Below are 288,358 nucleotides of genomic sequence, written 5' to 3'. Positions count from 1 at the left end.
CGTAGTGCACTGGTCCCCCTCACATGCCAGGACACCAACTGGGCACCCTAGAGGGCACTTTTACAAAAAAAAAAAAACAAGGTAAAACAGCTCCCAGGTGCATAGCACCCTTCCCTTGGGTGTTGAGCCCCCCAAATCCCCCTCAAAACCCACTGCCCACAAGTCTACACCATTACTATAGCCCTAAGGGGTGAAGGGGGGCACTTACATGTGGGTACAGTGGGTTTGGGGGGTGGTTTGGAGGGCTCCCATTTACCAGCACAAGTGTAACAGGTGGGGGGGGATGGGCCTGGGTCCACCTGCCTGAAGTCCACTGCACCCCCTAATAACTGCTCCAGTGACCTGCATACTGCTGCCAGGGAGGTGGGTATGACATTTGAGGGTGAAAATCAAAAGTTGTGAAACGGCATATTTTGTGGTGGGAGGGGGTTTGTGACCACTGGGGGAGTCAGGGGAGGTCATCCCCGATTCCCTCCAGTGGTCATCTGGTCATTTAGGGCACTTTTTGGGGCCTTATTCGTGGAAAAACAGGGTCCAGGAAAAGTGCCCTAAATTCTCGCTAAAAATGCATATTTTTTTTCCATTATCGGCGAAAGGCGCCCATCTTTGATCGCCCGATAACCACGCCCCAGTTCCGCCTTCACCACGCCTTCGACACACCCCCATCAACTTTGTCCGCATCCGCGACGGAGTGCAGTTGAAAACGTCCAAATTCGGCTTTCGATTATACCGCTTTATTCGTTTTTGTGAGATAAACGCCTATCTCCCGATTTGGGTCACAATATAGGCGTTTTTCTATTTCGATTATAAGCAGGATAGACAAACATGGTTTAATGGGACAGAGTCAGCATGGATTCAGTCAAGGGAAGTCTTGACTCACCAATTTGCTTAATTTTTTGAAGGCATGAATAAACATGGATAAAGGTGAGCGGGTTGATGTAGTATATCTAGATTTTCAGAAAGCTTTTGTCAAAGTTCTTTATGAGATACTCCTGTGAAAATTGGACAGAAAACAGAGGGTATGGTTAAATGGCCATTTTTCTCAATGAAGGAGGGTGACTATTGGAGTGCCACAGGGATCTGTACTGGAACTGGAACCGGTGCTATTTAACATATTTATAAATGATCTGGAAATTGGAATGACAAATGAGTGATTAAATGTGCAGATGACACAAAACTATTCAAAGTTGTTAAACCACATGACTCCAGGACTGTGAAAAATTGTAGGAAAACCTTAGGAAATTGGAAGACTGGGCATCTAAATGGAAAATGAAATTTAATGTGGACAAATGCAATGCACATTGGGAAGAATAATCCAAATCATAGTTACCTGATCCTATGGTACACCTTGGGAATTAGCACCCAAGAAAAAGATCTAGGTGTCATTGTAGACAATAAGCTGACACCTTCTGCCCAGTGTGCTGCTGCAGCCAAAAAAGCAAACAGGATGCTAGGAATTATTAGGAAAGGGATAGTAAATAAGACTAAGAATAATATAATGCCATTGTATCACTCCATGGCGTGACCTCACCTTGAGTATTGTGTTCAGTTCTGGTCGCCGTATCTCAAAAAAGATAAAGCGGAATTAGAAAAGGAATTAGAAACAGGATACTGGGCTAGACAGACCATTAGTCTGACCCAGTATGACTATTCTTATGTTCTTATGATTGTGGGTAGCGGGAAAGTTAGGATTTGGGGGGGAGAGTCAGGGCTTTTTGTTGGGAGAGTAAGATTTTAGATGGGGAATTAGAAGGGGACTGTCACTGTTTGGGAGATCAGAAGAGGGCTGTCACTACTGGAGGATACTGGAAGAGGGCCATCACTGTTAGGGGAATTGGAAGATAAGAAGGAACACTGCTGCATCTTCGAATTTTAGCTAGCAAGCGTTATTTGGTTGCTGATAGTACAGCAGTATGTACCACCTCCTTTTGGGGTGAAGATGAGTTCAGCTGCGCAATTGGTAGTCATGATAGCTAGTGTGCGGTACGGACGCCACTAACCAACCACTTCTCCACCTGTCCATGTCAGGCCCAGCTCCCACCCACTTCCACACTGAGTAAATAATCAGGCTCATTTTTGAAAAAATTGGACGTCCATCTTTCGACATAAATCAGAACATGGACGTTCATCTCCCAGTAACGTCCAAATCAGTATAATTGAAACCCGATTTTGGACATCTCCAACAGCAGTCCATCGCAAGGACATCCAAATCTCAAGGGGGTGTATCGGAGGCGTGGTGAAGGCGGGACTTGGACATGCCTAAGACTTGGACATGCCTAAGATTTGGATGTCTTTGAGCCATAATCGAAAAAAGCAGGTTCGTAACATGTACGTTTTCACTTGGACGTGTTTTTATAACGAATGAGGCACAAAAAGTTGCCCGAAATCACCAGATGACCACCGGAGGGAATCGGGGATGACCTCCCGTTACTCCCCCAGTGGTCACTAACTCCATCCCACCCTCAAAAAACATCTTTAAAAGTATTTCGTGCCAGCCTCAGATGTCATACTCAGCAGTGTGCAGGTCCATGGAGTATTTTAGTGCAATTCAGACAGGTGGACCCAGGCCCATCCCTTCACTACCTGTTATACTTGTGCAGGAAACTGTGAGCCCTCCAAAACCCACCAGAAACCCTCTGTACGCACATATAGGTGCCCCCTACGGTAGTGGTGTACAGTTGGGGGTAGTGGGTTTTGGGGGGGGGGGGGGCTCAGCACACAAGGTAAGGGAGCTGTGTACCTGGGAGCATTTTATGAAGTCCACTGCAGTGCCCCCTAGGGTGCCCGGTTGGTGTCCTGGCATATCAGGGGGACCAGTGCACTACAAATGCTGGCTCCTCCCACGTCCAAATGGCTTGCATGTCGACGTTTTTGACATGGATGTCTTTGGTTTCAAAAATCGCTGAAAGTCTAAGACATCCGTGTCTTGGGACGTCCAAATCCAAGGACATGCATAGTATTTTCGAAACGAAAGATGGACGTCCATCTTTTATCGAAAATACGGTTTTCCCCGCCCCCGGATTTGGACATTTTGCAAAGACGTTCAAATCCCAACTTGGACATTTCTTTCGAAAATGCTCCTCATTGTGGGTTTTTAACCATGCTAGCAGCTTTTTAATGCAAAAGACATTAGTACAGGTTTGCACTAATGTCTATTATATTAGTTGCTTAGCATAGCTTAAAAAAAGAGCCCCTTAGTGGAGGCTAAATGTAAACAGAAACATAAGGACTGGGGTACTATCAGCTTCACATAGGTAGCCCTGATTCAATTGTCCTTACAATCAACCTAAATGGAGAGCTTAGAGGTGCCCATAAGGAATAAACAAAAATTTCAGATTAGTGGGTTCTGTTTGTGCTGGGAGAAATGGCTGAAGTTAGGAATAAGAACATTTGAAATCTGGTCCAGGATGTCTGCCTTTTGTCCTTCTGTGAATTAAAAAAAATAATAAAAGTGCAATCTTCCTCAGTCCCAGAAATTTTTGTTCATGCAAGCTTAGGGGCCCTTTTACAAAAGGGCGGAAGGGGTAGTGTCGGCTTGGTGCACAGCAAATTGGGCTTGCCCAGGAGCCTGGCGGTATTCCTGCCTTTGCCATGTGCCACTTCCAGCACTGGAAAATACATTTTTGTTTTCTAGCACCGGGGGGGGGGGGGGGGGGGGGGTGCCCTGTGATAATCGGGCAGTGCCATGTACTGCCCGGTTACCACTGGGTTAGCATCGGAGCCCTTATAGGAGGCAGTAAGGGCTCCAGCTGTAAATGGCCACACGGCAATATTTTGCTTACCGCATGGCCATTTATTGGTTCTCCTGAAAAAAAGCCCTTTTACCCATGGAGTAAATGGTGGCCTCAGCGCATGGCAAACCCGTGTACAGATGCCACCATGGGCCACCTTTGACCACCGTATGGTAAAAGCGCCCCTTAGTAATTTTATCAGGGAAATAATAATGATCTATGCCCAGCACCAGGATTGATACAGTTCCTGGTGGATTAAAATAATGTTGAAACCACTCAAATTTTAAGAGGACAGTGGTATAAAAATTACACCACAAACAAAAAAAAAACATTCACTGTGGGCAAAATTTAAAAAAAAATCATACAAACCTTAAATCTATTTTTTTTTCACTATAAAAAGAGGGTTTTGTTTACCAGCTGTTCAGCTTTAAAAAAACAAAAACTCCCATTCTCCTTTTATTTTGCTCAGAGTGGAGGGGTGGTGTAACATGATCCAATCTGCAGGCATTGTAAAGCAATTTAACAGCAGTTGATTGGACAAGCTGCAGGCCCTTAAGAGAGTTAAGAGGAAGACCAGCATAGACAGAGCTGCAGTAGTCAATATGTGAGATAGCAAGTGCTAGGATAAAGGGGCGGTGAACCACCATCTACTCTCCCTATCACTCCCTTAGAGATCCTTTGTACTTGTCCCAAACTCTCTTGAATTCAGATACTGTTTTTGTCTGCACCAGTTCCACCAGGAAGCCGTTCCATGATTTCACCACCTTTTCTATGAAAAAGTATTTTCTGAAGTTACTTCTGAGTCTATCCCCTCTCACCTTCATCCTATGCCCCCTCGTTACAGGGCTTCCTTTCAATTGAAAGTGAAGGTATTTAAATGTCTCTATCATATCTCCTCTCACCCGCCTTTCTGAAAAAAAAAATACATAGTGAGATCTTTAAGCCTGTCCCAATATGCTCTATGACAAAGATCACTGACCATTTTAGTAACCAACCTCTGGACCGACTCCATCCTGTTTATATCTTTTTGAAGGTGTGGCCTCCAGAATTGTACACATATTCTAAATGAGGTCTCACTAGAGTCTTATACAGGGGTATCATCACCTCCTTTTTTTCTAGTGACCATTCCTCTCCCTTTGCACCCAAGCATCCTTCTAGCTTTTACTGTCACCTTTTCTGTTTGGCCACTACCCAAGTCCTGCTCCTCTTTCATATATGAAAGTTCTTCACCCGCCCCCCCCCCCCCCAAACTCTACTGTTCCCTCAGGTTGTTACAGCTCAAATGCATGAACCTGCATTTTTTAGCATTAAATCTAAGCTGCCAAATTCCAGACCATTCCTTTAGCTTCACTAAGTCCTTCCTCATGTTATCCACACCATCAGGGGTGTATACCTTATTGCAGATTTTGATATCAAGACAGATCTTCAGCAACATCACTTACAAAAATGTTACATAGAACATTTAATTAAATTAATATTTAATTGAATTGCATGCACAAATTGGGTGCACGTTCATTTGAAATGATATGGGACCCATGTCATTTCATGCTGTTCTTACACCGAAATGATAGGAGGAGGGGAAACTAAATTTCAGGTTTTCTCATGTCATAAATAGTGCATATTCATTGGAAAAAGTATGCACTCTTCATAAACAGTTCATTCTACTTAAAAATAGAGTGTATAGTCTTTCCAAAGAATGTATACTATTTACAATATTGCACCATAATCTAAAAAAATTAAAGCAAAATAAAAATTTCCATAAATGATAAGGGGCTGCACACCCCTTAAAAGAAACTTCACTTTATGATCACTACTACTACTCACTTCTATAGTGCTACTAGGTGTACATAGTGCTGTACATGTTATATGCAGGTACTTTCTCTGTCCCTAGAGGGCTCATAATCTAAGGGTTTTCTACCTGGGGCAATGGAGGGTTAATTGACTTGCCCAAGGCTACAAGGAGCTGCAGTGGGAATAAAACCCAGGTTGTCAGGGTCAAAGCCTGCTGAACTAGCCATTAGGCTACTCTTCTACTCAAGTTTCTGTCAGCTAAATAACTAGCTCTTATCACTTGTAAATACATTGGACCTTGTCCATATCTAACACCAATGCCAAGATCTTATCCTAATTTTACAAGGAAACCAGTGAAATTGCTTCAATACCAAGGAAACATGGTCCCTCACTCTCAGCTCTCCTACAATCCTCACCACGGTATTTTGTATCAACTTTAAACACAGGCTGCTGGCATGGATATCCAGTAAACACCTAATTACAGTGGTCCAACTGCAACAAGATCAATGCCAGAGTCACTACCACCAAGTCCAAGGTGAATAAGTATGATCACAAAGGCTACAGGAGGTTCACATTAAGAAGGACTTTGAGACTGAAAGAACTCAGATTACATTTCCATAACAAGAACAACAATAAAACTTAAGACCAATAGCAATTCAACTAAATACTAAATGCTGTTCGAATGCAGATCAAGCAATCAACCTCAAATACAAAAACCAGGATCTGCTGCTAGTAAATGACAGAAACTTCCTCCAAAGGAGGCTGTCTACACAGTTATCAGGAAAAAAGGCCTCAAAAAGCTTCCCGATCATCGATGGATCTGCTGAAGCTACAACGGGTCTCACAACCCTACTTTCATCCTTGGCCAAAAAAACCTGCTTAACGTTATTTAATTAACTACTACAGACTTCTATAAGCAAAAACATATTTTAAACCTACTGAAAGAACGGTCAACACTGCTTCTCCACGCTCTTCTATCAACTCACTTCCGGTTCACGGCAGCTGATATATAGTTTTTATGACATCAGACGCTCTGAAATCAACTGACAAATCAGAAAATTCAGAAAAAATGACACCACTCTACTCTGTGGTTTAAACCAATTGGATCCAAAGAATGAAGTTTAAACATCCATTTCTGTTCTTGTTGAAGTAATCTTCTTTGATAATCACCCCCTCTTTTATTCCGGTGAATGGATTGTAATACTACACACCGTAACTGTTCAAAAGAATGTTGAAATGCATTACAGTGTTTAGCTACCGGCAATCCTATTCTATTTGTTTGGATTGTACTTTTATGTTCTCTTAAACTTATTGCTAACATCCTTGATGTTTGACCCACGTTTATTTTATTGCATAGACACCTCAGACAATAAATTACAAAACTAGATTTACAATCTGTCTGTTGTTTCAATTTGTATTCTTTACCATCAAACGGATTCACAAAAATAGAAGTTTCTTCCATTATTGAACACTGATCACATTCTCCACACTTATGATGGCTCATCGTGCTGTTTAAAGTGTTGGCTAAAAATGTTAAATTTCTGAATTTTCTGATTTGTCAGTTATTCAATAGCAATTCAAACCTTGAGGTACCCTCAATTATTGGAAATCCTGAAAAAGCAATGTACAGATACCCGCCTTGTGAGAAGGGAATAATATTTTTGACCTTACATATCTAAAGTTACAATGTAGAACAGAAAGAAGTTTCTAACAGTGAAAGAAGCTAAGAAATCTGAAAGCAAGGCTGGGATTATTCTCTACAAAGAGAATGAAATCCAGTGTGAATAGCAAAGCCAAAATATTTGAGAGTTCTGGAGGACTGCAAGATTAGATTAAACCTCTTTCTGAAACAAGCAAAGACTTTGTGAGTCATATGTGAAGATAGAGACAAACAGAGAATACTAGGGTGAGACAGTGAGTTTAATATATTGTTTTCCTAGATAACAGACTTCATGCTGACTTTTGAATTGCACTGTTATTATAATCACAGTGAGTACCTGAGTAACTTAGGAAGAGTTACCCCAATCGGGGTATAAGAGTTTAAGGTGGCAGAAAGATTTGCTACTCTAAAGTTTGATTATTCTTCAAATTTACCATAAAAATAGAATGAAATCCTGCAATACAATTAAGTACTGAGAAGAATCTTCTTTCACATGTAACGGACATATAGAGAATGCATAACAGTGATTAAACACACAGTCTCAGTTTCCTGCGGCAGCTCAAGAAGAGATTCTGTGGCAAAATTTATTGAATTCTGTTGAACATGTGCATCACTTTGCATTTGTCGACACTAAATTTCATCTGCCATTTGGATGCCCAGTCTTCCAATTTGCTAAGGTCTTCCTGCAGTTCTTCACAGTCCATGTGTGTTTTAACAATTTTGATATTTATATATTTCTGCATTTATACCCCACATTTTCCAATTATGTAGTCAGTTCAATGTGGCTTAGAAGTTATTTCAGTTATACATATTACAAAGTCATTATAAGTTGGTACTTGTCTTGTTCCATTTCTGTTAGTGATCAGGTATTGTCGAGTGTCGGTTGTAAGTCAGTTTGATTATGTGGGTTCATCAAAGAAGGATTTTCTAAAGAAGCGGGCTTTCATATGTTTTTGGAATGTTAGGTATGCATTTGAGTGCTTTTGGTAATGTATTCCATATCTTGGGGCAATATGTGAAGCTGGTTGAGTATGAAGATTTGTATACCATTCCTTGACATTTGGGGAAGTGAAGGGTGATATAGGTTCTTGCACCCCTGATTGTGTTCTGTATATGTAGTTCTATTAGGTTTGTCATGTATTCCAGTGCAAGTCCAAAGATTATTCTGTAGATGAGAAAGCATATCTTGAAAGATATCCATGCTTTGACTGGTAGCCAATGTAGGTTTTGAAGTAATAGTCGTGCGCTTTTGAATCAATTTTTTTCCAAAGAATAGTCTTGCTGCTGTGCTTTGTGCTTTTTGCAGTCTTTTAGCGATTGTTTCCTGCATCAGGCATAAATTCCATTGTAGTAGTCAGCATGGGCGAGAACCATGGATTGTACTAGGGTGAGGAATACAGCTCTCGGGAAGGAATTTTTTAATGCACATTTTCTTCATAGTGTTTGAGATTTGTGAATTGAGGGTCAAATTGCAGTCTATGGTGACGCCTAGGATTTTTAGATTGTCAGATATTGGAAGGATTGTGCCCATGGCAAAGATATTTGGAAAGTAGGTATTGTTGTGTAGCAATGTGATTATCAGGCGTTGTGTTTTATCCTTGTTCAGTTTAAGCTTGAACATTGATGCCCAGAATTCCATTGTGTTTATGCCATCTGTAATCCTGGTTGTGATTTTGTGCAGATTCTTTTTTTTTTTTTAATTATTTATTTATAATTTTAATTACAATACTCAAGGATAACCTTGTTCAGAAATACAGGGTCAAAATAATAATAAAGGTATTCCAAACACTTTCCATATCTTATTTATCATCATTTATCCTTCAAAAATCAAATTAAAGTGTTTATACAGTCAATCATAGTAATTTGAAACCTTTCTTAGACCACAAGTCATGTACGGGGGGGGGGGGGGGGGGGGAAGAGTTAGAGAAGTAATACAGGAAAAATTATCAAATTTATAGGAAAAAGCTGCATTATTCTAGTATATATTTCATTTCACTTGTTTCAGTTCAAAAAACGATTTAAGTTGATCCTGTGAATAGAAAGTGTATTTTGTTTGACCAAGTTTAACTATACACTTGCATGGATATGCGAGAAAAAAGGAGGCTCCTATATCTATTGTCCTCTGCTTCATAGCCAGAAACTGTTTCCTTTTTTGTTGAGTCATCTTAGTGACGTCTGGATAAATCCAGACCTTGGAGCCATAAAATTGAGCTTTAAGATTTTTAAAATAAAGCCTCAGAATAGTGTTATAATCCTGCTCAAAAACCATTGATACTATCATTGTAGCTCTGTTCATTATAGTATCTGAGGATTGTTCCAGGATATCAGAAATATCTTGTAAGTCCGGAATATCTTTATCAGAGCCATATTCTCCACTTCTAGACCTAGGAATTGAATATATTTTATTTAGCGGGGGTATTGCCTCTGGAGGAATTTTCAAAATTTCTATCATATTTTTCCAGAAGGTATCTATCAGAGTTTCCCCCGCTATTATGGGAAAATTCAGGAAGCGGAGATTTAGGCGCCTGTTAAAATTTTCAATTTGTTCAATTTTACGTCTAATATCCAAAGAGTCTTTGGCGACCACACTTTTAAAGTCTTTTAAAGTATCCACCTCTTTTTGTAATAATTGAACTTGCATTGTTAGATCATTTTTAACAGAGTCTACAGTTTTATGCAATTCTTCAAATTTAGTATTGAGATTAAGTACATCACCAGACGTCTTTTGTGGTGTTATAGTAATCTGGTCCAACATCACCTTAAGCGTTTTTAGGGTCACCTCCGAGGTCTGCGCTGTGGAAGAGGCACTTCCCTCAGCGGCCCGAGTCGTCGCTTGCATGCCTGGGTCCTCACTAGATACCCCTATCGATGTATCTCCAAGGTTGACGGGGTTTCCCACCAGGGCTGCCCTCGACGCCGGGCTGGGAGGGATCAGTGAGACGGATGGTGGAGACAGGGAGACTTCCTCTCCCGGCGGGGAGTCCACTTCTCCAGACACGCCTGCAATGGGATCTGCTCCCCGTAAAAGCCTGGAAGCCCTGGGGAAGAAACGCTCCAGAGATGTTTGGGCCGGTGAGGAGGTTGAGGTAGGTGCAGGCGCTGATCTCAACACTCCTTTACGCTTAGAATGAGGCATTTCGAAAACAGGAAAAAAGTTCAGCTCAAATTCTCACAGAGTGTCTCAGCAACTAACCGGTGTGGCAGCCATCTTCTGTGCAGATTCTTTTTTAAAGGGATATAGATTGAAACGTCATCAGCTTATATGAGAGGTTTGAATCCTTGTTTGGATAGTGTTCAGGCAAGGTGAGTCATCATTAAGTTGAATAGTATTGGTGAGAGTAGCGAACCCTGTGGCACTCCACATACAGCTTTCCATGGAGGGGAGAGGAATTCATCTTCGCTTGGTAAGATCTAGTAGATATGAATCCTAGGAGCCATTTGAGCACTTTCCCTCCTATGCCAGTTTTGTTGAGAATTCTTTTGAGGATTTGATGGTCAACCGTGTCAAATGCGTTTGACATGTCAAATTGTGGTAGAAGAATGTTTATTTCGTATGAGATTTCTTTTTTTGAAGTTGGCTAATAGTGTGAGCAGCACTGTTTCAGTGCTGTGGTGAGGTCTAAAGTCTGATTGAGATTCATGTAGTATGGAGAATTTGTTGATGTAGTCAGTTAGCTGGTTGATTGCTATGCCTTCCATTGTTTTTGTTGTTAGAGGTATAGATGCCACCGGCCTGTAGTTCGAGGTGTCGTTGATGTTTTTCTTGGTGTCTTTTGAGATTGGTGTTAGCAGTATGTTACCTTTTTCAGTGGCAAATGGCCTTCCTGGAACATGTATGTCAGATGAGAGGTGAGGTGGTCTATGAATTGATTAGGGGCGACTTTCATTATGTGGTTGGGACATGTATCTAGCATGCAGTAGGTGGAAGAGAATTTTCTTAATGCTTATGCTACTATCTCATTTGTGGGTTGTGTGAAGGAAAAACAAACAAACAAAAAAGTGGGAACAGGATCAGGCTCTTCAAAGCAGACCAAGGACTCTTGAAGTATAGTTAAAAAAACTTTAACTTGGTGATGACTCAAAAACATTTATTTGGTGATGACTCAACATGGTACCATGTTTACCACTGATCTGGCATTGATGTAACCCACTGGTATTGGTAGGTAATCATCTTCTGGTAGTGTGACTGTGGTTATTTCATTAGTTGATGTTTATGTGGGTTTCTGTGTTTCTTGGTTTCCTTTTTTGTTCTCTGTTCTGCTTGAGTGTCAATTGAATATTTTTCATTTTTCTGAGTGCCCTGTCCAGTTGTTTGGATTCTACCTGGGAAAAGGACAGCTCTTCCCACTGTGTGATGCAGGTTGCACAGTATTGGTATGTTGTTGGTTACGTCTGGAGTCAGGGTGATCGTAGATGTTATTAGCCTTAGGGTTGATAATCCTATTAGAATTTTTGAAATGCACTTGTTTCCGTGAGGTTGGTGTGTTGCCTGGTTTCTGTTTTATTATTAGTGTGTAAAGCAAAGGAAATTGCAAGCTACTTCAGACTCATACATACATGCTATGAAAAAAATACATGACCTAATCAACTTTCGGAAATCCTTGAAGACCCACCTCTTTAATAGAGCATACCATAATGATCCATCATTTGAACTTTAGTACTGTACCGCCTCATCTGTTATTCCATTAATGTTCTCTCTATACATGTTACTTTTATACACTATCCTGCTTATAATCGAACGAGAAAAACGCCCAAGTTCCGACCTAAATCGGGAGATGGACGTTTATCTCACAAAAACGAATAAAGCGGTATAATCGAAAGCCAATTTTTGGACGTTTTTAACTGCACTCCGTCGCGGATGCGGACAAAGTTGATGGGGGCGTGTCAGAGGTGTGGCGAAGGCGGAACTGGGGCGTGGTTATCTGCCGAACAAAGATGGGCGCATTTCACCGATAATGGGAAAAAAGTATGCGTTTTTAGCTAGAATTTAGGACACTTTTCCTGGACCCTGTTTTTTCACGAATAAGGCCCCAAAAAGTGCCCTAAATGACCAGATGACCACTGGAGGGAATCGGGGATGACCTTCCCTGACTCCCCCAGTGGTCACTAACCCCCTCCCACCACAAAAAAATGATGTTTCACAAATTTTTATTTTCACCCTCAAATGTCATACCCAGCTCCCTGGCAGCAGTATGCAGGTCACTGGAGGAGTTGTTAGGGGGTGCAGTGGACTTCAGGCAGGTGGACCCAGGCCCATCCCCCCTACCTGTTACAATTGTGCTTCTTAATGCTTATTAGTCGTCCAACCCCCCCAAACCCACTGTACCCACATGTAGGTGCCCCCCTTCACCCCTTAGGGCTATAGTAATGGTGTAGACTTGTGGGCAGTGGGTTTTGAGGGGGATTTGGGGGGCTCAACACACAAGGGAAGGGTGCTATGCACCTGGGAGCTCTTTTACCTGTTTTTTTGGTTTTGTAAAAGTGCCCCCTAGGATGCCCGGTTGATGTCCTGGCATGTGAGGGGGACCAGTGCACTACGAATCCTGGCCCCTCCCACGAATAAATGTCTTGGATTTATTCGTTTTTGAGCTGGATGTCTTGGATTTATTCGTTTTTGAGCTGGGCGCTTTCATTTTCCATTATCGCTGAAAAACAAAAACGCCCAGCTCACACATTGTTGAATAAAACATGGGCGTCTATTTTTTCCCAAAATACGGTTCGGTCCGCCCCTTCACGGACCCGTTCTCGGAGATAAACGCCCATGGAGATAGGCGTTTTCGTTCAATTATGCCCCTCTATAGGTCCCATGTTTCTTATGTAATTACTAATTGTATATGTTATTCAGTCATGGTGTTACCATGATGGAGCAATATAAGCCACATTGAGCCTGCAAATGTGTGGGAAAATGTGGGATACAAATGCAATAAATAAATAAATACATACATACACATGCATGCAAAATATATATTTTTTTTTTATTTTTGCACTTGTGTATGTATGTGTTTATGTGTCTGAGGTAGCTCGCAATTTCTTTTGCTTTACTTGAGTTTGTGACTCCTTACGCAAGGAATTGTCCTGTGTGTATGTTTTATTCCCATCAGGAAGCAATGGTGGTAGGTAAGGGGGGAGGGGGGTTGGCTCTCAATCACCTGTAAGGATTGTTTGTTAAGGATCATCTGTCACACATCCACTGGTGGCACCGGCTTGCTCCTCCACATGGTGCCAGTAGCAAACGGGAAGTTAGTGCTTGAAGTGGTGTTGGTGGACTGAGATTGGCACCTCAGTTGCCTTTGCATGGGCGTTTCTTTAGACTGATTCTGAAGCTCCTTTTTGGTCCTGGTTATAGAAGTTCACGAGACTGCCTATGGATCTGAAGTTTGATCGCCCACTTTTCCCATGTTCCTTCTGCTCCAGTGTGTTCCCACTGATGGTACCTGGTGCAAAACTGTTTGAGATTCCGATTCTTGACATCCCATTGTTCTTATTCTCCCGCTGCTTCGATGCTCCCACTGATGGCACCAGGCTTGATCTGCCACATAATAACAGTCATATTGGTGGATATTCATGCAGGAATTATTGTTTGTGGGGTGTGCAAATCAGCGTTCCAGTTGGTGCACTTCGCTGTGCAGGGTTTCAAGCACTCAGCAATTCACTGCGGTTCTGTCTCATTTGGTTCTCTGGGTCAGCAGGGCAGCAATTGGCGATGCTCCAAGACTGGGCCATTTCTTCCTCCCAGTATGTTTGTGGACATTCATAGGTATAGACAAGATTTTTTTGTTTCTAAATGTGGAGTTGTTGATAGTTTCACAATTGGGTTGGCATTGGCAGTTATCATCTATGCCCAGGTTTGGTTTGAAACAATCTGGTTTCCCGAAGCTAGTTTCCCAGAGCTGGTTTCCTGGAGCTAGCTGTTCTCGTGCCCTCTTAGTTGATGGCCATCTTACATCTTGTTAGCTAAAACAATTTCCTCTGATGGAGTGTGATAAAGTAGCTATAAGTATGGCATAGGAAATGAAGCAAAATGAACATTTGAGGGCTACTTATCCTTACTAAAAGCTGCCTAGTTAGTCCTATGAGGTACCTATGTGGACACTGCATGTTTAGGTGCTAGGTAGCATCAGCATGCACAAATCTTTGAAGCTATGTCTTGGGATTATACCATATGTATCTTTTAGTAGTACTTTATTCAGGGCCCTTCACATTCAACATCTTCACCAGTTGACATTAGCTGACTGTCTCCCACAGTGCCCCATGACTACAATGTATATCTATCACCTTCACCATCCAGTGCAGTACCAGAAAAGCTGCCCTCGTCACTAACATTCTGCAAGTACAGAAAGATTGGGAGCCCAAAACTACATATTCCAAAGGTTGTGGCCATTCTGTGAGCCATACACACAAACAAGGGGGTTGGAGGTAGGGTCAGCAGGTGGAAGTGGCAGAGATGGCATGAAATGTGATGTTTATACCTTGATGACAGTACTCCTTAACATAAAAAGAATGTGATAGTTCTAGGAGATTTTAATTTATATATAAATATGGTACTGTTGGGAGAAGGATGTGAAATGTTTTTGGAAGCAATGTCAGTTATGGGGTTATCTCAGACAATAAAAGGACTAATGTGTATGTTAGGTCATGGTGTTTTGGTTCGTAAATTGCTGAAGATAAAGTCTTACACTGTTCTTTGGAGTGACCATTATGTGCTACAATAAACGTAATCTTATCAGAGATGAGAACTCTGCTGAAAATTAAAAAAAAAACATGGATAGACACCGTCAACTACTCGAAATGACCAGATGACCTCCCGTTACTCCCCCAGTGGTCACTAACCCCCTCCCACCCTCAAAAAACATCTTTAAAAATGTCTTGCCAGGCTCTATGCCAACCTCAGATGTCATACTCAGGTCCATGACAGCGCATTCAGGTCCCTAGAGCAGTTTTAGTGGGTACTGCAGTGCACTTCAGATAGGTGGACCCAGGCCCATAACCCCCCCTACCTGTTACATTTGTGGAGAGAACAGTGAGCTCTCCAAAACCCACCACAAACCCACTGTACCCATGTATAGGTGCCCCCCTTCACCCGGAAGGGCTATGGTAGTGGTGTACAATTGTGGGTAGTGGGGTTTGGGGGCTCAGCACACAAGGTAAGGGAGCTAAGTTCCTGGGAGCAATTTACGAAGTCCACTGCAGTGCCCCCTAGGGTGCCCGGTTGGTGTCCTAGCGTGTCAGGGGGACCAGTGCACTACAAATGCTGACTCCTCCCATGACCAAAGGGCTTACATTTGGTCGTTTCAGAGATGGGTGTCCTTTGTTTCCATTATCACCGAAAATCAGAAATGACCAAGTCTAGGGACGACCATCTCTAAGGATGACCTAAATTTCAGGATTTGGGCGCCCCTGACTGTATTATCGAAATGAAAGATGGACGTCCAAATCGCAACTTGGACGTCCCTTTAGAAAAAGCCCCTCCACGTAACTTTTTAAGTCTAAGTGCTTTGAAAATACGCCTCCACATAATTTGTATTTTGAGATATTAAAATATGTGACAAATAGCTACCAATTCTAACTTGAATGTGGATCAGTTATGGTATTCACCACTGGAATTATGATAAAGCCCCTTGGAGATAGCTTGTCGGACCCAGCATGTAGTATAGTATGGGTACGAATTAATAAATGAAAAGAGAATTTAGGGGATCTTTTACTAAGCCATCGTAGCATTTTTGCTTGTGGTAGAAATCAACTGGTGGTAAACACCAAGATGCCCATAGGAATATAATGGGCATCTTGGAATTTATTGCCAGCTTATTTCTACCATGAGCTAAAAACACTACCATGGCTTAGTACAAGACACCCTAAGGAAGCTAGAAAAAAAGTGGCTTAAAAGTCATTGTATAAATTACTTGGACAGTTATTGTGAAAAGTTGGAGAGATATCAAAAAGCAATGCTAAAAGTAAAAAAGGCTTTTAAAATAAAGAAATAACACTTGCAGATATAGATATCGGGCTTCTTTTTTCAGTAGTGAGGAAATTAATGGGTACCCAAAAGGAAAACGTATCATTGAAAGAATTAACCACACAAAGATCTGAGGACCTTTTAGAGATAAAATAGAAAAATTGTTAGATAAATTTCTTCTGCTGGAGTGTGATGAAGTAGCTATAAATATAACTGAGAAAGAAAGGTGGACTAGATTTTATGAGGTTACTTCAGAACAAATTGTTAGAGTGATAATATCTATAAACAACTCTTCATTGCCATTGAATCTTTGTGAAACAAGATTGCTGAAACCATTGAAGCAGAGTATTGTAGTGCCCGTACAGCTGATTGTTGATAAATCTTTGAGGGGGACTTTTACTAAAGATTAGCTGGAGTTATATGCAGTAGGGCCCACAGGAATAAAATGGATCCTGCTGCAGATAACTCGAGCTAACCTTTAGTAAAAGACCCCCTGAGTTTGGGAGTGTGAGCTGATCAGTTAAAAATGGTATGTATTTGCCTAATCTTGAAAGAACCAAAATTGGATTTGTAAAATCTACTTCATTATAGGCCTACATTATCTTTGCCATTTTTAACTACAGTAATTGAAAAGTTAGTATTGTGTTAAAGATCATTTGGAGGAATGTGACATTCAAGGAATATCAATTTGGATTTTGGGATATATGTAGAACTGAACCTTTGATGCTATCTATGTTTGATTTTATTTGGAGAGGATTTGATCCAAGTAGATCATTCCGTCCCAGTAATGCTGGATATATCAGTGGCATTTGACACAGATAACCATCTTATGCTGCTGAGGTGTGGCAAAAAATGTTATTGAGGGGATGGTGTGGTCATGATTTCAATCATTTTTGGCTAATACATATCAGCAAGTAAGATTGGGTTCCAGTAAATTTGCTTTGATGTCTGTTGATACTGAAATTTCACAAGGTTATCAGCTGTTCTAATTAATATAAATAAATAAATAGATAAATAAATATAAATTGATAAAGATACATCTCTCTCTCTCTCTCTCTCTCTCTCTCTCTCTCTCTCTCTCTCTCTCTCTCATCCAGCTTATTAAATATATTACAAAGTGTGTGTGTGTGTATAAATATACACCCACAACTGATTTGTGGTTACCAATTGTATGGACACTCAAGATTAAGATATTGGTAATGAATTGTAAGGCAATGAATGGAGAATGTTCTAAATATATGATATTGTTACAGGTTTATCTATCTGCAAGAACATTAGGGTCTGAGGGAAAATTTTGTTTGTATGTACCATTTGTAAAATCAGTGCATATGTTCTCCATTGCTGGACTAATATTATCAAGAAGCAAGACAATTTCCCTCTATTTTCTAATTACAGAGGAAAAGGCTTCAGACACTCAGTGAGCCGATTCTTTAAATTCATAGGCTCACTGACTCGTATTGGCGGCTGCAATATCTCCGCGTACTTAGCCTGCCACGAGCATCCTCATTAGCCAAAAACCTCTACATTCATTTTTATATAACTTTTTTTTTTTTTTAAACTTTTTTTAGTCCTTAATAGTGTCACTTTATTACAATCAACTTAAAAGGTACACTTATCTTCTGCTGCTTTCCATACAGGACTCCCGGTACGCCCTACAGTGAGCTCCCGTTTCGCCAATAGCTTCTTAAGGAGCGGTACCGTTTTAACTCTAAGGATATAATAAGCAGATTATTACAATCTCAGAGAGGGTAGAGGAAATCATTTACCACCAGGCTAGGAGACTTACTTAAGAACTTCCTATGCTCACGAAAATGCAGCGTCCTATCTTTCTAAAATGGTGGACGCTATTTATCGTGACGCCGTCCGTGTCTAGCCAATCATGTTCTTTTTACTATTTAAAGGGCTAGACATGCTAGAAAAAGACTTTCCAATCTATTCTTGTATTAAGCCCTTTAGGGTCTAAAGTTTGTAATCTGTGTATCCACCTTTGTTCTTTGCGGATAAGTAACTTGTCTCTGTCTCCACCTCGACTGGACACCGGGACCTGCTCTATCGCGATACATTTAAAATCCTCAAATTTATGCATCTTGTCCATACTGTGTTTGACTAAAGGGGCTTCCTTCCGAAACACCTTTAAATTATGTTTATGATCAGTTAATCGCTGTTTAAGTTGACGAGTAGTTTTTCCTACATATAATTTAGGACAAGGGCACATCATAATATATACAACATGTGTGGATTCACACGTTGTATTGCTCTTTAATTCATATATTTTGTTGTCAATAGGATTCGTGAATTGATGAGTAACTAACATTCTTGGACAAAAACTACACTTCCCACAATAGGTATGTCCTTTGCTGTTCTCTACTGATGTAGCATGTTCTTGTAGAAGTTCTTTCAAGTTTCTGTCGCGGCTGTATGCTATCCGTAATTTGTGCTTTAAAAATACTGGATGAGCTTGAATCAATCTCCAATGATGTCGGATTATTTTAGTGACCGCCTGAGTCCCTTGTGAATATCTCAACACACAAGTATGTAAATCTGCTTCCTTTACTTGAAGGTTGTTATGTTTTGGGGTTAACAATTGTTCCCTATGTTTGTTTTTTGCTCTGACATATGCCCGATCGAGAACGTTTGTAGGATATCCTCGTTCTTCAAACTTCTGAACCACTTCTTTAGCTCTACATTTAAATTCTCTCTTATCACTACAAATTCTTTTATATCTAAGTAACTGGGAAAACGGGAGGCTCTCTTTTGTATTTCTAGGGTGATTGCTAGAAAAATGCAATAAAGTGTTTCGATCGGTCGGCTTAACGTGAACCGTAGTATGGAACTGATGTTGTTGTTGTATTATTTTTACATCTAAAAACGTTATTTGTTCAAAAGAGTGTTGCATAGTGAACTTGATGTTTACATCCCTTGAATTTAACCAATGAAAGAAGTCGAATAAATCTTTTACTTCCCCTTGCCACAACATAAAAATGTCGTCTATATATCTATACCATTTAAGGATTCGTTGTCTCCACTGGTTAGTGTGGATCCAATGCTCTTCAAAATCTGACATGTATAGACAAGCTACCGACGGTGCACACGTAGCCCCCATTGCTACTCCCTTTATTTGGTGGTAAATTTGATCATTAAATAAGAAAAAAATTTTTGTTAGAGCAATATTGACAGAGTTCATCGAGGGAATGTTCAACATCGACCCCAAATGAGATCGCAAGATTAAAGGAAACTATTGTCTTTAATTTGTCATCAGTAACATTCACAGAAAGGGAACTTCAAGTTTTACAAAAAGGATTGTCTTTTGTACCCAGTAAAAGTTTTGACATGTTTCAGTTCAGGGTTTGCCAGGCACACACGCAAGAGCTGCAAAACTCTCGTGTGTATGCACCAGGCACATTCCTCCCCCTTACTTTTACTCTCACATTGCTCATATAATTTGAATGCATTGGAGGGCTATTTTTCTGCGCTGTTCAGGTCCCTTTACTAAGCTGAGGTGAAAGGGGGCCTGTGCTAGTGTCAGTGTGTGTTTTTGACACACGCTGAGGCCCTCTTTTACCACAGAAGGTAAAAGGCTGGCTATTTTAATGGGGAGCCCTTGCTGCCACCCATTGAGATGGCAGTAAGGGCTCCAACGTTAACCAGCAGTAACCGGGCAGCAAGCAGTGCTGCCTGATTACCACTGGTTAAGTTCTGGCACTACAAAAACCTAAAAACTTACTGTAGCACTGGAAATGGCATGCGCTGGGGGTGGAAACTACCACCAGGCTCCTGCGGTAGTTTCTGATTGGCGCATGACAAGCCTGTTGCTGTACGCTAACCCTTTAACCTGCGGTATGAAGTGGGTGCTGTTTGCTATAGCACTGGAGCTTTGAGCATCGATGCCTACAGAGTAAGAAATTGTAGAGTTTAAGTGGTTAGTTTGGATGGGCACACTGGATAGGCTGTATGATTTTATCTGCCATCATTTTCTATTTTTTTTTGTTTTCTACAGTAAGTGGGGCAAAACCAGTGCTACTTGTTTCCAGAAATATGAACATTCTTACATTATGAAAAACAATAACTGGAAATGCAAAAATCTGCATTAAATGTAACTAAGTTGGTTTCATCTTTTGCTTTAAGGATCGTCTTCCCTATTACCTCAAGACTCAACCCATAAGAATGTAAATCTTGCTATTTCATTCTGAAATTTAGATCAACATTTTACACAGAACACAGAGACTGGAACTGAAACTTCCAGGTCGGGACATGCTCACTTCAGTGGCATTTAGAAAAGGATCTGCCAACGCAGCGCCTTTTCTAAAATATCTGAAAGAGTTGCACGTGTTTTTTGCCAGCATGTGCAGAGGGAGAAGTCATTTTTTTTTAATATACACAATGAAAAAATAACAAGCAGCACAAACCCAGCAGCTTTCATGTGGAGATGTCGGCGTTTACATGTGGAACTGGTGATTTCACAATACCCACATGTACACATGTAACAGCCACCAATTAAATGGTGAGGCTGCAATTTTTATTTGGTTTCATGTTGGAGGTGGAAACAAGCTAAATGGGATTAAGCTCTTTGAGCAGGGACTGTCTTTCTTCTATGTTTGTGCAGCGCTGTGTACGCCTTGCAGCGCTATAGAAATGCTAAATAGTAGTAGTAGTAGTAGTAGTAGTAGAATGACTCCCTTAGTTACTCACACAAAACCATGGCAGAAACAAGCACTTTTTAAAAAATCTATGCATACCTTTGAGCTGGTTTAAAGTCTATTGTGAATATTTTGCCCCATCATGCACTTGTATTCCTTTTATAAAATGGGGAATATGCATGTAGCTATTAATCCTACTCATACCATACCCAAACTATGCCCTCTTGAAATCACTGCATGGTGAGTATTTCCAAAGTAAAAAATGACTTTCTGAAATCAGTATATACACATGTATGCAATATTCACATGTGTTAAAATTGTGCATAGAACAGACATTAATTACCACTACATTAAGGGGGTCTTTTAATAAGCGGCAGTAAGCCCAATGTGGGCTTACCACTCACTATTCCAGAACTACTGCCCGGCTACTGCCATTTTCTGTAATACAAAATATGTATTATTTTTGTTGTGCCAGTGTTTACCTAGTGGTAATCAGGCAGTGTTGTGCACTGCCCAGTTACTGCTGGGTGGTGGAAAGTGCTCCCCCATGAAATGGCCATGTGGTAAGTGGTTCACTTACTGCACGGCCATTTCTTTAAAAAAGAAAGCCAGCCTTTTATTCAGTGCAGTAAAAGGGGGCCTCAGCACGTGTCAAAAACACATACTGACGGTAGCACAGGCCCCCTTTTACCACAGCTTAGTAAAAGGGGCCCTTAATGAGCAACCACTAGTAAATGTCAGGCCTGTGATAAAAGCTTTCAGGTGACAGTTTCCAACATGGTAGTTTGTGGCAGATCTAAAATATGATGGGGCCCTTTTACTAAGCCGCTTAAGTGCCTACTCACGCCCAACGTGTGCCAATTCTGAGTTACCACCCAGCTACCGTGTGGCCTGGGAGGTAATTTCATGTTTGATGCGCGTCCGATACGCGCTTCAGAAAATATTTTTATTTTCTGGCATGAAGGCGGTAATCGGCAATCGGATGCCCGTTGGCCATTACTGCCTGGTTAACGCGTGAGACCTTATCACTAAGTCTCAGACCCATTTTTCATTTTGCCACGCATCCATTTTCAGCCCAGCCCCCCCCAAAAAAAGGCATTTTTTATAGGTGCACTGAAAATGATTATGCGTGCAGCCAAAGCATGTGTCTACACTACCATAGGCCATTTTTTAGTGCACCTTAGTAAATTAGATTGTAAGGTCTGTTGAGCAGGGACTGTCTCTTTATGTTCAAGTGTACAGCGCTGCGTACGTCTAGTAGCGCTTTGGAAATGATAAGTAGTAGTAGTAAGTAGTAGAGAGGTATGGCAGCAATTCTCCAAGATCACAAAATTTAAAAATGAAGTGTCACAACATTTCTTCAATCCTAGAACCATCCTATCCTGGCAGCAAAGCCTTTAGTAAACCAGTGTTTTGTATGCTGTACCATGAGCACATTCAATCCAGAGGCTTGAAAATTGTAGTGAAAGGTTCTGATAGATATGGTCCAAAGTGGAAGGCAATTCTATAAAATAAAATAAGTAAAAGTTATCATCCTCATTATCCTCATTTATTTATGTTTTTTCCAATTAGACAGCTCTAAGGGGTCCTTTTACTAAGCTGTGGTGAGTGCTTACCCTGAAACGTACTCAAGTGGCCTAAATTCCAAATCTGCATGCGCTAACAAATATTTTAAACTTTTGTTGGAAGGGGTCTGACTGGAGAGAGAGAGAGAAGGTTAATCAATTAGTGCATCTGCATTACCACATTGTAATTGGTAAGTGCAGGGTTACCACATGAACCCTAGTGCTCCAGAGGCAATTTTTGTAACGGCCATTAATGGAAAAAAAATAGGAAATTGGCCATTTTCTGGCTGTGGTAAAAAATGGAGTTAACTGTCAGGAAAAACCCGCATAAGGAAGTGCTTAGGCCACTTTTTATCGCGACCTAGTACAAGGACCCCTAAGTGTATTCTTAATATCTCAAAAATTGTGATTACACTTGGAGAAAACACTTTTCAATTGCTAGGTATTCAAGTTCATAGAAAATTGCAAATGGGAAACCATATGAAACCTGTTCTAAACCAATAGCGTGACTAGTATTTTCACATTTCCAGAATGTGTCCTTAACAGTGTGTTACGTTGTCTTAGAAACTCAATAACACTGTTGAAAGTATTTTTATTAGCCTTTATCTGCAAAACACTGTGCTAGCTGTTGAAAGTTAATTATGGTTATAACCCAGTTTGACTTGTACTTCCTTTGACCTATTCTATATAGAAAGCGTTGCATGGGTCTAGTAAAATCTTAACTGTAGAATATCCTGAAACGAGTGCTTGCAATGGACAGGGTGGGAAGATTCCTTTTCATTCAGCTTTTCAAGAGTTTAATGCACTTGTACTTTTCTTTTTAGACTTCCTCACACAAATATATGCTTCAGTAATCTTTTCAAACACCAAAATGTTTGACTAGCAGTTCTGTACAGACATCTTTGTTCTCTGAGCTTCTTTGTAAGGGTTACACCATAATAGTTTAATTTACTAGAACATTTGAAAAAAGGAACTATATGCACATAATAGCTTGGCTTGTTAAAGGAAAAGGTTGTCCAACCTGTGGTGGTATGCAGGTCATTTTAAATCTTGATCCCCAACGGAGACAACACTGCCATGTATGGAGACTAACCATTGCACAAGTGCTAAAGTTTTCTGTGTCACAGCACGGACGTACACACACAAAAATGATTTGCTTCTGAGAAATGATCCTGGGGTTATTTAGCAGTGGCAGAATAACAAGTGCTCATGCCATCGTCCTTATACTTTGCAAGAACATAGGGTGGGCATTAAAATATGTTTTAAAAAGAAGCATTAAAAGTATATGCATAACATTAAGAAAATGCCACAGTGGGAGACTGTGTAAATTTAGTGCTATTTAAAATCCAGGGCAAACTTCAATCTGCAATCTTTCAAAATTGTATGTGGGATGGAGAGATCCTCAAGAGTGAGAAGGAAGTCTAAGAGTGTTGGGTGAGAGGAATACAAATGGGAGGGAGTGTTAAATAAGGGGAAGATGAGAGGGGAGGGAAGAACAAAGGTGAGGGTGAGAAGGAAGGGGAAAGAAGAGAGGGGGCAAGGATGGCAGGAGATTGGGGGAGGAAGAGGAAGGAAAGCATGATGATAATGTAGGAGGAATGGAATGAGGAATGGAGGAAAGAGTGCAAAAGAAAGAGAGCAGAAAGTGAATGATAAAAGGAGACCAGGTATGAAGAACAGAGAGACAAAGAAAGCAGAAAAAAAAAAAGAAAGAACTGAAATTTAAGAGAAGAAAAATGGCACTAGGGAGAAACAAAAAGCAAAAAAAAAAAAAAAAAGGAAAGTATGGAAAAAAAGACAGTGAGACAGAAAATCAAGCCAGAGACACCAAATGCTATCAGGAAAGGAGTGCACACAAATTTAGAAAGAGTGTGTCCTTTTTCCAAATAGTGCAGAAGCAACAACTTTGCTCCCGAAAAAAAAATTAGCCAACAAATATTCCCGGAGGCGACATGGGAAATGTCACAAAACCTAAAATTTTCTGGCTGCTCATCCTTGATGACTGGTGTGGTTAGTACGATAAAGCTGTGGCTGAGTGTAGCTAGTGAAGGATAGCTTGCTTTTAAGTAAACAGAAGGGGGAGGCATAGCATAGGCCACAAACTTGCAGAGGTGAGTAGAGTGGTGAAAATGCAGTGAAATGGTTCCAGTGAAAGAAGAAGAAAGGTTTTAAAGCATTTAAAGTGCAATTTTATTATTTGACGCCTATACCTACATTTTCATGGGTTTATTTTCTCCAGACATGTGAAAGGAACAGGTCACCCATTTTTATGTTCTTAAATAAGTTTATTTCACTTTTAAACCTCTCTGTAGTTGTGTTTTTCAAGGCTCCAGGCAGGCTCTCGCTCATGCTACTATATATGATTGCTTAGAGTTAGACAGCTGCGTGATTGTAATATAGTAACATAGTAACATAGTAGATGACGGCAGAAAAAGACCTGCACGGTCCATCCAGTCTGCCCAAGAAATGTGCCACTTTTTTGTGTATACCTTACCTTGATTTGTACCTGTCTTTTTCAGGGCACAGACCATACAAGTCTGCCCAGCACTATCCCCGCCTCCCACCATCAGCTCTGGCACAGACCGTATAAGTCTGCCCAACACTATCCCCGCCTCCCAACCACCAGCCCCGCCTCCCACTACCGGCTCTGTTATCCAATCTTGGCTAAGCTCCTGAGGATCCATTTCTTCTGAACAGGATTCCTTTATGTTTATCCCACACATGTTTGAATTCCGTTACCGAAGTCAAACTCAGTTCAGACTCAAAAAACAGATCCAGCTCAAATTCAGTTAAATGACTTGACTCACCTCCAACTGGGTGATGGCTTCAGCTCTGCTCCATGCTGAACACAGAACAATTACAGACCTAACTCAAACTGCTAACACTCAAGCAAGAGAGATAGGGAATGCTACACAGCAGTGCAATTAAGAAGGCGTTTAAATTCTTCTGCTAATAGTGAAAACAAATGCAATCACGAGGACACTAGCATTTATTTATGATTTCAATCCTGTCAAAGGATGTTCTCAAAGTTTTCTTAATAAACTTTCATTTTATAGTTAATGCAATCATATGTACAAAGACTGGGTCATTCAGGTGGAGCAGTATAGAACAAAACCAGTGGGCAAAATATGGATTCTGGCCTCCTACATAATGCACAATCCATGAGGACAAAAGGGGGGAGGGTTCCTGGTTATCCTGTTCCTAAATACACCCTTATCCATCAGCCCCTGCCCCCCCCCCCCAATCACAAACATACACGCATGATTTAATTGGTGATACTAAGTCCCAGTATGACCAGTTTGACCTTACTCATCCTCTCTTACCATTCTGGACTTGATGGTGTCCAACTGACTCCACCGCAGACGTGTGCTGTTACAACTACTGTACCCCTTGAGCATGAGAACAGACAAGTGTCTGCGGCCTGCACCTCCTTCCATTCCAAACACCTGTACAACCACACCAAAAATCTAAAATCCATGAGGGCGGGACCAGAGCTGAGAGAGGGAAGGGAATGCTCCTGAAGCGCCGAGCAGCTCGCACGCTTTTCATTGCTGCTGCCTGCCGCTGCCTGTAGCCCGACGAGGTAACTTTTAAAATTCAGAGGAAGGGGACTGGAACTCGGGCAGTTGGGTGAAGGTGCGCCGCGCGGGGCCCCCTTGAGCGCAAGGCCCTATGCGGTCGCCTCAGTCACCTCGCCCTAAGACCGGCCCTGCCTGCGGAAGTCCCACTGGAGCTGTAGGATTCCTGCTAACCCTATTCCCGTACAGCTCTCTATTCTGAGGTCCTTTTTTTCCCTATGTTTCAGCTAAGTGAGCATATTTGTGGTTATTTGTCAGTGTTGGCATTTTAAGAAGGTTTTTTTTTCCTCCTTTTTTGGGTATTTTGTACCATTTTTTAGAGGATGACCTAGTTGATACAACACATAACCCCAGCAGGTGAAATTTCTGACACAAATCGGGAGATGGGCGTCCTTCTCTGAAGGTCGCACAAATTGGCATAATCGAAAGTCGATTTTAGGCGTCCTCAACTGCTTTCCGTCATGGGGATGGGGGCGTCGGCACTGTACTGAAGGCGGGACTGGGGCGTGATTTAGAGATGGGTGTCCTCAGCTGATAATGGAAAAAAGAAGGGCGTCTCTGACGAGCATTTGGCCGACTTTACTTGGTCCATTTTTTTTCACGACCAAGCCTTGAAAAGGTGCCCCAACTGACCAGATGACCACCGGAGGGAATCGGGGATGACCTCCCCTTACTCCCCCAGTGGTCACAACCCCCTCCCAACCAAAAAAAAAAACTTTAAAAACATTTTTTTCCCAGCCTCTATGCCAGCCTCAAATGTCATACCCAGCTCCATGACAGCAGTATGCAAGTCCCTGGAGCAGTTTTTAGTGGGTGCAGTGCACTTCAGGCAGGCGGACCCAGGCCCATCCCCTCCTACCTGTTACACATGTGGTGGTAAATGTATATTCTGGCATTTCCATAAAACTGTTGAACTTCAACCAGGACCTGCTGGAGGGACTATAGCATCCTGAGCCTTTGCTTTGATGCCCCTCCCCCTCACACACATAAACAATCTGTTATCGCTCCCTCCACTCTCCGCCCCCCCCCCCACACACACCCACTTGTGATCCAGAATCTCCCCCCCCCCCCTCTCTCTCAAGTCTCCTCCTCCTGCTGAACAAAGTGAGGTACTAGTTCAGGGCACTGGTGATAAAGGGCACCAACAGTCTGGTCTACCTTTAAACTCCTAGATGGATAGATGCCAGACAAGGATTTTGGCACCCTTTATCACCAGCACCTGAGCCAGTGCATCACCTGGCCCAGTAGGAAGGGGATACTTGAGAGAGAAGGGGGGAAATTCTAGTGTGTGTGTGGGGGGGGGGGGAGGAGATGGAGGAAGAGATACTAGATTGTGGGGGAAGGGGGTGCCAAAGCAAAAGTTAGCTCAGGAAGCTACAGTCCCTTCAGCCTGTCCTACTTGAAGTTTCTTAAACACTTTTATGGAAATGCCAGAGTAAGGTATATTACTGTGATCCATATGTAGTAGCATGGCTGGAGCATTGAGAAACACAGCCATCATAGAGTTTTAAGTGAAATGAAGCAATTTATTTTAGAACAGAAAAATGTGTGACCTGTTCCTTTCACAGGTCAGGAGAAAACACACCAAAAGCAGTTCTTTTGTTCAAAAGTTCTCTCCCATGGCCAGATCCTGCAGGCCCATAGCGTGCACTAATCTGTCTCTCAAAAGGTAGCACAAACAGCTTGCTTCTGGCCTGGAATCCCCGAGTTACAGTTCTGTCAGCACAATTGGCCATGCTTAGCCCTCAGTTCAAAAGTTACAATTTAAGCAGGGTTCCAAGATATCCTTGGCCTACCAGAGTAGAGCTTATTTAGCTTATACTTCTGTGGCGGAGGCAAAGGGTGCAGGGCTTCTCTTCTCTCTTCTGGGCCTCCCTGACTATGTTGAGGGTTTTTATCCTGTCTTGACCACACCCTCCCTACTCTGCTCTATGGCCTGCCTTTTAAGGTGGCTTTGTATCTGTGAGGGAATGTTAAGGGAGGGCGGTAATTTCCCATGGACTCCCTCACACTGCACTAGTAAAGCAAATGAACCTTCTTGAAAATGACAACAAATGGACCTCAGTTGTTTTAACTTTAAAAAAAAAAAAGTTACTGCGAGAACTTAGGTGCACCCATTTATGCTTCCCATTAATCTGGTGGAAATAGTCACACCTTAAATTTAGGTACACCAGTTTAAATTTATGCAAACATTTTAATGTCATCTTGGCAAACACATACTGTCCTAGAATTGGTGCTCAGCATTCAGCATTAGTGTTCTTAAATGGAAGTATCAAGTTATAGAATTACCCATTTATCCCCTAATTCTATAAACATCACCAAAAATTGTGCGTGCAAATTTGGATGTGCACCCAATTTGTGCATGCAGTTTAATTGAATATTAAGCTAATTAGCACCAATAATTGGCTTTTTAACAAGCAATTATTGTCACTAATTAGATTTAATTGGCATTCATTCATGTAAATTTAGGCACGGGATCTGCACCTAAAATTTACATGCAATCTGGGAAATGGGAGGGTCATGAGCGTAATAGGAACATTCCTAAAATTAACATGCATTGTTAACTGGAATGTGTGCCTAATTTAGGTGCGTACATTTGCACTGCGTTTTAGTTGGTGCAAATTGCCATGCCTAAATTTAGGTGTGAGTCCCGGGTGTAAGTGCTATTCTATAAACCGCACCTAACTTTAAGAGCAGCTTATATAATATTGCTTTTTCTGGCACCGATCGTTTGGGCACCAAATGGTAGATACAGTGATGCCTCGGTTTTCGTCGATAATTCGTCCGAAAACAATCGGCAAAATCCAAAACCAATGAAAACCGAGGCAATTATTTCCATATGAATTAAAAAAGCACAAAAACACTGAAAAGCAATGGAATTGTTTGACTAGACGCGAGAAACAATGCCACACTGAGCAGGAGAACGCATTTTTGCAAAATTAGTGAGGTCACGTGGGCATGCTGATGAAATCCGAGGCAACTGACGAAATCCGAGACAAATTTCTGGCAGAAAAAATCAATAAAAACTGAAACCGATGACAACCGAAGTCAACAAAAAAAATGAGGTATTACTGTAATTAATTTTGGAGTGAACAACTAATATGTTTTAAGGGGAAAGTCTCATATTGTCACAGGGATCTCTTGTGTTATTTCACTCACCAAATAAGTGAAACCCTTCACGTGACTATTTTAATCATAGACAAAACCCCCTTCTTTCCTATGTGCGCTACCAACTCGTGTTACAATTTGTTTTTATATTTTTTATCATTTTTTTTTTTTTTGCTGTATTTCTTTGTGCTTATTGTTTAATCACTCTCACACACATAATACACAATCTTAACATCACTGTGCTAACCATGGCAGGCTTAAAGTGGTCACTTATCTGGATATTCCGGTGTGCTTTCAATTCACTGGACCCCGACAGGTGCCTGTTTCGCTTTCGAGCTTTTTCAAGGGATATACAGTTGCACCGGATCTGTTGAAGAAAGACAACGCCTGTCAGCTGTTACGTTAGCAATGTCACCCCAACACAAACGTTCATGACGAAGGAAGGCTCACATCAACTGGACCACTATTCATAGTCCTAGCATCTTCATGAACCCAAACTGTCACAAGTTGTGAAACTTTTCAGTAAATGTGTATTTTGTCATAATCTAGTAACGTGTATCTGATTATAATCGGGCCAACACTGAATCATGGAAACCATTCACGGTGCCCTTGGATGTTTTCTTCCGCATTATTCAAAGTAGGGGTGTTTTAATTAATACCCAGAGACTGTATGCCTGGAGTTGAAAGGAAGGAATTCAAACGGAATGGGTACCGGGGACTTCGGATCTATTCTAGCAAAAAATGTGACACAGGAAAATACCTGGCTTGCATTTACTTTGCAGCAAATCTTGCCAAGATTTCCGTGTCTGTTTCTCGATTTTCTTTAAATATTATCAGCTGCAATATGAATTAAAATTGTATTGGATTTAAAGTCTGGCGTACAGAATTATGTAGATAAACATTATTGGGTCTGATTAATAAAAGCTATTTCAAGTTTGCTTTGGGTATGAAATGCATTCTTAGGACATAATCCTCTTGCGATCTCTCCCTGCAACCCAGAAATACATTCATTTACTTTTGAAATTAAATATGGGCAGAGAAAAAGAAGAACAATGGAGAAACTGAAAGAGGTTAGGTAAGGAGAAAGTCTAGGAAACTCTGAGAACGCGAGACCTGTCACGCACAATTTGAATCGTGGTATGGGGAAGCAAATCTGAGAGGGGTAACATACATTCCAGCTGACTTACACCAGCAAAGGAGAAAATTGCATGTAGGCAAATCAACTCAACAGATGATAGCAGAGATGCTGCCAGAAAACAACTCCAGCTTTTAAAACTACCAAATGGGACATAAAGCTGCATTGTAAAAATCATCTGGAAAACAGGTTTTTTCCCCCATTGAAGTGTCTATGTGTTAATTACTGTGATGTGGAAGAACTCTGGATGTAAGTGCCTGAAAGCCGACTGTCACCCCGCATATGTAAATGCACCAAGTGCTGAATGCAAGCCAGAGGGTTCATGTTCCGATTCATTTCAATGCATGCCGAGACATTAATATGTGTTCGTGGAGGGTTCGTACAGTACGAGGTGTTATTTCCTTATAAAGAAACACCAGGTCTCGCTTTCCATTCTCCTTACAAAATTATTCGCATTATTTATGCTACATTGAGCGATCTAATTTCTTCGTGATAGTCAGCTAATTGCTCTGTCAGGTAATTAGAACCGGTTTACAACGCAAAGGGCTTTCGCAGTGCCCCCTAGATTATTAAAGTTGCTCTGTAAATTATCCCATATTTGTGGCACACATACACAAATCTTTTTTGAGTAAGTTCTCAGCCATCAAAGCTGTAATACAGCTTTTTTTTTTGTCTGTATATGTATTATTATTCCTGGACCCAGAGTCGAATTTTTCTAAAGCAGGCGATATTAAAACCCGGTTTTTTTGTTCGTGTTCATTGGTCCAGAATAACTTGGCCATTATGATCGGGAAAGGGCCAGGTTTGAAACGAAATTCCAGGATGGCAGTATACAGCAGGCATGTGGGAAAAGAATGGCTTAAACTGGGACATCTGTTCGGCGTTGCTCATCTGACTCTATACAGCCAGGTCGGGCTAGCAGAATAACCTGTTCGCCACTTTTTCTTCCAAGTTAATGGGACCATTAGGAAGGGGGGGGGGGGGAGAAGCTAATTGAGCAGGCAATAAGTAAATAGCTAGAAAAAGGGTACCTGCTGTGTTGCAAAAGGAACAGTAAATATATAAATATTTAGCTTTTAAAAAGCTTACAGGCATGGGTTTCAATAAAAAATGATCTTAAAGCCTCCAGGATACAGAAGTACCGCAAGGGAGCCATAATGAGATCGATGTGCTACTGTTTGAGATGAATACACAGGCATGATTTGCATTTCTTTCTTTCTTTCTTTCTTTCTTTCTTTCTTTCTTTTTCTTATATGTTTTGTGCATATAAGGCACTATATTTTTTCCTTACAATAACTTGTTTTCCACTAAGTCATTTCTATTAAATTCAAGAGTGGGTGGCAGTCCAATGTGTCAATGTTTCCATACACACCTATCTTTGTTTTCCCTTATTTCCTGTTTTTTTTTTTTTAATGGAATGAGTTTTGGTTTAAGTCGTTCGCCGAAGGGGAACATCATATTTTGCCAGCAAATTTATCGAACGTTTACTGTATCACTCTCCTACAATTGTCGGGCATCCCTGAAGCTCGTACAATGACTTGAACACATGTGTGGTTAAACCAGAGAGGACCCAGAGCAGCTTCTAGATTATTTGTAATTAAACGCAATTCCCAAAGTAACATTTATCTTCCCGAAAGTGCGATTGCCGCTGTCAGCCGTCTGGAGGAGACGCCGGGTAATCTGGGAGCATTACCTCTTCTGGTAGCAGAACAGAAGGAAAAGAAATCAATAGTGCTGAGGATAGGAATTTAGTAGTTTTAACTGTAAGTGCTAGCTGTGAGAAAGTGAGATATAATGGTAAATCAGCGAAAACAAATCTGTTAAGAAAAACAAGAACACCTCTCCATTCAACTCTCTAGTTCTTGTTCATGTGTAGTTACATGTAGGAGCGTTTGCAGTCTCTCTCTCTCTCTCTCTCTCTCTCTCTCTCTCTCTCTCTCTCTCACACACACACACACACACACACACACACACACACACACACACACACACACACACACACACACACACACACACACACACACACACACACACACAGTTTCACTTTTATCATATACAGAATATATTAATTTTGCTTACCTGATCACTCTTTCTCTCTCTCTCTCTCTCTCTCTCTCTCACACACACACACACAGTTTCACTTTTATCATATATACAGAATATATTAACTTTGCTTACCTGATCAGCCTTGAGACTCGAATCTGTTCCTCACTGTCTCATCTGTAGAATTCAATGCATTATATGGAGTGGTTTAATTTGGATACATATTGAAACACATGATAAACGCATAACTGTATGATGTTGCAGACAGACAGATGTATGTGTGTGTGCCTATGCACATGCTTCTGGGTTATACGCTCACACGCATGTTGGTGAAGCCTCGCCGATCTTTCCTTTGTACCTACTCTGCCTGGAAGGGAAAGATTTCCCATATGTGACCACTGGTATAACATTTCAAATGATCCAGTAAATGAAGGCCACTCAGGTCTATAAAGAGCGATGACACTTTTAATAATTACTTTTGGTTGTATGGACACAATGAACAACATCTTTTGGATAGAAAAAAAAAAATTCCACCTCCTTGATTTTGCAATAAGATATTTTCAAATGATGATACTATGCCTAATAGGGATAGAAAAAAAATCTTAATATGTTATGTTAGAACCGCGTAGCACGCTGTAATAAGAGATATAGGTGCTGGAAAATAAAACACAAGAAAGAGCACATGCTTTGACAAGATGCACACTGTGACTAGCCGGAATCAACGAATTTCTGTAATTTTGCAAGGCACCCTTTTCATCGAGCGGCACTGCTAATGTTTAGATACTGTAATCTTTTCTGTATACATTTTCCCTGCCATCCTGTGACGACCTGGAGTTCCCTTTCATTCACCAGACAGTAAAACCTGATGCATGTTCCCGGCTGCTTGAGCATAATTCATACGTGCAAGCATGTTAAGAATCTCCCCTCCCCCCCCCCCCCCCCCCCCCCCCCCGCCGCCTGCAAGTCTTTCCACTGGCACCTTACATTCCATGCAGAGATTTTTTTCAGCACGTTTTGAAACTAAAGCAACATTTGGGGGGGGGGGGGGGGAGGATAGACAGCTCCCTCCCCCCCGGCTGAGGTCAGTCAAAACAAACCCTATGTCACATATATTTAACAAATCATTTTAGTACAGAAGAGTTTTCAGTAGAAGTGACAATGAAGTGAGAAGGTCGAAAGCCAACATGGTTGAAAAATGAAAAACCGATGTGTTAATTTGTACTGATTCCTCCCGTTCATAAGTCAGCATATTTTCGATTAAGCGCCAAATTCGGTGTGTCTATGTCTGTATGTGGTTCCCCAACCCCCTCCCTTGCAAGAGCAGATTTTTTTCCATGTCAGCTCAATCGTTCCTGAAAAAGTGGTATTTTAATTTTCTGAAAGGATAGACTGAATTGTCTACCTAAACCCATTGTGCATGAGATAACCCTTGCCAGTGTTGAGATTTCTTAGTTTCACAAATCCAGTGCCAACGCTTGTGTCAGTACATCTTGACAGAAGACAAGGGTTACCATAAGCTATATCTGCTCAAAGTTCTGTGATTGCTAATGGATATTGTAGCTGCAAGGTGTTAGGTATACTTGGACAGGTTGCTCCCAGGATGTAAATTAGGTCCCAAAAGCTGTTGTCCAAATCGAAGAAACAGAGAAATTAATCTGGGAGACTATCCATCATAGCCTGTAATAAAGGGAGCGACATGGATGAGACAGATGATATGATTAAGGAGCTGTGGTCGTTTTAATTAACTTTTTGCTGTCCTGTAATGATCAAACTGGTCAACAGACCCGGTCAATAAGCATGTTAATATCAAACAAATAAAACCAGGGATGATTAAAAACCTCCTGGTTTATTAAATTTGAAATTCAAATGAAATTTATGCTGCAGATGCAGACTGAATGCTAATAGATTTAAGCTTTATTGAGAGTGGATCTCACAGGTTTTCGAGAAACAACACAGACATTCATCTAGTATAGTGCATTAAACTTCACAGGGGAAAGAAAGTTTTAATTAATTTCAGTGGTGGGAGAAGAGAACAACTTGTGTGCCGTTGTTTCCCAAATACCTGCAAGAATATTACTTCAATATGCATGTTTTCAAAGTGTTCTGTGACATTTTTTTTATTTATATATTTATTAATATTATCCAATATTTTACAAGACAATCGTTCTGTGACATTTTTGTCGCAAAGGCAAAGTTGAATAACTTTCCTTATGTGATCTACGATTTACCAAACTCCTCTTTCTTAGATTTACAGTATCTAGTGAGATGGGATGTGGTGGGGTTGATTGGAGACGCGTGTTAGTTAAAGCAATGATCCAGAAATGGTACAATATACTTCGCTTTATGTATATTTTCTGCACAAAATTACAATTATTCAGCCTTCACATTCACTAACCTATGTTAAAAAGTTCATATTCACCTCAAATCACAGCACAGTAACTTGAATATTTTACATACCTGATCTAACATTAAATACTTTTCTTTTCAAAAGACGCTTCCGATTGGCTACAAAATATTAAAATGGTGAAACCCGTTTAATTTTTACCAAAGAAACGAATAATAATAATGTTTGGTCTTGAAAACGAAAAGAAAACGTGCTTCTACAGTAACATGAACAAAGAAAAAATATTTTGGATATGTTTTTAGTTGGATGGATATGTAGAACTTCCACTTAGTTAACACTGAGTAATAAACTGCATAATCCTCTTTGTGATTTTCCTGTTTAGTGTAAAAATGCAAATACATTACACAACGTTTGCAAAATAACTAAAGTGGCTAAAGAAAGCATGATATAAATGCAATGTAAAAACGAAATAAACATATAAAATATTTAGCATAGTATTTAGAATTCATCCTAGGTGCAGATTTTTTTTTTTATGGCTCAAACATTAGGAAGAAAAAAAACAAATATATGCATAGTGTCTCTCATACACATACATAAGGCAATGTGTGTGTGTTTTTTTTAATATATACGCAACTGTATTGATCAGAAGAAACTTGAAATTTAAACAAGTGTGCATTAACTCTGGGAAATGAATATCATTACAGAAGGAGACCAAAGCAATGGAGTTAATTCTTTTTTATTTGTTAAACGGAGTTCCCTCCTTCCCCCACCCCTTCCTCCTTCTGGGCTGTCCTGTCACGCCTTCTCAACAGGCTAAAATCATTCAGAACAGCTCGGAGAGATAAACACGACATTTATGTTAACCGTCAACCTTCAGAGAAAGAAAGCAGTTCATTAATTTACTTCACACTTTCTTTAAAGTATGATAATATGGGTTATATACCTCGCCCTCTTAATAGATATGATGTAGCGTTAGGACAATCAGACTAATAAAACCTCGACAATTTCGACTTTCTTAATATAATGTAGCCAAATGATAACACCCAACTTTCCAGTTCATGTGATAGAACCAACATTATGTTGCTAGATTATAGGATACTGCAGCGCCCTTAATAATTGAAAACGTGCTTGGGCAGTCAAGACTCCTGGTACAGGGTCTTTACTTACGGAAATATAACGCTCGCGATCGGGAGGTAAAAATCCCTATTACGATTTTACATAATTATAAATGTATAGGAAAGAACGTTGATCTGAAATCCAAGCCTCCTAAGAACTCTACTTGAAGTGAACTTTAACTAAAAAGAAAGATGATCACCTGTAAAATGGCAATAATCTGGAATAAAATTTTAAAAGTATGTCTCAAAAATTATGTTTATAGATATTTTAGATATATAAATCTAGATACATATAACATAAACAAGAAAATAATCAAGACTGTGAAGGTTTTTCGAGTCAGAAAATCAAGAGAGAAATGGAACCCCCTCCCCCCAAAAAAACCCAAATAACTACTTGAAAAACAGCGGAGGAAAACTTGTGTGTGGTATCGTGATATTTACTAAAGAATACGTGTATATGTTTTCAGTAGCAATGTATGTCCTTTTCTCCAAGGAGGAAATGTACGCCAAAAAATGTAAATCTTTCTTTCCTTCTCCCCCCCCCCCCCCCCCCCCCACGCGGATAGATTGAAAATCTCCTTCATCACAAATTTACTCTGTCGATTATGAGAGACAGACATGCCAAAAACAATCATATGGAGACAAAATTGCCCTCTCACGACCTATGTAATTTCTGTTCCGCTGGTTCAGCTTCTGGGATGGGAAGAGAAAAAGGAAAACTGCTGGAGACAGAAACCTGATGCACGAAAGAAGTGACATTCATTCGGCAGTATTATGTAGACCGAGGCTGTGAGTTAGGGATTGGAAGAAAAAAAAAACTAAGACGGGGGGGAAAAACACGTTTGACTGAGTATTTAACTACTGTCCCTTAAAACTCTCTCTCTCTCTCTCTCTCTCTCTCTTTCTTTCTGTCTGTCTCTCTCCCCTCCCCGCCTTTTGGAGGCGGTCGGAGAGGGGTGCAGGGTGCTGGAGCTGAAAGTGTTTAGTGTGTTGATGACCTCACGCAGCAGCGTGTCTGAGCGGTCTTGCGAGGACGCCGATTGGCTGGCTGGGACTCAGCGGTACTTCAAAGCCTGAGAGGAGCTACAATTGTGGTGGAATGGGCGGAACTGATCATTGTATTGCACACCTCTAAAAAAAAAACACTGCTCTGATTTATAAATATAAAAAAGATCCTCTGAGGAGGGCACTTTTGTGATGGCAACTTCACTTCTAGGGGTGAGTCTAAGGATTTTCTTGCTGGTTTAATTAGTTCCTTTATAGCCGATTGGAGGGGTTAAAATAGCCCCGGTCAAGACAGGGCTATCAGTCTCCTATTGAGTTTTTAGCACAAGCAACTTGAAAAAAGAAAGCGAAAAGGGGGCAGAGTCACTTCAGTCAGAATAAGGTTTTAAGGGCATTTGTACAAACAACCTACAGCGCGTTCCTACGGAGAAGCGGCCTGTTACGTGACTGCTGAAAGCTGCCCTGTGAATTTTGTTTTTGCAGTTTTTTTTTTTGTAAAGGCTATCAGTCTATCTGTATATTATATATCTCACCGTCTCGTTTCACAGGTATGTTCACCTCGTCGTTTGTACGTATTTTTCTATATCTAAAGTTTGTTTAAAATATGTATATATTTTACTTTGGCCTTACAAAGAAACGATTTTAAACTGGGCATATGATTATTATTATTGTTATTATTACTATTATTGTAGGAGAAGGAGGTGGTAGTAGTGGTAAGACTCCAGTAGACTGAGGCTGACATTTGGGAGAACTGTTCGGGATAAAAATGATGTAACGCTTTGAGCTTCGACTTCACGCACAATTTCTTTCTTTTTGTTTGTTTCTTGTTAGTTGAAGAAAGAGATGCTGGCCCTCAAAAATGAAAATGCTTTAGTGGAACTTTTATTAATGAACTGTGTTTTAGAAAATAACTATGTTTCATGAAAAGTCTTTTGGCTTCCAATGCCTTGAGCTGGGTTTGGCTTCTTGAGGGTGGGTCGGTTGCAGTAAGTTATACTTGTGCACAGAGCTAGAAACGGGAGCGCTTTATTTTATTTCTTTCCTTGTAGGTGTTCTTAAAATAGATTATTAAAATAATAAACGCCTTTCTCACCCCCCTCCCCACTACCACATACTTATAATTACTGTTGCTTAAACATGTTTCCTTGTTTTTGTTTCTTTTCCCAGGAAGAACCGAGGTTAGGCTCGACTCCTCTGGCCATGTTGGCAGCCACCTGCAACAAGATCGGCAGCCCCAGCCCGTCGCCCTCTTCGCTGTCGGACAGCTCGTCCTCCTTCGGCAAGGGCTTCCACCCCTGGAAACGCTCCTCATCGTCCTCCTCTTCCACGGGCGGCGGCAGTTGCAACCTGGGCTCCAGCCTAGCGGCGGGCTTCGGCGTGTCCTCGGGTTGCGGCGGCGGCGGCGGAGGAGGGGGTGGAGGATCGCGGGGCGGCTCGGCGGCGGCAGCGGCTGCAGCAGCGGCGGCCGCGGCCGCCGCACTGGTCTCGGACTCGTTCAGCTGCGGCGCCTCCCCGGCCGGCTCCAGCGCCTTCTCGCTGACGTCCAGCAGCAGCCCCGCTGCCTCCTCGCCCTTCGCTAATGATTACTCGGTGTTCCAGGCGCCGGCGGGCAGCTCCTCGGCGCCGCAGGAAGCGCACCAGCCCGTCTTCATCTCCAAGGTGCACGCGTCCGTGGACAGCCTGCAGGGCATCTACCCGCGCGTGGGCATGGCGCACCCCTACGAGTCTTGGTTCAAGCCCTCGCACCCTGGCGAAGTGGTGGGTTCGGCGGCGGCAGCGGGCAGCGCCTCCAGCTGGTGGGACGTGGGCACAGCCGCCGGCTGGATCGACGTGCAGAACACTGGCGGAGCGGCGCTCCAGAGCTCACTGCACTCGGCGGCCGCCGCCGCCGCTGCCGCCGCCGGCCTGCAGGCGTCGCTGCACTCGCCCCTGGGCGGCTACGGCACGGACTACACGGGCCTGAGCCACGCGGCCTTCGGCGGGACGGGGGGAGGGGGAGGAGGGGGTGGTGGAGGCGGCGGTGGCGGCGTGGGGGCTGGAGGAGGGGGAGGCGGCGGCGGTACCCCCTCGCACCTGTTGGGCCCCGGCCATCACCACCATCACCACCACCACCACCTCATGGACGGCTTCAAGCCCGTGCTGCCCGGCTCGTACCCGGCCGAGCCCCCCCTGACGGGCGGCACCATGCTGGGCGCCGTGCCCTCCGCGCCCCTCGGCGGCTCCCCGCGTTCCTCGTCGTCGTCCGCGCGCCGCTACTCTGGTCGTGCCACGTGCGACTGCCCCAACTGCCAGGAAGCGGAGCGGCTGGGGCCGGCGGGCGCGAGCCTGAGGCGCAAGGGCTTGCACAGCTGTCACATCCCGGGCTGCGGCAAGGTGTACGGCAAGACGTCGCACCTGAAGGCGCACCTGCGCTGGCACACGGGCGAGCGGCCCTTCGTCTGCAACTGGCTCTTCTGCGGCAAGCGCTTCACCCGCTCTGACGAGCTGCAGCGGCACCTGCGCACGCACACGGGCGAGAAGCGCTTCGCCTGCCCCGTGTGCAACAAGCGCTTCATGCGCAGCGACCACCTCAGCAAGCACGTGAAAACCCACAGCGCCGGCGGAGGAGGAGGAGGGGGCGGAGGAGGCAGCGGCGGCCCGCTGGGCAAGAAAGGCAGCGACACTGACAGCGAGCACAGCGCCTCCGGCAGCCCGCCCTGCCATTCCCCAGAGCTGCTACAGCCGCCCGAGCCCGGGCACCATAATGGACTGGAGTGAGAAGAACTGCCCTGGCACCGCAACCTTTGACTAGCTTTTACGCTCTCTGTTCCCCACTCTCCTCCTCTTTTGCCCGGGACATTCTGACTCTCGACTCTTTGTAAGTAAGACAAAAGTACGGTGGTTTCGTGGATAACTTTGGAGTTTGGGCTTCTGCTTTCTAATCAATGGCAGGCACGAATGAATAAGAAACTTGAGAGCAACGACAAAAGTTAAAGTGGCACCCCAAAACAAAAAGCATTTCGTGGAAGTTGTCAAAAACAAGCGCCTTCTTACATGCCTGGTTGAAGTAGCCGAGGAGGTACCTAAGGACAAACTTTAATCTGTTGGTATATCTTGGGAGAGAGTGAATTCAATTGCCAAGTCCTAGTTGAAAAAGTTCTGGTTAATTTTAATTCGAGAAACTATGCCTTTGCTCTTTTTATTTTTTTGTCCCAATTATTTCGTTCAAATGAACATCAACGCCACTTCTCTTTCTTTTAATTTTAACTATTATTAAAATGAGAGGATCTACACACAAATAGTTGTAAAGTATGAATGTTTTCTATTCTGAAAGTCAACTCTAGCTGCTAATCCATAAAACGTCAAATGAAAATTTCAATCAATCAAAATGTGAAAGAAATCTTCCTACACATTGTTTTAAACTGTGTAATTATTCATATGAAATTTTGTGGATTAAGAGATTCTAGAATGACTTTTTGATGATCTAGAATAAAAATAAACAAAGGCTGTGAGACTGAGAAGAAGTTTTGGAGCATATTGGTCATCTGTGAAGCTTTGTGAGTGGAAATGTTTAAAACTATATTTCTAGGGTACTTACATTACAATGAATCACAAAGAAATCTTTGTTTCAAAAGTCTGATGAACTCCTGAGTTTAAATTATACTTATTGGTTCAAGGCTGAGGTGAGGAGAAAGACCCGATTTTTTTTTTCTGGTGGAACTGGACCCAGTGAGTGTGTTCCGTGCAATTGTTTGCATTGTCTGTCCACACCAGTGTCTTTTTTTTTTTTTTTTTTTACCACCAACGGAAGTTCAATCTCTGCATCTGAGGCCAATAGAACTATCCATATAGACCTTTCCGTACAGTCATGCAAAAGGTATTTGAAAATGTTAAAGATGAAACTTTTTGTGTGTGATTTGAGCTAATTAAACAAAACTAAAGAAGCTTTCATTACTTTCAAACGAAGCTATCGTTCCAATGCCAAAAAGGAGACACCCCCACTTTTTTTTTTTTTCGAAAAACAGCCTTTGATTTCTACAACGGGGAAACCTAGTTTAGTTTTAATTAAATATATAACTCCACCAATGTATGAGTATGAGATGCAGTCGTCCAGGAGACGATTTTGGACAATTTTGTATAGTATTTTTCTTGTAAATTACTTCCAGTAAATATTTGAAAATATATTAAAGTACTTTTGAGGGGTTTTGTCACAAGAAATTATTAAGAGTTATTGTTGCAGCCCTAGTTAACTGCTGTTTTGGGGCTTGTTTCTTGAGGTGTATATCAAAATAACGCACTTTCAGGATATAGTTTTTGCTTCAATATGAATTTAGATAGGTATAAAACTGTAACTACGCAAACGATATTTGATAAATGTTGAATGACATTTAATTTAATGGAGCATGTACTTATTTGCATTTGCAGGCCGTTCAGTTATAGTGAAAGTGAGAGTTCTATTTCTTAAGTGGGTTGGCCAAAACCCATGTATTAAATAAACTGTCCAAGTGAAACTGAACTGACTGGCCTATGTGTATTTCCTGGAATTTAAAAATAAGAGAGAAAAATATTGGTAATTGTTTGTAAACACTCTTGACACAACCTTTATGGTTTGCAAAATGATGCAAACTGTATTTCTCATTGTAATGTTGAAATAATTTGGATATTTCACATTGAAATGGAAAACCTTTCACTGGAACATTTTAGATTGCATTTTAAATGCATGAAATGTAATTGGATTATTTGTAATATTTTAAATAATGGTATTAATAAACTCCAGATTAAAAAAAAATCTCAAGTGTAGGTCAGTTAATTGCTGAGTTTTTTCACAGTAGATCACTGAATGTTGCCTAGGAGAGTTCAACGATTGCACACTGAATAAAAGCCATAAGAAATTCTGTAGGTTTAAATGATAGGGTTCTAGTAGAATGAAACCCCCAATTACAAATCGTTTTGCTTTTTAAACATATTTATTGATTTATGTATTTATTTATTTATTTGTTGCATTTGTATCCTACATTTTCCCACCTATTTGCAGGCTCAATGTGGCTTATCAAACCAAATGAAAACCAAGGAAGTTTTGTTCAATCTGCCTTGAATATATTTCATAGTGGTTGTATATACATTCTACTGTAACAACATGCCCAGATATATAAAATTCGAAAATTACTAAATTTAGCATTTGAGATTTTTTTGTCATGATTAAGCTACAAATTATTCATTTTAAGGTCCGTTTTTATTGGAAGGATGGCCCCCTTTTATTAAAGACTTTCAGGCAGAACCCCAGTAAGAGGACCCCTTGTGCTTCTGGGCTCTACAGATGATAAGAAATCATCAAAGTGTTATGATTCAAGATGATATGCAATACTGGGGCAAATTGTGCATGGGAAATCGTTGATTAGTTTTCAGCAATAGGAGTTTGGTCCCTAGGCTTAGAGTCTGGAAAAATGTTTTTAAAAAGCTGCAGCAAGTTGTGACAATAGGGCTAGGGGCGATAAACAACGCACGCATTACTAGATGCCCATTTTTTTTTCAAATTAGATGCATTTCTCACAACCTGTTGTTTATTTGATTTTAATCATCTTTAACAATTTTAAACCGGCAAATGAATTAAAATTACTTAGCTGATCATTATTATTTTTATGTAGTTGGAATTGACCTTGTTCAAGTTAATCAGCAATACTGTAAAGCTGGTAAAGAAAAAAAAAACCCTGCAATCTCTATAGGTTGTAATATATTTTATTGGTTCTATGCTTTTAAGTAGAGAAACCATGTCCCATCATTTATTGCTATGATAATTCTGGTCGGGCCATAGGAAAATTTTACAATTTCAAAATGAAACATACATGGTCACAATAAAAAAAAATGTGTTCGGGAAAACTGGTATAGCAGACAATTGTAATTAACTATGGAACCAGATTTTGTTTGTTTCTGTAATACTGACCCAACAATAGCATTAGTACACATGTTTATGGCTCATAATCTTTAGTTTAATGTCCTGTTTAAACTTCCTTTAAGTTTCACAAAGCAAAATCCATTTTTGCCTAACTTAATTGTAACATTTCAGCCGAAAAGAAATGTGGTAAATGGTTAGGGAATAGCTCTTTAGAGGTGGTGAAGAGTTCTTCTGCAGTATATGGAGACTAATAGATGCTGAATTGTCGCTAAAGGAAGTATAGCATTTGAAAAGCATTTTTACCGAGGATTTAGTTTTCGTTGTTTTATTCCTCCTTTTTTTTTTTTTTTTTTTTTTTACTGTAGTAGCTAGCCGGTTTATATAATCTGGAGAAGAATGAGTAGTACATTATTTTCCTCTGATGTTAAAACTGTAGTTTTTACTTTCTTTTTTATTAAATGCATCCACTGAGAGGCTCTGAGTTTGTCTATAATTCAACAAGATTTCATTTAACTTTAACCTAAGGGTTATGCATCACGTTCTGAAAATCAAAATAGAGTTAAACTAGTTGTTGACCTCGAGGTCATACTGGTGTCTATCAACCGTCCTTACCAGGACCTTAACATTACTGTTGCTATACTGTTTGTGTTTTTTTGTTGTTGTTGTTGTTATGCGTTTCAAACTTGTATCTATTTACACTTTTCTTTTTCCACATTTTTGTAGTCGTATTTCTTTGAATCTCCCCTCTCTGATCTTTGACAATGATTGTGATGAGCCTGATATACTAGGAATGGCACAATACTGTCCGTTACAGAGAGTGCATTCAGTTCTACTGTTAGTAGAATGATGTTAAAAACCAAATCAAAGGTGAATTTCTGCCCTGCCCTCTTTTATGGCTACAGTGGTAATTTGACTTTCAATTGTTTGAACGGTACCAAAACCTAAGCATGTTTTATACAGGCAGGATATATTTACAAAGCCGGTGGCTAATGCTCCCATTAATGTCTATCTAATTTTCAGGACAGCATATTGCAGAGGGAAGAATTAAAAATATGTATACACACATTCATCCTTAACGTCTTTTCACCATAATACATGAAACTTAAAATATTCAGTATAGTTTGCCAATGGCACCACTTAATATAACAATCTACTTTATATTAGACTTTAGAAATAAGTTTAAAAAATAATCTTTTATGGCACTAGATAGTCCGGGAAGAAACAGTGTGGTTGATATCCGTCCCTAAAGAAAAAATTGTATGATACGGAAAGTTTTTCCCCCCAAAAAGGATACTTTACTGAAATATCAAGTCAGAAATATAAAGTATGAATTTTAAATACTCTTTAATCCATTCCACCATTCCAGCGCACTTCATTTTATTCAAGCCTCCCCCTCCCCCCCCCCCCCCGAATAATTTCTATTAAGAAGTTTTAAGACTTTTTCAAATTCTTGTAACTAAATCGCATTAAGGAAATAGGTCGTCGGGGTGTTCTTTGGTTCAAGCGATTAATTGTTTCTCCTTAAGTTTAAGGAAGGATGTCTTTGACATTTGACATCAGGGTACAAATCTTAATGCTTTGGGAGACGGGAACTGCCGGTCTTTCGCCCTTTACTTTTACTAATCTGAGCCCTCGGGGGAAAAGAATCCATATTGAAATAGATTTGTAGAGAGCAATGGAATAAGACTTACTGGCTATAGGTAGTACTTAATACTGTTGGTAACCCATCTTATCGCATCCAACAGTTCTACAACTAAAATGCAGAGCAAGCTATTAGATTTTATAAACCTTCTCATGAAATACCAAGTGCAACCCCTGCCATTTTTAGATGCGTTTTCCCCTACTAGAATTGAAGGAGCATAATGCAACCTCTATTACTGTAATAATGTATGTTTCTAATGTGTAAGTGCTCATAGAGATCTGAATATAGTCACACCGCATTCACAAATATCTGCATCCCTCGCTGGTTTAATTCGAGATGTCTTGCTTCTGACAGTATTTCTTTACACTTTTCTAATCAAAAGGAAAATATTCTCTTACAGCTAATATGTGTTTGAGTGAATGATATAAAAACGGAAACCACCTGAGAATCTTTTTTTTTTATAAATCATTTATCTGTATATATTGATAAGGAAAAGGAAAATCTTAACCCTGTTTTTAACGTTTTTTTCACCTGCTATACCCGTCAATGGTACGACAGCGCCCCCCAGCGCCCCATAGAACCTGTATTTCTGTGCCCCTTAATTATTGAGATATTTAATTGTACATAACAGTGACTCTACTTCTGTGCTTTTTTAAAATGTCTTCACAGATTCTTTTTTTATTTATAAGAAGTGCACGCACAGAATATGGTATACATGTAAAAGCAGATAAATATCACACGCTTCTATGATTCTTTACACAGACTTGTTGAAGTGAAAGAGCCATAGTAGAATTGCTCACGATCCTCTCGAGCCGTTTGTAAAATATCTTGTAAGTATTCCTTACTCCCTTGTATATACAGAATAGACAGGGAACGTTTTTTGACTTTTTTGTGTGTGCTATAAATATAGATTGCCTTGTCTGTATTGCCCTACCATACAGGTAAATTATCTTCTACCTGCCTTGTTCTGTAGGAGAAGTACAGCATTTTCTAAATATAGAATCCTTACTCTTGTTTTGCGTTTATCTTTCTTTATATATAATTTATACTATCTATCTATCTATCTATCTATCTATCTATCTATCTATCTATCTATCTATCTATCTATCTATCTATCTATCGTTTTGCATCGATCTTAATTGGACATGTATTGTCTGCCTAAAAAGTTCAATGTTCTTTGCAACCGGCAAGGACTGAAGGGCTGTTTGTATGAAGGTGCAATTTCTGAGCTGTGTACCTTAGCTTTCATATTATAATTAAGGTTGACCCGATTAATACAATTTAGAAGCAGGATTTGTGCCTGCCGAGCTTTCTGCTCATTCAAAGTTATGGCTGTCAAACGCGGAACATTGGTTCTCAGAAATTTAAAACATGTCCTCCACTATGTGTAAATTCTCCATTTGTAATATAGTCTCTCTCTCTCTCTCTCTCTCTCTCTCTCTCTCTCTCTCTCTCTCTTTCTTTAAAAACCGATTAGGTAAAAAAAAAAAATACATCTAAATTTTCCCACCGGTTCTTAATCTGCTTGGTAGCAAAGGCCAATGTAGGACTACACATAGGCCAGCGCTAGACCCTGCTGGAACGAAATAGTGCTGTATATGATTAATTTAAACCTGTTTGTAATTTTAAGGCTGGGGCAGTGTAGACCTATTTTATACTTCTCTCAGTAGTGGTCTTTTTTTTTTTTTAATCTTTTTATTGAAAACATTTCTTAAATGTTTACAACTTGCAATTTAACAATATAACAGAACAGAAAAGCATCCATTGTATCTGGTATGAAAATTCACAGACTGCTTATTTAAAGTCCAGGAGATCTGAAAGATAATAATAAAGGTATCAATAAAAGTGATCAGTGCAGTTAAGTTATAGTGGCCTGAGCCCAGGTGTTGATAGTAGCACGATATGAGTTTAATGATGCCCAAGTTTTTAATGAAGATTGAAGAGTATGTTTTTGAGAGCCAAAGCAGCTTCATACTTTCTTATTACACATAGATGGCTCCACCATTCCATAAAATTTAGTTGAATTGTCTTTCCAGTTGCTATGATAATGTGAAGAGCAACTGCTATCGTAGTCTTAAACAGTTTCTGATGATCATCTCAGTTGTATTCTACTTTCTCATCTCCTGTGCTCGTTATCTCCCAGCTTTATACTCTGTTACACTACTTAATCCTATCACGTTTTAGAGACTTTGGTTTGTAATACTTAAACTTATAGGAGGAAAATGATTTCTGTTTCCCATATACCAGTAAGAAATGCAGTGCACAAGATCTTCGATTCTGATCCAAGATTATACCAGATTTTTGCACATTGTAAGCTTGTGGAATGCAATTCATAACCTTAATGTTAAAACCAACAGGAAAATTAATCATCGATTTTATTTAAAAAAAAAAAAAACAACTTCACCTGATCAGTGTCTGTAAGGAACGTAAGATTTTAATGCACATACTTTTCTGGTTTTGTGGACTGTTAGAAACTAGTTCCTCTTCATATTGGGTTAAATGGCGATTTCTATGCATGTGTGAGATTCAGTTACTTTTCAAATCGTTTGGTTGGTTATCTTTCTTCTTTTCGTACTGACCTTACTTTACGTTTCCAGTGTTTTATGTTTAATGGCTTCGAGAACAATACATATAGTACATTTCGCCCTTTTAATGCTTCTTGTGTTTTAAATGTGTTCTACTGGGCTGTTGAAGCTATTTTGTTGTCCTGTTCTGCTGCTGTAGTGATCTGGTTCCCTATCACACCGAACATTTGTACTACCTTTCTACACACTTCAAGGCTCTTTGGAGCCAAAAATTGTCTAAATCACTAGTTCTCACTGAGGCACCCAAGCCAGTCCGGTTTTCAGGATATCCACAATGAATATTCACGAGAGAGATTTACATGTAGTGGAGGCAGTGAATGCAAATCTGTCTCGTGAATATTTATTGTGGATATCCTTGAAAACCTGACTGGCTGGGGTGCCTCCAGGACCAGGTTTTGGAGCCACTGGTCTAAATACTGTTGAAGCAAAAGCACTATCTTTCTATCAGTTGATCTTAATTTTCTGTCGTGGCGAGATATGTACTGCCGTTATAATCTGCCCTGTAGAGACACTGAATAGCAATGCCTGATGCGCTTGGGGAAGTGGACAAGTAACTTCGAAGTATTCGAAGTACAAAAAAAACAAAAAGCAAAACAAAACAATCAAACAAAACAACAACACACCAAAGCCCCAAACCAAAATACTAGAGCCCCGTTTTTATATGGTGGTGGTGGTGGGGTGTGTGTGTATGTATGTGTGTGTGTGTGTGTATGTATGTATGTATGTATGTATGTATATATATATATATATATATATATATATATATGTGTGTGTGTGTGTGTGTGTGTGTATAACAAACGGTTTATACAGTAAATTAAAACGCGATTATCAGAGTAGTTATAATAGTTGCAAAAACTATTCAGGCCATAACCGGATATATGAAATAAAAGCGACAATTGCTCCTGTGAGAGCCGCTGGTCCTGTCCATCTGTTTACCAGTTCCTATACCGTTCAGCCTTCTTTTAACATAAAAATCAAGGGAGGTCAAGAAGCAGGTTTTAGTAGACCACGGAGGAGAATCTATTCACACATTATCTAAACTGACCTGTTGCCTCTGCGCAGGGCAAACAATGCTTAAAATAACACTACTTAATGTTAAAAACGTTATCTGTTTTCCGATTTCTTGAGTTGAAACTTTGCAATGACTGCTGTGACAGAACCTTCAACGACTTGAATACCGATATGAATCATCGTAATAAATCTAGTACCTAATCTGGGACGTAGAGCCTTTCTCCCACCCTTTGCAAGTACTGTCCTTCAGAAACCCTTTGAGTTATGCTAGTAGCTTGCTAATTAAATTTATTTCTTTGCGGATCGCTTCTAATGGGGCCTAGGTAAGAGAATAATTATACAGTAACATTTCATGGCTTGCTGGAGTGGGAATTCCCAGTGAGCTGCTGTCAGGTTTCACAGTCCCAGGCAGAATTCCCCTGCCTGACCTGCCACTAAATGAGACGTCACTAGCAGCCACAGGGACAGGGCACAATTACAAGAGAAGACCAAAGGGGCTGGTACCCAAAGGGAGGCGATATCATGGACGGGAAAGAAGGGTGGTGGCACTGAGGAGGAGGGAATATTCCCCGTTGAATGAGTGCTGGGGTCAACTCTTCTCTCCTACTCAAGGGCTCTTAGCGACTTTTTATTGAAAGAGACGTCTGCTGGGAGGACTGTTAAGTGACTTACAAAGACACTTTCCAGACTCTTACTTAACACGTTTTATAGAAACGTTCAGATCCCCAGGGGCATTCTCCCTTCCCTCCCCCCAAAATATATTTTTCCTACATGTACACCACGGAGGAAAATCTTTAGAAACAAGTGACCTATGTGCAATGCCGATCTTTCAGAGAGATAAGAGAATCCATCCCAGGTTTTTTAAACTTTCAATTTGTAGATTACATACCATGAAGACGCTCAAGACTTGCTCAAACATTTATTTTGTGAACACATTTTTTGCTTTATGCCTTTCTTAACCACTGACACAAGCAGAAACTTCACTGTGCTCTTTTAATTCTCAATATATTATTGCAGAACCCGGAATACAGCTTTTCAGATAGTACATATTTAGGAAACCCTCTTTTCTGTCATTTCAGGTGTTAGAAGAACTAGCTACGTTTGTAGGTGTTGCAGCAAACCCGAGTTTCCATTCCATTCCCTTTGACCTCAGGCACGACTCACCCATTGGGAACATTTATAGGGATGGATAGTTATATAGATCTCTCTCTCTCTCTCTCTCTCTCACTCACTCACTGCAAACTTGTACCAGGTTGCCACTTTCTGGTCCCTCCCCCCCCCCCCCCCCCCACACACACAACGATTTTAAGAGTACATACAAAAACAGAACTTCACCAATAAGGTGAGACAGCAGCCATTTCTCTGTGTAATATTTCTGCTTACATTAGACAGCTTACTTGGACAAAACTGTCCAAAGATTTAATTATTTATTTATTTATTGCACTTGTATCCCACATTTTCCCACCTATTTGCAGGCTCAATGTGGCTTGCAGAGTTTGTTATGGCATAGTCATTACATGACATCAGATACACTTAGTATTGTATAGAGATTAAATAAGAGCAGAGAAAAGGAAGGTGTTAGGCAGCATAGTATGGAAGGTGGACTTTAATAATTAGAAGGATTGATGAGGTACTTTAGTACTTTATGAACCGTACCTGACCGAAGCAACATGGAATTGTGCCCAAGTCTTTCAGTAGATCTATGTCAAACGTCTTTACCAGAAGTCAAGAGCAAAAGGCCGGCGGGATTAAATGTGGAACATTAAAACTCATGATGAAAAGTAGCACTAATAATGTTCCTATAAGACATTTAAGCTTGTGATGCTTCACACATTTTGGTACACAGGGGTGTGTGTGTGTGTGTGTGTGTGTGTGTGTGTGTGTGTGTGTGTGTGTGTGTGTGTGTGTGTGTGTGTGTGTGTGTGTGTGTGTGTGTGTGTGTGTGTGTGTGTGTGTGTGTGTGTGTGTGTGTGTGTGTGTGTGTGTGTGTGTGTGTGTGTGTGTGTGTGTGTGTGTGTGTGTGTGTGTGTGTGTGTGTGTGTGTGTGTGTGTGTGTGTGTGTGTGTGTGTGTGTGTGTGTGTGTGTGTGTGTGTGTGTGTGTGTGTGTGTGTGTGTGTGTGTGTGTGTGTGTGTGTGTGTGTGTGTGTGTGTGTGTAAACAAAATTGATATTTGCGTGAGAGACTCGGATGCATCAAACGTGCTTAAAGCCCAATTCTGTTTGTGATATGCAATAACTTTGCCGATCCCAAACCAATTAGATTAGTGCCATGTTTTTTCTCCTGCTGTATGCACCTGAACTCAATTCCCAGTTGCATAGCACAGCAAAACATTAATATACAGTAACCAGGCTGAAGACTGTCGGTTATTTAACCAGAAAAACAGTACAGCAGGTAACCTTCCCTTGCTATAGAAGTGTAAAAGCATAGTGTTATGAGGCTACGGTACAATACTGCCTTCTAAAGGTAGTCAGAATGTTTCTATACTTTTGTCAACAAATATAAAACAATACGAAATGATTTTGTGTGGTGTTTTTCATAGGTATCTATATTGGAAAGGCGAAAAAAAATGGAAACTGGGCTTTCCCTCTACTGCCCGACAGAAATGTTTCTTAATACAAGTGCCACTCTAGTCAGGCGATAATGTGAAAACTTTTCAAAGTTAGTTACTGAACTAAAGTTAAATAACCAAGAAGCTGACAGTTCAGACCCTTCCGTTGCTTACTTGTATTTCTCAGTTAGATTTTATTTTTCTGAAAAGTAATCTGGAATCATTTGCAAAACTTTAACTGCTACGTTTTCACAATGAGTTTTGACAACATTAGAGTACACTAACAAAGAATACTTGAATTCTTCTACTGTTCAGACCTGTTATTAAAACATTTGAGCACTTTTCTCGGTACAGCAATTTTCTCTATTGGAATTAAAAATGATGTCACTTCTTATGCAAAGACTATTATTTTTCCTGTGGCAAGAATTTGTGCTCATATAAATGTTTTTTTATTATTATTTTCCAATTACAAACGTACATATCTAAATCCTGCAGGACAGATTTACTCGGATGAATCATCCTTTGGTTGCATAACACTTATTTTTATTTTTAATTGTGCACATTTAAAAGTTGTTAGACTATGTTCTCCACAAAATATTGTTTGCTCTGATCATTTCCTTTGAGAAGTGTGTGATGAGTTTTCCACTTTCCTTGTTTCGTGTGTATCCATTCATTACATTAAAGTATAGACCCCTGTTCTGTTATAAGTTGTTGAGGCGTCCTCTGTTCTTTCATTGTTCGCAACACTCACATATATTGTACACCAGAGGAATCTCTAGGCTTGTCCTTTATTACTTAGCATAGTCAAGGCCCTGCTGTATTGTCTGAAAGCATACTTTATGCACGAAAAGTTATAGTTTCAGTGGACACCGTTGTTTTTTGTAAGTTCACATTGAATGATTCTCAGTTTTCATTTTGGTGGTATCCCGACAGTTTTGGTTTTCAAAATGATCATAATGAGTGTATATGATAAATACACTTTTGAAGGAGAACTAGATTAATTGGTTTATTTTGATTATCCTGGAAAGCACGGAGCAAGGCTGGGAACAATCGTGACCAGAACTCGTCACCTCTATTACACAGAAATAGGGGTTAATGCAATAAAAGTTACATTAGAAAAGGTGTAGCATGCATATCCTAAATAAATTGAACGTGCACTGGAAAATATCACTTGCAGTTTAATTACAAATGCAAAAACATTTAGCATGAGTGCAGAAAAAAAAAACCAACAACAACCCCATCTAATAGTGTGCTTATGCTACTATAATGAATAGAAACCTAAAAAACCGTTCTCGGGTATACATATAAAGTATCACATACCATGTAAAATGAGTTTATCTTGTTGGGCAGACTGGATGGACCGTTTAGGTCTTTATCTGTCGTCATTTACTATGTTAATATACTTAGTCCTGTTAATATTTTTTTTTCGCATGAATTGGTAAATTATCATTGGACTTACAGCATGCTATTTTTTTAAAGCACATTATAATTATTCATAAACGACCCTTTCTAATAAACTTTAAACTTCATGCATTTAGTTCTTTCACCTGTAGCTAGCCGAGTTTTGAAAAGTTCTCCATGAACGGACTGGTGCGATCAAAGTAGTAAATATGGACCACGATTATTACAGTTGGTAACCATCAAACTGAGAGACTCACAAAGATGTCATGGTCACCCAATAACTCATCTGAACCAGATCAGTGTTTAAGAAAAATAGAAATCTACGTTTTTAGTGTATTACTAACCTGGATGGACTGCAGTACTTTTGCGCTTTTCACATTTTGATCAAATCTCTCGTTTCCACCTTATCTGTCATTTGCCCTGCATTTGCGCTTTTTTTTTTTTTTTTTTTTTAAATATGGTTGCTGTAGGGCACAATAACCCTTTTAAATGATCTGTAGCCATCATTCTGCATTTTGGAAAATGCAGTAGTCCTTGAACAATTACTGTAAAGTTCGACAGAACAAGATAGACGTTACAATATGAAATATGATTAAATTATATTGAAGTAAAATATGCGGTATGACTTTTATTCAGAATAACGACTTTTCCCAGATGGCATTATTTTATTTACACGATGGTGTTTATTATGTTCTAGGTAAGTTATTACTCAGGCCAGTAATGGTGTGGTCTAAAAGTTCTGGTTTCTTGAACAGTGTTTTGGTTTTTTTTTAAAAGATATTTTGATGTTTATATATATATATATATATATATATATATATATATATATATTAGATTTTTGCTCATACCTTTTTCACTAGTAGCTCAAGGTGAGTTACATTCAGGTGCTCTGAATATTTCTCTGTCTCAGGAGGGCTCACAATCTAAGGCCCTCATGATCAAAAGCAAACTCCGGCGCTAGAGGCTTTTAACGCCATACTAGTGCCAGAGTTTGCTGCCGTCCCATGATCAGAGCCCTCGAGCGCGTGAAACAACGTGCTCGAGGGCTCGTAGAGCAAGTAGCCTGCAAATGCATGCTAATCAGTGCTTAACGAATTCATCCCCAATGTTCAGCGTCCAGCGTGCCAAAGATTGGGTCACTGGCCATGGCAAACTCAACGCCAGCTCCGAGCTGGTGTTAGGGTTTGTCGATCATTGGGGAGGAATGGTGAGCCCTGTCCAGCATGCAGTTGCATGCTGGCAGGCCCCCGTTCCCCCCCAAAGCAAACGCAAATAGGGGGCTTGAGGTCCGGTGGACCTCCAGTCCCCCCCGACGATCCCACCCCCCTCATGTTCAGGGAGGGCTGGAGATCCGGTGGGTCTCCAGCCCCCCCAAACCCCCAGAAAGTCAAGTGGCCGCCGCAGGCCAAACCCTCTCCCACCATCCCACCCAGTGATGAGGGGGGGGGGGGGCTGGAGGTCCAGTGGACCTCCAGCCCACCCCAACTCCCCCCCCCCCAGCATTGTCCTTCCAATCCCTGGTGGTCCATGAGGATAAGTAGAAGTAGTACTAATAGTAGTAGTGACAACCCCCTTCCCGGCCCCCTACCTTTAGTTGGAGGAGGGACGCAGCCTGCCTCCCTCCTCTTCCAGTCGACACCGCCACAAAATGGCGGTGCCCAGCCCTGCCCATTGCATCCTGGGACGCGCTGGGTGGGGCTACAGACCATGTAAGGGAGTGATTCCCTTACATGGTCTGTAGCCCTGCCCAGTGCATCCCAGGATGCAATGGGCAAGGCAGGGCTGGGCGCCGCCATTTTGCGGCAGCGTAGACTGGAAGAGGAGGGAGGCAGGCTGCGTCCCTCCTCCAACTAAAGGTAGGGGGCCGGGAAGGGGGTTGTCACTACTACTATTAGTACTACTTCTACTTATCCTCATGGACCACCAGGGATTGAAAGGACAATGCTGGGGGGGGGGGAGTTGGGGTGGGCTGGAGGTCCACCGGACCTCCAGCCCCCCCCCCTGTCACTGGGTGGGAGGGTGGGAGAGGGTTTGGCCGGCGGCAGCCACTTGACATTTTCTGGGGGTTTGGGGGGGGGCTGAAGACCCACCAGACCTCCAGCCCCCGTTGTTTGGGCCTTGGGGCAGGGTGTTTGACAAGTTTGGGCTTTTGACAGCCCAAACCTGTCAAACAAGTGCAGGAGGATTGTGCTGAGTGCATGCTCTGCACAATTCACCCTCACTTTTACATGATAATCAAAGATAATTGCACTGCTAAATTTGCATGCATTTTCTTTGATCATCCATGCGGTAAAGCCCCGCGCTGTTCCAGCGCTATTTTTAGAGCAGCGCGGGGCTTTTGATCATGGGGGCCAGGGCCTAAGTTTGTACCTGAGACAATGGAGGGTTAAGTGACTTACCCAAGATCACAAGAAGCAGCAGTGGGATTTGAACCAGACACCTCTGGATTGCAAGACCAGTGCTTTAACCACTAGGCCACTCCTCCACTCCATCTTTATTCCCAGTGTTGTATTTCTATTACTAAAACAGTCTTGAGCTTAGATTAAATTATTTTAAAATGTTTAAAGGATCCTGTACATAATGCCAGTCTAAATGTAAGCAGAATTAGATACAGTACACATTTCAGTTATATTTCCAAAAGTGTAAGTCTTTCAAGTGTTTCTTATGCATACTTCAAAACAGAAAGGCATAGCTTACTGCCATAATACAAATTCAACAATAATCTAAATGTATTGGAAGGTTTTAATTGAGCTTGAATATAGTCTAAAACTTTTCTAAGATAATTACATTTTAAAATTTCAAAAATAATTTTAATGCTACTTGTTTTATGCAGTGTTGTTAAAAAAAATCTCACTTTTAATAAAGCTGTGTCTAGCCAGTAGTGTGGCAAAAGGGTACTATAATATCTTAATTTCCGTCTTGTCAAGCTTAAAGCCAGTTTCAGATGAATTTCAAGTAGCTTCTTTTACAAAGACAATGTAAAATGTACTGAGTTTTCCCCAAAACATTTCTTGAATATTCATGAATGGGGAATGGGTTGTCAGGATTAGCACAAGTTATCCACCAGATATAAGTATACCAGATGTAAGTAGCAAGCACAGGTTAGCAGCAATTTACAAAATATGTTTGTTTACCTGTAAGTTAACACAGGAAATACTGAGAAACCAATTACCTTCACAGGGAAACTGCACTTCATAATAAAGACCACAGTTCACATGCACTTTTCATTATGTGCAGCTATTTCCAAGTCCACGCTACTAGCAGCATACTATTGTGCAGAAAGGTTCTGAACCGGATGGGAACCGGGTCTCTCACATGCAGTTCACTATAATGGGCTCCTAACTAACAACCAGACTCACTAAGGTACACTAGTGCAATGGAACCTGATTACTTATGCAGTAATGTGGTTTCATAGCTTAAAGACTATAGTGTACGTTTGTTAGTTTACTCTTCCTTTCCCCTCCATATTATAATCACTTAATACAGCATTGGCCTTTAAAATACATGTCTGCTTAAGCGACATGCAACCATTTTTATTAAAAAAAAACCTGGAGTGGAGGAGTAGCCTAATAATTAGAGCTGCAGGCCGAGAACCAGGGGAGCCTGGTTCAAATCCCACTGTGGCTCCTTGTGACCTTGGACGTGTCACTTAACCCTTCGTGGCCTCAGATACAAACTTAGGCCTCCTTTTACAAAGCTGCAGTAATGGGCTGTGTAGGTATTGCTGCGCGGCAGCTGCTAGCGCAGCTTTGTAAAAGGGGATCTTAGATTGTAGGCCCTCTGGGTACAGGTAAATACCTACTGTACCTGAATTTAACTCCCTTTGAGCTATAGTTGAAAAAAAAGACATGAGCCAAAGTCTAATAAATAAACAGTTTAATAAAGCCCCAGTCGGTAAATTTGTGCAGTGAAAGAGTAAGGTACTGGTCCTAGGATTGGAAGCACCCTAGTCAGTGGCGTAGGTAGGTGGGGCACCAGGGGAGCAGCTGCTCCCCCAAACAGAGTTCTGCAGCGCATATTTTTTTTGTCGTGTTGCACTGAAAATGTGCGCCGGTGGAAGTCTGCTTTCGCTCCCCCTGCGCTGTCAACCTGGCTCCGCTTCTGACCCTAGTCCAGAGGTGGGGTGTGGCTGGAGGGTTGGAAAGGTATAGGGTTATTATCTTTTGAACTGAAGGCAGGTAAGGGGATTGGTGGCTGGCTGATCATGTCAGGAGGGTGGGAAAGGGACGATTGGGTGGCTGTGAGATTCAGCTGGAACTAGCTCACTCACCTCTGTGCTTGGCTTTATGCTGCTGGTCTCACTGTTCATGCTAATTTGTGCTTCCTATGTTAGTGCTGTACCTGATCATGTGAGGTCAGAAGAAGGTTCACTCACAGTCTTGCCAGCATTCTTCAGCACAGGTACCTGTGAGGGTCTTTGGGCCATGTGTCACCACCAATGAGAGGGATGAAGGAAGGGCTTTCTAGGTACTGTGATGCTCATAAAGCTGGGGCCAAGTCAAAGCCAAGTGTGCAGCCCCATGTTGCCATCAGTGTGCTGGGCTAAGCTGAAATTTCATCTCTGGTGGCAGGGAGTTAATTTATTGTGTCAATGCCTCTGGCAACTAGACAGCCTGTGGATGACAATATGGTGGCTGTGTTTCCTTTAGTTCCAGAAAGGTGGGGGTTTGGAGTGAGCTTCCGCTATGGTGATCAGATTGGGGGCCCCAGCCTCACTTTGGCACTCATGTGTGGGGGGCTGTGTACTGCACATGCATGCTCTAGTCTGTGGTAGGGTGTTCACTCTTCTGGAATGGCATATGATACTGCTTAGGGCAGGTTGGGGCGTGGCACAGTTTCCAAACCTGATATTCACCGCAGCCTTCTAGCTTCTAGGGCTGATCTGGCAGGGAGGGAGGTGGAGCCAAGTATGTGTGTTGAGGGTGGGGGAGGGGGGAGAGAGTTGACTCCCATTTAGGGCAATAGGCTTTCAGAGTGAGTACAGGAGTTTTTGCACAGTTTTTTTGTGGGTCTGAGCAAGGGTAGCTAGGTGCTGGGGCCCCAGGGTATTCACTCAGGTGGGATCAGAGCAGCCTCCTTGCAGGTGCCTCATACCACCAACTTTTGGGGAGGGGCAGAAGTATATGGGGGCTTAGCTGGTCCTTTTCCCCCTTCTGGGCCATTTTTTCTAGCAACTAGATGGAGTTCTTCAAGGATTTTAGGGACTGAGGCCAAAATGGATGCTGTGATGGCATCCATGTCAGGGGCTGCTTCAGTTCCTATAGTTGGGGGTGCGTGGGTTCTTCAAGGCTGCTTCTGGTTTTTTTTTTCTTCTTTTCCACAGGCAGTCCCAGTGTCGAAGCAAGACTGCCCATACCTGTTGTTGATGGAGGAGTGGTGGGGTCCGAGATGGAGATGCACAACACAACCAGTGCTGTCCAATAGCATAGCCAGATGGTAGATTTTGGGTGAGCCTAGAGCAAAAATAGGTGGGCATAAAGTGTCCTCTCTGCCCTTTCCCTGCTCCCACCAACGCTCTCCCTTCTACTCACACTCAGTAGTAGTGCATCCTTACAGTACATGGCGGAGATCTCCAAGCTTTGCCAACATATGGTTCCCCAAATGGCACCCAGAGCTCTGCTGCCCAGCTCAGCAGTTGGCAGCAGCTCCACGATCTGCTGATGCCAACACTATGCATGCTCAGTTTTAGGTGCATGTATGAAAACTGAGCATGCATAGGTGCCTGTGTCAGAAGCTCAAAGGAATGCCACCAACTACTAAACTGGGCAGCAGAGCTCTGGATGCCTTCAGGCAGGTCTTCAGCAAGCATGGGCGTAGTTTGACTGTTTCATTTGGGGGGGGGGGGCAAAGGATGGGGTGGAGCATATTAGCATACCATTTGCATATATATATATATATGCAAATGAATATGCTAATATGGAGGAAAGAAGGAAGGGAAAAGTTTTTTGTTTTTTTTTAATCTTTGAGAAAAGTTATTGGCAGAGGAGAACAGCTTTTTCTTCAGAAATGTCTTTTCTGGAAGCAGTCTGAGATATTTTTATTGCTGTCTCTCAGCTAAACACCAAAGAGAGCACTTCAGAAAGGGTGTCCTGGCAGATTGCTTCAATAATTTGAATTTAAAGAACATGTCCTGCTTACACAGCCTGCCCCCCCCCCAAAAAAAAAAAAACCAAACAAACAAAAAACAGGGCTCCATGTATGTACAAATAGGAGGAGCTATACTTCTGGAAACTTTCAAAAATAAGAAAATGGAATCACTAACAGGCTTTCAATGATTATTCCTACTTTAGAAAATGAGATGACTGCACCTCAAAATATGACATGTGGAGAGGGGAATTAAGATGCTCAGATCAGTATTTAGCAAATTCCCACTCTTTCTGCAACAACTCTTTTAAATGCAGAATATATGCAAGGAAGAACAGGAGTCACATTCATGCCTTTCCATGTCCCGCTGGAGTGTGGTGTAAAAACAATAAGCCACATGTAGGGAGAAAAAAACGTCCCGCTGGAGCAGTGGTTAAATAAAAAAAACCACGTGTGAGAAAAAACGTGTAGCACTAACCCACTTAGATGTAGGAGCAGTTTAAAAAAAAAAAAATCACTGCTCTTGACACCAGCCATGCCCTCACTGCTCACTCCCCAACACTTACCCTGACAGCACCACCACATTTTCCGATCCCCTCCACACACATCAAACCCACATCTGATCCCCCACATATAAAAATCACATCCTATTCCTCCCCCAAATCTCCTCCCAACACACCTCAAACTCTCATCTGAATCTCTCCCAACAGCCATACTCACCCGATTCCCCCTCCTCTCCATTGCCTCATCTGATTCTCTCCTCTTGAAAAGGACCCCTCCCCCCCGCCACACACACACCTTTGACTCCACCCCTTGTTGTTACTAGGGGTCCCTGGTAGGCATGGAGTTTGAAGAAGAATATCACAACCATCTGTCAATCACATAACTAGCAAATTTGGTAGAATGCTTTATATTGCAATTTTAGATTATAGCCTGAATAGCACATTCCAGAGTGCTGTTGAGTGAACGGCGATGGCTGGCTGCGCGGGGGAGTGGAAAGGAAACAGAGATTTTAATTTACCAAATGGCTTCACAGCGCCTTCCCTTCTTCCTTCCTTGTGTGGACTGGCTGCCTCACTAACTTCTGTCTAGTACCGGCGCAAAGAGCAGAGCGGCGAACTCCGAACTGGCGGTACTTAGTAAAAGCACCAAACAGGAAGCATCAACTCCGTCCTTCGCTTCCCTGCCCTCAGCATTCCGCCCGCCCGAAAGGAAATGACATCAGAGGAAGGCGGGACGCTGAGAGGGCAGGGAAACGAAGGACAGAGTCGAGCTGCCTGTTTGGTGCTTTTACTACTGGCGCAACTTCCAGTAAGAACTAGTTTGGGGGGGCAATGCCCCCCCCTCGCCCCCCCCCAGTCTATGCTTATGTCAGCAAGTGAGGCTTGGAGATCCGCAGCAGCTACTGAACCACTGCACCTCTCTCTAGCAAGTAGCGAATGTTTGTTTCACTGTATGCTGAGTCCAGTTAAAGTATTTGAGATGCAGCAATGGCTTGACTTAGATTTGTAGTGTCAGACATTGGTGATCTTAGAGTGCGGGTTTTTTGGGGTTTCAAATACCTTTTACAGGTCAGATTATTAATAATGTAATGAAGAATTCTCCGTATTTGTTAACTGCAGGAGATAGTGGCAGAGAAGCTGGGCAAGGAGTTGTCATTAAGTAGAGCTGTGGGGAGCGCCCCCTTGCCACAGTTATTTGTTTCATCTTTAGGGGTAGTCCCAAAGAAGGAGCGTGCAAAGTTTAGGTTAATCTACAATTTATGATTCCCTTCGGGTGCCTCCATGAATGACTTCTGTCCCCAGAGAGTTGTATATGGTAAAATAAGCCTCTTTTGATTCTGCACTGCAATTGGCTTGGTGATGTGGTGAGGGGGCATTGTTAGTGAAGGTGGACATTGAGTCAGTGGTTTGCTTACTGCCAGTTCACCTAGCTTCTTTTCCTTTTCTAGGATTCACTATACAGGATATGAAATATGTTGACAGATGTTTACCCATGTGTGTTCTATATCCTGATCTTATTTCAAGATCTTTTCTTCCTTTCTACATTGGGTCATGGAGCAGAAAACAGGGCTTATTTTGATCGTGCAGTACCTGGATGACTTTCTTTTCATGGAACCAACAGAAATGGATACTTGAGAATGGCTCTTGAATGGGTTCATGAATGTGACTCAGGGTTTTAGTATACCGCTGGCAGAGGGAAGACAGAAGGTCTGGTAATAGGGTTGTACCGAATATTTATATTCGATTTGATTTGGCCCCAAATAGTGCACCGAATACATTATTCGTATTTGGACAAATAGTGATTTAAATTCTAATACAAATAATCTGGGGCTTTACTATTGAAATAAACAATTGATCTCTGATTTCATGTTGCTTCTTTTATTATTTGTTATGTTAAAGCTCAATGCCATTATTTGTATTCGTTTTTCGTATTTAGCCGAATAATATTTTTCATTCATATTCGGCTGAATAGGAAAATATGCTATTCGGTATGGCTGTACAAATAGTGTTGATATTCTTAAGTATAGAGATAGACACAGTTGCTATAGTTTGCCATCTCCCAGGGTGAAAGTTTGTAAGCTTAGGGAGCAGGTGTCTTTCATGGCAGCTGTGGGTTTATTAACTTTTGCTTGGCAAGTCACAAGAAGCATAACAAACTATCTCCAATTCAGAAAAGAACTGAAAGCATACCTTTTTAAAAAAAATTCTATGATAAATAATATAGCTATGCCTTCATTATAAGTCCCTAACCAAAAAACATAAATTGTAATTTGTAAACCAGCACCATAAGCCTCAGCTTAACTGTAAAATGTAATCCAATACTGTAACTGTTAACCAGAATGTAATTTGCAAGCCACGTTTTGGATAACAGTGGGATACAAGAATGCATAAATAAATAAATAAATAAATAAATACAATGGGTAGCCATTTTGTCACAGGTTGGCAGCAGTAATGATGGGGTGTTGAGGCATCATAATTTTGTCTGAGTGTCTAAGGGTATAAGGAATGACCTGCAGGTCTGGAAGCAATTTCTACAGGTTTTTAATGGTGTACCTGTGGTCCCCTGGGAGGAGGTATCCTCAGAGTACCTTGAACTACTTTTAGATGCCTCTGAGGGAGCGGAATTCAGTTTATGTTGTGCCGGGGCTTGGAATGCTGCTCTTTGGCCACAATGGTGGGTTTTAGAGGGAGTGACCTGCAGCATCACATTATTAGAGTTGTTCCAATTGGTGGTAGCACTAGAATATGAGAAGCTAACTAGAGAGTTGTTTTCTGGTGCAATAACTTAGGGGTAGTGGAAGTTATTAATGCCCAGTTTGCTAAATGTTTGCAAGTGTCAGCTGTATTACGCTGTTTGCTCATAAATGTCACAGTGTAGGGAAAGCGTTCCTGGGGGGTCATCAACAAGATTGCTGATTCTGTCTCATTTTAAGTGGATGATGTTTTGGGAGTTGGTGCTGGGAGTGGACCCCCAGTGAGCAGTGATACCTCCATACTTCTGGAATTATGGAAGCCTGAAATCTTGGAATTGTTGCATTGATCCCTTGCACAAGTAACTTGGAAGCATACAGGCAAGTAATTGCTTTTCTGGAGGGGAAAAGTTGGAAAGCTGGAACAGTGTTTCAGGGTGACATTGTGGACAGCAAAATTCATGGGGTTGTCAAGGAGAGTGGTATTGTGACAGATTTTGGGGTGTTCCTTCTTTGAAAAGGCATTTGATTGGGGTAACCCTGCTGCAGGGATTTTGGTGAAGAAGATAATTCAGGGGTAGGCGCATTCCATTCCACTACTTGGAGGAGTGGCCTAGTGGTTAGAGCACCGGTGGTCTTGCAATCCAGAGGCGGCCAGTTCAAATCCCACTGCTGTTCCTTGTGATCTTGGGCAAGTCACTTAACCCTCCATTGCCACAGGTACAAACTTAGATTGTGAGCCCTCCTGGGACAGAGAAATATCCAGCGTACCTGAAAGAAACTCACATTGAGCTGCTACTGAAAAAGGTGTGAGCAAAATCTAAATAAAATAGTTGTGGACAGCAAGAAGCCAAATACTCATGATCTTTTGCTGTTTTTCTGGGCTTTGTTAACTGATGTTATAAATTCCTCCTTTAAGATATATTTATTTAGGTTTGCATTTTCTTGAGCCTTTTTTTGGTGTGTTTTGGACTTTGTGAGTTAGTTGTGGTCTCTAGATGGGGGGGGGGGGGGGGGGGGGACTCTGGTTTGTTATTGGCCCAAGTGTAATTCTATGGGCCTGGGATTCAGTTCTGTATTGCCAGGTTGAAAGTGGATCAGGAAGGTAGGGGGCAAGAAGTGAAGTTAAACAGGCTCCTTGGTATTTCTACCTGCCCATGTAGGAATTTAGAGGACTATTTGGCTGTCTGGCTAGACAAAGGGGAGCATTTGTTTTTCCATGTCAACGGCTCACCTTCAACCCAGTTTCATTTTTTTACAGTTCAGTGTCTTGCCTTCGCTGCAGTGATCTGTGACCTGACTGTATATAGGACACATTCCTTTTGGACTGGTGCTGCCACTAGCACAGCATCAGCCAGCCTGGAGATGAGGTGATTCAAAGGATTGGAAGGTGGAAATACTCTGCCTGTCTGGGTTATATTAGGCTGGATGATGGACTATACACTGCTATCTTATTACTCTTTCTTTTTCAGGTTTTGGGGACACCAGGACTGTCATCTAGCTGGCTGGCCACTCTTTCATTTAGTGAGCAGAATGTAATACAGCTTTGCATTCTTATAGCTCTCAGCTGGGACTGTTGTTTTCAGTTGCTTTTATTGGTTGGGAACAGGGTTGCTAGCTGGGAAAAATTTTCCCAGCCCGAAACAGCCGTAAACCCGCCCAAAAACCGCCCGTAGCCAATCCCCGTCTTCCGCGTCACCGAACCCCGCCCCCACATTACTAACCCCGCCTCACGTCACTAACCCCGCCTCCCACATCGCTAGCCCCGCCCCACATCATCCCTGACATCAGCCCCGCCCTTGAAAGGCTTTTATAGGTCCAATTTGGACCAAAAGAAGCCCCGGAAAAGCTTCTATTGGACCGAATTGGACCAATAGAAGCCCCAGAAAAAACCACCAAACTCGCACAGCGGTGACGGGAAAACCGCCCAAAAAACTGCATCCCGCGGCCGGCGAAATTTTCCCCCCGCCACTGGCGAAAACCCGCCCAATTGGGCGGTAAAACTGCCCACTTGGCAACCTTGGTTAGGAAAGTGGGGGATGTGCTGGATGCAGTTTCTCTCTTTCCTGGTCAACCACCTCAGAAGACAGCAATGACCTTCTCTTGTTTTGGTGCATCTTGGTGGGAATGACCTGGGTGCCTGGACTTGCAAGCAATTAATCAGAGCAAGAGGGTTTTCCAGGCATCCATCACACTTTCTATAAAAATAGTATTTCCTGATGTTACAGTCTACCACCCTGCAGTCTCAATTCATGTTCTCTAATTCTACTGCTTCTCTGTCTCTGAAAAATATTTGATTGTACATTTAAATGTCTCTATCGTATCTCCCCAATCTCTTCTTTCCTCTAGGGCAAGGTTTCTCAATCCAGTCTTCAAGACACACCCAGCTAGTCAGACTTTCAGAATATCCACAATGAATATGTATGAGATAGATTTGCATACAATGGAGTTAGTGCATGGAAATGTATCTCATGCATATTCATTGTGAGCATCCTGAAAACCTGATTGACTGTGTGTGTCCATAGGACTGGGTTGAGAACCCCTGCTCCATATGGGGGAGGGGGGGGGACTAAGACATTTAGCAACTCATAAGCAGGATAGGAAAGGTTTTGGATCAATCTGTGCTTACCCTGCTCCTTTTAGGTACCACTGCCAATAAAGATAAGACCATACGGGCAAAGGTCTCTTGGGGAATACACCCTACAATATGTTTCAATTCCAGCTTCTTAGCTGGATTATGATACTCAAAATGTAAGGCAGAACATACATACAATACAGGGACTGGGCTCAAAAACCCTATGATGGAATTTTTAAGGCCATATCTGAAGCCCTTTAAAGATGTAGTTACTGTAAGTATAAATAGGATATTTACTCTTTCAAAAAGTACAAAGATTATGGAGCATGCACATGAAATTACTAAGCAGTGCATCAAAACAAATGGGAGAAAATACTTTTTACTCAATACGTAATAAAGCACTGTGGATGTGTTAAATGATGTTAATATAGCTGGATTTAAAAAAAAGCTTGCACAGGTTCCTGGGGGAAAAGTTCATAAACTATTAAGGTGGACTTGAAGAAATCCAATGCTTATATCTGGTGGTAGGTAGCATGGAACCTATTCTAGTGTTTTGGGATCCAACCGGATACTACTACTACTACTATTTAGCATTTCTATAGCGCTACAAGGCGTACACAGCACTGCACAAACATAGAAGAAAGACAGTCCCTGCTCAAAGAGCTTACAATCTAATAGACAAAAAATAAAGTAAGCAAATCAAATCAATTAATGTGTACAGGAAGGAGGAGAGGAGGGTAGGTGGAGGCGAGAGGTTACAAATGGTTACGAGTCAAAAGCAATGTTAAAGAGGTGGGCTTTCAGTCTAGATTTAAAAGTGGCCAAGGATGGGGCAAGACGTAGGGGCTCAGGAAGTTTATTCCAGGCATAGGGTGCAGCGAGACAGAAGGGGCCAATCCAGATACTTGTGATCTGGATTGGCCCCTGTTGTAAACAGGATACTAGGCTAGATGGACCTTTGATCTGACCTAGTTTGGCAATTCTTATTTTCTTATGATAGTGTTGTGGTTGTGTTTAGGCAATGTGGTTCAAACACAACAATGGCCAAAGTGTATATAGGGGCTTTCCATGTAACTTGATAGCTTCCCATTGCTAGGCCTTCAATTGGGTGGTGGACAATAGTTTGGTATATGCATTGTCGATGGATTATTCATTCTCAAGTGCTTATTTTGAGGTGTTTATTTATGCTTTGTTTTTCATTTTAAGTTGGTAAGATGTGACACGTCTCATAATCATGTCATTTTCTTCTACCGTGAAATGACATGAACGTGTTCTTTTGCCATTCTCAACAGACCGGTTGTTCGTCTCCATATCTACACAGACACAAGACAGAGATGGGATTATGAAAGTGACGCAAACCTCCAGCAGAGCTCCAGTACTAGCTAGGTATAAGTACTAGCTAGATATAAGCAAACATACAAACAATCCAAACACACACACACACTCACACACAGGCAGACACACACCGCAGAACCAAAAATGACAAATATAAACTAGTAGCTGGAACAGTGGCGGATGGAGGAAGACGAAATGGTGTTATAGTTAAATCTAATGCTTTATTTTCTGTTATTTATTTTATTATTATGTCCTGCCCTTTGCTCGTTCCTTTTTTTTTATCCCAACCCCTCCCCCCGATCGTTATTACGTGAACTCAACAGGGACCAATGTGTACCATAAAAGGTAAAAAGCTGAGGCTTACCTGCACAAGTGGAAAAACACGAGTTACATGAGGAAAAAAGTACCTGTGCTACCCTGCATGTGTGTTTTGTGGTTGCTTGGGCACCCGCAATTGAAAACATGTGTCCAGGGAGGGCTACCTGTATATGTAAGCCGCATTGAGCCTGCCATGAGTGGGAAAGCGCGGGGTACAAATGTAACTAAAAATAAATAAATAAATCCTCACCTCTTTATTCCCTTACCCTTAATTGTTCTGTCTGTTTACCTGTCTTATCTAGATTGTAAGCTGTTTGAGCAGGGACTGTCTTTTTGTGTATGGTGTACAGCGCTGCATATGCCTTGTAGCGCTATAGAAATGATAACTAGTAGTAGTAGTAGTAGTAATATCATTTATTGTTTGTGGTTTTCTATGGCTGCATGATGTAACAAACACTCTCAATAACATTTCCAGGTTCTGCCTTACATTTTTGGTGTACCTATGGCAGATGTGGCAAATTAGAGTGCCTTATTATTGTCTTTACATTCCTGGGTACATTTTGTGGGAATGTATAGGTCATGTAGTTTAATTGGTGACTGTATCAGTTGGGGGGGGGGGGGGGTGTGCAGACAAGCACCTGAGCAATTTGCAAGAGGATGCCCTGATCTTCATAGGTACAGGTCGTGTTTTGTCTGTCACAAGGCCTTCACTTGGTCCTATTGCAACAATAGCGTGAATGATCTCTCTACCTTTTGACCTGCCCCTCTAGGCTGGCAACCTTGCTTGGAGAAGGAAGGGCTGCACAGTTATGTCCTGACATAAATAGAAATGCTAAGAGGACCAAAATCTTGTTTGTTCATGGTAGTCGAGTGGCTCCAGAGTTACTACTCAATTGGGCTGTGGTTGTGTGTGTGTTAAGACCACAGAGCCATGCACTGTGCATAGCCACTGCATATAACATGGCATTTATACACTCAGCTGGTCTACAGCAGTTACTAAGCTATATAGAAGACATGGAGGATTTCTATAAGACCTGATCTGCAACTATGAACATATTGGAGATCACTTGGTTATTCTTCCTTTACCTCGTCAATATTGTGGCTCCTCATTGACCTGCAAACAAGCTTGTTTGGCCAATGTGCATGGTAATCAGTGGCATAGCCACAGGTGGGCTTAGGTGGGCCAGGGCCCACCCATTTATGGCTCAGGCCCACCCAACAGTAGCACATGTTTAGTGGTAACTGGTGGAAATCTCAAGCTCCGCCAGTGGAAGATTTTCCCCTGATGGTAACAAAAATGCTACTCTCCACGACACCTGCGCATGCTCAGTTTTCAGTGCATTCCTGCTGCCAAGATGGAAATAAATGTTTTCCCACCAGCTGAGATTTTTTTTTTGAAGGGGGGAAGAACACTTGGTGCCCACCCAATTCATGCCTAGGCCCACCCAAAATCTGTTGTCTGGCTACGCCCCTGATGGTAATAGGGCTGTACATCTATTGGTTGACTTGTGGAGGATGCACATGGTGATGGGGGTAAGAATGCAAAGTTGGGGGTGGGGGGACAGCTGGTTGCTGCTTCAGGAGTACTTCTTTTGTTTCTAAGGGTACTGCAGGATTTCCCACCCTCCTACACTCCTGACTCATTAGAATTGTCATGGCCGTTGGACAGACAGTTACCAAGGGTCTGAAATGTTGACAGTATTCTTTTATATTGTATGGTTGTTCAGGCTGTTTGTTGTGTTCCTTCCTATTCATTTTAAAGATTTGTTCTACTGTCATAATAGATGGGCTACTCAAGTTCAAAGGGGTGCTAGGTGGAGAAGCGTTCTCAAGAAAGAGACACAATTGCTGTCAAAACCACTGACTGAGGACTTTAATGGCACATCTGGAGGTTTGGATATTGCTGGGACTTGCTTTATTCTAGTGTGGTGGCAGCCTGACTTACCTTGCTACAGTAGCTTGTGACTATGGGTGGCAAACTTGCTTGGAAAAGGCTAGCTGCCGCGTGATGCCCTAACATGAACAGAAATCCTAAGAGGGCAAAGGCCTTGCATGCCTATGGTGGCCAGGAGTCCTGAAAGAACACATACCTGGCACTGTCCTACTGGCTACTGTTGTTCTCATATTTGAAAGGGAGACTTGAAGAAAGGATATTCAGGGAAGCCTCAGGTTTCCAGTATTGATTTCCATGTAAGGTCACTGAATAAAGCTGCAGCCTTTTATTATTCTGCTTTATAAGTGTGTTGTGTGTTTATGTCTTGTTAAAGACTGGGGGTAGATGTCAGGCTGAGTTGCCTATCTTATACCTTACATAACACAGCTTTTCTCTTCTTATCTCTAATTTCTGCATCATTTTAAAATACTATAGTTGATTTTTTTTTTGTCATTCATTTTTCAGGAACCTTTGGTATTAGGTGCTCTGTAATCTTTGCTTCTCTTTCTCTTCTCTCCCTAATACTGGTCTTCCTAGAAACAAAAATGCAAACTTGGCTTCCTGAAAAACAGATCTTATGAAAAGCTTCCTCTCCTTTTTCCAGTCACTGCCACAGCATGTAGCTATAGAGATATCAGCTGGCCATTTAAAGGACCACTACCCTGCACAAGTCGAAAAATGATAAACCTCTATGACAACACCTATTATACAGTATTCAAGTTTATACACTTTCTTCAGTTGTGATGCTTCTTGACTTCGTCTGTTGCTTAAGAACAGTAATAATTACAGTAATTCTACACAATTTACATGACGATGCCTGGCGCAGAGCGCCTTTGCAAGTGTAAATAATTTTGCAGCAGCACGAATGAACATTAATTACTCTGTAAAAAGTTCTGAGAGATATGGGATGTGCAATGGATTAGTTTACCTGCCACTGGAAACATTACAGTGGTTACAAGCAGATGAGATCTGTCACAAAACATGCAGCCTCAATTAAAAAAAAACAAAACAAAAGAAATCCCAAAACTTAAAAAAAAAAATCATCATTCCTTCTTTTGCTTATTGACACAGTGTTTGAAAGGACAGCAAATTGGACATTTTTCTTGTATGTAGTTATTACAATTATTACAAATATAATTCTTTTAAGATGTTAAATTGGACCTGTCTTTGAAAGCAGTTATTAATTTTTTAAAAGAAAAATTATTAATGCAGCTGTCACTGAATGTCATCAACATGGAAACTGTTGTTAAATTCTGTTTTTCTGTACCTGTTGACATTTGAGAATAACTGTAGGTAAGACTTTGTTTGAGAAATGTTTTAAGAAAAGTTCTTTGAAAAACAGAAAACCAATTGACAAATAGCATCAACAGAGGTAACAGCAAGTAAGACATAATGATATTATTATTTGTCTGCATTTCTTTAGGAGTCATATCTGCACTTTTTATGCTAAATATTTTAGAAGCTTCCAGATGGAGCAATGTAAGTTATACATAGATCAGGGCAATTAACACCCCTGATTACAATGATCTTTTCAGAGCCATTGGGTTGAGCCCATTCCAAAGGGCTTACATGACCAGAGTAAAACATTCACCAGGGCAGTAGCTTCAGGTCCTGGAACCCATTTCAGCAGGGTTCCAGTACTGGGAAGCTGCAAGAGTGGGTACAAGCAGGCAGGGGCACAGCCATGTAAGCCTGATCATGGGGCAGAGGCTGGGAGGAGAAGGAGTATGTGGGAGGAGCATATTTCTGCCTTGACAGGCCCAGGACTGATGCACTACAGGTCAGAGAGGATCTGGAAAAACCATCACAGGTGGGCTAAAATCATGATGGGGACCCTGGAAAAGCAGTCACGGGCTCTGGGAGAGCTAGGCCCGGTATTAAAAGGCCACCAATTGTAGATGGAGGCAGTATATGTGAGGGGGCTTGCAAGAGCCTTGTATAGCAGCAGGGGTAGTAGTATGGGCCAGGCTGGCTGGGAAAAGCATGTGGAGTCAGGGCAGGCACAATTTGTGAATGTGGGGCATCAGTTGGCAGCATCATTCTGGGAGCAGCAGTCTTCTGGGGATGTTCAGGTGGGCATGGAACTCTGCACAGCCTGCACATGGTCAGCAGCCACGTAGGGGGAGAAGCGGGCAGCAGTTTAAAAAAGAAGTGTGTGAGGAGGTGATCAACAAAAGTGCTTGTGAGACAAGAAATATATATTTTAAAGGTGAAGACTTCAGTCTTTAGAGCTTAGGAAGCTGTAATTTAGGTGTTTACATTTGAAACTATCACGAGGGTATCTGGAGGAGCCCCGTGGTTGCCTGCACATGGAAGTCCTTGACATAGGTATTTACAGTGAAACTGAGTTCTGTTGAAGTCAGTTAGAAGCCAGTTATAGGCAGGGAAGGACACTGCTGAGTGAGAGAGCACTGAAGGGAGGGACCTTTAAATCTTGAATTCACTAGAAATAGTTGGATTCTGATAGTGATTCTGTGGACTTAGTTTCGGGAGACTGTTGGAGTGAATGAGAAGTGTTTTGGCCATTTTTTAGGGTTCTTTTAGGAATGGACTGAACATAGGAAAACCTGAAGAGAGGTCTGCTGCTTTAGGTTTAATTAGAAAAGGAATTTAGGATCTTTAATTTGACAGTTAGAGGCAATTTAGGGTGGGTTTCAGGAATTTTAAGTTAAAGTTTTAAGGCTTTGTGATAAAGCCAGATCCTTTCAGGTGTTAGTCCCAGCAGTGGGAGTTCAGCTTCATTAAGTTGCCTGAGGTTGACCTACTGTTGCTTGGAGAAGGTTAGTTTTTATTTTCTTTGGTTTAAGTGAATTTTGGTGAATTTCTCTGGTCAGGGAAGCATTAGAATTTTGAGGTAGCTTTGCAGAGCTGTACTGCATAAAAAAAGCCTGCTTGTAGAATCTTGCTGTAAAAGCTAGGAACTAACAGCCAGAGGGCTGATCTTTGGGAGACTCATTTATGAGACTGACTTGGCCAGAGCTGCTGGCTGAGCTAGAGCCTGGGACTGAAATAAAGCCTGACCCTGGTTAAAGGACCTGCACTTGTGAGCTTTGGGTATCAGGAGAAGGGTCATGGACAAGAATTCATGTTTCCAAGGACAGTATCCCTGCTTTCAGACTTCAAAAGCTGAAGAGTTGGGTTGGGATCCAGTTGGGGAAACCAGCTTACTGGGTTTATTGACTAATTAGCTTTCATAAAGATTCCTACTGAATAGCCAGGCTACACTAGTCTTGCAGCACCCAGGGAGGTAGAGTCTCTTTTTGGTTTTGTAAAGAACAGGAAGTAGGTACCTATCTTTCTTCGGAGTTCCTGGCTCCAGTGCAGAGTCCTGGTTCCTGCGGAGGCTAACCAACATGAGCAATGAGCTGGCGAAGAAAGAAGGTTTTGTTTTAAACATTTTTATTTCAGTGTGCACACATTTTTCATCCCCCCCCCTCCCCCCACACACACACATTTTGGGGGCAATTCTTGTTGGTAAAGCTGAGTACTCAAGCTGGTACACTTGCATTTGCATAACACTAACCCCCCCCCCCTTTACAAAGCTGTGTGGCTGCCCGTGCGGTAATGCCGACACAGCCCATTCAAAGAATGGGCTGTGTTGGCAATGCCGCGGGGCAGTCGCTAGCATGACTTGTAAAAGGGGGAGGGGTAATACACTTATACTTACCTGTTCTTGGGGTGGCAGAGCTGGAGCTTCCTGGCTGTAACTAGCCTAGAAAGAAGTAGACACAAGAAAGGAGAGTTTACCACAAAGCAACTGGGTCTTAAAGGAAAAGAGTAAACTTCTAAATTGGGGAAAAATGTAAAACACTTACCTGACCTTGCTGGCTGGGTAGCTGCTGGGTAGAAGCATCTGGAGTAGGACTTGATTTGGGTTCCTGTAGTACAAGAAGTTATTGAAAGTTGCATATTCTTTTTACTCATAGCTGGGAGTACCTGAAACCAGAGTTGAAGATATTTTAAAGAAGAGTTGTATTTTTAACAAGTGTGTTCAGATTCTTAATGTACTTTTACATTCTGTTTTAACGAGTGCTTTTAAAATTCTTGATGCACTTTACATTCTGACATTGGTCCAGAGTTTTTAAATCACTGTCTGATTTTAAAATTCATTGTGCAATCAATAGAAATCAAACAAAATAAAACATGGAAAAGAAAATAAGATGATACCTTTTTTATTGGACATAACTTAATACATTTCTTGATTAGCTTTCGAAGGTTGCCCTTCTTCGTCAGATCGGAAATAAGCAAATGTGCTAGCTGAAAGTGTATATAAGTAAAAACATTCAAGCATTACTATGACAGTCTGGCAGGGTGGAGGATGGGGGTGGGTAGGAGGTATGCATGGGGACATCAAAGCATATCATTGATATTCTAACAGGATGGGTGTGGATAGGTGAGGGGTGGAGAGAAATACAGCTTTATGGTTTATAATGGGCTAGGAACCCCAGATCCTTGTTAAGTCCTTTCTGTTAGGTGTTAAAATATTCAATCATTCTGACTTCAAAGGTCTTACGTTCTTGTATGGTTTTAAAGTTACCTTTCAGGATTCTCACTGTGAAATCACTGGTACAGTGTCCTGGTCCTGTAAAATGCTGACCAACAGGGGTGGGAGCCCTACTGGCACCAGTATTGTTCATGTGATGTCTATGTAAATTGAATCTTGTCTTAAGCATCTGGCCTGTTTCTCCAATATAGCATCCTTCGTTACATTTTTTACACTGAATGATATATACCACATTGGAAGATGAGCAAATTACAGGGAAGTGTGCCCTTCTGTTCCTTTTCAGCCTGTGATGGAAGTTTACTTCTGATTAGCTTGTGTTTTAAGTTGGGTGGCTGTCGGAAGGCCTGTACTGGTGGGGATGGGAATATCTCTTTCAGTAATTCATCCTCCTGGAGTATAGGTTGTAAATCTCCTATGATTTTCCTCAGTTTTTCCAGCTCTGGATTGTATGTCACTACAAGGGGGATTCTGTCTGTGGATTTTTTCTCCTTGTACTGTAGCAGATTCTCTCTGGGTGTTTTAAGGGAGGAGGCAATATTCTTGGAGATTATTTTGGGGTTGTAGCCTTTCTGTTTGAAGGATGCAGTCAGGCTTTTAAGGTGTCTGTCTCTGTCCCCTGGGTCAGAGCAGATACGGTGGTATCTTGTGGCTTGGCTGTAAATGATGGATCTTTTTGTATGTGAAGGATGGAAGCTGGAGTTGTGGAGGTAGCTGCATCTGTTTGTGGGTTTCTTGTATATAGATGTTTGTATACAGCCATCACTGATTGAGACCGTGGTGTCCAAAAAATTGACTTTTTCTGGGGAGTAGTCAATTTTGAATCTGATTGTAGGATGGTATGTATTGAAGGCAGAATAAAATTGTTTCAGAGTTTCTTCACCCTCCGTCCAAATCATAAAAATGTCATCGATGTACCAGTAGTATTTTAGAGGTTTGGTCTGGTGTGTATTCAGAAATGTCTCTTCCAGCTCAGCCATAAAAAGGTTGGCATATTGGGGTGCTGTCCTGGTGCCCATTATTTGTAGATAGATATCATTGTTAAAGCGGAAGTAGTTGTGAGTTAAAATGAATTTGATTAATTTTGTAATAGTTTCTGGTGAGTATTGATGGTCCAGTGTGGATGTTTTTAGGAGTCTTCCACATGCAGCTATGCCATCCGCATGTGGAATGTTGCTGTATAGTGATTCTACATCCATCGTGACCAGAAGGGTGTTAGGTGGTAGTTGCTTGATATTTTTCAATTTATTCAGAAAGTCTGTGGTGTCTTGTATGAAGCTGTTAGTTTTGTGTACGAGAGGTTTCAGAATTCCCTCTATGAATCCATGCTATATTGGAGAAACAGGCCAGATGCTTAAGACAAGATTCAATTTACATAGACATCACATGAACAATAGTGGTGCCAGTTGGACTCCCACCCCTGTTGGTCAGCATTTTACAGGACCAGGACACTGTACCAGTGATTTCACAGTGAGAATCCTGAAAGGTAACTTTAAAGCCATACAAGAACGTAAGACCTTTGAAGTCAGAATGATTGAATATTTTAACACCCAACAGAAAGGACTTAACAAGGATCTGGGGTTCCTAGCCCATTATAAACCATAAAGCTGTATTTCTCTCCACCCCTCACCTATCCACACCCATCCTGTTAGAATATCAATGATATGCTTTGATGTCCCCATGCATACCTCCTACCCACCCCCATCCTCCCACCCTGCCAGACTGTCATAGTAATGCTTGAATGTTTTCACTTATATACACTTTCAGCTAGCACATTTGCTTATTTCCGATCTGACGAAGAAGGGCAACCTTCGAAAGCTAATCAAGAAATGTATTAAGTTATGTCCAATAAAAAAGGTATCATCTTATTTTCTTTTCCATGTTTTATTTTGTTTGATTTCTATTGATAACCTTAAGAGTGGACTAACATGGCTACCACACTCCTCTACTTATTGTGCAATCAAAATGTTATTTAGTGAAATCTGCTACGTACTTAAGAGAACGTACATACTCTTAATTTCAACGCTGATATTTTTAAAGCCACTAGTGTTTGGAAGGAAGTGTTATTTAGCTTAGGGGAAACCAGCTTACTGTTTGCCACTGCGATCGATAGCTATTTACCTATTTTACTGAGCCAGGTCAGCGCTGAATCTTAGGGGGGCCTACAGTTATATTTCCTTATTGTACCAGATACTTACAATCTTTTCCTGTTTTCTAAATATATAAGTCAATATTTTATGCATACTTTTCTGAATTGATGTTCCAGATATATTCAAAGAGGCATATCAATCTTATACATTTGGGAAAGTTAATTCTTACAGTGCATATCTAATAGCTGGTCAAATAGAATAACCCAAAGCTAATTGCTATGGCACACCTGTGAACTAAAATTACTATACTCAACTAAAAGATCTTCATTTCAAAGCATGTAGTTTTGTTGCCCACACTCTTCACTATTTCCCTCGGCAGTGACATGTCTGAATTCTGTACTATAGTGGACAATGTCTGCTACACTTTGTAGTTCAAAAAAAGGGGTAAAAACCCTCACGATATCGTGAGATATAAAACCATAAAAAAGTGAGGAAAAACCAAGTTAGGATACCAAAGGACGCTTTATTGTATAAAAACGACCCGACACGGCCGTGTTTCAGCCCTAAGGCCTACCTCAGGGGTCTTGAACAATCTCAGATGATCTAGTGTATGAACATACACTGGTGAAAATTTACTTAAACGCAAACTTGTTTGATCTCCTCTCTTCTAGAATAACATATGTTCAGTTACTAACCGATTTGAAATGGCGTTGCCACAAAAAAGCCTCCTCTCTTCTAAAATAAGGAGTCTGTTTTAAATATCTAAAACATATACAGTTAAATTAATTTCATTATTCAAGCCAGCAGGATGTACAGTGTTCATTTCAAAGATTAAATGTTGCTCATACTGTAGGAAAATTTGATCAACGTTCCTGCAACGCTCTGGTAATTTACCTCTTTTAGGGGTTTTTTACTAAAGATTAGCTTGAGTTATCTGTAGCAGGGTTCATTTTATTCCTATGGGCCCTGCAGCAGCTAACTTGAGCTAATCTTTAGTAAAATACCCCCTTAATACTAAAATCTGAGATCAGAGAAAGTGTGTGATAAAGAGACACAGTGTTGGACTAGACGTGCTGTGGTATTACCTCTCCTGATGTTATTTCTGTGTTCAATCATCTTCCTCCTCGCTGCCGTCCAGACTGCAATGGGAGCCTGTAATGGAAGATGTAAAGGATTGCTTTTCAACCCTGCTTTGATCGATAATGAACTCTGAAATCTTTTGTCTTTGACCGAAAGTAAATTTCCTTGTAAATACAAAAACAAGTTGGAATGCAGAAGATAAGACACAGCTCTAATTAATTTGTTATGTGAATGGAAAGATGGCTTTTGTTTTCGCAAGTTCAGCCCGGTCACCTGGACTTGGAAAGCATGTGATCACGTTCCCACAGTATGGCTTGTTTACCTAAACAGAGAAGCATTCTGTAATTTTCCTTAGCTCTGTACATGAGTTCTGAGCCTAATAAAAAGGGAAGTTTCTTTCAGTGAAATCGAGGACTCATCTGTGAGTGGATGCACTGTGCAGAGGATCTGTTCCTGGTCAAAGAAGCTCCTGGCTTTCGCTGTAATGGGCCCCCCCAGCTGATGTTAAGAGCCTGGATGATGTAAGGACCAGTGATGTTGTTTGTATATAATGCATTATTGCTTCCTTTCCTGGTCTAAGAACTCTTAGCATTGCTCAGATGTAGAGACCAGTGATGTAATGATTGTTTATATAGCTAACCATTGTATATACCTTAATCATTGTAGAATTTAGCACTTCCAATAAAGGTTTCATTTATCTAATACGAATCCAAAAGAATCCACGGTAATTATTGAGTAGTCTGTGAGACAGGTTGTAAATCAATAGCAGTACAGAGCCACAATAAACAGCTGTGTCCAGTGGCCACAGTCACTGCCTTTTGGGAACACAACCTGACCGGTGGCTCCTGACCTCCATGTCTTCCTCCGGCTATAGCCCATGGCACAGTTAGGTTTAGGAGGCTCAGAAGGAAGCAGAAATACCCAACTGCAACTGCTATGGTCAGGTAAGCCAAGTTCAGTTTGGAACCTTGCGACTTTGGATTTTTGACCTAAGTAACTGCTAGAGACTACAATGGTAACCAGGCCAGAGACAAGTAAAGTGTGCTGCCATGCTGAGATACAGTAACGTATGCCATGGCCCTGCAGAAGAAGACTACTAGAGAACCTTGTTATATCTATGGAACATTTTTGTGTTTATTTTTCTCTTACCTACCTGGGAATAGAACAGGACCCCTAGCCAATGCTTACAATAAATACTATTTTCCTTTACCTGCACCTGTTGTTTGGCTCCAGTCTCACCCTTGCTCATGTTATCACATGTTGGTTTTAGAAAGAAGCCTATCCATGGTGTACTGAATCACTCATGGAGGGTACTTTTGATAAGACGTCTGAGTCCAACTTTGGATGTTTTGCTCAAAACATCCAGAATCTAAATAGTAAATATAGCCATTTTTGAATCAGTAGAATGTATATCTTTTTTTTTTTAAATGGTCACTTGCTAGATGTTTTTGTGCTCTGTGTGTTTAACTTTTAGTCCATTGTTGACAAAAAGTGCAAGTGAAAAACTCACAAAATCAAGCCATTAGGATGTAGGAGGAGCCAGCATTCTTAATAGACATCCCAGCAGAACAGTAGGGCACCCTAGGGGGCACTGCAGTGGGCTTCACCTAAAAGCTCCCAGGTACACATCTCACCACTGCTCCCTTAAATTGTATAGTAAGCTCTCCGAAACCCCCCAAACACCTACTGTACCCAACTATACACCACTTCTGCTCCCTCAAATTGTATAGTAAGCCCTTCAAAACCCACCAAAAACCTACTGTACCCAACTGTACACCACTACAATAGCCCTTATAGCTGCAGGTGTCACCTGTATTACATTACTTTACATTGAGCTATTCCGCAATAACCTATTCTGTTCCATGTGAATTGCATAATTTGAAAAGTACTAGAACAACTATCTGGCAATTTGCAAAAACTAAAAGCAGTACCCCAAATATAATCATTTCACATATTTTTTGAATAATAGAATAATCCTTATGGCTGCAGGTGTCACCTATATATGGGTATGGTAGGTTTTTGTTGGGTTTTGGAGGGCTCACACTTTCCACCACAAGTGTAATAGTTAGAGTGCTGATTATGGACCTTGATCTCCTTCTTCATAGTGCACTGCACCAACCACTAGGCTACTCTGGAGGCCTATTTGCTGCTCTAATAGGACTGGCTATAACATCTGAAGCTGTCATACAGGTTAGTATGTACTGTTTCTTTCACATCTTTGGGGAGTGGAAGGGGGTCAGTGACGACTGAGGGCGTAAGGGGGGTCATTCATTCCTCCAGTGGTTATCTGTTAATTTAAGGCACTTTTTGTGGCTTATTCATTATTAAAACAGGTCTAGATCAAAACATCTTCGTTTTAGTCTTGGACATTTTCATTTTGTTCCATTATGGTTGAAAATATCCAGGGCTTTGGAACGCTTAAATCCCTCCCTTAACACGCCCCTTTGAGATCTGGATGCACTGCAGATGAATTGAATAGAAGAACACCTGGAAAATGGGTTTTGAAAATACTGATTTGGACATTGTGGTGAGAAAAATGGCCAAATACTGCTTTCTGCCACTTTTTAGAAGTTTTTCTATTTTGATAATGAGCCTCATAGTTTCTTAAAGGAAACCAGTTTCAGAACACTGTAAAAAGAGTTACAGTGGTTCAAACAGTTTACAACATAAGCTTGGATGAGACATTGAAGTTTTTGATCACAGGCTGGACAGTTCTATAAACTAGGCACTAACATTTACTTGCATATTACACATGTAAAGGTTTAGAAGACTAGCATTTATGGGCATAGGTGCACTTTTAATGCATGCAAATGCCAGCATGCTCTCTTATATGTAACTTGCATAGCACTTATTTGCAAAATGGGCATACATAGGGACAGAGTACAGGCAAGACCCAAACGTAAGTGTTTACTCCTAAATGTTAAGTATGTTAATATCCACCTAAATGATAGTCCCAATGCTCAGTTAGGTTAGGCACCTACATTCCTTTATAGGATAGGCTCCTACAAAGTACTTTCTGGGTGCTTAATTGTAGGCACCCTGCTATAGAATTGCACCCTCTCCCCCAGAGGGCAACCGAAACTGCTACCAAAACTGTCTAACACTTTCAGCCGAAACCAATATTGCATCTCAGGTTTTACACATGTATGTTGAATAGTCATTGAAATCTGATTTTATTTTATTTTATTGTTTTTATTTCAAACAGACAGACAAACAGTTCAAACAGGTCATTTTGCATCTTAGTACATAAAGAAGGGAGACACTCGGGAGAGTAGCAATTCTCCTCTAAACAGACTTAAGCGAAACAGAGGATGGTATTCCCAAATAAAACATCATCGACTTCTGAGAGTTATTTGTCCCCTGGTTTGCAATGTCAAAAGAACTGATTATATGCAATAACCCAGTTTTAGCCAGGATTTACATGTGTAAATCTGCAATAGGTGCAGATGGCAAGGGGATGGGGTTTGGGCTGGAGCAGGATAACACCAAAAGTGCACATGTATTCCCCATTTCAAAAGGATAGTTCATATCTATGATTACTAAGATCAATGTAAGGATTTATAGTTGCTCCCGCATATGAATAGGTTTTCTAAAAAAAAAAAAAAAAATGCTTGTTTTGGGCAGTGCTTCACAGAAGACATTAGTGGGGGTGACTCCCTTAATCCCCTAGTGGTTGTCCCCACCCAAATTACTAGTGCTGAATAATTGCTAGTGCAGAATTACCAAAATGGCTGATATACATGCCAAATGTATTGGCGTTTACACATCTAGTTTCTGAAATACTAGTGTAAGGGGTCCTTTTATTAAGTTGCGCCAAAAAGTAGTTACCACCTGGCTACTGCTTGGCTCTTACGGTAATGTCATTTCTGGCGTGCGTCCGATATGCATGTCCGAAAAATAATTTTTATTTTCGGACACAATTATCAGACACGCCCCAAGTGGCATTTGGTGCATGTAGGTCATTACCGCCTGGTTACCACGTGAGTTTTTACCACTAGGTCAATGGCTGGCGGTAAGGTCTTAGACCCAAAATGGACGCGTGGCAATTTTCATTTTGCCGCACGTCCATTTTCGGCAAAAATTTAAAAAGTCCTTTTTTACAGGCGCACTGAAAAATGTTCCTGCACGCCCAAAACATGCGCCTACACTACCGCAGCCCGTTTTTCAGCGCACCTTAGTAAAAAGACCCCTATATGTGTAAGTGCTGTATGTTGTTAAGTTGCTTCCATTGATGTTTTAGATGTTGACAGTTGTAAAAATGGTTGCTTCTGCTGCACATAGCTAGCATACACATGTGCATTCTTGCATGTATTTAAAAAAAGACTCTATGTCAGCAGATCCTGTTCAAAAATAGTACCATAATTTGACATCTGTTCCTGAAAGGTGCAATTCCAGTTTCTACATTATGTCTAAAATGGGCCTTCACATCAACTAGTTTACCATTATCTGCATGTTTATTAACACCTCAAAAAAGATTCTAACAAATTGGTAAGGGACCACTTTGATTTCATGAACCCGTGTTGGTTCTACTCCACTAAAGACATAAATACCACATGAGCACAAAAACTCTCAGTATTGTAAATCAAAAAATATGCTATATTCATGCAAATTATACTACATTCATATCACTCAGTCTGATATGGCACTAATTACCACATTCAAAAGAAGTGGAGAAGAAAGATCTCAGAGTTCAAGCCTTAGCTCATATCAAATGTAAAAAAGCTTAAGCATTACACCACCATCATAGGTCTTAAAAAAAACCTCGACTGTTCACTGCTCAAATCAAAGAGTGAAAACTGCACTAGCAGCAACAGGGAAATCAACAAAAAAGACAAGCATTATAGTAAAATTCTCATTCACTGTATCAATAGTACTTCCAATTTCGCCAAAAGTTGAAAACCACTCAGGCACAGCTGATTGGTTGGACAAGCTGTGCCTGAGTAACATGTTCATACCAGTTAGCTTTGTACAGTAATCTGTCATGTTCTGAAGAAGTTAGATCTACTATTGAGGAAGACCAGTAATGACAGAGTTGCTGTAATATATCCAATTCATGACTAACACATGAATAAGAGTTTAAGAGCAGCTTTTTATTATGCCAAGAAACATGGTTAATAATGCAGAACTATTGTAACTCAATGCAATGTCTCACAATATTTCTAATTTCCTTTTTTTTTTAAAACCCAAACCACCTCCTTCCATGCAGCACCCTGTTTCCACCCTTGCTGTAATGGATTCTATGCTTTTGGAAAAGTTTTCCCTTTCCCCCAAAGTATTGCTCAGTTCAACTTCCTTGCACCATTGTCTATGCATTAAAATGCTGTGGTCCTGTCTACCTCTGGGCTCATGCGTGCGAAACAGAGAACATTATTAAGAATGCTACTCTGGAGGTTCTGGATTTCATTTTCCTTCCTAAAAAAGAAACCTAAATTTGCCTTCCACAACTGTCTTGCTGCTTTTTCCTATGCCATTGATATCCACACATGACTCTCTTCCCCAGCAATCTTTAAAATCTTATTTAATTTACATTGTAAGATCTGATTAGTACAAAGGGTGATATCTGCCAATGTGGACCACAGAATATTTGCAGCCTGTGATAATTGACTGAATTTATACTGGCCCTTTGGTGTGTTTTGTGGTTTTTATTCTTTCCAACAACACAAATGGAAGTTGTAAAGATTTATGCAAAATAGGTCAAGAAATGCTTGTTCATCTGTTTATTCATCTGGAGGCAAAATAACTCTGAAAATTTAATGGAATGGGATGAAGGGGGTGGGGAGAGGGGCAGCCAGTTTAAAGACTGATTGAATTTGAAAGTGAGCCAGGTTGGACTCAGGGTTCCAGAGAAATAAACCAAAAACCTTCCCTCCAAAATGGCTCAAGGCATTTCTATAGGAGAAGGAATTTTGTCTTCTGCAGCATACAAACTTATGTGAAATATAGAAGTTAGGCAATTCCTCCTGTCAAACTGCTTCTCCCTAATATCTACTCTCCCAATATCCTCCCCTCAAGCTTCCACCACCCATTAAAAATTAACTCATACAATTGTCCCACCCTGTCAAAATGCTCCACCCAAACTACCCCTACACCTGACCTACCACTCCTAAACTACCACCACAACCAAAATCTACCACCCTGCAACTGCTCCACCACCTCACAAACTGCCTGTCCCTAAAAAACTACTCTGGCAGAAGTTCCAACACCCTGAAAACTATGTTAGTCCCAAAACCTACTCTACCACAATTGTCCCACCACTTTGCAAACTGCCTCAACCCCAAAAACTGCACACAGCAAATGCTTTCTCCATTTTATTTATTAGGATTTATTTACCATATTTTTGAAGGAATTCACTCAAAGCGGTGTACAGCAAGAATAAGTCATACATAAGCATTAGACAATTCAGCAGTAAGAATATTCAAATAACAATACAAAGTATAGCATACTGGTAGTATACTGCTTACAATGTCAACACAATATGTAAGAAAACATTTTAATAGACGGCGTAGGATATAAGCAAAGATGGAACATACAGATAGGTAAAGGAGTAAGAGGAGTTAGAAAATAAGGTGACTAATTTAAAGAAAATTGCACATGAGGTCAGAGAGGTGATTACATATTATCTCAGCTAGGGTAGGAGTGGATAAACATGTCCTGTTACAGTATGTGCAGTCCATGCCAGTCTGTGTGTGTGAGAGAGAAACTAGCAAATTAGTTACTTCTTCCATTAAAGGCCTGGGTTTTTTTTCTAAGCTTAATATTTTACATGTGTAAAGAACAAGCCTGACATTAGAATGTGAGTTTATATGTACAGGATAGGACCAGATCATATACATTCAAGAGTGATTTAAATATGAATGAGAAGTGGGTTTATGGAAACAGGTGTGGATAGTTTACTGATATGCTTGTGCACTTGGTAGTAACTATCAATTAATAAGCAGCCAGAAATGACTGCTATTGGGGGGGGGGGGGGTGTTAAACACTTTTTCTTGAGGCTTTTTGTTTTCATTTGAATTGGATTAGATAATGTGTATAAGGAAATTATGTGTCAAGGGTCAACTTCCATGACTTTTTGCATGGAAGGAAAATTTAAAAAAAATAATTTTTTCCTATAGAACAAAAATTGGAGTTGGGGGAGGGGGCAACTGGGAAACTGACCAAATTTGCTTTGAGCTAGAGTAAAGGTATTTATTTATTGCAATTGTATCCCACATTTTCCCACCTCTTTGCAGGCTCAATGTGGCTTACAATACATCATGAATGGTGGAAATATATTAAAAAATAAATATTTAGTGTAACAGAAGGATCTTGGGTAACATGAAAATGATAGAACATGATAGTAGTACAACAAGCAGATATTGTAAGACAGTTCTGAATATTTGTGGAGGAGTTGTGCATGTTCACATTTGTTGATCTGTATGGTATGCCTTATTAAAGAGATAGGTTCAGTAATTTACGGAAGTTAGTTAGTTCGTAAATCATTTTTAAGTTGCATGGCAGTGTGTTCCATAACTGTGTGCTCAAGTAGGTAAAGTTTGACGCGTGCATTTGTTTGTATTTTAGACCTTTGCAGTTGGGGAAGTGCAGATTAAGGAATGTGCAGGATGATCTTTTAGCATTCCTGGGTGGTAAGTCTATCAGGTCTGACATGTAGGCTGGTGCATCTCCGTGAATGATTTTGTGAACTAGGGAGCATATTTTGAACGTGATGCGTTCTTTAAGTGGGAGCCAGTGTAGTTTTTCTCGTAGGGGTTTTAGGTATTATAGGTAGGCTGATAAATAAAACCTGCATTTCAAATCTGTTGATGGGACAGGTGCTGGAGAGTTGATGGGACAGGTGCTGGAGAGGATCTTGGGAATGAAATGTACAAGAGGGTTTCACCTTCTCTTTCATCTGAACAACTTTATTTGAGCCCTTACAAATGTCCTTTGGAGAATTTGAAGAGTGGCAATCTGACAGAAAATATTCAGGGGAAAGTTGCTCTTTGTCTTTTGAAAGCCAAAACAGCCAGGGAGGAATCCACCTGATACTTTCAGAATTTTTCACTTTGTCCTTCCTCTTCCTTTTTACAAAACCTGTAATGTCATCCATGGAAATGCTTGTTATCCTTTTACTGACACGGAAGACTAAAGGACTAATACTCTTATTATGTGGGTGAATAAGTCTGCAATTCGATCCCCTGACTCAGCAAACCATTTAAAATGTCAGACAGACATTGTGCCCAGTCTAAAAAGTTTTCCTCTCTACAGTGGTGTGCGCATAATCTCACCTGCATGATCTGACTTATTCTGTCGATGGTTCCTAAAGTTGAGTATTCACTGCATCTTAAAGGAATTTGTCGGAAAAGTGTTGGTCAGGAATCTGATCTTTAGCCTAGATAATTCTTTTTTAGGCTTCCTGGTAGTTTGAGTTTGTCATTGTTTTTAAATACCTGCTGAGACTGCAGTTCCACCAGTTGTTGATCAAACTACATATTTAGTATTCATACAGACAGTATAATAATCAAGCTTTGGACTTTCAACAAAAATGCAAAGTAGCAGGTTCTCAGGGATTATTAATAGCTGTGCAAGAAGCAAATTCAAGGATCTTCACTGCATATTTTAAAATGTACGTAGTTATAAATTGCAGCCAGCATCCATTTTTGTAATCCAATTTATTATGGATCCAATTTCTCCTTCCTGGGCAGCCGTCTATGGAACGATCTCCCTAGACCTGTCCGAGCAATCCATGACCACCTACCATTCAGAAAAGCACTAAAAACCCATCTATTCAAACAAGCCTACCCAAAAGACCCAGATTAATCTCATGAACCCATCTACCTTACATATACTGAAAAGAAAACGATATTGACCCAGAATCTATCTCCCACCTTACCCTCCTCTCTCTATCACCTGTCTCTACCTACCTACCCATCCATTTACTACCCATCCATCCTTCTATTATGTTATACTTAATTTCCTACTATACATAACAGAATTCTGTGTTACCTATTACTATGTAAGCCGCATTGAGCCTGCTTTTAGTGAGAAAGTGCGGGATACAAATATAATAAATAAATAAATAATGACGGCCACTTGTATTCAATGCTGATATCCGGATAGCCTGTAGCACAGGGACAGGGCTGACTTCTGCCGCTGTGAGAACTGTTAATATTAACATTAACAATGCAGTGGCTTTTAACACTCTAAAATGCATCATTTTACAACAAATGGAATGGGACACAAAAGGAGGTGATAGAAAGTTAATATTATTACAACAGGAGCAGTGATGGATTTATCGTTTACGCATGCTGCAACCTAAGGGTCTGAATATGAAGATAGAATAGAATCAGTTCTTTTGAGTAATAGATCTCCTTTAAAGAAGTTTTTCCATAGATCAACATCAGAAACTAAGACAGTTTATAATTGTTCGCCATAACGCTAGGTAAGGAACAGTTACGATATACTCAGCTGTTGAGTAGGAGGAGCCTACATAGGGCGTCTGACGTCTCACAGTATTTAACTTCAGCGCCATCTTGTAAGTTCAACTTTGAAGCGATTGCAGTACATGAGAAAGTAAGAAAGATCACGCTGAGGATGGGGGTATTTATTTATGTATAGAAGATAAAGAAGCGTCAGTAAGTGATATGCATTTTGTTACAGATACAGTCGAAAATATCCCACGGACCCTGAGGAAGGAAGCGAAACTTGGGCTGAGTCAGGCTGTGGCTGGGGTTTACGTGACTGTATTTGAGTGAGAGACTGCTTAAAAAAAGACATTTTCGGCAGCAAGCTAAGTAACCCTAGAGATATATATTTAAGAAAAATAATGAAAAATAATCAAAAGCAAGATTAACGAGTGAGGGTTACCTAGCAGAGGTTTTTGAGCCAGTGATGATCGAGCAGTGCTCCCTAACGTTGAATAACATAAGGAGTGCATGCCTGGATTGAGGCTTTTCCTCTATACTCAAAAGTATATTTCTTATAGGATGCTATACAATTGATAGGAGTCCCTTGTTTTTTGTGAAATTATAAAATAGCCACAGGTGGGCCTGGGTGGGCCTGGGCCCACCCACTTAGGGCTCAGGCCCACACAACAGTAGCACAAGTTTAGCGGTAGCTGTTGGGGATCCCAAGCTCCATCAGCTGAAGACTTCCCCCTGATGGTAACGAAAACGCTACTCTCCATGATACTGGCACCTGCGCATACTCAGTTTTCAGTGCATGCCTGCTGCAGACTGCCAAGGTGGAAAGAAGCATTTTCCCGCCAGCTGAGATATTTTTTGGGTGGTGGTTGGGGGGAGAAGAGCACTTAGTGCTCACCCACTTCTTGCCTAGGTTCATCCAAAATCTGTTGTCTGGCTACGCCCCTGTACCAATGTAACTTGTATTCTGCTTATATCTCATGGTTCAAGGCGGATCGCAGTACACAAGAAGCTGGACATATCCAAGAATTACAAATTGAGGTCAACAAAAAATTTACATGCTCATTTTGGGGCCTTTTTACTAAGCCACGTAGGTGCCTACACGCACCCAACGTGCACCAATTTGGAACTACCACCCGGCTACCATATGACCTGGGTGGTAATTTCATTTTTTACACACGCCCAGTACGCGCGCCAGAAAATATATTTTATTTTCCTGTGCGCAGTGCTAACCGGGTGGTAATTGGCATTGTACATGCGCTGAGACCTTACCGCTAAGTGAATGAGTGGTGGTAAGATCTCAGACCCAAAATGGACCCGCGCCAATTTTCATTTTGCCGCATGCCCATTTTCAGCAAAAAAAAAGGCCTATTTTGTAGGCGCACTGAAAATTTGACCTGTGCACATCCAATACACGCATCTACAATAGCTCAGGCCATTTTTCAGCACACCTTAGTAAAAGCACCCCTTAACAAAAATGACCGTTCCATGTTATTTGTTAGACTGCAGAACAAATTTCCAAAACAAGTAAGTTTTTATATCTTTCTGAAATTGAAAATAATTTAAAGAAGTAAGTAGCAAAACATCTGAACATCTTTACTAAGATGAGCTGCTTGAAAAGAAGAAAGGTTATCTAATAATTTGAATCTTTTTACAGTTTTTAAAGGAGGAAAATTAAATAGGGTCATCAATCTTGTAGCTCTTGATTTTAAAGCCAGAGCAAAATGCCCCAGAAGATACAATGGTGCTAGTCCATAGATTACTTTAAAAACAAGACAGTAGAATTTAAATTGAATTCTAGCATGGACTGGTAACCATTGGCTCTTTATAAAGAACTGAGATACACTATCGGACTTTTTCAAAGAGTAAATCAAAAGAAGGGCAGTTTCTGGATGGTCTATAATCACTTAAGAAGTAATTTAGGAGCACCCAGATAGATAATATTACAGTGATCTAAAATACTCAAAATCCAGACAGCACTATGAAATGGAAATGATCTTGATCAAAGTATTTATGTACCCGCAAAAGATCACGAATGATTTAAAAATCAAGCTGTTTGTGTTAATGTATTGACATGAGAATCAAAAGATAATTTGGAGTCTAATAAAATGCCCAACACTTTTATTGATGAAGGAAACTAATATAAAGTTTGATATAGTAACTGCAAATATATATTTTAAGGTGCACCAATACCAGGTTATGCTAGTATTCTATAATGGAATCTGGGATATTCGTGGTAAACCCTATCTAGCCAGCTAGCACTCTTTCCCTGCATTTAGTAAGATCTTCACATTGACGCTGAGTGCTACAAACCAATCTTCTAACTCTTTTAGGTTATAGTAGTAGGAAGTAGGGGTGTGCAGGCTGGTGCACAGCTATGGAATGCGCTTAAAGACATTTACATCTATGCAGTGATGTTTTTCAATTTAAGAAGCATCTTAAAACACAGCTCTTTGTAGCAGCTTTCTATTGAATAGGGGTTAGTATATTGTTTATTTGATCAAGTCCAGTTGGTACTGATAGGATTGTTTATGTTTTATGTAGTTTGATTTTTATTATGTATGTATTATTGGAGACCACCTAGGTTCTAAAGTGGTATATAAATTTTAAAATAAATAAAATAAATAAATAGTACAAACTATTTTTCTTATGAGGTTAGTTGCCACTCCCAATCCTGGATACAGTCAGGAGGGTAGACAGGAAGTCACTCCAGTGCTGTAAAAATGCAAAACAAGGCAATGGCTGGAGAGATCAAGAAAAGATATAGCTCGGTCATTGTCTGGGTCAAGAAGAATATCAGACTTGTGAGTTCTTGTACCAAGTAGAGCGCTGCTGAGCCCAGTACTTGGACCAGGTTCTGCTTGGCGGCCGGACAACCCCAGGTTTCACCTGCACTGACAGCTGTTCCCCAAAGGTTGAGCCCCTAGGTGCGGGCGGCCTGCAAGGCTTACGAGACGGAGCTGGAAGCAGGGTGGTGAACGTATCAGCCAGGCAGGCAGCAGGCAAGAGTGATCCAGGTACAGGCAAAGTCAATAGGCAGGCAGTAGGCAGGGGAGTAATCCAGATACAGGCAATATAGGCAGGCAGAAGGCAGGAGAGTAATCCAGGTACAGGCAATGTCAATAGGCAAACAACAGGCAAGAGAGTAATCCAGGCACAGGTAAAGTCAATAGGCAGGCAGCAGGCAAGAGAGTAATCCAGGTGCAGGCAATATCAATAGGCAGGCAGCAGGCAAGAGAGTAATCCAGGTACAGGCAAAGTCATCAACGAGGGACAAAGTAGAGAAGAAGCAAACTACAGAGCAAGTAACACCTACCAAAGTAGAAGCCGAAGCATAGAGGCAGGGAAGGGTTCCACAGAAATAGTGCTGGCATCAGGCATTTACTGAAAACAGCTGAGAAGGAGAGTAAGGGAAGCAGCCAGGCATCCAATAGGGAAAGAGCAAAGGAGACAAGGGAGAGCCCATAGGTTAAGGGCTGAGAGATGGACAGCCTGGACACCAATCATGGGGATCCAATCCCCATGGAGCAAGGAGGCGGGGCAGAGAGCCCATAGGTTAAGGGCTGAGAGATGGACAACCAGGACACCAGTCACGGGGATCCAATCCCCATGGAGCAAGGAGGCAGGGAAGAGATGCTGTGAAGGGAACCCCGGCCCTACACCGACGGAGGGAGTAACATTACTGGCAAGGTGAGTGGCATGAAAAAGGACCATGCTACATCTTGGAGGACTAGGGGCTGTAGTGATAAATATACTACTGAATCCTGAAGTAAAGAAGGGGAGAAGTAGTTGAGAGTAATGGGAAGAAAGTAAAATGGATAAATCACCATCGGAGAATGGAGTGTGAGGACATTCTACAATGCTGGAAACTACAATCTATGAAAGACTAAATTAGAGAGATTTAGATATGATTTGATTGGTGTGTATGAAGTGAAGATGGAAAGGAAGTGCAAAATGGATGGTGGAATGATAATATGGCTAGTGCATAGAAGCATGAGTGTGGAATCAATATAGTACTAGGAAAGAAAGCAACAGAAATGCTGATAGGATACAATCTGATAAGCGAAAGAGTGATGTAAGCTAGATTCCGAGATTATCCAAGAAACATGACAGTAATCACTGTATAGGCACCAACCAATAACAGTAATAAGCAGATGTTAGAACATATTTCTGAGCAGCTTGAAGAAGTAACAGAAAGTACACCAAAGAGTAATGTGAAATTCGTTATTGGAGACAGGAATACAAAGATCAGAAAATATAATACTAGATACAAAGATGTGATGGGAAAAGATGGAAGTGCTGAGAGGAATAAAGAGGACAATAGCTCATGAACTTTGCAGAGCAAAATGGTCCATAAGTGAACATGGAAATCATCTGATGGCCAGATAATGAATATTATTGACTTGATTCTGATTGTAAAGAAGCTCAACAAGATGGTAACAGAATGCCACACTTTCCCAAGTGCAGACATTGCATCTAATCCCCAATTAATGTTCTGCAACATCAAGAATCAGCTGAAGAGAAAAGAAGCAGTAAAGTGCGGAATGAGAATCGCGATATATGATAGGGTGAAATTACAAGAGGAAAAAGATGTAGTGAGGAAGCATTTAAGTATCTTAGCGTTAAACTCGACTCAAGATTAAAGCTTCTCTCCGCAAATCTCATCAGTTTTGAGATTTATTCTTTACGCGCTTCACAAGTTCAGGTCTGTCCGGAGCCATCTGGATTTACACCCTTACATACATTATTTCATGCATTCATCAGTTCCTGTCTTGACTACTGTGATGTGGTTTATCCAGGAATCCCTATATTCGAATTTAAAACACTCCAAACTCTTCAAAACACTGCGGTGTGTATGCTATGTAACTCAAAATGAAGAGACCACATCACCCCCCTCTTCAGAAAACTTTAATGGTTTTCCATAGAACATAGGATTCAATTTTTAAAAGCCCTTCATAAAAGTCTACCAGACTATTTAGCCACATTGACAATTCCTTACTCTCCTGCTTAACTGCTTCATTCAGTAAATGATCAACAATGACAACTCCGCTCACAAGTAGCGGGGCAAATTATTCCAGAGGGAGGGGGATAGGCTGAATGCCAAGTGGCCTCATAGTGGGCACGTTTGGGTGAAGGCACGTCAAGCTCCATCTCTGGCCGTCTTCAAATCTTGGCTAAAAGCCCACCTTTTGATGATGCTTTTAACTTCTAATCCTTATCTCTTATCTCTTATTTATCCTGTTTGTCTGTTCTAATTAGATTGTAAGCTCTGTTGAGCGGGAACTGTCTCTTTATATCCAGTGTACAGCACTGCGTATGTCTAGTGGCACTATAGAAATGACTAGTAGTAGTAGTAAGGAAGAACCAGGCGATAAGAATCCAACAGTCTTAACAACCAATCTGTCCCAAGCGTATTGGAAATTATGAACCCAAGAACTAGTCTCACAGGGCATGGCTAACCTTGGGCTAGGCTAACCACTCTGTGGACTAGTGTTGAGCCAGACTTAAGGAGGAGGTGAGGCAAGGGCTATGGGGGGAGGTCCTAAGAATGGCTGGGGTGGATGGAGAGGTGTCTGTGAGGCAGTAGGGACAATGTGAATAAGTTGCTAATTCCCTATAAATCATCCCGTTGCCTTCGTTCATCCACTGACCATCTTCTCTGCATTCCATATCCTTCTGAACTCCACCTTTCTCTTTCCCATGATACTGCTTTCAGTTACTTAGGACTCAAACTTTGGAACTCTCTCCCCTCTGCCATTTAGGCCCCACTGCTCACACAATCCTTCAAAGCACTATAGAAATTTCTAGTCTTCTCTGACTTGTTTGATTCAACCTCTTAGCCTGTATCCCCCATACCACTCTCGCTGATTTTACCTTCTATCCAATTCCCCTTTCTCCCTTTGTTAGCACAGTAACGATTGTTTTTTATTTGTGTAAGTCACATACAGGCTCATTTTTAAAGCACTTAGCCTCCCAAAGTTCCATAGAAACCTATGGAACTTAGCCTCCCAAAGTGCTTTGAAAATATGCCACTTGTTTAGACTCTATTTGCAGTATATTACTACTACTACTACTATTTAGCATTTCTATAGCGCTACAAGGCAGTGTACATTATAAATGCATAAAATAAAAATATGTTTTTTCTGAAGAGATTGGGAAAGGGATTGGAAGAAGGTGTTAAGGGAGCAGGCTGAGAGAAGGAATACTTAAAGGATCCGCCTCCAGGTTGCAGAGTCTATACCCTTGCTCCTTGGACGCGGCTTTACATGACAGTGTTCCTGATCTTCACTTACCTCCTGGCTGGGAGAAAGTTTCTTTGGTGGAACACAGGCCATGAGTTAGGAGCAGTCATGGTGCTGATGACAATGCTGGGGGGGGGGGGGGCATTGCATGTGCAAGAAAGGGTCCGGGGAGTTGGGCTGTTGGGAGCTGTGAGGCCATGGGTGTGAACTTGAATGCGACTGAGGGAGGTTGACCTGGCCCCTGGTTGGACCTGCTTGTGCTATCCTGGCCTGAGATCCAGGTGGGGCTCCCAGAAAGGGTTTCCCTGAAGGGACTGCATGGTGTGAACAGGATACCCGGAGCAGGCTGGACAAGATTCCAGTTTCTGGCAGTGGGGGATGGATTCCTGGTGAAGGGGTAATTGTGTAGCTGCCTCTTTTGGTGCCATTGAACAGGCGGCATCACTGTTGCCTGAGAGCTCCTTTCAGCTGCAGGGAGTGCTGGTATCTGCCCACTGAATAGCTTTCCTCGGGCTATGACTTAGCTGAGATGGGAAAGCTATGCCACCGGGGTTTTTGGGCCCTGATGCAGCTTGACTTGACGACCGGGCCTGCTGGGACCAAGGGGTTGGTGTCGCCTCACATCTGGAAGCATAAATGACGTTGCTGGGTGAGGGTATGGGTGGGGTGGGGGGCAGATTGGGCTGGAAAGGGCTTTGCTTCTGTGGGAGTTGGGATTCAGATTGGCTTGGTCCATTCTCCTTCATTTGGGGACATGTGGCAACCCTAGGCATGAGGTGAGGGCTTGGGGTGGCTAACGGTCAACAGTGGTTCAGGGGATGGGCTTGCAGGAAGGACTGGGAGTGCAACTATCTATGGGTAGGACTCCAATGTGGTTTGGAGGGGTGGCAGGGCCTTGTGAAGCTGCGGGGTGCGGACATGCACAGCAAAGGGACAGGCAGTCAGCACTGGGTTTGCCTTTGGGAGCTGGGTTCCCTGTAAGTGGTCATTTCTTGTGGAAAGTGGAGCTTCTTGCTGCATATGGCTTGATGGAGCCCCTGGGGTCATGGAGGAATGGGTTTCCATGTTAGGCAAAGGGAGGCTGGTGTTAGGGGACAGGGGCATAGACAGCAGGCAGCCTGGGCAGTTGCATGGCTTTTTCTGGTCTTGGACGTTGCTGGCTTTTCTTTTCTTTCCTCAGGAATGTGAATGGAGAAATGGAGTGTAAATTTTAAGGGGCTTCAACGTTAGCTTCAGAACTTAGTTCAAGAACAGTGCTGGACAGACTTCTACGGTCTGTGCCCTGAGGAAGGCCAAGGACAAATCAAACTTGGGTATACATATGAAGTATCACATACCATGTAAATGAGTTATCTTGTTGGGCAGACTGGATGGACCATACAGGTCTTTATCTGCCGTCATTTACTATGTTACTATGTTATGGTGAAGAAATTGTTTTGTAGACTTTGGTCTGCTATTTGTTTGTGCCATATTGGATCTTGCAGATCACCTGCCTTCTTGTTTCCTCAGGCTAACAGATAAAGCCAGCATACTATAATAGTAGGAACACTTTATTCCCTCCTGGACCAGGTTTAGGTAGATAATTAATTGGATGAATATCATAAAAGGAATTTCTAGAATCAGAAGAAATTAAATATTTATTAATAAGGGCTCCTTTTACTAAGCCACGGTAAGCCCAACGCAGACTTACCCTCACAATAATGGTACTTCCCACCCCTACTGTGTCATCATTTTCGTCGCTACAAAAATTTATTTACTTTTGTAGCACCGGACTGTACCCGGCAGTAATCTCACAGTGCCACGCACTGCCCGGTTACTGCTGGGTTAGCGCAGGAGCCCTTACTACCACCTCAATGGGTGGCGGTAAGGGTTTGAAAGTCAAAAATACCATACACTTCCCCAGCCATACTTGCCACACACAGATGCAAGCATTCAGATAGCCACAGCCAGAAGCACACACAAGTACAAAACACACAACAAATACAAAGTACACTCAGCGACAGATACAGAGTCACACCCAGGCACATGGTTGAAAGGTAAGGAAGTTGGGAGACAGCAAGAGTATTAATTATTTTATTTAAAATATTTCTAATCCACATATCAAAACATCTATGTGGATAACAATAAAACGTACAGAATTCAACACATAAAAACCTTAGAAACAGAGAGAGACAGAGAGGCAAAGTTGAAATATACAGAGCGCGAGAAAGAAACAGGATTAAGAGGGGCAAAGAACAAATGAGGGATGAAAAAGCAGTTATTAGAGTAAAAAAAGAAGGGCAACAAGAGAAAAAGGGCAATGATGTATGAATAGCAAGACTGACTGACAAATTACTCACAAGGATCTCTTAAGCACCAATCAGCAATGCACACATCACATCCCAAAACACAAGCTGCACCTGACTTAGAGATAATGTACATCTTGAGAAGAGGAATTGTAGTTGCTGTGTTAGTCCAGACTTGATGAAGATATGATAACTCTTGAAAGCTTGTCAGAGATGCATTGTTAGTCCAGTAGAAAGGTATCACCTATGACTGAATTTAAGAAAGCTTGGCATAAGTACATAGGATCTCTAAGGGAGTGAAAGGGAGAGCAGATGGCATGGATGGGCATGTAGGCCATATGGTCTGCCTACATTTTTCTGTTTCCATGACTTGGTTGTCGACACTTATTTATAGCAGTTGTAAAAGTGTGCATGCATGTTTCGTGATCTAGGGGGCTCTTTTTCGAAAGAGAAAAACATCCAAAAGTGTCATAAAGCAACATTTGGACGAATTTCTTCTCAAAACATCCAAATTGTATTTTTGAAATCTATGTTGCAGATGTTTATCTATTCAATTTGTCTGCAGTGCGTCCAAATCACAAGGGGATGTGTTGGGGGCATGTCGGAGGTGGATTAAGGGTGGGCTTAGGGCGTTCCTAACACGTGGACATAATGGAATGAGGCACAAAAAGGTGCCCTAAATGACCACTGGAGGAAATCAAGGATCACCCCCCTTACTCCCCCAGGGGTCACTGACCCTCTCACCCCCAAATATGTGAATAAAAACAGTGCATACCAGCCTGTATGATAGCTACAGATGTTATACCCAGTTTTATTAGAGCAGCAAGCAGGTCCCTGGAGTAGTAGCAGTTGGTGCAGTACACTGTAGAGAGGAGGACTCAGGCCTATATCCCACTCCATCTGTTACACTTGTGGTGGAAAGTGAGAGCCCTCCTACATTCACCAGAAACCTACTGTATCCACATATAGGTGATCCCTTCACCCATAAGGGCTATTGTAGTGGTGTACATTTGTGTACAATAGGTTTTTGGTGGGTTTTGGAGGGCTAATCATATAGTATAAGGGGGGGGGGGGGTAACGGTGAGATGTGTACCTGAGAACATTCATTGAAGTTCACTGCAGTGTCCCAAAAGATGGGCATTTTGCTGTTTTGAAATGGATATATTACCTATTCGGTTTTGGGATGTTTAACACAGAACGTCCAAAGTCTGACTAAGACATCATATCGAAAATGCACCTCCATGTGTATTATTTTATAAAATACTAGTAAAAAAGACCCGTTTCTCAAAGAAATGAAACGTGCGCTAGCAAGGTTTTCCTCGGAGTGTGTGTGTTTGAGAGAGTGTGTGTGACAGTGACTGTGAGAGAGAGAGAGAGAGAGAGAGAGAGAGAGAGAGAGAGAGAGAGAGAGAGAGTGAATGTGCGAGTGAGTGTGTGACACAGAGAGAGTGAGACTGGGTGCGACTGTGTCTGTGAGAGAGAGAGAGAGAGTGTGTGTGTGAGAATGAGTGTGTGCCAGGGTCCCCCCTCCCTCCAAGTGCCAGGGTTGTCCCCCTCCCTCCCTCCGAGTTCCAGGATCATCCCCTCCCTCCCTCCGAGTTCCAGGGTCCTCCCTCTCTCCCTCCCTCTAAGTTCCAGTGTTGTCCCCTCCCTCCCTCCCTCCCTCTCAGTTCCAGGGTCCCCTTCCTCCCTCCCTCCGAGTTGCAGGGTCATCCCCTCCCTCCCTCCGAGTTGCAGGGTCATCCCCTCCCTCCCTCTGAGTTCCAGGGTCGTCCCCTCCCTCCCTCCGAGTTCCAGGGTCGTCATCCCCTCCCTCCCTCCGATTTCCAGGGTCATCATCCCCCTCCCTCCCTCTGAGTTCCAGGGTCGTCATCCCCCTCCCTCCCTCCGAGTTCCAGGGTCTCCCTCCCTCCGAGTTCTAGGGTCATCCCCTCCCTCCCTCCCTCCCTCCGAGTTCCAGGGTTGTCCCCCCTCCTTCCGAGTTCCAAGGTCCTCTCCTCTCTCCCTCCGAGTTTCAGGGTCCTCCTCCCCTCCCTCCCTCTGAGTTCCAGGGTTCTCCTCCCCCTCCCTCCGAGTTCCAGGGTCCTCTCCCCCTCCCTCCCTCCGAGTTCCAGGGTCCTCCCTCTCTCCCTCCCTCCAAGTTCCAGGGTCCTCCCTCTCTCCCTCCCTTCGAGTTCCAGGGTTGTTCCCTCCCTCCCTGTAAGTTCCAGGGTCTTCCCCTCCCCTCCCTCCCTTCCTCCAAGTTCCAGGGTTGTCCCCTCCCTCCCTCTTGCCACACTGCAAATAGAGGAAAATATTACCACACTGGAAATACAGAAAAATAAAGCAGCCAATGTTGTTGTCGTTCTAGCGATGTTCCTCTCCTGCGTGCTGCGCACAAAATGAATGACCCCTTCTCCTGACGCTCCTCCCTTGTTCCCATACACTTCCCTCTGATAGGTCCCTCAACGTCGCGTACCGTTGCCTGTCAACTGTGCAGCGTTGCCGTCACTCTCACTGTTCCGCCCTCAACGACATCACGTTTTGATGCGAGGGCAGGGGAAAGAGATGTGACAGACTTACGAATGTTACGAACCCTTCACTGAAGCCAAGGAGTCAGTTTCAGAACGTTGGAGTGCGTTTTATTATAGTAGATGTGATATGTGTATATGTATGTATTCTGCTCAGTAGAAATCTGTTTCTCACCTAGAATATGCCTGTTTTACAATCACAGAAGTTTACATGTGAGGAATTGGATAGGGGTGTGGATCAGTGTATACAATGCTCTATTAAAGACCCAGCCAATCAAGTATTTTTACTGCATGCTTGTGAATGCATGTTTGAAATAAAGTGACATCTTTAAATGAATTGATGGTAGATTTATGACTATGCTTTTTGAAGATTGCTGAGTCATGGTTAGGTCAAGATCAGAGGTTCTCAACCCAGTCCTCAGGGCACACGTGCGTCAGTCAGGGTTTCAGGATACCCACAATGAATATGTATGAGATAGATTTGCATATAATGGAGGTATGGCATGCAAATTTATCCCATTCATATTCATTATGGATATCCTGAAAACTGGACTGGCTGGGTGTGTCCTGAGGACTGAGTTGGGAACCACTAGTCAAAATGATAACATAATATTTAATCAGCTGTGCCCAGAGGAATTTAAAGATTTTAGCTGTTCTATTGTCCAGAAAAGCAGAGGAGAAGGAGTATTTTTGTATAAGGAAACATTTCCAGTAGATCATATATGAGTGCATATGCCAAATCAGGGGTTACAATGTTTGACTTTATAAGTGGAAAAGTCATATAATTTGTATTATGCTGATCTATCAGGAACCTGATGGTTAAGAGGAGGCTTGTGATAATTTGTTGCTGCATATTTCTGAAATGTTCCTTTCTTTTGCAGATTTTATTGTCCTCAGGGATTTAAATATTACCTGAGACTGGCTAAGAGGAGCAAGTTAGGTTCCTACCCTTACACTTCCCGTAGGGGTAATAATCAGAAAGGAAAAGAAACATGCAACCTAGGTTCAGCAGCCATCTTGGACCTAAGCAGTGTTTCTAAGCCACCAGCTTCCAACTCCTGGTATTCCATTCCAGATTGCTCCTACCTATGCTTCAGTGTTTCCTGCTTCCTATACTCCTGTCCAGGACCTACAGCTGCCTTTGCTTCAGTACAATGGGGTTGGGTATGAAGGGAGATCGCTCCTGCCCTGGCACTATATCACTGATATCCTCATTAAGTGCCGGGCATGGGGAGGGGGGTACGGGAATCAGCTGCCTCCTTGGGAGAGGGATGCTACATTGCCTAATGTTGGGGCTGGGGTGTGGGTTGTCATCAGGGATTCAAGTTGAGATCCAGGGGTTGGGGTGGTTTGTCATAAGCTGTTTTGTTTGTTTGAGGCAGCTGCTACAACCATCTCTTAAATGGCAACATTTCCTTCTGACAAACATTTATAATAACAGAATTAAAATATACAAAAACAAAATTTAAAAAGCAAGAAAAGCTGCAAACAACACAGGAAACAAAAACAAACAAACAAAAAGAAACCAAATTCTTTTTGCTTACACTCCCCTAGTGTACATATACCATTTATCACTGTGTACTTGCCATGTAACCTTTATAAAATGCCCCTCACCATCACCATGACATCTGTGCAGATGAAAAGTATGAATCAAAGTTTAAAATGCAGAAAACTACGGAGTGTTTCAGATCAGTAGTGATGTTCTTCAAGGAAGAACCTATAATACGCCACTAGATGTCAGTATAACCATTAAGAATAGTGTTCTTAATGCAAACTCTGTAGTATTTCACAACATGTGTAAAAAGATTTGTAGATATCCACTGTTAAGCAATGCACTAGATTTCCTTTTTGGCTAGTCACAACTGAAAATCTTTGAATCTTGAAGTGTACCAGTCAGGAGAATTACAGTATACTTCTGGAGAACAGCGGAGGTGGTCCCTCTTCACAAAAGTGGTGATAGGGAAGATGCTGGAAGCTACAGGCCGGTAAACCTCACTTCGGTTATTGGAAAAGTAATGGAAGCGATGCTGAAGGAAAGGATAGTGAATTTCCTGGAAGCCAATAAGTTGCAAGATCCAAGACAACATGGTTTTACCAGAGGGAAATCGTGCCAAACGAATCTCATTGAATTCTTTGATTGGGTAACTGGAGAATTGAATCATCAACATGCTATAGACGTAATCTACTTAGATTTTAGCAAAGCTTTTGACATGGTTCCCCACAGGAGGCTCTTAAATAAACTAAATGGGCTGAAGATAGGTCCCGAAGTGGTGAACTGGATTAGGAACTGGTTGACGGACAGACGACAGAGGGTGGTGGTAAATGGAGTTTGCTCGGAGGAGGGAAAGGTGAGTAGTGGAGTGCCTCAGGGATCGGTGCTGGGGCCAATTCTGTTCAATATATTTGTGAGTGACATTGCCGAAGGGTTAGAAGGTAAAGTTTGCCTATTTGCGGATGATACTAAGATTTGCAACAGAGTGGACACCCGGGAGGGAGTGGAAAGCATGAAAAGGGATCTGAGGAAGCTAGAAGAATGGTCTAAGGTTTGGCAATTAAAATTCAATGCGAAGAAATGCAAAGTGATGCATTTAGGGAGTAGAAACCCACGAGAGACTTATGTGTTAGGCGGGGAGAGTCTGATAGGTACTGAGGGGGAGAGGGATCTTGGGGTGATAGTATCCGAGGATCTGAAGGCGACAAAACAGTGTGACAAGGTGGTGGCCGTAGCGAGAAGGTTGCTAGGCTGTACACAGAGAGGTGTGATCAGCAGAAGAAAGGAAGTGTTGATGCCTCTGTACAAGTCGTTGGTGAGGTCCCCACCTGGAGTATTGTGTTCAGTTTTGGAGGCCGTACCTTGCGAAGGATGTTAAAAAAAATGGAAGCGGTGCAAAGAAAAGCTATGAGAATGGTATGGGATTTGCATTCCAAGACGTATGAGCAGAGACATGCTGACCTGAACATGTATACCCTGGAGGAAAGGAGGAACAGGGGTGATAAGATACAGACGTTCAAATACTTGAAAGGTATTAATCCGCAAAAAAAATCTTTTCCGGAGATGGGAAGGCGGTAGAATGAGAGGACATGAAATGAGATTGAAGGGGGGCAGACTCAAAAAAGATGTCAGGAAGTATTTTTTCACGGAGAGGGTGGTGGATGCTTGGAATGCCCTCCCGCGGGAGGTGGTGGAGATGAAAACGGTAATGGAATTCAAACATGCGTGGGATATGCATAAAGGAATCCTATGCAGTAGGAATGGATCCTCAGAAGCTTAGCCGAAATTGGGTGGCGGAGCAGGTGGGGGGAAGAGGGGTTGGTGGTTGGGAGGCGAGGATAGTGGAGGGCAGACTTATGCGGTCTGTGCCAGAGCCAGTGATGGGAGGCGGGACTGGTGGTTGGGAGGCAGGAAATACTGCTAGGCAGACTTGTACGGTCTGTGCCCTGAAAAAGGCAGGTACAAATCAAGGTAAGGTATACACATATGAGTTTATCTTGTTGGGCAGACTGGATGGACCATGCAGGTCTTTTTCTGCCGTCATCTACTATGTTACTATGTTCTATTATGTTCTTATTTTAGCTTATATTGTCTAAACAAACATGTATTATTAATTCTTTCCAGGTTGTGATAGCTTTGCACTCTTCACTCTTCCTCACTCCTCCACCCCAGGAACATTATTAGCTTTAGAGAGTGTCAAAATTGGGAAAAATAAAAGAACATGGAACATGCAGGGTGCAGCGAAGGGCGACTAAAATGATAGCGGGGATGGGACGACTTCCCTATGAAGAAAGACTAAGGAGGCTAGGGCTTTTCAGCTTGGAGAAGAGACGGCTGAGGGGAGACATGATAGAGGTGTATAAAATATTCAGTGGAGTGGAACAGGTGAATGTGAAGCGTCTGTTCACGCTTTCCAAAAATACTAGGACTAGGGGGCATGCGATGAAATTACAGTGTAGTAAATTTAAAACAAATCTGAGAAAAATTTTCTTCACCCAACGTGTAACTAAACTCTGGAATTCGTTGCCGGAGAACGTGGTGAAGGCGGGTAGCTTAGCAGAGTTTAAAAAGGGGCTAGACAGCTTCCTAAAGGACAAGTCCATAAACCACTACTAAATGGACTTGGGAAAAATCCACAATTCCAGGAATAACATGTATAGAATGTTTGTACATTTGGGAAGCTTGCCAGGTGCCCTTGGCCTGGATTGGCCGCTGTCGGTCTTTTCCCAGTGTGGCATTACTTATGTACTTGTACACTTATGCTGGTATGAAAGCAGTCCCTTCGGTCTACACATGTTTCCAAAGTAATACAGGAATTGATATTCAAAAGAGAGACTTTTGCCTAGTTAAACTCCACTGAGCTGGTTGGCCACTGATAGTCAGTGGCACTTAAATGGGTAGTATTGATGAATATTTTCACTAACTGGCCATTCCCTAACCTGTTAGGTCAGGGGTGGTCTGGCCTGGAGGTACAGCTTGGGTGGAGCCAGCAGTTAGCTGATTATGCAGTGAAATTCAGTCCACTAACCTACTAAGCAAGCACATAAAGTTAGGATGGCAGAAAGGCTGTCCTCTCTTTATGTGCTGAGTTAACCAGGCGCAGTCTGAAGATTGGTTGGTAATTGGTTAACTTCCAAGTCAGCACACATACCCAGATATTTAATGCCAGTCAGCGCATGCCCTGGTACTTAATATCCAGGGTTAGTTCAAGCTGTGCCTTAAAGTGGCTTACAACTACTACTACTAATCATTTCTATAGCACTACTAGATATATACAGCGCTATACACATTATATGCAGGTACTTTTTTTGTCCCTAGCTTTGTTTTGTTTTTTTGGTGCATGGGACAATGGAAGGTTAGGTGACTTGCCCAAGGTCAGTGGGAATCAAACCTAGGTTGCTAGGATGAAAGCCCAAAGCACTAGCCTTTAGGCTACTCCTCTGCTTATAGCTGTGGGCTGAATATTACTCCAAGTATTAAAATAGTACTGGCAAAATACAAAATCCAGAGTGAAAGACTGTTTTTGTGATGACTGGATTCATTTATGTACAATGTACTACATTACTTGTAAAATGAAACTATAAACCGCTTAGGAGTAAGTGGTATATAAATACCACAGAATGTTTCTGTCTACAGAACTCGCTGGCTGGCCAAAGATGGGCATTTTAGGGAAAATGCTTTGGTTTAGGAAGATAACAGTAAATATGAACACTATCCTGCTACATTTAATCAGAAAACTGTAGTTGCAGTGAAGGTTCTTTTAAAGTTAACGAAGCATTTTTGTCTGATTATCTTTAGTTGTATATATTTAGTAACCCTTTAAATGGAAATGAGCCATTGAATATCCCAGGTACGATTAAAAAGATACAGATATCTGATTGATTTTATCAAGTGGTGGTCTATTTCAGCTCCTCTTTTTATTAGCCAATTATTCATATAGCTATAATAAGCAGAGATAAGCACAGTATAAACATTTTCAGTTCATCATTTTTTTCCTGATTCTTGGGCTTTCTTTTGGCTTGTTTCACACTCTAGTTTTCGGAAGCACCTAAGATACTTTTTTTTGTTTAAGGCTTTGTATTATTCTGACTAACCCCCCCCCCCCCCCCCCCCCCCCCGTTTAATAAGCCACGATAATGGCTGGCAGTGCGGTAATGCTGACACACCTCATTCAAAAGTGAATGGGCTGTGTCAGCATTACCGCACAACTTAGTAAACAGGGGGTAAGTGATGTATTTGTGATATGTTATAATCTTACTGCCTTTTGTATTTTTGTTGATTGTATATTTTATGAATGCTTTTATTATAATCCGCCTTGGATAAGGGCAGACTGAAAAATAATAAATGTAATCTAAGCTAATTACCGTATTTTTCGGACTATAAGACGCACCGGACCATAAGACGCACCTAGGTTTCCTCCCAAATTTGGAGGAAAAAAAAGTGCATCTTATAGTCCAAAAAATAGTTACAGGCCCCCCTCCCTGTTCCAGGCACCCTCCCTCCGTTACAGGCACCCTCCCTCCGTTACAGGCTCCCTCCCTCCCTCCCTCCGTTGGAATTTTAATACTCCTCACCTCGTCGGTGTGACTCGTGGAAGCAGCAGCGCTTCAGCGTGCACGTTGCTCTTCACTCAGCCAGAGAGCTGAGAGAGAGAAGGCTGAGTGAAGAGCGACGTGCACGCTGAAGCGCTGCTGCTACCGCGAGTCATACCGACGAGGTGAGGAGTTTTAAAATTCCAACGGAGAGGGAGAGAGGGGTACATAAGTACATAAGTAGTGCCATACTGGGAAAGACCAAAGGTCCATCTAGCCCAGCATCCTGTCACCGACAGTGGCCAATCCAGGTCAAGGGCACCTGGCACGCTCCCCAAACGTAAAAACATTCCAGACAAGTTATACCTAAAAATGCGGAATTTTTCCAAGTCCATTTAATAGCGGTCTATGGACTTGTCCTTTAGGAATCTATCTAACCCCTTTTTAAACTCCGTCAAGCTAACCGCCCGTACCACGTTCTCCGGCAACGAATTCCAGAGTCTAATTACACGTTGGGTGAAGAAAAATTTTCTCCGATTCGTTTTAAATTTACCACACTGTAGCTTCAACTCATGCCCTCTAGTCCTAGTATTTTTGGATAGCGTGAACAGTCGCTTCACATCCACCCGATCCATTCCACTCATCATTTTATACACTTCTATCATATCTCCCCTCAGCCGTCTCTTCTCCAAGCTGAAAAGCCCTAGCCTTCTCAGCCTCTCTTCATAGGAAAGTCGTCCCATCCCCACTATCATTTTCGTCGCCCTTCGCTGTACCTTTTCCAATTCTACTATATCTTTTTTGAGATACGGAGACCAGTACTGAACACAATACTCCAGGTGCGGTCGCACCATGGAGCGATACAACGGCATTATAACATCCGCACACCTGGACTCCATACCCTTCCTAATAACACCCAACATTCTATTCGCTTTCCTAGCCGCAGCAGCACACTGAGCAGAAGGTTTTAGCGTATCATCGACGACGACACCCAGATCCCTTTCTTGATCCGTAACTCCTAACGCGGAACCTTGCAAGACGTAGCTATAATTCGGGTTCCTCTTACCCACATGCATCACTTTGCACTTGTCAACATTGAACTTCATCTGCCACTTGCACGCCCATTCTCCCAGTCTCGCAAGGTCCTCCTGTAATCGTTCACATTCCTCCTGCGACTTGACGACCCTGAATAATTTTGTGTCATCGGCGAATTTAATTACCTCACTAGTTATTCCCATCTCTAGGTCATTTATAAATACATTAAAAAGCAACGGACCCAGCACAGACCCCTGCGGGACCCCACTAACTACCCTCCTCCACTGAGAATACTGGCCACGCAATCCTACTCTCTGCTTCCTATCTTTCAACCTGTAACGGAGGGAGGGATGGAGCCTGTAAAGGAGGGAGAGAGATGCCTGTAACGGAGGGAGGGAGGTGCCTGTAACGGAGGGAGGAAGGCTACATTCGGACTATAAGACGCACCCCCCATTTTCCTTACAAATTTGGAATGAAAAAAGTGCGTCTTATAGTCTGAAAAATACGGTAGTTTTAGTAACATTTTTAGAAAACATTAGAACTTTTTACTAAATATAAATTGATTTTATGTGCATTAATGTATTTATTTGGATTTAGCTTCATTACATTCAGGCACACTTGGCATTTCCTTGTCCCCGAAGGGTTTACGATCTAAGACTGCGTTAGAATCTGGCCTCAGCATGTTTTAATGTGGGACTTTCCAGTATTTTAAGGACAGATTCAGAATGGGAAAAATCAGTATCAATAGGAGAAAGTATACTGGAGCCATTAATAATAGGAGAAAAAGAAAAGACAATCTGCAGAGATAGAATGTTTTACACACCTGGTAGGTGGCTGGTCACTCTAGAGAATGCTGAAAGTAATATAAATATGGGCTGCAAGACCTCCACTACATTTAGTAGGTGGTTGGTGGAAGCAGGAGAGGAGGACCTGAGTGGATTGTAGTGGACCTGGGATTCATCCTGGAGAATGCTAGGAGGAATATGCAGATGGACTTTATATTTTGAATTGCCGCGCCTTGTTGTACTCAGTGTGCCTTTCTTTTTGGACCATTTTTGGAAAAAAAAAAAACATCCAAATGAAAAACACACAAAATCAAGCCATTGGGATGTAAGAGGAGAGGACGCAGCATTTTTAGTAGGCTGGCCACACAGCCATCCCAGTAGAGCTGTGGGGCACCCTAGGGAAGTAGTGGACTTCACATAAAAGGTCCTTCATCTCACCATTGCCCCCTTATGTTGTATGGTGAGCCCTCCAAAACCCATCAAAAACCTACTGTACACAACTGTACACCACTACAATAGCCCTTATGCCTGCAATAGTCACCACCTATATGTAGGTACAGTAGGTTTTTGGTGGATTTTGGAGTGCTCACACTTTCCACCACAAATGTAACAGAGTGGGATATGGGCCTGGGTCTCTTTCTTTTCAGTGCACTGTACCAACCACTAGGCTACTCCAGGGACCTACGTGCTGCTCTTATAGGACAGACAATAACATCTGAAGCTGTCATGGAGGCTATGTATTATTTCTTTCACGCCTTTGGGGTGGGGTGGGGGTGGGGTGGGGTGGTAGAGGGTCAGTTATCACTGGGGGAGTAAGGGGGTCATGCCTTAATCCCTCCAGTAGTGATCTGGTCATTTTATGCACCTTTTTGTGATTTAATCATGATAAAAGCAGGTCTAGACCAAAACGTCAGAATTGTATCCCTGGACATTTTTGTTTTATTCCATTATGGCAGAAAAACGGCCAAGTGTTAGGAACACCCAGATCACGTCCCCAACATGCCCTGACACACCCCCTTGTGATTTAGATGTGCTGCTGATGAACTGCATAGAAAAAATGTCTTAAAAATGGGATTTGAAAATATCAATTTGGATGTTTTGATTAAAAAAAAAAGTCCAAATGCCACTTTGTACCACTTTTTGAAAGTTTTTTTGTTTCAAAAATGAGCCCATGTCTAGTAAGTAGTTTGTGCTAACTATAGTGTGCTAGCCACACCCATTCTCTGCCCATAGAAACATGACGGCAGATAAGGGCCAAATGGCCCATCCAGTCTGCCCATCCTGAGCAATTACTATCTCCCTCTTTCCTTTAGAGATCCCACGTGCCTGTCCCATGCTTTCTTAAATTCAGACACAGTCCTTGTCTCCACCACTTCCACTGGGAGGCTATTTTACAAGTCCACAATCCTTTCTATGAAAAAGTATTTTCTTAGATTACTCCTGAGCCTATAATCTCTTAACTTCATCCTATGCCCTCATTCCAGTTTTCCTCCATTTGAAAAAGGCTCACCTCCTGTACATTAATGTCACGGAGGTATTTAGACATCTCTATCATATCCCCTCTTTCCCACTTTTTTTCCAGATTATACATATTGAGGTCTATAATTCTGTCCCTATACATTTTATGACAGAGACCACCGACCAATTTTGTAGCCGCTCTCTGGACCGACTCCATCCTGTTTCTATCCCTTTGTAGGTGCAGTCTCCAGAATTGCATGCAGTATTCTAGGGCCTCATCAGAGACTTATACAAGGGCATTATCACCTCTTGTTTTTCCTGCTAGCTATTCCTCTCCCTATGCACCAAAGCATCCTTCTGGCTTTGACCGTCACCTTTTTTACCTGTTTGGACACTTAAAGATCATCAGATATGATCACCCCCAAATCCCGCTGTTCTCCTCTACACAGTACTTCTTCATCCCTTATACTATATCATTCCCTTGGATTTTTGTAACCCAAGTGTTCGACCCTGTATTTTTGCATTTTTGGTTGCCAATCTCTGGACCATTCTTCAAGCTTTGCTAGATCTCTCCTCAAGCTACCCACACCCTTCGGGGTGTCCACCCTATTACAGAGCTTGGTATCATCCACAAAGAGACAAACCTTTCCGGACAGTCCTTCTGCAATATTACTCACAGAGATGTTTAAAAGAGCAGGCCCAAGGACTGATCCCTACGGTACACCACTGATCACAAACCTTTTCTTTGGAGCAAACTCTATATACTACTACCCTATCCAGCTTATTTTCGAAAGAGAAAAACGCCTATAGTGCGACCTAAATTGGGAGATAGACATTTGTCTCGCAAAGGCACCCAAATCAGTATAATCGAAAGCCGATTTTGGGCGTTTCCAACTGCACTCCGTCGCGGAAACGAATAAAGTTGACAGGGGCGTGTCGGAGGCGTGGTGGAGGCGGAACTGGGGCGTGGTTATCAGCCGAGGAGAGATGGGCGTCTTTAGCTGATAATCGAAAAAAGGCATTTTTACCGCAATTTTGGGTCACTTTTTTTGGACTCTTTTATTTTTCATGAACAAGTCCCAAAAAAGTGCTCCAACTGCCCAGATGACCACTGGAGGGAATCGGGGATGACCTCCCTGGATTCCCCCAGTGGTCACTAACCCCCTCCCACCAAAAAAAACCCCACTTTAAAAACTTTTTTCCCAGCTTGTATGCCAGCCTCAAATGCCGTACCCACCTCCATGACAGCAGAATGTGTTCGATCCTCTCACAGCCTTTCCCTGGGTCGGATGTGGCTCTCGGGTGCAGTACAGGGTCACAGCATTGCATTGTGGTGGGTGTAGGATATTGGGCTCCGTGATTTCATTAGCTTGTGTTACACTCTCACGATGTTGGTAGTTGGTAGGCTCTTCTCCCATGGTGCTTTTCCCCCTGCCTACTGGGTCAGAGTGTGCCCTGTTGTGTTTCCTGTTGTAGTCCATGCGGTAGTGGCCATTTTTGTAAGCCAGTTTTAGTTCCCTTTCCTGTGTTAGCCACGTTAGACAACTTAGTTCTTCCCTTGAATGTGGCTGAAAGAGGGCATTGTACAGCATTCTGCCAGCTCTGACCTACTGCTCATCTCAGTACCAGTGAGACTCGTTGCCAGTGGGCAGGGCCGTGCCTAGGGTCTCTGGCACCCCCACTGCAGACTATCAGTTGGGCCCCCCCCCCCCCCCGTCTAGCATAAAATGCCATAAATAAGTAAATAAATATAAACTTTTAACATTGAGCACCTGGTTATCAAAGGGGACATATTCCAAACACTATACTGAAAATAAAATGATTTTTTTCTACCTTTGTTGTCTGGTGACTGTTTTTCTGATCAAGCTGGCCCGGTACCTGATTCTGCTGCTATCTGTCCTCAACTCCATTTCCAGGTCTTCTTTTCCATTTATTTCTTTACTTTCTTCCTTTCTTCTTCATTTCTTGCTCTATATATCCATAAGTAAAAGCTGGGCCCTCCGCAGACTTGACTGTCCAGTGGATCTAGCTTCTGCCTATTTTCTCCATCCATGTGCAGTTTTTCTCCTCTCTTCCTTTTCCCTCATCTCATCTCCTTCCTTTCTCTTCCCTCCCCTCCATCCATGTCCAACAATTCTCTCCCTGCCCTCCCCTCCATCTACCCATGTCCAGCAATTCCCCTGCCCTCCATCCATCTATCCATCCATATCCAGCAATTCTCCTCTCCCCGGCTGCCCCCCTCCATATCCAGCAATTCTCCTCTCTCTCCCCTGCCCTCCCCTCCATGTCCAGCAATTTCTCCCCTCCGGTTTTCTGGATGTGCAGGAACACAATCAGATCGTCCCCTTTGATATTAAAATCTACCTTCCGCAATAGGTCATCGCCTGAAAAATTGAATCTGGGGCCATTGCAGCCTGGATGACTAGAGAAACATTTTTTAAAGAAGAGAAAGGGTGTATTTACTTCAAAGAGATAGACAACATAAATTGTTCTTCCTTTTTTCAAGGATCCCCTCCCCAAAAAAACGAAGTTGTGTATGTAGCTGCTCAGTTGCCCAGCTGGAATCATTTTGATCTCCACAACTATGCAGATGGAATTTTGATTTCTCAAGAATGTCAACTGCTACAGCCTGAATTACTACGGTTTTTGCTTTCATGCTGTATCTACAGAGTAAAAAGGCTTAGTAAATCAGGCTCTATGAGTTTCAAACATCTTCAAAACAAATTAAATAGTTACTGGTTATTTCAGTTTGGAAACAAATACTGAATAACTGCTTTCAAAGATCTGAAAAACTGGTCAGCTTCAAATCGGTATGATTTCCTCTGAGAATGACTTTCATGTGAAAAGGCCCTCAGCTGGTAAATCAGTGAATTCACATTAAGACTTGAATCCTGTATAATTATCAAGCTATTTTTACCATATTCATCCTATCACATCAGCTACCTCTGCGGCTATTTCATAACCCTTAAAAGTTGCCCCAGCACAGATGCTGTAGTACCATCTATCATCAAGGTAAACTACTACAATGACAGGTCTGAAAGCACCTGTACTGTGATGCACAAAAGCCAGGAGATGGCTATCTTACAAATCGCACACCTTCTACAAACTGATATTTGCCTTTAGACTCTCAACACATTTAATTGTAAAAACGGTACTGAAAACTCCCAAACGCTTTTCATGCACGTTTTAGTCACTGTGATCATCACACAATAAAGATACCATCGAAAGCCTACATAAAGAGGTGAAAAAAAAATCCTTGGTGATCTCTCTATACAAATACAGCACCATCTTAACCTGCAGATACAAAAAACCACAAACATTTCAATAGTCCATGGTTATGAGCTCTGTGGGCTCCTGCGAAGGGGGGAGGGGTTGCGGTTTGTTTGTGTGGATGGAAGCAAATAATACTAAAAACTCCCTGCCCCTCAGGAGGCACATTGCAAACAAAATACTCTACCCCAGGCCAGGATCTTGAGTCTTTACAGGAACCATTTAAAAAAGCGTTAATAAATCAGAAATCTGAGTCCTAGAGCAGAGCCCCTTCCTACCCGTCCTGCATAAACTTGCTGGGCTGGCAAAGCACGCCCTGTCAGTGTGTGCATGCTGCTGCAGTTTTAACTCACCTTGTGGGTCTCAGCTTGACTTCTTTCTTGCTGTCCACAACAGCAGGGACACAGTTTGTCACTCAGGTCCGTCCAGTCTGCGTGCAATCCACAGCTCCAACCGGTTGAAAACCGGGAAAACAACCAGGTCTCTTTTTTCCCTGGTCTGTGGCAAGTGCATTTCTTTTGGCCAGCTTTACACTCGCAGGGCTGCTCCAGCTGGATGTTCCTGACCAGATGGCGACCAGAAGCAGCCCTCTTCTCCTGCCACCACACTGCCTTTAAACAAAAATCGGTGAAGCAGCGTCGCAGGCAGCCTCTCGCTTCTGCCCTGCAGCTGCTTGTAAAAGAAACAAATTTCCTTCTCCTCCTCATCTTCGTCGGGCCTTGCTTCTCACACTATGTCCCACCCTCGCGGAAATAGGAAGTTACCTCAGAGGAGGGCGGGACATAGTGAGAGAAGCAAGGCCCGATGAAGACAAGGAGGAGAAGGAAATTTGTTTCTTTTACAAGCAGCTGCAGGGCAGAAGCGAGGCGCTGCCTGCGACGCTGCTTCACCGATTTTTCTTTAACAGCAGGGTGGTGGCAGGAGACGAGCAGCGGGAGCCGAGCACAGCACCCCCCCCCCAGTGATACCCGGGGCGGACCGCTCCGACCGCTCCGCCCTTGGTATGCCACTGAAGGTAGGGCTGCTGTCGGGGTCCGGAGGTAAACGGTGAGGGTAAGCATGGCACGGCGGCGCCCTCCTGCCATACTTACCTCGCTTACTGGGTTGGCACGGCCCTGCCAGTGGGGCACAACCTCTGATCTGCAGTTAACTGTGAGTAAAGGCGGTTATTCCAATAAAGGACGTTTTCGGAGAGATTAGTCTTCAGGTGTCAACTGGTGTGCCAATGTTATATAGCAGCAACCAGTCCTAGAGGCCTGCGTGTATGCAGATCCCTGGAGCACTTTTAGTGGGTACCGCAGTGCACTTCAGCCAGGTGGCCCCAGGCCCATCCCCCCCCCCACCTGTAACACTTGTGCTGGTAAATGGGAGGCCTCCAAAACCCACTGTACCCACATGTAGGTGCCTCCTTCACCCCTAAGAGCTATGGTAGTGTTGTACATTTGTGGGTAGTGGGTTTTGGGGGAGGGGGTTGGGAGCTCAGCACCCGTGGTAAGGGAGCTATGCATGTGGGAGCTTTTTCTGAAGTCCACCGCACTGACCTAGGGTGCCCAGTTGGTGTCCTGGCATATCAGGGGGACCAGTGTACTACCAATCCTGGCTCCTCCCATGACCAAATGGCTCGGATTAGAACGTTTTTGAGCTGGGCATTTTTAGTTTCCATTATCGCTAAAAAAAACAAACGCCCAGCTCAAAAACATCCATTTTTTCGAAAATACGGTTCAGCCCGCCCCTTCACGGACCGCTTCTTTTTAACATATTTATAAATGATCAAGAGACCGAAATAACTAGTGAGGTTATTAATTTTGCTGATGACAGAAAGTTATTCAAAGTTGTTAAATCACAAGAGGATTTTGAAAAATTGCAAGATGACTTTACGAGGCTGGGAGACTGGGCATCCAAATAGCAGATGATGTTTAACGTGAGCAAGTGCAAAGTGATGCATGTGGGAAAAAGGAACCCCAACTATAGCTACATGATACAAATTTCCACATTAGGAGTCACTGACCAAGAAAAGGATCTAGGCATCATCGTTGACAATACTTTGAAACCCTCTGCTCAGTGTGCTGTGGCGGCAAAGAAAGGAAATAGAATGTTAGGTATTATTAAGAAAGGAATGGAAAATAAAAATGAGGATGTTATAATGCGACTGCACCTTGAATACTGTGTGCAATTCTGGTCACCACATCTAAAAAAAGATATAGTGGAATTAGAAAAGGTACAGAGAAGGGTGACAAAAATGATAAAGGGATGAGATAACTTCCCTATGAGAAAAGGCTGAAATGGTTAGGGCTCTTCAGTTTGGGGAAAGACAGCTGAGGGAGATATGATGGAGGTATGTAAATTAATGAGAGGAGTGGAATGGGTAGCTGTGAATCACTTGTGTACTATTTCCAAAAATACTAGGACTAAGGGACACGCAATAAAGCTATAAAGTAGTAAATTTAAAACAAATCAGAGAAAATATTTCTTCAGTCAACGTGTAATTAAACTCTAGAATTTGTTGCCAGAGAATGTGGTAAAAGCAGTTAGCTTAGAGGGGTTTAAAAAGGTTTGGATATCTTCCTAAAAGAAAAGTCCATAAGCCATTATTAAAATTGACTTGGGAAAATCCACTGCTTATTTCTAGGATAAACAGCATAAAATGTATTGTACTGTTTTAGGATCTTGCCAGGTATTTGTGTCCTGGATTGCCCTCTGTTGGAAACAGGATCTGGGCTTGATGGACCTTCAGTCTGTCCTGGTATGGCAACACTTATGTACTTATGTAACACAAAACATAATTAATTGTTAAACAGTTCAGCTTTATCCTTATCAGCTTCTATATATTTCTTCTCTTCACCCTTGAGCCTCACTTGGCACTTCCTCCTATCACTTACATATCTAAAAAATGTCTTGTCTCCAAAATATACATTATTGACTATCTTTTATTCCATTTCCATCTTTGCTTTCCTGACAGCTTTTTCAGCTTCTCTTAGCTTTTTCAGGTATTTCTGCTGTCTTCCTCTTTTTGAGTCATCTTGAATTTATGAAGGCGAACCTTTTTTCTTTTATCTTTTGAATTGCTACATTTGAGACCCAAAGCGACCTTCTTTTCCTCTTACTTTTCATGTCACCATTAAAATAGCTTCTTTCAGTTTTGCCCACTGATGTTCTACTTTCTTCAGCTGTTCCCATCCAATTAACTCTCCCTTGAGATATTCCTCCGTCTTGGCAAAGTTAGTTCTTTTGAAGTGTAGAACCTTCAGTCTTGAATAAGCCCTCTTTTCCTGTGTCGTAATATTGAACCACACCTTTCAGTGATCACTGGCTGCCAAATGATTACCCACTGTAACATCAGAAACACTCTCCCTGCTTGTAAGCACCAGGTCTAGAACAGATCCATCCCACATGGGTTCCATTACCAACTGCTGGAACAATTCTTCCTGTGGAGAATCCAAGATCCCTTTGCTTCTAGATGACCCCACAGCAGGGACGCCCCAATCGGCATTCAACATATTAAAACCACCTATCAGCAGCTATCTTCTGCATGTCTTCAATTAAATCTTTGTCAATATCTGCTGACTGTGAAGGGGGCTTGTATATCACACCAATGTAAATACATTTCCATTCCCTCTTTCCAGATTAAACCACAATGTTTCTTCCTTACCCCATATGTCCTGCAATTTTGTCACTTTAATATTATTGTTAACATATAGTATCATTCCTCCACCCTTTTTTCCTGCCCTGTTCTTCCTGAATAGATTATAGTGAGGTATAGCTATATCCCAGTCATGGCTGTCTGTGGATGCCACTAAATCTAAGTCGGCTTCTACCATTTCAGCTAGATCTAGAAATTTGTTTCCCATGCTACAGACATTGGTATACAAAGCTCTGGAGCAATGGAGAGTTAAGTAACTTGCCCAGAGTCACAAGGAGCTGCAGTGGGAATCAAACCCAGTTTCCCAGGATGAAAGTCCACTGTACTAACCATTAGGCTACTCTTCCACTCCTATTCTAAAAGCAAGTTCCCTTCTCAGTGTATATGCCTAAGGCCTTCCATATAGCCTTAATGAGGTGATTAAAAACAAACAAACAAATAGGCAGAGGAGAATAAGACAGCATGCTTTGTATTTCACAGTGATGAGGTACTGTAAATATAAAACAAATAGTAACAACTGAGTTGTGAAGTTGTGGAGCTGCTGGCTATAACAGCTTTCATTGTACTTATTATTCCAAGTAGCTTATTTTTACTTAGTTTCTGTTACTGAATTAATAGAACCAAAAAGAAGTAGGCTGATACTACAATATAGAAGGTTTTGGTAGATAAGGAAATGATATATTGGGTACAAATGGAAGACATTCCTCTGTGAAGAGATAACAGTTGTGCATCATTGTGCCTGTCATCATCTGCATCACGAAATAGACACTAGAGGTATCACACCAAATGTATGATATCAACCCATTTCAAAGAATACATTTTTAGAGGGGGTGCTCATAAAACTAGGTGCACAATTATAGAACAAGTGATGCAATGAGGGGGTCATTACTAATGTGTGTTAAAGGAATAACGTACCACATTTGGATCTTAATATGCATTAAATGACAAAAGTCATGCATTATTTTAATGCAGCACATATTAGTTTAAGGCACCAAGTGCTATATAATGATCAGATGCCAAGCACTTGAATTCATGCAAAACACTTTATTATTACATAAGTCAAATAATACAGCTTAGGTTGAACTTTACAAACAGTGGGGTCCTTTTATAAAGCTGCAGCAAAGTCTAGCGCACACTTACTGCAGCTTAAAATGGCTTACCATCGGACATGCTCAGGCCTCTTGCAGTAAGTTTGAAATCAGCACGTTAACTGTGCACAACATTTTAAAAACGTTTTGCACAGAGGAGGCATGTCTGAATTTCTGTGCTGATCAGTGTGCGAAGGAAGAGCGGGATTTAGGGGTGATTGTGTCTGACGACCTTAAAGCTTTCAAACAGGTAGAAAAAGCGATGGCCAAAGCCAGAAGGATGCTTGGGTGCATAAAGAGAGGCATGACCAGCAGGAAAAAGGAGGTGATAGTGCCGTTGTATAAGTCTCTGGTGAGGCCTCATTTGGAGTACTGTGTGCAGTTCTGGAGACCGCACCTATGGAAAGATATAAACAGGATGGAGTCGCTCCAGAGGGCGGCTACAAAATTAGTAAGAGGTCTTGAATGCAAAAATTATAGGGACCGGCTTATGAACCTCAACATGTATACGCTGGAAGAGAGGAGTGAGAGAGGAGACATGATAGAAACGTTTAAATATCTCAAGGGCATTTATGTACAGAAACAGAGCCTTTTTCAAATGAAGGAGAGCTCTGGAATGAGGGGGCATATGACAAAGTTAAGAGGGAATAGGCTTAGGAGTAACCTAAGGAAGTATTATTTCAGATAAAGGGTGGTGGAGGCATGGAATGGCCTCCCTGTGGAGGTGGTGGAGTCGAGGACTGTTTCAGAATTTAAAAAGGCATGGGATAAGCATGTGAGATCGCTTAGGAACAGGTAGAATTGGGGGTTACAAAGGATGGGCAGACTGAATGGGTCATATGGCCTTTATCTGCTGACATGTTTCTATGTTTCTAGTTAGCACAACTACATTACCATGTGCTAATTAGCATAGATTTAACACTTGAGCCCTTACACCTACATCGTGCAGATGACGTCACAATCTACATCCCTTTCAAATATAATCTAACAGAAATTATGGACGACATCAACCAGCTTCCAAATTATGGATGCTTTTCAATTAAAACTTAACACTGAAAAAACACAGTGCCTTATACTTACATCACAACATAACACATGTAAATTCACCACCATAACCACACCAAACTTTTCCCTTCCTGTCTTAGACACCCTGAAAATTCTTAGAGTCACCCTTGATTGAAATCTCACACTTGAAAGCCATGTGAAGAATACAACCATGAAGATGTTTCAGCCAATGTGGAAACTCAAAAGATTAAAACCTTTCTTCCCAAGAGGCATTTTTCGTAACCTGGTACAGTCAATGGTGCTAAGTCATCTAGACTATTGCAATGCACTCTATGCTGGTTGTAAAGAGCATATCATCAAGAAACTTCAGACAGCCCAGAACACCGCAGCTAGACTCATATATGGAAAGACAAAATATGAAATTGCTAAACCCCTAAGAGAGAGGCTGCACTGGCTTCCAGTTAAAAAGCGTACTGTGTTCAAGGTCTGCACTCTGGTTCATAAAGTCATTCATGGAGATGCTCCGGCCTACATGTCAGACCTTATTGACTTGCCACCTAGGAATGCTAAAAGATCAGCACGCACATTCCTGGGTCTTCACTTCCCAAGCTGTAAAGGTCTAAAATACAAACTAATACATGCGTCCAGCTTTTCCTATAAAGGCACGTAGCTGTGGAATGCATTGCCACTTGACCTGAAAACTATTCACTACCTAATCAACTTCCGAAAATCACTAAAGACTTTTCTTTTCAACAAGGCATACCATAATAATCAATAACAGGAATTCTAACTCATCACTACTTGGTATTCTGACTGTTTTCTTATATACCGAATTACTTATATCTATTATGTTACACTTGCTCTTTATGTAATACCAAGGGAGGCATATTTTCAAAGCACTTTGGGAGGCTAAGTTCCATAGGTTTCTATGGAACTTTGGAAGGCTAAGTGCTTTGAAAATATGCCTCCAATTGTTTCTTTACTCTTGAATGGCGCTTGCCATGATGGAATATTGTAAGCCACATTGAGCCTGCAAATAGGTGGGAAAATGTGGGATACAAATGCAACAAACAAACAAATAAATAAATAAATAAAATAGGAGTTGTTAAGTGGTAATGCGGTAATTTTTAAAAATGGCTGTGTGCTAATGCTGATATTAGCTCATGGCAATTAAAGCAGAAAATGGATAATTGGCCATTTTACTGCTGTAGTAAAAATGACCTTAATACATGTGAAAAACCGGAGTAAGGACACAGTAAGGCCACTTTATACCACAGATTAGTAAAAGGACCCCTGTGTTATTACAGGAAAAATAATAACAGTTTAAAGATGGTGTTATTTTACATGCCCAGGTGCATTGGGCCACTAGCAAGCACCCCAAAACTCCCCCTGCCCCCACAAAAATGGTTTGAAACTCTTTGTTCCACTCACAATCACAGGAACCATGCTTGCACCATGAGCCCCTTTTTGCTGAAAAGTTCATATGTAAAATCCCCCAAGTGTAAAAATTGAAGCATACAAAATGATGCCAGTCTAACAGTCTAACCTAAAGCTCTCTGTTGCCTACTAGTGTGGGACATGCATTTTGGATGACAGTATCAACAGGGCAGGTATAACTGAGGATTCTTCCTGTCCTACTAAAAATCCAGAGGCTTCTGGGGGTAATGGAAATGGATGTGTTTTGAGGCTAAGAGAGGATAGGAGAAAAAGTTATATGTTCAGTAGTGAAATTCAGATACAGAACATATTCGGGTTGATATCCAAAAACCAGTAACTCATTCAGCATTGTACCAAATGTATAACTGCTGTAAAAAAAATTCAAGGGTCTTATAAGTATAGAGTATGAGTATTTTGCTGTGTCCACCATCTTTGACATTACATTTCAATGAAGTGTATATTTATTTAATAGGATTCAGCCCTGATGCAACTTTTTTTTTATCAGAGCAAAACATGGCCCATGTTGGCACTGCTCCTTTTTATAAAGATAAGTAAAACGTTTTGAGTAACATTTTTGTAATACAAGTTAATATTGAGTGAATCCTGTGAAAATGAAGGTGAATCATGAGGTATTAATCCTACATGTGAAATGAGTCACCACTGAGGTTTGTGAAGATAATAGTGCATGTTTCATAAATTCAAGTTTTAAGTAATTAAATAGAAATTTTGCGCTGGGATATCATTGTACATATATATAGTAGACCCCTGCTTTTTTGTTTGTGACTTATAAATTTGGTGGGATTGGGGCATTCCCATGGTGGGGGGGGGGGGGGTCATGAATCTGTATAAGTTGTACTTATAGGGCTAGATTCTATATATCGCACCTCGATTTCCGCATGGAAATAAAAGTGTATTCTATAAAGTATGCTCTAATTTAGGTGTATTTTATAGAATACACTGAGTGCTGTTCCACGCAACTAATGGGGCTGTTTACTAAAGCTTAGCTTGAGCTATCTGCAGCAGGGCCCATAGGAATAAAATGGGTCCTGTTGCAGATAACTCAAGCTACGCTTTAGTAAACAGGGGGGCAAATTTGGTCGCAGTCAATTACGTCAACTAAAACCTGGTGTAAGTCCTGACACTAAATTAGGTGCGAAGTAAGTGTATTCTATAACAATGCGCATAGCTTTTGTGTCTTATACATATATAAACCCCCAATATTCAGTGTTTCTAGTATATGTACATTTACACCTATAATTTATAGAGGTATATTCAGAGATGCTAGCTATATGGATTGCAGATACAAGTGTAGAGTAATTGGTGGGCATTTGCAGAATAGTGCTTAGGTGGACTTTTGGCATTTAGTAAGGGCACTTTCTTATCCCTTTTGATAGTGAAAATTTATCATATTCAGAGTTCCTGAAGAAGTTTTTCAAAACACAAAATCACAAAAGTGATTAAGAGCGTTTGATTATAGCATATTTTTATTTTATTTTTGTGTGCACGAGGTTTGTTGGAGCAAGTGATAGGATTGACTCATTAGTTCTTTAATTTTGAGGGAGGTGAAAATTCATCTTTATTATTTAAAATCAATAAGAGCACGGGTGTGCATTTGCTCATAAAAATTGAAAAAATTCAAAGAGAAGTTCTATGATCGAGAAGCTTGTCGACCTTTAGAGATGTAATTCATTTCGGTGTAGTCTCGCTTGGGTGAATTTATACTCTGAGAACTTCCTTATGATGTTCGTATATTAATATATAAAAATTATCTCCATATCTTTTAGAACTTCGTTTGAGTCAATCCTTTCACTGTTTTATCTCCTTTATACCACACTCTGGTTTCTATAATTTGTTACAAGTTAGAATAGAAACATGTAGCTCATAATGTCCAAAACAGATGTCCATCTTACATGCATACTCCAACAGGTAATATGTCAGGATGTCTCACTGAAAAATATGTGAGATTGATGCAGTGGCGTAGCGAGGGCGGCTGACACCCGGGGCGGGTCGCCGCTGCGCACCCCCCCCAGGTGCAGCATGGCGCACCCCCCCTCGGTGTGTGCACCCCCCTTCGGAGCGCATTCTTACCACTGGCGCTCCGCCCCGAGTGCACGTCGTCACTGGGAGCTGCGTTGGCTCCGCTGGTTCTTTGCTCTCTCTGCCCCAGAACAGGAAGTAACCTGTTCCGAGGCAGAGAGAGCAATGAACCAGTGGAGCTGACACTCTCCCAGTGGCGTGCACCCGGGGTGGACCGCCCCACCGCCCCCCCTTCCTATGCCACTGGATTGTTGTCCATGTGCTGAGTACATCCAGCATAAATAGCCATTTTACAAACTGGAATGTCTATCAGATGAACGGCAAAAAAAAGCAGGGACAAGGAAGTCTGTCTGGCAGCATTCTTAGAAGAATGGCCACACAGAAGTTCCTACAAAGCAGAGAGGTAGCCTAGTGGTTGGTGCAGTGGACTTTAAACCAAGAGACCCTGGTTCAAATCTCACTTTAACTGTTTGACTCTTAGTTTGTAATTGTGAGCCCTCCAGGAACAAAAAAATACGTACTGTAATTGAATGTACACTACTTCAAAAGCTTGCAGGTGGCTTATATATTTAGATAGAGAAATGTATGTTTCTGTTTCTGGAGGATTCACAATGAAAAAAAAGAGTTAAAGTGGGAATTGAACCAAGGTTCCCTGTTTACAATCCACTTCACTGACCCCTTGGCTACTCCTCCTCAGACTTGCTCCCTGCTTTGCTAAGAATGCCCATAATATTAATATCTCAAACTGTCATAGACCCTGATATCCCCTTTCAGTTTCACTTTCAGGAGAGAGGGAGGGGGGACAGCAAGCACTGGGGGATTAAGGAAGTATTATGCCTTAATCCCTCTAGTGGTCAGCAGTTCAATCAGAGCACATTTTTGTACCCTGGATGTGACTGAAAAAGGTCAAATTTAGGACATCCTTTTTTTTTTTTTTAGACTTGGACGTTTCTTCCCATTCAGTTATTACTGTTGGATGGTCTGATTTTGAGCCCACCCTATTCCAGCCCAAAATATGCCCTTTGCTATTTTGACATACTGCAGTGTTGGATGTCCCTTCCAGTTTGAACTTGGGCCCACCCAAAACTCTAGTACCTTTGTTATGGTTGGCAGTGATCCCCAAGCCCCACCAACTGGAAGAGGTACTTCGGTGGCCAAAACAGCTCATTCTCCTACTGCCTGCAACCTGCAGCACTGTCCATGCATTACTGCCATCCCGCAGCTCCCCCTCTCTCCCATGAAAACTGAGCATGTGGAGTAGGGGAGAGACTGGCGCAACAGCAGCATGTGGACAGTGCCGTTGGCTACAGCAAGTAGGAGAATGACTTGTTCTGACACCAGAGGACCTCTTCCAGCTGGCGGGGCTTATGAATTTCTGCAAGCTCAGATATATATATATATATATATTTTTTTTTTTGTTATGGGTCACTGGTCCAGGAGCAGGGGTGGGGGGATTGTGTGTCCGCCCACTTGGACTCATGCCCACCCAAAATATGATGTCTGGCTACGCTTCTGGCACATGGATATCCATTTGGGCATTTTGAGATGTCCATATGCTTTGAAAATAAGCTTCAAAGCTTTTGGCCCATATACACACATAGCTTATACTAATTTTATTTTATTTTTTTAACACTGATGCGATCGGCAGCTGATGTTGCCAGCATTAATGCCTCAGAGTACTGCCCCATTTTGTATATATGATTGGTGTGCCACTATTCTGTCTTCACAGGAGTGGGAATCCTTATCATTTTAGTGCAAACCATTTCTGCTGACAAACACTGCAGGTCTTCAGTGGTTTCCAGTGCAAGCTGAGAGATTTGCAGCACCAGATGTTACAAGGTGCAGACTTCCATTTCTCTTCTGACCCTAACCATTACCCATGCTAGGCTCTGCATTTGGCATGGTCTGCTACACAAATATTGCTTGTGTTTGCAAGTTTCCTTTGAGAGCTTTTGCTGAGATTTCCAGCATTTAGCCCATTGTTTGTGCATGCACCAAATTAAAGTATTGCCCCTGATTTGCAATGAGCTGTTTATGAGTCCCTTGTTCTACTATTCTTCCATTGTTAATGACGACAATCAAATCTGCATTCTGTACAGTAGAGAGTCTGTGAGCAATCACTATGCACGTCCTTCCTTTCTTGGCTTGGTCAAGGGCCTGTTGTACAACCTAAGAGCAGATACAAAATTATTACAATCAAAATTATTTTAAATTCACAACTATTGATTCAGGTAAATGTGATAAAAACATTTTCATTAGACACATTGGGGCCGATAGTCAGACTGTAGGAGTTGGTCACCACTAAACTCAGATAATCATTGCCGGGCCAGTTCCTTTAACCGGCATTGAATATCCAGTTTATTTTTGGTTGGTTAGAAGATAACCGGCTCTGTTGATATTTAGACTTGACCAGTTATCTTCTAATAGGCCAAAGATATCTCACATATTCGCATATTCAGGAACCTATATGCAATACCATAATGTATTATTGTTTACCATGTATGTATGCACCTTAATGCAATGCCATTTGTAATTCTGTTAACCGGAAATAAATTAAGGTGCGCTGAAAAATGGGCTGCAGCTAATCAACCCAACAGGGAGCCTCCATTTCGCTAGTGCTGCATCAGGGGTTATATAGTAATATCCAGTTGTATCCAAAATCGATCCTCTATTCACTCTGCTGTATCCGTTTGCTCTAAATTTTTCGGGTTGATCAGCTGGTGGTACCGATGTGAGCAGAACACTACAGCGATTGGATTAAGCTAAGTGATATCTGGTGAGAACACCGGGGCTGAACATAAGATTACAATATAAATGATATGGATTGTATCAGAGAACCATTGAAATATTGATCCTAATAATTTTGGACACACACAACTGTTATTTGAGATTGATAAGTAAACAGGTCATATCTTTACAATGGCCAAAAATAAATCAGATACTCAATGCCGGTCACTGGAAATGGCCCAGCGTTGAACATCCGTTTTTAGTGTCGACTGTAGGAGTTAGCTGATCTAACTCCCATGGTCTGAATATCGGCCTCTAAGTGCTTTGAAAATGAGCCTCTTAGTCTTTCACCTGGAGGGAAGCTGAATATGGACAGCCTCTGCATGTTTTCTGCGGCCCTGAGAATGCCCCTAAGCTCATCCAAGTGGAGGGGATTTTATAACAGGGCACCTGTTTTTCCAGAAAGACACAGAAAGCCCCTTTTATGAAGCTGTGGCAAAAGGGGTTCTGTGCTGGTGTCGGCACGTGTTTTTTATGCACACTGAGGCCTCCTTTTACTGCAGTGGGAAAAAGGCAGATCTTTGCTTTTTTTCAGGAAATGGCCGTGTGGCAAGTAAAGTAAGTGAGCCATGTGGCTCCCCCCCTTCAAGATTTTGATAATTAAACTCTACAATCATGATCACCCTACAATTCTATAATTTAAAAAAAAACACATAACTGGACATCATGCTTTTAAATATTAAACTTTTTTTTGAAGGTAAAGGTATGTACTGGTGGTTCTTTGAGTTTATGTGGCAGTCAGAACGTTGCAGATACTTCTTGCTGCCCCCCCCCCCCCCCCCCCCACACACATGCATACACAAAGCTACTGCTGTAGTTAACTGCCTAGTCTTCCTTAATGGTTGGGATGGTCTTGAATTTGTATTATCTACCATGAAAACTACGGGTATGAAAAAGTGTTCTAAGTAGTCCCTTTACCCAGATTTCAGACATGATGGTTGTAATACTATGAATTGTCTTTGTCAATCACATCAGAGAACTTTTATATGATAACAGCATGGAATAATCTAGTAAGAGGACAAATTTGCCTATGAATCATCTTCCGTAAAAGAAAAGTGGTAACCTGTGTTCCAATCTGGATTTCAACTTGCTTCACCTGAACAAACATGCTCTTTCTTTGTGCTCTCCAACCCTAGTAAAAATATTCTAACATGCTTAATGTAAGAAGAAAAATAATAATCAATTGTTACATTTGCAACTCATTAAGTAGGCAAGTATGAATCTGCGGTGTTGAGTCATCACAGCTTGGAACAAAGCTGACACATTAAAATAATGGCATAATTATAGATGTAATTTTGATATTAGTTAGCCAAAATAAAATGGGCAGCAAACTTAGGGGCTGACTCACAAAGACATTTCTCCTATTGTTTTTCCATTGGAAATGAATCAGGCCTTTAATGACTGTTGCATCTGTTTCTAAGTAAACCCAAAATCGCACTTTATTTATTTATGTATTTGTTCATTCATTCTCAGTGTTTTCTATACTGCAAGTTGTCCTTGGAGGCACCTATGCGGTTTATTCTAAAAACAGCTGAGGGAGGGACTAAGAAATATAAAGAGAGGGAGGAGTTAACTACACCTTTGAAGGTGTGTTTAATAGATATGTACACTTGTTTTGAAATGAAATAGGGCATAACATTTTCCATGTTGTTTTATGTCATTTAATGGTTGGCAGAAGATCTTTATTCAATAGAAATGACCCAACAGGAACCGTGTTTCGGCTCTAGGCCCTGCATCAGGAGTCTGCAATTTCAACACTAAAATAAAACATCAGTCAATAAGTGATCAGTAGTAAACAAAGAATCGTTAAAAAGACTATGAGGATATCAAATTTGATGAGATTCTGATATCAGAACGTTTCTATCGCCAAATGTCTGCTCCCGTCAACATTAAGCATTGTTGGCGGCAGCAGACGTTTGGGTTTGGTGATACAGACATTTTATTGTTGAAATTGCAGACCCCTGATGCAGGCCCTAGAGCCATTCTAATATATGTCCACTATTCATGATGTATTGTAAGCCACATTGAGCCTGCAAAGAGGTGGGAAAATGTGGGATATAAATGCAACAAATAAATAAATAATGTCTGTGTCAGGTCATTTCCACTGAATAAAGATCTTCTGCCAACCATTGTTCACTTTGTTGTGTTTTGTGTATCCTTTATGTCATTTTAACCCATAATGACAGGAAAAAAATTGAAATTGTCAGTAGTGTGTTGTCATTAGTGTGCACTATTGGTCAAATATGGGCATTATTGTGCCGTTGACAAATTATTAAAGAATAGTGTGCACTACGCACAATGTGGCACACGTGGAGGGGCATAATCGAATGGGGTACCCAAGTTTTCCTGAGGGCATCCTCGCAGGATGTCCTCGCAAAGGGGCAGGGAAACCCGTATTATTGAAACAAGATGGGCGTCCATCTTTCATTTCGATAATACGGTCCGGGATGCCCAAATCTCAACATTTAGGTCGACCTTAGAGATGGTCGTCCCCGGTTTTCGGCGATAATGGAAACCGAGGATACCCATCTCAGAAACGACCGAATCCAAGCCATTTGGTAATGGGAAAAGCCAGCATTCATAGTGCACTGGTCCCCCTGACATGCCAGGGCACCAACTGGGCACCCTAGGGGGCACTGCAGTGGACTTCACAAATTGCTCCCAGCTGCATAGCTCCCTTACCTTGTGTGCTGAGCCCCCCAACCCCCCCAAAACCCACTCCCCACAACTGTACAACACTACCATAGCCGTAAGGGGTGAAGGGGGCACCTACATGTGGGTATAGTGGGTTTGTGGTGGGTTTTGAAGGGCTCATATTTACCACCACAAGTGTAACAGGTAGGGGGGGATGGGCCTGGGTCCGCCTGCCTGAAGTGCACTGCACCCACTAAAACTGCTCCAGGGACCTGCATACTGCTGTCAGGGAGCTGGGTATGACATTTGAGGCTGGCAAAAAATATTTTAAAAGTTCATTTTGAGGGTGGGAGGTGGTTAGTGACCACTGGGGGAGTAAGGGGAAGTGATCCCCGATTCCCTCCGGTGGTCATCTGGTCAGTTTGGGCACCTTTTTGAGGCTTTGTTGGAAGAAAAAAATGGACCAAGTAAAGTCGGCCAAGTGCTCATCAGGGACACCCTTCTTTTTTCCATTATTGGCCGAGGACGCCCGTTTATTAAGCACACCCCAGTCCCGCCTTCGCTACACTTCCGACACCCCCCCCCCCCCGTGAACTTTGGTCGTCCCCGCGATGGAAAGCAGTTGAGGATGCCCAAAATTGGCTTCCAATTATGCCAATTTGTCGACCCTGAGAGAAGGACGGCCATCTCCTGATTTGTGTCGAAAGATGGGCATCCTTCTCTTTCGAAAATAAGCCTGCAAGTGAGCAACAGTGCACGCTATGGATGACAGTAACACAAAAATGAAAAAGGTTTACTCTCCCTGATATTAAACTCGTGGCTGTCAGCTTCTTTTTAAATACCAGCTGTTCTATTCCCAGATATTCATCACCGGTATCTGGATATCAGCTGGTGCTGAATATCTGGAGTTTGGTTGGTTCGCACTGTTTAACCAGGTACCAGCAATATTCATACCAGTACCTGAATAGTATACCACATAAAGTTGGGACAGCCTTTTTTCTCTCCTAGCTTTATCCAGAGGAGAAAACACCACCAAAGTGGAGGAACAGAGAACTGCTACTATAACCTCACAAGTGGACCAGCAGAGTAGGGTACTCATGGCTCTTCCAACAAACAGTCAAGTAGCTGTAAACTTCAAACACTCAATGTTTACTGTAGATACACTTCTAAAACTTGACACAGATCGTGTTTTGGCATTCTGTCTGCCTCAGGAATCTGTAGAGATATGACCACAGGTCTTATGGTGTGATGAAAAGTAAACAACAATCACTATACATAAAGAAAGGTAGACCACCTAAAAGGAGCCAGAAACAACTTGTACTGCTGTATAAAGTCATGCACAATTGTCTCTCCAACTGCAGAAGCAACAAATAATTGCACATGACTTTATCCAGCAGTACAAGTTGTTTCAGGTTTCTTTTAGGTGGTCTATCTTTCTTTATATATAGTGATTGTTGTCTGCTTTTTCATCACATCAACAAAATAGGAGAACATTCCCCAATATCGACACAAGCAGCAGCAAACAGCAGAGGTGGTCCAGAGAAGGAGAAAACAAAGTACCCGTGCACAGGAGCATTTGTGGTTTGACTAGGAGTTTGTTTATATGTGCCATGTACTCTTTCCCACATTGAAGTGTTTGCTGACCCCTGACGAAGACATAGTGCTGAAACTTGGCCGAGTCGGGTGACTGCACTATAAAATTGCATGTGGCGAACCTATGATTGTCTTCTCCTTCTCTGGACCACCTCTGCTGTTTGTTGCTGCTTTTTCATCACACCATAAGACTTGTGGTCACATCTCTACAGACTCCTGAAACAGGCAGCATGCCGAAACACGGCCCGTGTCGAGTCTTAGAAGTGCATCTAAAATAAACATTGCGTGTTTGAAGTTTATGGCTCCCTAATTTTATTCAGATAGTTACTCAGTTAGCGGATTATTGATGCTACCTAGTTAACTCTCGGCTTTAATCATGCTCCATCCTCAGACTGCTCCAGCCATTACCTAGATAGTGCCAAGGTACTCCGACAAGAAATTCAGTGGCATTATCTGGTTCCTGCTACTGAAAATCTGAGTATGACCCTGGTCAGTAGGACTTATCCAGGTAGGAACCTTTTCCACTTGGATAGGTCTCACTGAATATTGACCCAATAAAAAATACCTGAATAAAAAGAATCCTGTAATTATCACAGGAAACTAAACCCAATTAACATTTTTGGCCTGCACACCCCTAGTAGCTAACGTTTGATCAACTAGAAGTTAAAAAGCTAATGCAAGCCACATTAACCATTTCACATAGTAGTGGCCTACTTTGTATGCATTTGTAGGTGACAAAGCTCGTTATCTTGCTGTACTGTGGCCTGATTTATTTTCTATTACAGGCAGTATTATGCATGAGTAATTCTCTAAAGTACGCAATTATATTTCATAACCACTTATGTGCATAAATGATTAGATTAATAGCATAAATGCCAAAATTCCTCCTAAGTGCTATTCTATAAATATGCACATATCTTAGCACATATTTTACAGATAGGGAGGCATACACATAGGCAGAGTCTAGATGAAGCATGAGTGAGACTCACTTTTAAGAGTGTGACTTATAGATTCCTATAAATTATGCACACATATTTGCTATTTTAGCATAAGCACACCAACTCTACAGCTGGCATAATTGCTCATGCCTAAATTATAGGTGCATATTTTGCTGTTATACTAGTCCTATATAATAATTCTCACCTCCAACAGGATGTGCCTGGGACCGTGCCTGCTGGAAGTGGTCTGCTAGGCAGGCATGCACTGACCTCAGTGACATCAGTGACAGACAATTTGGCAAAGCAAAACAATCTGAGTGCTGGCCATTAGGACACATGGTTGATAGGAGAGTTTTAAAAGACTGAAGGAATCGAAAGTGTTAAATGGGGGGAGGGGAGTTCTGAACGACTGAAAGACATGAACATTTGGGAAAGGAAAACAATCTGAATGCTGGCCATTAGGACACAGGGTAGATAGGAGAGTTTTAAAAGATTGAAGGAAACGAAAGTGTTAAACTGGAGAGGGGGGGGGGGGGAGTTGTGAATGACTGAAAGACATGCAAATTTGGGACAGGAAAACAATCTCAATGCTGGCCATTAGCACACAGGGTACATAGGAGAGTTTTAAAAGACTGAAGGAACCAAAGTGTTCGGGGGGGGGGGGGGGGGGGGGGGGGGGCAAGTTCGGAATGAATGAAAGAAATGAAAATTTACGAGAGGAATACAATCTGAATGCCGGGCATTTGTACACAGGATAGATAGGATACTTTTTAAAAAAAATGAAGGACGTGAAAGTATTACATCTTGGGGGAGGGGTGAGGAGGAAAGCAGTGGGGTATCCGGATACTTGGCGTTAGGGCCACGGGGGTACATAGACTTTTGAAAGCCTTAAGGAACCCAAAGTGTGGGGAGGGAACGGGGTGAGGGGCATTAGGAACAGGGGAGGGGGCCCTGTCACACACACTACTACTACTATTTAGCATTTCTATAGCGCTACAAGGCATACGCAGCGCTGCACAAACATAGAAGAAAGACAGTCCCTCTCATTCTCACACACACACTGTCACACAGACAGTCTCACTCTGTCACACACCCGCACATTCACTCTGGCTCTCTCTCTCAAACATACACACTCCCAGGAAAACCTTGCTAGCGCCCGTTTCATTCGTTCCAGAAACGGGCCTTTTTTACTAGTATATTATAAAGCAAAGTAGATGTCTACCTTCTTTTGTAGAATAGGCTCCTCCTAGGCACCCTCAGCACTAATTATAGCAGAGATGCAAAGGTGGCTAACTTTTCCAGCAGGAGATTTAGAGCATAATCCCAGCCTATCCACAGTTCCAACCAGCCCCACCCATAGCTCTGCCCACAGGTCCACCTCTGACACACCTTGCTGATGTGGCCTGTGGCACCAGCAATCACCTCCCCTTCCAGCGGCAGCAGGTGACACCTTAATAAAACATCATCTCCTGTAGCTACAGGACCAGTCCCACAGCTATTATTGCGAGACTGGTCCTGTCGCAGTAGGAGATGACGTTTTATTAAGGAGTCTTCTGCTGCCACTGGAAGGGGAAGCTGCTCAGGGGGAGATCCAGGCTTACCAGCGGGAGTGCAGGAGGTGACCCGAGAAAGCGTGAAACTCCTGCTCAATGCGAGAGACTTGGCAGGTCTGTTATAGGCACAAAGTTATAGAATTACCTCCTAGGTGCTCAATAAAGCACATTAACGACTTAACATGGCATAGTCTGCATTTCTAGTGCACCCTCTGAACTGTAAATTCATGCAGCCATGTGTAACATGATCTTAAGTCACCTTTTCACTTTCATTGTCCAGCGCAGAAGTGGCCTCGTCTAACAACAAAAGCTTTGGCTCCCGAAGAAGAGCTCTTGCAATAGCTATCCGTTGTTTCTGGCCCCCTGAAAGCTGCGTTCCCTTGCTGCCAACATGGGTATTGTATTTCTAGCACAAAGACAAAGAATTTTAAGATTTCATAGCAGTGGGGATTTATCTGTAAGTAGAAATGAACTAAACACTTCAAAATGTTGAAGCTGCAGAACTGCTTAAGCACAAAACATAATAAAGGAACATTAAAAAAAGTTGACTATTTTGTTCGTTTACATCAGACAAATTTGTTTTGGCAAAAAATATCTTCAGATCATCCCAAAAACATTCTGATTACATGTAAACTCCAGTGATAATTCAAGAAAGTAGCAGTATATTAAAAACTCTGATTAAGAAAACAAAAAATGCACTTGAAAATAATATTCTAAATTCATTGAGATCCACAAATAAGGTAGGTGCTGACTGGGTCACCCTGCCCCATCTTATGCCTAACCCCGCTCCTCCCTTCCTCCACCTTCCCCCCTTTCCCCCCAGGCCAAGGATCAGCACTGGACACCTTTTTTCCGAAAAATGGAATTTTATATTAACAATGGCTGCAGCACAATTATGAAGCTAATTTTCAACAGCATGTCTAAACAAAACAATTGTCATACTGTTACTGTAACATCTGTATATTTAAACATGTTTACATATGAATTTCTTAACTTACTAATACTCTGTGTCTAACTATCTAAGGGAGGCAGCCTAACTGTGCAGATGCCACCTAAGTGTCTGCACCAGGGAGGGGCCCATTGCCACTCAGGTGTCTGTACCCTCTATTTCTGGTAACGGGGTTCTGTCAGGTGCCGCTGTTAAAGCTGGTCACCCTTCTGTCATCTCTCTTCACCCAGGCTGCCATATGAAGCTCACCCAGTTCTACCGTGCATTTAGCATCGTTCCCCCTGACCGTCAAAGTCAGTTGGAGGGTATCCGGTGGCTTCCATTGAGCCTCCCATCATGCTTGGACAATTGGGCCCCCCTGTTCATGGAAGATAGGTGACCAGCCTCACATTGTCCTGCCATAGAGTTTCCCCACATGCAGTGTGCCAGATAGTGTTTCTGTATAGGCAATGGCCCCCTCCCAATCTCTGCATCCCTCAGCTACCTCCGTCTAACATGCCAAGGCCTGCGACAGTGACACCTCACTTGCCGTGGGTTCCCCCTTAACAAATAACTCGACTGCGACCATTGACGATGAGCAACCAGTCAATAGCATCCTGGATGTCGGCAACAAATATGCCTAGACCTATGTCTCATAGGTGTACTTCGTTGGGGCGATACAGGTCAGGGCATGTCTCCACTATCAGCTCGTGCAGAATGCTACTGCCCCTAATTGTTTGCATAAATTTGACCATTCAGTTGTTTATATGCCATTTTCTTTTCCAATGTCTGATGCTTCTTATCCCCCCTCCATATCACAGACTGATGCAGCACCAAACCAAATGGGTAGCCAGGCAAAGCCTCATAATATCAAAGATGTCTCTCTGTATTTTTTGTGTGAGCTCTATGCTATCAATTGATGTGAAGTTGTTTCCCCCCAGGTGAATGATTAAAGACCATCGGTGGTTATGTGTAAACACTGCAGCAGAGCCAGCATTAGCAGGTCCCATCTCATACCACGTTGCCTCAGCCATGTCAAAGACACATCGGCCACCAAAAAGCCAAGACTTTTGCGAAATGGGCGAGATAAGGCCCTTCTGTACATCCAGTGTATGAATGAGTGGCCAAGTATCCAAACTGTGCGAGGACCTGTGAGAAGAGCACTGAAAGAGGTAATCAGCAAGAGCAGTGGAAGAGCAACACGAGTGCAGTGAAAAAGAACGTATACTTTAGCATAGTCTGGGTCTAACATATATCTTATATCTGGAGGAGCTCCACCTACCCAGGGCCATGATCTGTTCACCTGATAGACACAACTGACTTGCTGTCATGGCTGCACCTATTCTAAAGGAGTGTATGCTGAAAATTTTGCCCCATAACCCTAAGCTGTTGAGAGAGAGTCTGAGAACATGTGCAAATTGGAAGTGTGTTAGGGGTGATCGTTTTGTGTATCAGGAGCCAAGGTGCATTGGCCTGATGGATAATCAAGTAATTGAGAAGGTTCTGTACTGGGCATGTAGAACTACCCTGTAGTCTACGCAGAGTGATATGTTGATCCCTGGCCCTTTGGTCAGTCTTGGACTTGGGTATGAAGATGTGTAGGTGACCGCCCACCCAAGTGATGTGACTGACCCACAGGCCCATGGGTGAGGATTGCATAGAAGTGGGGGGAACCAATTCGATCATACATAGGACCCCGAAAAATGCTAAAGGATTGTACATTGGAACAAACTACTACCACTACTACTACTTATCATTTCTATAGCGCTACTAGACGTACACAGCGCTGTTCACTTGAACATGAAGAGACAGTTCCTGCTCAACAGAGTTTACAATCTAATTAGGACAGACAAACAGGACAAATAAGAGATAAGGGAATTACTAAGGTGGGGGATGATAAAATAAGAGTACTGAACAAGTGAGTAATGGTTAGGAGTTTAAAGCAACATCAAAAAGGTGGGCTTTTAGCCTAGATTTGAAGACGACCAGAGATGGAGCTTGACGTACCGGCTCAGGAAGTCTATTCCAGGCATATGGTGCAGCAAGATAAAAAGAATGGAGTCTGGAGTTAGCTGTGGAGGAGAAAGGTGCAGATAAGAGAGATTTATCCAGTGAATGGAGTTCCCAAGGAGGAGTGCAGGGTGAAATTAGAGTGGAGAGGTACTGAGGAGCTGCAGAGTGAATGCACTTATAAGTCAATAAGAGGAGTTTGAACTGTATGCGGAAATGGATAGGGAGCCATTGAAGTGTCTTGAGGAGATGGCTAATATGAGCATAGCGACACTGGTGGAATATAAATCGTGCAGCAGAATTTTGAACAGATTGAAGAGGAGAGAGATGGCTAAGTGGGAGACCTGTGAGAAGCAAGTTGCAATAGTCTAAGCGAGAGGTGATAAGAGTGTGGATAAGGGTTCTAGTAGTGTGCTCAGAAAGGAAAGGGCAACGTTTGGTGATATTATAGAGAAAGAAACGACAGGTTTTAGCAGTCTGCTGAATATGTGCAGAGAAAGAGAGAGAGGAGTTGAAGATGACCCCAAGGTTACGAGCTGATGAGACAGGGAGGATGAGAGTGTTATCCATAGAAATAGAGAATGGGGGAAGAGGAGAGGTGGGTTTATGGGAAAAGATAAGAAGCTCAGCCTTGGTTATGTTTAGTTTCAGATGGCGGTGAGACATCCAGGCAGCAATGTCAGACAGGCAGGCTGATACTTTGGCCTGGATTCCTGCTGAGATTTCTGGTGTGGAGAGGTAGATCTGGGAGTCATCAGCGTAAAGATGATACTGAAAACCATGGGATGAGATCAGAGTACCAAGGGAAGAAGTATAGATGGAGAAGAGAAGAGGTCCAAGGACAGATCCCTGAGGTACACCAACTGACAGTGGGATAGAAGTGGAGGAGGATCCACCAGAGTATACGTACCAAAGTACGATGGGAGAGATAAGAAGAAAACCAGGAAAGAACAGAGCTCTGAAATCCAAGTGAGGATAGCGTATTAAGGAGTAGGCTGCGAGCAACTGTGTCAAAAGCAGCAGATAGATTGAGAAGGATGAGGATAGAATAGAGACCTTTGGATCTGGCCAGGGACAAGTCATTGGAGACTTTAGCAAGCGTTGTTTCAGTTGAATGAAGAAGGCGAAAGCCAGGTTGAAGTGGATCAAGAATAGCTTGAGATGAAAGAAAGTCAAGACAATGGCAGTAAACAGCACGTTCAAGTATTTTGGATACGAAAGAGAGTATCTGCTGACTTCTCCTCCTGATCCCTTAGCAATAGTGAGAAAATATTAATATATTCGTGTTTCCATATTTTGTTTTTTTACTTTAAGTGGGACACTCGTTGCTAAAGTATTGACTCCACCAAAAAACATCCTCTCTGTTAGCTTTTGGCAAAGGATTATGTAGTGCCACACTTGGTACAGGTAGCAGTGCCCCAGGACTGTCCAAACCTTTGCTCGCCCTTACTTCCTACACCTCCTGGACTGGAGAGGGGGGATGTCAGTCTTGAGGTCGCTCTCTTTTCTTTAAAAGTCTCAATAGCTTGCTGAATAACCTCCATTGGTGACCGGTGGTGCAATAGTCTCTTCCAGAGGGGGAGCAGTTATTGTCGCCGATATATCCTGTAGACGCTGCATGACGAATGAAGCACTGTATTTATCAACCTGTTGCTGTAGCCCCTCCAGAAGTGTCACCATGTCTGGCTGCTCTGAATGTGCTTGGGTATGAGGAGTGGTTCTTTTTGCTCTTGCCTTGGCTGCCTTAGTTCGACGTGCTCTTGTACAAGCTTTCTTGTACAAGGGCATGCTGTGAACAAAATACTCAGAAAAACAAAATGCTACCATACAAATTTAGTAATTATGAAGTGCTTCAACATGGCTACTGTATAATAACTGCAGTACTGTACAATATCTGTACTCAATTATTGATTATTTTTTTTTACAAATAGATAGTGTAAATCTGTTCACAAATTGTATTTTCTATCCTCAGGATCAACATATAAAATGGTTGAATAGCCACCAGGGAATGCTAGCAAGGTGGCTGTTGCCATATCTAACATGGCCGACAGGAAAACCTGCATGGCAATCTCTGCCATGCACAGTATGGCTACCACCACACCTGATGTAGCTGACAAAGCAGGCATTGACATGAGCCCTGCCATTCACAGGATGGCCGCTGCCACACCAAAGATGAATGATGGGGAAGACAGGGAAACTATTTGAAAGCAGACTGCCTGCCACTGCACCCAAATGGTTTAATGTGGATGTCTCTGCCACCATCTTTAATACAGTTGGACATATGTAACCTTTATGGGCCTGATTTTGTAATAGGACACCTATTTCCAGCATTTTCTATGGTGGCAACATAGGTGCAGGTGTGGAATGGCAGCGGGCTGAAGCGGGCAATCGTGCAGTATTGTCTGCTGCCCATATCACACTGCATGGCCACTGTGCTAAACATAAGAGAAAAGACACAACCACACTAAAAACTGCTGATCGCATCCATGATTCACAAGAACACGCGACATGCATTGGAGCCGGGGGCGGGAAGGAGAGATGCTCAAACAGGATAGGAGCAGTATGTGCAGCGAGAGCACCATTGGTTGCCCAATGGTGTGATACTGGGCCTCCAGAATTGGCATGCTGTCCCAGCAAGTGGCCATGCGCTGGACAAAATTAAGTGGGAGATCAGTGTGCTGAACAGAATGAGCCGCACTTACCGATGCGAAGGAAGACTGGGAGCACAGACAGCAATAATGATCTTGCCTGTGTGGTTCGGACCCACTGGATTATGGTGACTGCACTCTCTCACTCCCCTGACCAAGTGGGGAAGTGGGCAACCAAGGAAGAAGCAGATCACAACTGAAGGCTACAGCTTATACCCAGAAAGGTAAGTTGTGCAGTTACCAGCACCGCAAAGAACAATCTGGCACTGGTGGTCTAAACCTGTGGTTTGAACTCCGCTCCCTCTTCTCCTATTGGTTAGTTTTGGTTCCCACCCTTCCCTCTCTACCCCTCCTCCTCACTGTCCCCACCCCTAGACCCTGCCCTGCCTCTTCCCTCTACCTTGATTCCCTGCAGCACCAACCTATTTGTGGGAGCCCTGCGAATCTCTCAGGCTCTCTGCCTGTCTGAGCTAAATGGAAAGTAAAATTGTGCACTGAACTTGATTATAAACATTTGATCCTTAACCATGCAGTTTTCAAAGCTATTAAAAATAATTTATGTGCATAAATTTCCAGTCAGGAAATTGCTTTCCATCAATAGTGCAAACAACTATGTATCAAGAAACAAAAGACATACAGTAGCCACATTGAGGGCAGGCATTCCTTAGGGTAGTGGTTCCCAAACCTGGTCCTGGAGGCATCCCAGCCAGTTAGGTTTCAGAATATCCACAATGAATATTCATGAGGATATTTGCATGCAGTGGTAGCAGTGCATGCAAATCTCTCTCATGAATATTCATTGTGGATATCCTAAAAGCTTGACTGGCTGGAGTGCCTCCAGGACCAGGATTTGAAACCACTGCCTTAGGGCAAATTTTAAGTGGTTTTGGAAATTGGCATATTTAGATTGCATTTTCAATTTTGCATACAGAAAATCTACTTTACAAATAGCAGGGTTGCAAAAGCAAAGTATATATAATGTTTCTTTGAAGCCTGGTGCAAAGTTTGCAGGTATAAAGCACCTGTGGACTTTTATCCAATTTACAAATTTATCCCTGCATGTGTATGAAATAATTTGTATTATTTCTTTTCTTTGCATGTCAGAGAAGAATCATGAATCAAAGTGAATGCCAATCTTTTCTGAAAGGCTTGAGTTAGCCCATAGAAGATATTCAAGGTGTGAGCAAAATTTGTGAGAACATTTGGGACAGAAGGATAGCGTAGAGCTCTTTCTGACGTTAGCAAGTCTCCACTATCTTTTGATGCTATGACCCACGACCAAACCGGGCACTAGCAAGGTTATCATGGATTTCTGAGGCAGGCCTGAGCGGCCGAAACACGACTCCTGTCAAGGCCACATTTTAAGAATTAAACTTATACTGTGAACTTTGTTGAGTCCAGTAGAAGTTTTTTGCCATCATCTCATCTTCTCTGTCTCCTTCGCTGTGACTTTTTCCTTTGGCTTGACCAGTGCGGAGGATTGTTCTCTTCTGTTTTTGTCGCTCGGACCTGAGCGCACCCCATAGTAAGCACTTTTTTTTACTGCGATAAGCATGCTCTAGTGCTTACTGCAGCTTAATAAAAGGGCCCCTTAATGTTTCTGAAAAACATGTATATTTAATTCACCCCAAATTCTGAGCTAGTCTATTACCTCAGGAAGTTCTTCTATAAAGGAATGAATATTTGCTACTTTTGCTACTTTTTCTATCTCTTCCTGTGACACAGTCCGACTGTTATCTCCATATGCAATATTTTCAGCTATGCTTCTGTCAAACAGCACTGGCTCCTGGGAGACAATCCCCATTTGAGAACGAATCCACTGTACGTTCAAATCTTTCGCATCCAAGCCATCAAAAAGCTGCAAAGACAATTTGATAATGTTACAGAAAATTCTAGCACTAATTCATTATTTCCACTGAACTATGAACAGTATAAATACTATTCATATTATTTCTACAATCACAAGTACAGATTTAGAGAAAGGTTCACAATGAAAATAAAAATAGTAAATTACGCCATTTGGACAGCACAGACTTTGCATGCAACATAACACTATTAGCATGTTATAAAGATGTTTATGTTTATTACACCATTTCATATAATGCCAATGTTACACAGATAATGTTGAAATGTTATTTGTTAGATCATCATTGTTGACCCATGATACTTTTTGAAGTCAATGCTGCTAGAGTTGTGCTGAACTGATGTTGGAAGTTATTAGTAATTTATATTGCTGTCTTTTTTTAAATTGTAGATGTTTTGTTGTTATTGGATAAAGGCGGGTATAAATAAACAAATAAATATAAATATGGCGGTGAACAATAATAAAATTACATAACACCCACCCGGCAGTAATTTTGAAGTTGGCGCACACTATTTTTCTATTTTCTACCATGGGGAGCATTCCCAGCGGTAATCAGCAGCGAGGCCACATTGGCGCATGCTGCATGAATACCACACATGTAGTGTGTGAGCCCTTACCACTAGGTCAATGGGTGGCGTAAGGGCTCAGGCAGTAAATAGCTGAGCGTTACTTTTAATTTTAGTGCATGGCCATTTACTGCTCCCATTAAAAAGCGCCTTTTTTTCTCAACCATGGTAATAAATGACCCAATCAGTGCCAAAAACACACGTCAATACTATCGCAGGCCACTTTTTACCACCACTTAGTAAAAGGACCCCTTAGCGCATCATGTAATCTGCACATTCACTTGCAAACTCTGCCCACACTCCACCAAAACTCCTCCCTTGTATATGCCTACCAGCAAAGTACTGACCATAATGTCATGGTATGTATTGTTATACGGATTGGTATTTTATAAGAAGCCATTTACCTGCATATGTGAACACATATACGCAAAAATGATTTTCTACAGTCACTTCTTTAATGTGACACAATGGAATATTACCTCTTCAGATATAGGGCTACAGGAGATGAAGACCAGAATCCTTCCAAAATAATTCTTACATACTCTCTTACACACATTTTCACTAGCGTTTTTAGCTTGCGCTAACCGTGTAGATGCCCACAGGAATATTATGGGCATCTGCATGGTTAGCGCACGCTAACAACGCTAGCACACCTTTGTAAAAGACCCCCTAAAGTACAGTTTGGTCCGGGGGGGGGGGGGGGGGGGGCAAGATGGCCGCTGAGTAGGATGCTGATGTACAGAGCTCTATTCTTACCTTGTTTACATTTTGCCTTTTTAGTAATTGTCTTGATTATTGATGCAAAAGTGAAAGGGTAAACTGAGGGGGATCCCTCTCCAATAAGTTGGATTCCCCAGAAATGTGTCAGACTTCAATCACTGTATATGTTTACTCTGTGCCTGTGGACAGTTTATGCAGTCCCTCAGATTTTATGTAATGCAGGGTCCTGTGGAGCTTGAGTCATTGGGAGGGGCCGGAGGACCCCTTCTCTCTGTGACCACGGAGGGGCAATTGACATCTGGCCCTGTGTGTGGTTCATCTGCAGTACTGGTTATTGAAGCACTGCAATCAGAGGCTCTTTCTCCACGGTCATTGACATCTTGAATTTTAAGTGAAGGTGGAGATCTACTCAGGGACTAGTGTGGAAACATGCCAGTTCATTGTAGAGGTACTTGGGCAATGAATACTATCACCATCCCATCGTTGATCTTTCCTCAGGTGAGAACCTTAGACTCACTTTGGACAGCATTAGAAATGCTTCACATGGTCTATGCCACTTTTGCTACTAAATCTTTATCTAATTCCAGGAGCACTGTCCTATGCATATCTTACCACTTGTCCTTGGAGAGGGTCATAGAACCTTTGTAAAAGTTGAATAGAAGTGCTTTTTCCACACCCACTGCTGCCAACAAATGCTACTGTCTGTCCTTGCTGAATCTTTATGGACAAACTTCTAAGAACAGGAACATTGGGGCGAGCTGGGTACCTGAAAGAGACATCATGGAGTTCCACAGTGCCACTGAATGTATCCTGTTGAAAAATAAAATGAACATATCTGTATTGCACATATACTAAAAACTTCAATTAAAAATGTGATGCTACACTATATGCAACATAAAGTAGAGGATGATTCATGACTCTAAAGACGGAACATCTGCTACTCCCATCTTTAGAGTCATGAGTCACCCTTTACTTTGTGTTGTGTCTTGTATTCTTTGTAGAGGTTTTCCCGTTTTCTTCATGGATGCTACACTAAATAACATTAATAGGAATGTAATAGAATTACTAGTAGTAGTTTTACAAGATGATTCTTGTAACTTTGAACATTGCTAGAAAAGTGGGGCTGTCCCTTTCACCAGTGCTAATAATGTGAACATCAAAATTCTCAGTTCACTTATGGGTCATTTTCTGACTTCCCCCAATAAAAAAATGGACAAATAGATGACAATATTGATAACAGGAAATAAAGTATTAATCTTGTTCCCACTCCAAAGTCCACAATATTGGAATGAAGTAATACCAAACACACAGAGCCGTTACATAGGAAAAAGTAAAATAAAAGGTAGACAGCGCTGTGTACAGCTAACATATTTTAGATCACTTTAATCTGATTAAGGGCCTCTTTTATCAAGCCATCCTAGCAGTTCCCAGTGCAGCAATGCCAACAAGCAAACCGCTAGCACCCTAACTTATCTATGGACAACATCAGATGGTAGGGTATCCTGAACTGGTAATTTATCAGCCAGGAACATTGATATCAAATAACGTTATTATGTTTTCTCTTGATATCATATAACAGCATGACATCAACAAGTGATAAAACAATTACAGAACATGTACTTAAATAACCATAAACTATTTTATATCAAAGCTTTAACTAAAAGAAAAAGAAGGCAAATGTACCATCGCACATTAAACTTGAATTCACCAGTTCTCCTCCTTCCCTTAGTCCACTCTCTCAACCCTTCTACCCCTGCCTCCTTCTCTTCCTTTTCCGAAATCACTGAAGAAGAAACTTTACTTCTTCTTTCATCCTCAAAACTAACCACCTGCTCCACTGACCCTATTCCCACTCATCTACTCAACAGTATCTCTCCTGCAGTCACCCCGTTCATCTGTCATATCCTCAATCTGTCACTTTCCACTGTGACTGTCCCTGATGCCTTCAAACATGCCGTAGTCACCCCTCTACTCAAAAAACCTTCTCTGGATCCTACCTCTCCTTCCAACTATCGCCCCATCTCCCTCCTGCATTTCTTATCCAAGATACTAGAACGTGCTGTCCAGCGTCGCTGCCTCAACTTTCTTTCTTCTCAAGTTATTCTTGATCCACTCCAATCTGGCTTTCACCCCCTTCATTCAACTAAAACAGCACTTACTAAAGTCTCCAGTGATCTATTCCTGACTAAATCCAAAGGGCTCTATTCTATCCTCATCCTTCTCGATCTTTCTGCTGCTTTTGACACTGTTGATCACAGCCTACTCCTTGGCACGCTATCCTCACTTGGATTTCAGAACTTTGCTCTTTCCTGGTTTTCTTCTTATGTCTCACAGCGTACTTTTAATGTATACTCTGGTGGATCCTCCTCTTCCTCTATCCCACTGTCAATGGGTGTACCTCAAGGTTCCGTCCTAGGACCTCTCCTTTTCTCCATCTATACTTCCTTCCTTGGTACTCTGATCTCTTCCCACGGTTTTCAATATCACCTTTACGCTGATGACTCCCATATCTACCTTTCCACACCAGAGATCTCGGCAGAAATCCAGGCCAAGGTATCTGCCTGCCTGTCTGACATTGCTGCCTGGATGTGTCATCGCCACCTGAAGCTCAATATGTCCAAAACTAAGCTCCTTATCTTCCCACCTAAACCAACCTCTCCCCTTCCTCCACTCTCTATTTCTGTCGACAACACGCTCATTCTTCCTGTCTCATCTGCTCATAACCTTGGGGTCATCTTTGACTCCTCCCTCTCCTTCTCTGCACATATTCAACAAATTGCTAAAACCTGTCGTTTCTTCCTGTATAATATCGCCAAAATTCGCCCTTTCCTTTCTGAGCACGTTACCAGAACCCTCATCCACACTCTCATCACCTCTCGCTTAGATTACTGCAATTTGCTTCTCAGAGGTCTTCCACTCAGCCATCTCTCTCCTCTTCAATCTATTCAAAATTCTGCTGCACGACTAATATTTCACCAAAGTCACTTTACTCATATCAGCCGTCTCCTGAAGTCACTTCACTGGCTCCTTATCCGTTTCCGTATTCAATTCAAGCTCCTCTTATTGATAAGTGCATTCACTCTGCAGCCCCTCACTACCTCTCCACCTTCATCTCTCCCTACACTCCTTCCCAGGAGCTCCATTCACTAGGCAAATCTCTCCTAATTATACCCTTCTCCTCCATCGCTAACTCCAGACTCCGTTCCTTTTATCTTGCCGCACCTTATGCCTGGAATAGACTTCCTGAGCCGTTACGTCAAGCTCCATCCCTGGCCGCCTTCAAATCTGGGCTAAAGGCCTACCTGTTTGATGCTGCTTTTAACTCCTAACTTGTCACATGCTCATAACCTTTATCTTGTCTTCCTCTCTTCAATAGTCCCCTTTTCCCTATGTGTCCTATCTGTCTGTCCTACCCTTATCCCTTATTTGTCCTGTCTGTCTGTCTGTCCTGATTTAGATTGTAAGCTCTTTTGAGCAGGGACTGTATTTTCTTCATGTTCAATTGTGAAGCGCTGCGTATGACTGGTAGCGCTATAAAATGATTTGTAGTAGTAGTAGTAGTAGTACTCTACTGAGGTGGATTTCATTAATATTTAAATTAGCAGTATCAAACAGATAACAATACTAAAGTTAAAAAAATTAAAAAAAGAAAACAAAACAAACAACAAGCAAGAACAAAGTAGAACATCATATCAAAGTGTTAATTATAGAGTGTAAAGAGAAAAAGAGTTTAGTACAAGTGGAGGTATATGTTAATACAGTAGTATAAATTAGGATAGATATAACATTGGCACACTCACCATTTTCCGCTTGCAACCACATTATATGTAATATTAAATGAAAACATGCAAGTCAATAATGGCAGAACAATGGTCGCTGTTTTATTAAGATTCCACAATAAAACACAACAGCATTAACAAACCCACTACTCAATTTTCACAAAACACAATGCAATGCAACTAGCTGGTTTTGCCCTAGCTGCCAACACACCACATGACATCAACATACGATAGCCCATGGTGCTGTCAGGCCTAGTCACTTGACAACATACCACCACCAATGAGAGAATGATCGTGGCCTATGGTGATGCCGAGCCAGGACCAAAACTTATGTCGGTGTCTGCCATAAGTCACTCACCCTCGACACCAACCCCTCATACCCATTTACTCATACTTCCCCCAAAACAGATTAAACAACCCAGCTCCTAGAACCTTGAAACACTCCCCAACCATCCAAAGCTGTGACACACCCCACTCCACCCCTGACACGAAGCAACACCCTGCCAAAAATCTCAAATCCAAACAAACGTCTGCAACATCTATCAGAGAAGGAAAGGGCGGGCAACTTTCATACAGAAAAATCCCACCCACTCCTTCCCTCAATCCATCCTTCCATACACTACTTCCTACTCATTCCCACCATAAAAACAAATACAAAACCCCCACCCCACCCCATATCCCACCAATCCCCTCCCACATCTCAAAAACTCACACAGCAGCAAGCATTGCTTCACCATACACATGACATATACCCCAGCAACCACAAACTTAATTCTCCCTCTCATTCAGCCACACAGCACCAGAATACCCTCCTTCTTCCAACTATGCTCATTCCAGATGGGCCTGGCTGCTATTATCCACCCTTTGCTAAATAGTGTGGGCACTCTTATCATGAAAAACTGATATAACTCAATCATATACAAATATATATAAATTATTACACTCTTCATTTCAAATATGGATTTATAAATTAAATATAAATTAAATTATAAATATATAACTTATTACACTTATTTTTTAAAATATGGATTAAGTCATATTTTCTATTATATTAATTTCATTGAATTCCAGGATTTATTTACTGTACAAAAAATACTTATATAAATTAAATAAAAATTAAATTATAAATATATAACTATACTTCTCTTTTTAAATATGGATTTAGCTATACTTTCTAGTATTATAGTAATTTAATTAAATTCCAGGATTTACCAGTTACTTAAAAAAAACTTATTTTCACAATATTTTACTAAACATTTGCAGGGATATTTCAACAAAAACATGCCTCTGATCTGTAATACCCTAGGTCAAAGTACAAGAAACTGTTGTCTCTTTTGTGTAGCATGGGCTACATCAGGAAATACTTGTATTTTCAGACCACAAGAAACAACCTCTTTATGAAGAAAATACATTTTCAAAAGTTTTTATGGTCAGTATCTAAACTTAAAGGCACTATTAAAGTAGAAGGGGATGCTTGCTGCTCCATAGAAGTATCTAGAATAGTTATCAACCTCATTTTCTCTGTGTCAATCACTGGGTCTAGAGCAGTGATTTTCAACCTATTTTTATCTCGCAGCACACTGGCAAGGCACAAAAATTGTCAAGGCATACCATTGTTTTTTTAAGGATATATATATTATCATTTAACAAACGAGCAGCAGGATTGTGTTTAAAGTTCAATAATTAAATTTGTAATCATTGTTTTATCTTTTTTAGTTGAATAATTTTATTGAAAACACAAGTTGTCAAAAGGGCAACAATATATTTCAAAGATTTATTTATTTATTATATTTGTATACCGCACTTTCCCACTAAAAGCAGGCTCAATGCGGCTTACATAGTAATAGGTAACACAGAATTTTGTTATGTAAAGTAGGAAATTAAGTATAACATAATAGAAGGATGGATGGGTAGTAAATGGATGGGTAGGTAGGTAGAGACAGGTGATAGAGAGAGGAGGGTAAGGTGGGAGATAGATTCTGGGTCAATGTCGTTTTCTCTTCAGTATATGTAAGGTAGATGGGTTCATGAGATTAATCTGGGTCTTTTGGGTAGGCTTCTTTGATAATGAAATTAGCCAAAAATAACATGCATTCAAAAACATGGAAGTGCACCATTCAAAAAATATTCAAATTCTCACGTCATCTGAACTAATACAAAATAAAACTCTTCACTACAAAAATACAAAACCTGAAAAGAAATCCTAATATTCATATACAAATATGTTATACAACAGTAGCACTAATTCCTATGATTCAAATAGCAAGAACTCTACATATGAGTAGGCAGCACTACAAAAATTACACTGGGCCCACAAACACCAGTACACCTCCTCTTTCTGGTAAAACAGAGCAAGTGGGATAGCTACAGATCTCTACACAGAAGCTACATGCCCACAGAATACTGTACCTCAGTCACACATAAAACACAGACATACCCTCACCAAACACAGAGCAGGATCACAAATTAGATATAATAGACACAAATTGAACTGGGAACTCCAAGAAGTCAAACTAAGCATGTATCACAACATAGAAGAAATAAAAATAGAAATGCATTACCTTTTATTCTAAATATAATACCAAGACATCCACGAAGTACATTTCCTAAGCTTACAGTTAATAAACTCAAATAAAACACTTTTGTATACATTTATTGTCTGGATATTTTCCCATCATGTTGATCCTAGTTTTTCTTTTCTGCTTTCCTGTCTTTCTGCTGTCCCTTTCTTATGTCTCTTCTCTCCTCCTGTCTTGTTTCATTCCCTTATTACATCTGTCTCTGACATATTGATCTTTCTGTTTTAGGTCTTTCCTCCCCTCTTTCTGCCTGACAACTCAAATTTCAACCGCTTTCTCCCCCCACAGTGCTCCATCTACTTTGTAATAAGCAGTGCTTTTTTTGTGCCGGTACGCAACGGTACGGCGTACCGGCACCTTTTTTTTGCTCCCCCCGCCCGTGACGGACGCAGTGCCAGCCCCCATTTCCGGCCGCTGCTGCTTCTCCTGTTGAGCAGCAGCGGCCGCTACACAAAGAAAAAGATTTAAAAAAAACTTCAAACCTGGCTGAAACGCGGCACCCCGGCACTGTAGACAGCCATTGGGCATTGGCTGTTGCCCCGCAGCCGCTCCTCCTCTTGCCTCTACGTCACTGCGCTCCTCCGGGGTCTTCCTCCAGGGGCAGTGACGTAGAGGCAAGAGGAGGAGCGGCTGTGGGGCAACAGGCAATGCCTAATGGCTGTCTACAGTGCCGGGGTGCCGCGTTTCAGCCAGGTTTCAATTTTTTTTAACTTTTTCTTTGTTTAGCGGCCGCTGCTGCTCAACAGGAGAAGCAGCAGCGGCCGGAAATAGAGGCTGGTGCCGCGTGCGTCGCGACTTCGCGCCGTTTGCGGGAAACTTGGCAGGGAGAGGGAAACCAACAGAGGGAAGGATTGGGGAGAGAGAAAAAGAGGGAATCCAACAGAGGGAAGGATTGGGGAGAGAGAGAAAGAGGAAAACCAACAGAGGGAAGGATTGGGGAGAAAGAGGGAAACCAACAGAGGGAAGGATTGTGGAGAGAGAGAAAGAGGGAAACCAACAGAGGGAAGGATTGGGGAGAGAGAGAAAGAGGAAAACCAACAGAGGGAAGGATTGGGGAGAGAGAGAGAAAGAGGGAAAACAACAGAGGGAAGGATTGGGGAGAGAGAGAAAGAGGGAAACCAATAGAGGGAAGGATTGGGGAGAGAGAGAAAGAGGGAAGGATTGGGGAGAGAGAGAGAAAGAGGGAAACCAACAGAGGGAAGGATTGGGGAGAGAGAAAAAGAGGGAATCCAACAGAGGGAAGGATTGGGGAGAGAGAGAAAGAGGAAAACCAACAGAGGGAAGGATTGGGGAGAAAGAGGGAAACCAACAGAGGGAAGGATTGTGGAGAGAGAGAAAGAGGGAAACCAACAGAGGGAAGGATTGGGGAGAGAGAGAAAGAGGGAAGGATTGGGGAGAGAGAGAGAAAGAGGGAAAACAACAGAGGGAAGGATTGGGGAGAGAGAGAAAGAGGGAAACCAATAGAGGGAAGGATTGGGGAGAGAGAAAAAGAGGGAAAACAACAGAGGGAAGGATTGGGGAGAGAGAGAAAGAGGGAAAACAACAGAGGGAAGGATTGGGGGGAGAGAGAGAGGGAAAACAACAGAGGGAAGGATTGGGGAAAGAGGGAAAACAACAGAGGGAAGGATTGGGGAGAGAGAGGGGAAAACAACAGAGGGAAGGATTGGGGAGAGAGAGGGAAAAACAGATGGAAGGATGGGGAGAGAGAGGGAAAACAGATGGAAGGATTGGGGAGAGAGGGGAAAACAGATGGAAGGATGGGGAGAGAGAGGGAAAAACACAGATGGAAGGATTGGGGAGAGAGGGAAAAACAGATGGAAGGATGGGGAAAGAGAGAGGGAGAATTGGGGAGAGAGAGGGGAAAACAGATGGAAGGATGGGGAGAGAGAGGGAAAACAGATGGAAGGATTGGGGAGAGAGGGGAAAAACAGATGGAAGGATTGGGGAGAGAGGGGAAAACAGATGGAAGGATGGGGAGAGAGGGAAAAACACAGATGGAAGGATTGGGGAGAGAGGGAAAAACAGATGGAAGGATGGGGAAAGAGAGAGGGAAAACAGATGGAAGGATGGGGAAAGAGGGGGAAAACAGATGGAAGGATGGGGAGAGAGGGGGAAAAACAGATGGAAGGATGGGGAGAGAGAGAGGGAAAACGGAAAGATGGGGAGAGAAAGAGGGAAGACGCTGGATGGAAGAATGCAGAAAGAAATAGAGGAGAGAAAGCAGAGCTGCTGGATGGAAAAGGGGAATAGAGAAAGACTGGAGAATAAGAGGAAGGGCATGGGGAGAACAAGGGTGAGGAAAAGATGAAAAGCCACAGGTAGATGAAGGAAATTAAAGAATGGATAGTAAGAATGAATTAAATCTGGACAGAGAGAGCCTGAAAAATATTGAAGAAAGCAAAGAAAAAGGAGACAAAAATGACAAATGGCACAGAAGAGTTAAGCGAAAACAAAGGAAAGCAGAATCACAGACTGGGACCAATATGGAAAGAAAAACAGTCACCAGACAACAAAGGTAGAAAAAAAATCATTTTATTTTCATTTTAGTGTTTGTAATATGTCCAATTTGAGAATTTACATTGGCTGTCTTATTTTGCACTGGGTATACTGGAGCTGTAAGAGCTTACATTGATTATTTATAATGAAAAAAATCACGATATTTTTTTTCTCCTATAGTACTGTAATATTTTCAATGATGTCTGTTTATATGCGCCATGGCTGGTGTAGGGGGTGTGGTTAATGTGGGTGTGGCTATCATAGGGGTGGAGCCATTTGTGGTGACCCCGCCCATAATGAGTACCGGCACCTTTTTTTCTACAAAAAAAGCACTGGTAATAAGACCAGGTCCCTTATGCCGCCCCAGAAGCTTCAGGAGCCAGAACTACCCTACCCAGAATCCATCAGGGAGGAGGGTGGGAGTCAAAACTAGCCAGGGACTCTTTATCCGGGAACAGGTCTCAGCAGGGGCAGAGAGGGAAAGTCAATCTCACCACTGGCCAGCAGGGGCAGTGTGAGCCAGGAGGACCAGTTCCCTTGGATAAAGAATCAATATAAAATCCCTGTCACCTGTGAGGAGGAGAAGGCTGCATTTCTCAAGACTTTGAGGGATGGAGGTTTGAAGGAGATCTGTGGTGAAGGGAGAGGAGAGATGGAATGGGAGGAGAGCCTATAGCCTTCCTAAGCGGTTGCACCGCATTCTGAGGAACAAATGGACACAGAATGAATAAAGATAAGCGTCTTGAACTGTATTTGGAGAGAGGAGTGTGTGGGTGGTCACAGACTGATTATTATTGTGCAGAGGGGGGTGCATTGCTACAGCAGGGAACCAAAGTGCTAAGGTTCTCGGCTGGGGGAAAAAGGTGAACTGCACTTGAAGGAAACTGTAACCTTGAACTGTAAATCAAAAGTGACTGAACTATAAAGAAAGGGAAAAGAGAACTGTCCTAGAGCATTTTTTCTATTTGAGGAGGGGATAATTTCTCTGGGGGATTAACTGACTGGCTGGCTGGTTGAGGAAGCTAAGTTTCAGCCCTAAATGTCTTCTTGTTTCCTCTTGCTCTGGATTACACCTTTTCTAGGGGTACAGGAGAACTGTGTTACGTGCATCTTTTTTTGGAATTTTGGGTGACACCAGTTAATGTTTGAACTACAATAAAGAGGATCTTTTTGGTTTGCCCGAGTGTGAAGGTGTTGTGTATTAGCAGAGGTCCTTCAGATTGTGAGCTGAGCCCAGGAGGAAAAGACCCCACAAGGCCAGGGGCTTTTACAACTTCTTTTTACTTTTCAACTACTTATCAACTTTCCATCTCCTTTTCTTACCCCTAGCTCTCCCAGTCCCTGTCTCATTCCTTCCTCTGCCTCCTAATCCCTTCTATCTTTCCTCTACTTCCCATTACTGTATTTTAGGCTTCTGTTCATATTATCCTCCACTCATTCATCTCCTTGATAAGCCCCAATGACCTCTTCCTCTCTCTTCCCTTCCGTCCTCCCTCCCTGCACCAGTGGCTTAATTTCTCTTTTTCTCTCTTTCCTCCCACACTGCCCCTGTGGCTCAACATCTCTTCCTTCCCTCCCTGCCCCTGCAGCCCAATATCTCTTCATCTTCCTTCCCTCCCTCCCTGCCCCTATGGCCCAACATTTCTTCACTCCCTCCACCTTCAGATCCAACATTTCTCTTTCTTCCCTTTCACCCCCTTGAAGCCATCACTTCCCCCCCCCCCCCACTATGTCTCCAGTCCATGGTTTTTCTCTCATTTGGACAACCAACCATTGCCCGAGGACCCATAAAACCAGAGGATCTAACGCCTCCCTCTTTGTTAACCAGCATTTTTCCCACTCTCCTCCCTCCCCCTGCCCAGGTGTACCTTAAACTGCATCTTCAAGGAGGTTCCCCAGCAGAGGCTTAATTCATAGCCGCTGTTTCCAATCTACTGGGAGCCTCTCTTCTGTCCCACACAAACAGGACTTTGCATCAGAAAGGGGCAGGTCACAGCATAAGAGAGGCTGCCAGCAGGTTGCAAACATTGGTTGTGAATTACTGCTGCTGCCAGGGAACCTCCTTGGAAGTCGCAGTATAGGATAAACCAGGGCAGGGGGAGGGAGGAGAGTGGGGAAAAGGCTGGTTAACAACGAGGGAGGCATTGGATCCTTTGGTTTTATGGGTCCTCGAGCAATGGTTGGTTGTCCAAATGATCAGTTCATCCCTGTCCACGGCACACCTGGGGAACAGCAGTACACCAATGTGTCATGGCACACCAGTTGAAAAACGCTGGTCTAGAGAATCTGGAGATACTCCAGGAGGTGAAAATGTATTTTTCCCAGGTACTTAAAATGCTTTCAATATAGTCGAATGACCAGATTCTGGAACTTTCAAAATATCCAACATATATTTCCTTAACATTTCTTTTGCAGATATAATTGGCACTTGTGTAACATTTATAAAATGTAAAATTTTCTTCTCAAGACATTGTACATATTTTCAACCTTACTGGCCCACAGGTTAAGAAACACTGTTGTAGGGCACCTTCAGTAGTCCTGAATGAAAAGTCTTCACATTGGCTTCTAGTGCTTTTTCTTTCAATTGTAATCATTCTTTTTGGACTGGAAGGATGGGGGAAAGCAAGTCACCACTTTCCCCTTTTAAAATGCCAATTATTTTGTTTTTGTTTTCTTTTTTTTTTTAATATTTTTTGTTCGTTTATTTTTTTACTAGGAAGAAATTCAAATCAGTTTAGCAAAACTACCCACAATAAAAACAGATCATAACTGACTGAAGCCTCAGTTCTGCTTACCAGTTTCTTTCCTTCTTGGCTGTAGCTGTCTATAGCTGGAATTCTTTCAAACAATGCAAACAAATGTGTTACTGAGGATTTGGCTTTTGCATAGTCAGGGGCAAAAGACAATGTTTGTCCAGCTGACATAGCTCCATATGCCAATAAAGAGAATACCCTATAGGAAAAAAAAAGAGTTTGAGTCTACTTTGGTGTCATAGAACCTAAGCATAAGGAGAAACTGATACAAGAGCCATGTGCAATGAAGGGTTGGACATTCGTCTAAAGATCTATGATCACGTGCCATAAAGGTGCCCAAATTGACCAGATGACCACTACAGGGATAAAAGCCTGATCCCCTCTCAGTGGTCACTAATTCTCTCCCATCCCCCTATGAGGTAAAAGTGACAAAATAACAGCTACAGATACAATGGCCATTCCTCTTAGAAAAGCAAACAGCTCCCTGGAGTAGCCTAGTGGTTGGTGCAGTGGACTGTAGAAAAGGGGACCCAGGCCCATATTACACTCTAACTGGTAAACTTGTGGTGGAAAGTGTAAGCATGCTGAAAAGCTCAAAACATCTAGTGAACCCATATATAGGTGACACCTGCAGGCATAAAAGCTATTGTAGTTGGGTACAGTGCATTTTTTGCTATTCCTGGAGAGCTCACCATACAATATAAGGGGATTATAATGTGATGTGTTCCTGGGACCTTTTATGTGAAATTCACTGCAGTGCCTCCTAGGCAGCCCCACTGCTCTGCTGGGATGTCTGTGTAGCCAGTCTAGTTAGACTGTCCCCCCCCCCCCCAAAAAAAAAAAAAATATATATCCCAATGGCTTGTTTTTGTGTGTTTTTCCCTTGGATGTTTTTTGTTTGAAAATGGTCATTAAAGAAAGATGCACTGAGCACAAAAATGTCTAAAATAGGGCAATTTTTGAACCAAAAAGACAGACATTTTTCTGGTTCAAAAATGACCAAGTTTGGCACTGGACTTTTAGATGTCTTTTGCAAAATGTCCAAAACCATAAACCACTAACCAGGGGATATAGAGTAGGGTATTCCCCAACAAACAGAAACATTTCCAAGATTGCAGACAGCAGTTCCCACTGTGAGAAATAAGGCGAAACGCGGTTGCTCTGCTGAACTAATCTATGACATTTGGGAACTGTTGTCTGAAATCTTGGAAGTGTTTCTGTTTGTTGGGGAATACCTTATTCTTTATCCCCCTGTATAGTGGTTTATGATACCCCTAAAGCAGCTTTTTTGGTGAAATGTGGCTACATCAGGACTTTTTAAATAAAGAATTCTGTGATTTTTAAATAAAGAACCTTCTGGACTCCAGTCTGCTTTGGTGTTCTGTATGGACTTTTTTTTGGACATTATAAACAGGACATCCAAATTCTGATGTGGATGTATTTTTGAAAATGCCCCTCCACATGTGACGTTTGGTTTACAAGTTTATAAAATTTTGGGGTAAATATTCAGCCAGAGGTGGTGAGCAGTTTTTTTTTTAGCTGCCACCAACTTTATGCCCCGATATTCAAATTCCGGACCATATCCAGGCATCGGCATTGAATATCTGGGTATGTGCAGCTGGATGGCACTTATCCAGCTAATCCAATATTCAGCCCTTAAACAGGTAGGTGAAACAAGACAACGAAAGGACAGTGTTTTATGTAGCACAATTTATCCGGCCATCTTATGCGATTAACAGCTGAATATCGGCACTTAACCACATACATGCTAATTCTGCCCTGACCTTACCCCCAGACCCCCAACAATATAGCTGGTTTCAGCTTAGGTGGTTATAGGGAATATTCAGTGGCTCTATACACTTAAGTACTGCAGAATATCAGTGGATAGCCCTGCAAAGGCAATTTAACCAGCCAGGAGCCTTTTCTGCCACGTTAAATTGCTTTCAATATTGACCCCTTTTCCAAACACAGGTAGGCTTGAGTTGACCTGGGTCCATCCACCTTTGCCTCAGGCCCACCCCACAGTCAGATGCACCTTTCTGTAGATGATGAGGATCTCCAAGGCTCACCAGCTATAGAAATCAGAGCTTGCTGGAATACCTAAAGAGTCTGCAACTGCTCTCCAGCACTATGTAAACCACATTGAACCTACAAAGAGGTGGGAAAATGTGGGGTACAAATGTAACAAATAAAATAAAAATGCTCTCAGTAGCTCAAAGTGCCACCACTGATGCGGGCACTTTGAGCATGCTCAGTTCTTAAGCATATATGATGTTGGTTTATTTTTGTTTGGATCTGGCTTGTGTCTTTTTCAGTTGTAGCACAAGGCAAGCTGCATTCAGGTATAGTAGGTATTTCTCCTGTTCCTGAAGGGCTCACGGTCTAAGGAGTCAATGCTTGCTCAAAGTGATTTATCCATCCAGAAAGAGCTCCCAGCCAGTTAAATCGCTTGTTCGCGGCTAACCACTCATTTTCAGCAGCACTTAACCGGTTCATGCTGCTGAAAATATCCAGTTAGCACGCAACTCAAGACCGGCTATTTTGGGGGAGCATTCTAGGGGCAGAGTCAGTACTTGGCAAGTTAAGTGCCAATATTCAGCAATTAACTGGCCAACGTAATCGCATAAATAGGGTCACATAAAAGTCAGTCCTATCTTTATGCAGTTCACCATAGCCATTTAAGTGCAGAATATTGCACTTAAATGGCTATGGTTTTGCCAGCTCTGTAAACCTGGAACTTCAATGCTGGAGCTTGGACATGGCCTAGCACTGTATTTCTGAGCATAACTCCCACGGAAGTCAGCAAAACACCGAGTGCCACTGGCTGAATGTCGACTCCTAAGTTAGTATCTGAAAGAGTGGAGGGTTAAGTGACTTGCCCAAGCTCACAGAGTAGCTGCCATGGGATTTCAATGAGGCTTCTCTGGTTCTCAGACACTGCTCTAACCATTTGACTGCTCCTCCACTCCATTTCCTATGGTTTTTCCTCAGCTCACCCTGACCCACATGCTGATAACTTCAGGCCTTGACTACTACAATCCTGTTTATTCTGGAATCAGGTCCATTCAGCTCAAATGATCACAGAGTATTCAAAACACAGCAGTCCAGATTCTCTCCAATTCACCTAAATTTGACCAATTGAAAACTATTGGCTCGGATTCATTTTAAGACTCTCCTGCTAGGCATAGCATTTTCTTCCACTCTCCTTGTCCCATTGTTCCTTTAAGTCTCAGCACAGACACTTTTTATCCATTTCTTTGGTTATCCACCCACGCTTTGACAACAACAGATGCTAAGGTTTATTATTTTTGGCCACTTCCCTCTTTACTTTTGATATTAAAACAGTATATATGAATATAACAAAAATATATATATATATAAAATAAAACAAACAAATAATAGCAAAAACAACAAGAACACTGAGGGGTCCAGAGAAATGAAGCATTAATAAAAAGAATGGCATGTACTTAACAGTCAGTACAATTTACATAAAAGCATTTGTAGGTTCTCAAGTTTTGTAATTTGATCTGAGTCAACCATGTTTTTCCACTGCTATTCATTCATATTTAGCCATGGGGCAAACCAAATTCCACAGTTTAGACAGCAATGCATCCTTACAATTACTAAGGATAAGCTGTAAAGCTAATATAAAAAGAAGATCAGGAAGTTGTTTGTATTTCAACACACTTTGACTAAGAGCCAAGGATCTCCATATTACCAGCGTTAAAGTCAGTGCTACCTTAATCTGAAGCACTTCACAAAACCAACAAGTATTATCAGATGTGGTAACAAACTTTGCAGCTTTACAAATAATCCAAATTTGCCCTATGGAGAACATAAAATAGAGTTTGTGCCAGTAAGGCAAAGAGATCTGAAGTACATCATTCTAGAATACCATCCATAAGTTATCCACTGTGTTTTCCAGACCAACTTAGTTTCAACACTTCTCGTAAAGCATGTGTTACATCAGATTATAGAGGCCAATTTACATAATGCCAGTTGTTGACAGATTGCAACATAGCTGGGTTTGTCATGAAGTGCCTGAAAGTCAATACCAGGGGCAAGGAGACAATGCTTCAGCTGAAGCCATTAACAAAATAGTAATGACGGTAAGTTATACTTCTCTTTTTTACAATGAAAAGTCATAAGAACATACGACTAGGCATAGTAGGTCAGACCAATTGTTTATCTAGCCCAGTATCCTGTTTCTAACAGTGGCCAATCCAGGTCACAAGTAACTAGCAGAAAACCAAATAGTAGCAACATTCCATGCGATCAATCCCAGGGCAAGCAGTGGCTTCCCCATGTCTACCTCAATAGCAGACTATAGACATTTACTTCAGGAACTTGTCCATAATTTTATGCCATCCAGAATCTACATTACTGACCAGTCTGACCCCAAGGCCAATTAAAAACCTTAGACTGGATCTTAAAAGCAGCATTCTTCAAAACAGGCATATTGACAGCCTATAGTACCCACTTAACTTTTGGCAGCTCGTTCAAGACTTGAAAATCTTCCAGAGACAATGCCAGAGTCAGATGAGATCTCAGAGTAGGGGAAAATGTCATAGCCAGCAACAGTTCTAATGGAACCATTAGTTCTCTCTCACATACCAATCACCTTGGAGGACTGCTGAGATGCACAGAACCAGTTAACACTGCCTTAAAAAAAAAGGCCAGATGATACTCATAAAAACTGCTCTATTGTCCTTCATTCCCTTAAGCTTATGTAGGACTATGCAAGGGATATTAAGGTTCCATGGGAATTTTACTAAGATCTGCTCAGTCCACCTACAAAGATACCGCAATGACAGCATACCTAAAATACAATTAAGCTTATGGAATCTATCATTTTTATAACCTCTAGCCATCCCCACTAGGAGAACTAAAGTGGAAGCCATTGACATACCAGCTCCTGAACTTTATCCAGAATAATTTGAGGGTTGTGGTCCAGGGTGTATTCTAACAAATTACTAAACCAAACCCTCAGATAGAGCTATATCTCTTACCTACATACACTTAAGGGGCAACACTTTAGTTTTTGACCAGTTTACTTTGAATCCTGCACTTCTCAGAACTCAGTGGTCCACAGGATAGGTGGTACAGAGGATGGCATTGCAAAAACATCCGCATAAATGAATAATTTATACTCTGCGGTCCTCATGTATGACTGGATTATGTAGAACTGCAGTGGTCAAAGGTTTCAATGAGCGGCATAATCAAAAGGGACGCCCAAGTTTTCCTGGGGACGTTCTCGCAGGATGGCTCCAGCAAGGGGTGGGGAAACCCATATTATCGAAACAAGATGGGCATTCATCTTTCGTTTTGATAATACAGTCGGGGACACCCAAATCAGCAAATTTAGGTCGACCTTAGAGATGGTCGTCCCCAGCAGAGATGGTCGTTCCTAGGACTTGGTAGTTTCTAATTTTCAGCGATAATGGAAAGCAAGGACGCCCATCTCAGAAACGACCAAATCCAAGCCATTTGGTCATGGGAGGAGCCAGCATTCGTGGAGGGGCATAATCGAACGGAAACGCCTATCTCCATGGGCGTTTATCTCTGAGAATGGGTCCGTGAAGGGGCGGACTGAACCGTATTTTCGAAAAAATGGACGTTTTTGAGCTGGGCGTTTGTTTTTTTAAGCGATAATGGAAACTAAAAACACCCAGCTCAAAAACGTCCTAATCCGAGCCATTTGGTCGTGGGAGGGGCCAGGATTGGTAGTACACTCGCCCCCCTGATATGCCAGGACACCAACTGGGCACCCTAGGTCAGTGCGGTGGACTTCAGAAAAAGCTCCCACATGCATAGCTCCCTTACCACGGGTGCTGAGCTCCCAACCCCAACTCCCTCCCCCAAAACCCACTACCCACAAATGTACAACACTACCATAGCTCTTAGGGGTGAAGGGGGCACCTACATGTGGGTGCAGTGGGTTTTGGAGGCCTCCCATTTACCAAAACAACTGTTACAGGTAGGGGGGGATGGGCCTGGGTCCACCTGGCTGAAGTGCACTGCGGTACCCACTAAAAGTGCTCCAAGGACCTGCATACACGCAGGCCTCTAGGACTTGTTACTGCTGTATAACATTGGCACACCAGTTTACACCTGAAGACTAATCTCTCCAAAAATGTCCTTTATTGGAATAAGCACGCTTACTCACAGTTAACTGCAGATCAGAGGTTGTGCCCCACCACTGGCAACGAGTCTCCCTGGTACTGAGATTAGCAGGTCAGAGCTGGCAGAATGCTGTACAATGCCCTCTTTCAGCCACATTCAAGGGAAGAACTAAGTTGTCTAACGTGGCTAACACAGGAAAGGGAACTAAAACTGGCTTACAAAAATGGCCACTACCGCATGGACTACAACAGGAAACACAATAGGGCACACTCTGACCCAGTAGGCAGAGGGAAAAGCACCATGGGAGAAGAGCCTACCAACTACCAACATCGTTAGACTGTAACACAAGCTAATGAAATCACGGAGCCCAATACCCTACACCCACCACAATGCAATGCTGATGTGACCCTGTAGTGCACCCGAGAGCCACATCTGACCCAGGGAAAGGCTGTGAGAGGATCGAACACATTCTGCTGTCATGGAGGTGGGTACGGCATTTGAGGCTGGCATACAGGCTGGGAAATAAGTTTTTAAAGTGGGGTTTTTTTTGGTGGGAGGGGGTTAGTGACCACTGGGGGAGTCCGGGGAGGTCATCCCCGATTCCCTCCAGTGGTCATCTGGGCAGTTGGAGCACTTTTTTGGGACTTGTTCGCAAAAAAAAAAGGGTCCAAAAAAGTGACCCAAAATCGCAATAAAAACGCCTTTTTTTTCGATTATCAGCTAAAGATGCCCATCTCTCGTTGGCTGATAACCACGCCCCAGTTCCGCCTCTACCATGCCTACGACACGCCCCCGTCAACTTTATTCGTTTCCGCGATGGAGTGCAGTTGGAAACGCCCAAAATCGGCTTTCGATTATAGTGATTTGGACGCCTTTGCGAGAAAAACACCCATCTCCCGATTTAGGTCGCACTATAGGCGTTTTTCTCTTTCGAAAATAAGCTGGATAGTGTACTGGTCCCCGTGACTTGCCAGGACACCAACCGGGCACCCTAAGGGGCACTGCAGTGGACTTCACAAATTGTTCCCAGGTATATAGCTCCCTTACCTTTAGCAAGATGCACTAACTGAAAGGAAAAAGCCCTTCCCTTACCGATCCCTTAGCGATTCGAAAACGAACGGGCATGCATGTAGGAAATCGCATGCAAATGAGCTGCTCGCTGTTAGCTCATTTGCACACGATTTCCTTCCTAAGGAGGGGAAGCCAGTGCAGAGCAGCCAAGCATTATGTGTGGCTGCTCTGCGCATGCCAAAGATGGCTTCATACATGCATACAAGCTGCGTGTATAATAGCCATCTACAACCTTAAATAAATTGCTGTCTACAGCCTTAGAAAAACACAAGTCCAGATGAAAATGTCCAAGTGCTCATCAGAGACGTCTTTTTTTTTTTTTTTTAAGAGTATGGGAGTATGTCCCTGCGATGGGCATCCAAAATGTGGATGTTTCTGTGAGAAGGATGTCCATGGCTTTGCTATGCATCAGACATCCCCTTTATTTATTTGGATTTTGGATCACAAGTAGCAGCAGTGGGATTTGAACCGGCCATCTCTGGATTACAAGCCCCCCCCAAAAAGAAAGTCCTTCTCATAACATCCAAAAAAACGGCCATCTCACAGCCATAATCAAAGAGGAAAAATGTCTAGATTTCCCGTTCATCTCATAGCCATAATTGAACAGGAAATCTAAACATTTTTCCTGTTTGATTATGGTGGTGAGATGGCCGTTTTTGCACTGAAAACATCCAAAATGAATAGCCATTTTCCAAAGTGAAGCATCCTATTTTGAATGACAATAAACAAATAAATAAATAAAAATCAAGGACATGAAAGTCTTTCAGGCATCATTTTCAAAAATATGGTCACACATACATCCCTGCAGAACAGAAAAGTAGTCTAGTTGTTAGTGCAGTGGACTGTAAACCAAGAGACACAGGTTTAAGCCCACAATATAATTCTTTTTTTTTTTAAATGTAATCCCTCCAATACTTGAAAAATACCTACTGTACCTGAATGTACACTACTTCAACAGTCTTCAGGCTTGCAGGTGTCTTATATATGTATATACAATAAATATTTTTTATGTTTCTGGAAGGCTCAGAATTGTTATTATTATTATTTTTTTAATTAAAAAAAAGTTGAAGTGGGATTTGAACCTTGCTCCCTAGATTTACAACCCACTACACTAACAACTAGGCTAATTATCTGACCTGCTTAGTAGCTTGTTCAGAAAGGCCATAATACCTGCAGCTGACAGAGCGTGGTTTTCCTTTCCAGTTTCATTTTCAGGGGAGAAGGAAGTGGACAGCAACCACTAGGGTATTAAAGAGTTTCATTTTCAGGGGAGAAGGAAGTGGACAGCAACCACTAGGGTATTAAAGAGGAGTCATGCCTTAATCCCTCCAATGGTCAGCTGCTCATTTAGAGCAACATTTTATAATTTGAACATGACTAAAACAGGTCTAGATTAAAACTTCCTTTTTATACATGAGCCTTTCTTCCCATCGGAAATCCCTGTTGGACATCCTACTTTTGGGACCGCCCTAATCTCGCCCGAATCAAGTCCACAACATGCCCCCTTGCTGCTAGGACAAACTGCAGTGCGAAACGTCCAAATTCTGACCTTCCAAATCAGAATGTGGACGTTTTTAGCAGATGGACATTTTTAAAGGCATTTTAAGATGTCCATCTATTTTGAAAATGAGCACCAAGGTGTGCTAGAAAAATGTTGCATTTAAATGTAAGACTTACAAGAAAACTCCCTCTGTGTCCATTCTTCCAATGGTTAATAAGTAAGCTCCAAAGCGATAACCTGCTGCATAGGTGAAGTACAGGAATGCCTGGCTGAATGCAAAGCAGAACCCATAGATCTGGGCTTTCGTTTGAGAATTTCTGTAACAAAGAGCAATCACCTCAATTTTTAGCTGGTAAATAACTAAAGAATTGCAACTGTCATTATGATAAACATATTGGCACCAGATAAATCTTCAGCTTATCCTGGAAAAAGCAAATGGATCAATAGCAACACTTAACAAATGAAAGGGCCCTTTTACTAAGCTGCGGTAAGCACTAATGCATGCTTAACACAGATTAAAATGCCTTACCACGGGGTGCACTCAGGCATCCCACCATAATTTTGGCATCAGCACGCAATACCCACACATTAAAAAATAGATTTTATCTTTTTAGCCCTGGGGGCAGGTTTGGGGAGAAGAGTAGGCGTGTTCTGCGATAATCACTTGCATGTAGTTACACGTGAGCCCTTACCACCTAAACAATGGGTGGTGGTAGGGGCTCATGCTCTAATGGGAAATTATCATGTGGCCATTAATAGAAAAAAAATCAGAAATTCACCCATTTTACCCATATGGTAAAAATGGCCTTAGCGCATAGGCACTGAAATATCAACTAAGCGTATTCTATAATCAGGCACCGATTATAGAATATGCTTAGTCGGCACTGATTTTAGGCACCATATATAGAATATCCCCCTAAGTGCTAATATTCAGCTGAGATACCTGGCTATCTCGTGCTGAATATCAATGTTTAGCTGGCTAAATACCATTTACCCAGACAGTTGCCATTCCTGGCTGGTTACATAGTTCTGAATATTGGAAGTGGGGGGTATAGATTTTGCATGCTCAATTTGCAGAAAGCCAACTAAAAGCAGTAATACGTGTAACTGCTTAGTGCCAATTAGTGGCAATTAACACTAATTATAACCAATAATTGGTTGTTAATACCAATTAGCAGCTACACATTATTACGGTCATAACTGACAGTATCCCATAGAACATGTGCATGCAACTTTGCGTGCTAAGCGTAAAATTGTGTGGGCAAGTTTAAAGAATTAGGGGGTAAGTGCTTAATACACTTCAGTAAAAGGACCCCAAAGAGACAATATGTATTGAAATTTCCCCAGAAATGTTTGGGAAAAAATTACAGATACAATTGGAATCCATGAACTGGGCATGTACATGTCTAATTCCAATGTAGATTTACACATAAGATTTAGAAAATGAAAATAAGCAAATATTTGCATATCTCTAAATATAAATATTCTATAAAACAGGACTGTCATTATATTAAACTTATTTTCATTTTGTTTACCTACACAATGGAATCAATTTCAATAAATATGCTAAAAACATAGTCAACTTGTGTATCACCTTTATAGAAATTTTTTCTTAGAAAATAGAACATGGCCATTTATGTTGAAAATAGAAAATCAGCCATTTTCTGGCTATGGTGAAAAGTGGCCTTAGTGCGTGGGAAAGACTCGTGTAAGGGGACGCTAAGTCCACGTTTTGCTGCAGCTTTGTAAAAAGGACCTCTAACAATCTGGAGTAGATTTTACATAACAATGCCTGATCTAGCTGCTGAATTCCACCTTTTTAGGTATTCTGAAGCAGATGAGCTTTTCATCTTACATTTTGGATTTAACTCATACCTTTTTCAGTAGTAGCTCCAGGCAAATTACATTCAGGTACACTACGTACTTCCCTGTTCTCAGAGGGATTAAAGTCTAAGTTTGTACCTGAAGCAGTGAAGAACATTGCCTACATTTCTGCAGACTCCATGCATAGTTTTTCCCATGGGGCTTACTGCAGTAATCAAATAAAAAGTTGATGCAACTATCCTAACCCTCTTGAATAGAGAGAAATAAATCTATAATCAATGAATAAATAAGCACATGTGTTTTTTTCTGATTATGCATCATGACAAAACATGTTCACAAATTTGTACCTGATTTTTATGTTCGTTCTTATTTTTGCAATGCAAAACTATGGGGCCCTTTTACTAACATATGTTAAGATTTGGGCTTAATGCGCTATAATGCATGATTTTAACACACGGCAAGCTCATAACTAACACAGCATCAAGAAGGGGCATTCCCAGGTCATGTGTTAACATTCAAATTAGTGATAACACATGATCTGGATTCTATATAGCACACCTAGAGATCCAAGCTGAGACCTAAGTGTATTTCAGAACAACGTGCCTAACTTAACTGGCTTAACAAGCTAATCAATGTTTTTTAATAGCACTTAACAAGCAATAGTGAACACAAATTGGCAATAATTAGAATTTATGTGTATAACTCGCTAAGCATATTCTGTAATGAACTGCACCTAAATTCTAAAGCATGTTGTTCAAAGGGGGCATGGGTATGGGCAGGGAATGGACATTTCATGGGCATTCCCAAATTTATACATGCTGTTATATAACATGACCCAGTCCGTGTAAATCTACATGCAGGGATTTACACCATGTTTTCATGGAAGTAAATGGATGCATAAAGTTTTAGGCACTGGGATATCAACTAAGTGTACTCTTTATACCGTGCCTAAATCTTGTAAAATACGCTTAGGCGAAAATGATTTCTGCGCAGATTTTCCAGGTGCCATATATAGAATCTCACCCAATACCTGCTCCAGGTTAATGTGGGAGCACTTAGGGCTAGATTCTGTAAATGGCGCCTACAAATTGACACAAAAAAAAACTTGGCACTCGATGTTATTCTATAATGAGCACTGAAAGATGAGTGCCTTTTATAGAACAACATTGAGTACCTATTTGGGCACCAGGGACTAAACACCTGGTGAAACCATTCATAATTCCCAGTGCTCAATTTGGGCACACATCCCCGGTAATCTATAACTCTGCAAACAAATTTTAGGAATGCCCTTGACCTGCTCATACACCTCTCTTGGCCACACTCCCTTCTGGGTTGCGCACTATGGGCCCCTTTTACTAAGCTGCGTAAGGCTCTAAGCACGCCCAACGTGCTACATGCGTCTGGAAAATATTATTTTATTTTCAGACACACGTAGCGGATGCACGCCAAGTGGCATCTGATGCGCATAGGTCATTGCCGTGCAGATTCCTTATCGCTAGGTCTATGGCTGGTGGAAAGGTCAGGCACCCAAAATGGATGCGCAACAATTTTGATTTTGCCACACGTCCATTTTCGGGAAAAATTTTAAAAGGGCATTTTTGGTACGTGTGCTGAAAAATATTTCTGCGCACGCCCAAAACCCGCACCGACAGTATCGCAAGCCACTTTTTACTGAGGAGCCCTCTGGAACTTTAGCACACATTGTTCTACACTAGCACGTAGCAAGATGCGTGTGCAAATCCAAATTGGTGCCAATTAGCACCCAATTATTGGCATTAATTGGCTTGTTAGCCATTTAGTTGAGCTCACATCTTGGATCGGTACACAAATATCAGTGCCTTATTTTGGGTGACATATATAGAATCCAGGAGTTACTGTCTCCTATTTAGGAGGTGCTAAGTGCTCCCATGTTAACTCTGATTTAGCCAGTTAGCATGTGGTCAGTGTAACTCACTAGATAGTTAATGATTCCATGCCCATTCTCCACCCATGTCTCACCCCTGACAGATAAATTTATAAAATTTAAGTTAACATGCGGTTTAATGCGTAGTGACAAGCAAACTACCACAAAACCATTAACACAATCAGCAGTAGTCTGTTCCCAGGTGTTAACCAGGTGTTACGTGCTTAATGCACTTTAGTAAAAGGGCCGCTACATGTGTTTTGATAATCCAAAATTATGTGGTAATTTTGTCCACTGATCTAACCCCTACCCCTACCCTGGAACTCATCCCATATTACCCAGATAAGAGTATGCATGCTGACATATCAGTGTATTTTTACCCATGGATAGAACAACATTTACCCAAAGAAAGCCGCATTGAGCCTGCCATGAGTGGGAAAGCGCGGGGTACAAAGGTAACAAAAAAAAAAAAAAAGAAAGGGCTTTTATTATTTCCCTCTGCAAGCTTTTTTGGTGCGGAAAATAGAAATTTACATTTCAACAGATTAAATAGAAGCCCTTTTACTAAGACAAAGTAAGCTCTGTGGTAGTTTGGCCAGAAGCATGCACCCAAATTTGCACACACAATTTTTGGTGACTTTTACAGAATTAGGGGGTAAGCGTACTGACAATTAATGTGATGCAGGCCTAAATAAAATGTATAACCTATCTGGATAAAGGCTGAATATCATTGCTAGCTGGACAATTTCTCATCCCAGCCTCTAGTACTTTCTTATATGGGGCCGTATAGATGGATGGATTTTCAGCTCAATATTAATCATATTATGAGGGCTAAAAATCCATGGATAGAAGTTATACATTTGCCATCTGTCAGTGAACGCATAACATTGTTTAAGTAGAAGCCTTATAATTCTTATCTAAGCTGTGGCCATGTACCCAGAGTTTATTGTGAGCATACGTTACTGAGCTTGATAGGAAAAGCTAAAATCATCTCTGACCTGAATGGCATCTGTAATTTTTCATCATACATTTCTTCAAAAGCGCTCTCTCTAGTTAAGGAAGCAACTGTCCGGATGTTTTCCACAGCTTCAGTTGCTATCTTTTGTACGGTTTAAAAAAAAAATGAAAGGACAAAACAAAATGGTGAAATTTGATAGTGGTGTTCTCGACCCATCTCAAGAACTGATCAAATCAACTTGCATAACAATTCTGGCAAGGTTCATTTTAATCTGATTTAGAAGATATATAACAAATGTTAAGTAGTAGTAGGTAGTGCACACCTGAGAACATGCAATTAAACTATTGATCTAGTCAAACAGCAACATGTAATTACTTCTAAAACATTGCTTTGTTAGCATTGTACTTATAATTACTATACCCCTGTGTCTGACAGTTTAAGAAACTATAAACCTTATGTGATTTCTAAAAAATACCACTATCATAATATTCTCTCTTCAGTAAATGACAAAACTAACCTTTATTTAGTAATTAATTGCCAATATTCAACAACACTACTGCCTAGGGGGCTGAATTAGACTTGGATATTCTGTGCTGGCCCCTATCCAGTACCAGGAACTGAATATTCGGGTCTGAGGCAGCTGCCAGGAGTTTCTCGGGTATCACTGATATTCAGCAGCGATACCTGGATTGCTGCCCAACTAAGGGGCCCTTTTTCTGAGCTGCGGTAAAGGGGGCCCTGTGGTGGCATTGGTGCATGGATTTGCTTTGTGCCAAGGCCCCTTTTACTGCAGCAGGTTTTTTTAAAGTGTTGTGGTAGCCATGTTAGTCCACTTTTAAAGGTAATCAATAGAAATAAAACAATACATAGAAAATAAAATAAAATGATACTTTTTTATTGGACTAACGGTACTTTTTTGATTAGCTTTTGAAGGTAACCTTTCTTCTTCAGAGAATAAATAATTAAATGTTGACAAATATCAGTATATATAAGTGAAACACAAAAGCATTCCAATGGCAGTCTCACAGGAAGAGGGTGAGGTGGGTTAGGTGAGAAACAAGGAGAGTTGGGTCGGTGAGAGACAGGGAGAGATGGATGGGTGATAAGAGGATGACAAAGCAGTTGAATTTTATGGTTTATAATGGGCTAGAAAACTAAGAGAGTGGAGGAGTGGCCTAGTAGTTAGGGTGGTGGACTTTGGTGGAGCAGTTGGGGGGAAGAGGGGGGTGGTTGGGAGGCGAGGATAGGGGAGGGCAGACTTATACAGTCTGTACCAGAGCCGGTGATGGGAGGCGGGACTGGTGGTTGGGAGGCGGGTAATACTGCTGGGCAGACTTATATGGTCTGTGCCCTGAAAAGGACAGGTACAAATTCAAGGTAATGTATACACATATGAGTTTGTCTTGGGCAGACTGGATGGACCATGCAGGTCTTTTTCTGCCGTCATCTACTATGTTACTATGTTACTATGGTCCTGGGGAACTGAAGAAGTGAGTTCAATTCCCACTTCAGGCACAGGCAGCTCCTTGTGACTCTGGGCAAGTCACTTAACCCTCCATTGCCCCATGTAAGCCACATTGAGCCTGCCATGAGTGGGAAAGCGCAGGGTACAAATGTAATAAAAAAATATATATCTTTGTTAAGTCCTGTCTGGTGGGTGCCAAAATATTTCTCATTTTATTTATTTATTTATTTATTTGTAGCATTTGTATCCCACATTTTCCCACCTATTTGCAGGCTCAATGTGGCTTCAAAGGTCTTATGTTCCTGGATTCTCTTAAAGTTTCCTTTTAGAATTCTCATCATAAAATCATTGATGCAGTGTTCTGGTTCTGTAAAGTGCTGTCCCACAGAGGTGACATCCTGGTTGGCACTGTCATGCTTAATATGATGTCTATGTAGATTGAATCTTGTCTTTAGCATCTGGCTTGTTTCTCCAATATAGCAACCTTCTTCACACTTTTTACATTGAATGATATATCACAAATTGAAGATGAACTCGTGAAGGATCCCCTTTTGCTGAATATTTTTTTGCATGTGAATGACTATGGGATCCTGTGAAAGGTGTTGGCAAAGTTTGCAGCTAGATATATATATTTATTTATTTTTTATTTATTGCATTTGTATCCCACATTATCCCACCTTTTTGCAGGCTCAAAGTGGCTTACAATTACAATATTGCAGGGATGTGTGCACTCTCTTCTTTTTGAGCTTTTATCGGGAGCTTGCTTTTCACTAATTTATGTTTTAGATTGCAGACCATCTGCATATCCTCACAGCTTTCTCTGGGGTGACTCCCAGGTCCATCCCGATCCACCCATGGCCTTTGCTCCAGGTGCCTAGTGATTCCACCAGCTGCCTTCCAGGTGCTGTGGATGACTTGTAGCATATCTGCCTATCCTCACAGCCTCCTTTGGGGTGACCCTCAGGTGCAACCCAATCCACCCAGGGCCTTTGCTCCAGCTGCCTAGCACTTCCATCAGCTACCTTCCTGGTGCTGTGGAGGACTCATAGCCCATCTGCATATCCTCACAACCTTCTCTAGAATGATTCCCAGATCAACTCCCAGGGCCTTCATTCCAGGTACCTAGTGTTTCCACCAGCTGCCTTCCAGGTGCTGTGGAGGATTTGCAGCCCATCTGCATATCCTCACAGCCTTCTCCAGGGTGACTCCCAGGTCCATCCCAATCCACCCAGGGTCTGATGGTGCACAAAACATTTTCTTTATACTATTCTCTCTGCTATTTCTTATGGCTCCAGTACAGTTTATCTTCTTGGTATTGTCCATTTGCAATCTCTTTCTCCATCTGAAACCATTGTATACTGCAGGAACATATGGCCCACCTTCTGCTTTCATCATCACACCATCCTTCCTATCTTCTCCCTTCTTCTCAGCTCTCAACCTTTATCATTTCCTTCCTTTCATTCAACCATCTCCATTCTGCCAGAGTACATCTCACCTTCATCACTGTTGTCATGCCTCTCCTACTCTTCTCCGTACTCAGTTCCTCCTTCTCCTACTCTCGGCTGGGGATATCAATTCCAATCCTGGTCCTCAACATCAGCTCTCATCCTATTTGTGCAGGTCACACTGTGATAACTCCAATCTAATTTCTGTTCCTCTCCTCTCCCCTTCTTCTCTGCCTTTCTCATGTGATCTGTGCAATGCCCACTATGTCTGCAATAAACTTTCCTATATCCATGACCTCGTTATCTCTCATACTCTCCATCTACTTGCCCTGAGACTTGGCTTTGCCCTGAAGACTGCTTTCAGCTGTGGCCCTGTGTCATGGAGATTACCTTTCTCTCAAACTCCTTGCCCGGTTGGCCGCGGAGGTGGTGTTGGGCATGGCAGGGACCTAACCCCCGCCACCTGAAGTCTTCTTCCTGCATTTGGTTTCTTCTGAGTCTGACGTTCTGCTGCACGTACAATGTGCAGGATGTCAGACTCACAGAAACAGAACAAAGCCTTGCGATCTGCAGGGCTTCATTCTGTATCTGTGATTCTGGCGTCCTGCACATTGTACGTGCAGCAGAACGTCAGACTCAGAAGAAACCAAACGCAGGAAGAAGACTTCGGCTGGCGGGGGTTGGGGTTCCCCGCCAGCAAAGGCACAGATGGCGATGGCGGGTTGGTGGGGGGGGGGGGGGGGGGGGTTGAGAGGGGCATCAGCAGGGGGTCCAGGGCCAAATTTACGGGAGCCCAGGCCCCCGTGGCCCCATAGCAGCTACGCCCCTGGTTTACACAACAAAAGTTAAAAAAAAAAACAAGAGTAACATCACTCAGGCCTGTGTATGTGTCAGCATTTACATATATGAGCAGAAGTTTTTACAACCTACAGTAGATATGTTTTAAGTACCTGATTTTGCAAGTCCAATGGGAACCAATTAAGGAGCTGAACTCCAAAACTTAAACTTTATTCTGATTGAGTTAATTTTGAACACAAGGAAGTAAGCACAATTTCTCTCTCTCTCTCTCAATCCAAAAATAAGGAGCTTTCCCATGACTGAATTAAGAAATATAGGGGTGCTTTTACTAAGTTGCGTAAGCATCTATGTGTACCCAAAGTATGCCAAAATGGAGTTACTGCACGGCTATCGCGTGGCTCTTGCAGTAATTTCATTTATGGTTCACGTCCGATACAAGTGGCCGAAAAATAATTGCTATTTTCTGCTGTGCATATCGGATGCACACCAAGTGGCATTTGGCGCGCGTACGTCATTACCACCCAGTTACCACATGAGACTTTACCGCTAGGTCAATGGCTGGCGGTAAGGTCTCAGACCCAAAATGGAGACGTGGCAATTTACATTTTGCCACACGTCCATTTTTGACAAAAATTTTAAAAAGGCCTTTTTATAGATGTGCTGAAAAATGATTCTGCGCGCGCCCCAAACCCACGCCTACACTACCGCAGGCCATTTTTCAGCGCACCTTAGTAAAAGGACCCCATAAACATTTCCAATAGTCCAGAGAAAAAGCAATATTTTGTAGCTATTTCCTTTGTCATGTACTTGGTTTACATCTACTTTTCTTACATAGTAAAGAAAATTTGTTTGTTTTTATATTACCAGCAGTTTTAAATGCTATATAGCATGTCTCACCTTTCCAGCACTTTGCAACTGTTTTTTATCACGGTTGGCAAATCCAGTCAAGGCTCTGGTCTCAAGCATTCCAGCTACAGCAAGCACAGGGGCCATTGCCATAATCAGCAGACTCATCTCCCAACCATAGATAAATGCAAGTATGATTGACAGTCCCATGGTGGAGACATTCTGTGCTATTAAACCAAGTCTTGAACCTGTTGCCTGAAGCGAAAGATAGGAAGAAAACTCACTGTTTAACCTGTCTTTTAAAAATAACTACCAGAATGAAAACAAATACATAAATAATAAATAAAAAGATACCTTATTAATAAGGATCCCTTGTTCTTTTAGCACTTCCTTTCTAAAAGGCAGCTCCAATCTCATCTCATCTCTCTTGAATTGCCAAGTTTCGGGGATAGAGTCCTGCTTCTAACTGCATCTGTTAATTTTTTAGCCTCTTTACATGACTTGTCTACTATGTATGGGTGCCAAATGGATCCAGATTAGCCTGACAGGGTTGATGATCCAGTCCTGGGTTTACACCATTGCATGCAGGGTCTTGTAGTTCTCATTTCTCCATTGTATTCCCTAAAAAAGTCAAGACTACAAGTTCCTGCATGCAGTGAGGTTAACCCAGGATTGGATCAATCCTGGCAAGCGAATCTGGATCCAGCTGGCAAACTTACTGCCATGTAAGTTTTGTATTACTTTTCTTGTCCATTTTCAATAAAAAAAAATACTCCTGCTATTACAATCATTGCAATCAATTCTGAGTTCAATATTTAAGTGTTTTACGAGATTGACATAAATTCTTTGTGTTGAAAGCATGGAGCCATTTGACCCCAGATTCTATATATGGTGACTAAAGTTGCACATGCAAATTTGTTATTGCTGCCAAATTCTGCACACAACTCAATTGTTTAACAAGCCACACAGCGCCGATAATCGGCCAATAGCAAGCAATTATCGGCACTAATTAGAATGCATGTGCATAATTTTCCACGTGTATTCTGTAAAATGGTGTGCGTAAATTCTAATGCGCAGATCTCAAAAGGGGGTGTGGCCATGGGAGGGGCATAGGTAGGTCATGGGTGTTTCTAGAAATTAAACGCACTGTTATAGAACATCCCTGAACTGTGCCTAAGTAAGACAATTACATTTACACCAGGCTTTAATTAGAGTAAATGGTCACACCTAAATTTAGTCATGGGTTTGGGCGCTATGCATATTCTATAAACTGCACCTAACATTAGGCATGGTTTATAGGGTAAGTGTGTTTTTCCGCACTGATTCTTTTGGCACCATATATAGTATTTGGTCCTTCCTATATAACATTTGACTAGACAGCTTGATTGCAATCAAAAGTTATACGGATGAAAGAGAGGGATGTGGTTAAAAAATAATAGGATAGCAATGACATTCACCTGCTGTTTACCCTTGGAGTTAATTTTAGAATGCTTGTGTGTTATTTCCATGGCTAAACAGCAGGATTTCCTGTACATGTATAAATGCCCTATACATATAAGTAATGTTTTCTAAAATCTGCTACATACACATGTATTTCTGCAGCGCAAACAGTTTTGAAGGGGGCAGAGTTTGGGAGGTTCTGTAAAGTACACATGCTTTTTCAATTTTGCAATGGTCCCATGGTGAGTGGCATATAGGCTAGAAGCCTGGAACATTTAGGGGATGGCGATTTAACAGGGGTTTTGCAGGACTTTTCTACTCAGGAGTGCTAGGAAAGTGTGATTTGTTCCAATAATTCTACATCATACATACACAAAGGTGTATTTTTTTTAGAAACCTTGTTTGGACTATTTTGTTCAACCAAGGATAGCTATTTTCAGCAGCACTTAACCACTGAGAATAACTTAGGGGTCCTTTTACTAAGGTGCGCTGAAAAGTGGCCTGCGGTAGTGTAGGTGTGTGTTTTGGCTGTGCACAGAATCATTTTTCAGCGCACCTGTAAAAAATGCCTTTTTTGGGGGGACCGAAAATGGACATGCAGCAAAATGAAAATTGGTGCACGTTCATGTTGTGTCTGAGACCTTACCGCCAGCCATTGACTTAGCGGTAAGGTCTCACGCTTTCAAATGCCAATTACCGCCCGCGCACCAGAAAATAAAAATATTTTCTGACACACGTAGTGGACGCATGTCAAAAATTAAATTACCACTTGGGCCACGCGGTAGCTGGGCGGTAACTCAGAACTGAAGCATGTTGTGGCTTACATGGCTTAGTAAAAGGGCCCCCTTAGCGCCTACCCCCAAAATCAGCTATTTGGGGGGGGGGGGGTGTTCCTTGGGTGGAGTTGGCCCTTAGCCAGTTAAGAGACAATTTTCAGTACTTAAACAGCCAAGGTCACTGCATAAATAAGACCACATAAAAGTCAGTCCTATCTATGAATAACCCATAGCTGGTTAAGTGCTGAATATCTCACTTAACTGGCTATGGTGTAGCTGGTTCTGTAAACCCAGAAATTCAATGCCAGAACCCGGATATGGCTCAGCATTGAATTTCCATGCATAACACTGGCAGCAGTCAGGAAATCGCTGAGTGCCACTGGCTGTATATTGACCCTAAGATTTTTAGGCCGTTTATTTTTTTATAAAGTAAGTCTCGTGTAGCTTATAGATTTCTGGAATCTAGGTGCCAGCATTTACACCAGCTCTATCATGCCTAGTGACATACAGGTGTATGTACCCAGTTAGGCACCTCCTTTATAAAACAGGCTCCACATAGGTGCCCTCTATATATCTGCCAGAAAATTGAAGCATATTCTATAGCGTTGCATGTAACTTAAATGGTTAACTAGCTAATTAGCACTGTCAATTTGATGCTAGAAAGCAATTATCAGCACTAATTGGCATTAGTTAAGATTTATGCTCAGAACTCACTCAGCGCATTCTGTAATGTGGTGCGCGTAAATTCTAAGTCACATAGTTGAAAAGGGGGAATGACCACGGGCGGGGTGTGGGCGTCTCTAAAATCTATACACATTTCTCTACATAGATGACATCACTATCTATATTCCCTTCAAATAGAACCCCACACAAATCACCAAGGAAATAATAAACAGCAATACCATCATGGAATCCTGAGCATTGGCATTCAAGTTAAAACTCAATAGAGATAAAACCCAATGTCTCAATCTCTTGTCCCAATACAATAATGTTCCCCCCTCGACAATTAGCGCACAGGGTTCATCCCTCCTAATCTCAAACCACTGGAAACTCTTAGGCATAATAACTGACCGCAACCTAACGCTAGAAAATCAAGCTAAGATCATGACCAAGAAAATGTTCCACCCTATGTGGAAGCTCAAACATATAAAACCTTACTTCCCCAGGGATGCATTCTGCAAGTTGTTCCAAATCATGGTGCTAACCCATGTAGACTACTGTAACAGTATTTATGCAGGCTGCAAAGATCAAATCATAAGAAAATTACGGACAGCACAAAATACGGATGCCAGACTCATCTTTGGAAAAACACATTTCAAAAGCATGAAACCCCTTCTAAGAAGCTTACATTGGCTTCCTATTAACACTCGCATAACCTTCAAAATATGCACAATAGTCCACAGAATCATCTATGGACTCGCACCAGATTACAAGATGGAGCTTATTGATCTATCCATAAGAAACGTGACGAGAACAACAAGATCTTACCTAACCCTTCACTACCCCAATTGCAAAGGTATAAAATACAAATCATCACATGCCGCAAGTCTCTCATTTATAGGCACACAACTTTGGAACTCACTACCCAAAGACTTGAAACTCACAGAAAACTACCTACAATTCAGAAAAAACCTGAAAACACATCTTTTCAAGAAGTCCTTCCCCACTGGATCTGCCTAATCCCACACCACCATACATCACGAAATGTTCAGAAATGGAAAACAATAGCATTAACCTCTCTCACAGTCAGTAATTGGATATGGAAAAAGTGACCTACTGTCTGAACTTGTGATGCATCTGTGGCTAATCTTGTTGTCAAAGCTCCAGTGTTATTTTGGTTATCATCAAACCATGATATTTCCTAGAGAGAGAGAGAGAGAGAGAGAGAGAGAGAGAGAGAGAGAGACTCAATTTACTCAAAACAAGAACTTAGAAAAAATTCCAAAAGAAAGCACACAGTGAATCATACAAAAATGATACATTTCACATTAATAAAGGTTCAGAGACCCTGCATATCTGAAAGTGCCTAATTAAATCCACTTTCCATGGCTTTCTAGACTGAACCACACTTGAAATACTAAATATCAGTTTCATTACAGCATATAATTTTAAATAATGCAAATTTTTTTCTGCTGAAATCAGCATAATCAGCAGCAGCAGCATCAGAAAAGGTCAAGTCCCCACACTTTGGTCATCACACGGCCTCATACAAAGATGCTCTCAGAGTCTTACATACTAGTGGATAATAATGATAATGCTTGGGATATATATATGTTAGTGCAAGTATTAGAAAATGCCCTTGTACTAATGTGGGCTACCATTAAGATGGGTTAATTTACTGTTAACCCAAGTTATTAATAACTAGGTCTCATTGCATAAAATAGGACCTATGCTGCATCAGGGAGTGCTAGGAAGGTAAAATTTCTAGATGTAATAAATGACTGCTTCTTGGAGCAACTGGTCCAGGAACGAATGAGAGGGCGAGCTATTTTGGACCTAATCCTTAGTGGAATGTGGGTCATAGTACGAGAGGTAACGGTGTTGGATCTATTGGGAAACAGTTATCGTAACATGATCAAATTTGAGCTGATATCTGAAGTAAAGTCACTAAGGTGTTAACATTAAATATTTTATCATCAGGATGTATTTTCCCATTGAAAAATCATGGAACAGCCCATCTTCGAGTTCCTTGTAGCACTTTGCCAGTTCTAAGGGGCAAACATAATATTTAAAAAGGGTGACAAGCCTATTTATTTAGTTCTTACTTAATTTTTCAAAGAATACCACTTAAATTGGTATACAGCTTATTAAACAGCAAAAAAATATCCAGAGTACCTGAATGTAACTCACCCTGAGCTACTACTGAAAAAGGTGTGAGCAAAATCTAAATAAATAAATAAAATAAGCAAACATGGACATAATTACATGGAGGCTGTACTGATACAATTTGTCTTTCTACAGGTTGGCCAAAATGCAAAGCTATAACATTTGTGGAGCACAATATTGTAATTTAGGCAAAAACATTTCAGAAACACATAAAGCCCATTCATAAAATAGAGATTTTGCACTGACCTGACGCAGCATAGCTTTGAATGCCATGTGCCTCAGCTTCATAGTCAGAGCTTCTCCTGATCGTCCATACAGGAATCCCTGTAAATAGATTTAAAAAAGAGGACAGGACAAATATTATATCAACATTCCTTTTGACTACTAAGGGGTTGATATTCAAAATAATTTAAGCGGGCCAGAGGCTCCTACCCATTAAATTGTGTTTAGTGGGCTGCCCAACAATATTCAGTGGACGGTGCTGCTCAGTGTTGGCACTAACTGGCCAAATAGGGTACGAGAAGAGTGTTATGGGGATGGAGCTGAGGAGGAGTCAGTAGTTATGTGGGTGCCAGTGATATTCAGTTCTGGTGTGCACATAGATAACTGGGCATATAGGACCGCATAAGAAGCAGTACTAACTTGGCCCAGTCCGCTATCTGAGCACTGGCACTGAATATAGGCCAGTGCCTGGATAACTTTTGGTGCCCCCTCTCTCCCCCCAATACTGATCCCTCCTCCCTAAGACAAGAAGAGCCTTCAACTAGGTCTCCACCCTCCACTTCTGTGGGCCCCCTTGTGATCAACTTTGATAGCCCTGGTAGTCTAGGGTGTCCTAAGGGCAGGAGGGATGCACACTTGCCCCTGTCTGTCGCAGCTCCAACTTCAAAACGGCCACCATGACCTCTAGTGGCAGTCATGTCATACTTACTAGTAGTGCAAGGCTGCTACTAGAGGTTGTGGTAGCCATTGTGAAGCCACAGCCATGACAGCAGGAGCAAGTGGCCATTGCTCTTGTACTTAGGAGCTTCTGGATAATGAGGGGCAACCTGTGACCTACAGGCTGAATGCAGCCCGCTAGAGACCATGGGAAGTATACACAGAAAATGTCATTAACTAGAGATTTGGTGATCTTAATACTGCATTTGACATTTATTTTCAGAATAGTCACTCTAGCAGTTTATTTCTATCATTTTTAGTTAAATTTTTACTAATTTATTTATTTGTCACAGAAGGTCTATGGAGCTCGTTGCATTTCCGGTTCCGAAATTAAGTAACGTTGCAGCCTGCTAGGGATAGTACTGTAATAAGCCTTATATTATACGAGGTCTAAGATCAGCATGGGAAAATCAGGCATACACTGTTGTGCCAAAAGTTACAGTAGTGCAGCTTACTACATTAGCCACATTATGCAGTACAAAGAAGCCCATATTAAACAATTAACAGCAAAGTATGCTGTAATCTCTGTGCAAAAAATACCACCTATTAATGCATCAAGGAAATGGCTAATTTAATAATATGAATGTCTATCAGGGTACGTATCTACAACTACCCAGAAAAGAAATGCATAAAAAGCATTTTTAAAAAAAATTATGGATAATTTTGTGAACTATCATTTTTTTAGAGTTCTGAAAGCAGTGCCTTCAGCCTTTCTACAACACTGCCTGTGTAAATCAATTTGTGACTACAAAGCGCTAAGCATATGTGCACTTCTACATATATCAGCCAGCAAGAATAGAAAAGAACAGCTGGAAGTTGAATGGAAGAAAGGCATGTCTCTGCTTCATCCACATATCCTCCATTCTCTTGCCTCACTGAAGCTCTACACACTCCCCCAATTAAAGCGCCAGCCGCCACTCAGCTGTCCAGCCTCCAACCAATCCCCACACTGCAATATTACTCACACTTCATGAACTTCAGTCCTACCATTCTCTTCTCCCTCCAAATCCTTCACTGGAAGATTGCCTGCTCTTTTTCCTTACTACCTATAGTCCCTTATTAACAAGGTACTCAGCACTCTTGCACTCCCTTCAACTCCTCTCTTGCATTGACTGTGCCTTACTGTCCACGCTCAACCCACACACACTCCACCTTGTCCCACTCTGTGTCCTGATGCCATTTCCCTCCACCCATACTCATATCATTCACCTTCCTTCCTTCCTTCCTTCCTTCCTTCCTTCAACCAACTCTCATATTGATATGCTGTGAAACCTCCCTCCCCCCCCCCACCCCAATCACCTGCACACAACTAGTCTCTTTTCCCCTGTACTTTCCCCTTCTCTGTCCTATGACCCCTCATGGTACCTCCTGCCCTAATGCCACTTACTTTCTTCTATCCTAACTTCTGTTGCTTTCCCCTTACTCTGCCACATTGACATGCTGTCCATTCTCTTTCCTTTCACTGACACATCAGCTAAAACCCTTCCCTCTCCATCTGGACTCATTTTGTTCACCCCTTCTGATCTCCATGCATAATGTCATTGATCCTCCTTCCTCTTAACTCAGCAAGCTCTCATACTGAACTTTCTTTCTTCTTACACTCTTGCCCTCACATTGAATTTCTCTTCCATGACCCCTGCATTGATGTTGTACATCAACCATCCCCTACCTCCCTTCCAGCCCATGGATACACTATTGATTATTGCAATTGTCTGGGTCTTGCCACATCTGAGTAAGCAGAACCCATGTTTCAGTCATCTTGCTGTGGCTTTCTTCAAGAAAGTCACAGCATGATGGTTGAAACATCAGTTCCACTTACCCAGATGTGGCAAGACCTGGGCAACTGCAACAATCATGATGCCAGCCACAGAAGCCTAAGAGAACAGATACACGATTGACCTCATCCCCTTCCTCACACAGCTATTACCACCCCTATCATGAGAATGCAGCTGACCCCTTCTCACCACTTTCAAAATCATGATATCAACTCCACCCCACCCCACTTTTGTCACTGATCATCCCTCCTCTTTCTCACCACCCCACCACATCATTTTTGTCCTGCCCCTACTTCTCCAATGATGCCATAACCTTCATGCTCTATTTTCTGTATTGCCACCCTCTTTCTTTTGCTTCTCTGCACTTCTAGTCCTCCTTCTCTCTTTACCTATATCCCACCCCTCCCCCAGTAACAATGTTTGTTTTCCACAATCATTCCTCCTAGGCTAGCATTCACTTCCCAGCATGTTAAATTTTAGGGACCTAAAGGTCAGCTACCTTCAGAACTCTAAAATGTGCAACACCCATAGTGAGTACTTTTACTACTTGCTGATATGGGGGTTGATATTCAAAGTGATTTAACTGGGCAGAAGAGACTTGTGCAAAGCTATCCACTGTTACTCAGTGGCACTTAAATGGTTAGTGCTGCTGAATATCATTACTAACTACTAAAGCCATAGCCAGCAATATTATGGGTGGTCTGGGGATGGAGTTGGCATTTATGCATTTAAATGCCGATATTCAGCACTTAACCACCTAGGGAGTCCTTTTATTAAGCCGCGTAAGCACTTACGCGTGCTCAACGTGCATTGATTCTGAGTTACCGCCCAGCTACCGTGTGGCCCAGGTGGAAATTTCATTTTTGATGCGCATCTGAAACGTGTGTGAGAAAATATTTTAATTTTCTCGCATGGGCGGTAATCGGCATTTTGACGCACGTTGACCTTTACCACCCGGTTAATGCGTGAGACTTTGCCACTAAGTCAATGGCTTGCGGTAAGGTCTCAGACCCAAAATGGATGCATGACAATTTTCATTTTGCTGCACGTCCATTTCCGGCCCTAAAAAAAGGCATGTTTTACAGGTGAACTGAAAAATGATCCCGCAAGTGGCCAAAACCTGCGCCTACATTACCGCAGGCCATTTTTCAGCGCACCTTTGTAAAAAGACCCCCAAGTTAACTGGATAAATCAGACCACATAAAACTCAGCCTTATCTTTGTCTGGTTTTACTTAGGCTATTATATGCTAAATATTACACTTAAACCGCATAATGGATTGTCATCCGCACATAACTGGATATTCAATGCTGGTGTCTGGACATGGCCCGGCATTGAATAACTGGTGACAACCAAAGAAATGTCGTCCACCGCCTCCAGCTGAATATCTACCCCCATAGAGTATAGCAGGTTATTTAAGTTGTGTCATTGGCTTCTGTTAAAGTATTTCACTTTTTCAAGTTATTTTGGGTATATTGAAGATTGATTATTGATGCAAGAACTGTTCTGGTACTTTGGGACTAATGATTATAAATACAGAAGGCTTTTCTAATGCGATGAAGCTAAACTGAACTTTATGCATCTGATATGAAGTCCTGTATAAATAATTTTATATGCACATACTGTACTTTGGGGAGTAAGTGATTAACCCCCCCCCCCCCCCCGTTTACTAAAGCTTAGTTTGAGTTATCTGCAACAGGGCCCATTTTATTCCTATGGGACCTGCTGCAGATAACTGGAGCTAAGCTTTAGTAAACAACCCCCTAAATGTGATTGAAAACATTTTCTTTAATAAATATATTATGATGCAAGTGTTAATGGAACGTGTTGGTCTGTTTTTTCATCTGTTATTTGGATTTTATTTTCTATTTGTGCCTGTATAAAATAGACATAAAATAAGCCCATTTTGTTTTTAGATTCCCTGTAATGAAAGTTTCCTATGTTTAAATTGAAACTGATATAGAAGTACTAGGAAATAATTGTATTATGGAAGAGATTACCTGCATGAAAAATGTAATAAAGCAAACAATACCAATAACCACAAATATGATGGAGAATATGTTACTCTGTTGTCTTATCCACTCTTTATCCTCACTGGCAAAAATCTATGAAAAGAGAATTTAAAAATAAAATATTGGTGTTAGTGTTTGTCTACACATATAACGAGAATCAAAGAAAACTATGTCAGATAAGGGAAAGGGAATGAGAAGTGATATGCTGCCTTTTTGTGGTTAAGCAGTTTACATAGTATATACAGGTACTTATTTGTACCTGGGGCAACGGAGGGTTAAGTGACTTGCCCAGAGTCACAAGGAGCTGCAGTGGAAATTGAACCCAGTTCCCCAGGATCAAAGTCTGTTGCACTAACCACTAGACTACTCCTCTACTCCTAAGAGAACCATGAGGGCATGGACTCCAATTTACTTTTCTCAGTCCTCCCAATACTTCGATCTTAGTTTATTCCTGGTTCATAGTCATAGATGCAAATTGTTCTCAGGTACTCCCTTCACTTTTTTTTGCATCTAGAATCCTTTCTGGTCATTCCATTCTTTCTTGACGTCAGTTACTGTATCTGTCTCCAGTGCCTCCATTGGAAAGTTATTCCTCCTCTCTTTCTATGAAAAATATTACTAGATATTGTCCCCGTCTGGCTCTAGAGAATTCTGTCCTTTGAAAAAGGTTTGTTTCTCATGCATGACTTACATACCATTATGGTACTTGAATCTCTCTATCATATCCTCCATGTATCTCCTCTTCTCTAGGGTGTACATATTTAGGAGCCTGTTTACAAAGGTGCGCTAGTATTTTTAGTGTGCACTAAAAATTATCACGTGCTAACCATGTAGATGCCTATAGGAATATTATGAGCATCTACACGGTTAGTAAACAATAAAAACGCTAGCGCGCCTTTGTAAACAGGGCCCTTAGGTCCTTCAGTCTCATTTCATTTGATGGTTAGTATAGCAGATGAGAACCAGGGAAGCCAGAGTTCAAATCCTGCTTCCAAACGCCCCTGACCTGCCCATGCCTCTTCCATTGCCATGCCCCCTTTTGCATTTAAGTGCGAAGACATAGGTGCTATCCTATAATTGGGCATGTAAGTGTATTTTCATGCAGATCTGCCATTTTGATGCCTTACATCCGTTAGAACACATTTCTGCATCAAATGTTGGGCACCTAATTAGAGCCCAACTTTAGGCGCATTATCCTGACACTTACTCTCTGAAAATGACCTTGATATGATAAAGGTTAATTTAAGCAGGGTGAAAGTAGAAAAACACTAAAAAATACATACAAACAACAGTTTACACTTGCCCCTAGTATTATTTTTAAAGAACTTGACATAGATCCCTGGATTCTATAAAGAGGGACTAAGGTTGCGCACACAACTTAGGGCCCTGTTTACTAAGCAGCACTAAGGGTGTGCTAGCATTACTAGTGCACGCTAAATGCAAAAGTCACCCATAGAAACATATGGGCGATTGTCGCATTTAGTGAGTACTAATTTTAGCGCATGCAAAAAACGCTAGTGCACCTTAGTAAACAGGGTCCTTAATTGTTTAACAAGGTAATAAGGGCCAAAAATTGGCCACTATTAAGAAAATATTGGCACTAATTGGCACTAATTAGAATTTCTGTGTGCAAATTTCTAAGCATATTCTATAATAAATTCTTCATAAATTCTAATGTGTGGATCACATGGGAGGGGCATGGGTGTTACTGAAACATGGAAACTTGAATTGTACAGAGTGTATCTTTGGTATCTATTTATATAGCATGTGTACTCTGTGGTAAGTTATCATATTTACACATGTAAGACAGCTGTTGATGGTTTTTTCTGTACACTTGTCCATTCATATACATTTTTTACTCGGCATAGATATAAAGTAGTTCACTATATATGTATTTTTTTGCTTTGATACATATATATTATAGTATATATATATATATCCATTTTTTTGCCCATATGTCTGCTTTTGATGCAAAAACTTCCTTTTTTTATTTCAAATTTTTGTTCAATTGATTTTAACATTTGGTCTTATTTAAAATGTATGTGTCTCAGCCTTTTTAAGATGTATGTGCTTCGGTCTTACCATAAAACGTCTTTTAATGTAATGGATTTTATATGACTTTTATATATGTTTAATATATTTATATGTTTTTTAGAATCATATTTCTGACCCCTGAGGCAGACGCCTTTGTGTGTCGAAACACAGACAGTGTCGGGTCTCTTGAATAACCAATAAAGCATTTTCACAGCACCATCTCCCGAGTTGGTTTAATCTGTGGTCAGCCTTTACTCTTCTTGTTCTGTTGCAGGCAAAAACACATAGTTAAAGCTTGTTTTAGGTATATTAAAAGCAAGAAGCCGGCAAAAGAATCGGTTGAACTTCTAGATGACTGAGGGGTAAAAGGGAGCACTCATGGAAGACAAAGCCATAGCACCAAGGAAGAGATACCAGTGTCAGAAATGGCATTCAAAGCTGATGAGTCAGAGAAACTGAATGAAAGGCACAATTTGACAAATTGAAGAGTAACAAATCATCTGGACTGGATGGTATTCATCTCAGAATACTGATAGAATTGAAAAATGAACTTGCATGACTATTGTTAGTAATATGTAATTTATCTTTAAAGTCAAGCATGGTACCAGAAGGTTGGAGGGTGGCCAATGTAACGCAGATTTTTTAAAAAGGTTCCAGAGGTGATCCGGGAAATTACAGACCAGTGAGCCTGATGTTGGTGACAGGCACAATGATAAAGACTATTATAAAGAACAAAATTACAGAGCACATTCAGAAGCATGGATTAATGAGACAAAGCCAACATGGATTTAGTGAAGCGAAATCTTGCCTCACCAATTTACTATGTTTCTTTGAAGGGGTGAAGAAACATGTGGATAAAGGTGAGCCAGTTGATATTATGCATGTGAATTTTCAAAAGGCATTTGACAAAGTACCTCATGAAAGACTCCAGAAGAAATTGGAGAGTCATGGGATAGGAGGTAGTGCTCTATTGTGGATTAAAAGCTGGTTAAAAGATAGAAAACAGAAAGAAGGATTAAACAGTCAGTATTCTCAATGGAGAAGGGTAGATAGTGGGGTTCCCCAGGGGTCTGTGCTGGGACCGCTGCTTTTTAACATATTTAATAATGATCTAGAGATGGAAGTAACTAGTGAGGTAATTAAATTTGCTGACGACACAAAGTTATTCAAAGTTGTTAAATCGCAAGATGATCTTACGAGACTGGGAGATTGGGCATCAAAATGGCAGACGATGTTTAGTGGAGTAAGTGCAAAGTGATACATGTGGGAAATATGAACCCTAACTATAGCTACGTGATGCAAGTTTCCACATTAGGAGTCACCAAGTAGGAAAAGGATCTACATGTCATCGTTGATGATATATTGAAAACCCTCTGCTCAGTGTGCGGCAACAACTAAAAAAGCAAATAGAATCTTAAGTATTATTAGGAAAGGAATGGAAAACAAAAATGAGGACATTATAATGCCTTTGTATTGCTCCATGGTGCAACCACACCTCGAATACTGCTTGCAATTCTGGTCACCGCATCTCAAAAACGATATAGTGGTATTATAAAAGATACAGAGAAGGGCGACAAAAATGATATGAGGAAAGGCTAAAGTGGCTAGAGCTCTTCAGCTTGGAGAAACGATAGCTGAGGGGAGATATCATAGAGGTCTATAAAATAATGAGCAGAGTGGAACGGGTAGACGTGAATTGTTTATTTACTCTTTCCAAAAATACTAGGACTAAGGGGCACACTATGAACCTACAAAGTAGTAAATTTAAATCAAACCAGAGAAACTTTTTCTTCAAACTTGTAATTAACCTCTAGAATTTGTTGCCAGAGAATGTGGTAAAAGCAGTTAGCTTAGTGAGGTTTAAAAAAGGTTTGGATAGCTTCCTAAAAGAAAAGTCCATAAACCACTATTAAAATGAACTTGGGAGAAAATCCACTGCTTATTTCTAGGATAAACAGCATAAAATGTACTTGTAACCTGGATTACAAGTAGTGCTACCATGTATGGCTATGGCATATTTTCTAGTAATAGCCGAGAACAGAAAACTTTCTATACATCCTAATTCAAACCTTCCCAGTCACACAAAGCACTGTTACAGTATGTTGGGTATTTGTGAAGCAGACTAATAAGAAAAGTTCCTGGTTAACTCAGCACTCTGCCGGCTCCCACAGGAGTTGCCTACTAGGATTGTATTTATCATGAGTTCTTATAACAGCATCCACTATTCTTTACTTGTGGTGAAATTCTTTCAACACTAATCAACTTTTAGCTAGTATCTGTGATTTCCTTTATAGTATTTATCTGATGGCTAAAATGAGAATGAATTGTCGAACTTACCGTTATAATTTTTGCAAATATGATGCAAAAAGCAGGGTGTGATCCACCATTAATGAATGCTGCCAGTGTCCCTAATGTTATGGATGGCCACTCCGATTTGTTCAATTTTAGAAGCCTAAAGAAGGAAACCTTAGAAAATAATAATTATAATTGTAATCATCATCATCATAAGAACGGAACAACATTTGGAACACAACACATCCGATATCATGGAATTGAAAACAATACTATGATTTTCATCGATGTTATGGCACCAGGAGACATAAGAATTAAAGACAAAAAAAAATGGAAAAAATTAATAAAGTATTGACACCTGACAATAAAAATTATAAGACTATGGAACAAGCCATATTGGGCTATCTCTATTGTTGTAAGAGCCTTAGACAGTGTTACACCAAGGCTAGACAAATTTCTTAAAACCTTGAAATTTCAGAGTTGACAACCAAGGACTTACAGAAAACAGTTTTGCTTGGCTCAAGATACATTTTACAAAGGTACCTGGATAATTACTAAGCTTCTGAACGAAGCTCAAATTCTCCAGTGATACCAATTTTTTGTTTCTGTTATGTGCCATGTATCACATTAATAAGAGTAGTACTAACAACACCACTGACAAATACTCTTCACATTTCCTTCTATTATTGAATGATATTTTATATATTGAAAGTGGGCCACCGACCCTACAGAATTCACTGAGGGTTAAAATGCACCTGCAGGTCAAAGGCAACTGACTCCTGAGCTGGCTCAAATATCTACCTTGCCACAGAAGTAAATAGGGAAAGGCTGAATATCTTAGAATATTTGGTTATTTTTCCAGTTCATCAGCTTGTGTCCTTCACATAGCAAGATGTAGGTATGAGTTACAGCGTGCTCTCATTTTGTGATAAAATATGATTCATGAGCAAATCTAGGAGGGCATTTTTGTACTGCTTACTTCTTTACTCTTGCTTTCTTCTTTCTCATCCTTTTCTGTAACATATTTTATACTTAATTTCTTTGAAAACAAACCATTCATTGGATATTCTTCCTTCTGTGTATCCAGATCATGGGTTATGACTGAGTCTTCCTTATTGTTTTCCACAGCTATAGACTAAACACAAGATAAGCATACCTTTAGATCATGGCATAGCTGCTCAAGAATTATTTCATACATTCTAACAGTACTGCAACACAATATCATTACAAATTCCGTGGTCCTTTTACCAAGCTGCGGTAAAAAGGGCCCTGCAGTAGTGGCAGGTGCCATTTTTGCTACGCACCAGGGCCCTTTTTACCGCAGCAGGTAAAAGCCCCTAAAAGACACAGCCATGCGGTAAGATTATTCTTACTGTGTGGCCATGCTGGCGGGAGCCCTTATTGCCACTCATTGTGGTGGTAACACAGCAGTAACTAGGCAGTTCGTGGTACTTCCTGATTACTGTTGGGTTACCGCCGTGCTAGAAATTATGGCAGTTTGCTCTTGCACCAGAAATGGCACGTGCTCAAGGTGGAACTACCGCCGGTGGCCACATTGGGCCAGCAGTAGTTCCAGGTTACTGTACAGCAACCCTTTAGTAAAAGGGACCCTCTATTCCTTGAACCTAGCTAGAAAAGGCATTATTTCTACAAGTGGTGCAGCATAGTACTGTTTGAAAGAGGCCCACTACCTTTCTTTTACTAATAGCTATTGACAGTACATGTATTATTTATGTGTATTAGGTTTCTTGATATACCACCCTTCTAACTGGCAATCAGAGCTGTTTACAAACTAGGTATAGGATGAAATAGAAAGGAACGCAGGAAAGGCAGATTGTGAAACAAGAAGGGAAAGAGAAGATAGAGTGAGAAAATCTAAAGGGAATCAGAAGTCACTGCCTACTCCAATCACTGGGACAATTGCCCCATTTCAACCACCATTCCAGGGAAGGTGTAGCCTTAAATCTAGGATAAAACAGCTCAGTATGAAGCGAGAGGGGGTAGGGAGTTCTAAAGAGATGGAGAGACACAGAAGAAAGCCTTCTGTCTGGTTGAGGCAAATAGGAAACAAAAGACAGAGGGGATGCAAAGCTGGTGTTTAGAAATCAAAGGGATCTGGTTGGGAGATAGGGTGAGATGGCAGAGGCAAGATAAGGCAGGAGACTGGTACATTGTGCCTTTTGGGTCAGGGTGAGTATCTGCTGTTGTATAATAAAAGGAATTGGTAGCCATTGATAGGTATGAAAGAGGGAGGTTACACAGTCGAAATGGTTGACCTTTGCTAGTTTAATGGATGTGTTTTGGGCTGTCTGTAAGTGATTTAGGACATCAGAATGGAGTCCAGCATAGATTGAGTTACAGTAATGTAGTCTGCTCGCAACAGGGGCATACAGAAGCTTAGCACAAGCTGAATCATCTAGATAGCTACAAACTGAGTGTGATAGTGTGAGCGGGGTTAGAGCTGGTGGTCTTCATAAAATATATCCAGACAATGATAAAAAGTGAAACAAAACCCCTTTATTAAACAAATGCAGAACCCCATTACCTCACAGGGTTCTGCATTTGTTCTGCAATATGCAACAAATAAAGAATAATGTCTCTTTAGTTTCAGAGGCAAACTCCACACAGGCCTGTAGCTGACTGGCCTCAAACCCACAGTACATACAGCTACTTGAAGGGTTGCACAAACACAGGTCTGACTCCAGCCATACCTTACAACCAGAATTCTTGTAAAGCTAAAGTTAAAGCTTGGCCTACCTTAGCTGGGTTCTGGTAACTTACATATGAGCAGGGGAGACCTACAATGCAGGGTGGATTCTCTCCTCCCAGGGCCTCCCTGTTCTGTTCATGGAGATGGGACTTGGGATAATTTATGACAAACCACAGTAACTCTAGCACCCGAATAGTCAACCACATTGACTTGATTGCTCCCACCTGAGATGTGTTCTTGACTAATTAATGGTCCAGGTAAGGAAACACATACACTCCCAGTCTGCGTAGATATGCTGCAACTACCACCAGGCACTCTGGGGCCAGACGCTAGGCCCAATGGCAGAATGTGATGAAGTGGCATTTCCCCAGTCTAAATCTGAGATACCTCCTGTGACTGGAAAGTATCGAAATGTGGGTATAGGCATCCTTTAAGTCCAGAGAGCATAGTCAATCATTTTCTTGAATGAGAGGAAATAGGGTGCCCAGGGAAATCATCCTGAACTTTTCATTCATCAGAAATTTGATCAGGGCCCTTATATCTACAATGATTCAGAATCACCCCCCCCCCCCCTGTTTTCTTGATCTCAAGAAAGTACCTGGAATTGAATTCCTATCCCTCCTCCCCTGGTGGTATGGGTTCAACCACTCAGGCCTGCAGAAAGGCATAGATTTCCTGTACAAGTACTTGCTTGTGCTGAGAGCGGAAGTAAGACGTTCTCGGTGGGCAATTTGGAGGTCACTGATGCCAATTTAGAGTGTACCCACAATGGACTATTTGAAGCACCCACTGGTCGGAGGTTATAAGGGGCCATCTGTGGTTATAAAAGTGAGCCTCCCTCCAACCGTTAGGTCATCCAGAACATGTACTCTTTGCCAGGCTCTGCTGGAGCCAATGAAAAGCCCATGCCCTGCATTGACTGCGGAGCCAGCTAGGATTTCTGGGAATGGGACTTGCAAGGCCTGGGACGGGGTCCCTGAGTCGCCTGAGTAGACCGAGCGGAAGGCTGGTACCTACACCTTTGAAAGTAATGGGACCTGCGCTTCTGCCCAGTCGAAAATCTTCTTGTTGAAGTAGATGCAGACAGAAGTTGCTAAGACAGAGTATGGATTGTATCAATGTGTTTAATGAGGTTAGCAACTTTTTCCACTTTCTCTTCAAATAAGTTGTCCCCCTCAGCTGGGCACGTCCACCAATCTCTCCTGGACAGTCTGTTCCAGGTCAGAGACATGCAGCCATGAGAGTCTGTGCATCACCACACCCATTCCAGAGAGTCTGAACACAATATCAAAAGTGTTATAAGCAACCCTGGCCAAACAATACCAATACTCCATCTGCTTATTGGCCAACTGACAAAGCTCAGTGGCCTGCTCCACAGAGAGAGAATCCGCCTCATTAACTATTAACTAGAGACTTCAAGTAAAGGCTCGTGTAGAGCTGGTAGGACTTGTTGTGGGCAACAAGCATCGTGGCCTGAAAAGCTTTCCTCCCAAATGAATCTAAGGTTCTGGCCTCCCACCCCGGGGGTGCTGAGGTATGAGACCAAGAGCTCTTAGCTTGTTTGAGAGTGGATATGACTACCAAAGAATTGTGAGGCAACTGGGCCTTCTCGAATCTGGGAGCCTTCTGGATATGATATTGCATATCCATCTTCTTGGGTGCTACCTGCACTGAGAGGGGAGATTCCTAGATCCCATCTCCTTAGGAGGAGACCTATAGCCCAAGACAGATAAGATCTCTGCCCTGGGCTCCTCCTCTGTCTCCAACTTAAATGGGATGACTGCAGCCATTCATCTCTCTCGAGGAGGTAAGGGATCAGAAGGGATACCATATGTAATGTGGATCCTCGTCTGACACCCATGAGCGGATCCAGTCATACTCCTCTTCCTCTTGAGAATTAGGAGACTGAGCCTGCACCAGCCTTGATCTAGTGGAACAATCTCCACGCTCCAAGAAGCATGGAGGTTCAACCCTTCTCTCAGACTCTGGGTAAGCTTCCTCCATCGATGTTAGAGGGGGTACTGACTGCTCAGGTCTCAGCTCTGACACCCTGAGAGATGTCTGTGTTGATGTTCTGGGTACAGGCGTTGGTGGACCTCAAAGTGAGCTTGGAGCTGTTCCACACCCTCAATATCAAAGTGAAAGCTCCCTGCAGCAACTGTGCCAGCTCCTCTCGGAGCATGCACTGGAACAGATCATCGAAGGCAGGCCTCAGCAAAGGCATTGGAGCCAGGGCAGCCTTTGAGAGGTAGCAAACCGGTGATGGGGACCAGGCTGCTCTATAATTGATGCACCGGCACCTCTTCCAAGGAGAGGGAGTGCTCCTCTCGATGCCAGTGCTTCCTGGGTATCAGAGATTCTGATGCCCTGATGCTATGTGCATTAAGAAGGACCAATGTTTATGCTTCCTGGGCTTCCCCTGATGCATAGAGCCTCGATCCCCCGGTGCCAACAAGGATGCCTCAGAATCTGAGCATCTCCCTGGTTTTAAGTCTGATGTTGACCAGTCCTGGGGCCTGATAACAGCGCCCGGTGTCGAGGCAGGTGGAGTCCCACTCAATGCCGTTGCACTCCCAATGGTTACCAGTGTCATAGCAGCCATAGAGGTTGATGCTGCAAGTGCTGAAGACTATGGTCCTGCCTTTGAAGAGCCAAAAAGCTTCTTCTGTTGATCCAATCACACACTCTCTGTGTCCTGGCCTGCATATTAAGACAAAGATCACAAACAGAGAGGTCATGGTCTGGCCCAAGGCACCCAGGTCTGTAAGTGGAATACATTTAAAAAATTTTGTTGTGGATCCTCAGAAGCTTGACTAGCTGAGTGCATGTAATTTTTTTCAAATACACACGATGCCATTTCATCATTGATCCAAATTTTAAAGACTTCAATTCTTAAAAACTTGTATTAAGCTACTTAGCTTTCAAACTGTCAGACTTGGAGTCCCTACATAGTAGATGCCCGTCTATCTCTATATAGGTCTTTGGATGATTTCTATATTTTCATTAATTTTGCACATTAGCAAAGTAAGGGGCCTTTTTACTAAGTGGTGTTAGGAACTAATATATGCCTAACAGCATAAATGGCCTAATACAGGACGTGCTAAAAGTATATAAGAACAGCCATACTGGGTCAGACCAATGGTCTATCTAGCCCAGTTCTTGTTTTCCAACAGTGGCCAAGCCAGGTCAAAAGTACCTGGCAGAAACCCAAATAGTGGCATCATTCCACACTACCAATCCAAGGGCAAACAGTGGCTTCCCCATGTCTGTGTCAATAGCAGACTAAGGACATTTCCTCCAGGAACTTGTCCAAACCTTTTTTAAACCCAGATATGTTAACCACTGTTACCACATCCTCCAGCAAAGAATTCCAGAGCTTAACTATTCGTTAAGCTCTGGAATTCTTCTGGAATATTTCCTCCTATTTGTTTTTAAAGTATTTTCCATGTAACTTCCTTGAGTATCCCCTAGTCTTTGTACTTTTGGAATGAGTAAAAAAGTTTATTTACTTCTACTTGTTCTACACCACTCAGGATTTTGTAGACCTCAATCATATCTCCCCTCATCCGTCTGTTTTCAAAGCTGAAGAGCCCCAACGTCCTTAACCTTTCCTCATACCAGAGGAGTTCCATCCACTTTATTATTTTGGTGTCTCTTCTATGAACCTTTTCTAATTCCGCTATATCTTTTTTGAGACACGGCGACCAGAACTGAACGCAAGGTGAGGTCGCCTGAATGCAATACTCAAGGGTTTTGCCATCTCTGTGTGCTAAGTATGCAGTATTTATTTTGTCTTATTTTTCTTTTGGAAATGCATGTTAGGGATGGAGAATGGCGTGAGTGCACTATGTATTTATTTTTAAAACTTATAACCCGCCTAATAAACTAAGCAGCTTACAACAAGAAAACACACATAACGTAGTTGATACATAATAAATTAATCACATACATCAAATGTTTATAACAGTCCCTCATCAGTTTTAAAATAACCACAGGGGAAAAAAAATAAACATTATGTCCCCATAAAAGCCTGCAGGAAAAGATGTCTTTTAAAAGCTTTTTTAAACTGCAAAAAGGAGGAACAAAATCGTAAAGGACCATAGAAAGTATTCCATACCAATGGACCTGCAATGGAAAAAGCACTTTTAATTGTATCAGAATAGTATATCTGTTTCAGGTCTGGAACAACAACCTTGTTTTCCACACCTGATCTCAATGACCTATTAGCTTTATAAAGATGTACAACACTTCTCAAATACACAGGAGTAGGGCAAAATAAACTCTGGACCATCAAAACCAAAACCTTATATTGTATCCTATGCTTTACAGGTAACCGATGTAATTGTTTTAACACTGGTGAAACATATTCAAATCTCCCTATTTCACAAACGATATGAGCAGCTGCTTTTTGGATAACTTGGAAGGCATGAATTCTAGGCTGAGGCACTCCTAAATAAAGAGCATTACCAAAGTCTAAACTCATCAGAACATCGGCTTCAGTCTCATAATCAATCTCAAATAATAAAAACATGCTTGAATGTCCGTACTAACCTGTTCTTGAAAAGAAAGGTAGGAGTCCAACTTTACTCCTAAATTTCTAATTGATGATTTAACCAATATTTGAACATCTTGCAACACAACACTGTGCTAACTGGTTAGCGCATCCATAATGCGGAAGCCCTTAGTGCCACCTAAATAGGAGGAGGATAAGTGCTGCTGTGGTAATTGTTTTAAATGGCCATGCCCTAGTGCTAGCATTACTGCATGGCCAGAAATTCAATAGAAGGGAAAAACACCTATTTTACAGGCTGCATTAGAAATGGGCTTAGCACGCCGGAATGTTCCATGTTAGTACATGCTAAGGTGGAAATTCTTTATATAGCACCTTAAAAATCAGTACTGTAAAACCACACGGTTAGTGTGATTCTATAAACTACACCTAAAGTTAGGCGTACTTTATAGAATACGCTCACATGCCATTCTTGGGCCTAAAATTTAGGTACATCCATTTAGGCCACCTAAAAGTAGGCTTGCATACCTATGCCTAAGTTAGGCACAGAACGAGTGTATTCTATAGTAGCACACATAGTTTTTTGAAATACCCATGATCTGACCATTACACACCCATGGCCACGCCCCTTTTTTGACTGTGCACATTAAAATTTATGCTCACCGTGTTATAGAATATGCCTAAAAAGTTGTATATGTAAATTCTAATTAAAGCCAATTAGTGCTGCTAAATGCTTCTTAGTATCCAATTATCAGTGCTGATTGGCTTGTTAATTAAGTTGTATGCGCAATTTGGCCATGCGGCCAAATTAGTGCGTAAAACTTAAGGCACCATATATAGAATTTGGGGGTAAGCCCATTTACTAGCACAGCTTAGTAAAAGGACCCCTAAATTTTCAAAGCAGTTATTTACAGCCACCTTTTCACTCTGAATGTTTCTTTCTTTCAGTTTTCTACTGCGTTCCTGACATCAGCTACGGGATTTAGAGGAAGGAGGCAGGGATAGGCTTGTTTGCTTGCCAAAATTTTTTGACATGATTGGTGCAATGCCTTTTCCCCCCTCCCAAAGTGACTCCAATTTCTGCTCCCTCTTGCCAAGTCATTGCCAAAAATGAATGGAATGAATGAGGATTCAGTTCAATCTGTCCTCTCAGTCTTTTGATTCATTTAAAAACCAAAAATATTCTAATACCATTCATCTGAAAATAAATGCACATCTTTACTACTACTACTTAACATTTCTAGAGCGCTACTAGGGTTACGCAGCGCTGTACAAATTAATAACTAAGGACGGTCCCTGCTCAGAAGAGCTTACAATCTAAAGGACGAAATGTCAAGTTGGGGTAGTCTCAATTTCTGGAGTAGAGGTGTTGTGATTAGGTGCCGAAGGCGACATTGAAGAGTTGGGCTTTGAGCAATGATTTGAAGATGGGTAGGGAGGGGGCCTGGCGTATGTGCTCAGGGAGTTTGTTCCAAGCATGGGGTGAAGCGAGGCAGAAAGGGCGGAGCCTAGAGTTGGCAGTGGTGGAGAAGGGTACTGAAAGGAGTGATTTGTCTTGAGAGCAGAGGTTACGGGTAGGGACGTAAGGGGAAATGAGGGTAGAGAGGTAAGAAAGGGCTGCAGATCGAGTGCATTTGTAGGTTAGTAGGAGAAGCTTGAACTGTATGCAGTATCTGATCGGAAGCCAGTGAAGTGACTTGAAGAGAGGGGTGATATGTGTATATCGGTCAAGGTGGAAGATAAGACGTCCGGCAGAGTTCTGGATGGACTGAAGGGGGGATAGGTGGCTAAGTGGGAGGCCGGTGAGGAGTAGGTTGCAGTAGTCAAGGCGAGAGGTAATGAGAGAGTGGATGAGAGTACGGGTGGTGTGCTCGGAGAGGAAGGGGCGAATTTTGCTAATGTTGTAGAAGAAGAAGCGACAGGTCTTGGCTATCTGCTGGATATGCGCAGAGAAGGAGAGGGAGGAGTCGAAGATGACACCGAGGTTGCGGGCAGATGAGACAGGGATGATGAGGGTGTTATCAACTGAGATAGAGAATGAAGGGAGAGGAGAAGTGGGTTTGGGTGGGAAAACAATAAGTTCTTTATATCATAATCATAATAAAAAAAGACATAAACGTTGTTCAAAAAAGATACAAACATGAGACATAATATATCTTTATTTTCATTTGTAGTTCTGGAAAGCAAAATTAAGACTAATGTCTTGTTTTTAAGAGGGCAAGTGAGATGGAGGCTAGTAATTTGAACTGACCTATGTAAGGTCACTTATAGAATCAGTGGTAGATAGAAACTATGCTCAAGCACTTCTGCTAGGACAAAAGAAAGACCTACGAAGAAGACAAAAAAGAACTAAGTTGCAGGCAAGTTGATATTCTCAGCAATACATGAAAAATATTTTAAGCAAAGCCACAATGTACCTGTGCTGTGGCAAGTGAATAGTATAGGCCTCTTTTCTTCATTAATTCAGCGTGTGTTCCCTTTTCAACCACAGAGCCATTGTTCAATGCCACTATCAGATCTGCAGTCCAAATGGTGGAAAGGCGATGAGCTATTACAATAGTGGTTCGACCTTCACTTGCCTGCAAAAACAAGGATTAGGATTTGTACTAGGATTGCTTAATACAAAACTAACACATGCCAAAATATATATTTAAAAACAGAGCTGACCTCAGGCATTAAGATATAAGAAGCACACCGTTTATAAAGAGTGTGCTCTATTTGCACATCGTGCACATTCTTTCCTGATATTGTGCACATGTGTGAACCAATACATATGTGTGAACTATGCACTATATGCAACTAGAGCACACTCTTTAAGAAAAGTATGCACTATTCCCTCGATTCTATATATGATGCCCAGTTGCGCAGTCAAATTTGTGTGCGTGCCCAAGATGCACGTGCAAATTGAGTAAAGATCCCTTAACTATTAATAATTAGGTGCTAACATGATAAGCACAAATTCTATAATAGCATTTAGGCAAACCTAATACCTAATGATATAAAAAACAAAATATGACCACTTACACCATGTCTATGGTTGGTGTAAATGGTGGCACCTAAATGTAGCAGTTGGGTGCCTAAGTGCAACTATTCTATAAAGTGCATGCAAGACTAGTCAGAATGTCCCTGACATGCCCATCCCCCTCCCACATTAATGCCCCCTTCGCATTTGCAGCAACAGAAGTTAGGTGCACTGTATGTAGAACAGGAGCATAAGTCTGTTACAAAAAAACATTAGTGTCAATTAGTGCTTGTTAACACCAATTATTGGTATTCATCATCAAAAGTAGAGCAAATTAGTTAATTATGTTGAACAACTGGCTCTATTCTATAATTGTGCCCAACTGTGCATCTAATTTTGGGCGCAATTTATAGAATTTGAGGGAATACATGTACATCACAGCTGCACCCCTGGGAGCACCTATGATTGGGTTGTGTACAATTAAATATCTTCTTAATATAGGGCATATTTTTATATAAAATTAAATGCTGTTATAGTAGATTTTCTTTGTGACTTCACTCCAGATAGCAGCTCAAGTTTGATTATGTTATTATGATCACTGTTTCCCAGCAGACCCAACACTGTTACCTCTCTTTCTGTGCCCTGCATTCAACTAAGGACTCAATCTAAAATAGCTCCCCCTCTTGTCAGTTCCTGGACCAGTTGCTCCAAGAAGCAGTCATTTATTACGTCTAGGAATTTTACCTCCCCAGTTCTCTCTGATGTAACATTTATCCAGTCAATATTGGGGTAACTTGAGTTTTATTATTGCGAAGAGGACATTGGATAAGGAGAACATTGTATCATCCAAGATAAGTAACATCTTTTCATACATATTCACTATTAAATTGAGTCTCGTTCCTTAGGTATTGTTGAAAGGTGGTTATGTAGCTGTTTCATGAGCATAAAATTGAATGTGGAGTTTTTTTGAGACTTATGATTAATGAGGAGTCCTCTTTACTCAGGAAGGTGTTTCCTTCAAATTGAGGTATCTCCATGAATACTGAAGTCTTTTTTCTCCACCAACTCTTCATTGAAACTTACAAGACACACCTTTGAATACCGGGCTTATAATTATAGAATTAACGTTATAGTGTTAGTAACTGAAATCACCCATTATTATACTGTTGCCCAATTTGCCAGCTTTCCTAATTTCTGTAAATATTTCTTCATCTGTCTATTCGTTCTATCCTGGCAGACAGTAGTACAGCCCTACTAGTATACTCCTTCCCTTCACACATGGAAATTTTATCTATAAGGATTCAATGCTGCTTTCTGTTTCATGTAGAGTATTTATTTTGTTTGACTCAATTTTCTCTTTAACACTGTAATGTGTACAGGAAACATATCAAAGTGAATTTGCAAATTCTTTTTAATCCTACCAGTAGTGCCCAAACAGTTGGATCTATTTTTGTGTCTGTCACATTTTACTGCTCTCTATTTCCAACTCTTAAAAAACTAGGACTCTGATGGGTAGAAGTGGCTCTTACCCTGATAAGAGCTGCTTGCCAGGGTCATCCCCAGATTTTAAGTAGTGTTAGCTAAATAATGCTGCTGAAAGTCTTCACTGACCACCCTGGTGCTATCTTGGTAGTTCCAGGACAGTCCAGAAACAGATCTTGAAGTTACCAATATAATGCCACAATTCAGTGCTGAATATTGTCAGCACCCAGATAACTTATGGAGATCACATTACATCCAGATATTCAGCACTGCATCTGGATACCTTCCAGTGCTTAATGTGCAGGTATAACTGTAAGTGCTGTGGTTTGCCGACCACAGAGTTTCAATATCAGTGGGAGGGAGATAAATGATATTCTCTCGCTCTCTCCATATGCTTTGTAGTCACACTTCTATGAAGAATACTGTTCTTGTGTTTTTCTTCTTTGTGTCTGGTTCTCTAGCATCAAGCTTTTCATCTACTAGTCATGGGAGGTCCCATGTGAATGAATTATACTTTAGGGGGTAATTTGATAAGGATTTTTCACACATAAATGCTTTCTTACCTGTGAAAAAGGGCTTTCATAAAATTACCTCAGGGATTGCACACAGTGCCCCCCCACCAGCCAAGGTATTTGGCTCGGCAGTGGGTGGGGGGGTGGTGGCAGACCAAAATGTACCCCCACACCTCGGGCTCTGGTCCCCTCCCACCGCGAGGTCCAGCTACGCCCCTGGGTCCTAGGTTGCTTTTATGCAACGTCTATGATTTAGCATGACAAATATAGTCATTCATTCAATATATTATCATATTTCTTACCTTTTCCAAGGCAGCCTGAACTATTGATTCACTTTCTGTATCCAGAGCAGATGTGGCTTCATCTAGCAGGAGAATTTTGGGGTTTCGGACCAATACTCTAGCTATGGCTATTCTCTGTTTCTGGCCACCACTCAGCTGTGCACCTCTTTCTCCTACAAGTGTATTGAATTTCTAAAGAAAATTAAGAGAAATCTAGAATTAAAAATAGATTTATATTTACTAAAAGTTTGACAATGACAGCTCAGATAAACTACTAAGCCTGCTTCATAATATCACTCAGTGGATTCAGTGGAAGAAAAACACATTTTTTGGAGCCCAGTGGAACTTTAAATCTTTTTCCAAGTTTCCATTGTCCACTCCCACCCCTCTCCTTGCCCCATTTAAAATATTCTTCACCCTTCCCTTGCTGTCATTGGTCATATTCTCTCCTTCCAATTACTCAGTCACTCATCATTCCCTACACTGCTGCAGTTCCTGCCTAGATCCACATGGCTCTGTCACTTTGAGTCACGTGGTGCCTGGTTTCCTGCAATTTTCAGTGATCATCATATGAAAAATAATGGACACTGCAAGTCTCAAGCTTTCTAAGGGTCATGTAGAAACTTGAACTGGCTGAGGAATGTTGAAAATGCACTTTGTCTCTCTCCACCAAAACAGCAGGATTCTCACTAGCCCTATTCCTGTGCAGCTCTCTGTGCCTCATTAGCTATCATGTTTAATGCCTAAAGAAAATAGAAATAAAAATGAGGGTGAGAAAGAGAATTGAAACAGTGCCAGAGTCATGATCTAGCTACCGATGTGCCATAACCTAATACTGGGCTCTGATCCTTAGTTTGACAAACACAGCTTCAGACTCATGGCTGTCAAAGTCTGTGTTTGTTTACTGCGTATCAGCTGTGCCTGCATCACACAAACAGACATGACACCTTATCAAATCAGTCTTGATGCATGTTCAATCCGTTTTGCTCAGTTGCATCTATGAACTAGTAGTCCCCCTTAGTAAATATTAATTGGAATTAAAGATTCATATAGGTAATGGAGAGAAGGAACTGGTTGAGCCTCCACAATTAATATATATAGCTATTTGCTAAGCTGTGTTTGGTGTTTAACATGGCTTTTAGTGCATAACAATGCAGTGCCTCACTAGACAGTTGCACGGGAACAGAAATTTAATCAATCCCTGCCCATCCCCACTGGAATCTCATCCATCCCCGCAAGAAATCTATTTCATCCCCACTCATCCCCTCTACTAAAATAACTTGACTTGTAGTAAAATAATCCAACTTAACAACAGCCCATGTTGATAGCTTCTCCTCTTAGTGCTTATGGGGATTTCAATGCTATCAACCATGTCCATTAATTTTTTTAGTGGTATTATAATTGTTGAGATAGCATAGAAACACAAGGAAAGGATAGGTAGGCTGGCCTGGCGCTACACTTCTGCAGAAACTCTGCAGGCCCTGCGTCCATCCCCGCAGAGCTGGAAGGGACCCCTGCGGGAGTCCCATGGACCTGGAAGGGATCCCCTTGGGATTCCCGCTAACCCTGTTCCCATGCAGCTCTCTGTGCCTCACTAATTTTCATGTTTAATGCCTAAAGTGTAATAAATAGAAATAAAACAAAATATAGAAAAGAAAATAAGGTGATATCTTTTTTATTGGACTAATTTATTCCATTTTTGATTAGCTTTCAAAGGTAACACCTTCTTCTTCAGATCAGAAATGAGCAAATGTTGACAGATCAGAATATATAAGTGACACATAAAAGCATTACAACGACATTCTCACACGAAGAGGATGGGGTGGGTTAGGTGAGAAACAGGGAGACCTGGGTGGGTAAGAGACAGGGAGAGATGGATGAGGTGATTTTGATCAGGATCAGACCAGAGCTTCCAGGGGTTAGATGGTTATTTAAGTGATCTCTCTTCTTGATTTTAAAAAAGTCTAAATTAAAGTTGAATTTAACAAAGACACACTATCCCCCTTATTTTGTAAAGGTCATCAAAATTTTCACACACAAATGTAGGCATGCTCCCAACGTAATTTAATTGAATAAGAAGCCAATTAGTGCTAATCGGTGGCTTTTTAACAAGCAGTCATTGGCACTTGTTAGATTTAATTGGGATCAATGCACGTAAACTTAGGCGCAGGATCTGATGGAAATGCAAGGGTCATGAACATTTCAGAGTGGATTTCGGTGTGGTTTTGAGTTGCACATGTAATTACAGATTAATAGTTATGTGGCTTCAAATGACTGTACATCCCTAAGAAATACCACAACAGTTACCACATGGTAACTATAAAACCTTACGCCAGTAGCCTATCCAGCCAAACTCAGTGATGCCATAATATATAAGTGCCTGCACCACAATATGCTAAATCACCATTCCATATAATATCATTGCCATGAAGCACCGAGGCCCTTTGGCATGGTAATCTTCAATAAAAGCAGCAAAGAAAGGTAATGTCTAAGCTTCAGAGAAACCTATTGGGAAACAGTCCTGAAGTCATGGGGTAACTGATAGCCTTATTTCATCTACCTTGACATTCTCTACCTTGAGTTGAAAACTTACTTCAGGCAGCTCCATGATAAAATCATAAGCGTTTGCTTCTTTTGCAGCTTTCTCGATTTCTTCATCACTTGCATCTTCTCGCCCGTATCTTATATTGTTTTTAATTGTTGTCCCAAACAAAACAGGCTCTTGGCTGACCACACCAATAATTTCTCTGAGATGCTTTACATTGAGGGTCCTTATATCATGCTCATCCAATGTTATCTATTGATAGAAACAACACCAATTATTTCATCATGAAGATACAGTAGTTACGGAAGGGTTGAGATTGTGGATTTAGCTCCTGCCTCTTTCAGTGGCAATTCAAGGCAATTTATATTCAGGTATAGTTGATATTTTCATGTTTCTGGGGGGTTTATAATCTAAAAGCTTGATATTCAGCACTAGTAAACAGAGTAAGAAAAAATCCTGAGTGGTGAAGAACGGGTAAAAGTGAATTTATTTATTTATGTATTTATTGCATTTGTATCCCACATTTTCCCATTTTATTCTTTCAAAAAATACAAAGACAGGGGACACTCAATGAAGTTACATGGGAATACTTTTATTCAATGAATAGTTAAGCTCTGGAACTCTTTGTCGGAGGATGTAGTAACAGTGGTTAGTGTATCTGGATTTAAAAAAAAGGTTTGGACAAGATTCTGGAGGAAATGTCCATAGTTTGCTATTGAGACAGACATGGGGAAGCTTCTGCTTGCCCCTGGATTGGTAGCATGGAATGTTGCTACTATTTCAGTTTCTGTCAGGTACTTGTGAATTGGATTGGCCATTGTTGGAAACAGGATACTGGGCTGGATAGACCACTGGTCTGACCCAGTATGGCTATTCATGTTCTTATGTACATAACTGGATAGGGCTGCTAAATATCCTTTCTTACCACCACAACACTCTCCAGTTAGGGGCCAGTTCTATAAAATAGGCATCAACATTTAGGCACCAAGTACACATGCAAATGAACAGAATACTGACATATATGTGCATATGTGTGTACATATGTGCTTAGATGCCAAAATTCTGGCTATGTTTTGTTTCTTCACGCTTAGACTAAAACCTCTCTTTCTCATCTCCAGAATGTTCAAAATTCCTCCATTCGCCTTCTTACACATGCTCATAGATCTGACCATGTTTGTTCTTTATTTGCCCTACAAACTGGCTCCCAATTCCCTTCCATACACAATTTAAAATTCTCACCTTAGCTCTTAAAGCTCTTTATTCTGTCATCCCTTCTCATCTCTCAGCCCTTATGTCTCCATACCCTTTCCAGAGCTCTTCATTCTACCCTTGCTTTTCATCTTTCTATTCCCTCGATTCACCTTTCCTGCTTGAAATCTACGCATCACTCTGATTTTTTCTATATTGTCACCTCCCTTTGGAATGCTCTTCCTTCTACACTCGGAACAGTCTTATTCTCATTTTAAATCTTTGCTTAAGGCCCATTTATTTAGATTAATGTTCCCCTCCCTCTCTCGATAGGGGAGCCTTGGTGCAGAGCTGCGATCTGTTTAACATTTAGGGGGCATTTTCCAAAAAATGGCTAAGTCCCAAAAAAACGTCCATCTCACAGCCATAAACAGGAAACACGTCTAGATTTCCTCTTCTGTTATGGCTGTGAGATGGATGGTTTTTTGGGACTTAGCCAAGTTCACCAACCAGTTTACCAGCAAACCATTTTGTAACTTATTATGAGAGTTATATGCAGAGCTCACCTGTAAATAGAGTTAGATTCCCCATAGCAAGGAACTTTGAGATCCAAACATATGCAAATAATTCACTTAGCGTGGCATAATCGAACGAAAACGTCTATCTCCATGGGCGTTTATCTCCGAGAACGGGTCCGTGAAGGGGCGGACCGAACCGTATTTTTGAAAAAAATAGACGTCCATGTTTTATTCGACAATTTGTGAGCTGGGCGTTTTTGTTTTTCAGCGATAATGGAAAATGAAAGCGCCCAGCTCAAAAACGAATAAATCCAAGGAATTTGTTCGTGGGAGGGGCCAGGATTCGTAGTGCACTGGTCTCCCTCACATGCCAGGACAACCAACCGGGCACCCTAGGGGGCAATTTTACAAAAACAAAAAAAAAAGGTAAAAGAGCTCCCAGGTGCACAGCACCCTTCCCTTGTGTGTTGAGCCCCCCAAATCCCCCTCAAAACCCACTGCCCACAAGTCTACACCATTAATATAGCCCTAAGGTGTGAAGGGGGGCTCCTACATGTGGGTACAGTGGGTTTGGGGGGGGTTGGACGACTAAAGCATTAAGCAGCACAATTGTAACAGGTAGGGGGGGGATGGGCCTGGGTCCACCTGCCTGAAGTCCACTGCACCCCCTAACAACTGCTCCAGGGACCTGCATACTGCTGCCAGGGAGGTGGGTATGACATTTGAGGGTAAAAATAAAAAGTTGTGAAACATCATTTTTTTTGTGGTGGCTGGGGGAGTCAGGGGAGGTCATCTCCGATTCCCTCGGGTGGTAATCTGGTCATTTAGGGCACTTTTTGGGGCCTTATTCGTGAAAAAACCGGATCCAGGAAAAGTGCCCTAAATTCTAGCTACAAACGCATACTTTTTTTCCATTATCGGCGAAAGGCGCCCATCTCTGTTCGGGTGATAACCATGCCCCAGTCCCGCCTTCACCACGCCTCCGACACGCCCCAGTCAACTTTGTACACTTCCGCGATGGAGTACAGTTGAAAACATCCAAGTTCGGCTTTCGATTATACCGCGTTATTCGTTTTTGTGAGATAAACGTCCATCTCCCAATTTAGGTCGGAACTTGGGCGTTTTTCTCGTTCGATTATAAGCAGGTTGGTTCACAGAGGCTACTCCTCTGCTTACTGCTTTATTCAGAATGACTATAATACCTGCAGCTGTCATAGAGTCTGGTTTTCCTTCCTAATTTCACTTTCAGGGAAGAGTGAGGGGGACAGTAACCACTGGAGAATTAAGGAGAGGTCATGACTTAATCCCTCCAGTGGTCAGCTGCTCAATCAGAGCACCTTTTTTTTTTAACTTGGACGTGACTGAAACAGGTCTAGATAAAAATGTTCTTGGTGGACTTGGGCGTTTACATCCAATAGGGATTTTCAAATGGGAAGAAACGCCTTCTCTAATCCCACCCAAAACACATCCCCTTGCTATTTGGATGAACTGCACTGTGAAACATCCAAATTCTGACTTTCCAAAATCAGGATTTGGATGTTTTTAGCAGTTGGATTTTTTTAAAGCATTTTAAGATGTCCATCTGCTTTGAAAATGTGCACCTTACTGTCCACTTGCTTGTCTCTCTCTCTCTCTCTCTCTCTCTGTTAAACTGTGCTCTTCTTTTATGATCATTTTGTCGTTCCTTTCCTTCTGTTTTAATTTGATTTATTGTACACCACTGATTTTTTTTTGTTGAAGGGTAGTATATCAATTTTTTTATTAAACTAAACTAAGACATGGGGTATTCTGTAAAAAGTTGCCTAAATATGATGGCAAGTAATTTGACGGTGGGCATACACACGGGCAGAGACGGAGTGCAAGGTGGGTAAGGTGCATTGCTATACATATCCTGACCTCTACAATGCATTCTTGTGATATATATTCAGGTAGTCAAACCCAGTATTTTTATTACCAGAGAGAAGACTCTAATTCTTAATCAAAATTACTCTTTTGATGCAATTGCTCACAAATAATGAACCATACGCTTACAATGAAATGTGCTGGGTTAGGAATTGAGTCCGTTCGGAGTTTAGCCCCTCTCATAGGGAGGATTGACTGGCACTGGCTGGTAATGTACAAATACTGATGGTGAAAAACACCAAGAATTACTGAAGGTCTCAGAGGAGAAGTAGCAGAAAGAATATAAAACGAAGGAGGTTTACTAAAACAAAAGAAACTTAACAACTTTGGTATTGTTTTGGACAAACCAATATGGCGGCAAGCTCCGCCCACTACCTTCAGCCCAGATAATGAACCAGACAGGCTCATGCCATCTCCTATCATAAAACCTCCTTAACTTATACAAACAATGTAATCTGCTACATATAGACAGCAAGGTCTGTTCCTATGCAAATGGGAACAGAATAGCGCATGTAAATGATAGAATAGTTTAGTTATGTGCATGTTTTAACAATTTAGGCATGAGCACCAGGGGCGTAGCTATCATGGGGCCACGGGGGCATGGGCCCCCGTAGATTTGGCCCTGGACCCCCGTTGCCGCGACCCTCTCGACCCCCCTTCCTGCCGCCAACCCTCCCCCGCCGCGTACCTTTGCTGGCGGGGGACCCCAACCCCCGCCAGCCAAGTCCTCTTCTTGGCCACGTGGCGTTGCTTGCTGAATGATCTGATCAAGTTTCTGTGCATGTGTCTGACGTCCTCCATGTACAACGTACAGGACGTCAGACGCACGCACAGAAACAGATTCAAACTTGATCAGATCATTCGGCAACGCCGCGCGGCCGAGAAGAGAACTTTGGCTGGTGGGGGTTGGGGTCCCTCACCAGCAAAGGTATGTGGCGGGAGAGGGTTGGCGGAGGGAAGGGGGGGTCAAGAGGGTTGCGGTGGTGGCGCCGGGGGGGGGGGGCTAAAATGTGCCCCCTCCCCTCGAGCTCTGGACCCCCCTCCCTTTGAAGTCTGGCTACGCCCCTGGTGAGCACTTATACAAGTTCTATGGCTAGCATAAAGGCTTGTAATTTAATTATACATACATATCTAACCCATTATATTATCATTCTATAAAGGAAAGTAGGCACTTACTTTATAGAACAGACATTATATGGATGCTTCTTGGCAACAAATTATTGTCTAGAGTAGAGTTGGGGTGGTACTGGCAGTAACCTGGCATTCAGCTGCAGTAGCAGGATAACTATCCTGCTAACTTATTACAGGAAAAAGACTTCAGATACAGCCTCTGAATGTCAGTGATATGCTGAATATCCAAGTCTAATTCAGGTGGCTGCTGCCAGCATTTAAAGAAACACTGGCTATCACCAGCTGAATATCAGTCCTTCAGTTTGTACCTAAGGCAATGGAGGATTAGATTGTAAGCTCTCTAGAGCAGGGACCGTCCTTCCCCATGTTTAAACTTGTACAGCGCTGCATAACCCTGGCAGCACTATAGAAATGCTAAGTAGTAGTAGTAGTAGTAATTAAGTAACTTCCCCATGATGACACTGAGCAGCAGCGCAATTTGAAATGACCTTCCCTGGTTCATGTCCCACTGCTTTAACCATTAAGCTACTCCTTCATATGTAGTTACTCAGTAATTTTCATAACTTTATATGAATTTATTCTCACCATGCCCTGTTGTGGATCATATAATCTTTGTAATAGCTGAACTGTTGTACTTTTTCCACATCCACTGCTTCCAACCAGTGCTACTGTTTGTCCACATCTAACCTTCAGACTAAGATCATTTAAGACCTGGAAGCAGAAAACAGGAAACACTGAATATAATTTCATTCATAAACTACAGGAGTACTGATAACCAGTGGCGTTCCTAGGGTCGCTGACACCTGGGGCGGATCGCCGATGCGCCCCCCCCCCCCCCCGGAGAAACGACGGACACCCCCCCCCGGGTGCATCTTTACCAGCTGGAGGGGTGCCGTGCCCGCGCGTCTGTCAGCAACACTCCTTCCCTGCTCCCTCTGCCCCGGAACGGGTTACTTCCTGTTCCGGGGCAGAGGGAGCAGGGAACGAGCGTTGCTGAGAGATGCGCGGCACCCCCCCCCAGCGGCGAAACAATGGAACCTTTTCCTGGTGAAACGACATCCCCCCCGGGTGCATCTTTACCTGCTGGGGGGTGCTGCGCGCCTGTCGACTTCACTCGTTCTCTGCTCCCTCTGCCCCGCAACAGGAAGTAACCCGTTCCGGGGCAGAGGGAGCAGGGAACGAGTGAAGTCGACAGACGCGCGGCACCCCCCTAGCAGCGTGCATCCGGGGCGGACCGCCCCCACTGCCCCCCCTTGGTACGCCACTGCTGATAACCAATCAAGCATTTATAAACTACAAAATAGAGCTTGGGTGTTTGAAAAAGTAGGAAAAGCCTATTTTTACTTTTCTGTGGGATAGTCAGGGGTTGGTTCAAACATTAGGCAGGTTAGTCAATGATTAAGTTGTGGGGAAGGGGGGAGAACCAGCAAAAAAACAGTAACAGCAGTCAAAGCAAAACAAAAAGTCCTGTCACACAAACTCAAAGAACCATCAACTCTCCAAATCACTTTTCCCCTCACAGTTGCTATATCTATGTACAGTTAAACAGCCATGTCAAGTACTGCTTTTCAACATGGCTTTTGCTTATTTTTTTGTGTTCACGCTTTATGAGGGTGATATTTGATAGCAGTTATACATTTAAGGGTTGATATTCAAAGCAATATTCAAAGTGATTTAACTGGCTAGAAAAGGCTTTTGGCTTGTGCAGGACTATCTGCTGATATTCTGCTGCACGAAACGGGTTCGTGCCGCTGAATATACCACAGACCTCTAAAGAGAATGCCAGCTATTTTGTGAGTGGTCCCATAGTCAAAACTTCACCGCCTAAGTTAAGCAGCCAAATTGGACCACATGAAACATAGTGCTATCTTTGTACAGTGATGCTTAGGCAGTTAACTGCTGAATATCGCACTTAACCACATAACAGATAGCTGGCCGCATAAACCTGGATATTCAATGCTGGTACCCGGATATGGCCTGGCATTAAATATCAGAGAATAATGTCACGGCGAATGAATAAACATTTACCGCCGCCAGCTGACTATCTACCCCTTAAACTTATGAGTATTTTCAGCAGTAGTATACCTGTAAGTGTTACTGCTGAAAATTTACATATACCGTTTACTAAACATTACTGTAGGAGCCATAATGTCAATATACGCTAGGACACTGGTTCCTAAACTGTGCACCATGGCACCCTGGTGTGCCGCAGCGAACTCTCAGGGGTGCCACAATACATCGCTCTATACTTTCTCCTCCCACAGGTCCGGCATCTGCTGCTTCCTGCTTCTTCCCCCACTGCCTCTGCAGTGCTTGCAGCTTACAGTTTTGGGCCGTCCGCGATTCACACAGGCACTGCGGGGACTTCCCTCTGCCGCGTCCAGCCCTCATAACAGGAAGTTGCATCAGAGAGGGCTGGATGTGGCAGACTGGGAAGACCCAGGAGTTCCTGTGTGAATCACAGATGACCTGAAAATGTAAGCTGCAAGCACTGCAGTGGCGGCAGGGGAAAGAGAAGGAAGCGGCAGTGAACTGGACCTGAGGCAATGGAAGGTTAAGTGACTTGCCCAAGATCACAAGGAGCAGCAGTGGGATTTGAACCGGCCTCCTCTGAATGTCTGGAATCTTAGCACCCTAATTCCATTATAGAATTAGTATTCAGTACATGGCATTTGAGCACCTAAATTGTTGTGCTCAGTTATAGAATTGCCGTTAAATATCTTTCAATGATACCTACTTTAAATTATCTTCCAAAACCCATTATATGGGAAGCTCAGAGACAATGCTAGAAGTTGTTGCTGAAATCTGAGGGGGAACTTTGCAGGTTTCCTCACAAACTGGAGTCCCAGCATCAATTACATTCAAATTTCAGACATTCTCAGGAGGAAGAGAAAGATTCCTCAAAATGGGGCTAAAAGAAGTCCCCAAAATGGAGTAAGTAAGACTCCAAAGAAATGTCAGACTGAAGTGTAACACTCTCAAAAGGGTGCAAAATAAGATGTTTATTCTTAGCTCTAGTGACTGGTGCAGCAAATTAAAATGCAGTTGTAGTTTTAACTTTTCTTACCTTATCTTAAATTGTTTATTTATTTACTTCTAATTAACTTGCTATTTTATCTTCAACATCTAATTTGTTTGATATTCTTCTATACCTTAAGTGTAATTCTTTTCTATGTTATCATTCCGTTAATGGTCATCACCATTGCGGCAAAATGTAAGCCACATTGAGCCTGCCAATGTGTGGGAAAATGTGGGATACAAATGCAACAAACAAATAAATAAATAACAAAAAATATCCAATCATAGGAGTCACCAATCTTCCCTCTAAGCTGTGCAGGAGTCCTCCACCTTCAGTCCTGCCAGTGGGGAGTGCTCTTTCAGCATCTCATTTTCAATAGTGTGGGACAGACAAGGTCTGCAGGATTCCAAGGAACCTGCCTGTCCCTAGTGATTGAAAATACAACATTGAAGCACCCCCCCCCCCCCCCCCCCCCCCACTGACAACCTGAATATGTCTACTGTAGAGGAGAGGAGGGACAGGGGAAATGTGATACAGGTGTTTAAATACTTGAAAGGTATTAATATAGAAACAGATCTCTTTCATAGAAGGTGAAATGGTAAAACTAGAGGACATGAACTGAGGTTACAGGGTGGTAAACATTAGGTGTAATGTCAGGAAATTCTTTTTCACGGAGAGGGTGGTCGATGCCTGGCGTGCCCTCCTGAGGGAGGTGGTAAAGACAAAAACAGTGATGGAATTCAAAAAGGTGTGGGATGAACACAGAGGAACTGTATTTAAAAATAGATGGTAGAAAACAAAAATACATTAAAATAAAATGGCTGCAGGGGGTGGATGTGTGGGTGGTGCTTGGATGGCTACTCTGGCTGTAAAGAACTAAGGCCAGTGCCAGGCAGACTTTGTAGGTCTGTGTCTGGATATGGCAATCCAGTTTACAATAGGCTGGAAAAGGCTTCAATAACATCTTCAGTAGCTGGAACCGAGGACAGTGCTGGTCAGACTTTTTTACAGTCTGGGTCCCGCAAATGACAAGATGGATTTGGATAGGTTGGAGTGGGCTTTGATGGCAACTCCAGTAGATGGAACATAAGGACAGAGTTGGGCGGACTTCTACGGTCTATGTCCCAGAAATGCCAAAGAAAAACTTCTGATAGAATATATAATATCACATTCATTTTTCATTTAATCATGAATTGATAATGAATGTGACCGTTGGGCAGACTGGATGGACTGTTCAAGTCTTTATCTGCCATCATTTAATATCTTGTTCTCCCCAGGTACTATTTCGATAGTAAACAAATGTTCAGATAGTGTTATAATTGATCCATATTTCAATTACCTGTTATTGTTTTGCTGATTGCATCTTTTCTGTTTATTGTTCTAATTTTTCATGACAATAAACATTTTTAGTTTATTCCCTCTGCTTGTCTGGACTGACTAAGAATAGTGGTGGTTTGTGTGTTGGGTTGTGAGCAGCTATATGTCCTGATCTCCCCAGGTACTATTTAGATAGTAAACAAATGTTTAGATAGTGTTATAATTGATCCATATTTCAGTTACCTGTTATTGTTTTGCTGATTGCACCTTTTCTGTTATACTTTTTCATAATTTATTTATTTATTTGTTGCATTTGTATTCCACATTTTCCCACCTATTTGCAGGCTCAATGTGGCTTACAATATTCAATCATGGCAATCACAATACAAGAGCAAAGAAACAGTTGGTATTACATAAAGAACAAGTGTAATATAGTAGATATAAGCAAATCGTTTTGAGTTTATTACCCCTGCTTGTCTGGACTGACTAAGAATCTTGGTAGTTTGTGTGTTGGGTCTGTGAGTGCTTTCTGGGAACTGTGGGACCACTGGGAGTGTGGTCCCCAGTAACCTAGAAATCACTGGGGATAATTTGAAAGTGGGAGACTTGCCCAGAGGTGGTTGGGACCCAGTCGTGGGAGGAGGGTACTAGTGTACAGCACAAGTGGCAGGTGCAGGTGGACCTGAGCTGTGCTGAGGATAGACCCTCTAAATGGCTGTGGGGTAACCCCAGGCAGGTGGCTAGGCATTTTGTGACAAGCCCCATCCTACTAGACTCTAGAGATCTCCCCCAAATAAATCCCAGGGGTGAAGGGGGTACTGGGTTGGTGGAGTTTAGGAATAGAGTGCGGAGGTCAAATCAAGGAGCCAGAGGGATTGGAACAGAGTGTGTGTAGGATAGGGAGAATCAGAAAAGAGGAGCCAGGTCAGGAAGCTGGGAGGAGGGGATTGGAAAGTGGGTGAGATTTTCTGGCAGGGATCAGAACAGAGTGGAAGGATCAGAAGAGATTGGAAAGGGGAGGGCGAGATCTTTTGTGTTCCCATCTGAACATTGGCTGGTACCCACATATATGCCAGTGCCAGTACATGTCCAGCCATATCTGGATATTCAATGCTGGTGCCCAGGCATGGCTTGACATTGAATATCTGTGTCTAATTTAGTTGGTGAAGGTTCATGCCTACAAAAATGCTGACCACTGCCAGCTGAATATTGACTGTCTTTTCTCTTTCCTCCTTACGTATACTTCTTCCTTTGCCTATTTTTGTAGATTGTAAGCCACCCTGAAGGTCCTCAGAGGGTGGAGTAGGAAATTGTAAATAAACTTGGAAACTTGGATCAGTCGTGCAGTTTATGTATACAAGTGCAATGTGTTCTTTTATGTGTAATTTGATGTTTTATAACTGGCAAGAATGACATCAATCCTGTTGCTTTCATATTGAAGATGAAATAGAAAGCATGCATCCATATCAACACCTCCTGACAGATCTATGATATTAAAATCTTATCTTTATACTTAATATCTGAAATTTTTATGCTAATGATCCAAAAACCAACAAGGGAGGAAGCAGTTTGCTTTCTGTACCTGAACATCTGGTCTTGAGGGATAACTAAAGTGCACGTTCTTAAATTCCACAGTTCCCTTCACAAAATCAAGTTTATGTCCATCCAATGCAAAACTGTCTATATAAGGTTTCTAGAAAGAAAACCAGAAAGAATAGTAGTAAACAGTACTGTAGCAGTATAGCTGTGAGCCACAAACAATAAATCATTAGTCCATCATTTTCATTGCAGTAGATTAGATATTTTTCTGCATGGGAGGATAGAATTGTCCTAGCAGTCAATGTTGTGTAGATGGTTTGTATTTGTGAGTGGGTATGGGCCTGCTGCAGTATCTGCATGCCTCATCTACTGCAGTGAGTGGTAAGGTATGGGGGTGGTAACAGTGGTGGTAGGAGAGTATGAAAAGGGAGAGATCCTGGACACCTGGGAGGGAGGAGGGAAGGGGAAAGATGGACACCTTGGGAGAGAAAGGAAGAGGGGAGTGATGCAAGACATCTTGGAGTGCAGGCAAGGAGAGAGACGCTGGACAGCTAGAGAGGAGGGTAGAAAAGGGGAGATGTTGAACTACGGGCTAGGTGTGTGTGGGGGGGGAGGCACATGCTTGATGGTTCACCTAGGGTATCTGATACCCTTGGACTGGCCCTGCGGATCTGAATTTTATTTTATGCCATAGCTCAGTTTTCTCTCTGTCTTCAGTGATGATCTTTGAACTGGTAACTATAATCAAAGTGGCCAGTTCAATATCATCCAAGTGTGGTCAATTCAGTATTGGTCTTTCATTTGTTGTGATATCAGTACTAAACTGTAGCAAAGTTTCAGTCTTTCACACTTTACAGGGCCTATGACATCTCTCCACTTAAACCCACAATATTTCTTCAAAACTTAGAGTTATAACAAGTTTTTGAGTTGGACGTTTCTCAAGGTAAAAATGTCTAGTCAAGCAAAATCCTAAGGGACCTGTAGATTGTAATATATGATCTCTAGAGATTCAAGTACGTTTCTGTTGAGTACAGATCCCTCTGTGTTACACAACAGACATGAAATTTGATGTTAGCTCTCTGTCAAAGTAACATGATTCATCAAAGATCTGTGTGGTGAATATTCAACCTATTCAGACAAAATTATGATCAATTTCAATAGAAAATGCTTAATCACAATATTGTAAGTCAACAACACCTCAGGAAATCTAATATGTTTTATAGACATCCACCAACTCCAGAGAATCAACACGGGTAAAGGGTTGATCAATGAACCTCAGCAGTAATGCACTGTGTTCAATTTGCTCATACACAGTGTCTTACATACTCAAGTCTTCACTGGTTCTATAACTGCCTTCTTCCCATGTTGTTGATATTTATCTTATATCATTAAAATTATGTTATCAATAAATTGTACTCATCTTTAGATTGTAAACTCTGATGTAGTCGGCACAGGGGCACTCTTCATGGGGGAGAAGAGTGCCCCATGCCGACTAGATCAGAGTTTGTAATCTAAAGATGAGTACAATTTATTGATAACATAATTTTAATGATATTTTTAATGTATTTATTTATTTAATTATTAGGATTTATTTACCGCCTTTTTGAAGGAATTCACTCAAGGCAGTGTACAGTAAGAATAAATCAAACATGAGCAATAGGCAATTACAGCAGTAAAATATTCAAATAACAATACAAAGTATGGCATAGTATACTACTTACAATGTCAACACAGTACGTAATAGAACATTTTAATTGACAGTGAAGGGTATAAGCAAAGTTGGAACATATAGATAGATAAGAGAATAAGAAGAGTTAGAAAGTACGACAACTAATTTACAGAAAGTTGCACATGAGGTCAGAGAGATGGTTAAATTTTATATCAGCTAGGGTAGGAGTGGATATAAGATATAAGATAAATATTAGATAAGTTTATGCAAAAAAAGTGTTTAAAATATCAACAGCATAGGAAGAAGGCGGTCATGGAACTAGTGAAGACTTGAGTATGTAAGACACTATCCTGCTTATAATCGAAAGACAAAAACGCCTATATTACGACCTAAATCGGGAGATAGATGTTTATCTCACAAAAACGAATAACGCGGTATAATGGAAAGGCGATTTTGGACGTTTTCAACTGCACTCCATCGCGGAAGCGTACAAAGTTGACGGGGGCATGTCGGAGGAGTGGCGAAGGTGGAACTGGGGCTTGGATATCGGCTGAGGAGAGATGGGCGCCTTTCGCCGATAATGGAAAAAAAGTATGCGTTTGTAGCTAGAATTTAGGGCACTTTTCCTGGACCCTGTTTTTTCACGAATAAGGCCCCAAAAAGTGCCCTAAATGACCAGATTACCACCCGAGGGAATCGGGGATGACCTCCCCTGACTCCCCCAGTGATCACTAACCCCCTCCCACCACAAAAAATGATGTTTCACAACTTTTTATTTTCACCCTCAAATGTCATATCCACCTCCCTGGCAGCAGTATGCAGGTCCCTGGAGCAGTTGTTAGGGGGTGCAGTGGACTTCAGGCAGGTGGACCCAGGCCCATCCCCCCCTATCTGTTACAATTGTGCTGCTTAATGCTTAGTCGTCCAACCCTCCCAAACCCACTGTACCCACATGTAGGTGCCCCCCTTCACCCCTTAGGGCTATAGTAATGGTGTAGACTTGTGGGCAGTGGGTTTTGAGGGGGATTTGGGGGGCTCAACACACAAAGGAAGGGTGCTATGCACCTGGGAGCTCTTTTACCTTTTTTTTGTTTTTGTAAAAGTGCCCCCTAGGGTGCCCAGTTGGTGTCCTGGCATGTGAGGGGGACCAGTGCACTATGAATCCCGGCCCCTCCCACGAACAAATGCCTTGGATTTATTCGTTTTTGAGCTGGGCGCTTTCATTTCCCATTATTGCTGAAAAACAAAAACACCCAGCTCACAAATTGTCGAATAAAACATGGACGTCTATTTTTTTCGAAAATACGGTTCGGTCCTCCCCTTCATGGACCCGTTCTCGGAGATAAACGCCCATGGAGATAGACATTTTCGTTCGATTATGCCCCTCAGTGTGTTACTGCTGAGGTTCATTGACCGACCCTTTACCCATGTTGATTCTCTGGAGTTTGTGGATCTCAATAAAATATCTTAGATTTCCTGAGGTGTTGTTGTTATACATATGCAGCATTTAAACGAAACAGTGCCTGACTGATTTGGTTAATATTGTAAATCAGGCAAAAAGTCTTCAAGTGACCTTCTTTGCATGGAGGTGAAATAGTGTATCTTTTTCAAAAGGATTTAGTATTGTATGATTTCAGTATGGGAAACAAAAGCAAAGAAAACCTTGACCCAGGGCAGACATCTGCAAACATGTTCAGACAACTATTTAGTCAGAACTGACAAATGGGATACAAGACGAAGAAAATGTACTACCTGGTCGATTATTTTAAAAATGTTAAAAGCTGCACCTCTGGCAATGGAGAAGGCTTCAAAGTGAGGGGATGCCTGTCCAATACAATAACTACTGAATATCACACAGAAAAAAACCTACAGAAAGAAAGAAAACTAATTACAAAATATAATCTGATCTTTATCAGAAATTCAATATATATAGTTATGAATCACGAATATGTACAAAAATAATGAGTTACTTTCTACATTCCATATGCCGCAATATTGTGTTTGTAGATAGAGTTCATGGCTCAAATGCACAGAGAGCCGTAAATCTCACTTGTGCTGCCATTTTATAAAATTCAGACATATGCCCAGATTGTTGATGAATAACTTTCCATGGAGCCAACCCATACGGCTTCCAGGTCAAGTCAAATATAATTTCTGCAACATTAGTACAAATCCATTACAGAGAATGCTTCCAGATAGTTCTCTGTTCCTATAACAGAAGCCTTATCAACTAATCCATGTTAAAATAGGCAGGTAATGTGTAATTTTAGCACCAGCATTAAAAAGCATTTTAATCCAGAAAGCGAATGAGATGCAAAGTGTGATGGCATAAAAATGACTATATTAACTTGAACTCAATCACTTTAACACAATTGCTGTCTGTGTAGCTTCCTAGAACCTGTATTAACTGACCCGGAGATATAGGCTTGATTTGTATAGACTGCTGAGATCAGGCGAAACCAGAAAAGGGGTTACAAACATAATAGACCCCTGTCTGCCCCTCCAGTGAAAACAGATCCCCAACCCACTCTATGAAGTATGAAAACCCTCCAACACCGCATACCTTAATTCCCTCATTCCCACAACCCCATTTCTAGGAGTAGGAGAGTGCCCTACCGAAGTCCTGCCACTTTACTTCCAAAGGTAACACAGCCCAAAAAAGTTAATGCATTTTAGCAAATTCCACTGTAATAACTAATAAACGTATTATCATGGCATTTACATGTTTAAACTGAGGTTGCATTACAAGTTAACAATATCACATAATTTGAATGTAGCTGTGTTAATGACTCTAGCTTTGTGTTAGTGGTATCAATAGATGTGTGTTACAAAATACATATATTATACACATTTTAACATACATACCCCATCCCCCCCCCCCCCCCCTGTTTACTAAGCCATGCTAGTGGCTGCTGCACAGCACTACCGACATAGCCCATTCAAACTATTGCTTAGTAAACAGGGGGGATATTCAGTAACACACTTTAGTAGATAAAGTTCATGATTAAACTATTTTATAGGTATATAGTGTGTTTGTCATGTTGGTCCACTAAATACATACAAACTAAAGGCTAACAAGTAGTAGCTGGTGGAACATCTTTTCCAGCAACCTTTCAGAGCTCTGCTCCATTAATTGGGTAAATGAACCAACTATTTTATTAACCTATTCCTGAAAATTGTAACATCTGTTCTCATATTCAGGGCCATAATGAGCGATGTTCAGGCAGGGTGCAGGGCACAAGGACAGTGGAGGCACCAAAACTGTGCACGATACATTGCTTCCCCTGCTTGGCCACAGCACAGTGAGTGCTAGGGATCTTGTCACACAGGGTGTATTTCTGTCTCCCTTGCTCATATTTTATCATCTACTGCATTCTTAGGCTTCTCATGTTCCCAGAGTGTAACTCTATCACTTTTTTAACACTAGAAACATGATCAGAAAGCTATTTATTTCAAATCCGTGCATAACCAGCCTGATATTTAAAACCATGTATTGGTATAGTGGCAGCTGCTATTTGAATAAGTGCCCTGTGAATTTTCAACAGCATTATCCACCATTATCTTGATATTGCCGACTATTTATAGAGGTTAAAGAACAACACTCATGCTCCACCCATCCTCCACCTGGGCACTGTCTTGATATAGCTGGCTAGCCACAGGGTAGAAATTAGTTACCTCAGTCAGGTCCACACCTGATGATTTCGGGATTGATGTCAGTATAATTTTCCCTATTTCTGAAGGGAAGTGGCCCTCGTCAAGCATGTTATTCAGCAATAGAGTAAAACATTGAACCAACTCCATTGGAATACTGCTTAGTGAATGAGAGGGATAGTGATCTAACAGATATTTGCCAACCATCTTCTTCAACATAAAATATACTTCTCTTACTTGAACTTTACCAAAAGCAGACCACATACGATCTTCAATAATATCATTATCTCATCCACATCTTGCATCCCCTTAAAAAATTCAAAGCCATGTGACAATAAAGCTGACCTTATAAACAGTTAGCCTGGTCCTCCATTGAGGGCCGTAATTCCTCAGATAGTTGGGTAACGGAAGCAGGGTTAGTCAAAGTCCTAAAAATCTTGAACAGACTCTTCTGATCCAAATGATCCTTCCCTATTAATTTTTGATTATATGTTATTTTTAGCCTCAGAAACAGCAAATTTGTAAGATTTATCATAGCCTTCCAATCCTTCTTTAGTTGTGGGTTCAGAGTCTTCCTCCATGCTCTTTCCAGTCTTCTAAGAGGGGCTCATTTTCAAAGCACTTAGCCTTACAAAGTTCCATAGTAACCTATGGAACTTTGTAAGGCTAAGTGCTTTAAGATCTCCTCAATTCTCTCAATGAATCTGTACACCGTGATTTTTTAACTCGGGTTTTTTTCCTAACCTCCTCTTCAGGAAACTGATCTAAGGCTCTGTCAACTTGATGATCCCATTCCCTCAACATATAATCAGTTGTTCCCAAATTATCATCCAATTGTCTTACCATAAATGACCAAACCCTGCCTGCCTCAATCTTCCTTCTAGGGTTGCAATTTTTTTTTAATTTGTAAAATAACAAGGAATCTGTCTGCAATCATATAGATCATAAAGCATACAATTTGCCAAATAATGATCAGACCATAGAACCTCGGACCATTCAACACAAGACATAGAAAATAATACATTAGATATATTTAAAAAATGCAACTAAGTCAAGTGAATGACCCTTTTCATGTGTAATATTAGCAGCATTAAACTGAAACAGGAAAGAACCTAAAAAAACCTAAAAAGCTTTGCACAGAGGGATCCATTCTATGCTCCATATGCAAAAAGGGATCCATTCTATGCTCCATATGCAGATTCATATCCCCTACTAAAACTACATAAGGAAAGATGGCAGAATATTTTGCTACACATGTAACTAGTTGGGTCTCCACCTGTGACCATAGGCTAGGTAGTCTGTGTACTAATATAATCCCAAATGAACCTTCTAAAGCATCATCTTTAACAGACCATTACTCCAATCCTTGTACTTCTATAGAATCAACTAATTTAAAATCTAAAAAACTTTTATAAATAATACCCAACCCTCTCCCTTTTTTCTGAGTTCTGGGGCTGTGAATTATCTTATAACCTGGTGAACACAAACTAATTAACAAAGGACTATCTTTATCTACCAACCAAGTTTCAATAATTAAGAGAAGACCTATATCTAAGCCCTCAATTAGGTCTTTTAAAAGTACAGTTTTGTTGCAAACTGACCTGGCATTAAAATAACATATTATACAATTAGGGACTCAATAGAGCTGCTGGAGCACTCGTATTATCAATCACTAAATAGCCCCAGTCTTATTGAATACAAAATATCTTTATTAAACACGTGTGCTTCAAAACCTGCTCACGTGTATTTAAAACCTTTATTCACAAACAATATTCTCTTATATCTTTCATGCTCATTCACACCTTATAGTACCTGCATAGAAAATCTATAACAAGGAGGATTTATATATACATGACTTTCTTGAATATCATTACACACTGTGTCAAAGTTCATGATATCTCGTCTCTCAAAGAGGCATCACAGAATTAGAAATAAGAAACCTTTGCATATGTCCATTCACTCTGCTCTTCCGGTTTCCGGTTTCACATGAAGTTTCATGAAAGTTCAAGACAAACCCCAACACACTTCTCTGGGGGTAAACAACTCCACTTGCAATAGATTTCAGGCACTACATTAGCGGGATGAGACTTTTCAATCTCATAACTGCTGTTACTCTAGTCCTTAAGCAAGCATCGGCTCCTCTATGCAGGACCGCATTTCGTTCTCTTCATCAGGAGGAACCACCATATCCCCTAAAATTACACAATTCCACTGTCACCCCTTCAATTCAAACCTTTAAACAAATTAATTTCTCATTAAAATACAATGTTTTATATATTATAACTGCACTTACTTTAACCAATTCTGTTTGGCAGCGTTAAAGTTAAAGTAAGTGCAGTTATAATATATAAAACATTGTATTTTGATGAGAAATTAATTTGTTTAAAGGTTTGAATTGAAGGGGTGACAGTGGAATTGTGTAATTTTAGGGGATATGGTGGTTCCTCCTGATGAAGAGAACGAAATGCGGTCCTGCATAGAGGAGCCGATGCTTGCTTAAGGACTAGAGTAACAGCAGTTATGAGATTGAAAAGTCTCATCCCGCTAATGTAGTGCCTGAAATCTATTGCAAGTGGAGTTGTTTACCCCCAGAGAAGTGTGTTGGGGTTTGTCTTGAACTTTCATGAAACTTCATGTGAAACCGGAAACCGGAAGAGCAGAGTGAATGGACATATGCAAAGGTTTCTTATTTCTAATTCTGTGATGCCTCTTTGAGAGACGAGATATCATGAACTTTGACACAGTGTGTAATGATATTCAAGAAAGTCATGTATATATAAATCCTCCTTGTTATAGATTTTCTATGCAGGTACTATAAGGTGTGAATGAGCATGAAAGATATAAGAGAATATTGTTTGTGAATAAAGGTTTTAAATACACGTGAGCAGGTTTTGAAGCACACGTGTTTAATAAAGATATTTTGTATTCAATAAGACTGGGGCTATTTAGTGATTAAAATAACATGGCATAGGCTGTATTTCCTCATTCTTATCTTTACCATAGTTAGCCTTTCTCAGATAGGAAATCCTACTTTCATTCTTTTGGTCTATTTCCAATAATCACATCAATTGGCTATTCAGTTAAACCAGCCTCTGTACATCCTTCATTATAAACTCCCTCAGTATCATTCAATTAATACCTACACGTATTAAAATAACCTGGGGGTATATCCTTAAAATTAACTGTTGCTCCATATTCATCATTAAAACCTCTATCCCTTCCCGAACATATAAACGGCAGTAAAATTACTAACAATAGCCTCATTTTGTCAGTAATTCAAACCATTCTAAGTAAAAGATTCCAAAATAAACAATATACCCAGACATTGTATAACTTATCTAAAGTCCTCCAGTTTCTGCCAGCAATTTAGATGTCTTTCACAAGCCCTCAACTGTAAATCCCACTTCAAAAAAGAAAAACCCCAGTGATCCTATAACTCCAGACTGCACTCCAGGCACCATACAAAGGATCATGCCTTTGGCTTGTGCCTTAGGTGATACACTGAGCAGTGGCATGCCACTAGGTGCTGCACTTAAACAGAGCCCCATGGGTGAAGTCAGAGAGGGGGAGGAGCAAGCTCCCATACTCAACCCTCTCAGATGGAAACAACTTTGTCCTTGCACTGGCAACAGATGAAAAGTAGTGCTCTGGAAGCGAGATGTAGTCAAAAGCAGATGATGGAAACAGCTAAGCTAGACGCTGCACTTGAAGACAGCGCCCACTATTTCTAGAGTTGGAGGAACACCCGTGCTCCACCCTTCCTCCACCCAGGCACTGTCTTGATATTGCTGACTATTTGTAGAGTTTAGAGGAACGCCCATGCTCAACCCTTCCTCCAGCCGGTGCTGGGGTGGTCTGTAAGAATTTTCAGTGGAACTATTTGGAAAATACTGTTGAAAAATCACGAATAGGACACATCCATAGAGCAGCTTCCACTATATGGATAAATGCATTTGGATATTTAGCTGCTATATGCATATTTTTTGTAGTAATCATTCATAGGAAAGTAAAAAGATTAGCTTAATTTAAAATACTTAGCTATATGTATTTTATGGTATAGTATCTGATTATCACTGCAATCCATAAAGTCAGTGGTGGTCTCCAATCTCCATGTATATTCACTCAGACTGATATGCAGCACTATCTAACCAGCATTGAATGGCTCCTGGCTGGTCAAATAGCACTTAACCGGCTCAGTGGCGTAGCCAAGGGTGGGCTTGGGTGGGCCCAGGCCCACCCACTTTGAGCTCAGGCCCACCAGTAGCAGCACACCTATGATGTGGCTGGCAGAGATTCCCAAGCTGAAAACTCCCAACAACTGTCCCTCCTGTATACTTTATAAATAGCAGATCTTCGCCTACAGGAAGCAGCGACTGATACATACTGCTTACACTGGCCTCACAGCCTTCCCTCTGACGTATTCCCGCCTATGCGGAAACAGGAAGCTGCATCAGTGGGAAGGATGCGGGATCTACATGAGTAGTGTGTATTAGTTGCTCCTCACTGAAAATCTGAAATGTAAAAGGTGTGCAGGAGAGGAGGGATATTTGAGAGACCATATGGCATGCAGGCGAGAGGAGAGACAGCATCACCTATGGGATGGGGTGGGGTTCTTCTGCCCACCCATCTTGGGCCCAGGCCCACCCAAAATTGGGTGTCTGGCTACGCCCCTGAACCGGCTAAGCACTAAGATTCAGTGAGAGATAGTTGGGTGTCTTCACTGAATGATACCGTTTGGTGCATAGTGGCTTACTGGCTATATTATGTGATATAACCGACTCATCGTGAATGTTCAGTGCATTGCTGGCCAAGTTTAGCGGCCAAATATAACCACCTAGGGGCCCTTTTATTAAGCCACGTAAGCATCTACACGGGCCAACACTCACCAAAATTGAGTTACCGCCCGCCTACTGCATGGCTCTTGCAGTAATTTCATTTTTGGCGCCTATCCGATACACAGATTGGAAAAATAATTTTTATTTTCGGACACGCGTATTGGATGCACGCCAAGTGGCATTTGATGCATGTAGGTCATTACCGCCCACTTACCGCATGAGACTTTACTGCTAGGTCAATGGCTGGAGGTAAGGTCTCAGACCCAAAATGGGCATGTGGTAATTTTCAATTTGCCGCAGTTCCATTTTCAGCAAAAATTTTTAAAAGGCATTTTTTTTTGCAGTGCACTGAAAAATGATTCTGCACATGCCCAAAACATGCGTCTACACTACCGCAGGCCATTTTTCAGCGTGCCTTTGTAGGCCCCCTAAATAGCAGTCCTACTTTTAGCCGCTATAAACTTAACCGGCTAGCGCTGAGAATTAACTTTGCCAGTTAAGTTTAAATTGGCAAGAAAAAAACAGATATTCAGTACCGGTCACTGGAAACAGCCCAGCTCCAATTGTGGGACTTAGCTGGTCTGCTTTCCATGGGCTAAATATTGGCAGGGGTGATCCTCAATATCTAGGTAGCATTGCTGAATATACAGCATTAAAAAAATAAATAAATATGGCATTTGAATATTGACCAGCATATTTCTAGAATCATACATTTTAAGAAATAGCCCTTTGTTAGCCTTGAGAACTTACCACAAGAACAGACCCAATAGAATAACCATAATTTCCAAGTATCAAGGTAGTTCCGTACCAAAATGAAAGCCCATAGCATGCGTGTATAATTAGATATACAAAACCAAGGGAGAGCTGAGCAGCAATAGCTTTCTTTATGCCAAAGTTTTTTGCTTCACTCAGATTGCTTGTGTATCTATTTAAAAAATGACAGAGATGTGGTAAGCTATTGGCAGTATTAGGTATGCAATACAAATACATGTCTTCCATTCCAGGATACTGACCTGTTGATCTCTTTCTCTTGCCCCCCAAAGGCCACGACTGTTCTGATTGATGACAGAACCTCCTCTGCCACTGCCCCTGCTTTTGCATAAGCCGTGAGCTCTTTGTTGGTCAGTGAGACAAGCATCTGGTCAATCAATAAATGTTGCATTTAACAATAAAGAAATACCAGGATTAGCACGAACCTTTTTTCCACTCGAAACTTCCAGTCAAACGATTATATACAATATTTTAACAAGATTAGGCTGCTGTAGAAGATATATTTAAATAACCCATAAACTACTACTACTACTACTATTTAGCATTTCTATAGCGCTACAAGGCATACGCAGTGCTGCACAAACATAGAAGAAAGACAGTCCCTGCTCAAAGAGCTTACAAAAGAATCCTATTAATGATCCATGTATATGATGTACAAAACCATAAATCAAAACACTTACAGAGACCTCAAACATGCATTGAAGAATGTATTTCTTACTTTAGATTTTATGCTACATATATGATCTTCCCTTTCAAGCCCCCCACTGCAAAATTATCTTAGGTCCCAAAGGTTAATGTGCACCCATGGAAAGTTTTGAAAATTTCAGCTCCTGGGTGAGTAATTTTCATTGCTGGAATGTGGAATTGAACTGTACCAGGAGACTGTAGTGTTTTTTGCCCCTGGGAAGCTATGGAGTCCCTGTGCCAATCAAGATCTGGATGAGGATGAGGCTATACAGTTCTATACATATACATTTAGTAATATAGGCTTTCAATTTTGAATAAAAAATCGGATGTATTTAAGGGGTACTTTTACCAAGCTGCAGTAAGCACTAACTTTTGCTTACTGCAGATTAAAATGGCGCACTTCGGGGCACCACAAGACACCTGTGGTAAGATGCACATGTGCATGCGCTACCCACATGCTAAAAATAAAGAAGCTGATATTCAGATCAATTTAAGAGGGCCAGAGAGGCTCTGGCCCACTTAAATCGCTTGTCCCTGCCTAACCACCAATATTCAGCAGCAGTAAACCGGGCCATGCCACTGAATATCAGCCCTGACCAGCCCCCAAAAGTGGGCCAGTCAGGGGCGTGCCAAGGTGTGTGTTGCGGAGGAGTCAGGGTACATGTGGGTGCTGGCAATATTCAGCTGGAGCCAGCATAAGCTTAAGCGGGTGAGCTTAAGTGGGTGAATTTGGGACAGCTCAAAAGCTGTCCTCAATTCACCCTCTTAAGCTTATGTGGAACCCGGCTGAATATCAGTTCGTGGGCTGCATACGTCTTTTAAAAAATTGAAATCCCGAGCCCCCAACATGTCACATCCCTTCCTCTCACGGTCCCAACCCATGTCCACAAACCACTCCCGCCGCAAATGGTGCCACTCCCCTAACCCCCCCATGTAGTACTGTGAGCTGCCGCGAGAGGTCACAGCAGCCATTTTGCAAAGGTGCCACAAGGGGCAGGAGCGAAGGGGCTCTGCTCCTGCCCCCAACAGCCACCACTGGACCACAAAGGATTAAGGTAGGCCTGGGGGCATTGCACGGACTCCAGGGGAGTTGGGGGAGTGGTTCCATTTGTGGGAGGAGTGGCTTGTGGACATGGGTTGAGAGGGAGAAAGGAAGGGATGCGATGTGTCAGGGGCTCAGAGGATTTTAAACTTTAAAAAATGTTTAAAACGTATGTAGCCTCGACCCAATATTCAGCCGGGGTCACATAACTCTTATGTGGGCTTGGCTGAATATCAGCCGGGCCTGTATAAGCTGCAGCAACCTGCCTGCCCCAAATCAGCCTCCGATATTCAGTGCTGGCACTGAATATCAGTGGATAATTTAGCCAGCGATGATCAGCATTTAAAAAAAACACTGACCACCGCCGGCAAAACCAGGAGCCCAAAGGAAATTTGGGGGGCCCAGGCCCCCGTGGTCCCACGTAGCTAAGCCACTGGGTGGAACAGCGCAGGGAAACAATGCCCCAATGATCAAAACTAATAGCATGCAAATTTATGCACGCTATTAGTTTTGATCATTGGGGTGCTTCTGCAGGAGGATTGTGCTTGGGCATGCACAGTTATAGAATACACTACTCCACCCCCTCCCCACCCCCCCGACACGGAGGGCTGGAGGTCTGATGGACCTCCAGCCCCCAATACAAAAAAAAATACCTGGTGGTCCTGTGGGACCCTAGCTGTAGCCAACTCCAACCCCCTGTACCCAGGAGGAGAGAGTAGTACTCCCTCCTCCCGCTGCATTCAAAATGGAAGTGCCTTGCCCTGCCCAGTGCATCCTTATATGGTAGAGAAGCCCAGCCCAGTGCATCCCCTGGGTCGGTGTCCAGGGCGTGTGTTTTGGGGCCTGGGGATACTAGACCACCAGGGCGAGGGAGGCCTTAACCATTGTGGTGGGGGGGTGGGGGTGTTCAGGGGTCCACTGGACCCCCCAGAACTGATGGTGGCAGCCTGGGCTACCTGGCTTGGAGGGGGAGAAGGAAGAGAGGAGCCTTAAGCCTAACACCAGCTCGGAGCTGGTGTAGGATTAGGGCAGTATTCTGCCCGTACGATCAGAGTACAGTGCTCTGATCATACAGGTGGAATACTGCACAGCTTATTTAAATATCATTTAAATGAGCTCTGCGGTATTCCTTGTTGTGCTTGCTATTTGCTGTGCCAGACCCCTCTGATCATTCTATGCTGGGCCCGCATTACCTTTGATCATCGGGGCCTGAGTGTCTTCTAATAGGAAGCAGTAATAGATCTATGTTAATGCCTGCAGGTACTGCACGCTAATGGCTACATTAACACATGACCTGCAGTACAAAATTGAAGGCCCCAAAAAGTGCCGCATGAAATCTGGGCTTAGTGCTTGGTAGAATCCTGCATTATGATGCATTTAGCTCAGATTTTAGTGCACTTTAGTAAAAGGGCCCTTAAGTAATTCTTTATGATATTGCGCCAGTTATAGAACATTCTTAACCAAATTAAAAGGAAGACAGGGTCTGCTTTTTCTATTTTTCCCCCAAACATGAATTTCTGGTTGTAATATAGAGAACCTCTTTTTTTTTTTTAATCTCACCTACCTTAGAACAGAATCCGGCTGATATAGCTACAAGGGGACTGGTGGCCAGAATGACGAGTGTGAGTTGCCATCCCTTTATAAATCCAACTACGATACCTGTCACAAAAGTTGAAATGTTTTGGAACAGATGTCCAACCTTGTCTCCAATGCCATCATTGATTTTGTTAATATCTCTAAATGAAGTGAAAGAAGAAAAGTTTTCAGTTTCCAGTTATTTTTATAGCTATTACCCCAGCAGGAACATAGTCACTCACTCAATAATCCGGGTGTTCAATTCTCCTGGTTTATTGACATCGAACCAGCTGATCTCCTGGTTCAGAACTGCATGAAAAAAAGCTTTCCTGATTTTCCTTGTCTGCCGTGCTGCAGTCAATACCCAAAATGAAACCTGTGCATATCCACAAATTAAGACTGCGACTCCTATGCCAGTAAAGTACAGGGCAAACCTGAAAAGATAAACATTTTTGCAACCGTTTGGATTTATATGGAAGGACATTTTTGTTTTTCTAAAGTGAAATGTAATGTCTCATTAGAAGCTTTGAATGAATAGCTTCTAAACTGTCAGAACTGTCTGTAGCCAAGTATTTATTTAAAACATTGATAAAAATCTTTCATTTGTTTATTAATTTCCATGAGCAAAGCAAAGAACATTGAGAACCATTTAGGAGCCAATTTTCAAAAGGGCGGTAAAATATAGGCTTAGAGCATTCTAACGCAGGACTTTCCTGTGCACTAAGCTCAGATTTAATGCGGCACTTGGAAGGGCATTTCTGTTATTTACTTTTTTTTTTTTTTTTTGCAGGTCATGCACTAATGTTATCATTAGCAAGCGGTACCTGCAAAAAATGAATGCCAATCCTAACACAGGGCCCCTTAGTGAACAACAGCGCCCAGTGAAGACAATCAATTCATTAGACCAGCAATAATCAGTCAAACCACACACACACATATATACAAGATAAATTTGCATATGCCAGAAACTCTGTATATGCAAATTATCTTACACATATTCATTGTGGAAGTCTAGTGAGGCCACTGCTTGAAGTCGCAGCAGCCATTTTAAAGAAACAGCGGCAGAGAGAAGATCAGCAGCAGCGGACAGGAAAGAGTGGGGATCTTTCCTGCCCCACTAGACCACCAGGACATACTGAGGTATGTTCAAGGAGGGCACCCAGGGCTGGATGGGAGGGGAGACATCACTCAACTCGCCTATGCTTCCGCGGGATTCCTGCAGGATCCCCACAGGGCTTGGGTCCAGTGGCGTTCCTTGGTCGGCTGCCACCCGGGGTGGTTGCTGCTGTGCAACCCCCATGGGTGCAGCACGACACCACCCTGGTGCATCACCTCCAAGCACCCCCCCCCCCCCGGGGGTGCAGCACGACACCCTCCCGGCACATCACCTCTAAGCCCCCCCCCCCCAGGTGCATTCTTCTTACCTGCTGGGGTGCAGGGAGCAGCCACGCAGCTGCTGGCTCCGCTGGTTCCCTGCTCCCTCTGCTGTTACTTCCTGTTCCATGGCAGAGGGAGCAGGGAACCGGTGGAGCCAAAAGCTGCACAGCTGCTCCCAGCACCCCTCCTGCAACATGCACCCAGGGTAGACCGCCCCCACCACCCTGCCCTCAGTACGCCACTACTCGGGTCTATCCCCACACGATCCCTGCAGTAACTGTGGGATTCCTGCTTACTTCATTCCCATGCAACTGTATTGGAAAGTCTATGTTGCGAAAAATCAGTTAGTTTACCAAGTGCCACCACAGCTCGGTTGGTTTTCCATATAGATAAGTAGTTTGGATCTTTATTCATGTTCAGCAGTGCTGGATTTAAAATCTTGGCACCCATAGGCATGATCTGACCTTAGATTCCAGAGGGTGGGGAGAGGAGAAAAGCAGAGTAAGGCCATAGTACCACGATAACGCTGTTTTGAAACAACACACGTGCATAGCTCTAAATTAAGTGGAAGCAGGCTTCTCTTTGGCTTGGGTTTTTACACCTTCAAAATCTGGTGTCCAGAGCAGTTGCCTATGTTGCATGTGCCTAAATCCAGACCAGGTATTCAGTATATTCAAATTAACATGGTCATTTGTAGTACCTCTGCTACAGTAATGCAACTCCATTCACAGAGTTGCCTTGAACTTACTCTGTCATTTGTTCCTCAAAGGGCTTGAAGTTGAAATTATCACAGTTTGCTGTGAAATAAAGAGGACACAGAGGGAGTTAATTGTTATAGACTCTACCCTTAGTCCTGTTAATGATTTATTTCATCACCCTTTAGTAATCTTGCAGGTGGCAAAAGTGAAATAGTTTGCTCAGTTAATTGTACTTCTAACAGGGAAAGTGGCACAAAAATGTTTCCTGTTTAGTAAGACTACTAAAAGCATACTAAACACAAAGAGCTAGATTTCTTAAAAGCTGCTTCTGCATCAATGTGTATTATTTACCACAGACCCCATTTTATGCAGTGGGACCTATTTGCTGCATGCATTAATGGCGTTAAAATGCACACTTTAGTAAATCTAGCCCATCGTGTATTAAACATTAGAATTAACTTAAAACTATATCTTCTAAAGCAGTGGTTCTCAAACCTGGTCCTGGAGGCACCCAAGCCAGTCAGGCTTTCAGGATGTTCACAATGAATATTCATGAGAGAGATCTGCATGCAATGGAGGCAATGTTTACATATCTCTTTCGTTAATATTCATTGTGAATATCCTAAAAACCTAACTGGCTGGGGTGCCTCCAGGATCAGGTTTGGGAACCACTGTTCTAAAGCATATATATACAGAAATGTCTACACTGTTGGCAGAATGGCACGTTTTTAATTTTTATTTTCTTGTAGTAATACATGTGAACGTTTATGCATAGTACATCAATACTATTTAGGAGGCCCAAATTATTAGTATGGCCCTGGGAGGACCCTTTTATTAAAGCATGTTAAAATTACTGCAAGTTAATAACCAATATTAATATATGGTAACTTCAAAATCTTTGTGTTAATGGTTTGGGGCATTCTCAACATCTTCATATACACTGTACACAGAGACAAAATACTCACTGTATGCTAACCAAATTACAGATAATGCGAATGCAGCTAACACTGCTAACTAAGTTGGCATTAACTGCTTTATTAACAGTTAATGTGCTCTACCATATAGCATATTAATAGGGCAATTCTATAAATTGGCGCATCAGTTTAGGCTCACCAATGCCATGCATTTAATATCAGTTCTATAATGGCATCTTGGCATATGTCGGCATTGGAACACCCATGCTTACGCAAGCCCTCTTACACCATGTAAATGTAGGTATAAATGTACTATGTGATGTATATAAGTTACAGTATTATAGAAGCAACATCCATAACTGGGAAACATGCCAATAGCCTGTCCATGCTCCACCCACATGTATTTATTTATTATTATTTATTTATTAGGATTTATTTACCACCTTTTTGAAGGAATTCACTCAAGGTGGTGTACAGTAAGAATAAATCAAACATGAGCAATAGATAATTACAGCAGTATAATTATTCAAATATCAATACAAAGTATGGCGTGTATACTACTTATAATGTCCCCCCTGCACTTAGGTTCTACCTTATAGAAGTACATAAGTACATAAGTATTGCCATACTGGGACAGACCAAAGATCCATCAAGCCCAGCATCCTGTTTCCAACAGTGGCCAATCCAGGTCACAAATACCTGGCAAGATCAAAAAAAAGTACAAAACATTTTATGCTGCTTATCCTAAGCAGTGGATTTTCCCCAAGTCCATTTTAATAATGGTCTATGGACTTTCCTTTAAGAAATTGTCCAACCCCTTTTTAAACCCTGCTAAGCTAACCGCCTTTACTACATTCTCTGGCAACAAATTCCAGAGTTTAATTACACGTTGAGTGAAGACAAATTTTCTCAGATTTGTTTTAAATTTACTACTTTGTAGCTTCATTGCATGCCCTCTAGTCCTAGTATTTTTGGAAAGAGTAAACAGACGCTTCACGTCTACCTGTTCCACTTCACTCATTATTTTATAGACCTCTATCATATCTCCCCTCAGCCATCTTTTCTCCAAGCTGAAGAGCCCTAGCCACTTTAGCCTTTCCTCATAGGGAAGTCGTCCCATCCCCTTTATCATTTCCATCGCCCTTCTCTGCACCTTTTCTAATTCCACTATATCTTTTTTGAGATGTGGTAACCAGAATTGAACACAATATTCGAGGTGTGGTTCCATCATAGAGCGATATAAAGGCATTATAATGTCCTCATTTTTGTTTTCCATTCCTTTCCTAATAATACCTAACATTCTATTTGCTTTCTTAGCTGCCACAGCACACTGAGCAGAAGGGTTCAACGTATTATCAACGACGACACCTAGATCCCTTTCTTGGTCTGTGACTCCTAATGTGGAACCAACCATTACGTAGCTATAATTCGGGTTCCTCTTTCCCACATGCATCACTTTGCACTTGCTCACATTAAACGTCATCTGCCATTTAGACGCCCAATCTCCCAGTCTCGTAAGGTCCTCTTGTAATTTTTCACAATTCTCTTGCGATTTAACAACTTTGAATTACTTTGTGTTGTCAGGAAATTTAATTACCTCACTAGTTACTCCCATCTCTAGGTCATTTATAAATATGTTAAAAAGCAGCAGTCCCAGCACAAACCCCTCGGGAACCCCCACTAACTACCCTTCTCCTTTGAGAATATTGACCATTTAACCCTACTCTCTGTTTTCTATCTTTTAACCAGTTTTTAATCCACAATAGGACACTACCTCCTATCCCATGACTCTCCAATTTCTTCTGGAGTCTTTCATGAGGTACTTCGTCAAACGCCTTTTGAAAATCCAGATACACGATATCAATAGGCTCACCTTTATCCATATGTTTGTTCACTCCTTCAAAGAAATGTAATAGATTGGTGAGGCAAGATTTCCCTTCACTAAGTCCTTGTTGGCTTTGCCTCATTAAGCCATGCTTTTGAGTATGCTCTGTAATTTTGTTTTTTATAATAGTCTCTACCATTTTACCCGGCACCGACGTCAGGCTCACCGGTCTATAATTTCCCGGATCTCCTCTGGAACCCTTTTTAAAAATCAACGTTACATTGGCCACCCTCCAATCTTCCGGTACCACTCTCGATTTTAAAGATAAATTACATATTACTAACAATAGTTTCACAAGTTCATCTTTCAATTGTATCAGTACTCTGGGATGAATACCATCCAGTCCTGGAGATTTGCTACTCTTCAATTTGTCAAATTGCCCCATTACATCCTCCAGTTTTATAATGATTTCATTCAGTTTCTCTGACCCATCAGCTTTGAATACCATTTCTTCCTTGGTGAAGACCGAAGCAAAGAATTCATTTAATCTCTCAGCTATGGCTTTCTCTTCCCTGATCACACCTTTTATCCCTTGATCATCTAGTGGTCCAACCGATTCTTTTGCCGGCTTCCTGCTTTTAATATACCTAAACAATTTTTTACAATGTGTTTTCGCTTCCAATGCAATCTTATTTCAAAGACCCTCTTTGCCTTCCTTATCAGCGCTTTGCATTTGACTTGACATTCCTTATGCTGTTTCTTATTATTTTCAGTCAGTTCCTTCTTCCATTTTCTGAAGGATTATCTTTTAGCTCTAATAGCTTCCTTTACCTCACTTTTTAACCATGCCGGCTGTCATGCCGTCTTCCGTCCTCTTTTTATAATGCGCGGAGCTAATGCACATAGGTGCCTAATTAATAGCACCTTTAACATGACTAAATGGTGCAAACCTCCGAGCACCAGCTTAGAAAATTGCCCTGTAGAAGGGTAATTCTATAACAAGCATCACTATAGGCTTGGTTATGGTGCCTATTTAAAGCCTATGTGAAAATAGCTAAAAACACATGTATATTAAGGCCCAATCTCTTACACCAGTCCTAGGGTGCATTTTCGCACCTTGCTGTTAGCATGTATGCATATACCCAAGAGTGAGGTATATGCCAACAAATCATAACACATACATTTCTGCTATTCAGTATTCAATAAGAGGTCATTTATTATTGCACATTACCACTTACGCATATAAATGACTAGAATATAGCCATTTACACGACTTCCTGCCACCTAAAACTAAAGGGGTAATCTTATACATTTTTTGTGTGTCTGTAAAACCATGTTTTACATATGTGTAAGGACTTATTTAGGGATTACACATATAAAAGTATGAGCTTTGTAGAAAGGTGCATTTTTGTATGTGAAACAAGTGTAGAGGCACACGGAGGCAGAGCTTGGATGCAGCACAGGTGGTGTCACGATTTATATGCATTGATTATAGCACACTAGCTAAGGACATTGAACATCATGGGATTCCAGTGATGTTGTGAATGTAGGACAATATCATTAATGCCATGATTGGTGAATGTGAATATTATCTGCTCTCTATATTATGCAGTCAGTATTGGATGGGCGAGGTCATTTTCAGAACACTCTATTCAAGATACATATATTTTTTGAAGATTTTTTTTTTTACTAAGCTATGTTAAGCAGCTAGTACAGGTTTTTAATTAGTTTTAAGTTTTTAATTCAAATTTAATTCAGATTTGATATACTGCGGATAGGGGCAACCATCTCAGTGGTACACAATCATATAAATAAAAAGCAGAAGTACCACCAGAAATGATCAGAAAAGGAGGACGGAGGAGACAAGACAGAGGAACTATATTGTATGACAGGAAAGTGTGGAAGAAATAGCAGAGAGGAGGGGGAAAGGGTAGAGGTTGTGTCCCACAGACCCTCCCAGGGAGGATCCAACACTAGCTCAGGTGAATGCCTGGGCAAAAAGGTGCATTTTGAGCTGGAACTTAAAAGACTGGAGGGAGTCAAACTGTCGTAAGTCGGGAGGAAGTGTGCTTTAGAGGGTAGGACCCACAATGGAAAAAAAATAGAATGCCATGTGATCGCATGGGCAACCTGTCAGACAGAGGGGACAGCCAAGAGATGCTACTGGGAAGAATGCAGGGTATGGGAAGGGGTGCAGGGAAGCAAGGCAGAGGCTAGGAAAACCGGATAATTTTGTAGGAGACACGGTAGGTTCGGTAATGGGAAGCTAGTGGGCAGCCTTCAGGAGGGGTAACATGATCACACTTCCATGATCCTGTGATATGCTTGATTGATGTGTTCAGACTGTAATCGGCTAACGTCGTTAATGGTTTTTATATGTAAGCCACATTGAGCCTGCAAAAGGTGGGAAAATGTGGGATACAAATGTAACAAATAATAATAATATTAATACCTAATACCCTGAAACAATGAGTTACATGGTTGATGTTATCATAGACCTGCACTAATATCTATAGTGTGTTAAACAAAACCCACACCAGCTGCCTAATATGGGTAGAGGTGGAAGCTGAGCATACATGGGTAGGCTGTGAAAGCTAGCTTATAGGTAGGTACTACGTGCTACCTGTCACAACTGCCAATAGAACAACTGCGCATACTGACACCTCAAGAAGAGGTGCTGAGTGTAGCTGTACTATTGACAGTCCAGTAGTGTGACTGTTGACAGTGGAGCTGAAGTGGTGCTCCCAGCCGACATCTGAGCCCCCTCCCAACACACTGATCTCCCCAAGCACACCTCTAATCTCCAATCCCCCTCCCAATCATTCTTTTGATCTCCTATATCCCCCCTCCAACACTCCTAATCTCCGACCTCCCTCCAATTACCCCTGCTCAAACCTCAACTTCTGAAATTCCAAACTCCATCCCCAGGGCTAAACTCTTCCCCTCTGATTTGGACCTTTCCTCTGAGTTGTACCTTCTCCCTGATACCTCCGGGACCTACCCAGGGGTCTTCATTGGTAGTTCAGTGGGCCTGAGTGGTATTGATACCCCCTCTGCTCCCACCTGCGACCATGTGGCCACCATGATCCCAGATGTAGTTTTGCTATACTACTGCTAGGGGGCATACTTCCATAGAAGAAGATGTTCTCTGTATATGGAAGAATGTTCCTTAATGGTAGTAGTCCATAGAATTAAATATTAATAAAGTGGTACAGCTTTTCATGAAAGTTTTCTCAAAACACTGTCCACCATCAGAAGCGGCATACTGGAAATACTTATGATGGAGAAGTGAATCTGCTGGACACAGATACATTTTCAGATTAATTTAACCAAGATAAATTACGGGGTAAGTGAAACTTCTGATTGAGCTTAAGCGGGAAGTTATCAACATAGCCCACTCTTAAATTGGGTTATTTTACTAAAAGTCAGGTTATTTTAGCACAGAGTCTCATTGCATAAATAAGGTCCTGTACTAAAATAACCTGATTTATCAATAATCTATGTTGATAACTTCCACCCTTAATCCCATCTAGCTGTTTTTTTTCAGCTGAAGTATAATATGAATATCCTTTGAAAAAAAAATAATAGGATACAAAATTAAAAAAATTGAGGCCCCCTTTTACCAAGCTGCTGCAAAAGGTGGCCTGCGTTGGCGTCGGTGCATGTTTTACACGCGTGCCGATGCCCCCTTTTACCGCAGCTAGTAAAAGGGCTGATCTTGCTTTCCTTCATGAAATAGCCGGGCAGCAAGTAAAGCACTTGCCGCATGGTCATTTCAGGGGGGAGCCCTTACCACCACCCATTGAGGGCTCCCGCAGTAACCTGGCAGTAACCAGGCAGTGTAAGGCACTGTCCGATTACCACTGGGTAGTATCCGGCACTACAAATCCGCATAGTGCCGGAAATGACGCGGTGCGGTAGGGGTGGGAAGTACTGCTGGGCTGCTGCATTAGCCCGATAGTACTTCCTAAATAGCGAGTGGTAAGCCTGCGTTGGGCTTATCGCTGCTTAGTAAAAGGAGCCCTGAAGGATATTGAAATAGTATCAACTGAAGGAAGGGTTTTTTAATTTTTTTTTTCTTATGATAGAAAATTGGTAAACACTAATTTTTGGTGCTGGATTTAATTTTCTGAGACTTTTACCTTCTTAGAAAAGAACTGTTATACAAAGTTAGAAAATATTGGGTAAATAAATATTTTTTAAATAAATCTTTCTTGGAATAATTCAATCAGTAATTGAAGGGTGGGGTTTTGGGGGGAGGGGGGTTGGGGAAGGATTTTTATCATAAATAAATATGTCATTCAATAGAAAATCACTATGCCTGGCAAAGACCAGTACATGAATCACAAAGAGTCTTTGGAAGCAGCAGTTCCCTCCAATATTATACCAACAGAAATATCACATTGTAAGTATTCATGTTCTACCTACACAATTATAGACAATTTTGATCAACTATAACCACAGGGGGATAAGCTACTTATAAATGAAACTATAAAATAATTATCATACATGGAAGACAACATTAAGAAAATAATATTTTCTTACAAGTATTATTTGAGGATGAAATATTGCAAATAAAATTATCGCTCATCTCTCCAAAAACAAGCATCATCATAGGCAAACAGCTTCCATTTCCAAGAGCTCCAATTATTCCAATTATCATAAGAAAGATGTCCAGTCCATCTGCATATCGAAACTGAGAGGACAATAATTAAAGTAAATAAAAACGTTAAACCATTTGTATCAGGCCAAGAATAGATTACAATATTAGAACTCAAGACGGGGGATGAAAACAATCCAGCTAATATGCAGCCAGAGGCGGTCAGCATTTATATGTCCCAGATATTCAATGCTGGGCCATATCCGGGCACCAGTTTTAGGTTGGCCGCTAAAACGTATGCAGTTAAATTCAATATTCAGCCTTTGACCACTTAAGCTGAACCACTTAAAGATAGGATTGCTATTTATTTGGACCAATTCAAGTGGATATCTTAACTGGTCAATAGCTGAATATTGACACTTAAGTGTATAAGGGGTCCTTTTACTAAGGTGCGCTGAAAAATGGCCTGCACTAGTGTAAGCGTGTGTTTTGGACATGCGCAGATCCATTTTCAGCCCACCTGTAAAAATGCCTTTTTAAAATTTTGACCGAAAATGGACGTGTGACAAAATGAAAATTGGTGCGCATCCATTTTGGGTCTGAGACCTTACCACCACCTATTGATTTAATGGTAAGGTCTCATGAGTTAACCGGGTGGTAACTTTCTACATGCATCAAATGCCCTTTACTACCCAGTAGCGCTGTGCACCAGAAAATAAAACTAAAAATTATTTTCTGGCGCGCGTAGAAGGTGCATGTCAAAAATGAAATTACTGCCTGAGCCACATGGTAGCTGGGTGGTAACTCAGAATTGGCGCATTTTGGGCACATGTAGGCATTTATGTGGCTTAGTAAAAGGACCCTTAAGTGCCAACTCTGTCCCCAGAACACCCACAAGTTAGTTGGCCTCAGCATAGGTGCTAACCACAAATATTTAGTGGCACTAGCTGGTTTCAGTGCCACTGAATATCGATAGGTAGCCACAGGCAAGTGATTTAAGCCAGCAGAAGCATCTCTTGCCTGCTTTAATCGTTTTGAATATCATCTGGAATATCACCGAAGAAACTCAGGTGCCCTTTTACTAAGCCTTGTAGGCCCCTATGTTCATCCTACGCGCGTCAATTTTGAACTACCGCCAGCCTACCACGTGGCCCAGGCAGTAATTTTACTTTTTACGTGCGTCCATTATGCGCGCCAGAAATCTTACGGCTTGCAGTGATAACCAGGAAGTAATCAGCATTAAACGCACATAGACCATTACCGCCTGGTTAACACATGAGACCTTACACTAGGTCAATGGGTAACGGTAATATCTCAGGCACAAAATGGACGTGCGCCAATTTTTATTTTGCTACACATCTATGTTTGCCCCCCCCCCCCAAAAAAAATGGCCTTTTGTGAAGGTGTGCTGAAAAATGGACCTGCGCGCATCCAATCCATGCATCCACACCAGCGCAGGCCATTTTTCGGTGCACCTTAGTAAAAGGACCTCTCAAGCTACTGTGAAGCAATCTGACTCAAAAAACAATATGCACATTACAGTCAGTGGAACTGAAATATTTGGAAACTGTAAATTTGGGGAAGGTGCAAACTGTAAATTTGGTGCGCACTAAGGGGGTCCTTTTACTAAGCGGTGGTAAACCCTCCATGGGCTTACCATGCACCAAATAGGAACTACCGCCGGGCTACCGCAGGAGCCCGGCGGTAGTTCCCACACCCAGCGCGTACTATTTCCGGCTCTACAAAAATAATTTCTATTTTTATAGCGCTTGTGCGTACCCACTGGGTTAGTGCAGGAGCCCTTACTGCCCTCTCAATTGGTGGCGGTAAGTGCTCCCTCCTGAAAGGGCCATACGGCCAGAAAAAAAGACAGCCTTTTACCTGCTGCAGTACAAAGGGGCCTCAGTGTACGTCAAAAACAAGCGGTGATGCTAGCGCAGGCCCCCTTTACTGCAGCTTAGTAAAAGGGCACCTTAATCCATTAGTGTGCTTTAGTAAAAGGACCCCAAATAATGCAAGCTGAGCTGGTTCTAGAAGGCTGGAAGAAAAAAAAAAAATCACTATTTTGTTTTCCAAACCACAAAGCATCTTTTGTAATGAGTGAGTACTGCAATAAAAGAAAGAATAAAGTGAACCTCAGTTAGGCAGTCTAGGCCTTAATGGTCACAGTGACAGTATTATTTAAAAAAAAAAACAAAAAAGGAGAAGAGAAAGGACATCACATTCCTCATGGGCATTCCTAACTGTTAGACTAGTGTGCTAAGATCAAGGGAAGCCATGGCTCAAATGCCAGTCTTGGCGTCACATGCATTGCATGGATGGACTTATTGGGCCCAATAGTCAAAACCGTGTGGCCAGCAGCAGGAATGGTTGTATAAAGGTCTTTTTACACAATATTTACTGGCTATACAGAGAAAAGCTGCTGCATAAATATGTATATGCTGCGATCTATCTGTAGAAAAATGGGTGGGGTTGGGGCAGACCAGATGTCAGCACAAAAGTTAAATAAAGCAGTGTAGTAGTGGTGTTAGTCCGCTCTTTTGTTTTTTTTATTTATTAGCTCAGAAATTATCAGTCACTGTCTATATAAACTTATATTAATATGCTGAACCATCAAAACAGCAAGCCTGACTTATCCACTTAAGCAGCAATGTGGATGCGGCTTACTCATATATTCAGCTGCACTACTTAAATGTATTGTACCGCTAAATATATGAAAAAAAGAGCTGCTACCACAGTTGGTTATCAGAATAATGGTTTCCTGTGAACTACAAATTCATCCACACAATGGAAGTAAAACTAAGACTGCTTTGGTATGACCCCTTTTGTCATGGGGTTATGGTCATCCAATGGATATGGATTTGTCAAGTCTGGATGCAATTATCAAATCACTTCAAGCTGAAATGTGTACATATCCTAAAAATAGAGAAATATACTCTCACTCATTGTTTTGGTTTTAAAAAAAGTGTTTTTACTTACAATTTGGATTGAGCTGACAGCACTGGGCTTTTCTGCTTTTTTCTTTTTTCCATCCTCAGTCCTGTGAAGGAAACACATAATATTGTCCTGATATTCAAAATAAGGGTTTTAATTTTGTTGCACAATATTTGGATCCACTAAGTTAGACCATAGGGACGGATTATGAAGGTTGCAAAGGTTGAGAAAATAAACCAACCATAAAATGTTGGTTTATGCTGAAAAAAAATATCTGGGAACTAGAGGCGAGTCCAACAAGATTAAATAGCATTAACTACCCCTTTGGCTGACAGTGCATAATGGTCAAAAAAATTGACCAGGTTAAAATTCACAAGTAGGTGACAGCACTGTAGTCATACCTTTCAATCCCACCACAAATGACACTGACTCCTGATGATAGGCAGAATATCATCTGATTCTACAGTGAATTAAGAATTTTGGTTGCTAACCGATCACAAGTGATAAACTGGAATCAAGAAATCTCTCAGCCCTGTGATAAGTTCAGGTATTATGACCATTCCTAACAGAGCAGCAAGCAAGTGTAAGGAGTAGCCTAGTGGTCAGTGCACTGGACTTTGAATGTGACCCAGGTGTAACTCTCACTTTAACTCTTTTATTTCTGTACAAATATGCGAGCCCTCCTGGAACATAGAATTACCTACTTGCCTGCATTTATAAGACATCTGCAAGTGTGATGGTATTGTACTGGTGTACCTTTAGGTTTTTGTCTGTTCCTGGAAGGCTCAAAATAACATAAACTGGAATTAAGGTAGGATTTGTACCTGGGTCCCATTAAATATAGTCCACTGCACTGACCATTAGACTGCCTGCCCCTCTGCTCTACAGGGACATCTTTGTGGCCATTTTTGTACAAATGATATCAGACAGATGTTTTTGTGCCTGTTTTTTTTGGCATTCATATTTTGGATGTTTCATTCTGGATGTTTTCATAACATAAGAACATAAGAATAGTTATAGTGGGTCAGACCAATGGTCCATCTAGCCCAGTACCCTGCTTCCAACAGTGACCAAGCCAGGTCACAAGTACCTGGCAGAAACCCAAATAGTGGCATCATTCCACGCTACCAATCCCAGGGCAAGCAGTAGATTCCCCATGTCTGTCTCAATAGCAGCCTATGGACTTTTCCTCCAGAAATTTGTCCAAATTTGTTTTAACCCAGATACGCTAACTGCTGTTACCACATCCTCTGGCAAAGAGTTCCAAAGCTTAACTATTTGTTGAGTGAAAAAATATTTCCTCCAATTTGTTTTTCCATGTAATTTCATTGAGTGTCCCCTGGTCTTTGTACTTTTGGAACGAGCAAAAAATCGATTCACTTCTACTCATTCTACACCACTCAGGATTTTGAAGACCTCAATCATATCCCCTCTCAGCCATCATGTGTCCACCGGCAGCCTGAGCGGACTAATTCTAGACCGGAGGTTCTGATGCAGCAGTGGCGAAATGGAAGCTAACGTTGACCACGGTCTGAATAAATAAGAAGGAGCCATTGAAAAGATTTGAATCTCAGTCATTAAAGCTTAGTAATGTTTTTTCTAAACATCGGAATTAAGTTTATTGACCAGCGATGTTTTGGATAGTTTGATGTGTGTGGTAAGTTTGATTTAAATAGTCCCAGGAGGTTTTTTCCTATGATGAAGAAGACCTAGCCCTTCTATTTGCTTTTTGAAAAAGTAGGAAGGTGCTTCTTGAGGTTTTTCCTCCTGTTACACTCATAAACTGGCTTATTTAAATGAAGTTTCCTCATCTTTATGTTTATTAAAATAATTTATACATCAGAGGAACCAAAAGCAGTTACGTTTTCAATAGTTTTTTTAACTGGTCCATATTTTGTATTGAACAAAGTTCAATGGGCAAAACATTCCATAATTTCGGACCTTTGATATAGAAAATAGATGATCTGCATTCTTGTAAATAAACCTGATGAAATGAAGGCACATCAAGTAGCTGTTTCTGAGATGATCTCAGAGAGCGAGCAGGTTGATAGCATCTTAGCGTGGCACTAAGAGTTGGTGAAATATTACCATTCAATATTTTAAAAACTAGCAATAAAATTTTAAATTCAATGCGAAATTTTATAGGGAGCCAATGCAGTGATTTCAAAATTGGAGTAACATGATCATAATGACAGCCTCCTTTAATCATTTGGGCTATAGCGTTCTGAACTACTTGTAGCGCCTTCAGCATGTTACTGGTAATTCCCATTAGCAAACCAATTCAGTAATCTAACAGTGGACAAACTATAGACTGAACAATTTTATGAAAGTTTTCGACATAAACCAGTGATCTAGTATGCCGTACAATTCTTGATTTATAAAATACCTTTGCTACTATGTTTCCAACCTCGTTCAAAGGTGATGATCTAATGGGTGGCGGTAAGGGCTCCTGAGCTAACCCAGGGGTAACTGGACAATGTGGAGCTGCCTGATTACAGCCAGGTAAACACTGGCGCTACAAAAATAGAAATATTTTTGTAGTGCTGGAAACGGCATGAGCTGGAGGTGGGAACTACTGCAGGGCTCCTGCAGTAGCCCAGTGGTACTTCCGGATTGGTGGCCGGCAAGCCTGTTGCTGTGCACCAGCCCTTTAGTAAAAGGGCCCCTCTATGCAGACTTCACTTCCTTTCTATCTGGCTGGATTCTCTCGGGACATTATTCATTTCCACCTAAAATAAGACCCTCTCCACATTCCATCCCTATCCACTCTGCAGTCAGAAGAACTTTGCCAGCCAAAAATCAACCTCAAGCTATTTTCTGCAAACACAAGAGCCTCCTTCACCACTCCAAACCACAACAGAAATAAGAAAGAATACATTTGGATCCCAATCAGAGTGAGTTCATACTGATCTGGTATAATTAATAATTCAGGCTTTCTACCAATACTAATTTTGTGGCACAGTTCCCTTGCATAAGATACTTAAGCTGAGTGCTCTAAATCAATGCATTGCCTGTAAAGATCTGCATCCAAAAATAACAATTTAGTCCTTCCTTAATGTTCTGAGTGTATTTCTTTTAACACTGTGCAGTGCAGGCTTGCAGTACATGTTGATGCTGTTCCCCATCACATATCTATTAAATTCCTCTTGCATAAATAACATCTTTAACAATACAGTGCTGCTACCTGTTTTCTTCATTTGCATCCTATTTCAATATTTTGGAAAATGTTGTTTTGGGGTTTATTTTTGGTTCTAATGGTCTCTTCTTTGACCTCACCTTTTAACTATGCCAGCTGTCTTCTTTTCACCATTTTTAATATGTGAACTACATCTGGTTTAGGCTTCCAAAATTGTACAATTTTTAAAATAACCCTCATGCCTGATTTAGTGCCCTGTTTACTAAGCCACGCTATAGGTGTGCTAACATTTTTAGCTTGCTCTAAAAATTAGCAGGCGCTAACACTAGAGACTCACATAGGAATATATGGGTGTCTCTAAAATTAGCACATGCTAAATTTTAGTGTGCACTAAAAATGCTAGCGCACCTTAGTAAACAGGACCCTTAAACTCTTAACCTTTGCAGCTGCTCCTTTTAGCTTTTTTAAAAAGCCCTTTCAAAACTTAACTGCTGCTACTGTAGATTTCCTTAGAGTCTTCACTCCAGTTATTAAGTCACATTTGATCATGTCATCATCGCTATTATCAAGTGAACCCATCACCATTACCTCTCACACCAAGTTTTGCATTCCACTAAGCACTAGATTTAAAACAGCCGCCGCTTGGTCAGTTTTTGAACCAGCTGCTCCATTAAATAGTCATTTAGTTCATCTAAGAACTTAATTTCCATAGCATGTCCTGATGTGCTATGTCTCTAAATAATATTGGGGTGATTGAAATCAAACAGAAAAAAAAAATTCTGCTAAGCCATCTGACTTACAGCCAAGCAATCTCTTTTGAAAACACCAAAAAAAGTACATTGAAATATTAAATGCAAGCCCTTAGCATTCAAACTCTTTTCTTCAATACTTGGGGTGTAAATCCCATTGAACCAGTGTAATCATTGGTCATATATAAGTGGAGGAAAAAAACATATATTCTTGAATTTTATATGGATTGCCCAAATTTGGGTGCGGATCCCAGATCCACGTGGAAACTAATTAGTCAGGGGCCCTTTTACAAAGGCACGCCAAAAAGTGGCCTGTAGTAGTATGGATGTGTGTATTGGACGTGTGCTTGACTATTTCTCCACCATGTCTGGAAAAAAGGGGGGGTTGGGAGCCTGGAAATGGATAAGTGGCAAAGTTAAAACCAGCACACATCTATTTACAACCTGAGTCCTTAACACCACCCATTGGCTTATCAGTAAGAGCTCACGTGTTACCCATGCAGTAACTGTCCAGCATATGCCAACTGCTGATTACCACTGGGAACGCCCCTGTGGTCGCCAGGCAGTAATGTTGATTTGACGTGCGCTTATTTGAGTTAACAAGTACTTAGTGACCCTTTTACTAAGCTGCATTAAAAGGTACCCTGCGCTAGTGGTAGCATGTGTTTTTGCTATGTGCAGAGTCCCATTTTACCACAGCGGGAAAAAAGGTGAAAAAAAAAGGAATGGCTGTGTGGTAAGTTTGCACTTGCCATGTGGCCAGTTCAGGGGGAGCACTTACTGCCACCCATTGAGGTGGTGGTAAGGTCTTCTATGCAAACCCGGCGGCACCCGCGTTGGGCCGGTGGTAGTTCTGGGTTGTCATGCAGCAACCCTTTAGTAAAAGGGCCCCTTCATTGACAATAATTAAGAGTTACATGTGGATCTGCCACATGCCCTGCTCTAAAGCATGTGTGTCTAATTTCCATAGTGCTTCAACTTTATTTAAGTCCAATCATTTTAGCAGAGGTAAATATTGCACACTAATTATTCACTTAACCAATGCAATCTAGTTTTAAATGAAATAATTACTGCAGTCTCACCTCAAAGTACAGGAGCACATTACACTATAGACCTCAGCTGGTGACTCGTTTCACGTGGGGATCTCAGCTCCACATTTCACATCAATTGTCGTCGGTTCCTCTCTCACATAACTTAAACTTTAATCGAAAACTTGCAACTTGTCAAACTTAAAATTGAGTATAAGAAACTTCAAAATTGAGCAATGTATCTTATCTCCATGACTGGTAGACAAACGCCGACATGGGCCATGTTTAGCGTAACCATGTTGCTTCAGGGCTCAGTCCTATAAAATTTACTGCACTCTCTTCCGCTCACCTCTCCCACTAATATAATGGAGTCAAGATGTGTCATTTTCATAGCGTGCAAATCCAAAGGGGGAGTGGCCATGGGAGGGGCATAGGCACCTCAGGGCATGTTCAGAAATTAGGAGCAGTGTTACGGAATACCTCCATTTGCCCTCTGTGCAGAGCACCCTTTATAGATTTAGCATGGATCATCCCAGTGCCTAACTGGGCATCATTCATTGAATATAGCCCATAGTGGGCCAAAAAGCTCCACTAAAATATTTAAAAATCAAATCACTAGGGGACTGTTTACTGCAAAAAGGGTTAAAGTGCATTACAGTAATTTGCCTGTCCGTGTGTTAATCGTACATTATTTAATTTTTAAAAATTTTTCAGGAGGGGGCATGTCATAGACTGGGAATGGAGATGGAAGTGTTATCCAGATTAAATGTGGATTTAAAGCAGGAGCACTTAGCACATCCTAAATAGGAGGCAGTAAGTGCTCCCAGATTAATTTTTTGTAACTCTCACATGCCAATGGAAAAATTAGCACAGGGCTTGCTAAAAACAAATTGGAAAAATCCTTAATATACTGCGCCAGGGGCGTAGCCAGACACCCAATTTTGGGTGGGCCTGGGCCCAAGATGGGTGGGCAGAAGAACCCCACCCCATCCCATAGGTGATTTGGTCTCTCCTCTCACCTGCATGCCATATGGTCTCTCAAATATCCCTCCTCTCCTGCACACCTTTTACATTTCAGATTTTCAGTGAGGAGCAACTAATACACACTACTCATGTAGACCCCGCATCCTTCCCACTGATGCAGCTTCCTGTTTCCGCATAGGCGGGAATACGTCAGAGGGAAGGCTGTGGGGCCAGTGTAAGCAGTATGTATCAGTCGCTGCTTCCTGTAGGCAAAGATCTGCTATTTATAAAGTATACAGGAGGGACAGTTGTTGGGAGTTTTCATCTTGGGAATCTCTGCCAGCCACATCATAGGTGTGCTGCTACTGGTGGGCCTGAGCTCAAAGTGGGTGGGCCTGGGCCCACCCAAGCCCACCCTTGGCTACGCCACTGATACTACCATCTTAAATCTGGGCAGAGTGCATTGGAAAGTCTGATGCTGGTATTCACTAAGCCCAGATTTTGCCATGGTCTGGTAAAAGGGCCCCCGGAATCAGTGCTTTGCTGCTAGCAAGAACAATCAAAAACCGAAGCTTGCCAATTGAACTATAATCATGTATTTGCAAAATCACATATAATTAAGGTAAAAATACTTCATAGCTAACATGTGACTTTCATGTTTTAGAGTTTATTTATTTACAGCATTTATATCCCACAATTTCCCACCCATGGGCAGGCCCAATGTGGCTTACAACAATCTACATAAAAACACAGCATGTCAGGGGTCAAACAATTAATGACCTAGAAGTATAATGGGGAAAAGGCAAAGCGAGGTAAAATAAAAGAGAAAGAGCAGCGCTGAGTAATGTGACACCGGGGTAAGACAGATCAGAAGGTAGAGATGCCTGTCGGGAGTGATGCGTATGTTTTGCCAAATAGAAAGGTCTTGAGGCGCTTTTTGAAAGTAGGGTGATGTTTTAGAGTTCCCAATATGAGGGGCATTTTCAAAAGGTCATCCAAGTCTGAATGAGGACGCCCTCACGAAGTCGGCCAAAATCAGGTAGGTATAATGGAAAACTACTATGGATGTCCTTAGCCATTCCATTATCGCAGTTGAAAATGCCCAAATCAGGGACACCCAAAGGGTAGGAAAAATACTGCAAAGATGTCCTTAGTACAGTAACAAGGACGCGTTTCTCACAGAACTGCCGAAGGATGTCCATCTTACTAGGCCGACCTAAAAACAGCGGCCCTGTAACAGGGACGTCCTTCAGCAGTTCTGTGAGAAACACATCCTTGTTACTGTACTTTATACTTCTCAGTGTTCCTTATATTTTCCCCGTACCTGCATATCCGCAAGATTGGAGACCGGATGTCAACAACCAATTAGCGGCACTATTATGAACACAACTTTTTAGGCATATTCTATAACATGGTGTGCGTAAATTCTCATGTACACAGTCAAAAGGGGGTGTGGCCATGGGCATGGAATGGACAGGTTGATGGTATTTCAAAAAACTTTGTGCACTGTTATGGAATACACCCAATCTGCGCTAACTTAGGTGCAAATATTTAGGCATGGTTTTAGGTGGCCTAAATGGGTGCGCCTAAATTTTATTTGCAAGAATGGGGCATGAACGTATTCTATAAACTACGCATAACTTTAGGTGTAGTTTATAAAATCATACTAATCGTGTGGTTTTTCAGTGCCATTTATACAATTTGGCCCTATTTAGGTTAAGTGTTAAGTCTGCGTTATCCAGTTAGCACAAACTAATCATAATAGGATAGCTGGATAAAGCAGGAATAGAAACATAGAACCATGACAGCAGATAAAGGCCATATGATCCATCCAGTCTTCCCATCCTCTGTAACCCCCAAATCTACCTGTTCCTAAGCGATCTCACATGCTTATCCCATGCCTTTTTAAATTCTGGAACAGTCCTTGACTCCACCACCTCCACCGGGAGGCCATTCCACCACCCGTTCTGTGAAATAATACTTCCTTAGGTTACTCCTAAGCCTATTCCCTCTTAACTTTGTCATATGACCCCTCATTCCAGAGCTCTCCTTCATTTGAAAAAGGCTCTCTTCCTGTACATAAATGCCCTTGAGATATTTAAATGTTTCTATCATGTCTCCTCTCTCCCTCCTCTCTTCCAGTATATACATGTTGAGGTTCATAAGTCTGTCCCTATAATTTTTGCATTCAAGACCGCTTACTAATTTCGTAGCCGCCAATGTCCACTATCCACCTATGACATGCCCCCTCAGAAAAAAAAAATATTTTTAAACGGGTAACGTGTTACAGGCTTAACACCCTTCATTAAGGGCCCCTTAGATGTTTAAATTTCCATCTTAGATTTCTGGTATGAAGTAAGAAATGCATGGGTCAGCTTTTATGTTTCTTTTAGCAGTTCCTCCTCTGCCAAAAATCAAACAAGAAGGGACTTTATGGAAGTATATGCATGAAAGTTACATACATGGCATCCTCAGGCACATCATTTTCCAAAGAGACTTCTTTTGTTCTTTTAGTCATTTCCATGGTAGAGTCCTTCCCCATGATTCCTATTTCTTCACCTGAAATATGATGAACAGTTGTCAGTTCACTTTCATTTTAATCACAATAATGTGTAAGTCACAAAAAGTTAGAGAATGTGCTAGAAATGTCACACCGCTCAAATTATTTGAATTTCTGCTTAAAACCCACTTTTGTTCATCAATGGTCTAGTCAGTTTACTATTAAGTAGGATTGATGAAATATTATTATAGTCATGGGTTTGTATATAAAATTAAAGATTATACTTAACATTTTGAGAAATGGAGGAAGAGTGGCCTTATGGTTTGAGCAGCAAATAAGCCAGGGTTCAAACCTCATTGTCCCTTCTTGAGATATTGAGAAAGTTACTTAACTGTCCTTCGCCACAGGTATAAACTTAGGGGTCAATATTCAGAATGAGTTAATGGGGTAGAAAGTGCTCCTACCTGATTAATTCATGCTGACTGGTTTCTGCCCAGATATTCTAAAAGTATGAAGACCAGGGGGGAGACTCGATGAAATTACACGGAAATACTTTTAAAACAAATAGGAGAAAATATTTTTTTCACTCAAAGAATAGTTAAGCTCTGAAACTTGTTACTGGAGGATGTGACAACATTGGTTAGCATGTCTGGGTTTAAAAACGGGTTGGACAAATTTCTGGAGAAAATGTCCATAGTCTTCTATTGGGATAGACATAGGGGAAGCCACTGCTTGCCCTGGTATTGGTAGCATTGAATGTTGCTACTATTTGGGTTTCTGCCAGGTACTTGTGACCTGGATTGGCCACTGTTGGAAGCAGGATACTGGGCTAGATGGACCATTAGTCTGACCCAGTATGGCTATCCTTATGTTCTTATGACATTTAACCAGAGAGTGCCACTGAAAAGCTGTTATGGCTACCTTGGCTATACCCATTTAGTGTCAGGGTGGTCTGGGGTGGAGTGTGGGCAGAGTTAGGAATTACCCGGTCAGCAGTGATTTTCAGTCTGCTAACTGGGAAACTAGATGGATAAAATTAGGATAGCAAAGCTGTTCCAACTTTATCCAGGTATGGTCTGAATATTGCTAGAACTCCGATAAGTAGAAGACAGCCTCTCAATTTCCGAATACTCAGCCTCAGCCTAGTGCTGATTTTTTGGGTATAAAATGCCCATAGCAATCAGCATTAAAAACAAAATGCTGACTGTTGTGGGCTGAATGTCACCCATTTACACTGAATGCCATCCAGGGAGAGGAAAATATTTACTGTACCTGAACGTAGCTCACCTTGAACTACTGAGAAAGCTGTGAACTAAATCTAGTCATCATTTACCCTCAAAATTTAAATGATAAAGCATACTGCCACTGTGTCTTACAGGGTAGTTCTTCCTCATTTGTAAGCCAGCGTCTTACCATGTAATCTGTCTAGTAGTTCATCTTCCATTCCTTAATTTAACCGGAAAACTTAGGACTCTGTTAAGTACATCATATTATTACCATAAGTTAATTATTAATATGAGATAACTAGCTTTATAGGTTTCAGATAGTATCACATTAACTCATTTAACCCCACTGACCACATACAGCTCAATGGTGTCCTCAAATCCCTGGTTTCTTTTTTCTCAGACTAGTGTAATCTTACTACAAGTAATGGGTTCCCCTAGGTTTTCAGTGCCCCACAACTGTACATGTATTGTATCAGTGGTGAATGTTATAAATTTGTTATTACATCTGCTGAGAAAACTAAATCCACACACATTGAAAATCAAAAGGCAATACACCCTGTGAGTGTCTTACAACTATGTCTGTACTTCACCTTCCCCTTTACAGTTCTGTTGATGTTATCTTTCAGCCTCCCCCTCCCTCCCATACCTAGCAGATGCAAAGTGGGAACCAGAGGTTGGAAACAACTGGTACAATCTATCAGAGCTTGTCAGTTCCGCACTGGGTAAAGCGTAATATGGAAGAGAATTCAGATCATGGAGTGGGTGGTGTTGTAGCTTGAATGCCAGATGGCAACCTTGGGAGTCTCCCTACTATCTATTAATGTCCCTGGTGTATATACTGTATAACAACCATTGGACTAACATGAGCAGATTATGTACACTTTGGATTTTGCTGGAGGAGCCAATAAAAATGCATAAACATTTTTGTATTTATACTACAGACAGGAATAAAAAGAAAATCAATGGAGACTAGTGTCATTTAAAGAGATCGTAATTAATATTAGAATAGCAATAAAAGGCATAAGCAATCAATATTTAAAGCATATATTCCATGTTTGCAGGGGAAATCCTGGATTATATACAATCCCACAGATATTCAGCACTATTTAATCATCTAGGAACGGCTCTTAGCTGGTTAAATAGTGCTTCGTTGGCTTACCACTAATATTCAGTGGGAGATACCCAGTTATCTGTGCTGAATATTTGTGGTTAGCACCTAACCCTGGATTCTATATTTCACTTCTTAATTTCCATGTGGAAAAGCGTAATCCATAACAATGCGCATAACAATTAGTTAACAAGCTAATCAGCGCTGTTAATTGGATGTCAACAAGCAATTCTCAGCACTAATTGGAATAAATTGAGATATACGGGCACAACTCATTAAGTGTATTCTCTAGGAACTTAACCAGTTAGCGCTGAATATCAGCTTAACTGGTTAAGTTCCAGCGGTCAAAAAAAGAATATTCAATGCAGATCACCACAAACGGCCCGACATTGACTATCCAGGGTCAGCATCAACCGTGGCACTTATGGGGGATACCTCCCGCTGAGTTATTATCGGACCCAATAAGAACAATAAAATCACTAATTAAACACCATCAATGCATCACAAAATTGCTTGCAAATACTTCTTTTTACCACAGAGAGGTTCTAATACTATGGGGCTCATTTTAAATGAGAAAAACATCCAAAAAGTGGCATAAACCAGCAGATGGACATTTTTCTTGCAAAAATGTCCAGCTATTTTCAAAACACATTTTTTTTAGACATTTCCCTATGCTGTTTGTCTACAGTGTATCCAAATCACAAGGGGGCATGTCAGGACATGTTAAGGGTGAGCTTTATTTATTTTTCTGTTATAATGGAACAAAACAAAAACATCCAGGGCTAAAAGTTTTATGTTTTGGTCTAGACCGATTTTAATAACAACTAAGCCACAAAAAGTGTCCTAAATGACAAGATGACCACTGGAGGAACAAAAGAATGATACTCCCTTACTCCCAGTGGTCACTGACCCCCTCTCACCCCCCAAAGATGTGAATGGAACAGTACATACCAGCCTCTATGACTTCTTCAGATGTTATGGCCAGTCCTATTAGTGCAACAAGCAGGTCTCTGGTATAGCCTAGTGGTCGGTGGAGTGCACTGTGAAAAAGAGGACCCAGGCCCACAATCCATTCAAACTCTTATACTTGTGGCGAAAAGTTTCATCCCCCCCCTACTTACCCACATATAGGTGACACCTGCAGCCATAAGGGCTATTGTAGCGGTGTATAGTTGGGTACAGTAAGTTTTTGGTGGGTTTTGGAGTGCTCCCCATACAGTATAAGGGGGTAATGGTGTGATGTATACCTGGGAGCTTTTATATGAAGTCCACTGCAGTGCCCCCTAAGGGTGCCCCACTGCTCTGCTGGAATGTCTTTGTGGTCAGTCTACTAAGAATGCTGGCTTCTCCTCCACCCCAATGGCTTGATTTTATGCATTTTTCACTTGGATATTTGTTTTTCAAAAATGATCCAAAAAGACACACCAAGCACAAACCATCTAGGAAATGGCCATTTTCGAAACACAAAGTGGTTTTTCAGGTTCGAAAATGCCCATGTTCACCACTTGATTTTTGGATGTTATCAGGAAAATATCCAAAGTTGGATTCAGACTCAATATCAAAAATACTCCTCCACATCTTCCCCCAAATCCTGCAGCTATCTAACTGGCTACCACTTGGTGCAATCATATCACTTGGTGCAATCTTTAAATAAGTGATAGAGAGTTTATGCAGTTAGAATATTCCTGTGGTTTCAAGTTAAAACTGTTTATATTTTAAGCTGTCGCCTATGGAATGGTTATTTTGGACTAGACAGTGTGTTTTAACTTCCAGCCTTGCTTCACACAGGAGTTTTGGACCTTGACTTGTGGGTTCCTGGGAAAAAGAGAGTAATCCCACCAGATAACCCTTCTTTCCCCAGTTGAAGGCAACACGCACCAAGTGAGTGAGCGAGTGAGAGTTTGACAGAGTATGCCCGTTACAGGGGCTCCAGCCCTCTCGGACCCCGGACCCAGAAGCGCCCTAGTCAGGGGCGTTACAGTGAGAACTCTAAAGACAGGAGAAGTGTCAATCCTGGAGGGAAAGCTAGAAAAATATATATGGAATCTCCTAGCTTTGTTGGTCTCAGCCTCCTAGGCCCTGACCCATATATGAGAGAGAACCCTCCAGCAAGTGTGATTTTCATCACTTAACCAGCTACGGCTTACTGCATAGAACTGGCTTTTATGTGGTCATATTTATGCTGTTATTCTGAGTTCTACTCAACAGTTCTCTATTACCTGTACCATTTCGGGTCCGGGTTTTGCACCATGACATCTCCCTGGAGAGATGGGTTACTCCATAGTATTTAGAATCATGATAGTGACCTACCACCACCACATAATAGGCTCAGAATTTCTAGATACATCTGAGTTTTCTTTAATTAACTGGTCAAGTGCTGACTTCACCCCCAGTTTTTCGTTGAGCAATAACCAATTAAGTGCCACAGAATATGATCGGTTAGCCTCAAACAGGCAATTTAACCAGCCAAACACCATTTCTGGCTGGTTAAATTGCTTTCAATATTGACCCCATACATTTTTACAAGCCCCACCTGGAATCCCATTCTCAATTTGTTGATAATTTCTTCCAGCCTTTTCTGTCTTCATCTAGGCTTAAGGACACCGCTTAGTTTGTCAGAATAATTCTGTCCGTTTCATGTTCTATGATTCTGGTTACCATGGATCTGCAATCTTTGTATTCTTACATTCCGCAGCAAGCAGCTTTGGATGTTGTTTGTGTTGGTTTGAATCAACAGTCTCAACCCAGCCACATTCCTATTGAATTTTTCATAGAGTTGGTCATGTACCACAATTAATTTTTATTTAGTGATAATTTTTATTTACAGTTACATGGAATTGCATTGGGCACAGCCATGGCCTCTTGTGTGGCCAATTTATGAGTTTCTCAGTTTGAGCAGCTATTTTCATATTCTTTCCCCTTGTGTTTAGAATGGTTACATTGATGGCATTTTTTTTATTTGAACATTTTCATATCAATGTTTACAAGAATTTTGATGTGGATTAATACATTGGATCATCATTTAAATTTTATTGGGCAAGTGATTTGCATTCTATTTTTTTTTTGATGCGTTGTTCAGTAAAGTGTTTATTTTTAGAAATGTCATTCCCATTTTGGACATTTCTAAACTGGCACAAAGACATCTATTATAGACATCTAAATTCTGATATTACAAAGTTGGCATATGGATGTCTAAAAACTGAAGAACATCCACATTGCAAGGAAGTATGGTCTGGGTGTTATTTGGATGTTACTAGAGTGCACCCAAAAATAGATATTCATTTTGTATTTCTTTTTTTTTTCAAAATATTTTATTAGTTTTCCAGGTATCACAAATACAATAGTAGGCAGGGGTAGGGAACAAAAAAAAACCCCATTAGCTAGGTGTCCACTATATAAGTCCTTTGCGGTGAGCTGAGGTTAGGTCTGAATAGATTGGAGGTAGTTTTCTAGAGAAGACCAACCTTATTTTTTTTTAGACTGTCGCTCAAGACTTCTCTGCCATGGCAAACTCATATTTCTGGTGCTGCAGAACTGTATTCCACCAAAAATGAATATTCAACAGTTGTGCAGATTTCCAGTTCTGTAGTATGTGCCTTACAGCAATGGTAAGGAGAATGTCCATCAACTTCATTTGTGACATTGACAAGTCAAAAGATTTAGAAGCAGACTTAAATATTATGATGGAATAAGACAGGTCGTCCTTAATATGCAAAATCCTTTGTATGATGCTCCAAACTTCTTTCCAAAATTTGGGAACCATTTGACATTCATACATCATATGAAGGAGCGTGCCCACTTGCTGTGAACAATGCCAGCACTTGTCTGAGGAAGTCAGAACCGCAGCAGTAAGTTTCCTAGGGGTCCAATTTGTTTCATGATACATAAAGAACATAGATTGCAATACTGATGCGGAAGAAAGAGGTTTCATCACTTTTGACAAGAAGCGAGACCATCTTTCTTCACTTAGTACACAACCAGTATCTTGCTGCCAGTTATTTTGAAGAACAGTGTTAAAATTATATGTTACATTAACAAAGATTTTATATATGGAGGATGCCGTATGACCCTTTAATACCATTGCAGATGCATTAGAGTACAAGGAAGGCAATTAAGGTGACAATGCTGTTCCCTTAATAAGTGTTTTCATGCTATGTTGAAGTTGTAGCCATTGAAAGTACTTGGATTGAGGCAGAGAAAATTTGGATGTCAACTCAGAAAAATACCAAAATCTATTATCTACATTTACAATATCGGAAACACAGAATACTCATTTATCTATCCATTCTTTCCAAAACAATGGAGCTTTATTTATTAAAATATGTGGATGATACCAAAGTGACATATGAAGAGACAAATTGAATGGTAAGCTTTGAATTTTGTCCAGATCAGATAGGCATTTGACTGTGGAGACTATGATCTGATCAATTCTATTTGATGGGCTCTGTGACAACTTCAGGAGAAATAGATGTCTATATTTCTAAAATGGCTGACATAACTATTTATGCCCAGTACATAAACATCTGTGTTGCCATTTCATAATATACACATTCATATGCTGCCACTGAAATGTTTTTTTCATTCTTGTGTTGACCCATTGATACTTTAGATGTCTCTTTCTAAAATGGATATTCATGCTGCACATTATTGGCACATAAATATTTATTTTTCCGTATATTTTAGAACAAGTTCAATGTCAGTAGATCATGTTCTAAGATATTAGTGAAACTTTAGATGTCCTGACTTGGATGTCTAATTTCTGATTTGGATGTATTTTCTAAAATTCCACTCCACATGTCACCATGGCTTCATTACCACAGTACACAATAAATTTGTGGAGTAAGGAAAAACTTGTTATTCAAATCATCACCCTTATTCTTTTTATTCACAGCATATTTGCTTGACAATACAGGAGTTTTCACTTCAGTCAAAGATTTTGGCTGACCGACTTTTCAACAGGATTTAACTTGTTTTCTTTAGCTCTATATGCTAAATAGGATTTGTTACTACAGGATCACCAGGGTATTCATCTCCGGGCCATGTGTGTGTTCATAGTTTCTCTGATTTAACTTCAAAGATTGCTGCCAAGATTAAATCATACTAGTACATTTTGGAACTCCATCCGGTTTTCCATTCTAGCCCTTGCATTGTTTTTTTTATGCTGGAGAAACAAAAGAGATATGACTATGCATTCACTGTTTTCTTTTCTAGTTCCTACACTGTTTCTTCTGAATGCTGTCATCATGCTTGTGGCAGGTGCAGATTTTGGGGTCCTTTTACTGAGCCCCGGTAAAAAGTGACCTGCAGTAGTGTAGGCGCGTGTATTGGGTGTGCACCGGGCCAGTTTTTAACTTATCTACAAAAAATGGGCTTTTTTAATGGGACGAGAAAAGGGCCTGCGGTAAAAATGAAACCAGTGTGTGCCCAAAACTGGCCTGAGCCCTTAATGCCACCCATTGATCTAGAATTAAAGGCTCACATGCTACATGTGTGGTGACCGGTCGGCACGCGCCAAGTGCCGATTATCGCCAGAACCGGCGCACTTAGGAGGAAATAAATAAATAATTCATCCACACATTATGGGCGTGTGCCAGGAGGGCACGCTAGCCTTGCAGTAGCCTCATTTGGGCATGTGCTGCACGCACATAGAGCCTGTCACAGCTTAGTAAAAAGACCCCTTTGTGTCCAGACATTGACTTAATTGAATGGTGTTATCCCCTTCAATGACAATTTATAAATTGAGCAACAATACATCATGCTCATCTACTTTTGTAGCTTATATTATTAATTTTCCTTGCCAAAGTATTCATATGGCATGAACCTCTAGAGGTTTCAAAGTCTGGGTGTCTGAACATTGTGGCTGATGGCTGCATCTATGGTTACTCATTGTTCTGAGCGCAATTATCAATTTTAACAACTAGTATTGTTTGTCATTGATCACATTTCTGAATCCCCTTGCAGAGGAGACCATGGAGATAACTTGCCACAGAACTTAAGGGGGTCTTTTACTAAAGATTAGCTTGAGTTATCTGCAGCAAGGCCCATTGGAATAAAATGGGACCTACTGCAGATAACTCGAGCTAACTTTTAGTAAAAGATCCCCTAAGAATTAAGTGACCTTGAAGTAATATTGATAGTGCCAAAATAATTATACTGTGAATATTCTTATGTGAATCAGACAATAAGTGAAAATGTGTAAAGCTAAATATAGTGAATGTAAAAGATAAAAATATCCTGATGAAAGAGTGCCATAATTAAGGTAAAGCAGCAAAGAGCTGTCAATTGGTGGAATAAAAAAGTCCATATAAAAAATTGTTTGCACGGTATCTTATATAATGCAAACCAGAATTGTAAGAAAGTGCCTAAATTAAGATCGGGTGACGCGCGTAGGTCATTACCGCCCAAATTCTTTACCGCTAGGATTATGGCTGGCAGTAAGGTCTCAGACCCAAGATGGATACGGGCCAATTTTGATTTTGCCGCATGTCCATTTTTGGCAAAAAAAAAGAGGGCTTTTTTACAGGTGCACTGAAAAATGGTTCTGTGCATGCCCAAAACCCATGCCTACATTACGCAAGCTATTTTTCAGTGCATCTTAGTAAAAGGACCCCTAAGTTATGCGTGTAACTGACCCTTTTCCATGGCATGCCCAAGTTACCTGCCATTTTTAGAATTTGGGGTTTTGTGACAGATAGATCCATCTTTAAAATACTGGAACTGATGATTGAGAAATTTGGGCTTCAGTTTATATATCTTATATTGTTTGTTTCAGCTTATATATTATGTATTAATACACTTTAGTCTGATGGTTCCTTATATAGTTCCATAAACACATTTGTTTGTGTTATGTTATTTTTATTTTCCTTCATTTTGTTTGGATGTTTTGTGGTGGTGCATTGTCCTCCAGGATGTCTGCTTATGCTTTATGATGAAAATCATTGACTGTTTTAATAGCCGCACTTTGCACTGACTCCGTTTGATTTATATCCTTTTGAAGGAGTGGCCTCCAGAATTGTACATGGTACTCTAAATAAGTCTCACAGGCATGTATACAGAGGCACCATCACTGCAATTTTCCTGCTGGCTATTCCTCTAAATTTGCACTTGGCATACTTTTGGCTTTTGGATGGCCCTAAAAAGCAAGTGGGCAAGTAGTCCATTAGTCCCAGTAGAATGGAAGATACAGAAGCAGACATGGCGAGAGATGGTGTGTTCAGTGCTTAGGTCAAGAGCACCAGGGCATACAGTACAGGCTCTGCTTGCGTATGCAATTGAGAACCCTTAAAGCCTGCAGAGTCCAGCAAGAAAACCTTTGTGGTTCTTCAACAACATTAGAATCTGCATTGAGAATGGTAGGGGATTTGGTAGTCAATGTGGAACCTGCATCGGCATCGAGTGCACAACACAGCATCAAGAAGGTCCAACATTAGACTCAGTACCATGTACCCATAAAGACTCTACGTTTTTGTTGGTGCTGTGCACGTTGAGGGATCTGCAGCATTAAAAAAAAAAACCCTATGAATCATCGCCATTGTTCTCCCTCAAGGCACTCTGTCCATACCTCCCCTACATCGACGTCCTTGATGTACGGGAAGCATTCATGCTGTAGTAACCGCGCTCCTCTCCAGCTCATTTTTCATTGTGAGCCTTTGAAGTCTTCAAGATCTCCTAGGCCTCCACAGGCTATAACTCAGGTTGCATCCACATTGCTTTCTCAAGCAGTACCGACTGTATTGGAATGTTCTGTTTCCCTGGGTGTTGGTAGTACCCTACCCCAGGTTTTCCACCTTGAAGAAAGTCACAGGATTACTCCTTGAGGTATTGTATCTCCCCTGAAGCTACCCAGCAGGGCAAAACACGGCTGTGTCGGGCACCTTTTTACCTGCATTTTACAATAAAGGTTGTCATTCATCTCGCATCGTGTTTGCTTCTGCATCTTCCATCCTTTTGGCTTTTGCCATTGCCTTATCTACCTGCATGGTCACCTCGAGAGCATCAGATATGATCACCCAGGTCCTGCTCTTTTTCTGCGTAGAAATTTATCCCTTAGACTGTACTGCTCCCTTGGGCTTTTGCAGACCAAATGCACAAACCTGCACTTTTCAGCAATAGAACTTAACTGCTATAATCTATATGATTCCTAAAGCTTTGCTAGATCCTTCCTCATGTTTTCCCACGCCTTCCAGAATATTTATTCTCTTACAGATTTTGGTGCCATTTGCAAAAAGGCAAACCTTTCCTGATCAACCATGTCACTTACCAAAATATAGTTACATCAAATCATAACATATCTAAACTAACCAGATCAACATCTCCTCCAAAATGTTGGTCTCATTCTACTCCTGTTGGTCACCTGAAGCATCTACTCTTTGAATGTTGTCCACCTACTTGAAATTAATATGGAAAAGAATATGTGCAATAATTCCCTTCTCCTTGCCTGTTGGTTTGACATATGATGTGATAATACTTTGTTCTTCAACACCTAAACTTACACTTAAGGATCAATATCAAAAACATTTTGATATAATGATAGCTCTAGCTACTCATCTTATAGTATTTCATTGGACAAATAATTTGCATTTGAACTTTTGTGAATGGTGGAGTCATCTTTGTATTATTAGAAACTATGAAGAATCTGCAGCTTTTAAATTTCATCAATTGCCTACTTTTAAGAAGCATTGGGCTCCTTTTGATCATTACATCAAAACATCAGCATCTCCTAGAGATTAGATTTTTATATTTATAATTAAATTGTCACATTTATCTATATGTAATGCATTTGGTTTTGTTGTTGTATGTAATCGTGAATGCCCCAAATTGACTACCCCTACTTGAATGACTCTACACTTGTCCATTAGATTATAAGCTCTTTGAGAAGGGATTGTCCTTCTGTGTTAAAATTGTACAGCGCTGCGTAACCCTGGCAGCGCTTTAGAAATGTTAAATAGTAGTAGTATGTTATATTGGAGTGGCCTAGTGGTTAGGGTGGTGGACTCTGGTCTTGGGGAACTGAGTTCAATTCCCACTTCAGGCACAGCTCCCTGTGACTCTGGGCAAGTCACTTAACCCTCCATTGCCCCAGGTACAAATAAGTACCTGTATATGTAAGCCACATTGAGCCTGCCATGAGTGGGAAAGTGCGGGGTACAACTGTAACTTAAATAAATGATGAAAAATAGGTTGCAGTATGGGACAGAGGAGTAGCCTAATGGTTAGAGCATTTATCTGGGATCCAGAATGCAGCCCCATGTGAGCACACACACAATACATCTTAAATGCAACAGAACTTTTGGAATTTTGTTTGACACAAACTAATTTAATTGGACTGTACACGTTAAACTATTTTTCTGAATTAATACAAAAATGCACCAAGGGCCGTCTAAGCATGGGATAGTCATGCAGCCTTTATTGGTAGACCTGACACAGGCCGTGTTTCAGTGTCAAATGCCTGCATCAGGGGTCTAATCAAAAGAGCAAAAATGCATAGAAATAGAAAATAATATGAGAATAACATTCAGTAAATGTAAAAAGGACGTTGGTGCTTGTTTGTATTCCTATTGTTGTGTGTACTTTGGCCTCTCTTCTGCTGCTGCAAACCATTTTTTTTGAAACACAGTGATTAAATAGGACTATCTCACATGCTATATCTTGAATATCAGGCTGAGTTTTTTTTTTCCATTGGGCTGCCAGCTCTTTTCCTACTAGCTTACTTGGTTGAGCACTTACAAAGCCTAGTTATTACAGATATTCTTCTATAAACATCAGTTAATGTTATTTACTTATAATAGGTGTTTTTGAAAAACCACTGATGAGCTGTGGAGCAGAGAACCAAGCCACAGGACATAAGTTAGCTATAGAGCTATTGTCAAGCCTTAATAAAACCATAGCACTTCTACTGTCGTTTAGAAATTTTGATCGTTATACTATAGCATGGAATTGGAAATAGATCAATTTTAGATAGTCTTTTACAAGAAAGTGAACATTTTCTCCAGTATGAAATGGTCTTTAAGTTATATTATCCTAGTTTCATATACAGGCATCTCTTAGTAAAAGATTGCTACTCCAGTATTTAGTAATAGACACATTAATATGACTTCTTTCCCTGAATTATTGACTTTGGAAAACTATGTCAGGATAACGCATTGATTAGTTTCTTGCGTTCACACTAAAATTCATAAGCAAAATACAAATGTCTATCTATGTAAGCATGTAGCCTGTTTCAGAACTGACCTTATCAAACAGGACCATGCCCAATATCTGGCGACCATTAGCACTCTTAAAATTCCACTGCTGCCTGGCATTATAAGCTATTCCTGAGCCCCTTTAAATAAAGCAGATTAACTCTCTTGAAATAGAATACTAACCTGATCTGGAATGAGCTGAATGGACTGCTTCTGATGGAGTGTGCTGCCTGGGCACAAAAGAGGCTGAACTAGACTCAACTCCGTTAAATATAGACTGTGGGGCTATGATACGTAATGCTTTGATGAGTCACTTGCTTTCTGCTTGCCAAGTGCAATCAAAGGTTTAGCAATCATTATATTGCACTGTACTTCAGACTTCATCATTGGTTGTTTACAGAGATGAGGAGTTAAAGTATGTGTCACCCCTGTAAAAGTATGATGATATTTCCTTGCAATCAAAGCTTGAACAGTAATGGGAAAAAATGTATATCTATGTCTATACAAGTGGCCACTTATCCAGAAGTAGCTTTAATTTCATGAACCACAGGAATTCCTGATGCTATTCATGGTTAAATTAGCCGCAGACTGCAGAGACTGGGACAGCAATAGCTGTATTATCTTTCTTTGTTCCGCTAATAATTTCAGTCCTGCATTTCATATTGAAAACACCCTTTTCACTAAAGCAGAGGATATTTCTGTTGGATTGTTTTAATTGTTTCCTTTTAATATTAGTGTAACTTAGAGATGGAAGCCTAACTCACCTAATAGTGCTTGGGAGGGAAGGGTTGTTGGGGGGAGGGGCTTACTGTCTGGTTACTTAGAGATCCTTTTACTAAGCTTCAGTAAGCACTAATGTGTGGTTAAAAACCTCAACTGTGGGGCACATTGAGGCATCCCATGGTAGTTTGGGGATTGGTGCTTGCTTCCCATGTGCTAAAAAACAGAAAATATTTTTTAGCACTGGAGGCATGTTTGGGGGCGGAGAGTAGGTATGCCCAGCACTATACAGTAAGGATTCATGTGCTAATGGCCACATGCTAATTGGGAAATCAGCATGCGGCCAGTAATGAAGTAAATGTAAAACTTGGCCATTTTCCAGCCATGCTAAAAATGGCCTGACCACACAGGAAACTTCATGCTAGTAGTAGCGCAGGCCACTATTTAGTAAAAGGGCCCTTTAGGATTTTTGCTGTTCCTTGATTTGCTCATTGAGTCTTATTTTATTAAAATTGAAAAATAAAAATTTAAAAAGACCAAGGGTTCAACATATTCCTGGTGACAGATATGGGGGTAGGTGCAAGGTAGAGTGAAGAAGTGTGGGAAGCACAAAGGCTCAGAAGTGTCAGATAAAGGGGTAGCCAGTGGCACTTGGAGCTGTATTTTCAAAGCACTTAGACTTACAAAGTTGCTTGGTGTATTTTCAAAGAGTTACAAAGTTGCATGGAGGGGCATTTTCAATAGAACGTGTAAATCAGAATTTGGACATTTTACAAAAATGTCCAAATTCTGAACAGGAAAGGTCATTTTCAAAAAAGATAGATGTCTATCTTTTGTGTTTGAAAATGCTATGGACGTCTTGCGATTTGGACGTCCTTTTTTTTTGGTCCATTTTCAAACAAAAGACATCCAAATGCAAGAGGTCCAAAACAGAGGAGGAGTGGCTTAATGTTTAGTGCAGCGGACTTTGATCCTGGCAACATGGGTTCAATTCCCACTGCTGCTCCTTGTAACTTTAGGCAAGTCAAATGCAGAAGGGGCATTTTTGGATATGACATCTAAGTCTGAATTTGGATGTTTTTTGTAAAATGTCTAAAATCAGAACATGAAAGGTCATTTTCTACAAAAAAAAAAGTCTATCTTTTCCTTTTGAAAATGCTGTTTGGAAAAATGTTTTGTGATTTTGGGGGAGTAAGGGGAGGTGATCCCCAATTCCCTCCGGTGGTCATTTGGGGGCACCTTTCATGTGGAGTAGAGGAGTAGCCTAGTGGCTAGTGCAGCAGACCTTGATCCTGGGAAAGTGGGTTCAATTGCTACTGCAGCTATTATTTATAAAAACAGGTCTAGCTCAAAACATCTAAGATTTAGTCTTGGACGTTTTTGTTTTGTTCCATTATGGCTGAAAGACGTCAAAGTCTTAGGAACACCCAAGTCCCACCTTGAACACACTCCTGGCATGCCCCCTTGAGATTTAGACGTCCTTCTGACGGAATTCAGAGAAAGACGTCTAAAAATAGGTTTTCAAAATATTGATTTGGATGTCTTTGTGAAATAAACATACAAATGTAGATTTATGTCACTTTTTGGACGTTTTTCTTTTTTGAAAATGAGACTGATGGTAACCTATGGAACTTTTTACATCTAAGTGCTTTGAAAATGAGCCACTTAGAATTCCACCATCATGGAAAGCAAGAAGACCAGTGTCCTATTCAAGGTCTGGAACTCTGTCACTATCCTGCTTATTTTTGAACAAGAAGGCCGGCCATCTTCTGAAACAAATCGGGAGATGGCCGGTCATCTCCTGAAGCCGGCGAAATCGGTATAATTGAAAGCCGATTTTCACCGGCTTCAACTGCTTTCCGTCGCAGGGCCGGCCAAAGTTTAGGGGGGAGTTTTGGCAGGGTATGGAAGGCGGGATGGGGGCGTGGTTACGAGATGACCGGCTTCGGCCGATAACGGAAAAAAGCAAGCCGGCTGTGACGAGCATTTCGCCGGCTTCACTTGGTCCATTTATTTTTAGGACCAAGCCTCAAAAAAGTGCCCCAACTGAGCAGATGACCACCGGAGGGAATTGGGGATGACCTCCCCTTACTCCCCCAGTGGTCACCAACCCCCTCCCACCCAAAAAATAAAAATAAAAAACATTTTTTTTGCCAGCCTCTATGCTAGCCTAAAATGTCATACCCAGCTCCATGACAGCAGTATGTAGGTCCCTGGAGCAGTTTTTAGTGGGTGCAGTGCACTTCAGGCAGGTGGACCCAGGCCCATCCCCCCTACCTGTTACACTTGTGGTGGTAAATGGGAGCCCTTCAAACCCCCCCCCCCCCAAACCCACTGTACCCACATGAAAGTGCCCGCTTCACCCATAAGGGCTATGGTAGTGGTGTACAGTTGTGGGGAGTGGGTTTTGGGGGTGGTTTGGGGGGCTCAGCATACAAGGTAAGGGCGGTATGCACCTGGGAGCAATTTTGTAAGTCCACTGCAGTACCCCCTAGGGTGCCAGGTTGGTGTACTGGCATGTGAGGGGGACCAGTGCACTACAAATGTTGGACCCTCCCACGACCAAATACCTTGGATTTGGCCGGGTTTGAGATGGCCGGCATCGGTTTCCATTATCAGCGAAAACCGATGTCGGCCATCTCAAACCCGGCCATCTCTGACATTTGGCCGGCCCCAATCGTTTTATGGAAACAAAAGATGACCGACCATCTTTTTTGATAATACAGTTTGGGACCGCCCTTTGCGGCACCGGCCATATAGATGGCCACCGCCATTCGATTATGCCCCTCTTTGATGGTAAGGGGTGGTATTAAAACGTCCCTCAGATCCCAAATGTCCCAATGAAGGCCACTGCCCTCTTCCCTGAGCAGATTGTTTTACTGGAAGAGCATAGGATTTATTCAGGTTTAACTGGAATCCTGACAAAAATCCATACTCCTCCATCAACTCTATAGCCGACTGTTGGGGATCAGTGAGGATGAGCAATAAATCATCCGCAAACACCAGATTTTTCAGAGTAAAAGACCCCACAGTTAAGCCCTCCATATCTCCAGCCCCTCATAAAGTGCCAAGGAGTGGCTCCAGAGAGAGAGCAAATGGCAAGGTGTACAGGGTGCATCCCTATCATATTCCCCATTCTATGCGGAAGGCCTGAAAATGAACACCGTTCTCTAGTAGGGAGGCAGTGGGGTTGGCATTCAAAGATTTCACTGCTTGGTTGTACCTCCCCATTATCCCTACATATTCCATGGTGCTAAACAAAAAGGATCAGTTTACTCGATCAAACACTTTAGAGGCATCAAGATTAGCTAGCTAAGATGGCACCCTGTTATGTTGACAATATGCCAATGCCAGCAATGCTTTATGGACATTGTGGACTGATTGATGACCTACCACTAACCCAGTATTATCCTCCCCCACCACAGATGGCAGAAACTCAGACAGGCAATCTGCCAAGATATGAGAGAACAGCTTAACATCAATGTTAGTGAAATTGACCTATAGGAGCCTGGATCTTTATACGGTTTGCCTTGCTTCAGAAGTAGAGTTATCAATACCTCATTAGCATATTGGGGCCACCTCCTCCCTCCACCCCTAGCAATTTATAAAACTCATTGGAGAACACATCAGCACCTGAGGCAGTCCCATTCTTCAGTGTACTAAGAGCTACCTGCAATTATTTGGCTTGTAAAGGCCTACTTAGGTGTCTAACCGCCTCTTTTGACATGTCCTCAAATTAAGAAACAAAAGTGCGGACAATCTCAGTCTGAGAGATCAAATTCCCAGCAGCTTTTTTGAGAGTAAATGAAGGCGGTCTGTGCCTCCAGGTTTTATGCTGGTTTGCTAGGAGCTTGCCCGATTTGTTGCCAAATCTATAGTAGTGATACTTGTACCCCACCATCATTTTCTGTATTCTAGAATGAAGAAGAGAATTAAGGGCTATCTGGGTGGCCAATTAATATTCCTTATGAGCCTCAGTAGGGCCTCAGGCATAAACTCTTCAGGCCTTATGCAGAGCTTTCTCTAAATTAATAATAATAGCATTAAATGTCTTATTGTGGGCACTAGTGTAGGCTGTAATGTCGCTATAAATTACCACCTTGGTAGTTTCCCAAAATAGAATTGGATTATCTTCATGCTGGTCATTATAGGAACAAAACTTCTTGTACTTGGCCCTTAAGAATTTCTGAAAATCTAGGACCTGGGCCAAGTAGGGGGGGGGGGGGAGTGCCAAAATTGCACACTCTGATAATGTGGATCTACTTCGAGCTCTAATATAATGGACACATGATCTGAAACCCCTATGGCCCCAATCCCGCCCTGACCACCTCTAGAAAAGCAGAAGAAGAGACCAGGGAATAGTCAATGTGGGAAAAGGAACCATGAGAGTGGGACAAATGAATATAATCCCTAGAGTCAGGGTGTAATAACCTCCACGGGTCCACCAAGTCCAAAGTCTGGCAAAAATGGCCTAACCCTCTTCCCCACTCTCCCAATGGAACCTGCGGTGGAGCAGAGTGGTCTATTAGCAGGTCTACAACTAAATTAAAGTCACCAGCCACCAAGAGAGTGCTGCCAACATATGGGGCACAGAGGCGAACTAAGTGCACATAAAATTGTGCATCATATGTGTTGGACTTGGACCCATATAAAACTAACAAAACAATATCACAACCTTGCAAGGTCAGATAGAGCAAAAGATAATGACCCTCCACATCCCGAGTCAATACTGAAGCTGTATATTTCAATGTTTTTCTAAATAAAATTGTCACTCCACCACACAGTCACCCACAAGAAGAGCTGAACACCTTCACTGCCCAAAAATGCTAGAGCTTAAGATGTTCCTTCTCTGTCTCTTGAATGCATGCCACATCCACATTCAAGCAGTTCAGCACAGTTAAAAATTTTGAGTGCTTAACCGGTGATGTTATTCCTCCCACATTCCAGGAAACAATCTTCATCCCCAATGATATTACAAAACAACCGCAACAACAAAAAAACACAGGTAGAATCTCAGTGTTCCATGTTGCAATCCTTTGTGCCTAATCCCTGAAGCCTAGCCTCCCCAGAGATTCCACATGAGCACAAAACAGTCCTCCCCCCACTCACAAAGCAAACTCCAATCGCTCTCATTCAATATTTGGACTTCCATCTCGTCAAGACGCTTTGCGTGTGAATCAAAGCACTCCTGAATTTCCTCCAATGCAGTATGAAGATTATTTAATTGTCCTCCAAGGTTGAATCTACCAGTGTAGAAATGTCTTTTGCCAGCATTCCTGAGAGTGGAACCACTGGTTCAGTGAGAGTGGACACCAACTTGGGTGAGTCTGGCTTGCTCTTTTCCCACAGAGGTTTAGATGTTTTAGGAGGCATTTCTCCCACTCCTTCACGGTACCACTGCTAGTCACCCCACAAGTGAGCATTGTCCTGACATGCTTCAGAAATTGGGTTTCACTCTGCTGCCTCCTTATTAGCCCAATTATCTTCCATCTTGTAAAATTTGAACGGGAAACCCAGACACACACAGCCACCTAGTTCCACAGCATACCGGAAGTCCCCATTGTATCAATTATAAGTAGTCATCAAGGATCATGTGGGCCAAACCTTTCTGTTAAATATGCTTACGGTGAAAGAAATGGCCTTCTTATGTAGGCAACATCCTCACAGTCCTAGAATTTATTTTGTCTCTAAAATCCACAAAAGTGTCTTTTCTCCCCCTGGGCATTCTATAGTCTCTCTGAAAAATTCAGTATTGGAGCCATTAAGCAAATTTGTGGATTTTTGTTTTTAAACTACAAGTAAAACAAGTTCCTTCATACATCCAAAATACTACACAGTTTTTTAAAGAGTTACAAGATATGCAATTAACCACCTGCATAGTATTTGTTTCATTAAATGTTGTCACTTTATGCTCAAGTCCTGCAGAGTGAAGTTTTAAGTATAATTTGGAAGGGATTGGAACAGCATACAGGTATGCAGCAGATTTCCACTTCATTTTTGATGAAGCTGGCTGAGATTGTGATTACAAAAAAATTATTTTTGGTTTCAAGGAGCTTTTTTATGAACAATTACAATGAGTGGCCATGGGACTTCATTAGCTCCCTTGGTGGTTGCACTTTATGTAGTAGCATTTGAAGCAAAATTCATATATCTATCTTATTGGTTTAAATTGATTCGTTGTTAGAAATGGATCCTGAACAATATCTTTTTCTGTGGGAAGAGGATGTGACTCTGCATTGCCCTTAACAGAAAAAGTGTCACATTCACCCGAGACCCACATCAGAACCAGGGAAAGGCTGTCAGAGGATAGAACACATTCTGCTGTCATGGAGGTGGGTACGGAATTTGAGGCTGGCATACAGGCTGGCAAAAAAAAGTTTGTAAAGTGTTTTTTTTTGGTGGGAGGGGGTTAGTGACCACTGGGGGAGTCAGGGCAGGTGATCCCCGATTCCCTCCAGTGGTCATCTGGTCAGTTGGGGCACTTTTTTGGGACTTGTTCGTGAAAAAAAAGGGTCCAAAAATAGTGACCCAAAATCGTGGTAAAAACACCTTTTTTTCGATTATCAGCTAAAGACGCCCATCTCTCCTCGGCCGATAACCACGCCCCAGTTCCGCATTCGCCACGCCTCCAACATGCCCCCATCAACTTTATTCATTCCTGCGACGGAGTGCAGTTGAAGACGCCCAAAATCGGCTTTCGATTATACCGATTTGGGCGCCTGCGAGAGAAAGACGCAAAGAACAGACCATCAAAAAACTCCAAACAGCCCAGAATACCGCCGCCAGATTCATATTTGGAAAAACTAAATATGAAAGTGCAAAACCCCTAAGAGAGAAACTTCATTGTCTCCCACTCAAAGAACGCGTGGGTGTTCAAGATCTGCACGATTGTACACAAAATCATTCACGCAGACGCCCCAATCTACATGCTAAACCTTGTGGACCTGCCTCCTAAAAATGCTGTAAGATCATCCTGCAAATTTCTCAATCTACACTTTCCCAGCTGTAAAGGACTAAAATACAAACTGATACACGCCACCACCTTCTCCTACTTGAGCACGCAGCTGTGGAATGCTCTACCTACAGATCTGAAAGCTACTGAAGAAGTAACTAACTTCCGCAAATCTCTGAAGACACATCTCTTCCAAAAGGCCTACAAAGAAAACACATAACCTACGAAACTACCTCAACAATCCACACAGTTATTACAGTTCACCTATATCCTACCTAACACCTTCCGTCTATCTTCCTTTACCTAATCTTCAAACTTTAATAATTGTATCTGTTACCATGAAATGATTATGACTATCTTCCCTCACCTAATCTTCAAACACTAAGAATTGTACCTGTTATCACGAGATGATTATGTCATAACCATACTCTGTAAGCCACATTGAGCCTGCAAATAGGTGGGAAAATGTGGGATACAAATGCAATAAATAAATAAATAAAAATAAATCTCCCGATTTAGGTCGGAATATGGGCGTTTTTTTCTTTCGATTATAAGGTGGGAAAGATCATTTTCAAAAAAGAAAAACATCTATCTTTTATTTTTGAAAATACTGTTTCAAAGTTTTGTAATTTGGACGTTTTATTTTATGGTCCATTTTCGAAAAAAGAACGTCCAAGTGCAAAACGCACAAAATCAAGCCATTGGGTTGTAGGAGGAGCCAGCATTTTTAGTTTATTTAAAATTTCCTACACTGCCTTAACTAACCAGCAGACCTAGGCAGTTTACAATCTAAAATCATAAAAGTCAGAAGGAAGAAAAGAACTATAATGTAAACAGGAGAGGGTAAACCATTTGTTCAGATGCATTCAAAACCCAATAAGACAGAATTTTGGGACCTGGGAGAATAAGGATGAAAATAGGAGGGGGGAAGGAAGGGAGGAGGGGTGGGGAGGGAAAGACACTGGAAGAGACCATGATGTTAGCAGCAACCAGTCCTACGTCTCTTCCAAGATTTTATGGCAGATTTAAGTTTTGTGACAAAAACAAAAAAGCAAAGAACAATTCCACATACAAAGCTCAGCTTTAAACAAACAAACAAAAAATATGTGGAACTTAATTCACCTATAGAAAAACTGCAATAGCAACATTAAGGGGGTCTTTTACTAAAGCTTAGCTCAAGTTATCTTCAGCAGGGCCCATTGTATTCCTATGGGCCCTGCAGCAGATAACTCGAGCTAAGCTTTAGTAAAAGACCCCCTTAATTCTTTCTTCTTCAACATTCTGATGCAAAATTTTTAACTCATAAATATTTATATTAACGGGAGGAAAAAAGCCTCACCAGTCACAAGCTCTTGATGTGGAAATCAAACATTGTCAAATCAGCTCCATCATTGAGACAAGAGTACCACAGCAGCCCACTGACTAAGACCAGTCATCCGCAAAAACCTCCTGAAAAATGTTTTAAAATTTCAATACTTGTAACAAAATACTTGCAGCAAAATACTCAAAATCCTGTGCATGATAACCAAAGTACAATGTACAATCGGGTCTGAGATGGAACACGTTTAAAGCTAAATGCCGTTACATTGTGCTATTGTAGTATAAGCAGTTAGCTTAGCGTGGTTAAAAAAAGGTTTGGATAGCTTCCTAAACGAAAAGTCCAAAAGCCATTATCAAGATGGACTTGGGGAAAATCCACTGCTTATTTCTAGGATACACAAATTAAGAAAGGAGAGCTGATTGGCTCAACAGCAATGTATTGAAAAGAGGGCGTCTCATCCAGTCACAGCGACACTTGTATGCGTCTGGCTTTTATTGAGCCTATGTGCTCGTGACGAAATGTAATCATCGACTGCCCCCAACCACCAGTGGTGCACTAGAATTATTTGCTGTGAAATTCCTTATATTGAATTCTAAATATATGTGCTTTGGTATCGCGTTATGATCATCACTCTTTTTTTATTGTGATTTTTTCTCTCTAGTGCATTCACGGGGTTTAAAGTCTTTCCTTACAATACTAGTTATGCTGTTGAAGTCAGATACTGCCGCCATAGAACTCTGCCAAAACATATGCCTATCGCCCTTGACAAAGCAAACAATAGCGAAACAGGCTCCTGTCGGGTGGGCACTAATTTCGGAGACCGGATCAAGTTCTATAAGTGAAGCCTGAGGGGGACAACAATCGTTGGATTGAAAGTAACACAAGAACCCACAGCTTCCAAGGATAATTGAGATAAGTTTATACTTGTCCTTTTCATATCGCTTTATTTGACTTCAACAGCATAACTAGTATTGTAAGGAAAGACTTTAAACCCCGTGAATGCACTAGAGAGAAAAAATCACAATAAAAAAAGAGTGATGATCATAACGCGATACCAAAGCACATATATTTAGAATTCAATATAAGGAATTTCACAGCAAATAATTCTAGTGCACCACTGGTGGTTGGGGGCAGTCGATGATTACATTTCGTCACGAGCACATAGGCTCAATAAAAGCCAGACGCATACAAGTGTCGCTGTGACTGGATGAGACGCCCTCTTTTCAATACATTGCTGTTGAGCCAATCAGCTCTCCTTTCTTAATTTGTGTATGCTACAACTACTTTGAGGTAGAGCTTAGCCATTCATTTTTCTTTTTGTATTTCTAGGATAAGCATCGTAAAATGTATTGTACTGTTTTGGGATCTTACAAGGTACTTATAACTTGGATTGGACACTGTTAGAATCGATACGGGGCTTGATGGACCTTCGGTCTGTCCCAGTATGGCAACACTTATGTTCTTATTTAAAAAAGGATCACCTCCTGTATATCGACGTCACTGAGGTATTTAAACGTCACTATCATATCCCCTCCCTCTCACCTCTCTTCCAGCATATACATGTTGAGTTTCCTAAGCCTGGCCCTATGTGTTTTACGACAGAAACCACTTCTAATTTTGCAGCTGCCCTCTGAACCGACTCCATCTTGTTTATTTCTTTCTGTAGATGTGGTCTCCAGAATTGCATGCAATACTCTAAATGGGACCTTACTAGAGACATTGCAAAGTTCCTGACCTGATCATGGCCATGCCTCTTTTTGGGTTGCATGTGAGAGTATTTGGGCATGGATCGTTATAGAATTGTGTGCAGCCAGATTTGCATGCAAATCCAAATTAGTGTCAATTAACATCAATAATTGATTGTTAGCAGCCAATTAGATTGTTAAAGAAAGCCCATAGCTTTAACTATGGACATATAACATTGGCATTGCTGCAGCAGTATAATAATATTAAGTTGGGGGTGGGGGTGGGGTAGTGGAAATAAAGGGTTTTTGATTTTGGGGGCAGGATAGAAATTAATGAGAGGAAGAAGAATTTATTGAATTTGTTTGAAAATGTGAAAAAAGACATTGGAATTCATGCTACAGAAATTTAAGTTAAGTCTTTTTGGATTTAGAGCAATGTTAGCGATTCCATTAAATATGTAATAATTGTGGGGGTTATATGACTGAGAAAAGAAGAATTGGGTATATTAATAGTAGGCATTATCAATTTATAAAGTGAGGGAAAAATTGAGAAATTCAATGATATACATAAAAAATTCAAGGTGGGTTTGCAGTCGAAGCTTAAGTTGTGGGGCTTAAGGAACATGAGGAATACAACAGTTTTGGAGGGCAGTGGGCTGTGGAGATTTGGCAGGTGGGTAAGAGGTTGAGAGACTGCAGTCATTAGGAATTTAATTTATGAATTTCTTGCTTTTAGTTAATTAATTTAGAGAAGTTCTGATATCGGTTAGGTACTTGTACCTTTGCTGGGAGTTGCAGGGCTGAGTTTCCGTCGTTGGGACTTTTGTGGGTCTTAATTGTGGGATGGCTTTATTTCTTAATAATTTTGAACTTCAGAGCCCCAAAATGACAATCATTTGGGGGCTCTGAAGTTCAAAATATTTAATTTGGTACTCAACAGAATTAATTTAGTAGATTTAAAATTAATTCATTTGTTTAGTATGACGCCTAAAAAGCAGCCTGCTAAAAGGTAGGGAGAAACTAGGCAGACTAGGACCGAAAAAGAAAATGAAAAGAGCAGTAAGGCATCTGTGAGGTCAGCTTAAGAGTATGACTGGAAAGTCTATGCAGCTCTTAAGTGCTAGTGGGGCTCAGAGGAATAAAAAGCAGGGAAGAAATGTTGCTGGAACTGCACCAAGGATGAGTCAGAGATGCGATGGTAATAAACAAGCTCATCAAGAGGAAATGGGAGAAGCAAATGAGGAAGGTTCTGTTTCTGCTGGTCCATCCATGTCAAGTTCTGATGGTGAGTTGCAACATATGAGGGAAGATATGGGGAAAAGGAGGCTGGGTGGTTCTAGTGGTACATTAGGTGGACATGGTGTGAATAGGGGAAGAGGTAAATCATTAAAAAAGAGATTTAAAGATGAAAATTTTTAAGGCAGCTCCAGCACATAGTGAAAAGGTTGGACATGGAAAAGAGAGTGCAGAGGCAAGCTTCAAGTGACCCTGTGACAGTACTGGAGTCATCAGATTCTTGGGACTCCTCCATCTCATCTTCATCTGAAACTTCTTCAGATGACGAAATGTTACCTCTCAGAATGTGTTCCATGGAACGGGAGGCTGGGATTAGTAGTGAGGGTGTAAACGTTTCAAGGAGAGAGCGTACCTTGAGTGAGATAGATCCTTTGGATGTCAATTATCTACAAAAATGAGACAGAATATCCTTAGAGGTAGATATGTAGATTTATTTTCCTTATTGGAAATAGAAAGGGAGAGTGGGGACAAAAATAAGAGTGATGATTCGAAGGATGAGGGTAAGAAAAAAAAAGGGAGGATGTCAAGAACAATTTTTAATTGGATTTTAGGGTTTAATATTTATTCTAGTGTGCTGGGGGAGGCAATACCAGTATTATATCCTGGTTTGTTACGTTATGCTGATTCAATATTTAGAGCTTATAGAACATATGGTTGATGGGCGTGAATCAATTATGATGAAACTAGTAAAAAAGCCCCGTTTCTGATGCAAATGAAACGGGGGGGCTAGCAAGGTTTTCTTCTGTGTGCATGTGGGAGTGTGTGTGTCCCTGCCCTCTCTGCCCTCTCTCCCCTCCCCCCTCTGAGTCCTTCATTGTTACAGAGAGAGCGATTTGATTTCCTGCTTTGCTGTTTTCCTTCACTGTTTGTGTTAGAGAGAGAGCGAGGGCGGGGCAGACACTCATGGGGAAACCGGATATCTCTCCCCCTTCACACTTCCGGCTGGAGGCTTCATAGAACGTTGGTGCTGCCTTTTATATATAGAGAAGTTTTGTTGTTGTTTAGTGAAAGATAAGGCAGATTGTTGGGGGTGGAGAGATATTGACTTGTGGTTGGTTGAAACGACGGGATCTAGATCTTCATATTTTTTTGAGCTGGCAGCTCCTCTGGCATTGGTCCTTGGGGGAGGGGGGTACAGCTTTGGTCAAGGAACAAGAAAAGTTGGACAATCTGGGTACAATGTGGGAGAGGCTATGGAAGCAGTGGTGGGTTGGTGGGGTGGATTGTCCAGTAATGACAGCTTCCAATGTAATAATGGATGATATGATTGATTGGGATGCAGATTCTGTCATAAATCTAGTTAATGGAATGGGGGACACCCAGCTATCCGATGCAGTATCTCTTGGGCAAGATGGCAGAGAGTGTGCTCTTTGTGGTCAAATGCTCCAGGTATGCAAGGTCAAGGCCTCCTCTCCCATTAACGTTAGTAGTATATGCTGCAGAATTATTATTGAATGGGTTTTTTTTGAGGATTTTCCTATACAATCATTCTGGCCCTGAACTTTAGCACTGCTGACTGTAACTCATACAGAGATTGTGAGAAATTACAAAAAGAATTAGATCTGGGCAGAATAGCAGGCCCATTTTTGACCCTCCATTTTATAATTTAGTGGTATCCCCATCGGGAGTGATTCCAAAGAAGGAACCTGGAGTAATATATAATCTGTCACACACTGAAGAATCTAGTGTTAATTCTTTTATAGATCCTAGATTATGTTCATACAATATTCATCTTTTGATCAAGCAATTGAGATGTTGCAGCAGCTTGGTCAAGGAGCCTTAATGGAAAAAGCAGACATAGAAGCTGCGTTTTGCCTGCTTCTAGTATATTCAAGTTCTTTTCATCTATTAGTTTTTTGTTTTGAGCAGCAATACTACATTTATAAATGCATGCCCATGGGGTGCTCTATCTCATGTGCATTCTTTGAGGCATTTTATCTTTTGTGCATTGGGTAATGGAACAATGAGGTGAGTCCAGGCAAACTGGGAGATATTCTATATATGGCATCTAAAAATTTGTGTAGAAATCAACTAAGCGTTTTCTGTAAGTGGAGCCTAGAGTTAGCACGATATATAAAATATGCTTAGTTGACATCCTAGCGCCTAAAACTACATACATCTATTTAAACCAACAAAAACATGGCATAATTCTTGGTGTGTGCATTTAGGCGCACTGGGCCATATTCTATCACTACATGCGTAAATTTCAGAACGCCCACAAAATGCCCATTTCCCCACCTATAACCACACCCTTTTTGCCTGCACTTGTTAGAAGTTAGGCGCACTACATTACAGAATGCACTTAGCGAGTTGCGTGCGTAAATTTTAATTAGTGCCAATTATTGCATGTTAAGAGCTGTTATCAATGCTGTTTAGCTTCTTAAGCCAATTAAGTTATGCGCATTGTTATAGAATATGCTTGGATTTTGGCGTGGATCTCTAGGTGCACTATATAGAATCCGGGGAATAGTGAATTATTTAGATGATTTACTTTTTGGTAGTGCAGCTAATACTGATGAATGTTGGAGAATAATTCACTTTTTTTGTTGTGTTGCTGCTGATTTTGGAATTCCGGTGGCTGAAGAGAAGTCAGAAGGTCCTTCTTCAGTATCAGTTTTCTTAGGTACAGAGTTGGATTCAAGTTGTAAGTAAACTCAATTGCCACAAGAAAAAGTTCAGGCTGTTAAGGATGCAATTTCTGTGGCGTTGACTAAAAAGAAATTATTTTTGTTTGAGATTCGGTCTTTAGTTGGCAGATTTAATTTTGCATCAAAGGTGATACTAATAGGTAGAGTGTTTTCTCATCATTTGGCAATGTTAACACAAGGTTTGAGAAAGAAGCAACTTAGAGTGAGAATACCTAAGGGAGTTAACGAAGATTTGCAGTTGTGGAGGTGATTTTTGGAGCAGTTTAATGGTGTGCGAGTGTGGCCTCACCTGGAGGTATCTAATTTAGATCTGGAATTATTTACTGATGCAGCTGACAATTCTAGATTGGGGATTTATTTTCATGGTGCATGGTGTGCACATGAATGGCCTCAGTGGTGGATGGAATTTGGTTTATGTTCAATTATAGCATTTTTGGAGTTTTTGCCGGTATGGGTGGCCTTAATGATGTGGGGAGACTCTTTATATAATCGTAGATTGATAATATATTCGGACAACATTACAGTTTTGGAGTCATTGAACAATCTGCTAATTGTTTATTCCTGGTAGCACTGTTGCATTTAATAGTATTACAATGTTTAGAGCTCAATTTGACCTTAAAAGCTAATCATGTGTCATAAGTACATAAGTATTGCCATATTGAGACAAACCGAAGGTCCATCAAGCCCAGAATTCTGTTTCCAACAGTGGCCCATCCAGGTCACAAGTACCTGACAAGATCCAAAAAAGTATATTTTATGCTGCTTATCCTAGAAATAAGCAGATGATTTTCCCCAAGTCCATTTTAATAATGGTCTATGGACTTTTCCTTTAGGAAGCTATCCAAACCTTTTTAAAACCCCACTAAGCTAACAGCTTTTACTACATTCTCAGGCAACAATTCCAGACTTTAATTACACGTTGAGTGAAGAAATATTTTCACTGATTCATTTTAAATTTACTACTTTGTAGCTTCATTGTATGCCCCCTAGTCCTAGTATTTTTGGAAAGAGTAAACAAGTGATTCATGTCTACCCGTTCCACTCCACTCATTATTTTATAGACCTCTATCATATCTCCCCTCAGACATCTTTTCTCCAAGCTAACCACTTTAGTGTTTCCTCATAGGGAAGCCGTCCCATCCCCTTTATCGCTTTCGTCACCCTTCTCTGTACCTTTTCTAATTTTTTGAGATGCGGCGACCAGAATTGAACATAATATTCGAGGTGCGTTCGCAACATGGAGCGATACAAAGGCATTATAGCATCCTTGTTTTTATTTTCCATTCCTTTCCTAATAATACCTAACATTCTATTTGCTTTCTTAGCCACTGCCGCACACTGAGTGATGTCAGGAGTTTATAATGAACTGGCTGACTCTTTCACTTTCAGTGGGCTTGTTTTCGGGCCCATGGACAGACAGAATGCCTAGGGAGGTGCCTGTACAGCTATGGCTGAGAGTTCAAGAACATTTGATGAATTGTTGAGGAAGGCTTAGGCACCCAAACCTTGGAAATCTGATGCGTCTGGATGGAGTCATTTTCAGTGGTTTGTTACAACAATCTCATAAGGATTTTTCTTTTCCTATTAAGACTGAGTGGGTGATTGATTTTATTATTTTTGGAAAATCTAATGAATGGACTGTGGTGTGTTAACTCACTCTTTAGTAGGGTTAGTGTTTTATTCTAAGTTACGGGGTTTAATGATCCTAATAGTTCATTTATGGTGCATAAATTAATGGCTGGTTATAGCAGAGCAGCGGTTTCAGAAGTTATAAAAGCTCATCTTCCACTTTTACATGCAAATTTGTTGAACATTTTGAGAGTGTTAAATGCTATTTTTTTTCTCTCCTTTTGAAATAGCACTTTTGGCCTTTTCTCTGGCATTTTTTTGGTGCCGTGAGAGTCAGTGAGCTAGTGGCACCATCAAAAAACTGTAAAAGGAGAGGCTGGCTTATTATTAAAAGGGCTTATTATTAAAAGAAGTATTTATCACAAAGAACAAGTTGTGTTTGTGCATTAGACACTCCAAAACGGATAAATTGGGGCGTGGTTCTTGGTTATATTTACATAAATCTCCACAATTAGTTTCTTGCCCAATCTAGACGGCAAGGCAGTATATGCAAATTCTTCCAAAGGGAGATTTGTTTTGGTTAGTTTATGAGAACAGTTGTCCTTTGACTCATTTTCAATTTGCAGTGGTTTTGAAATCTGTGCTAGCTTCTGTTGGTTTAGATCCCTCACTGTTTCTATTAGAACTGGTGCTTCCTCTTATTTAGGGGGTCTTTTACTTAAGCTTAGCTTAAATTATCTGCAGCAGGGCTCATAGGAATAAAATAAAATGGGCCTTGCTGCAGATAACTTAAGTTAAGCTTTAGTAAAAGACCCCCTTAACTTCTCAGGGTGGGATCTCTGATTTGATTTTTTGGGCTTCAAATAGATACCTGGGATATTGTAAACCCCTGGTGGCAGAGCAAGGTATTACAATGATGGTACCAAATATGTCACAGTGTTTCCCCAAAATGACACAACACCAACCAAGGAGTTTAACAATAAAAAGAAAATATTTTTTTATTATTTGAATTATATTTAAATGTTAATGAAATTGCCTAGTGGTTGGGGTGGTGGACTTTGGTCCTGGGGAACTGAGGAACTGAGTTCGATTCCCGGCACAGGCAGCTCCTTGTGACTCTGGGCAAGTCACTTAACCCTCCATTGCCTGCCGCATAGAGCCTGCCATGAGTGGGAAAGTGCAGGGTACAAATGTAACAAAAAAAAAAATTACAGGTTTGCAACACAAATCAGTTTAGTCTCTACAAACATTGAGAGCATCCACAGATAAGTCTACATATTAGTTACATAAATCATTTAAGTACATTCAATTCCACAAAACACCAGACTCTTCAAAGTCTCCCCTCTCCTGTCCCTCAGACCCCCGGAGACCCTCAAGGATCCCAACAGGTAAGTTTTCCTCTACTCTTTTTTCTTCTTTTAGTTATCTCTCACTTATTGTTCAGGTTTCCTTTACTATTTTCTCTTATGTGCACTTTTTAAAATAGTTTCAGTCACTTAGCTGCTCTCTTTGTTTTCTCTCCCTGGCTCTCTTGAACGGTGGGCGCCTTTTCTTTCAGGTGATGATCTCCAGCATCAACTTTCTTCCAGTCTTTTCCTAGTAACATGTTCTCACCAATACAGCTCCCTCCCAACTGCCAGCCTGAGCTGTTTGTCACTCTCCTGAAAGTTCCATCAGCATGCAAAACACTCAGCGCATGCACACAGACTACTCAGTTTCACTGCACTGCTCACTGTCTCTACACCAGATCTAGAAGGAGCCAGGTAATCTTTTCAAATTTAGCCCATAGGGTTACAATATGTTAGACATATATATTCTAACTAACAGTAATTTGTGTTTATTATTTTATCTTGATAGTTTATGCTAAGTACATCAAGCCAAGAGATGTCTGCATTTGGTTATGTGGCCATTCTTATATATTTTGATCTGCAAAGCATGCTGAAGAAACCCATTGGGGAAGACATCTTGGCCTGGCAAGTTATCAAATTAACATCTGCTGGTTGGAACAGCATAGAATACAGTGGGATCAGTTAATACCCACATTATTTGAAGCCCAATGTTATTCTTTTCCAGATTTGTTATTGATTCATTGGGGGGGGGGGGGGGGGGGGAGTGATTTCTGTTATGTCAAAGGTGTGGAGTTAATTTTATTTTTGTTACATTTGTACCCCGCACTTTCCCACTCATGGCAGGCTCAATGCAGCTTACATGGGGCAATGGAGGGTTAAGTGACTTGCCCAGAGTCACAAGGAGCTGCCTGTGCCTGAAGTGGGAATCGAACTCAGTTCCTCAGGACCAAAGTCCACCACCCTAACCACTAGGCCACTTCTCCACTAGAGCATGAAATGTTTTTTTATGTTTTGACATCTCAGTTTTCTGGCACTCGCTTGGTATCATCCCAGATTATACCTCATTTGGTGTGGAGGGATGCTAGTCAAGTGAAAGCAATTGAATGTCTGAGAAAAAGGAGAGATGGGGAAATTTCTAAATTTGTTTTATGTTTGGGTGGCATATTTCTCACACATAAATTATTGACATTGGATTGTCCTGGGCTTTATCATTCAAATGGGATACATTTATCCAACATTGGATTGCATATATATTCTTGAGTTCTTTACAAGATTTGTTGGAAGATAATTTTAAAGATTATTTGACTGCAGCTAAGTTTGGGAGGAGCAGTGATAACCTCTAGGCTATCACCACTTTGATGGGAAATTTTGATGTGGATTTAAGTGACCTTCAATTAAGGACAATGGTTCAACTTGATTGGTGGATTGACATGATGTAATCTGCCTATGTGCGAAATTGCCATAAGCAAAAGTGAGGCCTTGACATTACTGCAGGTCACACTTTACAAGTGGAGTTTTGAGAATTAATTCATTTGATGGAATACGTATGTAAAGCTAGGTCGGAACTGACTAGCTTTGGAAAGTGAGTAAAATGAAGTGAAGTGAAGGTGATATTGAGTTTGACAAGTTAATCTTATATGTTATGATTATAATATTGATTTATTAATAAAGCTGCAGCCAAATTAATTTTCCAACAAAATAAGTTGTCATTTAATTTATTCATGTGTGAATTATGATCAGATGCAGTGCAAGTGCCAATGTTAAAAAAGCCCATAGATTTAACTATGGGCATATAAAATTGACATTGCTGCAGCAGTGCAATAGTATTAAGTTGGGGACGGGGCAGTGCGGGGCGGGGTGGGGTAGTGGAGATGAAAGGTTCTTTGTTTGGTGGGAGGGAGAGAAATTAATGATAGAAAGAAGGGTTTATTGAATTTGTTTGAAAATTTTAAAAAATGGAATTGATGCTATAGAAATTTAAGTGAAGTCTTTTTTGGATTTAAAATTTTTTTAGTGATTGCATTCAATTATTTAATCTATTAATTGTGAGGGTTAAAATGACTGAGAAAAGAAGAATTGGGTATATTAACAGTAGGCATTATCAATTTATGAACTAAACGATAAATTGACAAATTCAATGATATAGATAAAAAGGTCAATTTTCAGAGCTATTTAAGTGGGCTGGAGAGGCTCTGGTCCGCTTAAACCACTTGTTCCCGCCTAGTCACAGATAGTCAGTAGCACTAAACCGGTCAGTGCCACTGAATGTCGCCTCTGACTGGCCCTCCAAGAAGTGGGCTGATCAGGGGTGGGCCAGGGGGCATGTTTGTAATGTATCTCCACGGAGAGGTGAGCCCTTGAACACGATGAAGGAAACCCTCACCGGACTGTCGGCCAAAACCCTGAGTCCTCTCTGTGCCTCCCGCCGTTCCCCAGGAGTTGAGCCCCTGAGTTTGGGTGGCCAGCAACAGAGAGAACAAAGTCCACAGGGTTAGACCAAGCAGCAGGTCACAGCAAACCAGGGCTAGGCAACAGGTCAACACCAGGCAGCGGTCACTAGAAGGTCCAGGAACAGGCAGGGGTCAGTACCAGGCAGCGGGCAAAAGCAGGTCCAGGAACAGGCAGTGGTCAGTACCAGGCAGCGGTCAGAAGCAGGTCCAGGAACAGGCAAAGGTCAGAACCAGGTATCCGTCAGAAGTAGATCCAAAGCACTGCTACTAGTCAGCGAACCGAGTAGAAGCCGAAGCACTGATAGACTGAGAGCAGAGCCTTAAATAGGAAGGAATCAGGCTCAACCAGGCACAGCTGAAAACAAGATGGCAGCCCCCATCAGGAACACCCTGCGACCAAATAAGGGCTTCCTTCCTGCAGCTGCCACCTCCAAGATGGCTGCCCTGGTCTAACAACCCTCTCCAAGATGGCCGCCAAACCCTGGAATAAACCTGAATCCAAGATGGCCACCAGTGCCCAGCTCAGAACAGCCAGGAAACGTGACAATGTTGGAGAGAAGCCAGGGTTTATGTGGGTGCCAGCGATATTCAGCTGACACCCACATAAGCTTAAGGGGGTGAATTTAAGACAGCTCAAAAACTGTCCTAAATTCACCCGCTTAAGCTTATGTGGCCCTGGCTGAATATCGGTCTGGGGCTGAATAAGTTTTTCTTTAAAAATCACCCCCCCCCCCGCAAAATACATTGCATCCCCTGAGGCCACAAGCCACTTCCCCCCTCAAATTTCCTCTGTCCCCACTCTCCATACTTCATGCAGGCCCCCTTGGCCCTACCTTAATTCCTGGTGGTCCAGTGGTGGCTGTTGGGGGCAGGAGCAGAGCCCCCTTGCTCCTGCCCCTTGCAGCACCTCTGCAAAATGGCTGCTGCAACCTTTCGCAACAACTCGTGGTACTTCATGTAATACCACGAGCTGCCACGAGAGGTCACAGAAGCCATTTTGCAAAAGTCCTACAAGGGGCAAGAACTAGAAGGCTCTGATTCTGCCCCCAATGACCACCAATAGACCACCAGGGATAGGGGGCCTGCATGAACTATGAGGGGGGGATTGGGGGGTCAGGAGAATTTGTGGGGGGAGTGGCTTGTGGGCGAGTGATAGGAGGGGGAGGGGACACAATGCATCAAGGGCTCGGGGGCTGGGGGGGATTTCAAATTTTTTTTAAATTTAAACTTACACGGCCCTGGCCCAATAATCAGCTAGGGTCACATAACTCTTATGCGGGCTCAGCTGAATATTGGCCAGGCCCACATAAGCTGCAGCAACCTGCCCACTCCAAATTGGCCCCCAATATTCAGTGCCGGTGTCCGGACATGGCCCGATACTGAGTAACGGGGGATAATTTAGCTGGCGATGATCAGCATTTTAAAAAATGCTGACTGCCGCTGGCTGAATATTGGGAGGGGGGGGGGAAGAATTCAAGATGGGTTTAGAGTTGAAGCTTAGGGGGCAGGACTTAAAGAACATGATGAATACAACAGTTTTGGTGGGCAGTGGGCTGTGGAGATTTGGCAGGTTGAGAAACTGCGGTCATTAGGAATTTAAGTTAAGTCCCACCCTATCCCTTCCTAATTTTTAGATTGATGTGGGAAAATGGGGTTATTAGTTCAGTTTGTGGTGTTGGGATTTATTCAAAGTGTTAAAAGGGGATTATAATCACTACAGCGGGGAAATTTTGATATTGATTTAAGCAACCTTCACTTAAGGACAATGGTTCAACTTAATCGGTTGACTGACATGATATATATAATCTGCTTATGTGAGAAACCACAATAAGCAAAAGTGAGGCCTTGATGTCACCGCAGGTCACACTTTACAAGTGGACTTTTGAGAATTAATTTATTTGATGGAATATGTATGTAAAGGTAAGTCGGCACTGACTAGCTTTGGGAAGTGAATAAAGTGAAGTGAAGGTCATAATGAGTTTGATAATTAATAAAGCTGCAGCCAAATTAATTTTCCAACAAAATAAGTAGTCATTTGATTTATTCATGTGTGAATTATGATTGAATGCAGTGCAAATGCCAACATTATTGCTTGTTAACTAACTTATTTGCAAGTGGATCTCAGGAATACACACAAATTTGGGCACCTAAACTTGAGTGCCATTTATAGAATCTGGGAGTATCTGTGTACTGATTGATAATATATGGATAGACTTAGACATTCATTGGATGCCACAGAAAGTATTAGTATTGGCCAAATTGCTTATGCCTTATCCCTAAAATCCGAGGATCTTCAGTGCCAAATGCTAGGAAAGTGAGATTTGGGTTTTATCAGTTAGATGTGGGGAAAAATTGCAAATATGTTTCTGTGTCTGAAGCAAACTAACTCTCCAAATTTGAATGTAATGGGCCCACATTTGGTGTGGGGGGAAAGGAAAAGACACATATGGCCCAGAGAAATAAAATCTCATACAGCATGGTCCAACGCATTTAAAGCTACAAGATCTGTTTGTCAGTAACATCTATTGGCTAATAAGGACATGTATTAGGTTTGTTAAGGCACCTTAAAAAATTTAGTGTGCGCAAAATCTATTTAGTGCGCATTCACCTATGCACACAAAAAAATTCTAATGTGGGGTATAATTTTTTTATTAACATGAATATATAAAACAAAAAGCAAACATGTTTGTCAGTGCAATAGGCGGTCGGTGGCCCAAAGGGGGTGGGGTTAGGAGCGGGGTTAGGGGTGGGGCTAGGGGTGGAGCTTACATCCATAATTGTCTGACAACACACAGAAAAAAAATAAGTAAAAATAAAATAGTCAGAATTAATACCTTTTATTAAATTTAGATATTAGATATGTATCATATGTCAAAGAATAAAGTGTTTGCTCAAAGCATATACTAACCACAATCGCTCAACTGCAAAACAATATGCACAACTTTGTGCAAAAACACACTCAGAACCTTACTGTACCATAAATCTTACACTGGGCAGAACCTCATACACCAATATACCACCCATATGGAAAATGCAGACCGTCAACAATATGAAACAAGGGATCATAATATCACAATTCTCATGTAGAGCCACAAAACACCCTTTTAGGGTGGATAGTGTTCACAATGAGCTCCTTTTACAGTATTAATGACCATATGTAGATCTTTCAAAAGGTAGAGTGTCATGATTTAAGCTCTAAACCCTTTCTGATATTTTGGTGCCACCTCAGTAAGGCCAACACACAATCTCTCCACTGCAAAACACTATACACAAACTTGTGCAAAAACATACTCATAACCTTACCAAACCATAACAGCACTAATTCCAAGGACAGGACGAGCTACAACCTTATGCGTGGAAAGGCAGCGCTATAATTACACCGGGCTCTAAAACACCAGTACACAACCTAGTGAAACAAAAAACAAAACAAAAAGGGCTGCAAATACTACACGCTAGCAGAATACTGCATCTTGATTACACATGAAAAACACATGACACAACAGATATGAAGGCAAAATACTGAACTGGAAAGTTACCTCAAGAAGTCAGACTCAGTGTGCAGCAATACTAGAAAAATTGAAACTTGCATGCAAAATATCACAGATGCACATTTCCAAAAGCTGACATATTCCAATTAATAAATTCTGAATAAAAAAATGTTTTCTTCCTTTGCTGTCTGAGCATTCAGTTTTTCTATTCACTTTGGTCCCAGTGTCTTCTGTTTTATGCAGTGTCTTCTTTCTATATTTTTTTTGTTACATTTGTACCCCGTGCTTTCCCACTCATTGCAGGCTCAATGCGGCTTACATATTGTATACAGGTAGTTATTTGTACCTGGGGCAATGGAGAGTTAAGTGACTACTTGCCCAGAGTCACAAGGAGCTGCCTGTGCCTGAAATGGGATTCGAACTCAATTCCTCAGGACCAAAGTCCGCCACCCTAACCACTAGGCCACTCCTAGTGGTTTTTTCTCTCACCATGTCCACCATCCTTCTGTGTCCTTATGCGTCCTGTCTATCATCTGTAGCCCTGTCCCTATCCTTTCACCAGTTTCAACATCTGCCCTCAAAGTGTTCCAATCCAGCCCTTAAATTCAGCAATTTCCCCTTCATCCATATCCAGCATTTCTCCTCACTCCCCTCCCCTCCATCCATGTGCATCTACTTCCTCTGTCTTCCCTCCCCTTCATCCATGTCCAGCATTTCTCCTCTCTCCCTTCTACTCCATCCGTGTGCATCTCCTTCCTTTGTCTTTCCTTCCCTCCATCCTTGTCCAACATTTCTCCTCTCTTCCCTGCCCTCCACTCCATCCATGTCCAGCATTTCTCCTCTCTTCCCTCCCTTCCATCCATGTGCATCTCCTTCCTGACTTCCCTCCCCTCCATCCATCCATGTCCAACAACTCTCCATTCTCCCCTGCCCTCTCCTCCATCCATCCATATCCAGCAAATTTCCTCTCTCCCCTGTCCTATCCTGCATCCATCCATATCCAGCAAATGTCCTCTCTCCCCTGCCCCCTACATCCATCCATGTCCAGCAATTCTCCTCTCTCCCCTGCCGTCCCCTCCCCTCCAGTCACTTCCAGGAACTCTCCATTCTCCCCTGCCCTCTCCTCTATCCACCCATATCCTGCAAAGTTCCTCTCTCCCCTGCCCCCTCCATCCATCCATGTCCAGCAATTCTCTCTCCCCTGCCCTCCCCTCCATCCATGTCCAGGAACTCTCCATTCTCCCCTTCCCTCGCCTCCATCCATCCATATCCAGCAAATTTCCTCTCTCCCCTACCCCCATTCATCCATCCATGTCCAGCAATTCTCCTCTCTCCCCTGCCCCCCTCCATCTAGCCATGTCCAGCAACTCTCCATTCTCCCCTGCCCTCTCCTCCATACATGTCTAACAAATTTCCTCTCTCCCCTGCCCCTTACATCCATGTCCAACAAATTTCCTCTCTCCTCTGCTCCCTCCATCCATGTCCAGCAATTCTCCTCTCTCCCCTGCCCTCCCCTCCATCCATCCATCCATGGCCAGCAATTCTCCTCTCTCCCCTGCCCTCCCCTCCTCCCTGTCCAGCAATCTCTTCTCTCCCCCTGCCCTCCCCTCCATCCATTCATGGCCAGCAATTCTCCTCTCTCCCCTCCTCTCCAGCGATCTCTTCTCTCTCCCTGCCCTTCCCTTCTCTCTCCCTGCCTTCCCCTTCTCTCCATGTCCAGCGATCTGTTCTGTCCCTCTGCCCTGCCCTCCCATCCATGTCCAGCGATTATCCCTGCCCTCCCTCAGCTCCCCGACAGCCCTCCTTTCTGTTCCTTCCTGCCCCCCCCCCCCCCCACGCATTTAACCCTTTTACTCTCCGTGGCAGTGACGTCAGTGAAGAAGAAGGCACTGCAGGCTTACTTCTGGCTCCAGCTTCTCCCTTTCCTCTTCACAGTGTCCCATCCTCGCGGAAACAGGAAATGCATCATCGCAGAAGGCGGGACTGTGTGAAGAGGGAAGGGAGAAGCTGGAGCCAGAGGTCACTGACGTCGCTGCCATGGAAAGTAAAAGGGTTAAAACACACGCACATGTGGAGGGGGCTGCCGGCCGGGGAGCCGAGAGCGGGAAGGAAGGAGGGACTGTGCCTGCGCCTGTGGGGGCAGCAGCCAGAGGAAGGTCACGGTTGGGCTGGGGAGGCTTAGCCTCCCCAAGCCTCTTATACGGGGCGCCTATGGTCAGTGCACATCCCTAATGGCTAAATACTTTGGGGATGATATTTGGCAGGCCAGCTAAGTCCCAAGGTTGGCACTGAGCCAGGATATTCGATGTCAGGCCATTTCCAGTGACTAGCATTGAATATCGGGGGGGGGGGGGGGTGTTGCCCACTATAAGCTTGACACCACACCAGTTACAAACAACAGCAAAGATATACCAGGGGTTGATGACCTCGCGAAATACTTCAAGGAGAAAATCATACAACTACGACTTAAAATACCCACCAGCCCTATTGAATATGCCACACTCCTAAACTGTCTAGAGTAGACCCAGAAGACGGCATATATCCAGCAGACAGGATCTGGACCGAATTCGAATTACTGCCAGAAGACCTCATCTCCAAAACGCTCAAAAGATTCATCAAATCCCAATGCAAACTAGACATCGGTCCAAACAACCTCATGAAATCAGCTCCTCAACAATTCATAATAGACCTAACGAACCACGTGAACTTCATGCTACAAAACGGACTTTTCCCAAAGGAAAAAGGAAATATTTTACTCACCCCAATACCTAAAGACACAAAGAAAAACGCAAACGAAATAACTAACTACAGACCACTAGCATATATACCACTAATAACCAAAATAACTGAAGGGATGGTAACCAAACAACTCACAAACTATCTCAACAAGTTCTCAATACTACATGACACCCAATCGGGATTCCGATCAAATCACAGCACAGAAACAGTATTAATTACCCTAATGACCAAATTCAAACAAATGATTGCAACCGGCACCAACATACTCCTCCTACAATTCGACATGTCAAGTGCATTTGATATGGTCGACCACGGAATCCTACTACATATACTTGAATATTTTGGCATCGGAGGCAATGTCCTAAACTGGTTCAAGGGGTTCTTAACCACACGCTCATATCAGGTCACATCAAATTCAACTACGTCTGACGCATGGACACCTGAGTGTGGAGTACCGCAGGGATCCCCCCTCTCACCAACTATCTTCAACCTTATGATGGTCCCCTTGGCAAAACTTTTATCAAACCACAACCTAAACCCATACATATATGCCGACGATGTAACGATATATATTCCTTTCAAAAAAAACATTAACAAAATCTCCAACGAAATCAACCAAAGTCTACACATCATGAACACCTGGGCAGATGCATTCCGATTGAAACTGAACGCAGAAAAAACTCAATGCCTCATACTTACCTCTCAATACAACACAAATAAATTTACTGCTATTAACACCCCCAAACTAAATCTGCCAATCTCAGAAACTTTAAAAATCCTTGGAGTCACTATTGACCGCCATCTCACACTTGAGACTCATGCGAACAACACTACCAAAAAGATGTTCTACTCCATGTGGAAACTGAAAAGAATAAGACCATTCTTTCTGAGATCTGTCTTCCGCAGCCTAGTGCAATCACTCGTGCTCAGTCATCTGGACTACTGCAACTCACTATACGCAGGCTGCAAGGAACAAATACTGAGAAAACTACAGACAACCCAGAATACAGCAGCCAGACTCATCTTCGGAAAACCAAAATACGAAGGCGCAAAACCCTTACGTGAGAAACTACACTGGCTCCCACTCAAGGAACGTGTCACCTTTAAAGTATGTACATTAGTTCACAAAATCATCCATGGTGAAGCCCCTACATACATGTCTGACTTAATAGACCTGCCACCAAGAAACGCAAAAAGATCATCCCGAACCTTCCTCAATCTCCACTTCCCCAAGTGCAAAGGAATAAAATACAAAGTACTGCATGCATCAACCTTCTCTTATATGAGCACGCAATTCTGGAATACACTACCACGCAACCTGAAAACGACCTACGAATTAACCGACTTCCGCAGACTATTGAAGACTCACCTCTTTGAGAAGACCTACTGCATAGACCAAAACACATGAATCCATACACGCCAATAGAAAAGCACCAATATACTCTCCTCTGAACACCCACCCCCTCACTTTCATTACACTAAAACTCCACCATAGATAAAATTGTTATACCCTAATGTTCTCTTGCCACTGTTCTACCGCCCTATCATGTCCCCTATGCTACATTCTATTGTTCTACTCCCAGATAACTTTGACTTTGATTTGTCTTCCTATAACTCTTCACAGCGTACCCGTAAATGTACTGTGACCAACTGTATCTCGATTATTCACAATGTATTGTAAGCCACACTGAGCCCGCAAATAGGTGGGAAAATGTGGGATACAAATGCAATAAATAAATAAAATACTTAGCACTGGCCGGTTAAATTTATAGTGGCCAAAGATAGGCCTGCTATTTCAAAGGCCCAATTTAGCTGCTTAACTTGGCTGGCAAAGTGCTGAATATTCACGGATAGCCAGTTAATGGCTATTTAACTGTCCAGGAGCCATTCCTGGCTGATTAAATAGTGCTGGATATCGGCTGGATTATCACATTTTACTTATTTTTTCTTTACAATCCACTAAAATATTGTAACAAAATTATACATAGGGATCAAAATTCTGGCTGTCACACACAAAACATGTATATACCCCCAGCCACATACAGGGAAGCATATACAAACAAACACATATACACAGGCAACAAAGATTTATACGCATGCTATTTCTGTGGTTTGCATGTTCCTCTGGCTGAATTATATCTTTTCTGTATTTTATGATATTCCTTTCTGTTTGTTTTAATTGTTTATTGTAAAACACCTTGATTTGCTTTATAATCAAATGTCAATAAACCATAAACATACATAAACCTCTACTCACTCGAAGGCTGCACAGAAGAGATACACAGTCACAATTACTTGTACACAGCCAGTAAAGACACATGGAGGGGCATAATGGAAAGGGACGCCCAAGTTTTGCTGAGGACGTCCTCGTAAAACTTCCCGGTGGAGGGGCGGGGAAACCCGTATTATCGAAACAAGATGGATGTCCATCTTTCATTTCGATAATACAGTCGGGGATGCCCAAATCTTGACATTTAGGTCGTCCTTAGAGATGGTCACCCCAAGACTTGGTCATTTCTGATTTTCGGCAATAATGAAAGCCAAGGACGCCCATCTCAGAAATGACCAAATGCAAGCCCTTTGGTCGTGGGAGGAGCCAGCATTCATAGTGCACTGGTCCCCCTGACATGCCAGGACACCAACTGGGTACCCTAGGGGGTACTGCAGTGGACTTCATAAATTGCTCCCAGGTACAGAGCTCCCTTACTTTGTGTGCTGAGCCCCCCAAACCACCCCCAAACCCACTCCCCACAACTGTACACCACTACCATAGATCTTACGGGTGAAGGGGGCACCTATATGTGGGTACAGTGGGTTTCTGGTGGGTTTTGGAGGGCTCACATTTACCACCACAAGTGTAACAGGTAGGGGGGGGGGATGGGCCTAGGTCCGCCTGCCTGAAGTGCACTGCACCCACTAAAATTGCTCCAGGGACCTGCATACTGCTGTGATGGACCTGAGTATGACATTTGAGGCTGACATAGAGGCTGGCAAAAAATATTTTTAAAGATGTTTTTTGAGGGTGGGAGTGGGTTAGTGACCACTGGGGGAGTAAGGGGAAGTGATCCCAAATTCTCTCCGGTGGTCATCTGGTCAGTTCAGGGACCTTTTTGTGCCTTGGTCGTAAGAAAAACAGGACCAGGTAAAGTTGTCCAAGTGCTCGTCAGGGATGCCCTTTTTTTTCCATTATGGGTCCATTCCTTGTCACCTCTCGTTTAGACTACTGCAATCTGCTTCTTGCTGGCCTCCCACTTAGTCACCTCTCCCCTCTCCAGTCGGTTCAAAACTCTGCCCGTCTCATCTTCCGCCAGGGTCGCTTTACTCATACTACCCCTCTCCTCAAGACCCTTCACTGGCTCCCTATCCGTTTTCGCATCCTGTTCAAACTTCTTCTACTAACCTATAAATGTATTCACTCTGCTGCTCCCCAGTATCTCTCCACACTCGTCCTTCCCTACACCCCTTCCCGTGCACTCCGCTCCATGGATAAATCCTTCTTATCTGTTCCCTTCTCCACTACTGCCAACTCCAGACTTCGCGCCTTCTGTCTCGCTGCACCCTACGCCTGGAATAAACTTCCTGAGCCCCTACGTCTTGCCCCATCCTTGGCCACCTTTAAATCTAGACTGAAAGCCCACCTCTTTAACATTGCTTTTGACTCGTAACCACTTGTAACCACTCGCCTCCACCTACCCTCCTCTCTTCCTTCCCGTTCACATTAATTGATTTGATTTGCTTACTTTATTTATTTTTTGTCTATTAGATTGTAAGCTCTCTGAGCAGGGACTGTCTTTCTTCTATGTTTGTGCAGTGCTGCGTATGCCTTGTAGCGCTATAGAAATGCTAAATAGTAGTAGTAGTAGTAGTAGTAGTAGTAGTAGTGTTAGGCACACCCAAGTCCCACCTTCGCTACGCCTCCGACACACCCCCATGAACTTTGGTCGTCCCCGCGACGGAAAGCAGTTGGGGATGCCCAAAATCGGCTTTCGATTATGCCAATTTGGGCAACCCTGTGAGAAGGACGCCCATCTTCCGATTTGTGTCGAAAGATGGGCGTCCTTCTCTTTCAAATATGAACCTGATAGGCAACCCAGACACACATCCATCCAGAGGGAACACAGACACATGTGCACACACACTCACCCCCACACTGGCAACAGAAACACATACATGCACAGCAATACAAAACACACACATGCACACACACACACACACACACAGACAGGAGAAGGGTTTCGGAAGAATTACATGAGCCAGGCTCTCTATCTTTTTCCCAGTTGTTATCAATGAAGCTATCTGTGGATCTTTTGAACCTAATAGGAGCGACTTTAAAGCTGCTCACAGAAATGTAGCTTTAGAGCAGATGGCACTATCTTAAGTGGACAGCTGGTAGTCTGTATAGTCTGAGCTATATAGCAGATAATTTAAAAGGATTCCCAAAGGAGGACTTCTTACCAAAACTTCCAATGATCCTATGGCCCTGAAGTAATAAAATGTATGTTAAAATGTGTCTAATTTTAGCATACATTTTACTTTACTCATATAGGGCCAAAATCTATAAATGGCGCCTTAAAACTCGGCACCGAAAAACCAAAGAAGAAGGCCTTTTTTAAAATGGAACATTAAATGACCATGTACTAATATTATTATTATTTTCAGCAATTGATATATTGCAAGTGATCCCTGAGGTGACACGTGGTTTACAATTTCTATTACAGATACTTTGTACGCCATCATTGCTCAAAGCCCACCTCTTCAATGTCGCCTTCGGCACCTAACCACTACACCTCTACTCAGGAAATCTAGACTGCCCCAACTTGACATTTCGTCCATTAGATTGTAAGCTCCTTTGAGCAGGGACCGTCCTTCTTTGTTAATTTGTACAGCGCTGCGTAATCCTAGTAGCGTTCTAGAAATGTTAAGTAGTAGTAGTAAGTAGTAGTACTGTCCCTAATGGGCTTACAATGTAAATTATATATTGTACCTGGGGCTTGCCCAAGGTCACAAGTAGCTGCAAAGGGAATTGAACCTCGTTCCCCAGGTCTGCAACCCACTGCATTAACCATTAGGCCACTCCTCCACTAATTAAAATTAGCATGCAGATATTTACTACCTGAGCCCTTTCTGCCACCTATTTAGCAGGTGGTAAGGGCTCTGGCGCTACCCCGGTGGTAATCGGGCAGTATGCAGTAATGTGGCTACACTGCCAATTACCACTGGGAACAACTCCCTGTGGTAGAAAATAGAAAATTATTTTCTACTGTGCCTTTGTAAAAGGGTCCCTTAATCCCATGTGTGTTATTTTTGGCTTTAAACATAAAACCAAAATAAAGCTATTACAGCTTCCCTTGACAATTGGTGCCATCTTTATGTGTGTGTGTTTTTTTTTTAATTAGGCCACAGGATGGCACATTTCACATTTTGCCATTACTCACTTATCTTGTCTGCTGAGCCCTCCAGAACCCACCACCCCCAACTGTACACCAATACAATAGCCCTTATGGGTGAAGCGTTCACCTATATGTCGGCACAGTGGGTTTCTGGTGAGTTTTGCAGGGCTCACAGTTTCTACCACAAGTGAAACATGTAGCGCCCCCTAGGTTTCAGCGCTGTTTGATTTCTACTGCGGTAGCAAAACTCGCTATCAGTCCCCTGAAATCAAGCACACTTCCACCCGGCACTACTGCCTTTATGAAAAATGAAAATGAAATAAAAGAAAATTTTTAATAAACAGAGTTGATTTTTTTTCCCAGAGTGTGGGGATCACCTATTCACAGGAGTCAGACAACGGACCACCATGTAAAAAGTAACAGGTTTCTTTATTGTCCAGCCAACATTTAAATAACTATTAAATGTTTATTAGTTTCAGAAAAACACTCTTTCCTTTCTCAACAAACCCTTTTCTTCCTAATCTGAAAACGTAAAATGCTGTTAAACATACTTTTAAAAGGCTACCTTCAAATGATTTTCTCTTGCTATAATGACCAAATGCAACATTACGATCTTTTTAATGTTTCCTCTAACACACTCATAACTCAAAATAATTTCATTACTTGTTTTTTTTTCTTAAGAATTCTCAGAACCAAGAACTTCCATACTTCCCAGCCAAATTTCTGTCAGATACGTACTTTTATAGTCATTGAGCTTCACTTCTACTGTTTACCAAAGAAGGAGTTTTCTTTGTGTTGAAATTTGTTTTAACTTTTCTTCACAGGTTTTCAAGTACTTCAGGATCCTTCAATCAAGTAAGTGTTATATCTTTTATTAGAAAAGATGGCTATAGCATAAAACTAAAATTTTGTCTTGAATAACTTAGGGAAAACACAATCAAATGTTATATACAATGTACTAATTATAAATTATTCTCCATTAATAAATGTATTATCCCAGGGAAAAGCAGTGCCACTGTGGTATATCCATATAGGAAAGAACTGAGAAATATAAAGTACGGCTTTCTCCTTTTTTTCACACTGGTATACTCTTATGTGGAAGCTATTTAGGGTCTAACACATTAGGTTTGCAGGGTTATGACAATGCATGGTTTGTGGTGCAATAAGAGAATAAATCCCAGCAGGATGTGTGGCAAACAGGTGAAACACACGCCATTTTACACCTTTCAAATAAATTCATAACTCATTTCATGGTATTTGGAAAATGTTATATTTTTATTTAAATATAAAAATGTTAAGTACAAAAGACCTTGATTTGTCCTTGCCATTTTCAAGGCACAGACCTTCCTCTAAGGTTATAACAGAAAAGTACAAAACAGGCCTCCAGTGACAATAGCCCGTTTCTAAACTTTGGATAGTTACATTTCTTACATGAAGGTAGTCTGTGGGCAATTTTCAAAAGCTTTTGATGTCCGTAATTGGTGTTTACCTCTAGGCTTCACTATATAGCCTTGCTCCCATATTTTTTCATTTTCAAAATAGAAGAATTCCATGGGGAGATTTCATAGAAATATTTTAAAAGGAAAATTATGCTTACAATTGTATATAATCGGAGCGATGGCTACACATTGAAGCAGCTTTAACAGTTGGCCCCTCTATGACTTGCTTGCTGAGTCCACTGGTGAAAAATTCCCTTTTGTGAGTTTGGTTATTGCAAAGTAGTAACAAACAGAGAACCCAGGATGACATTTACCCCCCCCCCCCCTTTTATAAAGCCACGTGGTAATGCCAACACAGCCCATTCAGTTTGAATGGGCTGTTGGCATTATCGCACCAGCAGCTACTAGTGCGGCTTTGTAAAAGGGGTGTAGGGAGTTATTTCACTAATGCACTTTAAAATTAGTACATGCTAAACTGATTTTAACATGCATTAACTTAGGGTCCCATTTACAAAGCTGCGGTAAAAGAAGCCCTGTAGTAGTATCGGCAAGTGGATTTGCTGCACGCCAAGGCCCCCCTTTAACTGCAGTGGGTAAAAGGGCTTTTTAAAAAAAAAAATGGAAATGGCAGTGAAGTACATGTACCACTTGCCATGTGGCCATTACTGCCCATTTTGGAGGAGGTACGGGCTCCTAACCTGGCAGTAACCGGGCAGCCTGATTACTGCTTCGTAAGCCCCCGGCACTAAAAAACCCCGAAAAAAACTATTTTTCAGCAGCAAAAATGGAGTGCATTGGGGGCAGGCATTACTGCCGGGATCCTGTGGTAGCCCGACGGTAGCGCCTGACTGCCACACAGCAAAGCAGCGGTACATGCTCTGTCGTTTTGTAAGAGGGGTCCTTAGAATTTAAGCATCCGTTAAGGAGCATAAGGGCCCATTTTACTAAGACGCACTGAAAAATGGCCTGCGCTGCTGTAGGCATGTGTATTGGATGCGCGCAGGTCCATTTTTAAGCACGCCTGCAAAAAAAGACCTTTTTTGGCTGAAAATAGACATGCGGCAAAATAAAAATTGGCACACATCCATCTTGGGCCTGAGACCTTACTGCCACCCATTGACTTAGTGGTAAGGTCTCACGCGTTAACCAGGCGGTAATCGTCAGCATGTGTACACTGCCAATTACCGCCCATTTAGCGCCACGTGGTTGAAAGTAGAAATTATTTTCTGCTGCGTGTTTTGGATGTGGGTAAAAATTAATTACCATCCAAGGCAAGTGGTAGTCAAGCGGTAGTTCTAATTTGACATGTGTTATATGTGCATAGGTGCCTGCATGCCTTAGTAAAAGGGACCCATAGTTACTAATAAGTACTATGCTAATACATATTATTTTACCACTAACTCATGCTACTTTACTACAAGTCCCATTTTGTACATTGAGACCTAAGTAATAATCTCTGGGGTTAACAGTAAAATAACATGACCTAACAATAGTCTACATTAGTAACTACAACCCTAGTGCATATTAGTTCATGTTAAAAAGTTTCAGTGCATTTGAAAATTTTATTAAATGAGTGAAATGAATTTAAAAAATCCAAATATTGAGGGGAAAATGCCAAATGAACGTACAACTTTGTCTTTTGTACATTGCTACTAGCTCCTTCCTGCATTTCCTCAGGTCTTGCAACAAAATTAGAAAAAGAGAGAACATGCTTTAAAAAAAATCATGGGCGATAAGACACCGGAATAGATAACTTGTACTCTTCTGGACAATAATAGTTCACATGATAAAAAGAAAACCAAATGCATTTCAGACAACTTTGGTGGTCACAGAACTATTGAGAACTAACTGGTCTTACTATGAACTGCGGGAGGAACAAGAGAAACCCCTAAATAGAACAACTAATTTTTCTGCATACAGCAACATGGCATATAGGGGCCCTTTTAATAAGCCACGCAGGCGCCTATATGCACTCAAAGAGTGTCAATTTGGAATTACCACCCAGCTAACGCATGGCCTGGGCGGTAATTTCATTTTTATGCACATCCACTAGGCGCACCGGAAAATAATTTTTCTTTTCTGGACGTGGCGCTAACCTGGCAGAAAAAGGCATTCTACGTGAGTAGACCATTACTGCCCGGTAAACGCATGACACCTTACCACTAAGTCAACAGGTGGCAGTAAGGTCTCAGACCCAAAATGGATAAGCGCCAATTTTCATTTTGCCGCATGTCCATTTTTGGCCAAAATTTTTTTAAAAGGCATTTTTTACAGGTACGCTGAAAAATGGAACTGCATGCGTCCAAAACATGTGCCTATACCAGTAGAGAAATCTGGCTCACGCGAGAGATCTGGCTCACGCTTCAGAACAAAGGTCTTTTTAAAGACCACTACAATACAGACTGTATTTTACAACATTGCTAATTCTGGATCATCATTATCGTTCTCAATTATTTAGACTCCTGATGTAGGCCCTTTGGCCGAAACACAACGTTGTGTCGAGTCAATATACTGATTAATAAAGTTTGGTTCATCTTCACTCTGGAACTCCTGGTTTTTTACCCACTGTTTTGTTATATTATACCTATACCAGCACAGGCCATTATTTGGCGCACCTTAGTAAAAGTACCCCAAATTGGAATTCATGGTTTTCATTTACTATATATACTACATTAGACTGCAAGTTTGCTTGTCTTTCTGCTGTCACGCCTAGTTGTGGATCATCGCCTCTCTTTTCTGCTGTGCTCCCTTGCAGTTACACTCCAATGCACTTAGGTGCTACCTTATAGAATAGTGACAAAGGTAAAAGGGATACTGCGCTAACAGCGGTGGCTGGTTTTTGCTGTGCACTGAGGCCTTGTTTACCTCAGTGGGTAAAAAGGCCAAAAAATAAAGACCATGCAGTAAGATTGCACTTACCACAAGGCCATGAGGGGGGGGAGCACATACCTCCACCTATTGAGGTAGCGATAGGGGCTCCCACACTAAGCCAGAGGTAACCGGGCAGCATTTACCACCGGGTAACCTCCTGCAGAAAAATGTTTTCAAATATTTCCGCTAGCGTTGGAAATGCTGCATGCTGGGGGTGGAACTACCACTGGCACCCATGTTGGGCTGCTGGTAGTTCTGGATTGCCGCATGATAAGAACTCAGTGGGCTTACTGCTGCTGTATAAAAGGGCCCTAAGTGCATTTACATGTATAACTGCCGTGTACTCCTGTTCTGGCACACAAAAATGACACATCCAGTTGGCACCTAACCTGCAGCGCACTATATAGAATTAGGAGGTTTTTTGCATAGA

The 288,358-nt window shown here is 41.7% G+C and overlaps 2 protein-coding genes across 3 annotated transcripts; one reads left to right on the top strand and one right to left on the bottom strand.

Annotated features, from left to right (window-relative positions):
• The first annotated feature begins 36,857 nt into the window (after nucleotides 1-36,857).
• SP8 (Sp8 transcription factor) lies at nucleotides 36,858-39,422 on the top strand. Its single transcript, XM_030189963.1, has 3 exons — nucleotides 36,858-36,878; nucleotides 37,833-38,643; nucleotides 38,716-39,422. The coding sequence occupies exons 1-3, from the start codon at nucleotides 36,858-36,860 to the stop codon at nucleotides 39,420-39,422; spliced, it is 1,539 nt and encodes a 512-aa protein (XP_030045823.1).
• A 79,035-nt stretch (nucleotides 39,423-118,457) lies between these two features.
• LOC115469219 (ATP-binding cassette sub-family B member 5-like) lies at nucleotides 118,458-252,248 on the bottom strand. 2 transcript variants are annotated; one of them, XM_030201661.1, is made up of 28 exons: nucleotides 252,195-252,248; nucleotides 239,459-239,555; nucleotides 231,166-231,226; nucleotides 228,130-228,282; nucleotides 220,898-220,941; nucleotides 219,015-219,206; nucleotides 218,762-218,933; nucleotides 215,711-215,835; nucleotides 215,448-215,622; nucleotides 207,964-208,077; nucleotides 204,586-204,696; nucleotides 199,253-199,378; nucleotides 193,977-194,180; nucleotides 191,405-191,575; nucleotides 188,564-188,725; nucleotides 179,906-180,061; nucleotides 178,972-179,100; nucleotides 174,589-174,693; nucleotides 170,122-170,199; nucleotides 168,827-168,910; nucleotides 164,885-165,088; nucleotides 160,320-160,420; nucleotides 155,771-155,911; nucleotides 146,942-147,098; nucleotides 135,905-136,102; nucleotides 133,794-134,000; nucleotides 126,816-126,962; nucleotides 118,458-119,220 (listed from the first exon to the last, which is right to left on the bottom strand). In XM_030201661.1, exons 2-28 carry the CDS (start codon nucleotides 239,536-239,538, stop codon nucleotides 119,023-119,025), a joined length of 3,795 nt encoding a protein of 1,264 aa, XP_030057521.1. In that variant the 5' UTR covers nucleotides 239,539-239,555; nucleotides 252,195-252,248; the 3' UTR covers nucleotides 118,458-119,022. The 2 variants fall into 2 exon arrangements, with proteins under 2 accessions (XP_030057521.1, XP_030057511.1); XM_030201651.1 differs by having other exon boundaries at nucleotides 220,898-220,946; nucleotides 228,132-228,282.
• Between the last annotated feature and the right edge of the window lie 36,110 nt (nucleotides 252,249-288,358).

The sequence above is a fragment of the Microcaecilia unicolor genome, chromosome 1 (assembly GCF_901765095.1).
Source record: "Microcaecilia unicolor chromosome 1, aMicUni1.1, whole genome shotgun sequence".
NCBI lineage: Eukaryota > Metazoa > Chordata > Amphibia > Gymnophiona > Siphonopidae > Microcaecilia > Microcaecilia unicolor.
The sequence above is the reverse complement of the archived record's forward strand: the minus strand, read 5'-3'. Positions and strand labels throughout refer to the sequence as shown.

Coding starts and splice junctions, on each gene's coding strand:
- SP8 (XM_030189963.1), top strand. CDS start 36,858: ATGGCAACTTCACTTCTAGGG. Junction 36,879..37,832: donor TGGCAACTTCACTTCTAGGG/GTGAGTCTAAGG, acceptor TTCTTTTCCCAG/GAAGAACCGAGGTTAGGCTC. Junction 38,644..38,715: donor CCTGAGCCACGCGGCCTTCG/GCGGGACGGGGG, acceptor GAGGAGGGGGAG/GCGGCGGCGGTACCCCCTCG.
- LOC115469219 (XM_030201651.1), bottom strand. CDS start 239,538: ATGGGGAAGGACTCTACCATGGAAATGACTAAAAGAACAAAAGAAGTC. Junction 215,623..215,710: donor CAAGAGAAAGAGATCAACAG/GTCAGTATCCTG, acceptor TTTTTTAAATAG/ATACACAAGCAATCTGAGTG. Junction 168,911..170,121: donor TCAAAGCTATGCTGCGTCAG/GTCAGTGCAAAA, acceptor CTCTCTCTCTAG/GAAATATCATGGTTTGATGA.